Below are 284,300 nucleotides of genomic sequence, written 5' to 3' on the forward strand. Positions count from 1 at the left end.
TGTATAGATCCAGGCATTGTGCCACTTCACAGCCCAACTTCTGATCCCAGACCTCCTCCTCTAAAGAAACTTATTTGAGAAAATGAGCACTGATTTTGTTAAGAATTTTATGTAGAATCATGCGTAAATTACCAGTATTCAAAAGTTGGAATGTGGCGTGGAATCAGAATCTCAGAACTTCATTAGCGAAGTACTGAGAATGTGTCGTAACCTCCTATATCAGTGCATCTCAAACTGTGCTGAAGGGCCTGTTTGTGTTTCCAAGCCATCCCAGATGGGTGCTTTTAGAAAATACAGAGGGAAAAAAAAAAAAAAAAAAGAAGTGCTAGAAAAAGAAAAGCAAAAGGCATACAAAACACAAGCCCCGATTTTTTATTATTAGATTCAAGACTTATAAAAATACTCTGCCAAAATGAGGCAGAATAGGGTTTGGAGGCAGGGTACTTAAGGCCAATTCTTGTTGACTTCCTAGAGCTCAATCAAGGAAAAACAGCAAGGGCTGGGAGTAGGGAATCTGAGACCAATTGGTGCTGGCTTCCCAAAGCTGGATCAAAAGGAAAACACCTGGTTCTGGGGGCCGGAAAACTAGGGCCAATTAACACCAACTTCCTAAAGCTAAAGAAGGAAAAACCCCATCTCCCCACCTCCCAGTAGCAAAGGATCAAAGGCTACTCTCCCTACAACCTTCTGGTCCCAGACCAAACTGAGGGTTGGGCTGCTGTTTTTCAAGGTCCAATAACAAGATGCAGATGAACTGGGGAAGAGGAGAGTTCTTATTTCTGTAACCGGTTACAGGGAGAAGGCCTGGAAATTATCGCCAGACCAAGTCAAAATTAGTTTTTCAGAGCTTATATACTTTCTAAGCGAGCTGTCTACCTGTAAGTGTGCATTTATCTAAAGACATAAGTGATTAACTTCTTTTAATCTGTAACTAAGGTCTGAGTCCTGAAAACCTTCCTCTGGAGCCTCAGCAAATTTACTTAACCTAAATGGGTCCAGGTGCTGGGGTGATTACCCTTGTATTTTCTCCTGCTAAGTCATGGAGGTTTGAGGAGTTCCCTTAGACCCCCCAATGAACTTGTTTGTGGAGGCCTGGGGAGTTTCTTCAGACCCACAATAAAACTCGTTTAATCCTAAATGGGGTCCTGTTAAGAATTCCTTCATTATTTTGTCATGCTTTAAGAGGCCCAGGAAAGGCCTAGGCAAAATTCTTGATGGGCTTTTGTTACATCCCAGTCTTTGTATAAGGGCACTGGCTTTTAATATTTCACCACTTAGTACTGAAACAGTTGTTAGTGAGACCTGGCCTGCCACACTTCCACCATGTCTCAGATGGAAAGGGAAAGTGCCTTGGATTGGCTGTGGGCCAAGCACTAAGCATGGGCCATGCCATCATCTGCATAGGGCACACATTCACCTCAGCCTTTACTTAGCCATAAACCAAATCCTTCATCCAGGTAAGGGGTAGCCCATGGGGACCTCAAAAGAACTACTTAAAACCCAGAAAACTTTGTAACTTGGCCCTTGAGCCACTTGCTCAGGCCCACTCCCACCCTGTGGAGTGCTGTCTCAGTTTAATAAATCGCTGCTTTTGCCTTCACAGGTTCGTTCCTTTGTTACTTTGTGCATTTTGTCCAACTTTTCGTTCCAAATGCCAAAAACCTGGATGACTCACACTCAAGACCCTGCTTCCAGTGACAAAACTGCTATCAAGGTTTCTAATGCTTACTCTAGGTTTCCATATTTGTAGTAGACTGGTAATGGGACCATCACTAGCCCCAGCTCACACGGAATAAAACTGTGTATCATACATCAAACTCTACTGAGCATACTTTAATCTATTTAATGGCCTCTTTCAGTGTTTTAATTATTTATGAACAGCAATGATCCCTAAAACACTGTGATAATTTATATTGGCTTTTGATCCTAGAGGTTTTGATCAATGATACCAACTTACTTAGTAATCATTTATCCTATATCAAGAAAATTAGATTGAAAGAACAAATCTGGTTATGAGAACATTAGATTCCTAAATAAAACTTTTTTTTTCTTTTTTAGACAGAGTCTCGCTCCGTCAGCAGGCTGGAGTGTAGTGGTGCGATCTTGGCTCACTGTAACCTCTGCCTCCCGGGTTCAAGTGATTCTCCTGCCTCAGCCTCCCAAGTAACTGGGACTACAGGCACACGCCACCACACTCGGCTAATTTTTGTTTTTTTTTTTTTTTTTTTTTTCAGTAGAGACAGGGTTTCACCATGTTGGCCAGGCTGGTCTTGAACTCCTGACCTCAAGTGATCTGCTTGCCTCAGCCTCCCAAAGTATTGGGATTACAGGCGTGAGCCACCGTGCCCAGCCAATAAAACTTCTTTATCATAGGGGTGGAAATCAGCTCCTATGTTTATCCCACTTTCAACTGTTCTAAAGAGACCACAATTTAACAATATTTTCTGAAAGTCATGGAGTAAAATTAAGCCTAATTGTGAGAGTCTAGACCCAAAGGCTCATTTTAAAATGTCCTAGAGCTCAGAAGTGATGAGGAATAAGAAGAAGGAGACCAGGTTGTGTGGCTGTCTCATACAAAACTCATTTCTATAAAGAAGGGGGAGGGCCTGGGCTGTGGAGGCTCAGCATTACCGCAGTCTCTGGATGCCCGCCAGCCTAAGACAGATTGAATTAAGTGAAGTCCAGACAACTTCAGAGCAAGACCATCTGTCTCTCCTTTCCTCAAGATTTTCATTCAAGCCAAGTGATGAAACTACTCTCTTCACTTTTTTCCACTAAAGTTGCTGTTTTCAAGGTGTTGTGACTTTTGAAAGATGGGCTGAACTGCTGGAGGTGCTCAGAGAGACTAGAATAGAGTTCTATTCACAATAGATGCCATTTAATTCTATATTTTACAAATATTTTATCACTCATAGGACACAGCTTGATAACCATCATAATATGTTTTTATTGATGAGTGAATGGATAGGTATGTTTTTTTTTATCATCATAAGTTTATGTTTTGCATGGGCTCATTCTGTTCTCCTGGAAATCAGAAGAACAATATGGTACACAATGATCCCATCCATCCCTGCCAAACCTTGGCCCTGTGATTTATCTACCATGCCCAGTGCTGAGAAACGTGATCAGAAAACTCAAATATTCTGAGAAACATTCTCAGAAAACTAAAAGTATAAACTTATTCTCAGAGACCAGGTAAGAAATTGGTTGTTTGGGGTCGTTTCATTCTAATCTCTAATATAATGACTGAGTCTAAATTCTGGTTTTCATAGTTTTTTTTTTTTTTTTCTGGGGGGGTGGTTTGTGCATGTGCGGACAGTCTGAAACAGACTATATTGGGATTTAAAAAGGATTTCTGTGTATCAAACAAGACAACTCTGTAACCATAACAATAAGGGATTGCCAGTTAATTCTGGACTGGATTCCCCAGAACTGGACTAATTAATATGAGGACATAAAATCCCAGTGTTTCGTATGTTTAGATATGTCAGAGACCAAGGTGCTTTCCTCCCAATAAACAGTCAACTCATATGTTAGAGGCCTATTTAAATAATCCTTTGTTGGACAGCCCCACAAACAGGTGTCCACACTACATACACCCCAGCTCTGACCCATGCCCCATCACTTCCCCAGGAATGATGTAAGACTGTCAAGAGCAAAGGTTACAAAGCCCAGAACTGGCACTGTTTATACAGAAAGGGAGATCCATCAGTAGCATGACTCTTTAATCATTGTTATTTACAATTTATCATCTGACAGACTTACAGAGAATAAATAAAGAAAAGAAAATATACAATTGGTATCACATTTCTTTTTCTAATACAGAGAAATTTTACGTATTCTATTTGGAACGTCTATGATAGTTTTAAGCAGAAATTAAATCCATTTTATCTTTACCCCTTGACAAGACACATCACCTTCCAAAGCCTGCAGAAGGGGGCCCAGATGTTTCCTCATCACAGGAAGAGTGCACCACATGGCTGCAGAAACTCAGTCCTCAGAAAAAGTTACCAGGCAACAGGGTAGAAGAATAGGATATCATGAATAATAAAGGATATATAATGGATAGGCTAGATTACAGACTCTTGGTGTGTTTGCAGGAAGCCTCTTTTCAAGAAAACAGTTTTTCACTGAAAGTGATTACCTTACCCCATTGTGCTTCCTTTGAGTCTCTGCAAATTCTTCCTTGATATGTTCATTGTAATTGTCGATGAGCACAGCTAGCTTGGGACTCAGATTATTTTCCTGCAAGGCACCTGACATTGTTGCATGTTGTTGACAAGGTGTCTGCAGGAGAAACTAGATAGCTTGTTTCAAATAGACTGGGTATAAGGCCAGAGTCTGATCTCTCCCTTTGAATTGGTGTCCTGTGGAGAACTACCTTTCATTGCTGTCTAAATGCCTCAAAAAATTAAGCAGCTCTATAGATCAATTTCTCCATCAAAAAGTATACAGAGAATGCACTTCACCAGGTACGAGTCTGAATATTTTTTTCTCTTTCCTCATTTTGAAAATAAACTCTCCATGTTACAGCAAAAAAATTCTCCCTATATTCACTCTAGTTAACTGGATGACAAGTTTTTGTTTCCATCTTAAATTCATTCAAAAAAACAACATTCAGCAAATATTTATCAAGTGCTCACAATGACCTAGGAACTTAATAAGACACACATTGTTATAAAATTGTGACCCCTTAAATAGGGGACTTAAAAATGTCAATCGTAAAACTCAAAACTGTAATCCACAAAACTGGAGTTTCAACTTCTCCACAGGTTGCTGCTGTGTTTGCAATTAATTTGGTTTAATGTGGTTGTTATTCCATTTAATGACAGCTATTTAGGCAAATAAAACCTCTCTACCACTCTGAAAATAGTATTTTATCAAACATTAGGAGTCTATACCATTGCATTCTCTTCTCTCCACAAGCTATTCCCAGTGCCATTAACTAAGTGCCAACTAACTCTTGACTGAAATACTGGTTTACTCTAAACTCCTCATTTTGTCCCCAGTACTAATCCTACTCACTGTAGAAGCTTCAGGAAATATCTAGAATATCCTGCTATACCTGGTTTTCTAGGCAACAAGCTATGAGCAGTTCTTACTGTCTTTTGTGTTGCCTAATATTTCTAAGTTTGTCTTGGATTGTTTCAGATGCCAAACAGCCTAACTAATCAGAAAATTTAGAAGCAACGTAGGCAGGGTATTGCTCATGATAAAGGAACACATTAATGTGTTATAGTCTCTCTAATACTGTAGAATTTTATCCAGATAGTGTCTTTCCTGTTGTATCCAAGCAAGGCCAGATTACAAATCAGCAAGAATTAAAAGTATCCAGCAACTAAATGAATATGTGTGGAAAAACTGGTGAAATTGAAAAAAGGTCTGTGGTTTAGTTAATAGCATTATGCCAATGTTAATTTTCTGGTTCTGAAAATGGACTAAGTGAAATGTTATAAATGGGGAAAACTGGATCTAGGGTAAGGCCACTTTACTATTTTTGTAACATCTTGTGAGCTTTAAGTTCTTTCAAAATAACAAGTTTTTTTAAAGGAGACACCAACTCAACAATTCTTCACTGCTCTTTGGCACAAGTAATGCAGCTAATTGTAGCAGAAAACTCAAAATGCCAGAAATTAAATCACCATTAACCACTCCAGTCTCTTTCCCTCTAAGTTCAGTTCTTGACAACTTATTACCAAGTGAAAAAAACATTAATCTGTTTTTATTAAAATGTTACATTTCTATTAAGAAGATTTTCCCAGCAAAAATAAGGATCTGCATCTTCCTGGAGATGCAGAAACATTAGGGACCTACCTACCATATGCACTGCCAGAGGACAGAAGTCTTACTGAAAGGGAAAGATTAGGATAGCAAATTCCAGGTCTATAAATTCAACTTACAATCAAAGACTTAGTAGCCATATATTGCAATTTTCTTTTCTTTCTTTCTTTTCTTTCTTTTCTTTCTTTCTTTCTTTCTTTCTTTCTTTCTTTCTTTCTTTCTGTAGTTTTGGGCAAAACATTCACTGTTCTGTTTTAGTATACTTCCTTGGAACATCTTCATCTCTTTCTGTCTTGCAGACACTCCTCTTCTTCTATTCTCCTTTACTCAAAACATATGGTTTAGACCCACATCATGGCTTTGTTGTGGGAAGCCTGGATGGGACTAGAAAAACACATGTTTCCAACATGGTGCATATCTGTTTGTGCAGATATCAGATAAGATTTAATCTTGCCTAACTTATGTGTATTGTTTTGATGTTTGCCTGTGGTTATTCTGGGCACAGCAATGGTGGGCATTATTGAAAATGAACTTTTTTGACAGAGGAAAGATAATAGAACATGAAGATTTATGAACTACCATAAGCTCCCCATCTCTGGGTCTTCATTTCCAAAGCAGCACTTGGGAAACCAAGCCCCGTTCAGGCAAATAGTTGATTACTTCTCACCAGCACTTGAAATGGTCCAGAATACACCAGATGCTCAAACTACCTTCCTCACACACTTCTGAAATGAAAAGGTCATTCCCTGATGATTGCTATATCTTTTCCAAAAGGAACTTCCCCTTTTTTAAAATTCTGAAAAATTCCTTTCCATTTCATACATTGAACCTGACTTCATTTCTTAATAAATATTTTTATCATCTCTATCATCCAGAATTTCTTCTTTCTCCATTCATATTTATCTCTTACTTCAAGATACTTACTTTCCTATTCCCTTTCAAAACTCCTTCTTGTTTCAAAATGGATTCCCAATGGCTCCAGCTACTCCTGTTTCTACTTGCTCAACTTGATCTTTCCCTGTGTCTTTCCTGTGCACTCTCCGTTGCCCCTTTTTTGTGGCCTCCTTTCTAGCCCTCACCTTCCCCCCATTCAGTCATATGCACATTCGCGTATCCTTTTTTTTTTTCACCCCACTTGCATACAATCCTCTTCTTTATACAATCTTAATATACTTGCAAGTGATCTTTCCACAACATTAAAATCACATTTTGCTCCTCAGGCACCGCTTTGCACTTTAGATCTTATCTGGTCACATATGTGTCTGGAAAGCACATCAAGTTTTAGATAGACCTAACTATCAGCACATGAGCCAGCAAGAACATAAATTTAGATCTGGCAATCCCAAAACACAATCTGCACACAAAATAATTCACATATATCATGAAGAAGATAACTTACTGCAAACGTAATAAGGCCCCACAGTCTCTGATCATTTTTTTCAATCTCCTTCTCCAAATAAGTCCTAGCTTTGTTCCTCTAATTCAGATTTGAACTACTTACTATGTAGTTCAAATATGAACTACTTAGTATGAATTCTACACACTAGGCCCTCACCATGTATTCTGTTGGGTTGCTTGGATGTGTGCTACTAAACTCTAAAGGCATGACTAAGCTAGAAACTAAACCTGTGTCTGTAATACAAAGGTCTCAGTGCCAGAAGTTGAAGCCTTCCTCATCCCAGAAAAGGATACAGATATGTATTACATGATAATACATATTGAGCAGCCATCTGAAACAGATTACTTCTATGACTCAAGGCTGGGAAAACTCAGACACTGTAAGTTCATTTTAAATATGATTTTAAAAAAATATGGAAACATAGAATAACCCAGTGAACTGGGGCAGAATCATAAAAAAGAATAAGTGAAGAGATTTTAGGCAAAGGAAGATAAAATAATATTATTTTCTCTTGCTCCATAAGAAGTCATGGCATGGTCTGGATGTAGCCCTACCAGAGGCATGTGGATAAAGAAGAATAGGCTGCAGGTCCTGAGTTCAAGTCCCTTTAATTCTAATGAAGCTTAGAATACTTATTTTGAAAGTGGAGTGTGGCAGGTCCCAAGGTATCTAGCCCTGCACATATCAAATATGCTAATGTATTTGGAAACACCTGGTAAACCTAAGGCACAATACAAATGGCATGTGTTACTATACTACCATTACAGTGATTTCTTCCATGATCTCTTTTGCTGGTTACAATTTTCAGAGCAAGAAATGACCAGATTACTAAATCCATCAGTTATAGATTCAATTATCCAGTTAGTACTGGACGTATCAGAACCAGCAGGGACCTCAAAACTATTTAATCTAATTTCCTCATCCTATAAATAAGAAAACAAAATGCAGAAAGACCAAGTGATTTAGCCAAGATGACACACTTAGTGTGAAGCAGAAAGAGGGTTAAAGCTCCCAAATCAATGTTCTCTTGACTCTCAAACCAATGATTTCTCCAAAGTTAGTCCTGGGATAGACTAAAGCCCAAAGGCATAGGACAACTACGGGGAAAGGACATTTGCTAGGATCAGAATATGACCTAAAAAATGGATCCTGTGGACTTGGGATTTATGCTTATGCTGTGGCCTGGAGCAATGCTGAAGGCTGAATGGGGAAATACACATGTTCCTGAGAAACTGTTGTAGAAGGTAAACTGGTGAGGGCAACAGAGGCAGACCCAAGGGGTCAAGGCCAGTCCTTCTCAGCTTGGGAAGCTGATTTGTAATGTCTTCATGTTTCTCCTCAATGGAAATTAAGAGTTCCTTTTTCTAGCTTCCCACTAAATCTGAAGATTTGTGGAGTGTGAAAGCTCAGAATCTGCTCTGAGCAGATTCCTTCTTGACAGTGGCTCTGTTTCCATGAATTCTGAAGCCACAGCTTTGAGATTTCTTTTCTGCGGGTCACACCATCTCAGAGGCAAGAGCGTGTATACTCAGCAGTAGCAATAGATGCTCATCCTGTGCCTCTCTAGAATCAAGGACTCTCGGAGTTAGAAAGACATTAAACATTGTCTTACACCACCATCTACTTTGTGTTTCAAAACCTCCATTTTCTTTGACAAGAGACTCCCCACCTCTGGTAGCAGCCCATTTATCCTTGTATGTTCTGAGTGCTTTGTTTTCCCCAATAAGGAATGGAAATCAGTCTCCCTGTAACTTCTCCACATTAGTCCTAGGACAACTTTTTTTGGGGACACTCAGAACAGACCTATTCCCTCTTGGACAAGGCCAGTAGGTATTTATGCCTGAGAAATTCAGCCCCAAGCCCAAAGATCCTACAGAGGCTTCATCCTTGAAAACGCTAGAAGATTTGGACAAGATGAACTCAAGAGTCTACTATCAAGATATCAAAACATCAGCCTTTACTGATTAAAAACTCAGATTCTCACTAAAACACACACATGAAAATATCTGAACAAGACAAAGAAAACAACCCTCTTACAAAATCACAAATAAATGGTGGATACCATGTCTGTTATGTGTCCTCCATTGACCTCCTTTCCTATGTCCATTATCTATTCATGAATCCTTCCATCCATGAGGTACTTTTTTTCTGTAAATGACAATCCCCCTTCATACACTCTTGCAGCAAACATTCTTTCCTATCTATATCCCCAGTTGTTTCATATATGAACTTCAACCCTGACCCCTGTCTATGAATGAGCAGAACACCCATTTCAAGAAATTGGGGGGTTTCAAGAATATATCATTCAGTCTGACAGGAGAGAGAAATGCAAACAGTGAGACATGTCCAGAGGCCAAATTAGAAAACCACCTGTGATTAGTTGCTGAATTCTGAGTCCTCAGATTCTCCACATCTATCAAGTGTTTTCCCTAAATTTAATCTCATGTTTCCCAAGACATTAGTATTCTTCAAGTTTTTCTTTCCGAAGATTCTTTTAGAGTGACATGGAAAAGTATTGTAGAATCTGCACATTTATAAGCACAAGCATAGTTAACCTTTATAAATTATCTGAATTTTCTAGCCTTTGTTATCCAACATTTTGGTATATCAAGTAAGATTTTATTTTACTAGATTGTATCTGCCCTAGGCTTTTTTTTTAAGTTCTTTAATGTAAAAAAAAAAAATGTATATATGAGTCAGGAGTAGGGAGTGGGGGTGACCAGGAACAGACAGCAAAGCAAACAAGCCTCTGTCTCTCAGGTTCATTAAATGACCAGATGGAGTGGCATAGGCATGGGTGAGTGGTAGGTCTTGTAGAGAGGACCTGAGCCGTAGGAATGTGGCCAGGCACTGACAGCATCACTCGTCGCCTTGTTGAAGGAGCAGAAGGTGGATTTCTTGGAATGAGGGACGGTTCTTCGTATCTCTTCTCCAGCAGCTAAGCATCAGCTTATACACAGAGTCAGGACAAATGGCTGGTTGAGGGAGGTAAGTCTTTGGGAAAAAAATAAAGGAAAACAAAAGTGAAAGAGACAGAGAATATTACAAAGACGGGGGAAAGGGAAGTATATTTGCATCATGGTTTGATTTGCCCCCTGCCCACTTTCTTGAACTTGATAACTGAAATGGGTGTGGTATCCATTTTTCCTATTCATGAAAGTTTTGAATCATATCAGCCCTTTTCTAAGCTATTCCCTTTGTCTTCTGGAGTTCTCTGGAGCAGAAATTTTTGATGGGCCATTATGTGGTCCCTACTTTCATGCAAAAGATGAAACAACCAAAAAGAGACCAAATCTTCCATTTATGACCAACCCATATTGAAGTCCATCTTGGCTGAGCCAATCATGACAGAGGCAGAAAACAACATTTTTCTTTGGCCCACTCACTTATCTCACGTACTTGGGAGTAAATTTGCCCTTTACTGTGGTAAGAAGGCAAATTGCCTCATAACCAAGATAGCTAATTTAGACTCCCTGCTGCCAAAATATTTACAGAGTATAAAGAGACAATTAAAATCTGAGACCCCTCTCTTATTTTTAATATGCATAATGTATTATCTCTTGTCAATCCCTTATCTATCTTTGACTTACTTGGATCTATTCAAGCCACAGAAGATCCACTTTTTATTGTCTGCAAGATCCTTCCCCAGCTATTATCCTTTTCCTGGTAAAGATGCCATAATCCAAGGGTATGCTGTTGCCAGGCCCCTTTGGGGAGGTGCAGTGCTGTAGTGACTGGCAAGCTTTAAATTCCATACGTCACAGGAATTTTTAATCTATGTCACCCAAAAAAAAGTTTGGAGTATCTTGGCTAGGAATTGAGACTCCTGGGGAGCTTGGGAAACTATCTTTCCCTGAGTCTTGAGATGTCACAATACTCTTGGATTGTCCAAGAGATGCCTTCCAAGAGCAACAAGTTCAGGATATATCTGCCCATTTTCGGACATCCAAGTCTAGAAGCATTGCTAGATAGTCAAAACCAACCCCAATTCTTATACTAAGCTATATTTTAATGAATGCTAATACATCCCCTTTACACTTATATTTATTGACCCAGAAGAAAACCACATGATCTAGATCAAGAAATAGATAAACCATGAGAGACAGGACTGTATTTCCTGCTACCTTTGAGTTGGGGAGAAACCTGACATGACCCTTTATGCCCTCCAAGAGTCAATGAGTTGACACATAGATAAAGCAGAGTGTATGGATGCCTGGGGAGGATACTGGTCTTTCACATCATTTGGATAGTTAGTGACAAAGACTATCATCCACATAGTCTGTCTTCCATCTCAGCCCACTCCTGCTAAGTCAGGACTTTCCATTCTCCATCCTTCAAGGTACACAGGTCCACATCCATTCATCCCCAACAGTTCTTACCTGCCTCCCTTGGTCTCGGAAGAATTCTCCAGTATTCTCAATAACCTGTTCATCTGACAGCTGGGAATAGGGCTGTTCCTGGCAAAAGGTGAAAGTCTCCCACAAAGTAACCCCAAAGGCCCACACATCACTTGCCGTAGTGAACTTGCCCTATTCAAGTAAAGAAAAGAATGGGAAATCAGAATAACCTGTGCACAACAATACCTGGTTAAATTTCATAATCTGGAGCTATACCCCTTCCCCTACCACAGACAAGGAATTCTGAAAATGCCAAGATGTGCATGGAGTATTTAGAAACAGCCCATTCTCTCATTCTCATGATCTCACCTTGGTTTTGTTTCTTTGTGATCCAAGAGCTGAAAAAAATGCAGCCATAAGCTATCTGACTCTGCAACTGAGTGTTAGGTCAACCTTTCAACTCTAGGGTAGCCTTGGGAAAATGCTCCTGAGAAAGGCAAAATCTGAATGGGAAGTCAATCGTTTTTATGTTAGAGATAGAGGACTCTAGTTTAAGTGCCTGCAGTGAATCCAGGACTCTCATTTACCAGTTCAGTTATCATCACAGTGTTGAAAGATAGACTTTAACAAGTGACAGCAATGAGATTCAGGTGTAAATAGCATGCATTGACTACTCACATTTTCTACTCAATACAGACAACAACATTGTGAAGTTGATGATATTATTTATTTTTTAATTTTTTTTTCTTTGAGAAATGGGGTCTTATTATGTTGCCTAGCCTGGAGTGCAATGGCCAGTCACATGTTTGATCTCACTACTGATGAATACGGGAGTTTTGACCTCCTCTGTTTCTGATCTGGGTTGGCTCATCCCTCTTTAGGCAACCTGGCGGTCCACTGCTCCTAGGGGTGACCATATTAATGCCAAACTCGGTGAGGACACCCAATAGGTATAGCGCAGCGCAGCCCAGATTTTCATCCTCCTGTCTCAGCCTCCTGAGTAGCTGGGACTACAGGTACACACCACCATGCCAGTTATCCTTATTTTTTAGATCAGAAAAATGAAACAGGAGCGGTTTCCCAGATTCTCCTGGTTAATAAGGCCATTAGTAGTGGAAAAACCGGATTTGAACCAAGGTCCTCTGAATGTCAGTCTAATATATTGTTTTCAACACCACATAATACCTTTAGGGAGAGTAATGCCTAACTATCCCATTAGAAATGGGTAAAATATAGCAATTCACATACATAGGTGAAAAAGATCTTTATAAGGATTTATGTAAACTGGTGTACATCACAGTATCATTCATAATAGCAGGAAATTGGAAAGTACTTAAATATCAAATTATAGAGGCATTATTAAGTTATAGGATATACCTACACAATGGAATATTATGCAGATAATAAAATGTTAAGTTAAAAATAGAGATAGAGAATTGTATGGCATAGTGTCATCCCAATTATGTAATATAAATTACATGTACGTACATATGTATATAAATGCATGCATAGAAAAAAATTGCATGCATAGAAACAACATATGTATAGAAAAAAGTCCTCAAAGAAAATATACCAAAGCATTGATAGTGGCTATCTTGGTGAGTGGAAGGGAATAACTATACATTTTTTATTTCAAAATTAATTTATAAATCCTATAAGAATATCAGCAGGAAATAAGCAGATTAATCACAAATGAACAAAACCAAATTGGTCTCAGACTTTTTTGTACAATGTTACACAAGAAAAAAGGTAAAATAACATGTACATGGCATTGTAGGAAGTAAAAGTCTAATGAGTCTATAAATCAGCTGAGTGGTTGTAAAATCAACAATAAAAAGTCTCAGGTATGCATGGACAGAAAATATACCTCTAAGAGAGATATTACTCACTTATGGTATGGAATATCAAGAATCGAATAAAAATTAAACAGCAAAGAATGATGAACTTAAAAAGAACATCTTGAAAAGTACTGAAATACAATTATAGGAATTAGTCTATATAATTATGAGAACCATGCTTATGAAACTAATGGAGAAGAAAATATTTTGTATAGGTAACATTTCTTTAAATGATAAGGTTTTTAATACTTTAAGTTAAGAACAATCACTAGGTAGAAATAATAAAGAGAAACAAAGATAATAAATCTCTTATACTTTTTAACTTGTCTCCCTAAATTAAGTGTGTTAATTTTTTAGCAGAAATAGGCAAGCATTAAATAATAAGAGTTAGTACACAAAGAAAATAATTTCAAATCCGAGAAAATATTAGTCTATTGAGTTTGCCTTCTGCTGTCTCAGGTTTGTCTCCACGTGTCGTGCGTGCCAGCCCACAAGCCAGTTGTTAGACAGGGCTTTAAAATGCTGAGAACTCACCAGCAAGATACTTTCCCAAGACATCCAGCGGATAGGGAGCACTGCCCGGCCCTGGATCCGGTAATAGTCACCACTGTACAGGTTCCTGCTCATTCCAAAGTCAGCTATCTTGATTGTGTAGTTCTTACCCACTAAGCAATTTCGTGTGGCCAGATCTCGGTGAACGAAATTAAGAGAGGAAAGGTACTTCATGCCAGAGGCAATTTGGGTAGCCATAAACTTCAGATTGGTGTAACTGAGGAAATAGACAAGAAGACAGAAGGTAGCCTATGGAAACAGGAAGATGTGAAAGGTACACATTCTAAAATTTGTATCAACAAACTAGGGTTGAAAGCTCAACATTCTTTTTCTACTCTTGATGAATCCCTTGCATTCCCCCAAAGGGCAGCTGCTCCATTATTCCCTGCACACTAACTTCCCTCACCATCCCAGAACAGTGATACACTTTAAGGCTCACTGCTCCCTACTTTCAGATCCCAGGTTGCTCTCATCACCACAGGGAGAAGACGGAAGACCTGGCTTGTTTACCTGACGGTGGGTACATTGCTGGAGGAAGAATTAGGGGGCTCATGGCGAGAAAGAAACTGATTGAGATCTCCATTCTCCATGTATTCAGTGATCATGCAGAGAGGGTCATCAGTGATACACACAGCTAATAGATGGATGATGTTTGGGTCCTTGAGCCGAGACATGATCTTTATCTCCTTAAGAAAATCATTCCTTGGGAGGATACAGACATAGATACAATCAGAAGTTGCCAGAGTCAGAATCAAGAGGGAGAAGAATGCACACCAAGGTCTATTCCTAGACATTATACCAAATCTTGTTTCACTTTGGATAACTTTTGAGAGGACAGAGAAATTGACACCTGGATCTGTCTCATTCTATTCCTCCTGAAATATCATGAACCCTTATTCAATTGTAATGTTTTTGAGAACGAGATCCATGATCTATTCACATTTCTATCCCTCACATCTAACAAAATCCCTGCCACACAGAAAGTGATTAATATTTGCTGGATCAAAAATAGGCTGCTAAAAACCACTCTACAAAGTAAAATGTTTCACTGAAAATCGTATCTTAAGTGCACGAGGATATTTACCTTTTTTTTTTTTTTTTTTTTTTAAGCCATGGAGTCACTATATTACTAAAGTGAAGAAATTTTGTATGATGTGAACAACCATACTTTGGCTTACCTGATTACTCTTTATTTTCTCATACTGACTTTTCTTAATGCGGTATGAACCGTCAGTCAGTTGCAACATGTATTTAGTAGCCTGTCCAAAACAGAGCTCTTTAAAGGCTGTGGTAGTCATGTCAAAAGAAGTATTCATTTGACCAAGACTAATAATTGTTTGAGTACATGGCGGCAGACATCCTTGGGTCATAAAGTAGCAAGATTTTGTTAGTGAGGCCTCTAGCCCACATTCCCAAAACTATTGGAGCAGATGAGTTATAAGCCCTCCAACAGTTTTCTAGGAATCCTAGACTGGAAGTCATACTATGTCAATATAAACCACTGGAATCAATGCAGTCCTGATGCAACACCTCCCCTCTTTCATTCCCCCTTCCGTCTCAAACCAGGGGTTTTCATGGCTTGGGAGGGTTCACAGGCCATCCATCACTGCTAAGGACACAGGTGGAGGAATGGCAAACTTCACCAATCGAAACAATGGAGAAAGGCTTTGTCATATCCTATGTCCTGTGGTTTTGTTTTGTTTTGTTTCCCCTCATGCCACTTTCTCCAGTCGTGTGCTAAGATTAATATAAGAAATACTTAATCTCTCTATGAGACCCAGAGAATGTCACTTTTTATTCTTAACAGTATCTTAAAGTTTGAAATTATCAGTTAAATTTCTAAAGCCTCCAGTTTCATTTCCTCACCTTTCTCTCTTCTTTATCTTACATCCTGTCCATTGCAAGACTTTTAGTGAAGTCTATCACTATTCTTGGAATTTATGATAATTTGGAAAATAAGAATAATAAACTTTTTTTTCACTTATGAATATCAGTGAGACAAATCAAGACAACATGAATAGGAAAAATGTATAGGTTATCCAGGTATGGAGATTTCTCTGGGACACATACAACCAGCTTTCAACCAGCTTGTCTCTCTGGGTGAGGATAAACTCACCATTATTGTAATGGAAAGGCTGTCAGACAATGGAGTGTGGCTGGAAACTGCAATTTATGTAGAAAAAGATCCAAGAGATTATTAGCCAGTTTGGAAAACTGCTAGAGAACCGTGGATCCTTTTGCTTTGAGGTTCATAGATAATTTTCCAAATAGAGGTAGCTTCTCATTTTGAGGGTTGCTGGAGATAGAAGAAAAGGAGCATAAAAGAGAAAAAAGGGATGAGAAAATAAATAGAAATGTGAAAAAAGGAGACTGGAAGAGGCTTAGCAAGAAAGTCATGTGTGATTGTGAAGACTTTGTCAAGAGGAGGTAATGACATGCAGGAGTATGTCTGCATGTAAAGACCAAAGAAGTACACATCTAGACAGTTGTATATGTTGGGAAGTACAGTGCTTGTGCACAGGGGGTTAGGAAGTAAATATGTGGCAAGTACAATGGAAAATGTGCCTTTGTGTTTGAAAGAGGTGGAGAAAGAGATGAGGACTGCTGACCCCATCAAAGTAAGAAAAAGGATAACAGTGGAAATGGGAGGCAGCTCACTGACCTCCCCATCTCAAAAGAAAAAATTGCTCAGAAGTATCCAGGAGTATTCCTGGTCCTAAAGATGAAATACATAAAGGAAAATTCAAAATGTAGACCACAGACCTGGCATTCTTGTTGGCATCTGCTCGGAGCATTTTCACAGCCACCAGGACAGGCTGGTTGGCACTGACATCTAGGGCAAAATCTTTGTCTTTGAATTTTTCCATTCCCTCCACTTCACAGAGATGAACCTAGACAAAAGTCATCTAGTCTCAGCATCATCATTTCTCCTGAAGATGTCTCAGTACTCTTGCTGGGCATTTCCTGGAGATAAACTAACTCTTACAACTCAGGCAAAATGATCAAAAGACCAATAAGAAGATATGTGCAACATATCTATGATTCAAATAACTGATAAGATTAAAAACAATGGTAAAGTACCCAGCTAATATGCTACTTTCCTGCCTTAGAAATACACATTGATTGGAACATTAAGTGAATGAATGAATCAGTAACAATATTATATTACAGCATAGCCCAATATAAAATGTCTTTTATTACAAATGCTTGAACTTTGATTCATGAGTCACTGGATCATGTAAAAAAAAGGCAGTTTCCTTAGCATAGGGTTTAGCATTATAAGCAACTCCTGTGTGTTAGCAACAGTATAACAGATACGGGTTTTCAACCCAGGGGACATAATGAGTACATGTCACACCATGAACAGATAACATGGGCCCCTCCACTTCTTGCAACACCAGACCTATCCAAGGAGAGAACATGAGATCCACACTGAAAACCAGTAACACATCTTAGGAAACCAAGTGTTTTATTTGGAGTTTAGATGGCAGTGGTGAAGAGTTCCTATTACAATTCAAAACATTGCTTTGAGCTCCCAGAAGGTTCATGTGACTGATGCAAGAGTGAAAAGTTTAATAATGCATGCATCACTCTGAGGGCAAATGAAAAGAGTACTCCTCCTTATCTTCGTTGGTGATTCACTCCCTAGTGGCTGATTCTGGGACCAAAGGCAGGGGCGAGGTTGTTTTTGACCATTTTACATATAACTCTCATTAAAGGGGAAAAAAACAAAGTGGCTATTGAGAAGCAGAATGTTCCTGGACAGTTCATAAAAGATGATCACATCTTGTGGATCCCACCCTGCATAATCTATTGTAAACATTTTTGAAAATATTGAATGTGTTTCAAGATATCTGAAGTCTAGTGACTTGCCTGCCTTAAAAACTCCTGTATAGAAATCAGAAGTCCCAGGAACTCCACAGCTATTTGACAAAGATGAGGTTGATCCAATACTAGAATCCAGAGGACAACGCAAGGAGAGACAAGTGGAAGAGACACTCTGTTGTGAATCCACCTCTGGAAGGGACTGTTTGTTCTACTGACCATTTTTATCCAACCACCTCCTTCGAGCTCTAAGGGACTGGAGGCCCCACTCAAAGAATCAACTCACCTCCCCAAACTGTCCTTCTCCCAGCTTCTCTTTGAAAGTTAAGAGTTTCCTGGGGAACTCCTCCACAGCCACATCTTTTCCTGAGAGCAGGTCCATGGTGACGGCAGGCACTGAGTATGTGTTGCCTCCTGTCACTCCCTGGAGGTTCACTATGTCAGCCTCTGCATAGTGGGGCACCCCCTCAGGGCCACTGGGCTGGACTGGCTTCACAACACCGCTGCAGCCTGGGAAAACAAGGGCAACGAGCCTCATTCCATGGAGTGTCTTTGGAGATCTCTTCAGGAAGGAACTCTGAGAGGAGGGCTAAAACATGCCCCTGTGAAAGCCTAACCTGCTTCATGACATTCTTACTTGGAAAATGATTTTGCTTCCTCTAAAGATTTTCTTGTGGCCTTCAGAATGTAGAACACAATTTTATTTCTCATTCTTTTCCTCATAATACATGACCATTTACAAATTCTGTGGCTAAACTTGTGGAATTGTGTGGTGAAGCTATAGGAAGGCTCATGGTATATCAGGGTGGGAATATTAAAGGTTGAAGGTTTAATAATGTATTTCCTTAATTTTAAGACACTGTTATTGACTTAAAAACTGATTTTAGGTATAAAAAACTTTCAGATTAAAGACATATGATCTAGTTTAAGACATATTCTAACTTAAAAAAAAAACATTAAAATACGAGGTGGGGAATGTTTTAAACTTAGGAAATAGGTAAATTACTTCCATTCACCCTAAGAAATAAATCAGTTTATATCCTTAGTTCTTGCTGCCTCTGTGAAATTACTTGAATTTAGCATGCTCTTTCATGTCTTCTGTCCATTGAATAATAAAATAGATGCAAGTTTTCTTTTATCCTTTGAAAAGACCCCTTCAGGCTCCTTCCTGTAAAATCTTATGCTCTTGAATTTAGTCCTGTCTGCTTCTACATTCAGCTCAGGCCTAGCTCCTCTCTCCTCAACACTACAAGGTATTTTCTACTGGCTTGAGTCCCTCAGGTAGATGACCTTATAGAAAAGTTGCTCTGAGCTAAAGAGGTGACTCCAGCTTCCCTTCTGATATGACTCTGCATCATTTTTTAAAAGACATTGAAATTTGAATGAACTGACACTACTTACTATTTTACCTGTTTTATTTCAATGCTTTTATTGAGAAAAGGGGAGAAATGTTTTACTCTCATAATAAAATCTCATATTACTCTAATAAATGTTTACCAAAGAGAAATTACCAAAAAATAGATAACTCAAGTAGTTATTTATTTTAGTTATTTAAATGGCTATACCACTGGGAATTTTGGAATGTCTTTAGCTTCATTTATTTATTTATTTCTCCAGGTGAAAATCTAGTCCTTCCTTTACCCACTCATGAAATTTGGTGTTGGATGAGTACTCTATCTGGGCTTTTTCACTTTCCCGACATGTGAAATCAGGTTAGACTGGTTGGACTGTTTAGGTTCTTGTGGTGTTAACACCTAATTCACATGTTTTTTTTTTTTTTTCTTTATTTTCTGGTATGTGGGTCCCTCCACACATCTTATATTCAGTAGCAAGGGAGAGGTGCTCAAATTGGGCCAGGAGCAGCTGCAGACCAAATCTAGAAAGAGAATGTGGACTTCTCAGGAGGTTAGTAGAGACTAAAAATAGATACAGTTAACTGGGAGCAGGTGCGTCATTCCTACCTGAGGCTTGTCGAAGTTTCTCCCTCGATTCCCTGCCCACAACATCATCCTCACCTGACTCCTCCTCCCCTGGAGCAAATTCTGGGAGTTTTCGTATCAGCCTGGATGGCTCCTGGTAGTCAGGGCGAAGGGGAAAGATGCGATCGTAAGTCGAGTTGGACTCTTGTTCACTAGGTGATGAGGAGCGGTTATTATTGAACATGCTAGAATCACTTGGCAGGGAAAGGCTGACTGTCATTTCATCATCCAGCATCCTCCGAGAAGCCTGGAAGAGAATAACAAGGAGAAAGACACGCTGGCACAAAAAAGATGGTCAATTCCTCCCCTTCTTAAACTCAGCTCTTCCACGCAAATGAAATAACTCTTTACTACTGTTTAACCCCAGTGACACTGGACGTGCTAGGGATGCAGTCTGGGTCCACAAATGCCTGTGTTGTAGAAACTTAGAATAATCCTTCATTTCTTCAAGGTATAATTTGATCTTCTAATTTCTATGATGTGCTTTCTGAAACACTTAAAAAAAAAAAAAAAGGATTATCTCCTTGATGCTATAAGAACCTATCGGTAGCCAAATATCTCAATCTTATAGAGTTTTCTATGTTTTATTAAATGATGGGTTTTGCTGGCTTACCCTTTAACTGCTTGGTTTTGGAATAGACATAAATTTTTTATTAACTTAATAAATGCACTATAACATGATGAATCAATAGTTCTAATTGATCATTCTGACACCCTAAATTAGGATAATACCCACCACTGACCCATATTTTCACTAACCAAAAATAAAATGGCTACAATATGGGACAGGAAAGCTCTAGGTGTCCAGAGATAACAATGTGACTTACACCTAATAAGGGAGGGAGAACAACAAAGCAACCACTTCTGTGGTATCTTATCTAATATAACCTGCCTGCTCCATCAAAAGGAAAATGCCAACATTTGCATGTATGTGACTATTTGAGTTTAAGCATGTAAAATGCTCCACTCCAACAAACACAGCTTGGGTGCTCAATGGCGAAACTTAGATGTGCACTTTTCCACTAGACTGAAAGGTCTTTTGTTGCAGTAATATCCCCAGTACAAGCATGAAGCTCAGAACGAAGTAGGTACTCAATATATGTGGGTTGAATCTCTCAAAGAGGGAATGTTGAGGACACCATCAAAAGTATCCTACAAACAATGCTACAGTCCACAGCTATGTTAAGTAATGTTCTTAGAATATATGTGTGTACTCAATGATTTTCCACATAAAATTTTGTTCCCAGGAAGAAATCCTGGGTGTCATTCCAGAGCACCTTGAGTCATCTTACTCAGGGTGTACAGGGGTAGAATTTCTCAGAGGACCAAGTTAAATATTCAAGGGAAAAATGTTTGCTCTACCTTTTACCTGGAGATTCCAACATTTCTCTCTTAGCCCATGAAGATATTCCAACAGGCCTCAGAATAAAGACTCAGAGAAGTGTGGTAAATTGTGGCTCACATAAAGAGAAAAAGAGCTCATAGAGTAGAGAACACAGACCCTCCTCCCTTGGCTAAAATGTGGTCCTAACAGACTATTTAAGAAGGTTACATATCCTCTTCAAGCAGTTCAGTGAATCTTCAGTTCACCACCACCCTCACTCTGGAATACCTCATTAAACACTAGTGTGTTCCAGCATTCTAAAGGAGGAAAAGTTTTGATATTTGCCTCATTCATGCCTTGAGACACCTCATGACAGTGAGTGAGTCTCTGTGGATTCTGTCTTTCAGTCTTCTGTGGCTATTTGTGAATTGAAAGCTTTAAGTGTTTTCAGACTGGTAGACATACTTGTGGGAAGCAAGGAGACCTCTTACATGAAATATTCCTGCCTGAAAACCTTAAAACAAACATCAACCATCTCAGGAACCTGAGGGTGGCACAGGTCAGAAGGAATTGCAGGCTACTCATCAGGATTGCTCCTCCTTACCCCTGATTTGAGCCATTTTTCTCCCATCCTACATCTAGAACGCTCTGGAGACTCAAGCCCATTCTCATGGTGCCCTTTCCTCTCGTCTGGAATAGAGATCCCACACAGGCATTGTTCTCCTCTGAGACCCCATCCCCAAACACCGAAATCAATCAGGATTTCTCCTTCTTCCTGTTCCCTGCCCTCAGGAGGCAGTTCAAAGCCCCACAGCTCAGAGTTTCTGTGGCCTCTCCTAGTACATGTCTAATGAGAGGAACTCATTGACCAAGAAAGGTGACCATGGCCAAACGTAGAAATACTTAATCATCAGCAGGCCCCAAAAGAATAGACACTAAGCAGCATTGAGTTGCTATTTGGTCCAAGAAAGCAAGACAAGTCATAGATACTCCATCTTTGATGAAATGAATGTAGAAAGAAATAAATGCATTTCAATATTAACAATTGGAAAAAGCATGGAAGACTGGACACCAGTTGTATGACCTTAAGCACATCACATTTTCTCATCAGAAAAATAGTTAAATATAACAATACCTATGAGTTATTACTCAATGAGGTATATATAAAATTATGCATGAGGAAAAAGTCTGCTTCTTGTAAAGTGTTAGACAATGTAAAAAGTTATTCAGATCAGTTGGCATAGACAGAGTCTGAAAAGGGACTCAGAGGGATACATAATCATAACCTTCAAGTGAACAAAAGTAGAAATAGAGTAGTGAGAAACTTGACTTGAACATTCATGAAGCTGGATGTTTTTCTACACACACACACACACACACACACACACACACACACACACACCAAACAGACAAGCAAAGTGAAAAAGATGAGAAGGAACTTCAACAGCATTATCAGAAATTTCAGCTTGGCATTAGGAGAGAGTAATTCTTAAATTTGAATGTGCATCAGAAGCACTTGTTAATTTTTTTTTTAAGTATGGATGCCTGGCCTCCACCCAAAGTCCAGTGAATCAGAATCTTCAAGGAAAATGCCTGAGTTGAGATTCAATATATTAAGAAGAGTTTTCTGCATTTTCGAGGAAGGTCAGGGAGGTTCCAACATCTCCACTCTAAAAATGAGAAAATAGACTTAGCTAATTCTTTTCTGGCTTCATTCCTATGTTTCTTGGTAGCCTCAATTAACTCCAACCATTAATAAATGTTTGCAATGTGCCTTTTACTCCTGGGGCAACAGTGGCTTAAGAAAGAAAGGAGCAGTTTCTTGTATCATGGCCGTTCTGCACCTCCTCACCTTCTCCAGCATTTTCTGCCAGAACTGCCTCCAGAGGATGATGACAATGATGGCCAGGAGGATAAAGATGATGGCCACCAAGCAGCCAATCAGGATCCGAGTGTTGCTGTCATCAATTTTAAGCATTGGATCTGTGACCAGGGAGAGAAGGCAGAGAATACAATTATCTCACAGGTCAAGTAAAAGTATGAGGGACTGGACTGGAAACATGGAGGTAGACCCTGTTCCTTGAAGATAATTATGGAAGATGCCACCTTAATACTTCTGTTTATTCTTGTTCTTGCTACAGGTTTTTTTTTTTTTCCTTGCTACTGTTTTATTACTTTTTTTTTTTTTCCTGAGACAGAGTCTTGTTCTGTCCCTCAGGATAGAGTGCAATGGCATGATGTCGGCTCACTGCAACCTCTCCCTCCCAGGTTCAAGCAATTCTCCTACCTCAGCCTCCTGAGTAGCTGGGATTACAGGCATGCGCCACCATGCCCGGCTAATTTTTGTATCTTTAGTAGAGATGGGGTTCTCCATGTTGGCCAGGCTAGTCTCAAACTCCTGACCTTGTGATCTGCCTACCTCTGCCTCCCAAAGTGCTGGGATTACAGGTGTGAGTCACCATGCCCATCCTGTTTTATTACTTTGTTCACAAATCCTACTTCCCTCTTCCATAAGACAGTAGTCTCCCTCTCCCCGTGTGTCAGACAGAATAATGGTGAGTTTTTCTATTCTTCCCAAAATTTTGTCTCTGTATTATTATGGCCTGAGTCTATGGTCCCTTAATCACACTTCATGAAAAATAGTTGAAGAATCAGTTTCATTCTCTGCATTCTTTGAGACATGCCAAGGGAGCTGAAAGTCCTCTTTGGACACATGCAATCACACATGTTTCCCACATAGCTGGCTAGTGTCACCAATGACTGCCTAAAGCAAGGCATACATGGCATATTTATCTCCAATTAGAGAGATCAACATTTTGTTTCTTAGATTTTCACCCCTTCTTAGAAATACCCACTATGGGTCTGACCTAGGAATGTCCCTTTCCCTGTTTCTGACCCCAAATTTCCAAACTTTCATGGAGAAATTGGGACAACTCCAGACTCTGCCTCAGCTGAAGAAGCACGTGAATCAGTAGTGAAGAGAGTATATTTGGATCCATAACTTGGAGGTAGACAGTCCTACCTTTCCAGGGCTACTCTTCATCCAAAGCCAACTGGTGTAAAGCCTCCCACACAGCCAGGGCTTTGCAACTCTCTACCCTTCTTCATCCTCCAGGAAGTCCCTTCAACTTAATTTGTATAATTAGGAATCACACATACCATAGGTTGTGGGTGTCATAGGAGAGGTGGGCAGGGCTCCAGAGTTGTTGTACATTGCAGCATCTGTTATAAAACAAGGGTGAGTCAGAGCCAGGGAGAAGACAGATAGCTGTGTTTTCTCTGAAGTCATATTGTGACCTAGCACATTATGAAATCAATTTAGTGAGTTACCATCAGTCTTTTAAAAAGATAAAATCATAAATATATCAAATAAAAGTATCACCATTTATCTAAATAGTAAGAGCAAGTTTTCCTTTGTAAAATTTTTGTTTCACATATTACATACTAGATGCTATGGTACAAAAAAGTTTAAGAAACAGCGATTCAACAGGCGGTGACCATGCATTATTATAAAGCATAAGAAGCAGGACCCAAATTCAGTGAAAATATAGACATAATATGGCAGGTAAATGGGCAAGAGATAGACATAGTGTTAAGATGCTTTTTCCTTCAAGGAAATTAGATTGTTTATAAAAGAGTCTCCACTATGCCTCATCAGTCTAGGCCTTCAATTTATGAATTAAGGCTTCATCTTTATAGATATTTACTGACATTGGAGGGTCCTCTACTGTGATTTTGCAGCTTCTGAGACTAAACCACAAAAGTGTATTTGCCAGATTGATGTTGGCAGCTTTGCCTGAATTTTTCCCTCTGATTTGTCTAATCAAGGGGGTCAAGAATTAGAATACGTATTTCCTTTCTAAGAGATATTTCTTCCAACTATCCTAATTTTTCTTCTTCTTAACATTATTATATAAATAAGGAGGTATCTGGCCTCTGCATGTGCTTTATGAGTTCAGTTATCAGGCTCCAGTGAAAACTAATATTATTATGCATTGGATTTAAAGCTCAAGAGACCCCAGGAGTCAAAAACCATGCTTCATAGCTATAATTAGCTGTAATAAGTGTACTGATTACTATGCCAGGAGAATCCCTGAGGATGGGTAGTAATCTATTTGTCCCCCAGTTAACACTTACAGTATAAGTGGCATTGACTTTGAGTGTCTTGATTTCTACTCTCAGTATTCAGATAAAACAATCAATCAACTTAAAACAATCAATCAACTTACTGTTAGATTGAATCATTAGCACAGAAGGCATTTAAACATCAAACCTGTTTTCCTAAAAATATGCTCTATTGTCTTATCAGTACATCTTAATAAGCAAACCATCTTGAATTTTTTTCCCCCCTTAAAAATCAAATCTGAAAGGATGGGTTCTTCTAGTTTATCTTTTTGTTTTTTGTTTTTTTGTTTTTGTTTTTGTTTTTGTTTTAACAGGGTCTCACTCTGTCACCCAGGCTGGAGTGCAGTGGTGCGATCTCGACCCACTGCAAGCTCTGCCTCTGGGACTCAGGTGATCCTCTCACCTCAGCCTCCCAAGTAGCTGGGACTACAGGCATGTGCCACCACACCCAGCTAATTTTTGTGTTTTTTAAAGAGATAGGGTTTCGCCATGTTACCCAGGCTAGTCTTAAACTCTTGATAACAAGCAATCCTCCTGCCTTGGCCTCCCAAAGTGTGGTTTATCTTTAAATTAGTCTCTTCCTCTCTCTTGTGTTATTTTACACCTGGACTTTTCTTCCAGGCCCAGTACAAATCTTATTTCTTTGATGCTGTCTATGACAAACACACTCTAGTGCCTCTCTCCTTCTGACCATTTATTGTTCATATTGCTTTGGGCATTTCTTTCTTTTTTTTTTCTTTTTTTTTAGCATTGTGTGTCTTTTGTCTCCCCATCTAAAATTTAATAGTGTGAACAATATTCTAAACACCTTTTAACTTTTCAAGATTTGGCATAGTTTCTGGTATCAGTAAGTTAAATCACTATTTGCTGCTGTTACTGTCCAATCAAAAGTAGTGTTTACAGTTTAAAACGAATCCCTAAAAGTTGAAACAAATGGAATACAATGAACCTAACTGTATATCACATTGGTGACACAACTACATACAGAAAAAAATTATCCCACTGTTACCCTAACTGTATACCACATTGGTGATATAACTATATACAGAAAAGAATTATACCACTGTTACCCAACTGACCTTAGAACACAGTGCTTTGACTGTACATTCTTAGTAGGATATATTCTCAGGACAAAGAAAAGAGAATTGTTACGAAATCTTAATGCTCAATAGTTATGTTGCTAGTAATAATATTGGTATTGCTTTTTGAATAACAGGATGAAGAAAATGCTGTTAACATTGTTAGGAAACATGATATTTAGCATAAATAATAGAGATGAAAGTATAAAATCAAGTTTAAATAAAAACCTTATCTTTAATTTCAATTGGAAATAACAATGTAAACTCATAATCTTTTTCTTTTTAAATATACATATTGAATTGCTTTCTTCCACCAAAAAATTCAAGAAACAATGACAACCTATTAGCAATGAACATCCCTACTGCCCAGTTTGTGTTCTCTAAATACCATTTTCTACTAAAAGGAATCAAGATTTCTTGAAGAAATGGTTGATTCCATGTTGGGCACAGTGCATGTTCAAAATGAGCTTGAAATACCTTGTTCTTTCAGAAAACAAGAAAGATATCAAAGGCTTCTAGGGTCAGATCCAAAGAGCAAAGAGCCCGCTTAAAAATGCAAACTCTAGGCTGGGTGCAGTGGCTCACACCTGTAATCCCAGCACTTTGGGAGGCTTAGGCGGGCGGATCGTCTGAGGTCAGGAGTTTGAGACCAGCCTGGACAGCATGGTGAAACCCTGTCTTTACTAAAAATACAAAAAAAAAAAAAAAAAAAAAAAAGAAAGAAAGAAAGAAAGAAAAAAAAAGCCAGGCATGGTGGTAGGTGCCTGTAATCCCAGCTATTCGGGAAGCCGAGGCGGGAGAATCGCTTGAACCTGGGAGGCGGAGGTTGCAATGAGCCAAGATCGTGCCATTGTACTCCATCCTGGACAACAGAGCAAGATTTTGTCTCAGAAAAAAAAAAAAAAGAGCAAACTCTAGTCAAAGACAGCACAACTTGAGTATTAAAAAGAATAATGACTGGGCACGGTGGCTCACACCTGTAATCCCAGCACTTTGGGAGGCCAAGGCAGGCATATCACTTGAGTTCAGGAGTTCAAGGCCAGCCTGGCCAAAATGGCGAAACCCTATCTCTACTAAAAATAGGAAAACTAGCCAGGCACAGTGGCAGGCACCTGTAAGCCCAGCTCCTTGGGAGGTTGAGGCAGAAGAATCACTCAAACCCAGGAGGCAGGGGTTGCAGTGAGCCGAGATCACACCACCTGCATTCCAGCCTGGGTGACAGGGAGGGACACTGTCTAAAAAAAAAACAAAAACAAAAACAAAAAAACAAAAAAAAAACCCTGCAATCGATTAAACATTAAATTGATAAAAAGCAATTAGTTTATAATTATACCAAAAAATAAGAGTAAAAAACAAACTTCATTAGACATTATTGAGGGTTGCTAGGGTATCAAGTCATTACTCTGAAAATTAATAATTAAAGGGGAAAATAAGTCACATATCCTGGTCTTTCAATGTGATTTCTGAGTAAACTGGTGCATGAAGAATAATTATTCTATTTGGAAGAAATTCAGCTAAGAAATGCAGAAAAAAAGTAAAGAATTAGAAAATCATCATTTAGCAACCCCTAGTGAAATAAGTAATTCAGACAGTGGTTATTAATGGAGGATAAAACTTAAGGAAAAAGTTCATGAGGAACCAGAAATCAATCTTAGTATCATAAAAAGTGAGAGGATCTAGCATTATATCCCCATGATGAAGTTCAGCATAAAATATACAACACTATCCATAAAGAATTCTTGACAACCATCAGTGGCAGACTGGATTAAGAAAATGTGGCACATATACACCATGAAATACTATGCAGCCATAAAAAAAGGATGAGTTTGTGTCCTTTGTAGGGACATGGATGCAGCTGGAAACCATCATTCTTAGCAAACTATCACAAGAACAGAAAACCAAACACCGCATGTTCTCACTCATAGGTGGGAACTGAACACTGAGATCACTTGGACTTGGGAAGGGGAACATCACACACCGGGGCCTATCATGGGGAGGGGGTAGAGGGGAGGGATTGCATTGGGAGTTATACCTGATGTAAATGACAAGTTGATGGGTGCAGCACACCAACATGGCACAAGTATACATATGTAACAAACCTGCACGTTATGCACATGTACCCTACAACTTAAAGTATAATAATAAAAAAATAAAAAAATAAAAAAAAACAACTTTCTGATAATAAAGAGATAGGATGGCAAAGTAAAAAAAAAAAAAAAAAAAGAATTCTTGACAAAAATAGATATTGAACTTGAATCAAATTGACCTGTAGATGTAAGCACCCAGTCATTAGGAATGACAGAGAACAGAAGCTCAAGTAAGATGACACCACAGAAAGCCATCAGCCAAGCCAGAATCCTTAAAAAAAAAAAAAAAAGGAAGGAATTGTTTTAGATTAAAAGAGATACAGAGCAAATAGAATAAAGAAGCACACCAAGAGATCCTTATTTTGATCCTTATTTGGTAACGCCAACTGAATTAAGACATTGTTGGACAGTTAGTCATACTTGAATATGGACAGGATATTGGGTTGTATTTAGAAATTATTTAATAATAAGGGTTGTTAGATGTTATCATGGCATTATAGCTATGAAAATGACACTATTTTCTTAGATGCAGTCAAAGTATTTGCTAATGAAATCAAATAGTATCTCACATTTGCTTTAAAATGCTACAGCCAAAAGGAAGGAATAGGTGAAACAAATATGGCAGAAAATCAATGATTAGTAAAGCTGAGTGACGGGTGGTTTATTGTTCTCTTTACTTTTGTGTATATTTAGAGATTTTCATTTAAATATCTCAGTAGTGCTTAGGTGTGCTTTTTCTTAGCACACTTATTAACTGCCTTAAATTATATAAAATTTTTAACACACTATACTCTCATTTAAAAAAATTCTTTCTAAGAAGAGTTACATGAATATTTTGTTCATTTCCATTCTCATCCTGTCCCCTCCACAATTAAAACTAGTCACACAAAGGATTCACTGCATCCAGCAATGAGAAGCTGCCTGTACCATCCCACTCCTCTCAGAGACCTGCTAATGAGAACTTCTGGCCATGTGCATTCCTCCTTCATCACCTTGCTCCCACTTCCCAAAGAGGACCTGAGCTCCCTACCTGATTGGAAGGTGATCTCACTGAACATCATCCAGGTATCAGCAAAATGGTATTGACACTTGATGGCACTGGCCATTCGGTGGTGAAGAGGCACTGTGACAAACCGAGCACTGGGGTTGACGTCATCCAGGACAAGGGGGAAGGAAATGGCATTAGGTTCCCACTCACTGGCTTCAGAGCGGAAGTAGCACTGTACCTCCTTAAAGATCTTCACACCTTTAGCAAACATGTTGTTGCAGTGGACCTGGTAGAGAAAGAGGCAAGTGAGTGACAGGTTGGCCCTGCTAAGGTGCATGGAGACAGTGCCAGCCAACTCCATAAGTCAAGACCTGCTGTTTCTGCGAGCACCACCCTTGGTAAATAGTTGGTGTTCTGCAGTCTTCTGGATTTTTCCTTCTAGGAACCTCACAGCAGCAGTGATAGTTGGTCAGGCATTATAAAACCTGGGCTGCAACCCTGGTCACCTGTATGCACTGTCTGTCCTTGGCCACCTCACTTCATGTTGCTGGACTGCAGTTTTCTCATCTGTTAAATGATGACTACACCAGCATCTTCTCAGGCCCTTCCTTGCCTTGAATTCTCTCGAGTCTATAATCCTCTCAACCACAGTTGCCATCTACCCTGATTCGAGCTATTCTGAACTGAGGTAAGAGGATGACTGCCATCCTACTTCTTCCTAGGTATGTTTCAGAGCCAGTCTACTTTTCAACAGGGCTAGGTGAGAAACCTGAAATAATATACAATCCAAAACAATTTCATCTTTTTTTTTTTTTAAGAAATCTCATTTCTAAATGAGAATACACATATTCACACATATGTGTGTGTGTATATATAGATGTGTGTGTGTGTATACATATATATATATATAGCAACTGTACTGGTAAAAAGATAATCTTTGACCCTAAAAATTTGGTTTTTTTTCATCTGATATTAAAAGAAATTAAAACATTTTTGCGGGTCTTAAAAATCTGTGGGCCCTGGACACTGTGTTATTGTGTTTTATGGATGTGTCACCTTTAGTGTTAGAACAAAAAAAAAAAGAGAGAGAGAGAGAGAGCTCACTGACCTATTCTAACTCCCTTACACACAAATGGAGAACCACACCCTTAGAGGTGAAGTGACTGGTGAAATGCATTTAGCTAGTTAGTAACAGAATATGTCATTGAACCGTCATCAGCCTAGACTTCTTTCTAGCATGCCTTTTCTCTACCACACTATGATTTGTGCCTCCTTAAAGAAATTCCACCACATCCAACTGCACTGACCTTCATGGTAGTGAAATTCCTGATGCGGTCAAATTCAAACATGATCTCAATGTAGCCATTGGTGGCACTCTCGTTCCGCCAGCCCACATAGTCATAGCCGGGCCACACGTGGTATTCATGGGTCTGGGTGAAATCGTCCAGGCCAGACACACCATCAGTCAATTGGCCTAGCCCTTCTGTCATGCTGCTCAGGCCAGGAGAAGAGGAGGAAAAGGAGAGAGAAATCTGAGTTAATCACATATTCATGGAAGAGCTTTTACCCAGCATCTTTACTCCAGATTTTGTATGGGCTTATTATCTTGAAATTGAAGGACTGCAAATAATCACATTTGTATTACAGTATTGACTCATTTGTCTTGCATCAATGGAGAATTAAGAATTTCATATTAGTAATTTTTATAAAATATTTGATGCTTACCCCTTTAGTAGTAAAACCTTTAAACAATATCTTATTTAATATGAAAAGCTTTCTATAATTTATTGTACCTTGCCTATTCTTATATAATGAATATGTCTTCACATAATGACTCAATATTATCAAATGCAGTTGACGAATTAATTCACTAAGTAAATGATGAAATGCATAAATGCACAGAATAAATACTAGCATACATAGTAGCACTTGCCCCATTATCAAATAAATGTTTCCAGAGCTTGGTGCTGACTCTCCTTTAACTACATGCTGTCATTGTTCAGTGAATCAATTTCAGAGAATCCAGTCACACTCTCTTCTATTCCACATATCCAACAACCCAATTTGATATTAAATGAAAGGGAGAAAATATAAGCTCCAAATTTAAACAATAATTTCTATTTAATTTTAATTAAATTTATAGGATACTAGACCCAGGAAGTAAGATGCATGGATGTCATGAGAATCCCAGGTATTGGATTTAGTTTTGTGTTCTAGCTTAGCAGTCTTCTTTGACTTCTGAGTAAGAGGCTCTGTTTTAAAGGCTGAGTTTGCCAGAAGCCTGACTGCTGGATGGAATGTAACTGCATATATACTTATTTGACTACTTGGAGAACACAAAGAGGCTCCTTTCTTCTTTTTATGGAGGCATAGAGCAAGAACCCATCATGTGGAACTTGTCTTTCCTCAAGCTGTGCATCTCAAGCTCTGGCAGATATGACACAAATCTCCCAAATGATGAGATTGGGATACTCACCCTCAAGCAATAATGGGTGTGACCCTTGAGGTTTATAGCCAGACCAATAATTTGTAAAATTTGTGAATCGCAAAAAATAAAAAATACTAAGGGTGATTATGCCAGCCTTTTAAAATATATTTAATCATTGAAAATGTGTGGTAAATTATAAAATTTGACTGGCCTTATCCACTGTGACCAGAGCCTGGATCTCCCTTCCAAGGTTTTGCCATCTTTTTCTTCTCTCTACAGATCAGAAAGCTAGGAGAACATAAGTTTACTTGCAATAAATATATTCCCCATTATCCCCAGAAAAATAAATCCCATGGAAGTCTTATGAAAAGCAACAGAAATTAAAAGGAATACCTGTTCAGTTCCCCTTTAGTCAAAATTAAATCAAGTGAAGAAGGGATAGGAAAATAAGTTTTCAATGTTTATATACTTTAGAGTTATTAAAATCACCAGTAAGCATATATTACTCTTGAAATTGTTTTAAATTTAAAAAGTAACTTTTGCTAATATGACTATTTCCTGAGACTCTGATGTCATCTCTCTTCACTCAGCCACCTCCACCAGATATTTTATTACCTCAATTATTAAATGAAGCCAATGATGTCTACATTTTTGTAATTTTTTAAATCTTTCCCTTGGAGTTCAGAGCCATAATTCTGGCTACCTTCCTTATTTCTCTACTGAATGTCTTGTCAATCTCATAGACTTAAACCCCAAACTAAATCCATCATCATACCCTACCGAACTAAATCTTTCTCCTTGGTTTCCCTTTTCCATAAATTACACTTCTCTTTCATAGTAGTGGAAAGTGCTTGGTGCATGGTAAGCACTCAAAATATATTTGTTGAATAAATACATGTCATCTCCATTGTTTCAGTCACTTAGACTGTCAAGCTTCATGTGACCCTTTTTCTCACCCTGCTGTCTTGCCCCATACATCCAATCAGATTGCAAATGTCCCCTAAATGAATATATTATCCTCATTCCCCACAGTCACGGTTATGGCCTTGGTCATTAATTCTTTTTACTTGGCAGAACTCAGAGTTTTAAAACGTTCCTCATCACCTCCTCATTCCATTCCAATCTAACCTTTGCATGCTGCTTGATTAATCTGTCTAAACCACAGCTCCAATCATGTCCTTCCTCAGCTTTAAAAATCTTCAATGACTCATTACATTAATGATAATGTTTATGAAGAACAAGAACAGCAACTTCTCCTCTTCCTCCTCCTCCACTTCTTGCTCCTTTTGGCTTTGACTTCAGGTTCCTTCAAGACATGGCATAATCTGCTTTGTTTTGCTTCTCCTGTACTACTTTGCCACATAAATATGGCCCATCATTAAATAAACTGTTGATTTTCCCAGACAGTCCCCTAAACTTTATAACCATAATTCTTTTTTCCTCATGCTATTCCCTCTGCCTAAAATTCCATTTCAAGAATCTGTTTCTGTGAAAGTAGTACCCATTCTTTGGGACCCAATTCAGATTTCATCGATTCTACCATATCTTTGCAGTCCTTCAGTCAGAAAAATGATAATCAGATAACAACTTATATGTGTACAGCAATTTATCTTATGAAATGCTTTTCACACACATTTTAATCCCTTAAGCCTTGTAGCAAAGAGAAGTAACTTTTATTATATAAAATCCAGATGTTTTCATCCCCATTTTTGTGCTTTCCTACTATAGTTTACTTTTTCCTTTGAACCCCAGAGCAATCATAGGCTATCTCTTGCTCATATACTCGAATCATAATAACTTATATTCTGTTTTAGCCCCTACTCCAAATTGTGAGCTCTTTAAAGGTAGGGTCAATGACTTCATTACCTTTGAATACCTAACATGCCTGGCCAAATTCCTTGTATATAGTAACAGTTGACTAACAAAGGCTTATTAAATTAAACTGAATTCGGTTGATCTCTGATTTCCTCTATGCCTTGAATACATGCCTGTTGGGGTGTGACTGAGCAAAATTATGCCAAGACAGTTTAAGCAAAAAGGAAAGAACAGTGACTAAGAAGATGGAAAGGAAGTGACTAGGAGTAGAAGAGTGGATGAATCAGGCCTTCACCCAGGGGATGGCAGCTAGAGAGCAATAGTTCATTCTCCACACCTAAGCCAATGGAAGGCTATAATTCCACACTCCCTTCCTGAGATTCACTAGTATCTCCTTCTCTCAAGCCCTGTCAACCTCCATCATCTGATCTGGTCTTCACTATGAACTGACTTCTCTCCCAGGCTCACTTTGCAGATACAGACCAAGCTTAGAGAGAAAAGTGTTAGTGTGGGCTAGAAGAATGGTAAGGCTTGAAGGCTTGAAGTGGAATGGGATAGGTGGGAGCATCCCGTACCCAGCCCTAAGTTCCTACTGTATCTGGTCACACTTCTTTGCCATGGCACTCCATCCATGCACTTCAGGCTTATCCATTGTTCCATTCTGTTCTTCTGAGCTCCAGCTTCTACTATAGCCAGGCCAGTCTTGCCTTCAGCCCTGCTTCCTTTCTTCTGCTACCTTCTACCTACCTTTCTCTGCTATAATTCTCATCTTACCCTAGAACTTTCCTTGTCTATTGTAAGCCTTACTAGTCCGCTTTTTACAATTTTCAAAGCATTTATATGTATAAGGTCTATTCTTTCTGACTTCTTGACTTACCCAGAGTATTATACTTAGTACTTCAATTCTCTGGCCCTTTGTTTCCATAAGTAGGCCAATATTTGTGTCAGACTACACGTCCTGTTTTGAGGGTCAAAAATATGGCTATTACACCTAGAGCCATCACAAACTCTAGCCCTTGCTTTGTATAATTGATTGTTTTCTGGGTAATTAACTTGTCTTCCCAAACTGGGCTTTTAGTTCCCTAGAAATAAAGGTCATATATATTCCTTAATCTAAATTATCTCCAAATGCCTTGTACAGGAACTAAATAAATACTGATTGGTTGATTGATTATTGATCCCAAGACATGATAAAATATTATTCTTTCCTAGTGGCTAATTTCCCATTTTAATAATCAAAGTTTCCCAAGATTTACCTGTATCCAACAGCTCCATCATAGACAGAATCATTCAGATAAATGATGGAACCTCCAGGGAGTACAAACTGCTGCCCAGCTGGAGCATTGTAAGACACCAAGCCATCTGCAAAGGAAACACAGCCAAGTGAATGCCTACTGCTCAGGCCCATTACCCCAGGGAACTGTGTGAGTTTCAAGGGTATAAGCTTGCACAGAGTGTCCAGGAGGACTCCATCTGGGCACCCAGGGAGGACTTTGGAGGAGCGCCCCTCAGTGGCAGTCAACATAATGACTCTGAATGCATGACTCAGTGTGGGGCACCAAGCCCTGGGTTAATGAGCAATGCTTCTGTCTCTACTCTTCCCAAGAAGGAATCACCATTCCAGGAGTTACTGATCCCATCCCTTTCTGATTTGATTTTCCCAGAAGTTGAAGTTTTTAATAAAGTCTATAGGCTTCCTGGGCTAGTGACCTACCTAGCCAGACACAGCCGTAAAGCTCCACCCTCATGCACACATTCATGGAGTGGTCGGTGACTGGAATGAACCGGACAAATCTGGCCACAATGGGCGGCTCCAAGTCCTTTAGGAAAATGTCATAGGGGTTACTATTTCCATCCAGCACCTGAGGAGAGAGAAGAGAATGAATGAAGAGGTGATACTAAATCATGCTCACTTTTCTTCACCCTGCCACATTTTCAATGGGCTCTCTCTTCTTAATTCGAGGAGCAGAATGCATCTACTCCACTTTCCCTACAGCCTTGATATTCCTTCCCTGCCTCCTTCACCCTGGGTCACACATTTACAAGGGCATGCCTAATCCCTGGACAGACATACCCACACAGACAACCTGTACCCTTCTTCTCCTAGCCTAAGTCTAAATACAGTCTTGGACATCCCAAAGTCTGGATGTCTCTTCTTCCTACCTGTTTCCCATGACGGTTCCGCCAAGAGATCCAGCGAGTGCCATCCCGACTGTAATTGATCTTGTACATGGGGGCAAACTCGATGCCGTGACCCCCTGCATGGCGCCCCTGGGTCCCCACAAGAGTGATAAAATGGAGGGTATGCAAGTCAATCTGCAGGAACTCCTTCAGGTCATCAGGTTCCACTGGAATCTCAGGGCACCAGGCTCCATCTCCTTCTTCTGAGTCCAGCCTTGAGAGATGAGTGTTGGAGAGAGAGGGAGCAACCAAGAAACCACAGAGCTGTTTACTGGTTCACAGGCAAGCAGCTGCCCTGTACTGAGGGGAGAGAGCAGGCTGCCCAGTCCTTATAAACATTTTGGGTTCTTGCCACAGTTTTCACTGCCACCACAATACCTATTTGTGGTCAGATCCATTTCCCTGGAGTACCATGAGACCCTGAGAGACAGTCCCCACCAGTGAGCTGAGGCCTTCAGATCACACATAGCCTTCATTCCCCATCCTGATTTAGAGGTCTAAAGAGAAATAAAACTCTTCCTACCCTCTGTTCCCCCATGAGTCATTTCATATCTCCCTTCCCTCTTTCAAACTCAGCCTAACAAAGCTAGCCACCCTTTGCTTGGACATCAAATTATGGCAATAAGGAGGAGGGATAGTAGAGTCTCCAGTGTGGGTTATGCAATGCTGCAGGATGGGCACTGCAGACCAGCAAGGAGCCATAGACACACATGGGGAGGATGAGGGGGAAGAGCATGTCAAGGAAGTAGTAAATAATCTGGTTTCATTTCATTACCTCCAGGCTGAGCTACCATGGAGCAAAATTGTGAAATTATTATAAAGTTTACTTTGAGAACCTCCTACCACTTTCCCTTTCCCCTGGAATGCTCCCTTTTCCCACAGATATTACCCATTCATTTGTTGCTCCCTTCCAGTTCCACCAACCATCACTCTAGTCTTTCATACACTAAGAAATTATGGGGAAGTTTCATCAGGATTGCTTTTCTTATGGGTAATTCCATTTTAATAAAATCAATACTTCACACCAAAAGAATTAGATGCCAGGAAGAGTATTGGGTCCAACCAGTAGAGCAGTAGGGAGTTTATTGATGTACAAGACCCCTGAAATCAATCACCCCAGGAAACTGCCACACTCTGTCTGTTGGCAAGGGTGACCCTTCTATGTGAGACATCCTTGAGAGAGGGGGAGAACTTGTTGGAGGCCTCAGTGTCTTGATGCTTTGCAGTAAGTGATGCTTTGCAGTGAGTGATGTTTCATAGACCCACTGAGAAGAGGAGTAGATGCTAACTCCCAGTGTCCTACATAATCTGCACCTTCCCATAGCTGCCACTGTTGCCTGCTTCCTGCAGCAGCTCAAAATGAGAAAGTCAGGGAAAGCAAATCCACTTCCTATCAATTAACCCATTCACTGTGGATAATGTGGCCCTGGGGCCTCTGTGGTTGAGATGGGGCTGCCAGACCAGTACATGTGGCTAAGCCCTGAATTCTCTCCCTGAAAACATACAGAGCAGGACAGGCCCACTTGCTGTCTGTCCTTCATTCTCAACAGTTCCTGCCAATAACGTCACCTTTCCCAGCCCCAAGGTCAGGAATCTGTCCCCAGGAAATCTGTCCAACCCCAGAACATGGGCTTTCTTGATGTAACCATCCTTACCTTCCATATTTGGCAGCTGTGGACTCTGACCACTGACTGGAAGCTGTGATGTCCTCATCTGGAATCTGGCCTCCTGACATGCCCAGAGGATAGCGGCATATAGCTAGACCAAGAGAAACCAAAGAGAAGAGAGAGGACATGCTTTTATTTTTATTTCCAGAACTCCCTAGGAAGAACATCACTGAATATTGAACAAGGAATAAGATAATTTACATCTTCCTCAATTCCTCTATGGCCCCAATTTGACCACCCTGACTCTATCAGATTTGTCTTTCTGGCCCTGACTCCAAATAAAATTTGGGCCTCCAAGATTTGACCCCCAGCCAAATCTGTGTTTTGGTTCAAACTCTAACAATCAATGTAATATAATGTAATGTGCCAATTTATGTTTTGTACTTGGTAATAACCCCAGTGGCCCATCCCATTCTCCTGTTAGCAGATGTTCACTTCTAATCAATTTCCTAACAGTAGTGAGGAACACTCATAATCACCAGGCACCCTTATGATACAAAGAATTATTTTTTTTCAGTAGTTAATTTCATGAAAACTATAAAGCAAACTACACACTTGCCTACGAAGGGATCGAACATACATTTTTGGCCCTGGTTAGAACCATGTTCTGAATCCTGGCTATAAACAATAAGCTCTGGATACAGACTTCCACTTTCAACCAAAGACAGGGTAACAGAGACCATATTTGCTCTCCAGTGTGAAACAACCAAAAAGGACAAAATATATGAAAAATTATGTTTTAAGATAATGGGCATCTGACAACAAAGCACAACAATCTGAGAGTCAGGAAACAAAAATTTGAGCCCTGTAGTGGCATCAGTTTACTGGCATGAGAGTGTGTCCAGGATACATCACAATGAGTGGGAACTCAGGCAGAGCCTGGAGAATCTCCTGAGTTGAGGAGACAAAAATAGGAGTCCAGAGAAGTAAAGGAAGCTAGAGTTCTCAGGACACTGGGCTGCCAGATAAAATTTAGTTAAATTTGAATTTCAGATAAGCAACAACAATTTTTTTTTCTTTTCTCTTTTTCTTTTTTATTATACTTTAAGTTCTAGGGTACATGTGCACAATGTGCAGGTTTGTTACATATGTATACATGTGCCATGTTGGTGTGCTGCACCCATTAACTCGTCATTTACAATAGGTATTTCTCTTAATGCCATCCTTCCCCCTTCCTCCCACCCCATGACAGGCCCCAGTGTGTGGTGTTCTCCGCCCTGTGTCCAAGTGTTCTCACTGTTCACTTCTCAACCATGAGTGAGAACATGCAGTGCTTGGCCTTCTGTCTTGCAATCGTTTGCTCAGAATTATGGTTTCCAGCTTCATCCATGTCCCTACATAGGACATGAACTCATCCTTTTTTATGGCTGCATAGTATTCCATGGTGTATATGTGCCACATTTTCTTAATCCAGTCTATCATTGATGGACATTTGGGTTGATTACAAGTCTTTGCTATTGTGAATAGTGCCACAATAAACATACGTGTGCATGTGTCTTTATAGTAGTATGATTTATAATCCTTTGGGTATATACCCAGTAATGGGATCACAGGGCCACATGGTATTTCTAGTTCTAGATCCTTGAGGAATCGCCACAATGTCTTCCACAATGGTTGAACTAGTTTACACTTCCACCAACAGTGTAAAAGCGTTCCTATTTCTCCATATCCTCTCCGGCACCTATTGTTTCCTGACTTTTTACTGATGACCAGTGGTGATGAGCATTTTTTCATGTGTCTGTTGGCTGCATAAATCTCTTCTTTTAAGAAGTGTCTGTTCATATCCTTTGCCCACTTTTCGATGGGGTTGATTTTTTTTCTTATAAATTTGTTTAACTATTTGTAGATTCTGGATATTAGTCCTTTGTCAGATGGGTAGATTGCAAAAATTTTCTCCCGTTCTGTAGGTTGCCTGTTCACTCTGATGGTAGTTTCTTTTGCTGTGCAAAAGCTCTTTAGTTTAATTAGATCTCATTTGTCAATTTTGGCTTTTGTTGCCATTGCTTTTGGTGTTTTAGTCATGAAGTCCTTGCCCATGCCTATGTCCTGAATGCTATTGCTTACATTTTCTTCCAGGGTTTTTATGGTTTCAGGTCTAACATTTAAGTCTTTAATCCATCTTGAATTAATTTTTGTATAAGGTGTAAGGAGGGGATCCAGTTTCAGCTTTCCACATATGGCTAGCCAGTTTTCCCAGCACCATTTATTAGATAGGGAATTCTTTCCCCATTTCTTGTTTCTCTCAGGTTTGTCAAAGATCAGATGGTTGTAAATGTGTGGTATTATTTCTGAGGGCTCTGTTCTGTTCCATTGGTCTGTATCTCTGTTTTGGTACCAGTACCATGCTGTTTTGGTTACTGTAGCCTTGTAGCATAGTTTGAAGTCAGGTAGCGTGATGCCTCCAGCTTTGTTCTTTTGGCTTAGGATTGTCTTGGCAATGCAGGCTCTTTTTTGGTTCCATATGAACTTTAAAGCAGATTTTTCCAATTCTGTGAAGAAAGTCATTGGTAGCTTGATGGGGATGGCATTCAATCTTTAAATTGCCTTGGGCAGTATGGCCATTTTCACGATATTGATTCTTCCTATCCATGAGCATAGAATGTTATTCCATTTGTTTGTGTCCTCTTTTATTTCATTGAGCAGTGGTTTGTAGTTCTCCTTGAAGAGGTCCTTCACATCCCTTGTAAGTTAGATTCTTAGGTATTTTATTCTCTTTGAAGCAATTGTGAATGGGAGTTCACTCATGATTTGGCTCTCTGTTTGTCTGTTAGTGGTGTATAGGAATGCTTGTGATTTTTGCACATTGATTTTGTATCTTGAGACTTTGCTGAAGTTGTTTATCACTTAAGGAGATTTTGGGCTTAGACGATGGGGTTTTCTAAATACAAAATCACATCATTTGCAAACGGGGACAATTTGACTTCCTCTTTTCCTACTTGAATACCCTTTATCTCTTTCTCCCGCCCTGGCCAGAATTTCCAACACTACGTTAAATAGGAGTGGTGAGAGAGGGCATTCCTCTCTTGTGCCAGTTTTCAAAGGGAATGCTTCCAGTTTTTGCCCATTCAGCATGATATTGGCTGCAGGTTTGTCATAAATATTTGTCATAAATATTTTGAGATATGTCCCATCAATACCTAGTTTATTGAGAGTTTTTATCATATAAAGGGCTGTTGAATTTTGTTGAAGGCCTTTTCTGCATCTATTGAGATAATCATGTCGTTTTTGTCTTTGGTTCTGTTTATACGATGGATGATGTTTATTGATTTGTGTATGTTGAACCAGCCTTGCATCCCAGGGATGAAGCCAACTTGATCATGGTGGATAAGCTTTTTGATGTGCCACTGGATTTGGTTTGCCAGTATTTTATTGAGGATTTTTGCATCAATGTTCATCAGGGATATTGGTCTCAAATTCCCTTTTTTTGTAGTGTCTCTGCCAGGCTTTGGTATCAGAATGATGCTAGCTGCATAAAATGAGTTGGGGAGGATTCCCTCTTTTTCTGTTCATTGGAATAGTTTCAGAAGGAATGGTACCAGCTCCTCTTTGTACCTCTGGTAGAATTTGGCCGTGAATCCATCTGGTCCTGGACTTTTTTTGGTTGGTAGGCTATTAATTATTGCCTCAATTTCAGAGCCTGTTATTGGGCTATTCAGGGATTCAACTTCTTCCTGGTTTAGTCTTGGGAGGGTGTATGTGTCCAGGAATTTATCCATTTCTTCTAGATTTTCTCGTTTATTTGTGTAGAGGTGTTTATAGTATTCTCTGATGATAGTTTGTATTTCTGTGGGATTGGTGGTATCCCCTTTATCATTTTTTATTGTGTCTATTTGATTCTTCTCTCTTTTCCTTTTTATTAGTCTTGCTAGTGGTGTATCAATTTTGTTGATCTTTTCAAAATCCAGCTCCTGGATTCATTGATTTTTTTGAAGTGTTTTTTTGTGTCTCTATTTCCTTCAGTTCTGCTGTGATCTTAGTTATTTCTTGCCTTCTGCTAGCTTTTGAATGTGTTTGCTCTTGCTTCTGTGGTTCTTTTAATTGTGATGTTACGGTGTTAATTTTAGATCTTTCCTGCTTTCTCTTGTGGGCATTTAGTGCTATAAATTTCCCTCTACACACTGCTTTAAATGTGTCCCAGAGATTCTGGTATGTTGTATCTTTGTTCTCATTGGTTTCAAAGAACATCTTTATTTCTGCCTTCATTTCATTATTTACCCAATAGTCATTCAGGAGCAGGTTGTTCTGTTTCCATGTAGTTGTGTGGTTTTGAGTGAATTTCTTAATCCTGAGTTCTAATGTGATTGCACTGTGGTCTGAGAGACAGTTTGTTATAGTTTCTGTTCTTTTACATTTGCTGAAGAGTGTTTTACTTCCAACTATGTGGTCAATTTCATAATAAGTGCGATGTGGTGCTGAGAAGAATGTATATTCTGTTGATTTTGGGTGAAGAGTTCTGTAGATATCCATTAGGTCCCCTTGGTGCAGTGCTGAGTTCAAGTCCTGGACATCCTTGTTAACTTTCTGTCTCATTGATCTGTCTAATGTTGACAGTGGGGTGTTAAAGTCTCCCATTATTATTGTGTGGGAGTCTAAGTCTCTTTGTAGTTCTCTAAGGACTGACTTTATGAATCTGGGTGCTCCTGTATTGGGTTCATATATATTTAGGATAGTTAGCTCTTCTTGTTGAATTGATCCCTTTACCATTATGTAATGGCCTTCTTTGTCTCTTTTGATCTTTGTTAGTTTAAAGTCTGTTTTATCAGAGACTAGGATTGCAACCCCTGCTTTTTGTTGTTGTTGCTTTCCATTTGCTTTGTAGATCTTCCTCCATCCCTTTATTTTGAGCCTTTGTGTATCTCTGCACGTGAGATGGGTCTCCTGAATACAGCACACTGATGGGTCTTGACTCTTTATCTAATTTGCCAGTCTGCGTCTTTAAATTGGGGCATTTAGCCCATTTACATTTAAGGTTAATATTGTTATGTGTGAATTTGATCCTGTCATTATGATGTTGGCTGGTTATTTTTGCTCATCAGTTGATGCAGTTTCTTCCTAGCATCGATAGTCTTTACAATTTCGCATGTTTTTGCAGTGGCTGGTACTGGTTTTTCCTTTCCATGTTTAGTGCTTCCTTCAGGAGCTCTTGTAAGGCAGGCCTGGTGGTTACAAAATCTCTCAGCATTTGCTTGTCTGTAAAGGATTTTATTTCTCCTTCACTTATGAAGCTTAGTTTGGCTGGATATGAAATTCTGAATTGAAAATTCTTTTCTTTAAGAATGTTGAATATTGGCCCCACTCTCTTCTGGCTTGTAGAGTTTCTGCTGAGAGATCTGCTGTTAGTCTGATGGGCTTCCCTTTGTGGGTAACCTGACCTTTCTCTTTGGCTGCCCTTAACACTTTTTCCTTTATTTCAACCTTGGTGAATCTGACAATTATGTGTCTTGGAGTTGCTCTTATCAAGGAGTATCTTTGTGGCATTCTCTGTATTTCCTGAATTTGAATGTTGGCCTGCCTTGCTAGGTTGGGGAAGTTCTCCTGGAAAATATCCTGAAGAGTGTTTTCCAACTTGGTGCTATTCTCCCCATCACTTTCAGTTACACCAATCAGACGCAGATTTGGTCTTTTCACATAGTCCCATATTTCTTGGAGGCTTTGTTTGTTTCTTTTTACTCTTTTTTTCTCTAAACTTCTCTTCTCACTTCATTTCATTCACTTGATCTTCCACTTGATCGAATTGGCTACTGAAGCTTGTGCATGTGTCACGTTGTTCTTGTGCCATGGTGTTCAGCTCCATCAGGTCATTTAAGGTCTTCTCTGTGCTGTTTATTCTAGTTAGCCATTCGTCTAATCTTTTTTCAAGGTTTTTAGTTTCTTTGTGATGGGTTCGAACATCCTCCTTTAGCTGGGAGAAGTTTGTTATTACCAATCTTTTGAAGTCTACTTCTGCCAACTCATCAAAATCATTCTCCGTCCAGCTTTGTTCCATTGCTGGTGAGGAGCTGCACTCCTTTGGAGGAGAAGAGGCACTCTGACTTTTAGAATTTTCAGCTTTTCTGCTCCAGTTTCTCCCCATCTTTGTGGTTTTATATACCTTTGGTCTTTGCTGATGGTAACCTACAGATGGGGCTTTGGTGTGGATGTCCTTTTTATTGATGTTGATGTTATTCCTTTCTGTTTGTTAGTTTTCCTTCTACCAGTCAGGACCCTCAGCTTCACGTCTGTTGGAGTTTGCTGGAGGTCCACTCTAGACCCTGTTTGCCTAGGTATCACCAGTGGAGGCTACAGAACATGTTGCTCCCTGATCCTTCCTCTGGAAGCTTCGTCTCAGAGGGGCACCCTGCTGTATAAGGTGTCAGTTGGCCCCTACTGGGAGGTGTCTCCCAGTTAGGCTACTCAAGGGTCAGGGACCCACTTGAGAAGGCAGTCTGTACGTTCTCAGATCTCAAACTCCATGCTGGGAGAACCACTACTCTCTTCAAAGCTGTCAGACAGGGACGTTTAAGTCTGTAGAAGTTTCTGCTGCATTTTGTTCAGCTATGCCCTGCTCCCAGAGGTGGAGTCTACAGAGGCAGGGAGGCTTCATTGAGCTGTGGTGAGCTCCACCCAGTTCCAGCTTCCTGCCATTTTGTTTACTTACTCAAGCCTCAGCAATGGCGGACGCCCTTCCCCCAGCCTCGCTGCTGCCTCGCAGTTCAATCTCGACTGCTGTGCTAGCAGTGAGCAAGGCTCCTTGGGCGTAGGACCCTCTGAGCCAGGCATGGGATATAATCTCCTGGTGTGCCATTTGCTAAGACCGTTGGAAAAGTGCAGTATTAGGGTGGGAGTGTCCCGATTTTCTGGGAGCCATCTGTCATGGCTTCCCTTGGCTAGGAAAGAGAATTCCCTGATCCTTTGCATTTCTTGGGTGAGGTGATGCCCTGCCCTGCTTCGACTCACACTCTGTGGGCTGCATCCACTTTCCAACAAGTCCTAGTGAGATGAACCTGGTACCTCAGTTTGAAATGCAGAAATCACTTGTCTTCTGCATCACTCACGCTGGGAGCTGTAGACTGGAGCTGTTCCTATTCGGCCATCTAACAGAAAGTTTTAGGGTGTAAGTATGTCCCATCCTATAAAAAATTATCAGGCATGTGAAAAAGCAGAAAAATAGAACCCAAGGTAAGAAGAAAAAGAACAACTGAAACAGATTCACAACTGATTGCATTTCAAAATCCCAATGACATTTGTTACAGAAATTATTTTAAAATAATTTTAAATCCTAAAATGTATATGGAACCACAAAAAGTTTCAAAATAGCCAAAGCGATCTTGAAAAAGAAGAAATCAATCAGATTTCTTCACACGTCCTAATTTCAAAATATTACACGTCCTAATTTCACATGTCCTAATTTCAAAATATTTTAGAAAGTTACTTAAAACAGTATGGTACCTGAAAAAACAGACATATAGACCAATAGAACAGAATAGAGAGCCTGGAAGTCACCCACACAGGTCAACTGAGCTTCAACAAGAGTGTCAAAAATATACAATGAGCAAAAATATTATCTCATCAATAAATGGTGTTGGGAAAACTGGATATCCACATGCAAGATAATAAAATTAAACTACTATCATACATTGTACCCAGAAATCAACTTAAAATGGATTAAAGATTTAAACATGATATCTAAAAGTATAAAACTTCTGGAGGAAGATATAAGAAAAAAAGCTTGATGACATTGGTCTAAGCAATGATTTCTTGGATATGATACCAAACACATAAGCAACAAAAGCAAAAACAGGAGGAACTACAATTGAACAACAACAACAAATACTTCTGCACAGCAAAGGAAACAATTTACCAAGTGAAAAGACCTTTGGAATGAGAGAAAATATTTGCAAATTATTTATTTGAAGGTTAATATCCAAGATATATGGAGAACTCATACAACTTGATAGGAAACAAAAAATACGATTTTAAAATGGTCAAAGAAGTTGAATAGACATTTCTTCAAAGAATATATACAAATGTCCAAGTTATATGAAAAGATATTCAACATCACTAATCATTAGGGAAATGCAAATTAAAACTGTGATGAGATATCACCTTATACATGTCAGGATGACTATCATCAACAAAATCAAAAGATAACAAATGTTGGCAAGGATGTAGACAAATTGGAACCCTTATAAACTGTTAGCGGGAATGTAAAATGATGCAGTCACTATAGAAAACAGCATGAAGGCTCCTCAAAAAATTAAAAATAGAACTACCATATGCTCCAGCAGTCCCAGTTCTGGTATACACCCAAGAGGATCTAAATCAGCATCTTGAAGAGATATCTGCCTTTCCATGTTCATTGCAGCACTATTCACAAAAGCCAAGACATGGAAACAACACAAATGACTATCAGCAGATAAGCAGATACAGAAAACTTGGGATACACATACAATGGAATCTTATTCAGCTGTTAAAAAGAAAGAAATTGTGTGGGGGGCTAGGGGAGGGATAGCATTAGGAGAAATACCTAATGTATATGATGGTTTGATGGGTGCAGCAAACCACCATGGCATGTGTATACCTATGTAACAAACCTGCACATTCTGCACATGTACTCCAGAACTTAAAGTATAACAATAATAAAAATAATAATTAAAAGAAGGAAAAAGAAGAAAGAAAGAAATCCTAACATTTGTGACTACATGGTTGAACCCAGTAGACATAATTCTAAGTGAAATAAACCAACCATAGAAGGACAAATATTGCATGGTTCCACATATGTAAGGTATCAAAAATAGCCTAAATCATAGAAACAGAGTAGAATGATGGTTTCCAGGAGTTGGGAGGAAGGGGAAATGGGGAATTCCTATTCAAGGGATATAAATTTCAGTTATACAAGATTAATATGTTCTAGAGATCTACTGCACAACATTGTGCCTATACTTAACAATACTGTATGTTACACTTAAAAACTTGTTAAGAGAGCAGGTCTCATTAAATGTTTTTACAATCATCATCATTATGATTATCATCATAAAGAACTGACTGCATTTTAACCGTAGGCACTTCACTTGTCCCACCCTAGATCATGCCTTGCTATTCAGCAATAAAATGAACTATTAATGCATGCTACAACAACATGGATAAATTTCAAAACAACTATGCTTAGTAAAAAAAGTCAGACCAAAAAAGTACATACTGTTTGCTTCCATTTATATGTAACTTTAGAAAACAAAAACAAGTTAATCTATAGTGACAGAAAGAGATCAGTGGTTTCCGGGGGGAAGGAGGAGTGGCCAGAGGAATCATAAAGGGACACAAGCAACTTTTGGCAGTGATGGATGTGGTCATTATCTTGACTATGGTGATGATTTCACGGGTTTACATGTAAGTCAAAAACTGCACAACCTGTGCATTTTTAATGTGTGCATCTATTGTATGTCGAGTGTACTTCAATAAAACTGTTTTTGAAATAATCTCTGGAGCAAGATAATTTTGAATATTTTTATTTGTGTACTTTCACTTCCATTTTCAATGCCTGTAGCCAGGCCTTTATGTTCATTTGCCCTAGGGGACATTTATGTTTACAGGGAAGAAAAAAGAAACTGCATGAAGACAAAGAACTTCCTAGAAAGCCTGCCCTCAGTAAGGGACTGCAGGGTGGAGCAGAGGTAGCAGGGAGAAAGGCGAGACTTCCCTCAGCTTGGAGGGGTCAGAGATAGGCAAATTATAGTACTAACATGTACCAAGCCCCATTCCCTGGAAGTGCCCTGGAGAAGTAGCAAAAATCAAGGGAAAAAGGTTTCACATGAGCATAATGTCCAGGCTTGGCACAGAAACAGCAGAACTGCTTTCCCTAAGGAACATCATGGGCTTGGAGAATGAGGATATCCACTGCAACCATGATGAACTGAAGGCAAGAGGGCCCTTCTCTCTGTGTCATACCAAAAAGAGCTCCTGGAGTCTTATCTCACCCTAAGAAAGGGAAAGATGGCTTTAGGCCAAGGATTAGCTGATACTTCCAGAAACTGCAATTAACCAAAATTATATGCAGGAAGTTTTGGCAAGAAACATGGCCATATACCCACAGGAACACTTCTATGTTCACCATCTGATATACTTTGGCTGTGTCCCCACCAAGTCTCAACTTGAATTGTATCTCCCAGAATTCCCACATGCTGTGGGAGGACGTAGGGGGAGGTAATTGAATCATGCGGGCTCGCCCGTCTTTCCTGTGTTATTCTTGTGATAGTGAATAAGTCTCACAAGATCTGATGGGTTTATCAGGGGTTTCTGCTTTTGCTTCTTCTGCATTTTCTCTTGCTGCTGCCATGTAAGAAGTGCCTTTTGCCTCCTGCCATGATTCTGAGGCCTCCCCAGCTATGTGGAACTGTAAATCCAATCAAACCTCTTTTTCTTCCCAGTCTTGGGTATGTCTTTATCAGCAGCATGAAAACGGATTAATACGCCATGTGGTATAGTTTGGATATTTGCCCCACCCAAATCTCACACTGAAAAGTAATCCCCAATGCTGGAGATGGGGCCTGGTGGGCGAGGCGGGGGTGTTTGGATCATGGGAGAGGATCTCTTATGAATGGCTTGGGCCATCCCCTTGGTGGTAAGCGAGCTGTCACTCTAAGTTCACAAGGGATCTGGTCATTTAAGAGTGTGAAGTCCCTTCCCCACCACCCCACTCTCTCCTCTCTCTCTCTTGCTCCTGCTTTCACCATGTGATATGCCTGCCCCCACTTCACCATCTGTGATGATTATAAGCTCCCTGAGGCCTCCTCAGAAGCCAAGCAGATGCCAATGCCATGCTTGTGTAGCCTGCAGAACTATGAACCAATTAAGCCTATTTTCTTATAAATTGACCAGTCTTGGGTATGTATTTATAGCAATGCAAGAATAGCCTAATACACCATCCACTATGATTTCCAAGTCAGTTTTGAATCAAGAGATGAACATAGGAGTGTAATATTATTTTGTCTATTCTTATCGAAAGCATAATTTCTCCAGTAGAGGTAATATGTGCCACAGATAATCATTATGCTTGAATCTTAAGGGCAAATCTGAACTGTTTGGGGATGAAGCAACAAATTCTCAAATTCCACTTTCTGAGAAGTGAAATTGAAGGGAAGAGTAAGGATGAGGAAATACTAACGCAGGATGCTAATGGGGCCAACATTTCCAATGGATGAGATCAATGTACTTTTTGAAAATCACACACAGAAAATGGCCCTCTCAGGGGCCTGCTCTAACCCCTCCTCAACACTGATCTTACATGTTGTTGAGTGTGCTAAGTGTTTTAGTCCTTGGCACCAGAGACTTAATGAACAAAGAGAGGCTTCTGGAGGCCTTTAACCTGGGCTACATGCCCAGGTCGGTTTATCAGAACACTCACATTGGCATTTAGGACCCAAGCCCAGCTACTAATAATGTAGAACATCACTTACCCTTTGTCACTGTCACCTGTGTGTATATCTCCCTCAGGCACCTCCTGGGGAGAAGATCTAGCTGTCCAAGGCAGGCATTCCTGGATCTTTTAGCTTTAGTCCATATCACAGTGTCCCTGATTGCCATCTTGACCCTGATAATAGAATTCTTAACAAGTTGCAAGGTGCTGTCCCACGGCTTACCTTTGCTTCACCCTTGCAATAACCCTATGTAGTAGGCAGAGTACACACTATTACTCTCAAAATATATACAGGTTGAGTATCTCAAATCCAAAATTTGATACTTTTTGAACACCAGCACGATATTCAAAGGAAATGCTCATTAGAGAATTTTGGATTTTGGATTTGTGGATTTGGGATGCTTACCTGAAGTGTGTGTATATATATATATATATACATACACACACACACACACACACACACACACACACACACACACACTCCAAAGTCCCAAAATTCTAAAATCCAAAACACTTCTGGTCCCAAGCAGTTTAGATATGAGGAAACCAGCAGAAGGCCCACAGCTATTAAGTAGCAGGGATTGACTTAGATTACATTCTGTATCTCTATCCAAAATTTGTACCAATACACCAGACCTTGGCTTTAACCAAAAGAGTGGCCTGATGCAAGTTTTGTCTCCCAAGAGTCCAGGCTGCCACACAGGTATGTAACTTAGTCAGAGAGCTGTTCTCTAGCATCTTCTCTCTCTTCTGAAACCAACGCTGTGTTCAGAGTCCAGTCCTATCTCCAACCCCACTTGCTTATTGCTTTCCAAACCCATGGTTTATTTTAGTTCCTATAGGTATTAAATAATTCGTTAAGCAATTCATTGGCCCTGAGGGAATACAGTGGTAAACAAAACAAAGCGCCTTTTGTCATTGAGTTTACATTCTCATGTGGGGAAACAGACAATAAAGCAAATAAATATATAATGTGAGAGAAGATGGCAAGTGCTGTGAAGAAATACAATGTATGCAAAAGGAATAGGCATTCTTTTATATAAAGAAATGAAGGAAGGCTTCTCAGATAAGGTGACTTGGAACAGAGACAGGAGTGAAGGGAGACAGGAACCAGGTGCCTCTTGCAGGGATGATGGTTTATGCAAAGGAAACAGCAAGTGCAAAGGTAAACTTGAGGAAAGAGCATGCTTGTTGTGGAGGTGGTTTGAGTTACAGCAAGGAGGCAGTTTACCCAAAGTGAAAAAACTAGTTAAAGTCCTTATGCTAGCATTCTCCTTTTGCAATGTAATGAACTTGTACTCAACTAAAGCAAGCATTTTGTGGGGAGGATAGGGCCAATTACAATGAATGTCTCCTTTCTCTGATTTCTCACATTTTAAATTATCTTTCTTATACTATTAGATACATATTGCTTTGTAAGGTACCATGTGTGACAGTTCTATCTCCCCTGCAGGTGGCAAAATTTTGAGGGGAATAAAGCACTGTATCTTATTCATTTTTATTTCTCAGTGCATTCTGGGGAGAAAATAGGTATTCAAAATATTTATTGAAAAAAAGAGGTAAATTTCAGAGATAGATGTAAATAAGGAGTAAAGATAACATTGAGTAAAATACAGACTGCCTCTGAAGCTCATCCTCCAGTCTTTTTTTTTTTTTTTTTTTTTCCAGACTCATTCTTTCAATGACTTAAGCCAAAAATCTTGAGGCCATTCTTGACTCCTTCAATACCCTGTATCCAGTCCATCCACTGACAGAAGATTCTACTGGCTACCCTAAAAATATTCCCATATCCCACCTACTTCTTCTCACATATTTTACTACCATAATAAGCTAATTCACTGTCTTCCATTGCCAGGAATAGTACAATAATTTCCTAACTGGCCTCCCTTAGTCCACCTTTTCCCATGTATCTTTTAGAATGTAAGTCAGATCAATAAACTCTTCTGCTCACACTATTCACAATAACAAAGATATTAAATCAGCCTAGGTGCCCATCAATAGTGGATTGGATAAAGAAAATGTGGGCTGGGCACGATGGCTCACAACTGTAATCCCAGCACTTTGGGCAGCCCAGGTGGGCAGATCACTTGAGTTCAGGAGTTTGAGACCAGCTTGGCCAACATGGTGAAACCCTGTCTCCATTAAAAATACAAAAATTAGCCAGGCATGGTGGTGTCCCCTGTAATCCCAGCTACTAGGGAGGCTGAAGCAGGAAAACTGCTTGAATCTGGGAGGCAGAGGTTGCAGTGAGCCTAGATCGCGCCACTGCACTCCAGCCTGGGCGACAGAGAGAGACTCCATCTCAAACAAACAAAACAGAACAAAAAAAGAAAAGCAAAGAGGAAAAGAAAAGAAAAGAAGAGAAAAGAAAATGTGGTACATATACAGCATGGAATACTATGTAGTCATAAAAAAATGTAAGTCAGATCATGAAACTCTTCTGCTGACACTATTCACTATAGTGAAGACATGGAATCAGACACCCCCTGGCTGTCTTGGACCTTGTCCTTACCATGAGCCACACTGGCCTCCTTGTTGTTCCTCAAACACACTAAGTATACTTTTCCTTCAGGAATTTTAATGTGCTGTTAAGTATCTAATTCAGTAAAGTAAAATAGAGTTGAGAAAAGAAAAGTGAAATACCACACTGCCCATTCTTTCGTATATTAACATCTCTGAAATCTGGATGCACTTCACAAGCAAATAGTGTCATAGTTTAACTGGCAGTAGCTTTTTTTTTTCTTTCTTAGAGGCACATAAAGTAATGATGCATCTTAGAGTCGTGAGTTGCTTAAATTCAGTAAAATGCAGTAATGATGATATCCATTTAGAAGCATGTATCAAGTGTCAGGCAATATGATAAGCATTTTCCACCCAATATTTCACGTTTCCCATTAACAGGTAAGTTTTAACTGCAAAGGCCATTCATCGAGTAAATACTAACTCATCTTAGAACTTGGCTCTAAAGCCTGTAATTCCACTGAGCACACAACCCTTGAAAATCAAGACTTCACATCCACTTCCGGTTCTACCACTTATACCATGTGCGATCTGAGCAAGCTCCTGGCTCTCTTTGGGTCTGTTTCTTCATTTGGAAAGCAAGGGAGTTCTATTAGGCTTTCTGTAAGGCAGTGGTTCCCAAAGCCAGTCCATGGACCAATAGCATTAGAAAAGCCTACAGAGGTTTTAGAATGTATGTTTGTGAGCCTCCTCTTAGAGATTTTGCTTTGGTATATCTGAAGCTGAGCCCAGTAGCCTGCATATGTTTACAGTCCCCCAGTGACTGTGCTGCATAGCCAGGCTCTGGCCCAGGTCCCTTCAGCCTGGACGTGTAATGGTTCTCTGGGACTATGCTGGTCACCAGAGAAAGTCACACTGACAGTCCCACTGGGCTTTCATCCCTGGCTATCATGCATCTCTAGACACTAGGCCATGAATGCAATGAGAGCCTCTGCTTCTTGGAACATCTAAAGTAAACCAAAAATAGGGAATGAGGGTTGCGTGAGGTGAATCATGATATTGTTGCAAATAACTTCTCTTCTAACATACTGCTCAGTCTGAGAATAGCAACTAAGGAGTTTTATCAGAGCTGCTGCTGCTGCAGCTGCCTTTATGACACACTTCAGTTAAATTATATTTCTTAGGCATTGAAACCCTTTATATTTTGTGTCCTAACTGAACCCATTCAGGAATTTCCCTATTTAACAGATGAGAAAAATGGAGCAAAAGAGAGGTGAAGTGTGTGGGATGGGAGGGTGGGGGTAGATCCACATAGGATATTCTGCTATGTGGTTTCAAAGGAGTGCCAGTTTCCTTCCTGAAGGCTCTTTGATCTAGGTACTGTGATTGCATTTCAGTTACCATTTAGAGCTGTGATCCTCCAAATATGCTTCCAGGACCAGCAGCATCAGCATCACCTGGGAACTCATTAGCAATGCTAATTATTAGTCTCCATTTGATCTATTGAATCAGAAACTCTGGTGGGGTTGCTGGGAGTGGGCAGCGAACAGTGTTTTAACCACTCCTCTAGGTGACCCTAATGCAAACTCAAGCTTGAGAACTAGAGGAAGTAGGGGAGGACATGAGGCTTCATTTCATGTAAATAACTTGCTACATGTGTCAGCGCTCCCCTCCTCCTCAACTCCTCTAGCCCTTCCAGCTTACAGAGGGTTTAGGTCAACAGTATGGTGGACAGCAGCATGGCAATGACATTGATGAAAAATGGAAAGGCTCTCCCTGAGTCAGCCTCTGCCTGGAGACCAACATAGAATTCTTGGAGAGGAAGAGTTCAGGAATGATAGGTAACATGTTACTCTCAACAGGAGGAAGTCAAAGAATGAGAAGCAAGCTTGGCCTTTGAGAATCATCCAGTCCATCAGCAAGTTCTACAAATCCTATCTCCTGCAGTCGAGTCCAGCTGTTTCTCTCCTCTATTCTTCCCGTGCAGTGCACAACCTCCACGACCTCCCATCTGAGCCACTATAATGCCTTCTAGCTCTTCTTCGTCATTCCTCTATCATCCCTTCTCAACACAACAGCCCAAATTAGCTTCCTAAAACTTTATTCTGTCATGAACTTTCTAACAGGTTTCCACTCTTGTTAAGAAAATGTGACCCATAAGGTCCACATGATCGGGTCTCAGCCTACACTCTGGCCTCATCTCTGGCTACTCCCTGTTCTTTGCTCTCTACCAAGCATGCTGACCTTATTTCAGTTCCTGAATGCACAAAGCATCTTCCAGCCTCAAGGTCTCTGTGCATGATGTTCCCTTTACCTGGGATGTGCATCCTCCCTCCTTCACTCACTAGCTCCTGCTCATCCTCCAGCTGTCAGCCAGTCACTCCCCCAAGGAATTCCTCCAAGCCCCCAGCTAAGTTAGGAATTTCTATTATATGCTCTTATAACACACTGGTTTTCATAACACTTTTTACACTTGTCATGTAAATAATTGCTTAAGTTTTGTCTGCCCACTCAACAGTATGTGTTATGAGGTCAAGGATCATGTCTATCTTCCTCTGTTGTATCTCCAGTTTCTAGTAGGATGTCTGGCATTAATCAAGTGCTCAATAAACGTCTGTTGAAAAGTGATAAAGGAAGTGTTTTCTGTTGTTCATCATTATAAGTCTTAAAAACAAAGTCCCAGGAGTTTGGTCAAGGGTAGCCTTGGCTAATAGTGTTTTAGCAGACAGCAGATACAGGAAACTTCCTTGTAAGTCTGAGTCATGATATATTTTTTTGCAATCTATCTTTACCTGCATGTATTTAGTTAACAAATGTATTTCTTTTATGAATATGTATGTATTTATTTAATAAATAAGTTTTTGCTGTGTATCAGATGTTCTTCTGAAGATACAGTAGTAAGCAAGACAGATAAAATAATTTATCTCATGAATCTTACATTCTGGCAGGGGAGACAGAAAAAAGACAATAGATTTTTCATAATCAAATACACACAATTTGATTATGTATTTGACAGTAGCTATTACTGGCTCTTCCTATTCAGGTAGTGTGACGAAGCTATGCAAAATACTAAAACATGATATGGGATAGAAGTGCTGATGGTGTGTAGGGGGGCTCTTTTAAGTAACAAACTTCAATGAAGATTTTCTGTTTCTCTTGTGCTTGTTTACCTCCTTGCTGAAATTGTGAGCAATTTTGAGAATAGCAATCATGTCAGATTCTTCCTTTTCTCCCTCAGTACCTGCCAACACACAGCATCCATGAGATGTTCAACACACATCTGGCAAATAAATAAGTAGATGAAAAAGCAGAGAGGGCTACAAGCATTGCACACAATCTCCAGACAACGAAAGTTAGGATGGAGGTCTAGAAATTGGGACAAAGTAATATAAGGATGAGGATAGACAATTCAGAGATAAGAACTTAGTAAATCAGCAATAGCCACATTAAGAAAATAGGCAACGTTTCTCAGTGATTCAGTATGTCCAAGGGCCTTAGAGAAAGGGCACAGGAAAATGGACAAGATGATCTTGGATGACCTTTCTAATCCTACTGAATCTTTGGAACCAGGAGAAGCCCAGGGCAACCAACGTGGCACTTCTCAGCTGTACCAGTGTGGTTTTCCCATTGAATGTGCCTATTTTGGGTAAACTCTTTCTGTGGAAGGGATTTCAGCCAATAGTCAAGACTCAGAACTGGCAAGTTGGCCCAAGCCCTAAATGTCAGGTCTCCTTGCTTTCCCCCAACTCCACTTCCTCGTTCATCAAATCCCACCAGTTTGTCTTTGTTCTATTATGAACTGTAAAGAAGCATGGAAAAGTGGGGAATGGCAAGGGAAACAAGAGACCCTGCAGCAAAGAAGTGTCTCCTGGTTTTTCCTGCTGAGTTGTCTTAGTGGTTTTCTGATGCTTCCGCTACCCAACAATCTCCTGGACAGAGAAGCCAATTCACTCTTCCAGCTTCCCAGAGTGGAAAACTACCAGCACAGGCCGTGGCAGGCCCAGCAGGGAGCTCCAACCCTCCAAGCTCTAGTAGGGCCTGGCAGGCAGGCTGAGGAGAAGCAGCTGCCACCAGTCCCCAGCTTTGCAAGAATTATTTTTCATACTATCCTGCCAAGGCTGACAGTCTGAAAGGGCTGCTTGTTCCATGATGTTTACCATCTCACCACTAGCTCCAGACCACGGGCTCCCCGTCAATGAGTGTCCTATATGCAGCTTCCAGGAAAACACACACATGGCCCACATGAGGCCTGAGGTGCAGAGACCTGACACCTTGGCCTCTCTGGGCCCAGACAAGACTGACTGGGGGGCATTATTGGGGTCAGGGGTCCCAAGCCAGTCTACAATCTAAAGGGATATCTGCAATCATAAAACTTTGGAGTCCAGAAGCAAATTTAAGAATCCAATCCCTCCAATGTCTCCATGTTAAATATCAGAACCTCTGAGGCCCAGAAAGGTGAACTGACTTACTCAAGTTCACACAGAGAGCTAGGGTAACCAGGACTGAAATTCAGGTCTCCTGATCCCTGGTTCTTCCTTCTCCAACCCTAGGCTACCGTGGTATAGTTCTTCCAGTTTCTGAAAGGACAAGGTAGTCCAATTAAAGAAGCTGTCACAGAGGCCCTGCTTCCCACAAGTTTCACAGAGCAGGCTATTTCAGACTGGTCCTTTGTGCAGATAAATATTGACACAATGGGATTCCACAGTGGGGCCAAGAAAGATTATTTGGGTTTCTTTCTTCAGCCTACAGGGCTATTCTTTGGATACAATGGTCACCCGGACCTCTTGTGCACGTTGAAATTCCCCTTAGGAATGGACCTTTAGGATTGCAGTTTTCCTGGAAGCCCAAAATACTTTCCAGAAACAATTCTCGCAGAGCCCCAGAAGGGCAGTCCCCAAGCTGTAGTGGGTTTCAGGGTACTAAGATAGGGATCAGATAATGAATTATTCTTCCTGGTTAACAAAGTCAGTGAAGCTTTCATAGTAAATAGTACGTCCTTTCCCCAACAAGAAAGTAAGTTTAAGAGAAAACTGGGTAGCTATGAAGATCAGGAGTGAAGAAGAAAACTGAGGCCATGGTGTGGAATTATGGAAAGTGTATATTTAAGACTTGGCTCGGCCACTTCTGAATTATGGGATCCCACTACCAGTTAGTTACCAAACCTCTATGAACTTCGGTTTCTTCATCTTTAATAATCCTGCCAAGCCAAGGTTGTTGTAGAGATTTAACATAATGTATACAAAGAAGTTAGCATACTTCACAGAATGTAATGGGGCTCAATAAATGATATCTAGGAGGAGAAGAGAGAATCATTTGTTTTAAATATTACATTCAATCTTTCTTAAATAATTCAAAGGTTTTATGACCTTAGAAAGGTTACTTAAGCTTTCAGCCTCTCAATTTCATGGTAGTAATGGCACTTGTTTATAGGCATGCCATAAGGAATATATGAGTTAATTCTGTCAAGCACCTAGAGCACTAACGTTCAATAAAGTTAGATATTATTTGTTTTTTAATTATTTTTACTTTGACTCATTCAGTAAATTTTGGAGTCAGCTTTCAAAGTTGCATAAGATAAAAGGAAAGAAAGAAAAGAAAGAAAGAAAGAAAGAAAGAAAGAAAGAAAGAAAGAAAGAAAGAAAGAAAGAGAGAGAGAGAGAGAGAGAGAGAAAGAAAGAAAGAAAGAAAGAAAGAAAGAAAGAAAGAAAGAAAGAAAGAAAGAAAGAAAGAAAGAAAGAAAGAAAGAAAGAAAGAAAGAAATTTGGATAAAGGAAAAAGAAAATAGGAACAAGATAAGCTAGAGCTAAAGTTAATACAGAAGGTGTACTGCATTTGGTTCTATACCACTGGCTGATGATAAGTTTCAACTTTGGCTCTGAGCTTCCTAGAAATCAAGTCAAAAAGTAAAACACAATTAGTTAACATGAATCGCAGTGGCAACAAAGTATAAATCCACTTTTTATTAATGTCTCTGTTTCTAGGTGGGATGGAGTAGTGTACAGTAAGTAATCAGTGCTCCCTCTAAAAGTAACTGGAAGAGCTAAATAAAATTCATAAATCATCTACTTGAAGGAATCTGATTGTTTCTAAGGCAATGAGAATGCAGAGACCAAGACTTCAGAGAAGGGAGAATCTCAGAGAGGTGAGGGAACTTCTATAGCCACTTTCAGCCATTTGCCCATTTGGAGCAGGGGCAGGAGGCTGACTCCAGGTTTGGCACTAGCAGAGGGTCGCAACGGGACAAAATCAGCAGAGTTTTTGAGGGAGACCTGGTATCCCTCAAGCATGCAGCATATCTCACTCAGCACATGTGCCAAATGCTGGGGCTACGTGGAGGAGGAATGTAAGGAGAAGCCCTCTGACGAGGTGAGCTGAGTTTTTGAGAGTTGGACAAGACACAGATTAGAGTTCAGGACCTGGTGGGGAGAGAGAACATGGAGATTTTAAGCAGCACTGGAAGACCAAGAATCCAGGCTTATATCCTACCAGCTACCCAGAATGAAGACACTCTGCTCTGCTTTCGAGGTGGATTTGCCCCATGCCCAAGCCCAGGGCTCCTCCCATGCCAATACATTTCTCAAGTTAGCAATGCCTATATATAGACAGTACACATCATTGCATACTTCCTATCTTTAATATAGGTTACAGGAGCCGAAAGATTGAATCTGACTTCCTCCCTTGAAATGCCAATCATAGGATATTTACATATATTTGAGTCAAATTCAACCACACTTTCCTTTAAGTATAACAATCAAAATGCTCCACTTGTGGCCTTTAGGAACAAACATGAAGGCCTCCCCCTCCCCCGCAGCCCCGGGCTGCTCTACCTCTTCAAGGAGATGGGTTCTCCCACCCAGTTCTCTAATACTAGAAGGTTGGATCCCTGGTGCTGCACTTTAGTAGCTTCAGCTAAAGCGGCCTCGGTTCATTATCTTCCCTCTAATTTACTCACTCCATACTCAGCATCTCATCATTTAAAAGGATGATATTCCTAAGGGTTCCTTCTCAGCTTCACAACATCTTTCTGAGATCAAGTCTCACATGGCATCATTTAGATCTTTTTTGTTTTGTTCTTTGGGAAACAAACAAACAAACAAACAAAAGGCCAGGCGCGGTGGCTTACACCTGAAATCCCAGCACTTTGGGAGGCCAAGGTGGGCAGATCACCTGAGGTCAGGAGTTCAACACCAGCCTGACCAACATGGAGAAACTTCATCTCTACTAAAAATACAAAATTAGCCAGGTGTGGTGGTGCATGCCTGTAATCCCAGCTACCTGAGAGGCTGAGGCAGGAGAATCTCTTGAACCTGGGAGGCGGAGGTTGCAGTGAGCCGCGATCACGCCATTGCACTCCAGCCTGGGCAATAAGAGTGAAACTCCGTCTCAAATAATAAATAAATAAATACAAAGAAGCCTGGGAGTTTCCTTAACTTCCTTTTTCCCCCTCCCCCTTCTTATTCATCAAACATTTGTTGATTGCCTATATAAGCCAAGCACTGTCATAGGTGCTAGTCATGAAGACACAAAAGATTATCATTACACCAAAGACAAAGACCAAAATCATAAAAATCTCTGAAGCAGGAAAAAAAAAAAAAGTTGCATAAATTTTTTTAACAACTCATCACCTCCCACTTAAGCTCATAAAAAAACCTCACTGATTTTAGTGTCTTAACTTCTACTTTACTGTGTATGTGTCCAAACCACTGAAAAATTCTGTGAGGGCTATCTTGCCACATCCATGCTCTTCAGAGACCCACAGGCCAAGACTAAGAGCTAAGTCAACAATCACACTATTCTCCCCAGAAAAAAAAAAAAATTAAAAATTAAAAAAAAAGAGAGAGAGAGAGAGAGAGAGAGAGAGAGAGAGAGAGAGTAATGGATATGCTTGACCTGAGCACAGGGCCCTACATCCCTTTAGAGTTAGGGTGGCCAGAGTTCAGGACCGTTAGAAGCTCCATTCCCCAAAAGCAACTTTAAGTCTGTCTTGGGGACCACAAAGGACCTTAATGGTCACGAATGGAGTTTTTTTCTCTTTCTTCCTCCGGCATCATCTGCTTGATAGAAACTATTGTTTCATAGTGTTTATTTTCATTTTCTTCTCTTCCAAAAGTAATAAGTCACAGTCTTTGATATTTGCATGTAACTTTTCAAAGCCCATTTATTTCCATTTTCTCATTCAATCCCCTGCAGTAACCCTATGAAGTTCAGAGAGCAAAGTTTATGGAATCCCATGTTATAAATGAGCAAAGTGAGGTGCAGAGATTTACCTAAAGTCACAAAGCTAGATAGTGACAGAGCTGGAACTAGAATCTGGATCTCTTGATCCTCATTGTCATTGTCTAGTAACCGTATCACATGGTCATCACACACTGCTACCAGCACACACACACTGTTTATAGTATGATCCCTAGGGTCCAGAACCACCAAGCTGGGGAAGAATCTGGACAGAGAGCCCAGGGAGGATTATTGCTTGTTTAATTTTTAGAACGCGCTGGTCCCAGGATTTGTTGAAATGTGATAGCAAAAGGAACGTGCACCCTCGGAAAGACAGCAAGGCATAGCATTATGTTAACACCAGGTGAAGCAAGGCCTTTGATCATAAGGCATTTGTCATATACTGAGTATCCCAAGACTATATGGTTCCTACTTTTGGTCCCATCCTACCCCCACCTTCCCTCATGACCCCTCAATAATCACTATCCTGACTCTTGTTTTTCTATTTGTGCCTCTGCGGCTTTTCTTTGGCTCAAAAGCTTTCCCTTCCTCTTTTCACCTAGCCTAGAAAATTCTTTCAGCTCCAGCTAACTCTCATACCTTCAGTATCTCAACTAGCACGACACCAGAGATTTGACCCGATTGGGTAAAATGTGAACATATTTACATATATATTTATGGAATATGTATGTACATATATAAAAATATATATCTAAATATAGATATTTATATAGACATATATGTTCACATGTAACATGTAACACGTGACCATATAGATAGATATATCTATATATACATACATATATACATAAATATACACACATATATATTAAATATTTATTATAATGTTTATATTGCTTTTTATCCTGTATATATAGTTTCATATCTTTTTCCTATTTTTTATCTGTATCAATGTTTCTTACATACTTGTATCACTATACTGTATATTCTGATCTTATAGACTTGAAGCTCCTAGAGTTCTTGTCAGCTTTCAGAAAAAAACATTAATAAGCAAATATGTGAAGCACCAGTGATGCACGGCCCTAATGGCCCCAGTGCCTGATTTCCATAGTAAGCAGGGTCCCTGTCTCCTTGTCTGCTCCTGCCAACACTGTTGTTCTTCTGTAGACTCTTAGTCTTTCCACATGAGACCTCTGAGCAAACCTGAGCTCTGCAGGTGGTTGTGAAAACTGAGAGGTCCAGAGAAGGGACTTTGTGTGAAGCTCTTCCTGCAGTCCCATGATCATGTTCCTGGCCCCAAAGTTTAGACTCAAGGAGACTAGGTCTCCATGGGCCTCTATCCCTACTGACCACAGAAAAAAAGTGGAGCCTTATTTTTTCTTGCATTACTTTTAGCTCCTGTGACTGCCTTTTACAAGTTAGGAATCCAGGCCTCAGAATGTAAAACAACAGGGTAAAGGCAAAGTTTTAGGGTATGAACCGGGAATTCACCTGGCTACTTTGGATGGAAAGCTGATGATGCAGTAGATGCATTTGGAACCCTTTTATCCCAAGATACAAAGCCCAGGAATTAGGAGAAGTCTGCCCTCAGAGAAAATGAAATATTTTTACAGTTAAGTTAAAATATAGAGAACAGTATAGAATAATGGAAAGACTAATGAAGTCTGCCATTATCACAGCACAATATACAAAATTAAGGAAGAGGACAGAAGTTCTAGCATTTATTAATCACATTCTGTGTGTTTGATGCTATGCTAGGTACTTTACATATATTCTCTTACTCTTTGTAACAGCCCTTAAGGCAGCGATCAGTGATAGGTGTCAAGACTGCGGTTAGAGAAGCCAAAACTCTGACCGTGCTCTCCCAGCAAGTAGGCAAAGACTGATTAGGTCCAGTAATAGTGTTTTCAAACATGTTTCTTCCCATCACTTCATGTCTCTAAACCTCAGTTTCCTCATTCGTACAAGATTAGATTAAATCAGTCATTCTTAGCCTTTTCTGGAACTGGTCACAGAGTCTTTTGAGCATCTGATAATAGAAAATTTTTTCCTTCTGCAAATGTACTTTTGTTTTCGTACATTAAGTTTGGAATGCAATTTCAGGGGATTCACAGGTCTCTGTAACCCATTCATGGCTGGTCCATGAATCTGGGGTTCCTCTGCCTTGACATTCCTTGAGTCTCACACTCCACAGGCAGTAGAGCACAGAGGTCAAGAGCATGCTTGTGGCCGAGTGTGGTGGCTCATACCTGTAATCCCAGCACTTTAGGAGGGTGAGGTCAGGAGTTCAAGACCAGTCTGGCCAACATGGCAAAACCTCTTCTCTACAAAAAACACTCAAACTAGTTGGGTGTGGTGGTGCATGCCTGTAGTCCCAGCTACTTGGGGAGCTGAGGCAGGAGGATCGCTTGAGCCCAGGAGGTCGAGGCTGCAGTGAGTCATGTTCATGCCACTGCACTCCAGCCTGGGTGACAGAGCAAGATGCCCTCTCCAAAAACAAACAAACAAAAAACTATTAACTGATACATTGTTGGAAATTTGAAAAAAGGGGATAAAGAAAAAAGAAGAAGTAGAAGAAAAGAGCATGCTTGCTGGAGCTGGGTCGAATCCCAGTTCTGCCACTTAGCTTTCTCTATAACCTGGTGTGAGTTACCTAATGTTTCTTGGCCTCACTTTCTCCTCTGTAAAACTGGAATAATACTACTACTATTATGTAATAATACTAATACTAATAAGGTTATTGTGAGGATTAAATTTGTTGACACCACTTAAAATGGTACCCAGAATATATTAAATGTTCATTGAATATTCTTTGAATTTTGAATTCTCTTTTTCCCTATTCAGCACAACCAAGGGGGCTCAAGGGGCAGATGAGTTTCTGTTTTACCCACAGAAAGACTCTTTTACTGGCAGGAAGGATGCCAAAGGCAACTCTCAGGCGTCAGCCTAGACTTAACAAACACACAAGCAAGAAAGAGCCAATCTGGGCAGCTTCTAGCATTGCTCACTTAAGATAAATTCAACCAAAGAGGTCTTTTGCCAGCCTTTTATGTCTTTGTCTCAGGGCCCTGTTCAGGCCATCTAACACACAGTCTCCCCTACCACCCACCCCCCCCACACACATACACACAGATCACAACACTAGTACCTCAGGCCTAGTTTCACAAACCTGAAACTAGCATCACCTTCTCATTAACAGACAAGGCCACATAAACCTTCTCAGCACATCTCTGGGAACATGAATGATGAGAACCCAGGGAAACAAAAGTGAGTTTCCAATTTGGAAATATGTGTAGGTGAATTAACACATAGCAGCCTTGGTGGAAGACAAGGGAGAGGTGATAAAGGGACAATCTGGTGCAGAAGGGAACTAAAGCATCCCTGGTGCTTCAGTTTCTGGGTAGGGGTAAGTTGGCCCTGCAGGGCTTCTAGCTCCAGCCTTCCTCATTTAGCATAATGAGACTAGGTGTGGGCACTGTATATCCTATTCATCTGACTCCATTCTTTGGCCTCAGGCTGTCCCTCAAACCTCAATTACATCTCACCCCCATAAAGGTACATTGGAAGTTGGTTGCAGAAAGGAAGCCATGAGGCTGCGCAGATACACATGATTTTTAGATAAAGGTCACTTCAGCACATCGCTCCCTGAGGGCCCAGGTGGAAATCACCTGGGGTTGGGAGACAGGTAGCACTGCGTCCTTGTCTTAGCTTTACTATTAGCTAAATGTAGAGCATGGGCAAATCACTCACCTGTTTTGACTCTATTTCCTCATCTGTAAAATGAGGAAGAGTGACTTAGATATTTCTAAGGTCCATTCCAAAATGAATAGTCTAGAAATTCTAGTTGTCTGACCCTAAGAACTCAATGACATGTGGGATTGATGCTGGAAAGAACAAAAACCATAGTGGTGCACCTAAAATAAATTTGGGGCCAGCAGGAGAAAAGCTCTTCCTCTCCTAATCCCAAACCCTGAATGGCTTTGCCACTCTTTTTCAAAGTGGAAGCATTCTGAATACCAAAAGGGGACTCCCACCCCAGGACTCTGAACTGGTAGTAAGTTGCCTGCTTCCTATGAGGGGAAAGTGTGAGATGAAAATGGGAAGTCCCAGCACTGCCGTGCCCCAGCTTTGTACCATGGATCCTAAAGGCCTGGTTTGCCTGTTGAGAAGAAGAGATGTTTCTCCCTTTCCTAACCACAAACAATTGTCACAGGCCAAGTCAGGGGAGTGAGAATAAGCACCCCTGTACTTTTTATACACAACAGTCCTCTAGTTGGCTGAGTGGGTCCCAGGGCTTCAGACCGCTGGGCTAGAATTTCAGGATCATCAGGATACTTCTGTTCATCCTCCTATCTGGAAAAACATAAGGTGCCAGTTCCCCACCAACCATTGCAACAGTGGTTTTATGACCCCTAGGGGAGCCTGACACTGGTGTACACTCAGACAACCACTGCAGCCCAGTATTTTAGTACATGATTGTGGAGTCTAAAGAGGTCCCGTTCCCATGGAGATACCCTTAGTTCTCCTATCAAGTTTGGCAGTCCCAGCCCAAGTTGGAAATAAGGGAAAACTTGACTCAAGGATCCCACAGAGGAATGGATCCCCTACATAGCACTGCTGGCTCTCTCACTCATTACCCTCCACTAGGAGCCCCACATGTTCCTCTCCCTCCTCTCAGACATTGCATATGCTGTATCTTCAGCCCGAAATGCTACTTCTTGGTCTCACCTCTAGAGCAAAAGATGCACTGGAGCAGGGTGGCTTGTAGCACTATGATGCTCCTGCAGGTTAGGCTAGGGCAGGGTTTCTGCACTCACCTGCCACTAAGCAGAGTTTTAGGGTTTAAAATTTTTAAGTATTTATCAGTCACTTCCTGTGTGCTTTATCCCAAAGGCAAGATTCTCCTGAAATTCAGACTTCACATCCCTGAGCCTGGGAAGTGGTAGGGAGTTGGAAACAAGTAGTCTTTCTTGCAAAAACAGCCATGCAACTTCAGGGGCTATACCTCCAAGCCCAAAGCCCAGCAAATCTTCCAGTATGTGCTATAAAGTTCTCACACCATAAAAATCACAGCAATTTTGTAGCAGGAAGGGTACCATAGATTATCTAATCCAACTTAATCTTACTACAGGCGAAAAGATTAAGGAAGTACAAAGAGACACATAACAACGTCCTCACTGTCACGCAATTAATTTATGACCAAGTCAGGATTATAATTAGGGTTGTTACTCAAAAGTAAGCTAAATACTTTTTTCTAAGTTAACTTCAAATCATTCATCAGAACTAATAACATTGCAACCATCTGTTGATTTGTAGAAATGATTTTCAGAAATTATTGGGATGATTATTTGTTTGATTTGGATGTCACTAGCTAAATGGTATTTCTGATCCATGATTTGGATATAAGAAACTGCCTCAAATTCTTCCAGTAACTTCCCCCACTGGATGAATGATGATTAGGTTCCAGTTCCTGGTGCACCGTTGCAGCTGGAAGATAGGTGAGAACACTGCCCACAATTCAGGACTATGTATATACAATTTCATGTCAGCATTTCCCACAAAGTCTTGCATAGCCTACGCTGCAGGCCCCATTGACAATGCTGCCTTTAACACTGCCATTACTGGAAATGCCACTAACACCACGTGCCTCACTGCCTACTTTGCCAAAACTCAGATGCTTTAGAACAGTGAGCCAAGAGCTCTGCTGCCTTCGTGCCTCGGCCAACTATCTCTGTCATACCACCAATACTCTGCAGCCTCCCTGGATGACACCAGTGAGACATTTATGATTTAAAATAGTAGAGAATTTTAAAAATATAAACAAGATTATTTATCCTCTCTTGGTATCTGCTGAGATCCCAAGATGGGTATTTCATATCATATCATATTCAATGTTTCTGCTATCAACTAAATCATGCTAATACTGAAGGCTTATTGACCAATAGTCACTGTAAAATCTTCAACAATGAGCTTCAACTAATTATTATTTTATTTTTATTTTATTGAGTTTAATGCTTAGCACAGTAACTATTAACCAACCAATATTTTATATGTAATAACCAACTAAAATGTTTCGATAATTTAATAATTGGTTGCATAATGGATTTGCTTATAACCCAGTCTCCTGGCTTAAGTTCTATTTGTTATATCATGTGGCCTCCCTATGGGAAAAACCTAACTGGCCAAGAATTTACTCAGTCTTTCAGTGCCTTCAGTTACCTTTCAATACTTTCGGTTATAGTCAGTCTTTCAGTTGACACCAGTAAGGACTCCTGAAGAGTCATCCTTAAATCAACATGCATTTGTTATATGTTGACTTTGTGCTCAGCAGTGTGCAAGCTATAAAATTCCATGAGCCTCAGGATTCATGATAGACTCTTCATCACTGATAATGAATGAAAATTTCTCATCTGCCTCAAACACTCGTCTCTGGTTTGACTTGGTAAAATAGAAAGAAATGGCAGAGGGAAGGATTAGTCCTTCAACATGTCCTGTTTTCCTATAAAGGTCTTTGCAAATCGAGATGTCTGTTTCTTTTTCCCTGTCAGAAAGAGCCAACAGAAATACCTGACACCAGAAATAGAAAAAAAAAAAAAAAAAGTAAGATGACTATTTGCTGTCTTCAAACAGTCCATTTCCTGTTCCAGGGCCACAGTGTGGACTCTAACACAGAAGATTAACTCTCCTGGTTAGTCATTTAAATGTCCTCATGGTATGCCAGTCTCCGTGAGTATGCTTACCACCAAAACATCCCACCACTCCATGCACTCACAGCACTCTTCCTTGGAACTCAGAGCATGAAGAATGTAGTAGGAGGCAACCAAACATCAACAATTGATAGAGAGGAATACAGAGCAGAAAAAGGAAAAAATGGTACCCAAGTTAGGATCTGAGATGCAACAGCTGAGCTTATTATGAGAAAGTAACAAGGCACTGGGCTTCTTCAACCAATAATTCTTTGATTTTAAGGAGTTTTGATCGTATTTCCTATTGAAGGTATAAAGAAAAACCCATGTACATGGAACTTTTGTGGAAGGAGGAGAGCAAACATTTCACAAATGAACCCTTATGCTATGAAGAGGACAAAATTAAAGCACCCTCTAGAATCAAAATATAGCATGCAACAACTGGAACTCACATATACTGCTATGGGATGGTAAAATGGTAAAGCACTTCAAAACAATTTTTGGTATTATGCAGAATAGTACATCATATGCTACACATATGAAAGTTCCACTTCTAAGTGTATACTCAAAGGAACTGAGTACTTATCTCTACCAAAAGTTTTATACAAGAATAATTATAGGAGCTTTGTTCATAATCGGCCCAAACTAGAAATTATCCAAATTCCCATCTACAGTAGATTGGCTACATAAAATAGTCAAAGTAATATACAACAATGAAAATGAATAGTTGACAACTGCATGCAACAGTAGGATGAATCTCATAAACAAAACGTTGAGTGAACGAAGCCAGACACAAAGAGCATTTATGCATCATCTAATTCTGTGTATATAAGTACAAAAATGGGCAAAACTCATCTATGTTGCTGGAAAGCAGGATAATGGCTACCTTTGGGGGGTGGTGAGAAAAGTTACTGGAATGAAGCATGAAGAGAGCTTCTGAAATGCTGGTATAGTTCTGTTTCTTAATTCAGGTACTGTTTAGATGTGTTCAGTTTATAAAATTCATAAAATTCAACACTTAAGCTGTGTATACTTTTCCATGTTCATATTTGTGGCAAAATGAAAAAAAAAATGACTCCAATTCTTCTCCAATACCTGCATCCCAGATCTTTACCATCTAATTTTTTGTGCTCTCCCACTCTGACTCTGGGCTCGGCCACATGAATTGCTTTGGCCAATGAGACGTAAACACGATTTCAGCAGTGACTTGAAAAATGTTTGAATATTCTGGCTTCTGGTCTTGTTCCTGTGCAATTTCCAGGAAAACATACCCAGGCTAGTCTGCAGGAGGATGAAACAGAGCACAGCAAAGTTGCCCCATTCATCTGTGCCGCAGCCATCCTAGATGAGCCAATAGCCAGCTGACTCTCAGTTATGCTTGAGTGAATCAACACAGAATAGAGAACAGTCCAAACTAGTCCAGCCAGGAGCCAAATAAATGTTCATTTAAAGACATTGAGCTTTGGATAGGTTGTTAAGCAGCATTATTGTGTAACAAATAATACAATTATTTACTTCCATTTAAACTTTAAAAGTGCATGTAATACAACATAATCCCACAAAATTAGGCTCAAAAGATTCTCCTAACCTATTTATTTTGAGCATGGCCACACCCTAGAGGAAAGAGAATCTGCCTGAGATCCCACAGGACCAGGATCCCAAAAGCATAACAGGACATCCAAGCAAAATCAAAGCCTAAGACAGCCAGAAACAACTCGTAAACCAACCTGAAGAAGTTCTCTAAGACATCTAAAAATTCTGTCCTGTTTTTCTCAGAAGATGCAGAAGCAAATGGTTGCTTCTGCCACCTCGCATTTTTTAAATGCCCTCTTACTGCACCCTACTCTATATAAGAAAATCTTTTACAATATTCAACAGGTTGTATTAAAATACATATATATATGTGTGTATATATATACGTGTGTGTGTGTGTGTATATATATATAAAATATTAGTTTTTGTTCCTATTTCACCATGGAGAAAGAACTTTGTAGACCCTCTTGGCAGCTTTTAGACCCACCATTGAACATTGGTGGGTTTTAACATTCTGCCGGTCTTCCAGCATATAACTGAGTAATAGCCATGTTACCTGGATTAACCTGAGCTTTTGCAGAACTCAAGATAGGCAGCAGCAGGAACAGCACCAAGAGCATTCTGGGAATCAGGATCATCTCAGAAGATGGTGTTGGAACTGGAGTCTGCCGCCAACCAATAATGCAAGAAAACAGAAAGGGAAGCAGAGGAAATGAGTGAGGCAGATACTGCCAACATGAATGAATACACTTCTCACAGTTAATTTTGTGTTCCTGCAGTGTTTATTTTTATATATGGGACTTCAAATCATAGACTTTGGGAGTTGAATGGCACATCCAATAATCACCTAATACAAGAATTTTCAAACTCTATCAGATTGCACACTCTTGAAATTTAAATTAGCAAAACTACAGTCAGACAACAAAGTTTTCCTAAGATAAATACTTACCCAAATGGTGAATAATGGCAAAGTAAAACTTATATTTATCATGTAAACTGATGTTTTCAAAATCTTAATACTGATTCCAATATTCAACCAAGAGAAATATTCAATACTTTTAATGTTTGCCTTTCAAAACATATACGTTCAATATTTATCCCGATTCATTATCTCTGGAGTGATACCTGGGATTCTGTATTTTCAGGTTTCCCCAGAATGATTCATATGATAATAGATTAGATTTGGAGACATCAGTATGAACTCATGTTTAGCTTAATAAGGATACAAATAGTTACATATGGAAATATTTGTAGACATGTGTATATGTCTGGGTTAGTATACACACATATGTTCCATCCGCTGAGAGGGCCTAGAGGCAATGACATCCCAGTAGCAATGAGAAAACCTAGTGCTCAGACCTTGATTTCTAATAACCATTCTTCAATAAAAGGAGACAGGATTCCTCAGGAAAATGGCTGATTCTGGGAATGGAGCAGAATATACACTAGATAGACTTGGAGTATTTTTAGTGCCAGAAATTGAGAAAACGTACATGCAAAAAGATTATGGGGGATGTCAAAGGGACACAGTAGCCCACTTAATGAGTTCCCCCTCCAAAAAAAGTAGTATTGAATTATAAACCAAAGAATAAAATAAATATCCATGAGTCCATGCTGCTATAAATTAATGATTGAATAAACAAATGGGGAGAATAGGCATATTTCCAATGCAAAAGAATTCCAAATAATTTATGTAGATAATCTGCTCTTAAGGAAATGAAGCATTACTATCTCCCTTCCCCAGCTCCTTAAGAGTTAGTTGCATGTAGTTACTTTGTCCCAAGAAGTACAGCGTAAAAATGGAGAAAGAAAAAGTGTCACTTTTCAGTGGAGAAATCTGACAAACACTTCCTCAAGACAGGGTGATCAAGGTTAACACCAACACTGATAAGTCATATTGATGGTATGTGTACTTGATATTATGTGATGAAAATGACACTTTACCTCTGTGGTCTTCCACCCAAAAACCTATTACCTCAGTCTACTTATAAAAAAATCACCAGACAAATCTCAATTGAGGGAAATGCTATAAAGTTTCTGTTGAGTAATGCTCAAAACTGTCAAGGTAACTAAAAACAAGGAAGTCTGAGAAACTGTCACAGGTAAGGGAGCCTAAGGAGACATGATGACTAAGTGCAATGTTATATCCAGACAGAGGACATTAGGGGACACTGAGGAAATCAGAATAAAGAATGGACTTTAGCTAATAATAATGTATCCCTATCAGTTCATTCATTTTGACAAATGTACTATGTTAATATAAGATGATAATAATAGGGGAAACTGCATGTGGGATATACAAGGATTTCCTGTACCAGCTTCACAATGATTATGTAATGTAATCACAATGATTATGTAAATATAAAACTGCTCTAGAAGGCCAGGCACATTGGCTCACGCCTGTAATCCCAGAACTTTGGAAGGCCGAGGCAGGCAGATCACCTGAGGTCAGGAGTTCGACACCAGCCTGGCCATCATGGTGAAACCCCGTCTCTGTTAAAAATACAAAAATTAGCCAGGCATGGTGGTGAGTGCCTGTAATCCCAGTTACTTGGGAGGTTAAGGCATGAGAACCACTTGAACCCAGGAGGTGGAGGTTGCAGTGAGCCGAGATTGTGCCACTGCACTCCAGCCTGGGTGACAGAGCAAGACAAAAACAAACAAACAAACAAACAAACAAACAAAACTGTTCTAGAATACAAAGTTGATTTTGATTTTTAAAAAAAATCCCTCTGAGTAACACTAATAATCAAGCAAGCATTGGATGCACTGTTAGAAATAGTATGTGACACAATATTATAAAGAAAGAAAAAATTCTCTTAAGCTGGAGTGATTAGGGAAGGCTTCATGGAGAAAAAAAAAATCTGATCAGGTTCTTGAAGGATGGATAAGACTTTAATAGGCAATAACAGGGGTGGAGTAAATAAGAGGATGACATGAGTAAGGCACTTTCTTTTTCAGGAAACAGAAGTTTTCTAAGACAATTTCTAAGCAGTATAATACTGACACACCCAGAGGGGCTAAAAAAAATAAAAAAGAAAGCAATATAGTCAGATGGTTTTGACTGAAGAGGATGGATCCAAACAAATAAAACACAGAATATTTAAATGACCCCATAGTGAGGGGCTGAGGGGTGTGTGATCCACAACTACAAAGGGTGATGAGCTCCATAGTTTCACAGCATTGATTTGGATAAGATAAAATACATGTCTCAGTGTTCCTAGCTACTTCCAGCAGCAAGAACACTATTTCCATAAATAAGTCCCTAAAGAAACATGTCCAGAGAAAGAAACACACAGGTGAATCCTGGAGACATTGGTCTTGGCTATAGCTGAGCACTAACTCATGACCATAATCCAGGATGTCCTTCCAGAGCGACCCGAGCTCTTTGTAAGCAGCCATTCAGTAAGCACTGAGGCCCAGGACTGCCCTGGCTCCCCGCCCTCTCCTAGCAGCCTTTTGCAGAAGAGTCCTAGAATTCTCTCTCTCCTGTGGCACCTCTCTCATGGGTTACTGGCCGTAACTTCCTCCCCTCCCCAAAAATTCCTTCTGCAAAGAATATCTCCCATACCTCATTTCCTTTCTTGCCTTCACCAAAACACATACTTAATTTAACTCTATTGGATCCTTCACAACATTGTTATAAAATTATCCATTTAATCATTAACTTCAAAATGGCTCATTCTTGTATTGCCAAAGTATTACTTTATATTATGTACAAAGTATGTGCTCAAAAATGGTTTTTAACTGAACTAAGTCAAACTTACTAAGTGTTCAAAAAATGTTAACTAATTTACTTTTTGAAACTGTTGCTGGGCTTCACACTACGAATCTCCAAAAGCAGTAATTATTTTTCTGTTTTGTTTACAATTAGATGACTGTCAGCTAACAATCAGAGCACTGTAAAGCACCTAGAAGTATTATACCTATACCATGTGTATCTACTGCGAATCAGAGATGTCTCTTCCAATATTCACAGTAACTCAATGAGTTTTGTTTTCAACAACAGGGGAGCTAAGGAGAAAGAGGTTAAAGCTGATCAGGTTACATACCTGATAGGTGACCAAACTCATATGTGAACCTAAGGCTGGTGTTACTTCAAAATCCACATGAGTTTTTGTTGTTGTTGTTGCTCCTTCTTTTGTTTTTGCTCACCATCGCACTATATCATCCTTCGATCTGGGCTCCACCTACTTCACCAGAGCTGCCCTTCTCCTCATCCTTTCCACCTCAGTCACACTGGGGCTTCTTTTCTTTTTTCTTCCATTTTCTTTTGCCTAAGGACCTCTGCCAAGAACCTTCTCTCCTCTCTTTGCCTAGTTCAGATCTCCACTAAATGGTCACTTTCTCAGTGAAATATTCTCTGATCCCCTTGATTGTTACATACTCTAAAAACATGTTTCTATATAGAAATGATCATAGTTTCTCACTATATATTCATTGCTGTGATTGTTTAATTTGTATTACCCCCAACACACACAAGCTCCATGTTCATTTTATTCACTATTGTAGTCTCAACACTACCAGAGTGCCTGGTAAGTATTTGCAGAATGAATTAATGATTGTCTCGAGCCATATATTCAGTGACTACATCTGGTCATTTTAAATTTCATGCCCTAAAAGGAAGTATCTCCAAAGCTTATTGTGAGCAGAAAAACCCTTTTCTGCACCTTTGAAGGAGTCTTTCCAAGGGTTCAATATTTAAACAATATGACATGTGAACAGAACTCAAAAGAAGCATGTCAAGGACTTCTGAAAAAGCCCTTCTCTACCCACTTCTTTAGTTAGTAGTAGAAATCCCTTTGGCAATTTATTTAAGCCTTAAGAAATAAAACGCAAAATGCAAACACCACTGGTCAAGCCACTGGCCTTCATTCATTCATTCAGCAACTATTTTGTAAACAGCTATTAGGTGCTATTACAGGTGATAAGCACATCAGTAAAAAGGCAAAGAAGGTTCCTGCCAACATGGAACTTATAGTACATAAGCAAACAAGTAAATGAAGAAGAATTTTAAAGAAACATATCTACATGGAAGAAAATAAAATACAGTAATGTAATACAAAGGGAATGAGACCTATTCTAGGTAAGGTGGCCAGCAAAGGCCTCCCTGAGTATGTAATTGGTATATAAATAGATAAGCAGAACATTGAAGAGAATGAACAACCCAGAAAAGACTCATGAACAAATGGAAATGTACCACCTGAGAAAGGGAGCATTTAAACTTGGTGAAGAAGTTTCAGATGCTTTAGTAGTCGACATAGGCATGGGCAAGGACTTCATGTCCAAAAGCAACGGCAACAAAAGCCAAAATTGACAAATGGGATCTAATTAAACTAAAGTGCTTCTGCACAGCAAAAGAAACTACTATCAGAGTGAACAGGCAACCTACAGAATGGGAGAAAATTTTTGCAATCTACTCATCTGACAAAGTGTTAATATCCAGAACCTACAAAGAACTCAATCAAATTTACAAGAAAAAAACAAACAACCCCATCAAAAAGTGGGCAAAGGATATGAACAGACACTTCTCAAAAGAAGACATTCATACAACCAACAGACACATGAAAAAATGCTCATCATCACTGGCCATCAGAGAAATGCAAATCAAAACCACAATGAGATACCATCTCACACCAGTTAGAATGGCAATCATTAAAAAGTCAGGAAACAACAGGTGCTGGAGAGGATGTGGAGAAATAGGAACAATTTTACACTGTTGGTGGGACTGTAAACTAGTCCAACCATTGTAGAAAACAGTGTGGCGATTCCTCAAGGATCTAGAACTAGAAGTACCATATGACCCAGCCATCCCATTACTGGGGATATACCCAAAGGATTATAAGTCATGCTGCTATAAAGATACATGCACACGTATGTTTATTGCAGCACTATTCACAATAGCAAAGACTTGGAATCAACCCAAATGTCCATCAGTGACAGACTGGATTAAGAAAATGTGGCACATATACACCATGGAACACTATGCAGCCATAAAAAAGGATGAGTTTGTGTCCTTTGTAGGGACATGGATGCAGCTGGAAACCATCATTCTCAGCAAACTATCGCAAGAACAGAAAACCAAATACCGCGTGTTCTCACTCATAGGTGGGAACTGAACAATGAGATTACTTGGACACAGGAAGGGGAGCATCACACACCAGGTCCTATTATGGGGAGGGGGGAGTGGGGAGGGATAGCATTAGGAAATATACCTAATGTAAATGACGAGTTAATGGGTGCAGCACACCAACATGGCACATGTATACATATGTAACAAACCTGCACGTTATGCATATGTACCCTAGAACTTAAAATATTAAAAAAAAAAAGCAAATGAAGGTGTATCTACACCTCAAAAAAATGAAGAGCCCAAAATGTAAAGATGCAACCATAAGAATATTTCAAGGAAAATCTAGAACAATTTGCTATGACCTAAAGATAAGGAAGGCCTGCACAAATAAGACATGGAAAGCAAAATCCAGAAATGAAAAGAATAATAAATGTTTCCATCAAAATTCAAAACTTCTTTAAGATCAAAAGACATCATAAACATAACATGTAAACAACTGGCAAAGATAAATATTTGAAATTGTATAATGAAATAACTTCTAGTATAAATAATCTCTATAAATCATTTTTAAAAAGCCACTAGAAAAATGGGCCAAGTAAATAAAAAGCATTTAACAGGGGAGACAATATAATGCTGTAAACATCTAAAAGTATTCAACCTTGCTAGTAGTCACAAAGACAAACATTAAAGCAGTAGTTGAATGCTAATTTTTATCTATCAGATTGGCAAAATTTTAAAGCGTGATAATATAAAACTTGGCAATAAGATAGGCAAATGCATACTCTCATACTCTGCTGCTGGATATATAAATTAGAAGATAATTTCAATAAAAATACATATACCATGATGTATATATCCCATTTATTATTCACCCTAAAGAAAGACTTGTGTGTGTACACAAAGAGGCATGCACAAAAAAAGTGCTTTGCAATATATTTTTAATAACAAAAACTTAGAAAAATGTCTACCAGTAGGATAATGTTATTAACTGTAGTATATTCCTACTGTGAAATGCTATGCAATCGTAACAATGAATATATTAGAGCTACTCGCAGTTACAAGGTTTGAAGCTGATGACATGTTTTTAGGTGAACAAGGTTGCAAAGTTTATGTAAAGCACACTATATATTTCTATGAATAGATACACACTCATGTACATTTATAAATATATAAGATCTGGAAGATTAAACACCATGCTGACAGTAGTGGTTCCCTCAGAGATGGAGTTAGGAGATGGACTGCTGCATTTGTCAGAGGAGATTGTGAATGGTGATCAAAGGGAGACTTTAGCCTTATTTGTAATGTTTTGATTTTCAACAAGGAAAATGTGTTCCTTGTTAATGTCATTTATATTAGTTTTTCTGATGAAACCAAACAAAACATTTTTCCTGGAAACAGACTGTCAGAATCTCAAGGATGCTTTCTGTGCATTCCCAGAGTTGGAGGTGTGGGGGGAACATGTCATATACTTCAAGAATCACTTGTTGTATTGGGAGATATTATTGGTTAGCACACCTTGCATGTGAAGAGAGTGGAAAAAGAAAACAGTTGAGAATCACTGCCTGTTTCTATTTTAGAATTCCTGAACTTCATCAGTTACTTATAGATGCATTATATCATTGAGCGTCACCACAATCCTGTGGAGAGAAATTATCATCTCCTTTTGACAAAGTAGAAAAGTACAGCCCTCAGTCCCTTCACCCTCAATTGAGGCTGTTTTACCTGGTCTGACTGCTGCTTCCCATTCATTGTGCTGAATTAGAGTTTGCTTCTTTACCTGTCTTTCTCTCAAGCCAGACCATGATTCATTGAAGGTCAAGGATCTTGCATATCTCTACATTGAAATGAGATTAATTTTGACTTACTTGGGTCACTAAGTTAGAAGACCACAGAGTTAGAACTGGATCCCAGTTTCCCTGACTCCAAGGTCAGTGTTTCTAGGCCCACAGCCCAACATTTACCAAAGAACATCAAGGAACACGTGACTCAGAGAGAATATGTCCTTTGTAGTAAAGAACCCACTTCCCTCTTCACAGTCAAAATCCTCTTCCTTAGCCAAGCTGGATGGACATTCCAAACTGATTTCAAAGGAAGTCATGGTTCAGGACCTCCCAGATCTGACAAAAGACCGCCAACTCTCCATCTCAGGACTGCCTCCACTGGGATCTGGACAGGCCATGTGTCAAAGCCACCGGTAAACCAGGAAGTAAAATGGAAGATCAGGCAGACGGGAGTGTGGCAGCCACAACTAGAAATTAGCAGCACTCCAGTAAAGAAAAAAGCAAGAGTCTGAGAGGTTAAATGTCTCACAAATTATCTCTGCACTTGGATGAGCTTCCAAAAGCCTTTTTCTGAGACACATTCGGGCCAAATCATGGTGAAAGGGTAAGTTTTCTGCACATTCTGCCTGAAACACTGCCAGTCCATTGCCAGTCCATGTACGGTTCTTATAAGCAGGGTTTGCTCCTACCTATAAGAACCTCAATGAATATGTGGCTCATGGATGAGCCAGGAATATGTGGGCATCCTAGGTCAGCTCTTGGCTGTACACACATGACACTATATTTTTTTTCCAACTGTCTTAGCAATCAGATCATTTCCCAAAACAAGCTTCACACTAGTGCTCAGATAGGATGGTATGGGGACACAGCTAGGAACCTTGGGAGACGAGTACTGAAATGATTTTTGACCTGCGAAGTGAGAAAGAGTCAGCAGGAAATTAAAGTCTCCCTCCTGCCTGGTTTATACTCCTGGTGATCTCAGAGCAAGCCCCAGCACTCTGTACTGGTGGAAACAGCAGCCCTTCAGTGGTTCAAAACACAAGCCCTACTGCAATGCAACGTCTGTTTCTTGCTTTAGATCTAAATATACATGATAGATTATATATGTATATACATACATATGTGCATATGTGTGTGTGTGTGTATATATGCGTTTGTGTATATACATGTATGTGTGTACATATGTATATTTATATATATATATATTTAAATGATATAGATATGAAGAGAAACACCTTTGAAATGTAGCTATAATAGTGAACTACATTTCTCTGGGAAAATAATCACCATAATTTCCACCCCAGTGATAATACAGAAAGTAAGAAGAGCAGGCAACTCCTGGATCTTTTGCTCTAACAAAATGGAAAGTTTGAGTACCTCCGTTCTTCCCAAGCCCCTCAGGAGTGACCATAACTCACATATGGTAGAGCTCTTTTTTCTCCAAGTCTGATCATTAGCAAAAAACAACTTTTTCTCTGAAGCAGAACTAGGGGTATATCTCACTTTAAGAAATGCCTAAAGTTACCAAACTCATACATCATGAAATGTTTATCTACACTACAGAATAGTTCTTCGCAAAAGGATTCAATGCCGGTAACTTTGAAAAACAAATCCCACACAGTACATTTAAAATAACGTTCAGTATACAAAAATGTTCCATTTACTTAACAAACTCATAAATCACTAGATGAGTAGCCATTACAAAGTAATTCTTCCCTTGACAAAAGAATCCAGTGCTAGGTTCCTTTGAATAGCAAATTTCAGTACACTCAAACTTGATGCAACATCCCAAGATCCAGTTTATACCCAACTTTTCAGGAATACAGCTTGTGTACAAAGCAAGACATGTCTGATTTGGTAGATGGCCATTCTGTCCATGGAGTCCATTTTTCCAGATCCAAAAGCTAGGGACAATCTGAGGTGGCCTCGACTTTGCTGAAGAACGAAAATTCAGATTTCCCACAGGGATCTTGACACTGAGCCTGTGATCTGGACTGGAGAGGAGGTGGTGGCCCTCCTGGAAAATCATCTGTGACCTATAGCTCAGGCCAGGCCCCTCCACCTAAGCTCAAATATGTCTCCCCTTGCAGGAAAGGCAGGACCCTGGAAAGGCTGGAGTACGAAAGGGAAAAGAGATAAAGGGACTGAGGTCAAGTTGTGGCAGGCAAACACAATGTGTGTGTGTGTGTGTGTGTGTGTATGCATGACTGTGTGTGGCACTTGCATTTGTGTGTGTTGAAGATTAAGGTTTGGTGGGGAGAAAAACACCCCCATGATTTGGGGCTACATATTTTAATTAAGGGGCCATTCAGGGCATTTAAATCTTGTTTTTCCTCTCTGCTGAGTCATTTTCATTTCAGATTAAACAAATATGAAGAGCAGTTTTGGAGTATTTCATATTAAGCAAACAAATATGCAGAAATGAGCTTGGATTTGGCAAGAGATGGGCCCCCAAACACACACACAGAAACTAACAGCAGAGCTGTCCCAAATATCCTCATCTCATGTTCTGTTTCGATTCCTGAGGATTTGTTGAAGTTTTCCCGACTCTCAACTTTCCTCTGGGAGTCCCAACCTCATGCTTCTCAAAATGCAGCCCCTCGGTGCAGAGCCAAAGGCCCAGAATGACCCCATCCGTAAGTATCTGGGCACATAGGATGTGCCCCAGGTGACCTGAGGTGACCCACACTGGATGAAACAGCAAGCTCCACTTCTGCCTTTGTTCTGCCTTTGCTCCCTTCCACCTCAGTCTTTTCTTCTGTAAAATGAGATGCTAGAGTTTGTAGAAAAGGTGAGGGGGGAAAGTGCTAGATGGCTATCTTATTCTCTCACTCCCTTTCTAGGAAGAGAAGAGGATGTTAAGTCACATCACTATTATAGAAAACATCCCTCTTCCAGGGGCAGAATGGAGTCACAGAACATTGACTGCATTACACCATTCACCTAGTTTCCTGTCTGTACTATACACACTGGAAAGAAACGTCAAATCTAATGTCTTCATTTGATTACCGAGAAGAAGAAGGAGAGAAAATACAAACTGAAGGCAGAGCATTTTCCAAATACAAAACAATGTATTAGAAATGTTATAATCCAATATCCCGTGGCCTGCTAAGACCTTGGACAAGTTATTCCACCTTGGTAAGCCCTAGCAATCTCTGGCTTTTCATTTGGATCTTTTACTCTCACCTCTGACTTGCTGGAAACTTTTCTGTACGTAAGTATCTTTTCCAATCAGCTCCTCTCATTTTCTTTCCAACCCTACCTTCTGTCCCAGGCTCCACAGCCCTCGGAAGCACGTGCTGGTGAGCAGAGGGCCATCTTTCCACATTACTGGGCACAAGAGGGTCAGCCTGAGGGACTGTGGTCAGAGGGTTTTGGAAGCAACCAGGAAAACATGCCAGCCCTCAAAAATCACAGAACCATAAGGTAAAAACTTGAAGGGACCTGAAAGCTCATCTTTCCCAATTTTCTCCAATTGGAGGTGAGAAAAATAAGGCAGCCAAAAAAGCAGAGTGACCTGCCCCGAGGGAGCAGCTGCTCACAGCCACAGCCAGGCCCCTGGTCTTCCAGCCTAGCACTTGTTCTCTTATCATGCTATCCCTATTGGCCCAACTTCCTATTTTTCCTTCCTAAAACTCTGAGCCACCCATACCTTCTTTAGGCTCTGTCTGTCTCTGATAACTGGTTTCTTTAAACCAGATTGAAGTTACTTCCTTCCACCCTCTGAACCCCTGCACTGAATGTTCTGCCGCCTACCTCCTTTCCTGCTCCTTATGAGTCACCTTGTCTGAGACCAGGCTTGCTGGGTTTGAGTCCTGTCTCCCCCTCTCACTGGCGGCATGCACCTGGGCACACACTTGAACTTTGGCACCTCTGTCTCCTTACCTGTAAAAATGGGAGTAATAATGGCACCTGCCCATAGAAATGTTGTAAGGATGAAATGAGTTAACACATAAGAAGTGCCTAGAACCTAGTGCCTGTCTCATAAATGTTACCATTTATTTGTATTTATCTTTTGTTTTTACTGTGCCTGGCATCATGTTCTCAACAAATTTGCAAGTTAGGGGCAAAAAGCATGCCACCCCTAGCCACACCCTTATTTTTGTATCCCTTAACACCTACATAGTAAGTACTCAGAGAATATCTGTAGGTTGGTTGGCGGGTATTTACATGATAGTAAAATAGGCAAGGACAATAATACAAACTTCTTGCCTTTGACCAGGACATTTTGCTTGGTCCATCCTGTGAGTGATGCATGCTGCCCCTGGAGAAAGTGCCTCGGGCTTCAGCAGTCATGAAACACCCAAGTGGTTTCCTATGAACCAGCAGAGCAGAAATCAGCCTGGGCTAAGGAGAACTGAGTGGCTGCCACTTCTGTGGGGGCAGTGATGTGATTACGCTGCTTGATCAACACTGCGAGTGAGAGTGCTCACACCCCAAGAACCTTCCAGTTCAGCCACTCAAAGCCACAAGGCCCAGGAGCTTGTTTGATTGTGCCATTTCCACCAGGACCATCCTACTCTTGCGGTTATGGCTGTGCTGTCTCTTGAGAACACGTGGCTCTGAAGGGCGGCTTGCCTTTAGCGCAGGTCCAATCAACATGGCCTGAAGCATCACTGAGACATCAATCAATTCTATCTCATCTAGCTACAGGAAACCCTCCTGAACCTAGAAGAGGTCCTGTGTGATGCCAATAGACCCTCCTTCCTGATCCCTGCAGGAGACCCTCCTTGGAGAGAAACTTGGGCTCAACTTCCCAGACACCAGGCAGGGTCTGCCCTTTTGGCAGAGCAGTCTTAGTGTCTTTCCCTTAACATACTCAAGACTCAGGAGATCAAGGCCTACCCTGGCGTTTTTACCACAAAGAGACAGGAGACCTCTTACCTTCCCTGAAACCATCAGAGACAGAAAGGATTTCTCCTCCCAGGCCTTTGCAACCATATCCTGTAGCGATAACTTCAGAAATGTTATGGGTCAGGAACTTCTAAAACAGCCAGGTACTAATAAGTCTCTGGGTTTAGGGACACTTTTCTATCAGTGTAGAAAGGATGAGATAGTTAAAAGTAGAAAATGGTATAACTATTAAAATTAAATGGGATAATGCATATAAAGAACATATAGTACAATTCCTGGGATATAGTAAGTGCTTATAAATATCAATTTTTGAATAGTGGGGTGAATAGAATGGTGTATAGGAAGAAAAAGATCAGCAGTCGAGGTGGCAATCGTATGCTGAGCATCTATTGTGATCCCAGGACAGGTTGAATCACCTGGGGATAACACAGCAACAACAAAAAGTCAGTCTTTTTTCTTGCCAGGAGGAGATTTACATGACTAGTGCCTGTGAGCATTTGGAAAAACCAGTGAGACAATGAGCAGGCAACTTCACGCCAGGCCATGGCTGCAGGGTTCATGCAATAGATTAGAAGACATATAAGTGGACCTGGATGAATAACAGACTTTAGGAAAGACCATGAAGAAAAAATACAAAACAAGCAATCATGAAAAATTGCAGTCTCAATATCCAGGCTAATGAAAGAGGCAAAGGCTCAGGAAGACCTTCAGTTGTGAAAGGGAGAAAGAGAGAGTTGAATTCAGAACAGACCAGCTTGTTCTCCGACCTCACCAACCCCTGACAACTGTAGACCTCACAGGGACTTACAAGACCTTCCAAGGCTCAGTTGCCTTAGGAAAAACAAGCAGGATGAAGATACAGAGCAGTGGCTCTAAACTTAATCTACCCTTTTTTTTCTGATGTTAGGCATGGTAGAACAAAGCAGATTGGCCCAGGGACATACAGACACTAAGAGTGAAGGCTCTCTAGCCCTATACCTAGGAAGAATGTGGCCCAGGAGTTCCTGACTGAATCCCAGAGCCTGAAAGCCTCATTCAGCAGTTGGGTTAGCACCAAGTATCTGGGATTCCTTTCCTGGTCCCTACCCCTTCCTCCAAACAAGTCACTCCCTCAGCACCTGCAGTTTCTGCAATCCTTGCCAAGATAATGAAGTCATTGATCAAGAGAATTTCAGCTTCTAACCCTTTCCATTTCATGCTTCCTTCACCTTGCTGGCTGGACATTCTCTTCTATGTTACTTTAACCTGCAGCCTCTGAACCAAGCAGTGCAGAAAAATGTGTTTGTTTTAGGCCATTAAACATCTACAGATTCCATATCCATTCAGGAAGTTTCCCCTTGAGTCACCAGCATCTGGTACCTACTCTTGATAAGTAAAGAGCCTCCCTCTCCATTCCACCAGGCCCACTCCTCTCCAGTTCCTGGCCCAGCTCAAAAATACCACATTGCCAGGGCCGAATGTGACACCAAAGTCTTGCCCCATGCTGGCCTCAGAGGTTTCTCAATCTCATTCTCAGAATGCCCTTGATTGGGTCTAACGTCCCAGCAACTCCACCTCTCCTGTAGAAGACTCACAATTACCAGCCCCTTTGCACAAGAGCTTATGGCTTGTGAGTTGCCCCTTTTTACCAGGTAAATGTATGCTTTCCTTCAAACTCTTGATCCTATCTGACTTGCCTACCCACCTGTGGGCTCAGATGATGCCTTGAGGATATAAATAGATATGAATGTAGAATTTTTCAGTGGTCATATCTTTATGCATGTCTGTCTCCCTGGCTAGGCTTGAGGAAAGGATCTTGTCATGGTCTTCTTTACATTCTCATGCAGAGCACAGAGCTGGGTGATAATTAGTGAATGTGCTGGGTAGATGAGTGGCTGGCCTGAGGGCTCTGCAGTGTCCAGGAATGGCTGCTGACCCACTCACTGCCAGGAGTTGAAAAGCTGTCATACACAGATGTCATACACATTATGCTCTTATCTTCACCATGGCACTTCTTCTAGGCCATAATAATCTGTCTCCTCTCTTGCGTGATCCACTGCACCTATTCCCCAAAACTTAGCAGATAACCATTTAGTGACTTAAATTGCTCCTTAAGTGTGTTAGTGTGTAAGTGTGAAAATTTTGTCTCCTCCTCAAGACTGTAAGTCCCTGAAGGGCAAGAATATTTTGCATGTCTCAGGGCTTATGAGAGTACTGATAAACATTTATGGAGCACTTATTACATATCAGGCAGTGTGCTAAGATTTATATGAATTTTCCTCATTTGGTTCAGGGCCTCAGAAGGATCTTGAACAAGTGAGGAGAACAGAAGCAGAAACTTAGCCAGATGACAGCAAGCTGGTCTCCGGGCCTGAGTTCTAGTCCCAGATCTGCCACTCATCACCCCAGGGCCTGAACAGTCGCCCCATACCCAGAATGGGCTCAACTCCCTCTTCATTCAAACAAGGGGCTGGGATGTGTGAAAATGCGGGAGTTCCAAGGCCCCTGTCAGTCCTGGCACTGTAAATTCTACCAGCCATGGTTTTAAACACTCCGGCGGGTGCACCACAACAGAATAGAGCTGCCCCCTCATCCAGAAAGAATGCTGCTACCCCTTCAGCCCAGGCACATACTGTATTACAGTAATGAGAGCTTTGGCTGCTTTAAATATCACAAAACAAAAACAACAGGCAGCCCGAGTTCATCATCCCCATCCAGACCACAGAGGAGCACACCACCAGGCTGAGGCCAGAGTGAGATCGTGAGAGAAGCCCACACAGTCGCTTTCAGGGATCCATCGGCTCATAGTTGGAACGAAAATCACCAATGGCAGGGGCTGTTAAGAGGCAGGCAGAGGGACAGCCCGCAAGGTCACACTGGGACAAAGAGGCCCTGACTGTAGTGAGATTGGATATCTGGAATCCTGGATCCACCAGAGATGAGTTGGTGCCAAGCCTGAGGCTACAGGAACCACAGTCTCTCACCTCTGGGAGAGCCAGGAGAGTCCAGCCAAAGGTCTCCACAGAAATGAGGCTACAGTGTCCCTCTGGGTCCTGGGAGGCATCTGCAAAGCAGAACAGCAAACATTAATCAGAAGGGCCGGAGTGGGTGAGCATGCGGAAAGCACGGGAGCCAGGTCCTTTTTCTCTCAATGATTCCCCCAAAAGCAAAAGGGCAAATCTTTAGGTGATTCTGACAGGTCCTCCATGGAAAACCCCTTGAAGCAAGAGCCATGCTATTGAGAGTCCTTAGTAAATCCCAATTACATAAAATGGCCCAGGACTATTCAGAAGCCTTATCAGATAGTGCTACAGACTGGATGTGTGTTCCCCCAAAATTCCTATATTGAAATTCTAACCCCTAGTGTGATAGTATTAGGAAGTAGGGCCTTTGAGAAGTGATTAGGTTATGAGGGTGGCACTGTCTTTCAGAGTGCTATTAAAAGAGATCCTATAGAGATCCCTCATCCCTTCCACCATGTGAGGACACAGCGAGAACATGCCATCCATAAACCAGGCAGTGGGCCCCAACCAGACCCTGAATCTGCCAGCACCTTGATCTTGGATGTCCTGGCCTCCAGGACAATGAGAAATAAATTTCTGTTGTTTATGAGGTACCTGGACTATCTTTTTTTATTATAGTATCCAAATGGGGTAAAGCAGATAGTTATTTGATGTTAGTATGTGTCAAATCAGGGTGAAAAGCATGTACACGAATCAGCTTCCCATATGGATGATGAATAAGGCTCATGAACACTCTCCTCCTGCAGAAGTGGCTTTGCTGCCCCTTTACAACTCTCAGGCTATTAGACTCCATTGCTCCAAGGCATTTCCTGGTGATTGGGAGTGGAACAGGCATTTATCTCAGGAAGGTAGAAGCAGGGAGATGCTCTATCTATATCCCATCTGCCCCATAATAAATGGTACCTCTGCCAGAATAGAAAATTGATAAAAGATTTGCCAATATTTTTTGTTTGATAGTGAAAACATGTGGGCAACTCTTTCCTAAGCTGTAGGTTCTTTGCAGGATAAGGCTTCTCAATAACTGTGTGAGCCAGGGCTTTAAAAGGGAGGTTGAAGGTCTAAAGTCAAATGAAGGATGCCACCACCTCTGCCAAGATTCTGCTCAGCATTAACTGCAGGAATGTGCAGATCTGTCTCCTCTCTTGTGTGCAATAGGAGCCAATGGCATATGATGTCACCAATCCCATGGGGATCCCGGCATGCACACAAAGTATCAAACTCATTTTGGAAAGACAGATACACTCTGGAAAGGCTGGGGTTTGGTGGATGGGGAGAAGCTATGGTAAAAAAAAAAATCCATTAGATATGAAAACCAAAAACTGGAATAACTACATAAGGGGAGCTTATGTGACTTCAGCACCTCCTTCTTGAGATCAGTTTTGTGAGGTTCCTAGCACACTACCTGGCCTGCCCTTGAGGGTGAAGATAGTATCTCTCTTTATCACCACTGAATCTCTAACACCTAACACAGTGCCTTCTACAAACAGGTGATCAAGAAATATTCGTGAATTCACATATAGTAGGTGCTCAATAAATTTTGTTCTCTTTTTTACATTCTTAATCTCTTCTACCTCAAGAGCTTAAGCCAATTGGAGGTTCGTGTCCTATTTGCCACACAGGGCTGGTACTAAATGGACAACATGTCTCTGGAAAACACCCTCTTCTCATCTTCCATCTCTCCTCTCTTCCTCCCTCACACTCACCCCTCTTCCGATGAGAACAATAGCATAATAGCAGGCTCTTTATTACCTTCCCTTCTCTGAATACCTCGTTGATGTTGATAACATTCTCTTGAACTGGAAACTAATCTTTTCCCATATGATTCAGTCTTGTCTCTATTTTTATCTCATTTTCACAATGCCAAATATAATATGTTTATCTCATTATAAACTCACTGATATCAGGAACTAGACTATACATTCTGTATAGGCTTTGTGGCACATAGCACAATGATTTATATACTTCTGAACAAACTGCATTACTCTTCATCCCAAACTATGACCTTTCCTAGTTATACTTTATACTTTATTGCTCAATCTAGTCTTTTTCCATTACTTATGCTCCCAACTTCCAAAAGGAAAAGATGGTTTGAAATATTCATTAACCAGCATTTATTGAGAACTTATTACATATCAGAAAATATGCTAGGTGATAAAGAAGAAAAAATGTACACACACACACACACACACACACACACACACACACACAGAGTATAAAAGATCAGAAATGCCACAGTTTAAGTCACTTTCTCTATTGAAGCCAAGGGAGTTAGCTAACTGAGTGGCTTATCGGAAACAGCATCTGACCAGCTGCTGAACTAATGGTGTAGTCTTGGATGAGCCAAATATTCTCCCTGAGCCTCTGTTTCTTAATCCTTCATAATGTGGGGAAGACATATCCTCTCTCACATTAAGTTCCTTCTGGATAATGAGAAGTACCAAAGCTTATGTAATTAGATCCTATGGTAGAGAATAAATATACTGTAGCTATTGGCATAAGAATGAGAACCATGAGGTTGAAATAGGGTAACATTTAAACTGCATGTAACACCAACTACATTTAAGTTCACATCAACTGACTACATAATCAGAGACTCTAGCAGTAACAGACATTCAATGAATGACCTATACTCAGAGTCTCACACATGAATCTAGTTGGGTAGGGAATATCTATTCAAAATCAAGAGCCAACAATAGGAGATGATACATTGTTCATGTTCTTGGTTTTTCTGAACTCACTGCTTGCATGGGACTTAAGTATAAGCTGCTTGCATAGTCAGTATAAGCTGGAGGAGAAGGTAAAGGATGTAAAGAGGGTCTCTTTTTTCCAACTGATGGGAGAATTCAAAAATTTTCTAAGGAGAATGAAAGAAATAATCCAAGAGGGAAGACAGAGTGACAAAAATTACAACGAACAAAGTTGAAGAATATGATTCAGAACTTTATGCACAATAATGCCAAGTGATGAGGAAGCTGGGAAGAAAAATAAGACAAAGAGGAGAAAAAGGAGAATCCCAAACTGTACAACTAAAACTAATAAAAAGAACTAGACTCTTTTCAGAGAAGGTAAATTGGGCTTTGTGACAAGAAAGCTGTATCTCCAGGATGCAAAGGTTCAAGGAGCTTAATACAGCTGCAGTGGGAAGAGAAAAGTGATGATGAGTGACTCCCTGCCAAGAAAACAAGGGGATTTACTGAAAGACCTTGGAATGCTTCGTGCAGAAAAAAGAAAGCTACACTGGGACTCGATGATGGTCTTCAAATATGTGATGCCCTATTCTGAAATCGAAGGTTTCAGATCATACAACAGAACTCCAGTCATGACTGAGGAAGTTACAGGGAGGCAGATTTTTATCCAAAATAAGAGGGAACACCCTAAAAATTAGAGCCATCCAAAAATGGGCTGTGCTTCTTTGTGAGGTTGTGAGGTCTCCACTACTGGAAATATTCAAGTAGAGGCTGACTAATCATCTTATTTGTGAGGCTGTAAGGAAGATCCTTCTTCACATAGGATGTTGGTTTAGACAAATTTTTAGATCCCTTTCAGTTTTAATAATCTATGTGTCTGTTCACCAGAGTATGAAAGCAGGGTAACTTGACATCAGCCTGACACAGAAAGCAAATGGATACTCATGAGCTGAAAGAGCTACCTTATTCATACTGATACAGAGTCAAAGCCTTACGTGGCAATAGTTTATGGCCAAGAGCCATATGACTTGTAAGCATATGAACACTCCCACAAGACCATACCACCTACACATGTAAATACCAGAGCTGATCATTGTTACCTTCCATTTACTGCAAATGCCATCTGGCCCAGATTCTGTGGCAAAACTTGTGTATCAGGCTATCCTCTACTACAACTGAATTGTTTAAACCAACTTTGAGCTTCAGAAGTAAGGTCTGGAGGACAAAATTAATCACTTTTCCAAGGGAATCAGGTCAACCTATTTAATACCACTTAATAGTTGTAAAGAATGATTCTATCTACTATGGTCAGCTATAAAAAGTGTTTTAACCTACAAACATACATTAGTAAATTACCTCCGGGTTTTTTTTTTTTTCAGTTCTTCTTCCCATGCCCAGATCTCCCCAAGTCCTAAATTATTTATCAGGGTCTTGAATGCCATTGAAATATATACCAACACTGCTCAATGTTTCTCCTGAGCACCTGCTGAACGTGGTAAAGTTTCATTTCACCACAACACATGTAGAAGACAGAATGCAAAAAGGAAAACACTGGTTTAATCACACAGCATATGGTTTCCTTTTCTGTCTCAACTAGTAGCTATAAATGGTTTTAAGACATGAACTATGCCATTCTCATAGTGCCCTGTAAGTGATTAATGACTCTGAGTAACAGCTCATAGGGGCATCTTCTCAATAATACCTCCTCCAAAGTCTTGCTGTGACCCCATATCCCAATAGTAGAGTAAGAGATTCTCATTGCTTCCAAAATTTTGGTTACAATGTATGCTTTAACATGTGCAGCAAAAGGATGACCCAGCCCCAGCATGCTCATGTTTCTATGCAAACACCTCCTCTTGTGTAGAGGTCTGCAAGTACATCAGATTTCCAAGCCTGAAATCATGTGCTAAAAATGCTGAAGGCTCAGCACTCTTCATACTATGCTGGAGTTTCAAAGTCTTGGCTGCCTGAGAATAAAGTATTCCCCCGAGTGTGAATCTTCAATATGGCATGCAAATGAGTTGCATGATGTCCTTGACCTAGCTCCCTGAAAAGGGATGTGGCATACAAAACTGAGTGTCTGGGTCATAGTCATGGGGTCCACAACAGCCCAATAGACATTGCACTCACAAGGTCCTGAGCCTGGCTAGGATCCAGGGCTGATAAGGAGCACATATACCCCAAATAGCATAAGATGGTGTTGCCAGTAGAAGCCATCAGGTGAGGGGTGGGAAAGTCATATGGTTAGAATCCTGCAATATTGAAAAGAAGAAACAGTGAAAGATAGGGTCAGGGCAAAGTCATAGTCACGGCAAATGTGCTAGACATCCACCTCTGTGTGGTCCATTGCAGTTTAAAGAAGCTCTCTCATGAGTAACCACCTGTTTGAAAATAGAATTGCAGATGCTTTGTTTGAAAACAGAGTTGCAGATGCTTATGATTATAGTTAGGGCATGTGTGGGAAATCCCTTTCCTAACAAATTGAGCTACATATCAACTTAGGACAAGGTGACAATAGAAGCTAATTAGCAGGAAAAGATCTTTCTGAGTGTTATCTAAACTATTTATTTGTGAATCCAAAAATCTCAGTGTTTATGTCTAAGAATTTTACTGTAGAACTTTGCATCTTATTGTTATATCTGTGTGTTTTAAAACTAAAACTGGGTTTTCACTCATAAAATTGATGGCATATTCAGAAATAATGACTGAGTCTTATAGAAAGGAGATAAAAGTGAGCTTAAGAGAAGTTGAATTCATTGATTACATTTTGCTTTTATTTTTTCATGCTTTGAATGGAACAAACCAAGAAGCAGAGCATGGCATTACTGTATCCAACCACCTGCTGGACAGTGTGTAGGAACCATATTGCACAACCATGTTTAGCCTCAAGCTGTCTTCCAGCAACACTCTATACTCTTCAAAACCAATGTTCATGACACTCAGCAATCTCAAGTGGGAACAACGTCCAGAGACCATTTTTCACAGAAATTTGGATTCACAGTGCAAGACAAGGTAAGTGCTATTCCTTAAACAGGTGATATTTGGAAGTAGAAGTGTCCAGAGACAATGCAGAATTAGAAAAAGGAGATATAAATCGATGCAAGTAGAGTGAACATAGATTCTTTAGAGGATATTATTAAGCCATTGTGGCCTAGCAAGGAAAGTGTTTAGATTTATAACGCTAACAAGGTAAGTTTCAATTCATCTCTGCACATGGTTTTTCAGAAGGCATGGAGAAATTCAAATGTCTCTTATCTGTTCTCAAAATCTCCTCGCCCTTTCCCCATATTCACAGGCATCAGGGAGCACTGGTATAAGTTAGAAGCCTATGCCAGCCTTCTTCTGAATTCCCTGTCATGGGAGCTCCCCATTGCAGACAATCTTGGTTAAATAGGCATAAGTCCCAGAGAATATCCTTATAGTACAGACAATCCCAAAAGGATTACAGATTATAAAGCTCCTCACTATATGAGTCAAACAGTGTAATTTCGGGCTAGGGAAGGCATGTTGATCTTCATTCCTTTTCTTCAAAAACCCCCAGGACAGGGCTTTAGGAATAAAGCACATTAGTATGAGGCTATGAACTATAGGAGAAGGCCCCCAAAGCTAGCAATGGGAATGACTGGGGAGAATCCTCCGAACAGCCCCTCAGACTGCTGCATAGTTCTAGAGGAGAATGGTAAATTACAAAGTGCCTACAAGCCTCCCACTGGCCAGCTTCTGCTGGTAGGAACATTCCTAATGCAGCCTTCTCCCAGTCCCAAGGATGCTTGGGGCGCCCACCTATACACAGCAGGAGTTAGGGGAGAGGCAGGCAGAGGATAGCGCAACCCTAATCATAGTGCTAGGTTTCAACCCAGCTTGAGAAGGAAACTATTCCCCCCATTCCCCTGAAAAATATTCACCATGGCACATCCAGAAGTAAAAATAAAGGAGAAGGGAGAGTGTAGAAAATATATTGTCTGTAACGGGCAGGCCTGGAAGTGGCAGCGAGATAAGACGCCTGAAATGAACACAGATCCTGCCTCCCTGGTGCTTTGGATGCCTGGACTGAGCACAGACCATGCCTCCCTCATGCTTTGAACAGCCCCAAATGTGCGTACAGCAAGGGGCTAACCAACTCTGTAAGGAGGGTGTCTACCTGAACAGCTTCTGAATTCAGAACTGAATCCCTTGACTGTTCTGCTTGGACACAGTATCCCACAGAGCATTGCCATTTGTCTGATCTTACTCCCTTCTCAACTATCCCACCTTCTCTGTTTTCCCTTCAGTCAGCTTTCTATGTTCAATTTCATTCAGCAAAGTGTTCTAAGACAGTTCTACTGCAGATAGACAAGCAGATAAACTGCAGATATTAGTGACCAACAGATTAGCAGATTCTCTTCTCGGTCTCATTGAGGATTTATTTAATTGGCAGTTGCTGTCTTCAGTGTTAATAGCTATAGATTTTTAGGGTTAGAAATGGAGAACTCTAGCCCATCTACTTCTACTATCACTCCACTAACAACACTAACAAGCAGTATAGCTCAGCGGTTGAGCCACAGGCTCTAGAATGAGGGTGCCTGGCTTTAAATCTAAGCGCTGACCTTTACCAAATGTGTGAGTTTAAGCAAGTTCCTTAACACTCAAGCTTCAGTTTTCTCATAGAAAAACAGGATCCTTTCCAAGAGGACCATCGTGAGGAGTAATCATGAGGAGTCAATGAGTTAATACCTAGAAACAGTGCTTGGCATCAAGTCTTAGCTTTTATTGTTACAACTGGAGCTGTTTAAACAACTGGAGCTGATCTCATTTCATAGTAAATGTATTTTGACTCTCCCTAGTACACAACTAGGCCTCATACATATTAAATAATCATGACATTACAACACTTTGGCAGCAAAAACAAATACACCCAAAGCAAACAAAAAGCCCATCTCCTTTGCTGTAATAAGAAACAGTCCAGGTTAGCATGCAAAATTGTCAGGTTCAATCTCATATTGGAACGTGTTTCTCTAAGGAGGTCTAACCCCACATTTGCTGGGATACTTCAGTTTTCAGCAAATGACTATGTGAGACTTTGCAGTTTCAAGTTTTCTTTGCCATGAGGTTCTTATGACTCAGATTTTATGACCCACCCAAGAGACCACTTGGACTCCAATAGTTGAGGTGCTCTGTACACTCCTGCGGTGACAATCCTTATTTTTTTAAGAGTCTCTTAAAATGGAGTCATATTAAAATCTTAAGATGGAGTTACATCTCTTCTAAGAAACATGCACTCTAACCAATAGTCTTTATCCATTAATTCTATGAAGTTCAATAAAAAGACTAACAGAGAAAAAGTTGTTTAAATGAGTATGTTATTACTTTCCTACTGAGCTCTCCCCAATAAGATCATGATTAGACTCGAGGTACATGTACCCCCACCAACTCCCACCCCTACCCAGAATGAGAATGCGGAATTCAGCAAAAAGAGGCATGGAGGCCCACGGAGAGGGTTCTGGTTGAATCTCTTGTATAATGGAAATCTCAGCAGAGAAGTGGAGATTCTGGGCAGCTAAGTACAGGAACCCAGGCCCAACAATTGGGAAGTACATTCTGGAACCTCAAACAGAGGATTAGCACAGTCAGACAAGTGGGGGCTTTCCAGCCCAGGGGAAGCTTGTGTCTGGGCAGACAGCGGGGGCAGGGAAGAAGGCTGGGAGGCACAAGCTGCCTCTGATTTCAGCAGGAAGAGTTGGGCAAACAGCAAGGGTATGGGGTGGAGAGAAGGGAGGAAAGGGGCCTCTCTTACTAAAGCAGTGGTTTGGGCTCCAACCAGGAGGGTGTAGCTGTCAGTTGCATTTGGAGCTGGGGATTGGTGAGGTGCTGGTCCAGCAATCGCCTCCATCAAATGTGCATCCAATCAGTGTCATTTTTCAAGCCCTCACTCAGCTTAGGCCAAGGAGGCAGCAATGAAAGCCAGAGGCTCAAGCTGAAACAGGCAGGAGCCTGAAGCTCATGAAATATGACACCCAGAGAGGGAAACCGAAGGGAAAGAGTCACAGCCAAACAAACACACCCTCAGCCAGAGCTGGAGCCCAGAGGCCCGAGAGGGGGGCCCTGGCCTTTCAGGGGGAGATGGCCAGCTGTTACTGCTCTCCTCCTTTCCAGGGTCACAATTCCCACAGAAAGGGAAGGCTCTTTTTGCTCAGAGCATGCACACTCGCCACATCCACCATTTAGAGAGGATCTATGAACCCTTGTTTGGTGAAACTTTTAGTGTTATTTGGTTTAAAAGGAAAAGAAACATTTAAAACGTTTCAATGTCTTCTGTCGGTCAGAAGCTATGCTGAACCCATGAAATTTACTATCACTTCTCTCCTACCTTTTAACCAATACTAGAATATAGTGGATGGGTTATGTCATGGATAATCCACAGCAATAGTTAACATTTAGCTCTAGAATGAGTTCGTTGATTTGCTTTTCAATACATAAGCCAGTAGAACCCAGTCATTAGTAGCCTTGCACATTTTGAGTTGGAGGAACTGAGTTCATAGCTCAGCACTACCTCTGACCTGCTATATGACCTACGGCAAATCACTCAACCTCTCTGAGCCTTAATTTTTCTCATCCATTAAATGGGAATGATGGTAACAATCCCATATAACTGTTATTACAATTAAATAAGATTGCCTATTTAAAGCAGTTATTATAGTGCCTGGCATATAGCAAGTACTCAGTAAATGGTGGCTATGAGTGTATCTGAGGCTCAAACATTTATAATTCTCCAAATAATCTGTTAAAAGAATTTTTAAAAGCCCATTTGAGAGATATTGACACAGTGCTCCACATCCCCATTTCAAGTCCCTGCTCAGCTTTCTTCTAATGCTCATGCCCAGCAGGGATCAATAGCATCACTCCTCACACCGATAGTACAAAGCATCACCTTAAAAATTGCAGCTTTCTGCCTGGGCACAATGGCTCACACCTGTAATCCCAGCACTTTGGGAGGCGGAGGCAGGTGGATCACTTGAGCTCAGGAGTTTGAGACCAGCCTGGCCAACATGGTGAAACCCCGTCTCTACTAAAAATACAAAAATTAGCCGGTGTGGTGGCGCATGCCTGTGATCCCAGCTACTTGGGTGATTGAGGCACAAGAATTGCTTGAACCTGGGAGGCAGAGGCTACAATGAGCCAAGATTGCACCACTGCACTCTAGCCTGGGCAACAGAGCTAGACTCCACCTCAACAAAAAAAAAGAAAACAGAGCTGCTTTCTTTTCTGGCTTGTCTCACCAGCTTTCCCACCATGTTAAAAGCTTTTGTGTCTATATGAAGGGACTGTAATAAATTGGAAAGAATGTCCACCTAGCATGTCAAAAACTTGACAAAATTAATAAAGTTGAATTCAAAATGGTTTTTTTAGCAATTAAGTCCAAATTCTAGAATTAAGTCACAATAATGATATCGCTCCATAGCCAAAGCAAGATATTTGGATTTTGACATTTGAATATTTTTCACAGATACATTCAAAATTCTCTGAACAAAAATTTTACATGTGATTGAGTCAAATAAGGTGGTATTAAAATTTGAAAGATAATGTTTATGTGTTTGAAAAATTATGGAACACAAAATCACCAGGAAAAAAAAAAAACTCAAACACAAAGCTAGGCTGCTTTTTTATGAATTGATGAATAATGTTTTGACTGAAAGATATTTCTATCAGTTATTAATAAAAATACTTCTAGATTTTTGACATATCACAGAAATGTAGCTCAACATGCATTCTTTTTTAATATTTATTGAGAAATTTCTAAACATCAGGAACTTTGCTAAGCACTACAAATAAGTAACACAGTTACTTCCCACATGTATCTTAGAGTTTCAGGGGAGGCTTGAAAAAAGAAAACTCAATGACAGAATGATATGACAGGGCAATGATAGGAGAATACAGGGACCTGGCCAAGGTTTAAGGGACAGGAACATCTTCCCAGACTAAACAACATCTAAGCTGAGACCTAAGGGATGTACAAAACATAAAATGAGGAGGTGGGGGAAAGAACTCCACAGGTAGAGGCACCCTCATGAAGAAAAACCCAGAGACTAAAGGGTCTTTCCTCAGAGGGAATGTGGGAAATGTGGAATTGCCTTGGTGTGGCTCAAGCACGGAGTGTGCAGCAAATCAGAAAGATATGAGACCAGTGAGGAAAGCCAAAACCTTGTAGGGCATTTACTCTGAGAGCAAAGCAGAGCCACTGGAGGGCTTTTAGGCAGAGAAGTGGCATATCCAGTGAGTGACTTAAAACCAGAGAGAAAAAAATGGAAACGAGAAGGCAGAGTCAAAAAACTATTGCCCAAATAGGCAACAATGGAGGGGATGGAGACAAACCAGGAGTTCGAGGACATCCTGGCCAACATGGTGAAACTCCATCTCTACTAAAAATACAAAAATTAGCTGGGCGTGGTGGCACGTGCCTGTAATCCCAGCTACTCGGGAGGCTGAGGCAGGAGAAGCGCTTGAGCCTGGGAGGCAGAGGTTGCAAACTATGAGAGATTTAGCTATGAAATCAAATGGATCATGACTTGATTCAAATATGAGGGTGAAGAAGAGAGAGAGAAGCCAAGAATGATGCTGAGTTTCTAGCTTCGGAGGCCAAGGATCCCAATGCAGGGCCTTTGTGCTTACTGCCCTCTCTGCCTGGAATGTTCTTCACATACCTCTCAGGCTCCCTTACTCACTTCATCCAGGCTCTGGCTCCAAGGTTGCCTGGTCAGAGGTCCTCTTCAACCACCCCATATAAAACGATACCTAGTCAGTTCCCAAACCGTCAGCCCAGCTCCATTATTCTTTATCCTCTTATCCCCTAATACCACTTTAGAGTATTTCTTATCCCCTAACTTGTTACATATTTTTCTGTTCAATGACTTTGCTGTCCCCTTGAGAATGTAAGCTCCATGAAAAGGGCAATTGTTTCTATTTTGTTTCACTCTCAGTACCTAAAATAGATCCCAGCACATTGTCATTCTCAATATGTCTTTGTTTGATGAATAAACTCATAAAGATAGAAAACGTCAAAAGAAAAAACACAAAGGCGGTCCAGAAACACTCCCTCATTTTCCAACACTAGTTCTAACACTTTCATTCAGAAGCAGAAAAGTGCACAAATCACACATGTAAAGCTCAATGACAAAGTGAACATACTTGTGTGATCACCACTCAGGGCCAGAAATATAACATCCTCAGCAACTCAGAAGCCTCCAACACAGCCCTCCCAGTCACTAACCTCTTGCTCTTCCCCAAAGGTATCAGGTAAACTGATGTCTAACCTCATAGAGTTTTGTCTGTTTTTGAACTTTATATAAATATAATAACTCCATTTTGTCTTCTTTTGTGTTTGGCCCCTTTCACTCAAAATTAGGTTTATGAGGTTCATCCGTGTAGTTCTATGGAGCAATATGTCATGCTTTTTCATAGTTTAATAAGATTCCACTTTACAAATAGCCTATAATTTATTTTTTACTGTTGATGAACATCTGGGTATTTCCAATTTGGAGCCATAACTAATGATGCTGTATAAACATTCCAGTACATACTTTTAGGTAAACATATAGATATACATTTTCATTGGATTATAGCTAGGATATTAATTCTGGGTTATCGAGTATGCAAATGTTCCATTTTAATAAAAATTGCCAAAATGTTTTTCAAATAGGTTATACCACATTTGATTCTTACCAGCAGTATATGTTATTTCCCACTGTTTCAAAACTTCGACAATGCTTGGTAATACAAGTCTATTTGGTTTCAGCCACTTTGGTGGGTATGTAGTGGCATCACATTTCCCTAGTGACTGAGGTAAAGGTGGAGTGAAGGCAAACTTCTTTTCATGTCATTTGGATATCCATTCTTGTGAAGTTCCTGTTTTGGTCTCCTGCCCCTTCTCCTGTCTTTTTCTTATTGATTTGTGAGAGGTCCTTACATGTCTTGAATGCAAATCCTCGATTGGTCATAAGTGCTCCAAATAGTTCCTCTGACTCCATTGTTTGCCTTTTCCTTTCTTAACAGTGACTGTTGATAAACATAAATTCTTCACTTTAATGGAATCCATGTGATCAATCTTTCCCTTTCTGTTAGTGTTTTCTGTGGCTTGGAGCTGTTGTAGGAAGCATTCATAAAGAAGGATGAGTACAGCAGGGAAACGGAGGTGGAGGGAAGGCACTTTCCAAAGAGGGGTGTGGTGGGATGGTGTCACCCAAGGCAGGGACATGCTCTCAAGATTGAAAACACTGGACTGCACTCACTAGAGCAGAAGGTTTGTGTTAGTAAATGTGGGAGAAAGCTTAGCCAGGTAAGGTGAGGCTAGACTGCACGGGACCTTAAGGCAGGCCAAGGCATTTCCCCATGACCTGAAGGCACAGAAGATGCTCTGAAGGTCCCTGTCTCCACCTACCTATAGGCCTTGTCTGTCTTTTTTGCAGGCTACCATGTGGATATGCCCATCATGGAATTGAACCAGTGTCCCTTGTGATATCTTTCTACCTTCTACATACTTCTATTTCTGTCTTTATCAGACTGTATGGCAATTTATGTATGTTCCAATCTAAACTGACAACTTCAAAAGTAGATATTAGCAGCAGAATGTAAGATCAATTTGTACAGGCTCATAAGAGCTGATTATTAAATTTTCAGGGCTTCTGTAAGCCAATTGACATGATGTTGGTAGCTCGAAATCAAACATGGCAAGAGTATTTACTCGATGGAAATCAGCAAAAGCTACAAATCAGGGCATCGCCTCCCACAGAGCCAGTTGTACTTGCCAGGACATCACTAGACACTGGTCTTATTCAACTCTATATTCCTGTCACCAAGCACAGCGTTTGCCTCACTGTTTGTTGAATTAAATTTCATTTTTTTCACAATACTTATCACTCCTTTTAGGACTCCACATAAATAAATTCTTTGAACAATCATTATGAGAATCCTGCTCTCTGCTCCTTCAGTACACCCAGCCAGTAGGTCGCATTCCTTCGTTATGCACAGCGAGGCCATCCTTGAGAGTTTTCAAGGGCATTTGTGAGGCAATTAGAGAACACTAGGCAATGCACAATTAAGGGCAAGGTAGGGTGTTGGAGTGCCCAATCCTTCCAGAGCCCAGTCTTAAAGAGATCTTTACAACCTGGCTGGTGCTCCTAAGAGGTCTGTGAAGCATCCTTTCTCATGAGAATCTCAGAGTAATAGCAGCCCAGGCACTTCCTAGAGCCAAAAGCTCATCGAACTCACGAGGCCACTAAAGGAGCAGCCTGTGGGCCCGCTGGGTTAGGCACAAGGCATGTCCCTTGTTGTTCCCTCCGAAAACAGGATGGGGAAATGTCAGTTGGTGAGAGAGCTCATGACTCACGACCATACCCTTGGGGGGAAAGAGGTTTTCAGTAAAAGGAATGAGTAAAGTTTTATCTGCCACACAAACCCAAGAGTCAAAACTTGGTGAAAGAATGAATATAAATTAAATAGACACAACTCTGGCATTTCAAAGCAATTAAAAAACATAACTGTAGATCTGTTTTTAGAGCAAGAATACTGTTCCACTGAATCTTAACCAAAAGAATGCCCAGGGTTCAGGGGGCCAGCGCAGGAGAATCTCCTCAGGAACAGGCATGAGGGTTTGTGTGATTCAAACAAAAATTACTCACTATTATAATTGCTTTAATTTATTTTTAGTCATGGTTATTTACTCACTTAGAAATTTCAAATAACTTTAGGGAAGGCAAAACTTTTTATGTTTATAAAAATATGTGTGGGTTTTCTAAAGGATGAGAAACATTCATGTATTTTAATTCTCATCTTTTACACATAAGGAAACTGAAAATCCATCTGTAAACTCTACAAAGGCATTGAGGAAATCTGTCTTATCACCCGTTATGTGTCTAGTACTAACAATGTCTAGCACACAGTAGGTATGCTGGAAAGAGCTGCTGAATGAATCAGTAAATAAACAAACGAGAACCCGAGAGGAGATATGACTTGGCCAGTGTCACACATGTTGACATTTTGGCAGAGCTGGCATGAGTATCCTGTAACCCCCAAACCAGTGAGCTTTCCACCCTAGAGGAGTAGTTAATTAAGAACATGCACTCTGGAGCCAGACTGCCTGGGTTTCTATGCCAGCCCCACCACCTGCTAGCTTTGTGACTATGAGTAGATTATGTAACATTCATGAACCTCATTTCCTTCTTCCATAAAATGGGAACAATCACAGTCCTGCTTCCAGAAAGCAATTACAAGCATAAAGTGAGGAAACACATGTAAAGTATTTAGAAAGTGCCCAGCTGTCAGGATGTGCTCAATACACAAAGGTCACAAATGATAGGACAAGACTAAATGAAGTAGTTCCTAATGGCTCAGCATTCTGCTTTTTTTTTTTTTTCTTATTTTTTTTTGACAGAGTCTTGTTCTGTCACCCAGGCTATAATGCAGTGTCATGATCTCAGCTTACTGCAATCTCTGCCTCCTGGGTTCAAGAGATCCTCCCAACTCAGCCTCCCAAGTAGCTAGGATTACAGGCATGCGCCACCATGCCAGGCTAATTTGTTTTTGTTTTTGTTTTTGTTTGTATTTTTAGTAGAGATGGGGTTTCACTATGTTGGCCAGGCTGGTCTCAAACTCCTGGCCTCAAGTGATCTGCCTGCCTCGGCCTCCCAAAGTGCTGGGATTACAGACGTGAGCCACGGCACCCAACCAGCATTCTGTCTTCCATGTTCTTGGTAAGCCCTTTGAAAAATTAACCTAAGACAAAACCTTGATGCCTTCTTTTTAAATGACAATTTACATTTTTTCCAGCAGCCCATCAATTTAAAGTAAACCCAAAGACTAACAAAAAAAATAAGTGAGACCAACAAGACAGTCTTTGAGGAAAGTTCTACTTTAGTCTCCACTTTATCCCCTAAAAAGCCTGGCAGGGGACAGGTAAGGTAGCTTGGTGGTCATGAGCACGGACTTTAGGCCTTAACTGCCGAGGTTTAAATCTTAATTTCTCTACTGGTTTTCATGTATGACCTTGGGCAAATTATCTTCTCTGTTGGTGTTAATGCTTCTTCAGTTACAAAATGAGCTTAATAACTGCCCTTACCATGTGTAGGGGTGTGGTGAGGACTAGCCAATGCCTGGCACTTTCTTGGAGACACAGGTATTAACCATCACCTCACACAATAGACATTCATGTGACATCACGTGTTTCCAAAATTTCAGCTGCATGACAGAGTGCTGTTGTCTCACCATTGGCTATCCTTGAAGACTATGTTGCACCTGGCACCTGAACCACAGTCCAGATCCACAGTGCAGCATGACACTAGCCTGCAGAGATGCGCAAATCAGATCAAAGCCAGCAATTATCACTGGAACCAAGCTCCATGTCAACCAGCCTGAGCTAAAGAACCTAAGTCACACAACAAAAGTGTGCACAATTTTCCCGCAGAACATCATGAGGGGACCAAGGGCCCTGAGGCTTCATCATCAGTGAAAACAGAGCACCAGGGTACGAGCTCCCTGACAAGGGTCTCAGGAAGGCCGGCCCCACAGCCAGAACCGACCAAGCTGTGACTGGCAGGTGCCAAGGGGCACACTGGGAGCTGAGCACTCTCAGGTACTTCTCTACTTCTTGGTACTTTCCTGGACCTTCTCCAGCCTGTTTCCTGGCAGAAGCATAGCTAAGTTCAACCCAGGCCAGCTTGTGGATTATCACGTCTCCTGAAGTGCATTATGGCAGTCTTCTTTATGGGTGAATTCATAACCCACACACAGTTGAATTTTTTAATAGAGACATGTATAAATGTTCTTCAATTAGTAGAGCTTAAAACCAATGAACGTGTAGATTTTATAGAGTCAGTGTAGTGCTATGGTTAAGAGCTTAGCCTTGAGTGAGGTGCTGCTCGAGTTCAAATCCTGACTGAACCACTTATTTACTTGGGGTGAAACACTTAACATCTCTGTGCCTCAGTTGTCATATTGGTAAAATATAACCATTATATCGACCACATAGTTTCCATGACAGGAAGTAGAGTTAACCTGTGTAAAACATGTGGGAATTACCCAGAAAATAGCAGGCACGCAGCACAGGCTAGCTACGATTAGTATACCACTTATACTGGGTGGTACAGATATCGGTGCAAATGAAGAGAAAGGAGCCATAGAGAAGTCTCACATTGAACCAAATACGAGGTTGTGTCCTTGTATGTGCTGTGCTTGTACTGGAGACATGTCAGTCTCATTTGATTCATTCTTAATGCATGCTCACATATTCCCATTGGTAGAAGTCACTTAGAACATGTCCAGAGCAGTGGCCCTTTCAACTGCCCTCATCCTTTTACTTGCATAACACTGAAGTTGCCGAACCAATCTCATCCAAAGTTTCCAAAACAGTCACCTTTGGACTGAGTCAGCCTGGAAACTTTTACTACACTGGGTTGCAGCTTCAAAAAGCTGTGAAAACACCAGATGCTCACCTACATGGTGTCCTGCTTCTGTGACTGCAGAGGCATTTAAAAGGACACTCAAAAGAATGATCCACCTCGTAACCCCATTAATGCTTGGTGTACGTGCCCTAAATACTCATAATTCATTGCAGGACCAGGTATGCAACTGCACTAGGGCCAGTATTGATGATGTCAGCGTCTTGGAATTCAGCCTCTTCTCTCCATCCCCAACCTGGCTCAGGCAGCATCCCCCTGGTTCTGTGCATCAGACACCTGCTCCATCCCCACTGGAAAGAACACAGGTCAGACTGTCATTACAGTATTACAGTCAGTTATAATTGAAACTGGGATGAGAACACTCAGGGGTACTGGCTTCAACATTAGAGCTCTTTTCCTAAGACAGCTGGGAAAGCAGCCCTTGATGTTATGTTCATCCAACAATGTGTAAAATTAAAAAAGAAAAAAACCCACCTCAAAATAAACGTTTGTTCCTAATCTGCCATGATCACTTCTGGAAATAATAAGCCATCTAGCAACATTGTTATGGGGAGTCCATATAATGAGCATGGAACTCACAGAGGCCAGGGAAAGCAAGCCCAGCAGTGGGGCCATTTTATGGCCATGGTGACCACATTTATTCCTAGGCTTAAGACCAGGCCACTGGGCATACAAGAAAGAGCAAACCACTCATCAGTATTCCAGGAGCAGGTAATGTCTTGCCTCCTCTTCCTTCTACCACATCCAGGCCACCTTTAGGGGAAATCAGAGAGCTACAACTCCACCTTTATAGAAACACAGTGAGGCTGGACATGAAGACAGTGGCAGGCAGCCGAGAGGCCAGAGCAGCCCAAAGCCTGGCAGCATCATTGTCTTCTCCTTGCTCTGGATCTTCCCACTTTCTCCCCAGTCAGGAGCCCTCCTGAGCCCCAACCAAAACCTTCACCTTGTGTGAGTAACATCAACAAAAGAAAATGAAACTTAACGCAGCCAACTCTGCAACACTGAGCAACCCAGAAGACTGAAAGCAATTTAATCCAATAACTTTTTGTCATAAACAAAAATGAGAATGATAGGCCAGGCATGGTGGCTCACACGTGTAATCCCAGTACTTTGGGAGGCTGAGGCAGGCAGATAACCTGAGGTTAGGAGTTCAAGACCAGCCTGGTCAACATGGCAAAACCCCATTTCTACTAAAAATACAAAAAATTCCTGGTAACAAACCTGCACGTTATCCACATGTACCCTAGAATTTAAAGTATAATAAAAAAAAAAATTCCCATTACTGGGTATATACTGAAAGGATTATAAATCATTCTACTATAAAGACACATGCACATGTGTGTTTATTGCAGCACTATTTACAATAGCAAAGATTTGGAACCAACCCAAATGCCCATCAATGAAGGAATCAATAAAGAAAATGTGGCACATATACGCCATGGAATACTATGCAGCCATAAAAAACAGTGAGTTCATATCCTTTGCAGGGACATGGATGAAGCTAGAAGGCATCATTCTCAGCAAACTAACGCAGGAACAGAAAACCAAACACCGCATGTTCTCACTCATAAGTGGGAGTTGAACAATGAGAACACATGGACACGGCGAGGGGGATATCACACACCGGGGCCTGTCAGGGGGTGGGGGGCGAGGGAAGGGAGAACATTAGGACAAATACCTAATGCATGCGGGGCTTAAAACCTAGATGGCGGGTTGGTAGGTGCAGCAAACCACTATGGCACATGTATGCCTATGCAACAAACTGTATCTGCACATGTATCCCAGAACTTTAAGTAAAATTAAAAAAAAAAAATTAGCTGGGCATGGTGCTGAGCACCTGTAATCCCAGCTCCTCCGGAGGATGAAGTAGGAGAATTGCTTGGACTCAAGAGGTGGAGCTTGCAGTGAGTCGAGAATGAGCCACTGCACTCCAGCCTGGGTGACACAGTGAGACTCCATCTCAAACAAACAAACAAAAACAAGAATAATAAATACCTATTCAGAACCTACATAAAGCTCCAGGCACTCTTACAGATCTGTAGGGAAAACAAAGTGAATAGGACACAGTCCCTCTTCTTCTGTTATTCTTTGCCTAGCACTGTCTGGTGCTGAATAGAATGCCTGGTGTGCGTACCTCACCTTACTGGATTATGAATCTCAGCTCTGCCACTTAATAGCCATATGGCCTTTGGGCAAATCACTTAGCTTCTGACTGCTTCAGTTTCTTTATCTGTAAAATGGGGATAACGATAAATCCTTCTTCATAGGATTGCTGCAAAAGTTAAATAGGTCAAAGGGCTTAGAAAAGTGGCTGCTACAGAAAAACTACTTAATAAAGATTTGCATTAGTAAGCTTCCACAGTATGTACGTCAATAAACCAGTTTCCTCCCCTAGGGAGCATCCAGTCTCTTAGGATATTACAGCCAGAAAGGACCTCCGAGATCACCCAGTTTAGCCTCCTCAGTGTACAGATAAGAATGAGGTTCAGGGACACCAGTTGACTTGTCCACAATTATATACCTTGTTAAAAAAGTAGAGCCCTGAGATTAGACCCAGGCCCCCAACCTAGAGCTCCTGTGTGCCTCCCAATCTAAAAAGCTAGTTTGTAAATCACTCTGCTGACTCTGCTCAGAACATGTTTGTATTTAAGTGACTCAAATAAAGAAAGAAATAATGTTAGGAGTATTGTTGCAATAGCACAATGACAAGATATATGGGGATAGTATTTTAAGGCAGTGACCACCCACTGTCCCATTTCATTCATACATTCTATGAAAGAACACAGATACTTCTGCTTCACTCTGTTCTAAATATATTTCATGCATAAAAGCTTAGTGTAAATGATTTCTTCAAATCCTCACAGCAATACTGTGAGATAGATACTGTATATTTTATATATAATTATTCCAATGGTACTGAAGAGCAAACCAAGGCAGCCAATAGTTAAAAAACATGCCCAAAATCACAGTTAATGAAAGGTAAAATTGTGATTTAAACCCACAAAATTTATCTCCAGAATTCACCCTTCTAGCCACTATGCCATACTATCTCACTAGCCTGAGAAGGAAAAGTTCTTGTGTCCCAATTCAAGTTTGAGTGTTATCCACATCTGTAGATTTCAAATTTGCTTGCTTTTTTAAGTGTGGGTTTTTATGGTAGGAATCACATAAGGTAGCAATGGTGCTAAGGGTGCTGCTATTCATGTGTGTGTGTGTGTGTGTGTGTGTGCGCGCGCGCACGCACGTGTGTGTGTATGTGCATGTGTGTGTGTTGGTGTATGTGTATATGTGTCTGTGTTCCGGGTATGTGGTTTTCAAAGCTCCCAGGACCTATACAATATGAATTTACATATAATCCTTTTTGGGTGGTTGGCTGTTGATTGGTTTGAATCATTTTAAGAATTTTCTGCCCATACAAGCAGAAGTATTCTACTGGGAAACAGAGAATCTACCTTTAAACCACTGTTTAATTGCCACAAAATCTCTTGTTCACAGACTTCTCAGAAGTTCACATGGCTAAACTCTGAGCTTTGAGCAGTAGCAAACTCTAAGAACAGTTCTGCAAGAATGAGTTCCATTCTTCGTGTTCCTTAAGAAGTCCAAATAAAGAATTAGTGGTGTTAGTTGGGAAGAAAAAACCAAATTCATAAATTTCATGAAAGTTCTTGGCATTTGACTTCAGGTTTGTGGAGCCAGGGCCTCCTGGTGTTGAGATGTGTTATTCACATCAATCAATGTAATAATTCTTTTGGTCTGTAGAATTCCTTGTGTTTAAAAAAGAAACATATTTTGTCATCCTTGTCAAATAGAGGCTTGGAAGGAAGAAGGAAGGATGTTCCCTTAAACAGAAAAGAAAACTGAGACAGAAAAGTTTAAGTGCTTTAGACCCAGAAAATCAAAGTTTTATAACTAGAAGAACTCACTTGTGCAAGGCCAAGGACCTAAACCTGGGCTTCCTGACCCTGAGTCTACAGTTTTTCTGAAACATAAGGCAACACAGAGGTGTATTTGCCTGGGTCTATTTCTGGATTCTTTATTGCATTCCTTTGATCTATGTCTGTACTTCTGTCAATACCACACAGTCTTGATTACTACAGCTATATAATAAGTCTTCAAATAGGGTAGACTGATTCCTCCCACTTAGTTTGCTTTAAAATTGTTCTAGCTTTTATGGTTCCTCAGTCTTTCATCAAAATTTTAGAATAATCCTCTTTATATCTATTTAAAAAAAAACAACATTGCTAAGATTTGGGTAGGTATTATATTAAATGTATATATTGATTTGGAGAGAATTGGCATCTTTACTATATTGTGTCTTTACTATGTCAAGTACTTCCATGAATATAGTATATTTCTCCATTTATTTAGTTCTTTCTATTTCTTTCATCAGGCTTCGCAGCCTTCAACATACAAGTCCTATGCATGTTTTATTATATTTACACTTACATGATATATATTACAAATATAATATATTTAAATGTACTTACACTTATTATTTTTGAGTGATTAAAATTAGCATTGTATTTCTTATTCTGGTGTCAGCATGTTCATTAGAAATATATAGACGTACAATTGATTTTTGTATCCTGTGAGCTTGTTGAGCCTGTATCCTGTGGTCTCACTGAACCCACTTATTAGTTCTAGGAGAGTTTTTTGTAAATGTGTTGGTATTTTTTTATGTAGGCAATCATGTCATCTTCAAATATAGCTTTATTTCCTCCTTTCCAATCTTTATGCCTTTAATTTCTTTTCTGTAATGGCTAGAATTTCCAGTGCTGTGCTGAATAAGAGTGGCAGGAGCAGATATTCTTGCCTGGATCCCTGTCTTAGGGAGAAAACATTAAGTCTTTCTTCACAAAGTATGATGTTAGTTGTAAACTTCTTGATTGAGGTAATTCTTCTATTCCTAACTTGCTGAGAGGTTTTTTTAAGTCATGAATGAGTTGAATTTTATCAAATAATTTTCTTCATCAATTAATATAATCACATGATTTAAAAATATTGAACCAGTCTTGCATACTTAGAATAAATCTAATTTGATACGATGTGTAATTCTTTTTGTACATGGTTGTATTCAATTTGCTAATATTTTGTAGAGGATTTTCACATGTATTAATATGGCTACTCCTGCTTTCATTCGATTAATGTTTACATAATATAGCTTTTTTCATCCTTTTTCTTTCAACACAGCTATATCATTACATTAGAAGGGGCTTCTTATAGACAGCATATAGTTGGGTCATGTTTTTAAAGCACTCTGCTAAACTTTGTCATTTAATTACATGTGTTAAACATAAGTAGTTACATTGTTTTAATCCTCAAAATGATATCCTCAAAATCCTTAAAATATGAAAATTCCACAAGTGAAGAAACTGAGACATAGAGAAATAAAAGTACTTGCCTAAGTTAGTATATCTAGGAAGCAACAGAATTGGAATTTGAACCCAGTCTGACTCTGGTATTTCTGCTTGCACCCATTATTCTTTGCCAGCCTGGGCTAGCCAGCAAGCAGAGTTGCCTCATCCTCACCCCTAGAGTTACCTTTAGCACAGGCTATACATATTTTAACAGGGCCACCTACTCAGTGAACTCTAAGTCCACTTGGGAGAGAAGTAAAGTTCCAGTTCACTGGTCAGGCCCTTGGCCTGACAGTACTTGCAGCCATGAATGCTGGTCATGACTAGCTGCTGTTGCTACTAGGTTTGGGCAGGCAGTGGGTAATAGTGCTCTCCTTATCATCCTAGAAGGTTTAGGCAGAAGAGGCCAAAATCAATGGCAGGCCAAGTAACTGGGGGAAAGTCCCTGGCCAGTTAAAAAAGGAGATGCATACTTAAGCCTGGGCAAACAGAGCAGCAGTGTCCAGCTCTAGTGAGGCACACCGAGATAAACATGGACCCCCACCCTCAACCCTCACTGTGGGTTTCTCCAGGAAAGAGGTGGGAGGAGCCCAGGACACAGGACAGGCCCTTGGGTCTGGTCCAAAGAAAACACACAGACATGACCAGGGACTTCATGAGGTTATAGCTCAAAGCTATCCTATATTTGGTAGGAGTCACCTAAATGTTCCAAGACAGACCCAAAATTTACCTTCTTCCTTTGAATGAAGCAGATTATACAATGAATCAGAGCAGAAGCATGAAAGTCTCTACACAATTAATGGGTCCCTTCTGCTGTGAACCTTCCTGTGCTGTGAACATACACTCTCTGCTATAAACTGAATGTTTGTGTCCCCTTAAAATTCCTATGCTTAAATCTGACCCCCAAAGTCATGGAATTTGGAGTTGAGGCCTTTGTGGGACGATTAGATCATGAGGACAGAGCCCTTGTGGATGAGACTAGTACCCTTATACAAAGGACCCCAGAGAGTTCTCTTCCCCCTTCTACCATGTGACAACACAGCAAGAAGACAGTTATCTGTGAACCAGCAATCGGGCCTAACCAGACACCAAATCTGCTGGCACTTTGATTTAGGACTTCCCAGTCTCCAGAATTGTGAAAAATAAATTTCTCTTATTTATAAGTCACCCCGCATATGGTAGTTTGTGACAGCAGGTCCAACATACTACAACCCTATCTTACCACCTTCATCATCAGTGAATGGTCTCTTGGGATTCAGGTAGGCTTCAGTGGCCTAATTAATGAAAAGAGAAGGACACAATGCCCTGGTAAATTACCACTGTCACCAGAGAGGAGAGGACCTGTGTAACTACCATAAAGAAAAACATATTGCAAAAGACTCTCAATCAATCTACAATTTTAGATTGTGTAACCCAACCAACCAAACTGCAGTCAAAGGTCATATAGATGAAATCTTCATCCTGCCCCTGAAAACCTTTCTCCCGTGTGTCAAGGCTGAGCACAGTGCATGTTAACAAGCTGATATGCCAGTGATCTATTTTATAAATGCTAGAAAACAGATCCAGGAAGGTTAAGACACTTCCTTAAGGTCATTCAGCAAAAGGGGAAGCAGAGTCCAGGCTTAAAGTCTGGTTTCAATCTGGATCTTTTGACTTCAGACAGCATTCTCTTCATTCTACCATGCTTCCTCACAAAAACAAGCAGACGTCGATGTTCACATCTCTAAAGACACAACACTCCTCCCAGAAAAGAAGCCAGATTGACTTACCCAAAGATAATCAACAAGTCCCTAACTGAAATTAAGTTTTCTTAGAAATAGCTCCATAATTTCAACTTTATAAAAAATTGTGTTTCTATAGAAGAAGACTGGAATGTGTTCAGCTGATAGGATTATGAGTAAAGTCCTTTCCCTCTCCCCCCAAAAAAATAATCTTTAAGGTTGGGTGATATTATTTTCTTTTTCACCTTTTTTGTAAAGGAGTCCATTTTCCTAAATGCCATTCTAAAGACGTCTAAGGTCATTGAACTTAAGTCTTCAACAAGAAAGAAATGAGCTGAACAAAGCAGGAGGTATCATGTTACTCGACTTAACTTCAAAGTATTCTACAGGGCTGCAGTAACCAAAACAGCATGGTACTGGTACAAAAACAGACACATAGACCAATGTAACAGAATAGAGAGCCCAGAAATAATGTTGCATATTTACAACCATCTGATCTTCAACAGAATCAACAAAAACAAGCACTAAGAAAAGGACTCCCCATTCAATAAATGATGTTGAGATAGCTGGCTAGCCATAGGCAGAAGATTGAAACTGGACCCCTATCTTATATACCACATACAAAAATAAACTCAAGATGGATTAAAGACTTAAACGTAAAACGTAAAACCACAGAAACTTTGGAAGATAACCTAGAAAATACCATTCTGGACATAGGACTTGGCAAAGATTTCATGATGAAGACACCAAAAGCAATTGCAACAAAAACAGAAATTTACCAATGAGAACTAATTAAAAACCTTCTGCACGGCAAAAGATACTACTCACAGAGTAAATAAACAACCTACAGAATGGCAGAAAATATTTACAAACTAGGAGGGGAACAACAGACAAAGGCTTAATGTCCAGAATCTATAAGGAACTTGAACAAATTTACAAGCAAAAACCAAACCACCCCATTAAAAAGTGGGCAAAGAACATGAATAGACACTTATCAAAAAAAGACATACATGCGGCCAACAGGCATACAAAAAAAAATACTTGACATCACTAATCATTAGAGAAATGCAAATCAAAACCATAATAAGATACCATCTCATACTCATCAGAATAGCTATTATTAAAAAGTAAAAAAAAAAAACAGATGTTGGCGAGGTTAAAAAAAACACACACATACTCTGCTGGTGGGAGTGCAAATTAGTTCAGCCATTCTGGAAGGCAGTGTGGTGATTCCTCAAAGAGCTAAAAGGAGAATTACCATTTGACCCAGCAATCTTATTATTGGTTGTATACCCAAAGGGCCATAAATTGTTCTACCATAAAGACACATGTTCATTGCAGCACTATCCACAATAGCAAAGACATGGAATCAAACTAAATGGCCATCAATGGTAGACTGAATAAAGAAAACATAGTACATACGTAGAGAAAAGAAAGAAAGATCAGACTGTTACTGTGTCTATGTAGAAAGGCAAGACATAAGAAATTCCATTTTGACCTGTACCTTGAAAAATTGCTTTGCTGAGATGCTGTTAATTTGTAACTTTGCCCCAGCCACTTTGCCCCAACCTTGTGCTCACAGATGTGTTGTATGGAATCAAGGTTTAAGGGATCTAGGGCTCTGCAGGATGTGCCTTGTTAACAACATGTTTACAAGCAGTATGCTTGGTAAAAGTCATCGCCATTCTCTAGTCTCAATAAACCAGGGGCATAATGCACTGTGAAAAGCTGCAGGGACCTCTGCCTTGGAAAGCCAGGTATTGTCCAAGGTTTCTCCCCATGTGATAGTCTGAAATATGGCCTTGTGGGTTGAGAAAGACCTGACAGTCCCCCAACCCGACACCAGTAAAGAGTCTGTGCTGAGGTGGATTAGTAAAAGAGGAAGGCCTCTTGCAGTTGAGATAGAGGAAAGCCACTGTCTCCTGCCTACCCCTGGGAACTGAATGTCTCGGTATAAAACCCGATTGTACATTTGTTCAATTCTGAGATAGGAGAAAAACTGCCCTATGAGGGGAGGCGAGACATGTTGGCAGCAATGCTGCTTTGTTATTCTTTACTCCACTGACATATTTAGGCGGAGAGAAACATAAATCTGGCCTATGTGCACATTCAGGCATAGTACCTCCCCTTGAACTTAATTATGACATAGATGCTTTTGCTCACATGTTTTCTTGCTGACCTTCTCCCTGTTATCACCCTGCTCTCCTACTGCATTCCTCTTGCTGAGATAGTGAAAATAATAATCAATAAAAAACTGAGAGAACTCAGAGACCAGTGCTGGTGCAGGTCCTTGGTATGCTGAGTGCTGGTCTCCTGGACCCACTGTTGTTTCTCTATATTTTTGTCTCTGTGTCTTATTTCTTTTTTCAGTCTCTTGTCCCACCTGACGAGATATACCCGCAGGTGCGGAGGGGCTGGCCACCCTTCATACATACACACCATGGAATACTATGCAGTCATAAAAAAGAATGAGATCACGTCCTTTGCAGCAACATGGATGGAGCTGGAGGCTCCATTCACGCCTTAGTATTGTAGGCACCCTACTGTCAAAAATATAACTGAGTTCTTGACTTAAAAATATAATATTCATCTGTGACTCTGAAAATTTTTAAGTTTCTCTTTCCACATCAAAGGACATGATCTCATTATCCTAAGCAAATTAACACAGGAACAGAAAACCAAATATTGAATGTTCTCACTTCAAGTAGGAGCTAAACAAGGAAAACACACAGATACTAGGAGGGGAACAACAGACTCTAGGGCCTACTTGAGGATGGTGGGTGGGAGGAGGGAGAGAATCAGAAAAAATAACTATTAGATACTATGTTTATTACCAGGTGACAAAATTACCTGTACACCAAATCCCCATTACCTATATGACAAACCTGCACAGATACCACTGAAACTAAAATGAAAGTTGAAAGAAAGAAAGAAAGAAAGAAAGAAAGAAAGAAAGAAAGAAAGAAAGAAAGAAAGAAAGAAAGAAAGAAAGAAAGGAAGGAAGGAAGGAAGGAAGGAAGGAAGGAAGGAAGGAAGGAAGGAAGGAAGGAAGGAAGGAAGGAAGGAAGGAAGGAAGGAAGGAAGGAAGGAAAAGAGCTAGTGAGTGTCACTCTCATAAGAACATGCCTTAGTACTGTAGACACCACAGTGTCAAAAATATAAGTGAGCTCTTGACTTAAAAATATGATGCTCATCTGTGTCTCTGAAATCTTGTATGTTTCTTTTTCCATGTCAAATTATTTCAAGATCTCTTCAGGGCCCTCTCCCTGATGCGCAGGTCTCCAGGACTCTGACTCTACTGAGTGCCAGTCACCAAGTCTGGCCTGGAGTTCAGTGGCTAGGCAGTTTCTCCACCTCGCTGGTCTCTGAACACAACCTACTTTGTTACCTGAGGGATCCTTAGAAATTGTGCCACTTTGTGAGGAGAGATGGTTTTACAGGAAGATATGCGGTTACCTGGGGAGGGCTAGTCTATCTGCCCTCCAGGACAAGCATGGCCAGATTTGTGGGAAGGAATGCATTCCGGGCAACAGACCAGAGGGATTACTCAGTGACTTCCTCCGTGACCTTGGGCCAGTGATTCCTCATTTACAAAAGACGGTTTTGGATTAGACAATCTTGAGGGTTCCTCCCTGCTCTAACTTTCTGCAAGACTAAGTTTCTAATGCTAAATCCCAGAGGATTTATTTGAAAGAGATAGACACATCAGGTAGGACAGACCTTTAGCAACCAAATATTAATAACAGCTCATTTTAACGTGTTTACTCTGCGTCATGCACTGTTTTAACACTCCACATACATTGCCTCAGTTAATCTTCACAGTAACTTTATGAGATAGGAATTATTATTATCACTAACTTACATATCAGTAAACTAAGTTCAGAGAAGTTACTTAACCTGCCCAAGGTCACATTAGTAGGTAACAGAGGTAGGTAACTAGTAGATAACTAGTAGGTAACTACCAATAGGTAACTAGCAGGTAAAAAAGTCAACTCTTTAGCTCAGCCAGTTTGACTCCAGAGCCATGTTCTTTGCTGCTGCTTCACATTGAAAGATCTGTCTGCAGGCTCAGTGTCTCCCATGTGACATTTACTGACTGTTGGTTTCTCCAAATTCACTCTGCCTCTTCCCTACAAGTTGCCCAAATTATTTATGGCTTCCCTTGTACAAAGTTTAAAACTAAAAACTAAAAACAAACAACAACAAGAAAACACCTTTGCTCAAGTCCCAGCACATAGGTATAAATAATATAGAAGCAGAGTAGAATTATATAAAGTAGATGTGAAAGCTGAAAGCTGAGGGAGTTATATTCATATCCAGCAGGTAGGGAAGTGGTTTAGAAAGTAGAATAACTTCCTGGATCCCTGAAATCACTGACTGCACAAAAATTCATAACCACCTCCTCCACATTTTCACTTGTTTCTGCCTGGTTCCCAGGTGAAGGTTGCTTGGGAGGTGCTGTTCAGTTCCAAGATGCTCAATTAAAAGATGGGGATGAGTCACTGAACTTGGGGAATGTAGAAAAGTCAGAAGAAGAAAAGCTAGAAGTCCTCCCTTGCGTCCCCCCACCTATTCATGTAGGAGAGGTTCCTCTGTGCCTCCTCTTTCTCCTGGGGTTATCCATGACAATGAAAACCCCACTGGGAAAAGGCATAAGGAGTCTGAGAAGATCAACTGTGATTTATCCATGAGTAGAGCATTGCAAACTGTAATCAGCTATTAGAATCCATACAATAAAATATTAGTCGAATGCCAGTATGTGCAAGGCAATCTGGAGATATAGGGTACTTGCCCTCTTGACTAAGTCTTCCACAGTAAAACCTCAATAAATTTGAAGTTTTCCACCAAGTGACAGAGCAGCATTTGGAAGTGGTCCCCTGGGGTAGGAAGCATCTTGCCCGGACCCTTAGGGAGGAAAAGAAAAATGCAATAGTTTGAGGAAAGCAAAACCTCTATCCTCAACCCACCATGGGCTTGGATCTTAAGTATGCTATTATCGTTTTTCCTCGTGTGCTCCTGGGATCCAGCTCACAGCATCCAAAGCTGGAATCAACCGAAACTGGCCACATCTCACATAATATTGTTTTTGGTTCACTCTCTGTGATTAGCCAAAACCCCCTGAGCACAGAGGAAACACTGTTTCCTTTTGACTACTTTAAACCCTTTCATTTCTCATAGGAAGGGCACTGACTTTTCCACTATAAAGAAAATAGAAAACTGGGCATGGGGCATCATAGGGAAGGGAAGTCTGCAGGGTGTGCTTGTTTGGAGCCCAGGCTTTGAGTTCCTGTTTCAGCTCTCTACTTTCTAGCTGTGTGACTTGGTACATTACTTATCCTTAGTAAGCCTCGCTCCTGTCGTCTGTGGAAGGGGTGGATAATATTTACCTCCCAGGACTTTTTTAACTCCAGAGACTTTAAAAAACACTGCACATAAAATCACTGGCTCCCCCAAAGTACTTGGCACTGTGCCTTGCACATAGTAGGTTCTTAAGAAATGGTAACTATTATTGCTGTTGCTTCCAAAATGTGCAAGAGGCAATGATGAGATTTTGCTTTGGAGTCTATGTTTGCGCTTAATAAGCTATAAAAGTGTGCCTATTCTCTTAGTTCATTCAACAGACATTAGTTGAGAACTTAGCATGTGCCTGAATGAGCTAGACTCTAGAGACAAATGATACTTAACACATTTTCTCCTCCTTCAGGATTTCACAGCCTAGCAGGGGGGAAAGTATTATATAAACTAATAACAACAGTGGTGTGACAAGTGTTGTAGAGGAAAGTGCTGTGTGGGATAAGAAGGGAGCAATTAATTCACTTGGTTGGAAACAGCTTAGTGTGACTCAGGCTGGAATTACAAGGCCGAGCTGTTCTGCCCATTTCTGCTTGTGACTTGGAGCATGTGACTAGGAGTAAGGCAGAAGTCTTATGAGCCTTTAGACCAAATAGGTAAGTGTTAGACACTATTCTTGACTGTTCACTTGCACTCCTGCACACACACACACATTCCAATGCACTACCACACCCTGCGTTCCCCCCCACACACACATATACTTCAAATCACCTGTATACATGCACATGTACATTCCAACTTAAGCACACACACAGTTTTCAACCCACTTGCCTATAAACACACACACATTTCAGCTTGCACATGCATGCACACACACATTTCAATCAGTTACTAGAATGTGACATTCCACTTCTTGTCTGTTTCTGGCTACACTGCTTGGCCAGGCCCAGGACTTCTCTCTGAACTCCAACAATTTCTGAACACCCTTCCTGTCTACACTTTCAGCTCTCTCAAAATGTTCAGTTACCCTTCCTGTCTGTGCTCACAACTTCAGTCTCATTCCCACCAAATCATCCTCTTTTCTACAGCCACAGGGATTTTTCTAAAACTCAACTCCACAGGGTCTCTTTTCTGCTTAAATAAAACTTCATTGACCACTTCTCTACTTCCCATTACTGATCCTAGCATGATGCACAAGGCCTTCCATGATCTCACCTGTCCCAACAACTCAGCCGTCTTTCTGCCACTTATATTCACTTATCCATTTATTAAACAGATATTAGCTAAGTGCCTACTATGTACAGGTCTTTGACCTGGGTACATTCTCTTTGAAACACAAGCTTTAGCAGGTCTAATGAATTGTGGTTCCTTGAAAGCCCCAAGCCGCCTCCAGGCTACAGACCTTTGCTCACTTGTTCCTTTTGACTGGTAGACTTGCCATCAACAATGACATGATCAGGACCCTACCATTTCCCACCATTGTCCCCTCAGAGAATTGAGCACATGTGCATTTGCAGTCACTTTCACCCTGTGGTTGCTGCTGTGCCAGCACCAGAACCCCTTTCTTCTACTCATTGGCTTATATGTGCATCCCTGTCCCCACTACCCTTTAATCTCTACATTATTCCACATCTCCACCATCCAGCATCATCCCTGGACCATGAGAATCTCTTAGGAAGCACTTTCTGAGTGAAGCAATATTTCTCCTCTTTTTTTTTTTTTTTTTTTTTTTTTTTTTTTTTTTTTTTTTTTGTGAGATGGAGTTTTGCTCTTGTTGGCCAGGCTGGAATGCAACAGCGCGATCTCGGCTCACTGCAACCTCCACCTCCTGAGTCCAGGCGATTCTCCTGCCTCAGCCTCCCGAGTAGCTGAAATTACAGGTGCCCGCCGCCATGCCCGTCTAATTTTTTTTTTTTTTGTACTTTTAGTAGAGCCAGGGTTTCACTATGTTGGCCAGGCTGGTCTCAAATTCCTGACCTCAGGTGATCCACCCGCCTCAGCCTACCAAAGTGCTGAAATTACAGGCGTGAGTCACCACACCCGGTCAATGTTTCTCTTCTTATCCAAATCATGAAATTTAGTTGTGCCGTTTTTATCCCTCCCAGTTAAAGATGTCCTAGAGAGGAAACTGTATACTCGGTTTTCCAACATTGTAGCAAACAATAAATAACCACTGTATAGTGCTCCGCACCAGTTGATCTTTATACTAGTAGGTGGCAGAAGTAAGACTCAGGTGCAAATTTCTGACTAAATGCTGTGTCCAAAAGAACAGGCAAAAATAAAACAGAGATAATTGGTGAAACAGTAAAGCAAAAGGGGTGAGCTGCTCTCACCAAAAGATAAATGTCACACTTCACGAGGTTCACTGATTACCTATGAAAGCAGGTTAATTGTGCTCTGTATTATTAAGTTCTAGGAGGAAGAGTTTCTGTTATTCATTCATTAATTCATTCACTCACTCATTCATTCTTCAGCATATATTACTGAGTACCAAATATATCTGGGTCTGTGTTAAGTGCTAGGTAATCCATCCGTGAATTAAGAGCACGTGAATTAAGAGCACACGAACTGCTATTGGTGAGAGCAGACCACCCCTTTTGCTTTACAGAACACTCTGCATTGGGATGGCAGCCTGAATGGAGGGAGAGGGAAACAGACAGATTGAAGATAGGTTCTGGAGGGTGAAACAAGCCTTGCTGATGGCTCGTATGTCGAAAGAATAATCAAGGATGACTCAGCTTGAATACCTGAATTTTGCCATTTATTGAGTTTGGGAAAAACAGAAAAGCAATACATTTGGAGGAAAGGTAAACCCAGTTTTCGACACAGCAAGCTTAAATTATCTATAAATCATCCAAGTAGAAATAAGCATTCTGATTGTTATCTAATCTGGAGCTCAGAGATGAGGCCTGAGCTAGAGATATAAATGGAGGGACAAAAGAGTATAAACGGCCTTTAAAGGATGAGACTAGAGAGATTACCTAGAGAGACAGTATGTATAAAAAGGGAAGAAAAAGGGGCCAAGACCCTTACTGAGGCTCTTTCTACTCTACCACACTGCCATTTTTTGCTTGGATTTATAAGTGGAGAAAATAGATACATATGTAAAATGTATCAGCTGAAATGGACATAGCATGGTACATGGGGGGAAATGCTGGAACTGGTCTGTTTTTTTGTTTTGTTTTGTTTTAACTAAAGTGCTATAGGTGAAGGAAAAAATGGAGATCTGAATCATTGAAGTTCTTAAAAAACAGATTCTAGCTCGCTCTCTCTCTCTCTCTCTCACACACACACACACACACACAATGACAGATGATAATCAGCTACCCATACACAAATGAAAAATACAAATCCCATGAACCAAAAATGCTTCATCTTCTCATCTTTTAATAGGACACAAGAGAAATAAAAAACCAGAGTTGCCCTAACATTAGTTCATTCCTCTCCCATGACTCATTAAGCATTGATGTCACCTTAAAATTTTACAATTAAGAGAAATTGGTCCTACGTGCATTAATGGAGCTCTTCCCTGCCCTGGACCCTGCAGGGTCTATCTGACATGAAGCAACAGAGTTTATGGGGAATATAAGAGGTGATGTTCCCATACCCTTTCTGAACCGGGGCCCCACCTTTGAGAACACCAACTGGCTCCCAAAAGCTGCCCTTTAAGAGGCTCTTTCTGTGCACAAACTTTTTAATGATGTATTAATTTTTCTTGAAAGGTAGGGTAGGGGAAAGAATTTGGAAGTACATTTGAGCTAATTGTTGTATTTACAAAATTAATGTCTTTATGTCTAATTACAGAACTAAAATGGGCAATTAGAGCCCATAATTAAAGAATGTACATAATGATGAAATTACAGTGTGCAATGATTCAGGAAAAATCTTAATTATACTCTGTGAACCTGAAGTTCCTGGCACTATCTCACATTGCTATTTTCATCCCAGAAATCATTTGTATGAGCTCACAGGTTTTCCATGTCTCTGAGTGGGGATGCTTCATGGGGACAGAGAGGCCCTGAGAACGTGCCCACTGGTAACTTTCACTAAGACCAGTCAGCACAATCCATCCTCATGAGAATGGCTGCCAGAACATTGAAAAAACTAAAACTGTAATGACTAGTGTGATAGAAAGTTGTTCTCTGAGCAGTTTTCAAAAATTAATCTTTTACCACAACATTATGGGTGGAGATTTGCCTAAGTACTACTTATTTAGAAGCACCATCAAGACATTTGGTCAGTTAATTAAGAAACAATAAAGTATATATGAATCTATACGCATATATGTATATACATATATATTTAGTTTAGTATAAATATGCATATGTGGGTACACATATAATACATAGTTTTTAAAAGAATATGAAGAAAGACAAGAACATCACATGTGATGTAGTTTGTGTAGATACAGGCACTAATTTGTGCACTACTTTGCAAAAAACTATTCAGAAATATAACAGACAAAAGGTAGAAAAGCAAAAAGTCAAGGTACAAGAGGGAAAATGTAGAGGACCAGGAGCCAGAGGATCTACCTGAATGGAATGCCAAAATTATGTCAGACTTTTTTTTTATAAGCACTACTTATATGTTGACTCCTTTAATCCCCATCACAACTCTATGAGACAGACACAATTGTTTTATAGATGAAATAATAGAAGCACAGAATGGTTAATAATTTGCCAGTTACCCAGCTGGTAAGTGATGGAACCAGGTTTAGAACACAAGCACCTGGCTGAAGAGCCCAGCAGTGGTTCACTGAAAGCTTTTGAGCAACAGAGTGACACAAGAAGATGTATCAAGAGTATGTGCTCTGGTAGCTCTAAAGAGGATGAACTAAAGTTGAGAGGAAACTGTAAGCATGAAACTATAGCGATTGCCCAAAAAAGTGACCAAGACAGTCTGACCATTGAGAGTGACAAACAAACGGAGGGAGAGATGAAAGACATCGTGGGAATAGACAGGGTAGGACTGAGTGGTAGTTATGATAGGGAAGGTAGGTCAAAGATGACTATGTTTTTGACCTAAATGACAAAACGAATTGTGATAACATTATCAGAGACAGGAAAGGGAAGGAAGAATACAATGGAAGAGTTGAGTTCTTCACAGATGTATCTTTGAGATGTCTGAGGGCTTCCACAAGGAAGTGTCCATCAGGCAGCTAGAGATTCCAGAAAAGAGCTTGATTGATCGGGCTAGAAAGGCTAATTAGAAAGGAGACTAGGAAGAGAGAACGGAAGCCAGGGGCAGCCCGACAAGGCCAAGGGAGAGAACACAGAGGAGAAGGAAAGGGGAGTCACAGAAAGGACATGACTCCAAAGTAAAAAAGGCAGTAGTTATTAGTCACCACCTCCCAGAAGCTTCTCAGCCTTCACCTAGAATAACCCCATCTTCCTCTATCATAGCTCACACATTTGGGACATGGTAACCCTTGGGAAATGCTAATGATATGATCATTGCTATTTATTAACATTGCTCAACAGTCAGCTCCAAAAGGGCATCTGTCTTGTTCACTGCTGAATCCTGGAAGCCTTGTGCTTAGCCTGGCATTAAATATATGTCCTGGGCAATAAAGGAGTGAGTACAGGATTGGAAGAACTGAGCTGATGACAAGTTGGCAGTAGGAACTCATTCCCAGTCCAGTGCCATTTCTACTGTGCCCCCATGACCTTCTCCTCTCCCGACCACTGCCCCCAGCTTCTCAGGGGCAGCCCTCACAACTCAGTAATGAGTACCCACGTGATAGGTTCACATGTTACAGACCATGCGTGCATGTGTGCTGACAGGGTACAAAGAGGCCAAGCCACAGCCACTTTTCCCCTCACAGACCACACCCCTCATTTACTGTGAACCTCCTGGCACATGAAGAAAAGGTTAAATACAGCATTTCAACCACCATAACAAGCATAAAATGTTTATCAGGGCCAAAGGAAAAAGCAGCACCCCACCCTCGGGCCTCCCATCACTTGTACCAGAGTCCAATCACTGAAATTAGTGTTCTGGCTCCTCAGCTAACATAACCACTTACTCCTGGCAAATCAGAGAGAAGCCACTTACCCTTCCAGATCACATAAGCCTCTGGGTATCAACAGACAACAGAAGCACTAGGGGTTTGCCCTTGGTTAAAGCAACTGAAATCAGAGGCATCAGCAAAGCTGAATTCAGTCAATCTTATCCAAAGTATTTGGGTTTATCTTAGCTAAATTATTAATGCCCAAGAGGAAACTAGAGGGCAACAGTTTATTTTATCATTGTTGTCACAGCTCTTCTGATCTTTCAACTTGGCTAGGCTATAGACCCCAGTTACTCAAACACTGATCTAGGTGTTGCTGTGAAGGTGTTCTATAGATTGATTAAAATCCATCATGGGTTGACTTTACATGAGGAAGATTATCCTAACCTGAACAAGCCTGATTCAATCAATTGCAAAGCCTTAAAAAGCAGAGCTGTGGCAGGCACAATGGCTCACATCTGTAATCCCAGTACTTTGGGAGGCCAAGGCGGGCAGATCACGAGATCAGGAGTTCCAGACCAACCTGGCCAACATGGTGAAGCCCCATCACGACTAAAAATACAAAAATTAGCCAGGCATGGTGGCACATGCCTGTAATCCCAGCTACTGGCGAGGCTGAGGAGAGAGAATCACTGGAACCCAAGAGGCAGAGGTTGCAGTGAGCCGAGATCGCGCCACTGCACTCCAGCCTGGGCAACAGAGCCAGACTCTGTCTCAAAAACAAACAAAAAAAACCAAATGTTTACAAAGCAAATCATCTATATAAACAAAATTGCAGGGAGAACTTAAACCTTTTTAACCTTTAGAAAGCAAACTATTTTCAGGAATTTTAAAAAAGCATTATTAGTTGATAATGTATGTAGCAGCAATGATAAAGTTCCCAGTTTCTCTGTTCATCACAGCAGGGCCCGTCACATTGTGCTAGCAACGCTTGCTGGCCATGCTTCTCTGTTAACATTAATGCACCCATGGAGAAAGTAGCCCAGTTACAGAAAGATACAGCTGTCTCTCTTTAAATGGGCTGGTGACCCCTGACCAAAAGCAGGAAAAATAATATGTAGTACATTTCAAGCCCAAATAAACAGAATATCAATTTTAAGGAAGAATTACTGTATTCATAAATTAAATAATTCACATAAAGGGATCAATTCTTCTGTCTAGCACATAAGCACTTCATAAATATTAGCCATTATTATTGAATTATTAATTAATGAGTATACATTTATTGATTAGTAATTAGGATTGGCGATACAATAATTAAAATAACTAATGTTATTATTGCTGATACAATTAAGTATACCTACACATGCATGTCTATAACAAAAGTGTTCACCAAAAAGCTATGTAACATTCAAGTTTTTGGACTTGACTGTGATGTGTTTGGAAAATGGGAGAAAATAGATTTGATTCCCATTTACATCTCAACTTACTTAAAATTCTAATGGTATTCGATCATCTCCATTGTTTCACAGCCCTTGAACAGGCTTCAGAAGCATTATAGACATATTTCATAAATTAAAAATCAGAATACTGCATTTTACAAACAACATTTTTCCCCAGTTGGTGAATTTTTGTGAAAAATATCTAAAGTTGTCATATTCAGTTATAGTAATAATTTAGTAAGCGCCTTATATTGAGAAGAATAAAATAATAACAAAAGGAATATAAAATTTAGTAAAAATATTTCTAGTCACTATTGTTTGCATGTTTGAAATCAGAACTACCCTTAAAAATCCTACACGTATTTGTCACCATGTGACATTAGCAAAGGTTATAATATTTGCACCCCAAAAGAACTAAAGTACATTTCCTTAAATATTTTCTTAGGTATTTAAATCATGTCAGGAGTCTGCCCCTGACTCCGCCGCCAGATTCCTGTGAATGGATAATGTTTCTGCTGCACCTAAGTCAAATCTCTCCCCATCCCCACCTACTTAATAGTGTGGTGTGTTGAATTGTGTCCAAGAAAGACTCTATTTACAAATAAGGAACCAAAGAGTTAAGGTTATATTCATAGGTAACCTTAGGAATGTAACCTTATTTGAAAATAGGGTCTTTGCAGATGTTTTCAAGTTAAAATGAAGTTATCTGTACTGGGATGTCACCCAATCACTAGGATCTAAGGGAAAGGAGAAAAAGATGTGGACACAGAGACAGAGAGACATACACAAGAATGAGTATGCAAACATCAAGGCAGAGATTGGACTGATTGCAAGAGCCATCAAAAATTAGATGTTGAAGAAAGATGCTTCTCTAGAATCTTCAGAGGGAGTATGGCCCTGCTGACACCTTAATCTTGGACTTCCAGCCTCCAGAACTGTGAGACAATCAATTTCTGTTGTTCTAAGCCACCTAGTTTGTGATCACTTGTTACAATAGCCCCAGGAAATCCATAAAAGCAGTCAGATCCATTATTCCTTTTCTTCAGAAGTATTTTTCCCACCAATCACAAGCTAAGGTCTAATGTGTCTAACATTCACAAGCTGAACCAGGGTTTTCACATCAAAGAATTAGCCTGGATCTCCCCTGCCACGGTACCTTTACTTCCAGTGGCTTTCCAATAAAATTGTATTTACAAACAGGCTGCTGGCCCACAGGCTGTCATTTGTCAACTTGATTTTTCAATATTGAATTAAAATTTTATTTATCTTGATAGCTGAGTTTTTGGTATCCCCTTAAAGTTTGTACTCCAGGGGAGTGCTTCACTGCCTCACCCTACCACTAGCCTTATCCCTCTAAGTTCTTCCCCCACTCCCCCAACCTTGCTTTATCCATTAGTTTGCATTTTTCCAGGCTGAATTGTTCTCTTTCCTGCCAGCCTCTCTCCAATGCTCTGAGTAATAATTCTTGGTCTCCAGTGACTCTGACAATTGACTGCATCTGCAAATTTTAATAACAGCTAATATTTCCTGCAGATAATTGAGGAAGGTGTCAATTAAGGCCAATCCTAACCAGATGCCGACAGACCTTCCCTAGACACTTCCCTTGAGGGAGAGGAGTAGTGTCATTGTTGGGGTTGCAGGGGTGTCCTTTGTCATTCTCCTGCCACATTTATGCAATCTAAGCCATCCTAATCATTTGAATATCATATTGAGAACACTGCATAAAAGGTGGTAACTAGTTAAAGGACAGCTCATCTTATGCTGGTCCCTCACTCACCACCAGTGTATTTCTTCCAAATAATATCTTTTAGATGTGTTTGGCCTTGAGTTTCTTGTTTGTGTGTATGTGTTTGTTCTTTTCTACAATGTAATGTGACTGCCTGCTCCCTGACCCACGCTTCTCTGCCTGGTTGTAAAGGTTCCCTGTTGACTTGTGCTTTATTGCAGTGTGACAAAAAGAGCTCTGGACAAGAATTCAAGCCACTGGGAAACACAGGCTCTGCCATAGTCTATCTGTGTGGGTCTCTGGCCAAGCCACTTGTCTCCTTGAGCCCTCCCTTTTCTTCATCTGTAACACAGAATAACAATTTCTGTCCTTTTTTCTTGTGGTGGTTATGAGTAAAGAGAACAATAAGTGTTCAAGTGCCTTATTACTAAAGTAAGTACTGTACAAAAGCTTACAGATATAGATGTACAAGGAAGACCCTTGCATTATTATTTGTAATCACAAAACACTGGAACTGGGGGACTGGCAGCAAAATATGGTATATTCAAACAACAAATGCTTCTGCCATCATTCAAAAACAATTGACTTGGAGATAGATAGACATGAATAGTTCCATTTTGAAAATGACGATATACACACACATATCTCCAAAGTTGCATGAATATATACGTACGTGTATATATTTATGAGTTTACATATATCTTAAATAATTATAAATATATGTGTGTATATATATCCATGAAACTTTGGAAAAATATCAAGAAAGATAAACATCAAACCTAAATGTAAAGAAAAGTAGTTATCTCTGGAAAATTAGAAAAGTTGGCTGGGAAGAGAAATTTTATTTCTTATTTTATATAATTCTTAAGTGGTGAGATTTGAGGTTAGTATAACTTAATGATTTTCAGGTTTTACATTTTTTAAAAATGCAGGAAAAATAAAGTGCTACATAAATGCCAGCTCTTTAGCTGCACCATGTGCCAGATGATTTTACATACATGCTCCTTATGGTACACATTTTTAATCACTAACCCTCCCCCTTTCCCCTACATGCATTTTTTCAACAGCTGGGGAAATTAATCCCACGGTGATAAAGGGGTTTGCTCAAGATTACATAACTAGTAAGTCAGAGCAATGATCCATCATCCACTTTGACTATAACTCTGCATACTCTTTCCGGAGTTCACACTGACCCATTACCATCAAAGTTACGCCTGTCCTTCATTTATTCATTCATTAATTCCACAAATACTTACTGAATGTCTACCCTGTGTTTAGCACCATACTTGGTCCCAGCAAGAGCTGCAAAGATGAACAAGGCAAGCTTTCTGCCCTTAAGCACTTCAAAATCTTTTGTGCTGCTAATAAAAAGCAGAAGCAAAAAGAATGCGAGAGAGAGAATGAGGAGAGAGAGGAGAGTAAACAGTTGGGAACTGTCCATCTGCCCTGGCTCCTCTTGTGAGGCTGAGTCAGAAGATGACCCTGATCACCTCCTTCTAACAGTGCCCTTTGTGCTGAAACATGGCAAAGATGCTCTTGGCATTTTGGTACAGTTTCTCAACCTCCTTCATGGTTTTTGTCCAACATGGACATATGGGTAGTGAAAAGAAAAAAGGGGAGCAATGCATTTGTAGAAATTTGAAGGAAGGAAAGGGCTCTGTCATGTTAGGAGTCATTCAAGAGATGAAGTTTAAACCAATTTACACTGGCTAAAAATGAAAAAAAAAAATCCTCTAACTCAAAATAAAGAAACATAGACTTACTGTGGGCCTGTGTGTGATTTTTCTTAGGCTTTTCAGAAATATCATAAATAATCTATATATCTTTCTCCTCTTATGTATCTGGGGATCACAGATTGGACTTTATTGATTAACAGACCATAAACAAAGGATTTAGAGAAGTGTGCACCTTTATCTCTAAAGCTTACTTAAGTAGGTTTTTTCTCCCCATCGAGTTGACTTCTTATTCAAATGATATTATCTGTTATATCTTTGGCATGTGCCATAGTTTTGATAAAAGGCAGCATGTATGAGTGGCAAAAAAAAAATCATACATGCAAGTCCCTGTTAATCAGAATCACTGAGGACAGCATTATAAAGGAAATGGGACATGAGCTAGGAAGGGTTGAATTTGATAGTGGGGTAGGCAGGGGCCACTTAAGATGCAGTGGGAACCTGAGACAAGGTGCAGGCAGATGAATGAGCACACCTAGGGCCATGAGGGAACAAGGTTCACTCAGCTGTAGTGCTGCAAGGAACATTGGCAACCATCTACTATATAATCCTTTGTTTTACAGGTGTTCCATCTGAGATCAAGAGGGTGAACTAACTGCCTTGTCAAAATCACACAGCACAGCAGTACCAGACTGCGTATGTTAAAAGAGGCTCCCAGTCCACTTTATGATGTTTAATGCATGCTCTGTGAACATTCTGTCCCCATGAACAAGTAGAGTTTCAGAAAGGGGAGATTATGGACACGAACAAGAAATAGGAAGTCTGAAAAGGTTTTTGATTTGTGTAGAAAATATATGTAGGAAACTAAGGGAAGTGAAATTGGGAAGATCAATCAGGATTTAACTCTGAAAGTCCTTGAATATCAAACCAAGGAGTTAAGACCTTGTTTTCTGTATATGTAACAGAGAATTACTCCACATGTTCGAGCAGAGCTAAAATAGCAAACTTACCATTTTATCCCCAGGAACAAGACTAACATATGAAAATAATTTAACTAGGAGCAAGGAAGGATATTCCCAAGAGTAAAAAAATTCTCAGAATCCCAGGGAAATAAGGAAATTACCCAGATTTTTTATGCATCCTCTCAACAAATATTCCTTCACAATATCTTCCCTTTAAAAATGATGTAACTCATTTCTTTTTCTGATGAAAAAGTAATGCATGCTCATTTATGACTTTTCAATTGCATAAGGAAACAAAATGGTCCCATAATCCCCTTATCTAAAAGCAATCATAGTTAACATTTTGGCATATTTTCATTAGAGTTTTTTTCCATGCACTTTTACATCCTTGATTGTATATCTTTATATTACATTGTGACTTTTATCTTGATTTAATATAATATCATAGACACCTTCTTCTGTTACCTAAAACTCTCAAAACTCATTATTTCAAAGGCTTATAACTTACATATTTAACCATACACTCAAGGCTGGTCATTTAGGGTTTTTTATACATAATTCTATAATAAATTTGTGTATAATCTTTGTGTATAGATTTTGTCCTTTTCAGGGTATTCCTTAGAGTACATTCATAAAACTAAAGTTCCTAAGTCAAATATTACGGAAAATTTTTAAGGATATTCACATATCTTGTCTAATTGGTTTCTATTTCTGATTATTTAATAGGTAAAAAAATATACACACAATTCTGGAGTTAGGAAGAATTACTAGAGTTTTTATTGAATGAAAGTAGTTTTTCCTGTTTTAATATCTTTTCTTTAATTAGTAAATATTTAATATTTGGGCAAAAAAGTCTTCATAAAATTAGTTTGTAGCAAAATAAAAGTCTAGATTAAATTGAATGTCTACTAAGCCCTTCTCCGCATTTTACACTGTTGCTTTCTCCTGTCTTCTGATCAGTACTCCAGCACCCTTCCTTTTCTCACTCCTGTCCTCCCCCAGCCTCTCAGACTCTTGATATTTTCAGTTCTGTGATTTATTAGGGGGTTTCCATTTTGCATTTCCGAGTACAGGGCTCAAGTTCACGTGCTGAGGCTTCCACACCCTTCCCCAGAACTTTGAAAAGTGAAGTTTTGCAACAAAAAGATTAATGGTGCTTTCCTGATTTTCATGGCCTGTGTGTTTCTCATTATCTTCCCTTGGATGCAATCACCGGCTTTTGTTCCGAAGCCACATAAGGCTAGACATTGGTCTTCCCAGAGCAGGGAGACTTTTCTAGGACTAATACTAGGGAGAAAGCTGAGTCCCCAGCCTCTTGGGTAGTCGAGTCCCCTCCACTCTAATCTGCTTGGCATGGTGCTGCCACAGCCTCCTTCCCGGCCCACTTGCTCTTATCTTGGCCCTCCTAACAAGCCTCTCCACCCCCAATTTCTTTCCCTTCTAGTCTTTTTCATACATTACAGCAAGATCAAGTTTTCTCACAGCAAAATTCATATCATTTTACAACTCTGCTGAAACATCTGCAGCAGTTCTTTGTTACTTACATGTGAAAGAAATTCCAATATTTTGCAGAGAATCCATAAATATTTATTTATTGAGTTGACACGAGATAGGGGACCCCCTCCAGCAAGCTCTATAAGTTTTTTAATGGGTAGCCAGAGCATTAAGCACTATGGAATCTGTACAATGATCTTCATGTCTAGTTTGTGAGCTAAAACAGACACATGAAAAGTGAAATGACTCAGCGCTGAGTATTTGACTGCCAGATGTCACACTCAATATTTTTCAAACTCAACTCACTCTCTTCTCCCCAATCTATGTTTTCAATCTAACAGTTCCATTATTCAGGTTCTCAAGACAAGACACATACAGGCCAGGGATACTGGGAGATTTGCGGGAGCAGGAGACTTTGGCCTTGCAATGCCCATTGAAATCCAATTATTACATATTCACTTTCTTAGTTGTGCTTAGGGTGAATAAAGGGGCAAATAAATTAATAAAACCTATCCCCACTGTTATGAGTATATAATCTAGTGGCAGAGACATAGAGCTTGCTGGAAAGGGTCCTCTGTCCTGTGTCAACCCCACACACCAAAACTCAGAAGCTGAAGTCTCCAGATCCCCCTTGTTCAGTCATTTAGTTTAGAAAAAGTGGACTAGGACATCTCCACATATTTTCTTGATTCTCTTCTACTTGCTTTCTACTGAATCCCAATCAATCCAGATATTAGAACAACTATTACTATTTGCAAGCACTTCATATTTATAAAATACTAATTCAAACATTATCTGATATAATCTTCACAAAAAACTCACAAGGCACGTTTTTATCACCTTCATTTTACAGATAAGAGACATATGCTTTAGGGAAATTAAGCCACACAACTAGGTTCTTTTCAGTGCAATAAACATATGTCTAATTTCTAATATATGTCAGGCACTAAGGGTAAAAAGTATGTGAAATGAAGCTCTTTTCTATCAATGACTTTACAATCTGGAGAGAGAGACAGACTCCAAACGGATAATTTCCACATAATGTGGTATGAGAACAGACAATGTAGAAGTTGCTACGAAAAGCTGGAAACCATCATTCTCAGCAAACTATCGCAAGAACAGAAAAACAAACACCGCATGTTCTCACTCATACGTGGGAACTGAACAATGAGAACACTTGGACACAGGAAGGGGAACATCACACACCGGGGCCTGTTGTGGGATGGGGAGAGAGGGGAGGGATAGCATTAGGAGATATACCTAATGTAAATGATGAGTTAATGGGTGCAGCACACCAACATGGCACATGTATACATGTGTAACAAACCTGCATGTTGTGCACATGTACCCTAAAACTTAAAGTATAATAAAAATAAAATAAAATAAAATAAATGAAGATTAAAAAAAAAGAAGTTGCTGCAAAAGCAGAGAAGTAAATGTCCAACCTAACCTGCAGAATCAGGGAAGGAAGCTGGGGTGGTTATGTCACCTGGATGGAAACTTGAATGAGGTGTTAGTTAGCTCACAGATCAAGAAACTAGAATGTGAACTCAGATGGGTCTGACTCTCCAGTTCATGTTTTTCCTCACATCCTGTTACACAATAGGTTTTCAATGGATATTCACTGAGTGAATGAATGAATGAATGAATGAATACATTATGCTTCTTCCAACGAAGAGAAAGTCTAAAATATCAGCCCAAATAGTAACTTTGGCTTTAAAACCTTCACGTTCTGACCGGGTGAGCTAATCAGCTCTGCATCTTAGGGAATTTCAGGAGGGCTTGCCAGAAACAGGGTTTAACATAAGGAGATCTAATTCACTCCTACAATCTCTAATTGGTTGAAGTCAAGGTAGACTCTAGAATTAAGGAGAAGACTCTCCACTTATGTCTACCCAGCCTCTTCACAAACCCTTTTAGTGTCCTGGACTATTCAGACAAAGGGAAAAGGAACTACAGTCCAGACAAAGGGAAAAGGAACTAAGTCAGAATAAAGCTTCTGGAGCTACAGCAAAGATGCCCACAGAATCTCACCCTAAACCTCCCTGGCCCCAGATAACTCTGGATGAGGAAAAAGAATCTCAATTCTCCTACACCCACCTCCTCTGAAATTTGGTTCTGGAAAGAAAACCAAGATCTCCAAGATTTGCAGAGCAGAGCAGAGTGCTCACATCCTCTAGTGATTACATGGGTCCCACCTCCCTCCTCCTACAACCTCCGACTTCACTGTATTTGTGGAGCAGATGCCTCCATGCCAGCTTCTCTTCTGTATTTCCTGATCCTTGGCCTAAGTCTCTGCCTTCTGTCTCTGTATGCTTGGCGTACACACACAGCTATTCTTGGAGCTTGTGTGTGCCATCATTTCACAATTCAAAAACCCAAATAAGAGACAGGTGGTGGGATTCTCTAAGAGAATTAGAAGAATGACTCCAAGCCCACACAGCCTGCCCAGTGAATAGCCCAGAGTGAGGCCGAAACCAACGCTACCTTTTTAGGAGTAAAATGTGTATTATAACCAACTTGTACAAGTCTTTTTATTTCCTTGGTCCCAAATATATTTTTACTCAGAATTTCCTTTTGATTCCAATTCTTGGGAAAAGTCAAACTTGTGTTGAACAATTAATGAAATCAATTTGTGGAGGAGGGAGTCAGCTCAATAAAATTACAAAAATTACAACCATTTCTTTGAGGAGAGACATATTAAATGGATTTTGGAAAGTCACAGGTGCTGTGGTACCATTATCCAGACCAATTTTAGGCTCAAGACCCTTTGTGGGTCGCTTGGGAATTACGGTTTATGGTTCAGCTTCTCCATGAATAGCCATGGATTCAGATGGGCTTGGAAAGTTTGCCAATGGGGCAAGAGAGTATAGCTATTTGATTCCTTTAAGGAAATATTTAGGGTCACTCACATAAGCTAGGGTCAGCAAACTGTTTTCTATAAAGTCCCAGATAGTAAATACTTTTGGCTTTGTGGGTCATACGGTCTCTTTTACAACTATGCAACTCAGTCAATACAGCACAAAAGAGGCCATAGACAATATGTAAATACATGAGTGTCACTGTGATCTAATAAAACTTTATTTGCAAAAAGAGGTGGCAGGCTGGGTATCACCAGCAGGCCACAGTTTTTCAACTCCTGTCATAAACCATCTGTTCTGTGCAGGAGTGTCACTCTCAGGAGGGAAGGTGTCCAGTGACATCTCTAGATAGGAAGTTGCTTTGAAGCGAGAAAACTTCAAGGCCTGGTTGTTGTATCATTACCAAAGCAACTGAGTGCCAGAACTTGCATTTAACGTGATCCCTAGGTGATGTGTATACATTACATCTGGAGACCAGCAAGTCTCAAAGGACAGCCAAATTACACAGATTCTGATTTAGTCTGAGGTCTTAGATCCTGCATTTTTTTTTTTTTTTTTTTTTTGAGACGGAGTCTCACTCTGTTGCCCAGGCTGGAGGGCAGTGGCGCGATCTCGGTTCACTGCAACCTCCACCTCCCGGGTTCATGCCATTCTCCTGCCTCAGCCTCCCGAGTAGCTGGGACTACAGGCGCCCGCCACCATGCCCGGCTAATTTTTTTTTATATGTTTAGTAGAGACAGGGTTTCACCGTGTTAGCCAGGATGGTCTCGATCTCCTGACCTCGTGATCCACCTGCCTCGGCCTCCCAAAGTGCTGGGATTACAGGCGTGAGCCACCACGCCCAGCTTAGATCCTGCATTTTTAACAAGCTCTTTGATGATGCCAATGCTCTCACTAGATAATATTTCAGATAGCACAGATCTATTTTAGACCATTCTCTACACGACTTAATACTGGACCAGAACATAAGCACGGGGTGGGGGGTCCCAACTGCCCACCGCCACCTACCTCCTCTACCCTCAAATAAAGTAATGCCTGATAAATACTATGCTAAATGTTACGCAAAAGTGAAAATGTTTGACAGAGACTCAGACCTTACCTAGAAGGGATCATGGTTTTTTGAGTCCGGAAAAAAAGGTAATGTCTCTTATAAGACAATTAGATATCAGTGGGAAATCCTGAAACATGCTATGAAAGTCTAGAAAAGAGACTCCAAACCCCTCTCATCCATCATAAATGGAGAAACCAGGAGTTCTGTGCCCTAAAAAACAGGAAGTTTGAGCAAGTTCAGGCTCAGGAAGCAATTTAGTGAACACTGCCAGCCAAAAATACTTAACAACATTGTTCCTGCAGCCCACAATTTGGGGCTAAAATATGTAGTATAATACAAAAAATTACAAAGAAATGAGAATCAAAACAATGAAAATAAGATTCTACCTAGCAGCCCAAATCTGCTCTGACAGCAATAGAGTTTGTGGCTAACCCTGAAATCTACTCTTATAAGCTATAATGATCAAAGCAAAAACAAGAAATTGAGACCTTAGAAAATGCTTGTTTCAAGTGCTTCATGCATACATTTTTTTTACATTTTCCAAATGGTTTATTGTCATGACACCTTATATCTGATTCAGGACTGCACTCACACTCAGCAAGAGGGACATCAGAAATGAGCATCTCTAACAGTAAAGTCATCCTTCCCCGCTAGAGCACATAAAATGCACGTGCTGAATCCCTAACATGGTGTCCAGACTGTCCAGATGTCTTAGCCCAGCCAACAGTCAGGGCTCTTCACAGTCTGGCAATTGTCTTCCTTTCCAGTGTTACCTTCCACCGCTCCTCAACCCAATCCTCTGCCCCAAGTAGACAGCCATTTCCTCCCTCCCCTCCACTCCACATGCCCAGCACAGTACTTGTTCACCAGATCACAGCTGCCTAGGTCAGCTCCAACGATAATGACCCACATCTTCCCTTCTGCATATCAAATTCCTTCCTAGCCCCCAAGGCTTGGCTCAAGCTCCACACCCTCTATATTCAAAGCACGTGTTCCTTAAACATCCCAGCTACAAGTGTTCTTTCCTTCCCTCAACCATTTGTCATGGTCCTGACTCATGCTCGCCTCCCTTGAGTGTAATTCTCTTTTTTGTTCCTTTCCTTTCCTATTAGCCCATGCCCATGAGAAACCGAGGCTGGAATTCTCTCTTATTTATATTTGTATCCCTTCAGACTACTTCCAGAGTCCCTTACACATTACAGGTACTCAATAAACTTTGTTATCTTTTTGGTAAATAAAAATATTGTCCACAGTTTATGAATCCCATGAACAAATAAGAGCATGTTATTCTCTAGACTGCTCCCCTCCTCCCTAGTTCTTTCTTCATGTTACTGAAGTCTGCTCTCAGCTTATGCTTTTCAGAAGGTTTCTGGAGCCCTGTTTGCCTAGAATTGTCCATGTTCAGCCCTTGGTTCCTCCCCTCCATTCCTCTTCGAAGAACTTTTACTTATTTATTTATTTATTTATTTAATTTATTTATTTGTTATTGAGACAAGGTCTCATTCTATCACCCGGGCTGGAGTGCAGCGATGTGAACAGGGCTTACCATGCCTCGACCTCCCAGGCTCAAAAAATTCTTCCGCCTCAGCCTCCCCAGTAGCTGGAACCACAGGCAGGCACCATCACACCTGGCTTTTGTTTTTGTTTTTGTTTTGTTTTTGTTTTTGTTTTGTACAGACAAGGTCTTGCGACATTGCCGAGGCTGCTCTCCAACCTGGCTCAAGTGAGCCTCCCTCCTCGGCATCCCAAAGTGCTGGGACTACGGACGTGAGCCGTTGAGTGGCCTAAAGAGCTTCTCTCCTCAGTTTCTGCTACGCTCTCTCCCTCTCTGGTGGAGGGACATCCACAGCAGCTATAGATTCTCTGGTTAGTTGAACACTGATCCTGAATTTGTCTTTCTAAAATAATCCTGGCACAGCCATCATCCCAAATTTCAGACGTTGGGGTTTATGCAGCAACATGATCACAGAGTTTTGTTTACTTCAGCTGTAATCCATTCTGTGACAAGCAGACATTTCCAGGTGTGTCCTATCACAGCCAGACCATCATCCTCACTGCCACTCCCACCTGCAATGCCCCAGGCTGCCCTGTCTTCATGCCCTGGAAAGTGTGCACAGCAGAATACATAAAACCAGAACCTCCAACCAGAGACTTGCGAGAAACACACCATTCCTAGGCCACTTGCTGTGGGAAAAAGACAGTTTCTAACTAATGAAGGAAGACTAAGTCATAATTGGAAATGCAGGCTTTTCCCTTTCAAGGAGAAATTAATGTTGGCAGAGTTGCTCTTTTGAGCTGCCCTCCAATGATTTTGGAAGAGCCATTTTAGAAGAGAGAAGGAAAGGAAGACAGTGTGAATGGCAAAGGGAGAGAAGAAAATAGTGAAAGAGAAGGCGATGGAAAGAGAATACAGAAAAGGAGGGAGACAGACGGAGGAGGGGGTGGAAGGGAGAGGGAGAGAATAAGGATCCAAAAGAGAAGGGAGCAGATTGGGGAGTGGGGAGGGCAAGGGAAGAAGGGGAGGAAAAGGGAAAAGCGGAAGGAGAGGGTGGAGGAAGACTGACTGGGGGTACCACCACTGGATCTCATAAGCACGGGGCCATCGGTGCTGCAGTGGTCTTGACTTCTCCCTTTGGGAACTCTAACATCCACTAGGAGACAGGCCCCCCACAGCTTGTTAGAAATACTCAGTGCTACAAAATCTGTGTCAGAGTTCCCTAGCCCCAGACAACTGAACAGAACTCAGGAGTTCAATCTCCAAAGGCTGTTGTTACCCTTCTGCTCTCAGTACCTATTAAAGAGGCAATATCTTTGAAAAGTAGGTGGCCACACCCATCCAGAGTATGCCTTATGTTCCAGATTACCTATTAATAACTTCTCCTGTCCTCACTAGTTCTCCAGATTGGATGCTGAATTATTTGGTCTCCCTATTAATAAGAAACACAAGAAACTAAAACTTAGTAAATCTCTAAACAGATTGAAATATTCAGTCTGATCATTCCCAGAAAGAGAATGAGCCTGAATTGATGACCAGAAGGACTCTTCCTGGAGGAGCCAAGGTATGTGAGATAGTTCTAGGGATAATATGACAGTGGGGTTGGAGGAGGGCACCGAAATCAGGCTTCATAGGACAAGGCTATATATAGCACATGCCTTGAATATTGAAACAATAATTTATGGAAATCACTGTTTAAGATTGGTGGCCAGGCATGGTGGCTCATGCCTGTAATCCGAGCACTTTAGGAGGCCATGGTGGTAGGATTGCTTGAGCTCAGGAATTCAAGACCAGCCTGGACAACATAGTGAGACCCCCATCTCCACAAAAAATACAAAGTGGTGGCGTACACCTGTATTTCCAGCTACTTGGGAGGCTGAGGTGGGAAGATCACTTGAGCCTGGAGGCAGAGGTTGCAGTGAGCCAAGATTGCACAAGATCGCACTGCTACACTCCAGCCTAGGTGACAGACAGAGCAAGACCCTGTTAAAAAAAAAAAAAAAATCCAATGGCAGGGCAAGAAAAGACCACAGTGATAGTTTCTGAAAGGTAAAGCAGAACAAATGATAGATAAATAATGTTTGAAAAATCTCATGTAATAGAGAAACACTATAATAATTTCTGGTTGGTGGTGAAGCATAGCAATGAATTATTCATTCTAAAATATACACTGTGAAGGCTCAAGTTAAGATCTCTTAACTCTCCCATACCAAGAGTCTATCATAAGGAAGGAAAAAAGGGAGGAAAAGAAAGAGGAAGGAAGAAAGTGAGAGAGGAAGAAAAGGCAAATTTCAAGGCAATCTGTGGGAAGAAGAAAATCTAAGATATTAAACTATGAAGTGAATTATTACCACCAGGAAACTAAAGAGCAATGAGGCATTCCCTAGATAATAAACAGAGAGGAGGGGATAATCCAATAAGCATCTTGACAGGGAGAAGAAATCTTCTGGGGAATGTAAGAAAATACTACTTTAGCCCCACCCTTATCCCAATAATCATTCACATTATTTACTCAATCATTCATTCATTCAGCACACATTCCAGAAGCTGTGCAGAACACAGTAAAGCCCAAGTTGAATCTGAGGGCTCTCACTGAGCATCCTCCATGTGTCAGACCCTGTGCTAGATGCTAGAGGCACAGGCATGAAGGAGATATGGAGCTCCAGGCTGGGAAGGTCTCAGATGCAATCTAGAAATTGCTACAGTTCTAGATCCTCGGTGGGATTTGAGCCTGCCAAAGGATGAACCGAGAAGTCCCATTCAGACCAAAATTCACCTGTAGCAGACCACCTTGATATGTGGAAATAGTTTCCTAATAAAAGTTCTGCAATATAGCATGCTTCTCTTTTTGCCTTGAGTCACAGCTAAGCGTGGTACGAATCTGCAATCAGTATCCCTGGGCTAGGTTTTCTTACATTTAATTTCCCCAAAACATAATTACAGGACTCTTGTACTATTATCCTGGTTGTAGTGCTTCTATTAAGTATTGTTTTACTCTAAATCACCTCAAATTATTCCTAGAAGAAAACAACTTATAAAATGATTGTTAAAAATAAAAACAAATTTTAATATTAGAAAACATGAATTGACGCAGGAACCCTAGAGATTTCCAGTGGGTCCTGTAAGGACAGAGAAGTCCCAGAAAGAGGCCAGATACCCTGGCTCACTCAAAACTGAGGAAGACACTCTAGGCCAGGACACTCCAGAACTGCCCTCTAATCTAGGGCTGGTCACGACCAAATCAATGGAAGTGAAAATGAGTTAATTGACAGTCCATATCAGATTTCCTATATAGTCAAATACATTGTCTCCTCATCTGATAGCAGCCCTAGGCACAGAAACCAAGTGTTCAACTTTCCCTGTGACACCAGGCAGGATAAGTGGGGGGATTCAATGTGAGCCACACCACTCCCAATCTCATGTGGTAACAGAGCCTCGGTGACTGGATCTACTTACATCAACAGGGGCAGAGCATTCTCTGTGGAGCAGGATCCTCAAAAACAGCTGGCCTCTACTTCTCTTCAATTATTTCAGCTTCTTTAGAACAATTCAAGCCACAAACCTTGGAACTTTCTATAGCATTGAACCCCAGGCAACTTGTAGATCTCCCCTGATGGAGGCTGGGAAAAAGAGAAAGCAATATTTTATTACAGACTTCGGTTCTATTCACATTTCTTTTGTCCTTGGCACTCCTGTCCAGCACTGTGCAAAAGAAGCTTTCCAAGCACACCAGGCACTGAAGGAATTGGATGTATCCCAGAGGATCTCAGAAGGATGTTGTTTATACCTACTGATATTTGCCCAGTTAGAAATTAAAACTGAGAATTTAAAATTTGTGTATTAACTCATTAAATAATAGTAATTTTGTTGAATAATACTTGTTATAAAAATAACTTTATCTTCAAAATTGTTATAAAAATAACTTCATCTTCAAAATGAGAAGAATTATATCATTTTACATTCTTTAAAATCTCTTAAATATTTGGCTTGACCAGACACAGTTGTATTATCATATCTGCTTCTGGATTCAATTTGTTGCAATGGCACATGTCACTGAGCCTCTGGAAAACTCCACTGTACACTCATGAGAGAATGAGAATAAAAGCAACTTGGTATTATTATTAAAATAATTTTGATCTATGGATCTCCTGAAAGGGTCTCAAGGACTACCAGGAATCCCAGAACACGCTAGGAATCACTGCTCTGGACAATGAAAAGTGAGTCTCATTTCCACCACACCATCCCCACCTTCAGAGGTAACTAGTTATCAGTTACTTGAGTAATTTTCTAGAAATACTTTACACATATATAAAAACTATGGATTTGTAGTGTTTTGGGTTTGTTTGTTTGTTTGTTTGTTTTGCTGTAGTATTCTTTAGACAGGGTCTTGCTTTGTTGCCCAGGCTGGAGTGGAGTGGAGTGATCATAGCTCACGGCAGCCTTGAACTCCTGGGCTCAAGTGATCCTTCTGCCTCAGCCTCCTGAGTAGCTAGGACTACAGGCACACACCACCATGCCCAGCTAATTTTTGTATTTTTTTATAGAGACCAGGTCTTGCTATGTTGCCCAAGCTGGTCTCGAACTCCTGGCTTCAGGCAATCAAGCGATCCTCCCACCTCGGCCTCACAAAGTGCTGGGATTACAAATGTGAGCCACCATACCTTGAGAGGCACAGATTTTTAATTTAAAAAGTTGGATATTAGCATGCTATATATTTCACCTTGGCTTGTCTGTTATACATGTTGGGGACAGTTCCACGTCTGCATACATAGTTACCTCTTTCCTTTCCTCTGATCTGGTGTGTCCCTCTGAATGGATATAACTCCCTATAACTATATACAGTGCCACAGTGTTCAGGCGGGCTGCTGAATGGCTGCTGTAAGTTGCCCATTTCTTTAGTGGAGTACTTATTGGGAATAAAATGGCCACACAAAGCAAGAACAAATGCTACACATCTTAGCACAACTTTCCTCCAGCTTCTAGTTTCCTAACAAGGTATCCAGCTGAAGTCTTGCAAAGTTGACAAAACAACCAAACTTTTACTATACTTCTGCCCTTTACTACTTGGGGCTTACCTCACACTGCTCCAGAAAATTAACATTAACAATCTCTGAGCTAACGTTTATAGGGATGTTTACAACCACCAGTCTCTCCTAGTTCTTGAAACACTCACTATCATCAGCATCACATCAGCGTCAGGGAAGAAAACAGGACCCAAGTGTCCCCAAACAGTTTTTCGTTTGTTTGTTTGTTTGTTTTTTGTTTTTTGAGACAGAGTCTCACTCTATCACCCAGGCTGGAGTGCAGTAGACACGATCCATGATCTCAACCACTGCAACCTCCGCCTCTAGGGTTCAAGTGATTCTCATGCCTCAGCTTCCCAAGTATCTAGGATTACAGGCATGCGCCACCATACTTGGCTAGTTTTTGTATTTTTATAGAGACAGGGTTTGGACATGTTGCTCAGGCTGGTCTCGAACTCCTGACCTCAGGTGATCCACTCGCCTTGGCGTCCCAAAGTGCTGGGATTACAGGCATGAGCCACCGTGCCCAGCCCTCAAACAATATTTCTGAAAGCTAGTTTCCCGCAGTACTAAGGTGGCAAAAGGTAAATCCTGTTGGTTCACAATTTCGCTGACATAGAAGCTAAAGGAAACCCCGCCTCATAAAGCTAATTTGCTTTGATCACATTGAAGATCTCAAATGCTAAAAGTTTCTTTCTTTGTTTGTTTGCTTGTTTGTTTGTTAAGACAGGGCCTTGCTCTGTCACACAGGTTGAAGTGCAGTAGTGTGATCATGGCTCACTGCAACCTCCACCTCCTGGGTTCAAGCGATCCTCCTACCTCAGCCTCCCAAGTAGCCGGGACTGCAGGTGCATGCCACCACACCCAGCTAATTTTTGTATTTTTTGTACAGACAAGGTTTTGCCATGTAGCCCAGGCTGATCGCTAACTCCTGAGTTCAAGCAGTCCTCCCACCTCGTCCTCCCAATGTGCTGGGATTAGAGGCATAAGCCACTATGCCTGGCCACAAATGCTAAAAGTTTTATAGACTATCTGAGTTCATTTCTTCACTCAGATTTACTAGCTGTACAATCTTGGGAGGTTGCTTAGCATCTACTTGTAAAATAGAGATGATACTTATGTGACAAAGTTATGAGGAAGTATAATTATAATTATGTAGAAAATGTTCCTACCACATAGTGGGTACTCAGCACTCAGTAATTGTTAAGTCCCCTTTCCTTATTGTCTATGAACCAAAATGAGCTGTGGGGCTGATCTTATGTCCTGGACTTAGCTGGTTTCTCAGGGAACCCCAGTGGTGTAGTCTTTTAGGAAGTCTGGGAATGTAGGAAACTGAGGTAAGAGAAGACGGTAGAGCATTTTTTTCCCAAACAAAAGGAATTTCCTGGAGTGTCTGTCATCTGTCTGATTCAAGATGAGAAGCACAAGTCTGCTTTCCTGCATCCCTCCCCACCAAGCCAGGAAGATGGGCACCAACAGTCCCTGCATTTCTGTTTCAGCTTTCCAATCTGTCTCTGAAATTACATAGTCCAGTGTGGTTTGCATTTGTAGGTCCATAGAGCATACAGAAAACCCCGCCCAGGCTTGGAGGAGCCCCTCAGCTAAGTATGACAATTTTTGAATCCTTCCAAGAGTAGAACCAGTACCTACAATTACAGGATGTATTATTACCTCCATTTACAAATGAGGAAACCAATATTTAGAGATGCTAACTAAATTCCCCAAGCAGCCCTAACAAGGCCAGAGTCGGAATTCCAAACCAAGTCTGTCTTATGCCAAAGTGCATGTTTTCAACCACATCATCAGATGACGCTCCAACTAGGAAAGATAACACCTTTCCCATGATGTAGTGAAGCCAGCCGGTTTCTTGGAGATAGTGAGATTTCACAGGACAGACAAATATCCTTAACCATAGGCTGATGGTCTTACTTAAGCAAAAGTATAACTAAAATCAAAGTCAAAATTCTTCAGAAAATTATTTCTAAACTTGACACAAAAGTAGAATGGTAAAACACCAAAGAGTAAACCAAGATTCAATTCATTTTTGGATTATTGTAGATTATTTATTTTACTTAAATTTAATTAGTATTTTGTTAGGAGATTAAGATTATTACATTATTTCAATAGATTATTGTTTTAATAGCTTAATAATTTAATAGGAATTTATTCAACCATGTTTTTGAGTTCCTAATATATAATATGCACTATAGTTGATAGAAAGATGAAGGAAACATGTTCCTTGGCCTCAAAAAAGATATAAAGGATACTACAAGATAAAGTAGATATATAGTTTGGGTTGGTAAGGTAGTAAGAAAGAAAAGAACAAGGCACTAAAAGAAGGAGAAATCAAGCCAGTTGAGAGTTCCCTAAAGATTTGTTGGAGTGAGGAGGCATTATTTGAGCTGACTCTTGAAATATCACTAGGATTTTGTCAGGTAGAAAGAATGCAGACAAAAGTCTAAGAAAAGGGAACAATTTGAATAGGCAAGTTATGAGATAAGAAGACTAATAAATAGTTGGCAGGAGGACAGGAACACACAGGTAATTGAAGACAAAGCTGGAAGCTGGAAGATGATTGAGGTGGGAAAACGCAGGGCTCCGAATGCCACCAAGGGGTGAGCACAAGAGAGCCAGGAAGGGCTTTGGAGAGGTGGGATGGCAGGCTCAGAGAAGCTCTGTGAGGCTGAACCTGGCATATGGAGTGCTTTGGAGGAGAGACCTGGGACAGGATGACCAATGAAAGCCTTATGTACAATAATGACATCAGGAAAGGGAAATAAATAATGTGGACATATAATAATATAGAGAGGGGCTGGGCACGATGGCTCATGCCTGTAATCCCAGCACTTCGGGAGGCCAACGCAGGTGGATCATTTGAGGCCAGAAGTTCAAGACCACCCTGGCCAACAAGGTGAAAACACGTCTTTACTAAAAATACAAAAATTAGCTGGGCATGGTGGTGCACGCCCACTGTAATCTCAGCTGCTTCGGAGGCTGGGACATGAGAATCACTTGAACCTGGAAGGCTGAGGTTGCAGTGAGCTGAGATCGAGTCACTGCACTCCAGCCAGGGTAACAGAGCAAGACTGTCTCAAAAAATAATAATAATAATGTGGAGAGAATTGAGAGTTGACCAGTGACTACCACAGGAGGGAAGAAGGAAGGAGTCAAAAAGCCTGGGTGTCTGGGCTGCATGTGACCAGGAGCACATAGTTATTTATTTATTTATGAATTTATTTTTGATATGGAGTCTCACTCTGTTGCCTAGGCTGGAGTGCAGTGATGCAATCTTGGTTCATTGCAACCTTCACCTCCCAGGTTCAAGTGATTCTCCTGCTTCAGCCTCCTGTGTAGCTGAGATTACAGGTGTGCGCCACTCCACCCTGCTAATTTTTGTATTTTTAGTAGAGATGCGGTTTCACCATGTTGACCAGGCTGTTCTCGAATTCCTGACCTCAAGTGATCTGCCTTCCTTGGCCTCCCAAAATGTTGGGATTACAGGCATGAGCCACAGCACCTGGCCAGTTATTTATTTATTTATTTTTAACCTGGAAGAGGAATTGGTTTGTAAGGGGAGACTGTGAGTTTGGTTTGAAACATAAGTAATTTGATTTCCTTAGAATGAAAACAGATAGACACACCTTGACTTTGGCATTCAAGAGAGGAGTTGGTCTTAGAGATCCACATTTGAACTTCAACTACATAAATGCAATAATTAAAGTCTGAGACGGATTAAGTGATCCAGGAGGAAGGAAGAGAAGAAAAGCGAAGACAGAACGTTGGGGCCCACCTGCATGGGGTGGGTGAGAGGAGAACAGCTGTGTTTCCTTTACCTTCTTCCAGGTAAGACTTGGGTCAACTTAAAAATGGTTCCAGACCTAACCCAACCTCCTTATTTTACAGATGAAGGAAACCCAAACCCAGAGGGTTAATTGATTTATCCAAGGCCTCACAGCTTCTTAATAGCAGAACTGAGACTAGACGGATTAAGTGACCATTGGGAATTAGTGTTGCTTAGCAACTGAACTAGTTGCTGTATATCACATGATGTGGCTGGATTCAGAGAAGCCTGAGAACACACTGCAAACTTCATCTATCTTTGTTACATCAGCCCAGCACTGTAACTGGGCCCAACAGTCGAATCAGCTCAGGGGTTCAGACCGTATCTTATTCATCTTCTTGTCACTGTCCCCTCTACCCTCTCTTTTCCTACCACTGCCTCCACCACCAGAGTTATTGCAGAGTAGAGAAAGTGCAGATTATTTTCCTTTTTGAGTATAAAGACAGGCTTTTGAAAGGAGTTGAAGAGTTCATTTACAATGAACATAACCCCTGGGAAAACTGAACCTCAGAGACATTCAATGACTTACCCCAGATCACCAGTTAGTGGTAAAGCCTGGACCCAAATCCCAACTCTTGTTTTTTTGCATGACACTACCAACCTCTAGTGCAAGAGACAAACTTTCTAGTCCCTAATTTCTTTACATATATGCTGTGTTATCCTCTTCTTTCAAGGTGCTTCTTTTTAAAAGAGCTCCATGATCCAAAAAGTTTGTGGAGTGCTCCAAGCTCGCCCTCTCTTGGATAGTCAAAATGTTGATTACCATATTAAAGACTGTGGGACATCCTGCAGTAAAGAAACTTGCTTAATTCTCTAACAATACTTTTTGAACTAATTTGACCATGGAACTGTTACCCTGTAATCTACTTACAAACCCACAGATTTCCAAGAATGGCACTTTGGGAAACAGTGCCTAAGTCTCATTAGCAAGACTTCCTTTGTCGGTCTAAAGCAGAAATGTCACTAGTGAGTGGTCCTCACTGTGGGATGAGGTCGGGGAGTGATGAGAGACAGAAGAAGCAACAAATTGTCCTAGTCTCTTCCAGAGCCATCTGCTCTGCCAGCAACAAAGGGTGAAACAGCTACTGAGCAATTTCAATTTGGAATCCTCACTGTAAGCTTAAGGTACTGTCTCCTACTAAGGGTTCTGGTGAGAAAATGAGTGTTTTTGTTCTCATATGTTCCACATCCCCTGATGTGCTCATTCCACACTGCTTCTGCCACCATTCATGGTCATGCCATCTTGTCCTTCCACATCCCTCTGGCTTTTCTTTCTGCACTCCACCACCCTGGTCTAAACCCTGTCCCTTCACATCTGGACTACCAAAAGCAACCTTCTTTTTTTGTTTATTTGTTTTTAATTTTTTCCTCAGTGCTCCTTGTTCTGAGAAAGCAGCCTTCTAGTAGGTCTCCCTGACTTGATTTGTTCTCCCCTGCAATTCACCGGCTTTCATATAAAGGAAATGTTCAAAATTCCACAACATCCAAAGCTCTACTTAATGTCAGAAAACACATCTATGCAATGCTATTTCTCTATGCTCCCCAAGGCAAATATCGCACCACCCTAGGCTCCTGTCCTTACTGTTAACTGAACCAGCCAGCCATAAGCAATCTGACTGCCAAGCATCTGTTCCACTGCTCTTTGCTTCCTGGCTATCCAATTTATTCCAATTCTTATTCAATTTGCAGCATCCAGCACCAGTCCCCTGGCTATACAAACCCTTCCATGCACTCTTACATTTGCAGATTCTGAACAAGTATCCCCCCATTTACTTGCATTGCTCTTTTACTGCTCCCTGAATTTTCTAACTGAAAATAAACTCAGAAAGGGAAAGGACTATGTCTTATTAAATACAAGCTTTTTAGTAAGTACTCTAAAAAAAAAAAAAAAAAAAAAAAAAAAAAAAAAACCTCTTGCTAAATACAGGAATGATTCTGTCAGAGGCATTTGAACCAGAGTGACTCCATCTTGAATAGGGGCTGGGTAAAACAAGACTGAGACCTGCTGGGCTGCATTCCCAGGAGGTTAAGGCATTCTTAGTCACAGGATGAGACAGGAGGTTGGCACAAGATACATACAGGTCACAAAGACCCTACTGATAAAACAGGATGCAGTAAAGAAGCCTACCAAGTCCCACCAAAACCAAGATGGTGATGAAAGTGACCTCTGGTCATCCTCACTGCTCATTAGATGCAAATTATAATGCATTAAGATGCTAAAAGACACTCCCACCAGTGCTACCACAGTTTACAAATGCCATGTCAACATCTGGAAGTTACCTCATATAGTCTAAAAAGGGGAGGGCTCCTCAGTTCCGAGGGAAATCCCTGCCCCTTTTCCAGAAAAGGGAAATCCATGAATAATCCATGATTATGGATTATTGAATCCATATTGAATCCATTATTGGATTTCATGAATCCATGAATAATCCACCCCTTATTTAGCATATAATCAAGAAATAACTATAAGTATACCCAACTGAGCAGCCCATGCCACTGCTCTGCCTATGGAGTAGCCGTTCTTTTGTTTCTTTCATTCTCTAATAAACTTGCTTTCACTTTATAGACTTGCCCAGAACTCTTTCTCGCATGAGGTCTAAGAACCCTCTCTTGGGGTGTGGATTGGGACCCTTTTCTGGTAACGAATCCATATTGACCTTAGAGCTATGAGTTAAGTAGAAAATGTCAGGTCCACAAAACTTTAAGGGAACAAATCTCTTTCTGGGCCTCAAGTGCTTTTAAACATTTCTAGTTCAACTGACTTTAGTTTTATAAAAGCAAGAGAAAATTTATTCTATCTCATCCTGGATGGTCCGGAGCATTTTCATTTTTTTATATATATGTAGATGGATCTGTACTTTCTACCACCCTCTCATCGGCTCTTTGCCATACTTGGCCTCCAGGAAGGAGAGTCTAGACCGAGTATATTATAAGTGATATTTAAACATGCATCTCTAAATTTTCCAAGGGTCTGGCCAAAAGCATATTCTTCCCAAGAACACATCTTTCTTGACAATTGCCCCTTCATTCATTCTTTTACTTATCTGACAAGCATTTAGTGAGTGAGTCCTTGAGATACAAGGATGGATTTTTTTAAAAGCCATGGTTCTTGAGGCATCCACAGTCTAATGCTGTTTTACACAAAATGTGATCAGACAGACATCTGCAACAGAATCACCTGAGGGGGGCTGTTTTAAAAGATGCAGACCTCCTGGACATTTGCACAGAAAATTTCTTATTTAGTAAGTATGGAGCAGCGTCTGGGACCTGCATTTTTTAAAAAGTACTCCAGGTGATTCTGATGCATAATACAGATTGAGAGTCACTGGCCCAATGGAAAAGACAGGAATGTATGAGGATAATTGTAGAGCAGTTGTGCCTAGTTGCAGTAAAACAGATATTCACAATGTGAAATGGAGACATAAGAAGGGGCTTCAGAGGGGGCGGAGCAAGATGGCTGAATAGGAACAGCTCCAGTCTCCAACTCCCAGCGCCAGCGACGCAGAAGACCGGTGATTTCTGCATTTTCAACTGAGGTACTGGGTTCATCTCACTAGGGAGTGCCGGACAATCGGTGCTGGTCAACTGCTGCAGCCCGACCAGCGAGAGCTGAAGCAGGGCGAGGCATCGCCTCACCTGGGAAGCGCAAGGGGAAAGGGAATCCCTTTTCTTAGCCAGGGGAACTGAGACACACAACACCTGGAAAATCGGGTAACTCCCACCCCAATACTGCGCCTTAAGCAAACAGGCACACCTGGAGATAATATACCACACCTGGCCGGGAGGGTCCCACGCCCACGGAGCCTCCCTCATTGCTAGCACAGCAGTCTGCGATATCGCAGCAAGGCAGCAGCCAGGCTGGGGGAGGGGCGGCCACCATTGCTGAGGCTTAAGTAGGTAAACAAAGCCGCTGGGAAGCTCAAACTGGGTGGAGCTCACAGCAGCTAAAGGAAAGCTGCCTGTCTCTGTAGACTCCACCTCTGGGGACAGGGCACAGATAACAAAAAAAGCAGCAGAAACCGCTGCAGACGCAAACGACTCTGTCTGACAGCTTTGAAGAGAGCAGTGGATCTCCCAACATGGAGGTTGAGATCTGAGAAGGGACAGACTGCCTGCTCAAGTGGGTCCCTGACCCCTGAGTAGCCTAACTGGGAGACATCCCCCACGAGGGGCAGTCTGACACCCCACACCTCACAGGGTGGAGTACACCCCTGAGAGGAAGCTTCCAAAGCAAGAATCAGACAGGTACACTCGCTGTTCAGCAATATTCTATCTTCTGCAGCCTCTGCTGCTGACACCCAGGCAAACAGGGTCTGGAGTGGACCTCAGGCAATCTCCAACAGACCTACAGCTGAGGGTCCTGACTGTTAGAAGGAAAACTATCAAACAGGAAGGACACCTACACCAAAACCCCATCAGTACGTCACCATCATCAAAGACCAGAGGCAGATAAAACCACAAAGATGGGGAAAAAGCAGGGCAGAAAAGCTGGAAATTCAAAAAATAAGAGCGCATCTCCCCCGGCAAAGGAGCGCAGCTCATCGCCAGCAACGAATCAAAGCTGGACGGAGAATGACTTTGACGAGATGAGAGAAGAAGGCTTCGGTCCATCAAACTTCTCAGAGCTACAGGAGGAATTACGTACCCAGCGCAAAGAAACGAAAAATCTTGAAAAAAAAGTGGAATAATTGATGGCTAGAGTAATTAATGCAGAGAAGGTCATAAACGAAATGAAAGAGATGAAAACCATAACATGAGAAATACGTGACAAATGCACAAGCTTCAGTAACCGACTCGATCAACTGGAAGAAAGAGTATCAGCGATTGAGGATCAAATGAACGAAATGAAGCGAGAAGAGAAACCAAAAGAAAAAAGAAGAAAAAGAAATGAACAAAGCCTGCAACAAGTATGGGATTATGTAAAAAGACCAAATCTACGTCTGATTGGGGTGCCTGAAAGTGAGGGGGAAAATGGAACCAAGTTGGAAAACACTCTTCAGGATATCATCCAGGAGAACTTCCCCAACCTAGTAGGGCAGGCCAACATTCAAATCCAGGAAATACAGAGAACGCCACAAAGATACTCCTCGAGAAGAGCAACTCCAAGACACATAATTGCCAGATTCACCAAAGTTGAAATGAAGGAAAAGATCTTAAGGGCAGCCAGAGAGAAAGGTCGGGTTACCCACAAAGGGAAGCCCATCAGACTAACAGCAGATCTCTCGGCAGAAACTCTCCAAGCCAGAAGAGAGTGGGGGCCAATATTCAACGTTCTTAAAGAAAAGAATTTTAAACCCAGAATTTCATATCCAGCCAAACTAAGTTTCATAAGTGAAGGAGAAATAAAATCCTTTACAGATAAGCAAATGCTTAGAGATTTTGTCACCACTAGGCCTGCCTTACAAGAGACCCTGAAGGAAGCACTCAACATGGAAAGGAACAACCGGTACCAGCCATTGCAAAAACATGCCAAAATGTAAAGACCATCGAGGCTAGGAAGAAACTGCATCAACTAACGAGCAAAATAACCAGTTAATATCATAATGGCAGGATCAAGTTCACACATAACAATATTAACCTTAAATGTAAATGGACTAAATGCTCCAATTAAAAGACACAGACTGGCAAACTGGATAAAGAGTCAAGATCCATCAGTCTGCTGTATTCAGGAAACCCATCTCACACACAGAGACATACATAGGCTCAAAATAAAGGGATGGAGGAAGATTTACCAAGCAAATGGAGGACAAAAGAAAGCAGGGGTTGCAATACTAGTCTCTGATAAAATAGACTTTAAACCATCAAAGATCAAAAGAGACAAAGAAGGCCATTACATAATGGTAAAGGGATCAATTCAACAGGAAGAGCTAACTATCCTAAATATATATGCACCCAATACAGGAGCACCCAGATTCATAAAGCAAGTCCTTAGAGACTTACAAAGAGACTTGGACTCCCATACAATAATAATGGGAGACTTCAACACTCCACTGTCAACATTAGACAGATCAACAAGACAGAAAGTTAACAAGGATATCCAGGAATTGAACTCATCTCTGCAGCAAGCAGACCTAATAGACAAATATAGAACTCTCCACCCCAAATCAACAGAATATACATTCTTCTCAGCACCACATCGCACTTATTCCAAAATTGACCACATAATTGGAAGTAAAGCACTCCTCAGCAAATGTACAAGAACAGAAATTATAACAAACTGTCTCTCAGACCACAGTGCAATCAAACTAGAACTCAGGACTAAGAAACTCAATCAAAACCGCTCAACTACATGGAAACTGAACAATCTGCTCCTGAATGACTACTGGGTACATAACGAAATGAAGGCAGAAATAAAGATGTTCTTTGAAACCAATGAGAACAAAGATACAACATACCAGAATCTCTGGGACACATTTAAAGCAGTGTGTAGAGGGAAATTTATAGCACTAAATGCCCACAAGAGAAAGCAGGAAAGATCTAAAATTGACACTCTAACATCACAATTAAAAGAAATAGAGAAGCAAGAGCAAACGCATTCAAAAGCTAGCAGAAGGCAAGAAATAACTAAGATCAGAGCAGAACTGAAGGAGATAGAGACACAAAAAACCCTCCAAAAAATCAATGAATCCAGGAGTTGGTTTTTTGAAAAGATCAACAAAATTGACAGACCGCTAGCAAGACTAATAAAGAAGAAAAGAGAGAAGAATCAAATAGATGCAATAAAAAATGATAAAGGGGATATCACCACCGACCCCACAGAAATACAAACTACCATCAGAGAATACTATAAACACCTCTATGCAAATAAACTAGAAAATCTAGAAGAAATGGATAATTTCCTGGACACTTACACTCTTCCAAGACTAAACCAGGAAGAAGTTGAATCCCTGAATAGACCAATAGCAGGCTCTGAAATTGAGGCAATAATTAATAGCCTACCAACCAAAAAAAGTCCAGGACCAGATGGATTCACAGCTGAATTCTACCAGAGGTACAAGGAGGATCTGGTACCATTCCTTCTGAAACTATTCCAATCAATAGAAAAAGAAGGAATCCTCCCTACTCATTTTATGAGGCCAACATCATCCTGATACCAAAGCCTGGCAGAGACACAACAAAAAAAGAGAATTTTAGACCAATATCCCTGATGAACATCAATGCAAAAATCCTCAATACTGGCAAACCGGATTCAGCAGCACATCAAAAAGCTTATCCACCATGATCAAGTGGGCTTCATCCCTGGGATGCAAGGCTGGTTCAACATTTGCAAATCAATAAACATAATCCAGCATATAAACAGAACCAAAGACAAGAACTACATGATTATCTCCATAGATGCAGAAAAGGCTTTTGACAAAATTCAACAGCCCTTCATGCTAAAAACGCTCAATAAATTCGATTTGATGGAACGTATCTCAAAATAATAAGAGCTATTTATGACAAACCCACAGCCAATATCATACTGAATGGGCAAAAACTGGAAAAATTCCCTTTGAAAACTGGCACAAGACAGGGATGCCCTCTCTCACCACTCCTATTCAACATAGTGTTGGAAATTCTGGCTAGGGCAATCAGGCAAGAGAAAGAAATCAAGGGTATTCAGTTAGGAAAAGAAGAAGTCAAATTGTCCCTGTTTGCAGATGACATGATTGTATATTTAGAAAACCCCATTGTCTCAGCCCAAAATCTCCTTAAGCTGATAAGCAACTTCAGCAAAGTCTCAGGATACAAAATTAATGTGCAAAAATCACAAGCATTCTTATACACCAGTAACAGATAAACAGAGAGCCAAATCAGGAATGAACTTCCATTCACAATTGCTTCAAAGAGAATCAAATACCTAGGAATCCAACTTACAAGGGATGTGAAGGACCTCTTCAAGGAGAACTACAAACCACTGCTCAGTGAAATAAAAGAGGACACAAACAAATGGGAGAACATACCATGCTCATGGATAGGAAGAATCAATATCGTGAAAATGGCCATACTGCCCAAGGTAATTTATAGATTCAATGCCATCCCCATCAAGCTACCAATGAGTTTCTTCACAGAATTGGAAAAAACTGCTTTAAAGTTCATATGGAACCAAAAAAGAGCCCGCATCTCCAAGACAATCCTAAGTCAAAAGAACAAAGCTGGAGGCATCACGCTACCTGACTTCAAACTATACTACAAGGCTACAGTAACCAAAACAGCATGGTACTGGTACCAAAACAGAGATACAGACCAATGGAACAGAACAGAGTCCTCAGAAATAATACCACACATCTACAGCCATCTGATCTTTGACAAACCTGAGAGAAACAAGAAATGGGGAAAGGATTCCCTATTTAATAAATGGTGCTGGGAAAATTGGCTAGCCATAAGTAGAAAGCTGAAACTGGATCCTTTCCTTACTCCTTATACGAAAATTAATTCAAGATGGATTAGAGACTTAAATGTTAGACCTAATACCATAAAAACCCTAGAGGAAAACCTAGGTAGTACCATTCAGGACATAGGCATGGGCAAAGACTTCATGTCTAAAACACCAAAAGCAACGGCAGCAAAAGCCAAAATTGACAAATGGGATCTCATTAAACTAAAAAGCTTCTGCACAGCAAAAGAAACTACCATCAGAGTAAAAAGGCAACCTACAGAATGGGAGAAAATTTTTGCAATCTACTCATCTGACAAAGGGCTAATATCCAGAACCTACAAAGAACTCAAACAAATTTACAAGAAAAAAAAAACAACCCCATCAAAAAGTGGGCAAAGGATATGAACAGACATTTCTCAAAGGAAGACATTCATACAGCCAACAGACACATGAAAAAATGCTCATCATCACTCGCCATCAGAGAAATGCAAATCAAAACCACAATGAGATACCATCTCACACCAGTTAGAATGGCAATCATTAAAAAGTCAGGAAACAACAGGTGCTGGAGAGGATGTGGAGAAATAGGAACACTTTTACACTGTTGGTGGGATTGTAAACTAGTTCAACCATTATGGAAAACAGTATGGCGATTCCTCAAGGATCTAGAACTAGATGTACCATATGACCCAGCCATCCCATTACTGGGTATATACCCAAAGGATTATAAATCATGCTGCTATAAAGACACATGCACACGTATGTTTATTGCGGCACTATTCACAATAGCAAAGACTTGGAATCAACCCAAATGTCCATCAGTGACAGACTGGATTAAGAAAATGTGGCACATATACACCATGGAATACTATGCAGCCATCAAAAAGGATGAGTTTGTGTCCTTTGTAGGGACATGGATGCAGCTGGAAACCATCATTCTTAGCAAACTATCACAAGAACAGAAAACCAAACACCGCATGTTCTCACTCATAGGTGGGAACTGGACAATGAGATCACTTGGACTCGGGAAGGGGGACATCACACACCGGGGCCTATTATGGGGAGGCAGGAGGGGGGAGGGATTGCATTGGGAGTTATACCTGATGTAAATGACGAGTAGTTGGGTGCTAACAAGTTGATGGGTGCAGCACAGCAACATGGCACAAGTATACATATGTAACAAACCTGCACGTTATGCACATGTACCCTAGAACTTAAAGTATAATAATTAAAAAAAAAAAAAAAAAGAAGGGGCTTTAGTGGGTAAGGCTTGGATGTTGCAATGAGAAAGATACAGTTTCAAATTCTGCTGCTGCCACTTACTTGTCATGTGATTGACCTTTTCTTGGTGTCTAATGTCCTCACATGTAAAATAGCCAAAGCTCTCACTTCACACCAATTACCAGGTTTTCATGAGACTACATATGTAAAGTGCTTAACTTAAATTTTGGAGCATAATAAACACTCATTACTCAGAAGTCATCACAACTGTCATTTTTAATTATTAATGGAACTTAAAGGAAAGACCGCAGATGAGAAAAGTTTTCCTGAGAACCGTGGAGCCTAAATTTAATTTTAAAGCAGTATGTCTCAAAGGATAAATATCTTGCAGTCCACAAGAGTTCTAGGATTTTTAAAATTTTGTGTCTTTGATTATAATTTAACATTTTATACAAGAAGTAACCATCATGCAATTTCACTGCCTGACTTTTCATTTGTGTTTACACTTGCACAAATGCCAAATGAAAGCCAGATGAAGTCAAGGATGGAAATAGAGGAAATGTTGGGAAAACTAAGTCGCTGCATGGCATGAGGCAGTTTAATCTACTAAGCCATAGGATTCAACGTCATCTTCACGCTGTGAGCAGATGTGCCATGGGGACTCTGGCTTTTTACATACCAACACATACCAGCTTATAAGCAGAAACTTGAGGCGTAAATACACAAAGAAGAATGATTCTGTCCCTGATTCTGTTAGTAAATGGATTAGATATCCACTGAGTACCAATTTTAATATCAACACAATGCTAACCCCATCTTCAAGTGAGTAGACAATTTAACAAATTCTCAAATGATACGTCATTGAAACTGACATTCGATGATTGTTTACTACAGAGTTTTGGTTGAGATCTTATTTTCCTGAACTTATGAACCCTCAAAGCTATTAACAACAATTTGTTCAATGTACTTACGCTAACAGGCATGTTTTGCATGAGTATTAATACATCTAAATAACACATTTAAACACAGACCAGACCCTGAGGATACATGGTTCTACTGTGTCTATCTTTAAGTTCCATACTAGTGATTAGTTTCAACAAAACCATATTATCTATCACGTTAAAATAATTTACATCTTATTGGGTTTCATAGTTATATTTGATTTATTTTTCTCTCTCAAATCCCGAGGTCTGCTCAGATATAGTTGATTTCATTTATAAATTTGTTTTGGCTCTAGAGTCGCATAAGAACTATAAGCATAAGTAGTGTATACCCAGTTTTAAAATTATACATATTTTAATAAGATCCTAATAATAGATCACCCAAAGAGCTGAAAAAAAATTCCCTATAAAACATGCCCATGTATTATTCAAGTTTGAGTAATACCAAAAGGGACAATCCTCAGGAAAAGTTTGTTCAGAGTTGTCTACTCTTCTATTATCACCTGTCTCTCTTGAAGAAGGCAGTCCCCACCTGTTCACCAGGGATGAGTGACAGAGAATCTGCTTCATCAGCAACTTATGACCAAGCCACCCCTGCAGCATGCCTGTTCAATAAGGCCCTCGGCCATTGCTTCACAAACTTCCCTTCCCGACCCACCCTCCATCGCCAATAGCAAAGTCGTTATTTGCGGTTGGGGAAAGGAGAGGACCAAGAGATCCTCTTCTTTGCAAGTGAAACACCATTTGCTCTACACTTAAAGCTATTTATTTATCTAGCCTTAAGAAGTGTGGTTGGCTGGGCACTCATGCCTGTAATCCCAGCACTTTGGGAGGCCCAGATCACCTGAGGTCAGGAGTTCTAGAGCAGCCTGGCCAATATAGTGAAACCTCATCTCGGCCGGGCGCGGTGGCTCAAGCCTGTAATCCCAGCACTTTGGGAGGCCAAGACGGGCGGATCACGAGGTCAGGAGATCGAGACCATCCTGGCTAACACGGTGAAACCCCGTCTCTACTAAAAAATACAAAAAACTAGCCGGGCGAGGTGGCGGGCGCCTGTAGTCCCGGCTACTCGGGAGGCTGAGGCAGGAGAATGGTCTAAACCCGGGAGGCGGAGCTTGCAGTGAGCTGAGATCCGGCCACTGCACCCCAGCCTGGGCGACAGAGCAAGACTCTGTCTCAAAAAAAAAAAAAAAAAAAGAAACCTCATCTCTACTAAAAATACAAAACTTAGCCAGGTGTGGTGGTGGGTGCCTGTAATCCCAGCTACTTGGGAGGCTGAGGCTGGAGAATCACTTGAATCCAGGAGGCGGAGATTTCAGTGAGCAGAGATCATGCCATTGCACTCCAACCTGGGTAACAAGAGTGAAACTCCGTCTCAAAAAAAAAAAGAGGTGTGGTTAATGGTGCAGGTGGAAATCGAATTCCTTTTGTTTTTTAGTTTTGTTTTATCTCATTTTACTTTTTAAATTCTAATATTTACATACAGATACTGATTGAGTAGGCCTCGTGTGAGGCCTAGACTGTACATTTCTTTTTTATAATTTTAAAAAATATTTTTAAATTGACAAGTAAAAGCTGTATATATTTACAGCACACAACATGATGCTTTGATATATGTCTACATTGTGAAATGGCTAAATCACACTATTTAACATATGCATTACCTCACATACTTATTCTGTTGTAACGAGAACACTTAAAATTTACTCTCTCAGAAATTTTCAAGGATACAGTTTATTGCTATTAACTGTAGTCACCATGATGTACAATAAATGTCTTAAATTTGTTCCTCTCTAATCTTCCCATCCTACCTTGCCCAGCCTCTAGGAACCACCATTTTCCTCTCAGTTTCTATGAGTTCTACTCCCTTATACCCCACATACAGATGATATTATGTGGTATTTGTCTTTCTATGCCGGCTTACTTCACTTAACATAATGTCCTCCAAGTTCATTCATGTTGTCACAAATGACAGGATTTCCTTCTTTTTTAAAGCTGAATAGTACTGCATTGTGTGTATGCACTCACTTTCTTTATCCATTCATCCATTGATAGACACTTAAGTTGATTCCATATCTCAACTATTGTGAATAATGCTGCAATAAATCTGGGAGTGCACGTATCTCTTTGACATACTGATTTCATTTCCTTTGGCCACCCAGTAGTGAGACTGCTTATAAAAGTAAACAATGGCAAGGCACTGTGTCTCACACCTGCAATCCCAATACTTTTGGAGGCCGAGGTGGGAGGATTACCTGAGGTCAGGAGTTTAAGACCAGCCTGGCCAACATAGTGAAACCCCCTCTCTACTAAAAATACAAAAACAGCCAGGCGTGGTGGTACATGCCTGAAATCCCAGCTATTCAGGAGGCCGAGGCAGGAGAATCACTTGAACCTGGGAGGTAGAGGTTGCAGTGAGCCAAGTGTGCCATTGCACTCCAGCCTGGGTGACAGAGCGAGACTCTGTCTCAAAAAAAAAAAAAAAAAAAAAAAAGTAAATGATGTGGATCTAGATATCTCAATCCTTTGTCACCACTTTCATCTAACCCGCATGTGTTCAGAAGAAAGTGTCATACACCATGATCATCAGGCTGTCTGGTGGATATGTTTTCCTAATGCCTATTGCTGAATCATGCATTTGTAACTATAATAACTTCATCATCATACAGATGAATTTGAAAATATTTTTAAATTAGCATCGTAGTACTTCTCTCAATAGCTCTGAGAAACTGTGAGTAAATTTAGGAACAAGTTGTAGATGACAATTATTGCTTATGTTCCTATGGAGGGCTGGATTAAGACCTTACAGAGGCTTCAGATACAGAAATATTATAGTCTCTTCTCCACTCCCACCCCAACATGTACTTCACTATTTTTAAAAATGCTAAAAAGTAGCATTAGGTGCAAGAACATTCAATAACATTTCTATTTTCTATTTTTCTCATGAAGACTACTTCAATACATTTTTGAAAACCAAATATTAGCTTATTTCCAAAAGGAACTGGAGGTGTCCCTACTAGAGTCCTAAACACTTTTGGGTAAAGCCAGTCGCAAGTGTATCCTGGGTTTTCACAGGCATCATATCTCTTAAAAGCCAGGTCTCATTTCTTATGTACAGTCTGCGGGTAACAAATATGGAACCATTCTGAATGTGCCAGACTCTCTTTTTCCAGTTTAACTACCCAAAAACTCCTTCCCAGACTTCTCCTTGCCGTAATCCTACCCAACCCAAATGAGGGTTTTGTTCTAAAAGTATGAAATTCCTTTCAATATTCAAGTACGTTGTAAGTTAGAAAATTAGATATTCTGGCCGGGTGCATTGGCTCACGCCTGTAATCCCAGCACTTTGGGAGGCCCAGGCAGGTGGATCACCTGAGGTCAGGAGTTCGAGACCAGACTAGCCAACACAGCAAAGCCTCATCTCTACTGAAAATACAAAAATTAGCTGGGCGTGGTGGTGGGTGCCTGTAATCCCAGCTACTCGGAAGGCTGAGACAGGAGAATCACCTGAGCCCAGGAGGCGGAGGTTACAGTGAGTCATGACCAAGCCTCTGCACTCCAGCCTGGGTGACAGAGTGAGACAACATCTCCAGAAAGAAAAAGAAAATTAGATCTTCTGCCCTATTTAAATGCTCTTCTTCTTTCCTATATTACTTCTGCAAAAGGCATGAGGCCAGCAGTGAAAGGGAAATGCAGAGTTATTAAAGTTTACCTGTGTAGATAGGTCAATATCAGACATTCTGAGCATCTTTGTTAGAATATATTTTGTAGATGTTGGCAACTCAATCAATTGAAAAATGATGATGAGAAGCACCTGGGAACCTAGAGGTGGCACTTTCTACAGCTCAGGGAAAGGCACAGTGTAGCTCCATTTTTCTGGAGCATGGGGGGCGCTGGTGGATCTATGAAAGGGGCAGAAGAATCTGGTACCTTAAGCCATGAAAGTGAAACAGGCAAGAGAACTTCAGAAAGTTGTGAAGGAGAAGGAGAGACAATAGGAAGACTATCAATCCTCTTTAAACTGTGAAAACAAAGCTTGCTGCCAAAATACAGCAAAAGGATTAGAAAGCAACTTTTCAGATGCCCTTGAAGGAATTGTATAGGTCTAGAATTTACATCCTAGATTGACATCCAAGCTTGATACCCCTTTGGTAATAAATGGCTGAGCAAAAGGCTTAGAAAATTTTTCACCTCCAAACATGGTATTAAGCAGCAGTTAATTTGTTTTTTTACATAACACTGAATGTTCAAATAAGGATTTTTTAAAAGCTTTAACAAATGAAAGGTATTTTAGAAAAGAGAGAACACTCAGTGAGAGAGGGAAAGGTTAAAGGTAAGCACTTCTATTATCAGAGGACTGAACACACCCATGAGGAAAGGAGTATGATCAAGAGAAAGACACCAGCACTGCCTGTAGTCAAACCAGGAGAAACCAAATCTGGGGTAGTATTCTGAAACCCTCCTGGAATAACCACCTTCTATTTGTTGTTAAAATAAAATAAAACAGGCTGGGCATGGTAGCTCACGCCTGTAATCCCAACACTTTGGGAGGCCAAGGCGGGCAGATCACCTGAGGTTGGGAGTTCAAGACCAGCCTAATCAACATGGAGAAACCCCGTATCTACTAAAAAAAACCCAGAAAATTAGCTGGGCATGGTGGCCCATGCCTGTAATCCCAGCTACTTGGGAGGCTGACGCAGGAGAATGGCTTGAACCTGGGAGGCGGAGGTTGCGGTGAGCCAAGATGGCACCATTGCACTCCAGCCTGGGAAACAAGAGCGAAACTCCACCTCAAAAAATATATAAATATATAAATAAATAAAGAAAATAGGCCAGGCATGGTAGCTCATGACTGTAATCCCAACATTTTGGGAAGCCAAGGTGGGTGGATCACCGGAGGTCAGGAGTTCAAGACCAGCCTGGCCAACATGGTGAAACCCTGTCTCTACTAAAAATACAAAAATTAGCTGGGTGTGCTGGTGGGTGCCTGTAATCCCAGCTACTCGGGAGGCTGAGGCAGGAGGATGGAGAATGGCTTGAACCCAGGAGGCAGAGGTTGCAGTGAGCCGAGATCACGCCACTGCACTCTAGCCTGGGTGACAGGGTGAGACTCTGTCTCAGAAATAAATAAATAAATATAAATAAAACAAAAAATAAAATAAAATAGCCCTGTATATAATATAGGCCCAATACAAACCGAGTTTTCACATGAGCTTATCTGTTCCTCCTTATCTGTACTCACAAGACATTAGTATATTTCTACAATGTTCACAAATCATAAGAATCAAGATTTAAGTCTAGTACTTCTGAGAGTAAGTCCAGTACTTAAGCCATTTTTTTTCCATGACCTAGCTCTCTTTAGATGCTGATCTTAACGGCATAACCAATTAATAGAAACTTACTGAGCTCTTTTCCATCCTCAAAGACTATAGTGTATGACATTTCAATTACTGCCCTCTAAAATTTTTTCCAACAACAAATAAGCACTGTGCCAGGCATGTAAAGTAAGTCCTTAATCTAATATACAGTGAGAGTTCAGTAAGTACTCACTTACGGGTTAATGCTATAAGGTGAGTTAGAGCGATCACCTAAGATATAGTCTTTGCTAAACTAAGTGATACTGACCAAAAGAACTAGGGATTCCAAGAAGTAAGATCTGGGATGGATGGAGGATCTGAAACTTAAGCTGGCCTTCAAGAAGAGTGGTATTTGGCTAAAATGAGAGGAGAGAGGAGCATATTCAGAGAGTATGGGGACAGGATGACAACTAGGGTGAAGATCATAGCGACTCAAGTCTTAATCTGTGAAAGTGAATAGGGGGGTGTGGGTGCTGACAGGACAGCTATTAGCATAATTGAACCAGAAAATGTAGAAATTGTATATTGTCCTTTACAGATGAGAAAAATTTAAATGCTGAAAGATTTAAAACATTGTTGCACAAAGTCCCACTCCTCATAGGTGGCAAAGTTAAAATTAGAATCTCACCCTATTAACCCTTGGCCCATTACTCTTTCTACCATACCGAGTTGTAGTTAAAACAACACAATGAGGGTGGGTCCAGTGGCTCATGTTTGTAATCCTAGCATTTTGAGAAGCAAAGGTGGGAGGATCGCTTGAGCCCAGGAGTTAGAGACCAGCCTGAGCAACATAGTGAAATCACATCTCTACAAAAAAACAAAACATTTAGGCAGCTGTGGTAGTGCGCACATATAGTCCCAGCTAGTTGAGGGGCTGAGGTGGAAGGATCACTTGAGCCCAGGAGGTACAGGCTGTAGTGAGCCATGATTGCACCCTGCACTCCAGCCTGGGCAACAGAGTGAGATACTGTCTGTAAAAACAAACAAACAAAACAAATGACTATTCTTTAAGTGATAGTTATTATAATTTGAAGGGTATAACACAAAAATACCTATATATCTGCTATTAACCTATTGAATTAGTCTTTCTCAAGAATTTGAAACATTTCTGCCTCAGGTCGCTTTAATAAATAAAATAATATCATTTAAGTTTAGGGTACTTATCTGAAAAACAAAATTAATCATTTTAAAATACAGATGCTCATGATTATAACTATATTACAATGACTGCCTTCAAATAAGAAAGAAGTAGCCAAGATGGAATCAAAGTGCTAGAATTTGGAGATTGGGCAGATTTTTTAAATTAAACTCTAATTCTTTTAGAGCAGTTCTAGGTTCCCAGCAAAATTAAGTAGAAAGTACAGATTGTTCCCATATACACCCTTGTCCTCTGCTATAAAACCTCCCCCACTATTGACATCCCTCACAACATTGGCACATTTATTACAATCAATAAGCCTATCAATAAACCTAATCGTGTGTGATATCAACACATCATTTTCGGCCAGGCGCAGTGGCTCACACCTGTAATCCCAGCACTTTGGGAGGCCTAGAGGGGCAGATCACGAGATCAGGAGTTCGAAATCAGCCTGACCAACATGGTGAAACTCTGTCTCTACTAAAAATACAAAAATTAGCTGGGCGTGATGGCACGCGCCTGTAGTCCCAGCTACTCAGGAGGCTGAGGCAGGAGAATCGCTTGAACCCGGGAGGCAGAGGTTGCAGTGAGCCGAGATCATGCCACTGCACTCCAGCCTGGGTGACAGAGCAAGACTCCATCTCAAATTTAAAAAAAAAAAAAAAAATCATTTTCACCCAAAGTACATTGTTTACATTAGGGTTCACTCTCAGTGTTCTACATTTTATACATTCTATGGGTTTTGAAAAAGGTATAATGACATACATCCCCCACTGTAGTAACCACAGAACAGTTTCACTACACTAAAAATCCTCTCTGTTCCATTTATCCCTCCCTCACTCCTAATCCCTGGCAACCTCGAATAGTTTTTACTGTTTCCATAGTTTTGTCCAGTGAAATTCAAAATTCGAAGTACTATTTCTACTGAATGAGTATCACTTTTGCACTGTCGTAAAGTTGAAAAATCATAAGTTGAACCGTTTTAAATCAGGACCATCTGTATTTTCTCTCAACCGATGGTTTGTATTGTCATTCTCTTGACATTGTCTTTCACAAAGCGGAAGTTTACAGTTTTAATGAAGTCCAGCTAATCAGTGATTTCTTTCACAGATAGTGCCTTTGGTGCTGTATCTAAAAGTCATCAAAATACCCAAGATTACTGAGATTTTTTCCTATGTTATTTTCTATGAGTTTCATTGTTTTGCATTTACATTTTGGTCTATGATCCACTTTGAGTTGCTTTTGTGAAGGATGTAAGGTTTGTACCTAAGATTCATTATTTTTGCATGTGGATGTCCAGTTGTTCCAGCACCATTTGTTGAAAATACTACCTTTTCTCCATCAGATTGCCTCTGCTTCTTTGTCAAAGAACAGTTGGCTACATTATATGGGTCTATTTGGGCTCTCTATTCTGTTTTGTTGATCTATTTGTTTATTTTTTCACCAATACCATGATGTATTGATTACCAGAGCTTTACAGTAAGTCTTGAAGTCAAGTACTATCAGTCCTTTGACTTTGTTCTCATTTAGTATTGCAGTGGCTAATCTGATCTTTTAACCTCTCTATATAAATTTTAGAATCAGTTTGTTGAGGCCAGTCATGGTGGTGCACGTCTGTAATCCCAGCTACTCAAGAGGCTGAGACAGGATAATCACTTGAACCCGGGAGGTGGAGGTTGCAGTGAGCAGAGATTGCGCCACTGCACTCCACTCTGGGCGACAGAGCAAGACTCCATCTCAAAAATAGAAAAAGAAAAAAAAAAAAAGAATCAGTTTGTTGATATCCACAAAATAACTTGCTAGAATTTTGGTTGGGATTAGGACTTATTTTTAATTTCCATTGATACTATTTTAGCATTATTATGTCCATTTTAAACTCTCAGTTATGTACACATTCTAAAATTACAACTACATCTGTCTGAGGAACAGATTGCTATTCTTGAGTGAATTTAGCTCTCACTACTCTCTTATTGAGGTCGATTTGTTCCCCTGCATCTCAAGAGGGTTCATCCTGAAGGACAAGTGCCAGTAGCCTTTGAAAACTTCACCAATCCTCTAACTTTTACATGCCTCTGAGAAGTTACAGTACTGCAAGGCATTTTGGTATGGCTCCCATGAGGACTTCCGAAGTGCGATTTTCTTTTACAAAGCCCAAGTAGACACTCATTTTACTTCCAGCAAGAAACGGAAGTGGCATATATTGGTGTGACTGTACTTTAAAATTGCCAAAAACACACATAGACGCACTTGCACCCACTTCTCCAACCTTACCATGGGGATATGGGAGTTTGTTCTTTAATGCTTGGATTTAGACATAGAACAATAGCCATAATTATGATAATAATGAAGACTATGGCAACAAAGACAATGGTGATAAGAAGTACAGTCCCAGGCCAAGCGCAGTGGCTCCTGCCTGTAATCCCAACACTTTGGGAGGCCGAGGCAGGTGGATCACCTGAGGTCAGGAGTTCAAGACCAGCCTGGCCAACATGGTGAAACCCCGTCTCAACTAAAATTACAAACATTTGCTAGGCATGGTGGCGGGTGCCTGTAATCCCAGCTACTCAGGAGGCTGAGGCAGGAGAATCACTTGAACCCAGGAGGCAGAGGTTGCGGTGAGCCAAGATCGCACCATTGCACTCCAGCCTGGGTGACAGAGCGAGACTCCATCTCAAAAAAAAAAAAAAAAAAAAGTACAGTCCCAAAAATAAGGAAAACGAGGATGGTTTTGTTTGAAAAGGAGATGGAGGTGTCTCCTTTATCAGAGATTTAATCATATGTTATGTGTTTCTGAAATTTTCTCTAGTCACTGCTGTATGTGTCTGTTGTTTCCTAAGTTCTTAAGGACAAGAATTATGTCTTTTACTTCTGGATCCTTCATTTCATTTGTTTATATATTCAGTAGATGTTTTATTAAATGTCTACTATGTCCAGATATTGTGTTAAGCCCTAGCACTGAATAAGGCATGCACTAAGTGCACAGAAAAATTTTTTTCTAATAAATGAGAAACCTCAAACTACAGCTACATAACATTATAAACAGCTTGAGAGGCAGCAATATGACTTATTATTTTCACAATAACAAATAGGGCATAAATAATAAATTTATTTATTATTTTGTTATGTTTAATAAATACATATTGAGTAATTAATAGCAAATAAAACATAATACTAATACAAGGTGATAGTAGTAGGGAAATTGTGCAAAGGGTAGAAGGAATTCATGAGAACTCTGCATTTTGTTCTCAGTTTTTCTATAAAGCTAAAGTTGCTCTATAACTTTTAAAAATTATAAAAAATATAAAATTTAGGATCCTATTTATTATGGCATAACACCTGGCTCCACTGACAATCACCATCTAATAACTATTTCTGTATTGTTTTTGAATTATAGTTCAGCAAACTTTAAAAGCTAAATTTTATTAATCCAGGTTGGATACCAATTTTCTAAATCAAGTTTTGTACAGTCAAATTCATAATATACTCCCTAGAACCTAAAGCAATGAATGCTTATAAATGCTCATAACTTCGTGGGGTTTGTTCATCACAAAATATATAACAGTGTCCAACAGAGAATAGGCATGCAATAACTATTTACTGAGGAGTAAATAAATCAATACAGCAAAAACAAAATTATGACAGAGTTTACCAGGATGCTATGACATTTTTAATAGATAAAAAATATACCTGTGATTTTTTTTTAAATCACTACTATTTAAGAGAAAAATAAAATCAGTGAAAACTATCTTAGACATGAGAGTTCACTGAGATTTGTACTGTTTCATGTTTTTGGATTCATAAGAGCATTCAAATTTTAAAAGGAAAAAATGCAAAAATGCTAGATTGTTTGCCCTCATTTTTAATCCATCTCCCATCTCAATTTATTTTGGCTACCTAAGCCATTAAGGCCCTAAGGATTATCTTGCATTACAGCAAACTTTGCGGGTTTAGCTACCTATGAAATATGTCCCAAAGGGCATCCACACCTATTATCCTCACAGGTACAGTGCTTTCCAGTTTCCTATACATTACCTTATCTAAACTCAAATGAAGAGGATAAAATTCATGAGGAAATTGAAGACCAGTGAAGTTAAAAAAACTCCTCTGAGATTGAAACCCTAGAAAATGATGGGGGTGGGACCATAGCCGCACTACCTGTTCTTTTCACTACATGACGCAACTGAAGTTCTATTTATCACTTGCCCTCTCCCTCTCACTCATACTACAGAGCACCAGCCAGCACTAACCTCGGAGCTATAGATCCAAAGGGCCCCTCACAGATTTTTTGGGGGTTCCTTTAGGCACAAAATACAAGTCACAGATGAGTTAATGAGTGGATCCATTACAGACAATATCCAGTTTCCAAGAGAAGCCCAGCTAAACTCAGGAGCTCTGTAGTAAGTCCGAACCCATGTTTAGAACTCCTCTACCTTTGCATTGCCCTTCCAGGCCTTAGCAACTCTTGGGCTGGCTCAAAACTGACCTTGTTCAGCATTTCAAAGCCAAAGTAAGATTCCAGCTAGTAATAAGTATATAATTTGCCAAATGCTGGGGTTTATAGCATTAGGAAACATCAAATATTTCTATGCAAAACAATTAGAAAAGAAGAGAATTATTTTTAGCCAAATCATATGTGAATAATGCAGGATTAATAATAACATATTTAAATGTATACAAATATAATTAAAAGAGAGAAAAAGTTTACAGACGCCATCACTTTAGCCACTAGGTGATTGATGTTCCAATAAACTTCCTTGACAGGTATCTGGACATCTCAGCTCCTTTACTAAACTATGTTATTAGCACAGTGTTAATAAATCTTTGACAAATAGAATTAAATCAAATGGAATAAAATTGAATTGCCAAAGACAACACAGTTAGAGATTTATCTGCAGAGGTACTTAACTCTGTTTCACATCAGAATCACCTGGGGAGCAGTTCACAGTACTGATTCCCAATCTCCAACCTCAGATATTCTGATTTGATTGGTCTGAAAATCTTTTAAAGTCTACCTGGGGTTTCTAATTTCCTGGTGAGCAGTCCTCACTATGGATGGTTGCTGCATTCAGAGAAGCTCTGGGATGCCTGGGGATGCTGGACACATTTCTGGACTGAGTAGTCATTGTTGGGACAGAGTTGATCAATTCATATGTTACACAGCTTCAAACGGGCAAGAGGTATAAAGAGTCCAGTGTGTCTGTGTTGCGGACAGGTCACCATTTATGTGAGCTGGCACAAGAATGTTAGCATGTCTGTGGAGGTCCAGTTTTAAACGTGTGTTTGCTTTCTGGATGCCTGCGAGATGTGTGTTTGGATTGTGTGTTTGAGGTGAGGGTGATGTGAAGTGCCTGAAAGCAGATCTTTTAAAGGAGCTTAGGACGGATATCTGAGCGATCATGCGAATTGAAAATAGTGTGACACGAATGTATGGAGGGTGGCCATTCTAATTTTTTCGTGTGTCTATTAAAAATGAAAATACATGGAAAGGTTTGAAGTAAATTCACTGTGTGTGATCGAGAATTCATATGACTTCAAGACTGGGGAGCGATTATACAGGAAGGGAAGAAAAGAGGGAGTTCACAGAGTGGCTAGGGGAGAATAAGCAGGTGATAAGGTTCTGTGCTTGGACATGGAGAGTGTTGAGGAATCTAAGTGAAAGGCATTCCGGAAACACCTTCCCCACTTCCCTTACATTTAAAGTTTCTAAAGCAAATGGATCTTACCCTGAAACGGAGGCTGGGGCCTCCCCACTGCAGGCTGGCTCTCCACCCCCACCCCAGGAGCAGTGGCCTCCCTTCTGACTGCAGGCACAGAATAGCGAATGCCAGAGAAAAGATGAAGGGAGATGTGCCTGCCAGTGACAAGAAGGTCCTGGGTCAAGGATCTGCCCTCAGCTAGAAACAAAGCTCCTCAAATGTGAGTCTTGTCTGAGGAGCAATCAGGGGACTGGTCCTGAGTAAACCCTTCCTTTTCAGAGACAGGGGGTGCTTCACCAAGCACAGTGTCCTTCAGCCTGCGCTGCTTTGGGTGAGGAATCACAGCAAACCAGGCCAGCAGAAGAGAAGTTAAGACAGAGCCCTCAGGAGTATTCCCCTGGGAGGGAGGAGGGCCTGCTTCCATTCAAAGGAGATGGGCACTAAGGCTGAGGCCACCCATTTCAGAGTTTCACACACATCCAAATCCATCTGCCCTCCCGCCAGCGTCAGCACCGACTGCCAGACCCAGCACCACAGGGTCTGCCTCACAAGACGTTCTGGTGTTTACTGATCCTAATCACAAGAGCTGATACCGGTAAGCCCTTGATAGCCTTCAGCATGCATGCACATCCAATACCTCTTACAGCAATAACACTGAAAGGTACTGCCATTGTTCCCATATAATAAATACAGAAGTCAAGGTGCGGAAAGGCAAAGCAACTTTGCTAAGTAGTAACAGGTACAGCCAGAACTTATCCTGAATCTTCTGACTCTAAGTCCCAGACTCTTTGCATAACGAAGGTAAGTATATACCAAAGACCCAGAAATCAACTCACATCTGATATCCCGACAAATGTTCAGCCAAGTGCAGGAGTGGCCTCCGAGAGAGAATCCATACTGCTCCCGTAGCTTGACACCTTCACCTCCTGATCACCCGGAGAAATATGGAATTTGACCTCAAAAGTAACCAAATGCAAGGGAGATGAGGAGAGTATCATTGAATAGTGATTCCAAGCACAGATTTTAGAGTTGGATATACATGAGTTTCAAATGTATTAGCTACATTTCCTTGAGCAACTCATTTCACTTCTCTAAGCATTAATGTCCTTACATGTAAGATAGAAATAATGCCTTACATAGCTGTGAGAACTCAATCAAATTATGTACGAAAAGCTCTGAGCATGAATTATGTATTATTTTGAGTCTGGTGCATAGAAAATACTAAGAAGTTAGCTTCTTTTTATTTTACACACACACACACAAATATAACCATAGACATCATTAGCTGATGAGCCGCCATTGGCATCCTCTCTATTACTGATAATTAATGTCCTCGTGGTGACTTGCTCATCATACTGCCTCTATTGTCTCAGGCAGAATAAGCCTTAAAAAGTAAATGAAAGCAGAGGTATGGGGTGGAAAGAACACTGGACTAGCAGTGGAGAGAATCTCAATTTCATTTTCAGCTCCGCTACAGATGTACTGTGGGACTCCAACAGGTCGGTCCCCTTCCTATCATTTTTTACATCTGTGGAGTGAGGGGGTCAGATGAGAGGCCTAAGGCCCTTTTCAGGACTCTTAACTCTGGGTTGTAGGAAGCCAACAATCGGCAAAATGGTGCTGAACCCCCTACTGGCTTGAACAGTGCGAACTCTTGCCTCAAATGGCTGGTCTGAGAGTTTCAACCACTGGGAACAGTTCTCTTTCCCTTTGGATCGGACTCTTGAACCTAGGCCAGGACTCAGAGGTCCCAAATGAAAACAGCCCCAAGTCATTCCATAACAAAGGGAAAGACACCAAGAGCCAGCAAGGAGATGAGTCTGGGAAGCTGTATTTCATCGTCACAACTGAAAAATCCTCCATGCACCCAACCTCCCCCTAGCCACCCCAAATCTCAGGGGGAAGCCACCCCTCATCCAAAGTTACCCTTCTCACAAGTAAATCAGCAACTCCTCTGAAAAACAAAAAGTGCTTGGTCTACATTATCTCCAAAACTCAGGACCTTCTAACACCACTACTAAATGTCTAAAAACTTAGCTCTCTTGCTCTGCCTTCTTCATCCTGAAACTAACTCTGCAATCGGCCTGTCTTGCCTGCCAACAATTTCAGCTCTGCTAATGCTGTTTATTGTATCCTGCAGCTGTTATGGATTCATTTATTTTGCTTCGGCCTTCTTTGGTTATTAGTGATCTTTATTCTTCCCTTCATAGCATAAATCCAGACCCCCAAAAACATGGGATCTGATTTCTCAAGTCTGTGGTGCCTCACTCCGTTCCCTTCCTTGTCTGACTGAAAAACGCCCTTCTGTTTCCTTTTTAAAACTTTTCCTGAAACACCAAAAGAAGTATATGCGGAGCTTTCATTTTCAAACAAGAAAAAATAATAAAGAAAAAAGACCCACATAACTTACTTTCATCCAGGGGTGCACAGTTTTGGAAAGAAGAAAACAGAGCTATAATCCACTGCGTTTCCCCAACCCAGAAAGAAGAATTTGTTGTGAAACGCTTCTTTTTCCACTTTGCTGGTGAAGGAGCCTGGTGGTAGGCATACATCCACAGGCTGATGCAAGATGCCTTTGAGAGAAACCTCACATTCTGAGGATTCCTGGGAAAGCGCCAGGGATCCCAGCATCCAATATATTGCACATTTGGTTTCAATTAGGAAGGGGGCTGGGGAGGGAAGAAGGAAAGTCACCAATCAGAGCTGTTTTCTGTTTAGAGACTATTTCTTTTGACCCAAGGGACTATGGGCAAAGCTATAATTTACAGCAAAACCCATTCATAGAAGAAAAAACACGTATAACCATAGGACAGACTTAAAGACACAGCTCCCTTCTGCCTTATTCCCACCCATATCCATCTCCTCTTCCTTCCCCTCCATTTAAGACTTGATCCCCATCCTGTGATCCTCCCCGCCACCTACCCCACACCTCATTTTTCTTACTTAAGCTGAAGCTATAAGCACAACTTAAAGTTTGGGGTTTCTTCGAGTTGAAGCTTCTGGGACAGTTGGGACACACACGCGGAGCTGACCTTTAGTATTTTGACCATGAAAGCCTAGAGCTGAGTTCTCCCCTGAAAGATTTGATTTAATCGCTTCCCACCACTGCTTCCCCCACCAAAAAAAAAAAAAAAAAAAAAAAAAAAAAAAAAAAACTGGAAAGTGCCAGAATCCAGGATTCCTATTTTTTTCCACTCAATTCCCAGTTGGCTGCTGCCTCTGAGGGTCTGTTGCTGTCCTCGATTCATGCTGCTAAATGAAAACACAAGCATTTATAAGGACTTTCTAAATTATTTTGTGAACTTTTTTTCCCCCCCTTTATCTTCTGCCCGCTTCCACAGCCATGGTCAGAGATCATGTGAAAGGGGCGGGTAGGCAACAGGGGAGGAGCCTTCACTCCACTCTCCAAACGATAACTAATAACCCTCTCCATCCATCCAGGCTCCAGCCTTAACCCTTCAGAGCCTGGATCATTCCTGACCAAGCCCACGCTGGGCTGTTCTGGAGGTCCTGATTCTCTGTGAGTATGGAGAACGCAGGGCAAGCAGGGACCCAGGAGCAGGAGATCCAAAGAGGGAGGTAGATGGCAAAAGGCAGGTTAAGAAGAGCGAGCTTACCTTTGAGAGCCACCCCTCTCGTAAAGAGACCTCCTTTCTCTGGGCTCTGGAGCTATCACCAGCTCTTCTCTGTTTGTAGTTAATCTGGGATTGCACGGTCTCAAGATGAGCAAGAAAAGAAGTGAGCAAACAGGAAAGGGAGGATGGAAAGAGATCATGGAGGAACATTCCCACAGTAAGTTAGGGGCAGGAGATATTTCACAAGGGGAATGGAAAGGCACACACACACACAAACAATGAGGGTGGCCATGAAACTGAGAGCCAGTGTTGAGTCAGTGTTAAGTTCCTAAAAGTCTCATAAGCTCAGCACCAGTCTGAGGGTCAGAAAGCAGCAGCTGTTAATATCTGTGCCTCACAGCTGTTACAGAAAAGGACACAGAGAACATCGGATTGGTTCAGAGGGCAGCCATGGAAATGATTAAAGGTAACGAGCAAGACCTTAGAGAAAAAAATAGAACTAGGGTGATTTTATGAAGAGAAAAGACACTGCAGATATCAACTTATTAAGAAGACTCTTCAAATAACTTACAGCATCTGAAGTCAGGTCTGAGGGTGACTCAGGCCAGGACATGCAGCTCAACTCAATAAATATGTGTTGGTCTCTTATCAGGCACCTTACTGGGTGCTTGCCAGAGACAACTAGAAATCCTCCTCAAATGTCTACGCCTATAGTAGTTCACCTCTTTGGCATTACTATAAAGAATGTACCAAAAATACAATCTGTGATTTCACAGATTTGGTGAACTATAGGTCAAATGTGGAAAACAGTAACAACTTCATAAAACCAGACAGAGCCTGATAAAGGACAGGGCCTGTAGATATAGGTATGTGTTTTCCTTTTTCATTTTAAGGTGGTTCTACTCCATAGGTGAGATTGTTTTTTTCTGTGTAGGTATAATTAGAACTCAAGTTATAGTCTTAATTGAGCCAGGACTGAGCCAGTGATGTAGACTGCAAAACCCAGATACACCAGGGTTTGTCTGAAGCAGACTAGGCAGTCAAGAGTCTACTTGTATATAGACCAGGACACTTCTGGGGAAGAAGTCACTGAACATAGGACCAAGGCATAAAAGTCCCAAGGACAACTGAGCTATGTCAATAGTAAGGAGTAGCTCAAAGGAAAATGTCATGTCTATCAATCACTCAAAACACCATCTCTATCACTCAGGCTACTCTCAGTCAAACCTGGGGTCTAATCTCGAACTCTAGGAAGAAGGTTCTACAAAGAAAAGAGCAAGGAGAAGCTGAAAGTGATATTTTACTAAAATATTTGAGGGATATTTAAAGCATGAGGAGGATTCATTAGACTGAAGCCTCAGTTTTTGGAGACAACTCTGGTTGAGTGACAACCAGTGTTCAGCCTTGACACCAGCCATTGCTGTGGGAAGCCAGAGCTTTAAAGTAAGAAAACGGCAAATGCTAACTTCAAAGCTGAAGGGACTAACCCATGGAACACACAAAGAAATTTCCCGGGAACTCCCAGAACTATTTGGTAGGGCTTTGAGTAAGACTGGAATTCCTAATATTGTGGGAACAGATGTGGAGAAATACCATTTTATTACTCTTCTGTGAACAGATTTTACCCCCTGGTTGGTCTGGCTTGGGAAATGTGAGTCATTGTATTCAGAATTATTTATGTTCCATAGGAAGTAATGTATTCTCATTATGAGGATTGTTTTACACTGAAAACAAATGACTGAAAAACAATATAGAATTCCATTACTGGGATTTTACTAAAAATAGGACAGATCTATCAGGAATGGTCAAGATGCAGTGTTCATTAGAAGTAAGATGTGCAAGATGACTTTTCAAGACCTTTTCTAGTCTACAAACCAAGGTTTAAGTAAATACAAAAGTTGAGCATTGAAATAACTATAATATTTCTGTCTCTAAATAGCTATGAGCTGGATGCTTTTGTGATGTCTCAGGACATAAAATGAAGGATGAAAGTAAAATGAATTAACCTAACTTAGTTTGAGAAACACACACATACCTTAAAAGGATACATGGATATTCGCAGAAACCAAACCCACATGGTACATTTAACTTCACAAGGAATTTAAGCCACAAATTAACCACCACCAGTAACTTAGTCAACAGGTTTTTCTTCTTTCCTGTCCTGTCTTCTCTTCTCCTTTCCTCCTCTCTTCTTTCCTCTCCTCTTTTCTTCTCCTCTCCTCGTTCTCTTATTTCTTCTCTCTCTCATTCATTCCTTGTCTCTCTCTCTCTCCTCTGCTTACCGCTGCTCATTCTGCTTTAGCCCATTCTTTTTCAGCAAACCAGCCTTTTCTGCTTCTTTTCACATAATATTATAGGCGGTTATAATAGGCACCTGTAACAGTGCCTTAGCTCTCAAATTTCTCTCTCCTTACTTGAAGCGATCATGAGAGAATGACAGATATTATCGGAGTCCAGTTCTCAAATACTGGGATGGAGAATTTTACTGGTCAAATATGTTTCTTATGTGCATCCTCTACCTCTAAACTGTAGAGGGCAATGGATCATATAATACCGAATATAGCTCCAAGGGCTCATATGCATACATGAGTCAATGCTCAGAAAAGGGATGTCATACATTAGAAGACACCCCAAAATTGTCTGTTACATCAATAGTTAGCCAAGCATGACAATCCCTGGATTTTAAAGAAATTATGCCTTACTAACATAAAACCAGAGAATATTGTGTACGTCGGAGTTATATTCTGCACACATTTAACTTAAGCACCAATTTTAGAACGTAATTCTTTTTCTTTTTCTTTTTTTTTTGAGACAGAGTTTCGCTCTTGTCTCCCAGGCTGGAGTGCAAGGGCATGTACTTGCCTCACAGCAATCTCTGCCTCCCAGGTTCAAGCGATTCTCCTACTTCAGCCTCCCAAGTAGCCGGGATTACAGGCGCACACCACCATGCCCAGCAAATTTTTATATTTTTAGTAGAGACGGGGTTTCACCATGTTGGCCAGGCTGGTCTCAAATCGCTAACTTCAAGTGATCCACCCGCCTCGGCTTCCCACAGTGCTAGGATTACAGGCATGAGCCACCGCGCCTGGCCTCCAATATTAGAACCTAACTCTTAAGACTCCCTGTTACTAGTTGATCTATCCATAATAGACAAATCCATTGACATATATTAAGGCAGAAAGGATTAATAGTCTTTAAAAATCAGTATGGAGGAATTCTTGTAGACAATAGAAACACCTTGGTTTTCTAAAAAGCAAAATAGTCTGAATGTTCAGACAGCTGCATATAGACTTGCTTTTAGTTTCTTCCTGAATTTACCACATGATTCTCGAATCTTAGTGTCCTTAAGAATTATCCTATGAAGTCATCCACAGAAGTATGTATACTATCTTATGAGTGATTTAAAGATCTCTCAAAGATAATTTTAACTCTATGAGATTGTTCACTTTATCATCTGGGTCCTAACCCTGCACACTACTAGGTGGTGTTCTCCTGTCAGAGACTTTCATGGAAAACGATCCAATTACAAACCCCTAGGGGGCAGAGTCACCTTGAACAAGTCATTCACTTTTCTAACTGTAAAATGGGGGACAATATGAACTGACAATTCACAGGGTTGTGAAGATCAAATAAGATCCAGAAAGAATAATTTATTGAGTACAAATGGTAGGAGGGGAGATTTAGGATATATAAAGCAGAACTTTTGACATATAAAACTTCTGACACCATATACCAGGCACTGTGATAAGAACTCTATATTTATTATTTCATTTAACACTCACAAGAATTTTATAGGATGGGTACTACTATTTTCCCAATGGCCACATGAGAAAACCAATGCACAGAGAAGTTAACTTGCCCAAGATCATACCTGCCAGACTAGAATACGTGTGTGTATGTGTGACAACAAAATGTGTGTCTATGTGACAATGCTGTGTGTTTGCGTAGCGAATAGGAAAAATTTCAGAGCAGTTGGGAAATAGTTAATTCTTAGGTTTTCAGGGCTTGAAGTCTTGTTATCCATATGGAAAATCATCTATGTCCTTTTCTTTCCCATCCTTTGCTCTCCTGAAGCCCATCAATGACTATGTTCCTACCCCCTTAGCATGTCCACCAGAGAAAGAGATGAGAAATCAAAAAAGGAAAATTCATATCAGTCCATCTAGTGACTCTCCCATGGATGAACTGAAAAGTTAAGTAAAGAGAAAGTTAAGGTTAATGGCCAAAATAAGATTCTTATTTGTCTGCTTCTAACAATGCCACATACAATATTTCACAGTTCAAGGAGTGCTTTCACAGACATGACTTCATCTGATCCTCAGACAGTCCCAATATGTACTCAGTGCAGATATTAATATCCTCACTTCACAGAAAGGAAAATGAAGCTCAGGGACTTGGTAACTTAGTTGAGGTTTTTTGCTGTTAAGTAACAGAATCTGAGTTTGAATCCAGTTCTTGTGATTCTCAGTGCTCCTCCTGCCCATTTGGCATCAATAACAAACCTCGGAGCCGCTAGACTATTAATTTACACTCAATTCTGGAGCATGAGGTTATCTGGTCTCCCTGCCTGCTTTGCTGTTCTTTCATTTTCTTTTTCATTGTAGAGAAAGAATAGCAATTCCTTGCCTCAACAGAAATTCTAAGATGAGAGGTGAAGAAACAGACAGAAATCTCAGACTTGTAATTCAGTTTTAGCTTCCTTGAAGAGAGTGGGGCTACAAAAAGTTTTTTAAATGACTTATTTTATATAATGGTCAAGGATATAAACCCTTCTCCAGGCTATAGTCTGGCACCCTAAACCATCCCTGTTAGATAAGATAGCAACCTTCTTTTAAGCATCTCCAGAAAACAGGATCTCTTAACAGTTCTCAGTGTTTATCAACGCTCAGTGTCAACATTTCTGCTTTATGTATCCTGAATCTCCCCGCTGCCATTTGTACCCTATCCTTGTCTGTATTGTGTGGAAACAACCCTCAGCTGGTTGAACCATCGCCCAGTTCCTCATGCACCCCTGTGTCCGAGCAGAGTGAACTTGGAGCAGTAGTGTTATTTTTCCATGCTCAGGCCCAGTTTTCAGGAATCATCTTATACATAATAATAACCCTCCTTATGAAACTTAAAGACTCTCAGCTGCCTCGCTTCCAGGCTGGAGTTTTTCCAGCATCTATGAGAGAATCAACATAGTCCCCACTGACTGTACTGATCCAAGAAGTTTGGAAGATAAAGGACGTTTAGTTATTGAGCTTTATTTTTAGTGATTCATTCTACTTTTCCCAACGATCTCTGGAGGACACTGGAAGTCTGGGAGGTTAATATCTGTGAGTACTTATTGGGAAAGAGCATCTAAGTAATTATTAAAAATTATTTTACCCACTAAAACATCTGTCTTTAGGGACTCTGTTTGCATAATGTCCTATCGTCTCACTCTTAATGCATAACTCTATCCCAGTGTTCTGAGTTACACCATAAACACTACCTCTCTGTTTCTAACACACAACATATTTCAAAGCAGAAAGGAATTTATAGCACCAATGTTATTTTTCCATGTACAATTCCAGTTTGGAATGTCCAACAGCACTCAAATTGCCTTTCAGGATAAAGACCAGATTCTGATTCTGTGTAATCCTTGTTTGTTTCTGGGAAGGCTCAGATGTTTATCTTATGGACGGAGACTGTGTTCTTCAAGGCCCTTCATGTCCCACAGAAGAACCCAGGTGCATAAAATGTTTTCATATTAAACATTTGAGAGATTTGAGGTGAACAAAATAAATAGAAGAAATAAATAGGCAAAGCACCCCAAAACCAATCAGGGGTCAGGGGAGTGGTTTGAGGGGGATGGAATCTAGAGAAGATCACCCTATGGGATGTCAGTAATCTCTGAGAACACAGATCAAGCCCTGCAATCTCTCATTCTTTGCTTAGCCCATGGGGAGACCCAGTTTCTTCAACAGAATGAAGATTAGAGGTAGAATAATTATTTTTTTTTCATGAGAAATCTGGAATACACTTGAGAGACCTGGCAGAGGTGAATGGAGAGATGAGTCCTGAGTCTGCATCTCTCCCACTTCCTGCAACTGAGACCCCTGGATCCTCATCTGCAGACTCAGTCTCATCCCTCCCCACCTCCTTAGAATCAATCTGAGCCTGAGGTAGGGGAATCTGTTCAGTAGCAGTTAGTCCATCTGGGATTAAAGACCTACATCTCATCTGGGCCCCAATTCCAAGTTGCATTGGCATTACTGAGGTCCAGGAGAGTAGGCATTTGTAGGTCTTCTCAGTCTACAGTGACCTTGGTACTGCTCCCTCTCCTATAGATCTGGCCAGCAGGGAAAAAAAGAATGAAGTCAATGTGCAGAAAAATGCAAAGGCTAGTGAGACTCCTGGCAGTTTTCTAGTTCTCAGTCGCAAGCTCTTCCCAAGGTCAAGATGCTCCTCCTGCTCTTGGATTCCATAGGACACTAGTGTCCATAAACTGTGTTCCCATTTGCTGCTTAAACTGCATCAAACAGGTTTCTGTGACTTGAAGTCATACCCTTTTCAGGTCTCTCTGTACAGGTGCCTTTTCTAGTAAATTAGCTAACACTGCTACCAGAATAGAAGATGGGTATTGTTATTCCAATTATGACAGACAAGGAAACCAATCAGAGACTCATGTTGGCATTCCCAGTAACTCTTTGATGTAGGAGTAGAGCTCAGACCATGGAACCCACAGGGAGGTATTATTCAGAAATCCAGGCAAATAAGTACTTGGTCAACGGGTAGGCGAAGAGTCAAGATCCAGTCAGGAAAGTAGACACCATATTAGGTCTTTCAACAGCATGGATTTAATAAGGAATTGATTGATCACACAGGTGTTGGAGAGCTGACTGAGCAGAAATTGAATAACTGCAGAAAGCAGTTACCATCCCAAGGCTGAGGGAGGAAAAGGTGAGGGTTGGGGCTATCAGAACTTAGGAACTAGAAGAAGTGGGCACCATGAAACTAGGGCTCTGACCTTTGAGGTGGTTCATAACGTTGAACAGTGCTGGTACCATTAAGGAGGCAAGTTGAGGCTGGTTCTGGGAATGTGGAAAGGAGCTGGAAGTCATAATAAACTGCCACAGTGATATGAAATGCCACTGCTGGGGCAAAGTGCCATTTCTGGAGCGATGACATTGATATCAAGAAATAGAAGGCCGGGTGTGGTGCCTCATGTAATCCCATGCACTTTGTAATCCCAGCACTTTGGGAGGCCAAGGCGGGCAGATCATGAGGTCAGGAGGTCAAGACCATCCTGGCTAACACGGTGAAACCCCGTCTCTACCAAAAATACAAAAAATTAGCCGGGCGTGGTGGCAGGCACCTGTAATCCCAGCTGCTTGGGAGGCTGAGGCAGGAGGACGGTGTGAACCCAGGAGGCAGAGCTTGCAGCGAGCTGAGATTGCGCCACTGCACTCCAGCCTGGGCGACAGAATGAGACTCCGTCTCAAAAAAAAAAAAAAAGAAAAGAAAAGAAAGAAAGAAAGAAAGAAATAGAAAATTACTCTCTTCTCTCCTCCTTCTGACTTTCAGTCTCCATCTTCTGCCTCCTCTTGACAGAACCTAAGAGGAAGCCTACTGGTAAAGGAATCTCTGACTGCAGTTTGCAGAGCCTCAGATCTGACAACACAGAGCAGAGCATAGAATGTTTAGAGCCGCCGGGCGCGGTGGCTCAAGCCTGTAATCCCAGGACTTTGGGAGGCCAAGACAGGCGGATCACGAGGTCAGGAGATCGAGACCATCCTGGCTAACACGGTGAAACCCCGTCTCTACACAAAAAAAACCTAGCCGGGTGAGGTGGCGGTCGCCTGTAGTCCCAGCTACTTGGGAGGCTGAGGCAGGAGAATGGCGTAAGCCCAGGAGGCAGAGCTTGCAGTGAGCTGAGATCCGGCCACTGCACTCCAGCCTGGGCTACAGAGCGAGACTCCGTCTCAAAAAAAAAAAAAAGAAAGAAAGAAAAAAAAAAGGAATGTTTAGAGCCGACAATAGGCAAATTCCCACCACTCTTGCTTTCCACTCATTAAATACATTCTCTCCACCCATTACTGATCTCTGGCCCAGATTGCCACCTATATGTGTCCTCTCTCCTTAGATTCCAGGTTTTGCGATGCCAACTAAATCTTCTTTCAGTTGCCATACCTGGTACAGTATACCAGGCACCACTTCCTCTCTACAGGGTATTCCCTAACTATGGCCCTATTCAGGCAGCTCCAACCTGCACCTACTAATCAGATTATGCCAATACACCTCCTCAGATCAGACAACCAACCCCAGGGCCTTTGCATTTGCTACCCCCTCTGCATGGGCTACTCTTCCCCATGTAGCCACCCACATTGTTCCCTTCCTTCCTAAAGGACCTTACCACTGAAATCTGGCATCCCTTTCTAATATTTTATGTCCATTACCACTTTCTATCCCCCTTTCTCATCTTTTGTTTCATTTTAGAGTTTATTAACATACTGCAGGCCAGGCATGGTGGCTCACGCCTATAACCCCAACACTTTTGGAAGGCTGAAGTGGGAGGATACCTTGAGGCCAGGAGTTTGAGACCAGCCTAGGCAACACAGACTTTGTTTCTACTAAAAAGAAAAAAAAAAAAAAAGAAAAGAAAAAAAAAAAAAGGGCCATGTGGTGGAACATGCTTATAGTCCTAGCTATTCAGGAGGCAAAGGCAGGAGGATCACTTTAGCCCAGAAGTTTGAGGCTGCAATGAGCTATGATCACACCGCTGCACTCCAGCCTAGGCAACAGAGCAAGATCCTATCTCAAAGAAAAAAAAAAAAAAAAAAAAAAAACTATATCGTTTATTTATTTATACCCCCTAGAATGTAAGAACTGTTATATTGTTTACTAGCATATCTCCAAGTGTCTATAACCATTCGTAGCACATACTAGGGATTTATAAAATATTTGTTAAATGTGGAATGAATGAATGAATACCTGAGATAAAACCTACCTGAGAAAGCTGGAAATGTCTGCGTCCTAAACAAAGAAGACAGAAGGAGACTAGAGAGAATATCCCTTGCCTGTCCTGGAAGTCACCTTTAGGAGTCAGTTGGGGAGGTAAGAACACAAAAGCTCCTTGAGCTTTCAGGGCCATTGTGGAAGGAAGAATAAAAAGAACCAAGTGGGAAAATGCAGTGGACCATGGGTGCCCAGCTCTTTCAGCAGTTCTTACTCCAATAAGCTCCAATAAGTTGAAGGAACTATAGCTAATGCAGCAGCAGATACCTAAATCTCATAGTAGAGAAAGATAAATTGCTAAAGGATGAAGTAGAGGCATGCAGGTAGCATGATGGAAACAGTGGGACATCAGGATGTGGAGGGGATGGGAACTTTGGGTCTTGACAGGCAACACTGTATCCATCCTTTAAAAAAATCTCATCCCAGACTAAGGCTAGCAATGAGCTTTGATCCTTGTCCTTCAAACAAGTTATTCCTCCATGGGTGGAGAGAATATGATTTTTACATTGAGGAATGGAGAGTTTCAGACATCATTCACCCTGATCTACCTCTGCCACTGAAGGGTGAGGCATGATGGCTAGAGGAGGAACATGGTACTCGTGTGGCCTAAAATTCCAGCAGTGATCAGGGAGGGCCAACCTTATGCCAGTAACTGAGACTCCCAGGGATGGAAGAACCCAAACTAAGGGTCAGCTTGGTCCTAATACTTTCCTGATGGGGCTCAGGGTATCCTCTATCTCTGGATCCTACTTTTCTTTCCCTTCTCTGCCTCCCAAAACTCCACCCAGCTCTTCTACCTGCCAATGCCTCCTGACCAGGGAGGAAAAAAAGCTGGTGGCTGTGTTACACTGGGAAGTTTCCTTACTTCACCATCAGCAAGAAGAACTCACGAATCAGAGACGTGAACAGTGTGACCGTAGGATAAGAAGTCAGAATTACAGGCCTGGAGCAGTGACTCACGCCATAATCCCAGCATTTGGGAGGCCAAGGTGGGTGATCACCTGAGATTGGGAGTTCGAGACCAGCCTGGCCAACATGGTGAAACCCTGTCTCTACTAAAAATACAAAAATTAGCTGGGTCTGGGAGCGGGCACCTGTAATTCCAGCTACTCGGGAGGCTGAGGCAGGAGAATCGCTTGAACCCGGGAGGCAGAGGTTGCAGTGAGTCAAGATTGTGCCACTGCACTCCAGCCTGGGCGACAGAGCGAGACTCCATCTCAAAAAAAAAAAAAAAAAAAAAAAGTCACAATTACAGAACTTTAATCCATGTTCTGCCACTTACTGACCACGAGAATCTTGGCAAGATTTCTCCAAGATTCTCACAACCAGCAAAATAAGTTTTCTTTCTAGGATCCCATACAACATAACTAGAAAGGAAGCCCTTCCATCCATGGCCTAAATTTTCTGTATTTCAGTTTTCTCATCTGTAAAATAGGGATATTAATAGTATTTAATCTGTGGAAATGTTGAAAGGTATAAATGAGTTCATATACTTGGAGAGTTTAGAATAGTGCTAAAGATAGTAAATCTTCAATTAATATTGGCCTTATTACCATTATAATTAGAATTATTTTTCTTAAATGTATGCTTAGCTAACCTAACTAACTAACCTAACCTTAGTGGTCTCCTGCTTACTCCAGGCTCCCATCTACAATTTCCTTCAACCCTACCCAGATCTACTTTCATCAGAGTATCTGAATACCCTCTCAATCGTCATCTGCTCTCACCCAGAAACTACTAACAGTTACTCTCCTAAATGATTACAGCAGGCCTCAAGTGCCTCTGCCAGAAATTTCCCCAGAGAAAGAAAAGAAAGATCTTCTGTGCAGTTGCAGAGGATAATAATTCCCCAGAACCCATCAGTCTCTCCAGCAAAGCCCCTGAAGAGTCACATTTGCAGTACATTGTCAGTTGCAGGACCCCTAATTGGCATGGCCCTTTCACCCCTTCTTCCTCATCTTCATGTTGAATATTTAAATAAATATATCTTCCACCTGCCTCAAAACTTCCTGAAAGTTGGAATTATGTCTTCACTTTGTATCCCCAGAATCTACAGCCCATAGCAGTAGTTCAACCCATGCTAGAATAACTATAATACATGGTTAAATAAATAAATAAATAAAACTTTTTTTAAAAATGGATGTCATCGGTGAGATCTAGATCAAGTGTTACAGGATTTTAGAGGAAGATGAGAGGACTTCCTGTTGGATGGATCACAAAGTGAGATCCATCCATCCATACAGAAAATCACATTTTGCCAGGTCTTGAAGAACAAATACAACTTGGAATTCCTGGTAAAGAGAACCAAGTCAGCAAAGATGTCAAGGCCAGAAAGTGCAGACCATGTTGTACAAACAAAACAAATGGTGACAAGCTCCCAAACACTGGTACCTGTGTGCAGCTGAAGCAAAGAAGAGAGGAAGGCATTTAGTGTTGATAAGTAGAGCAAAAAGGAGAATCAAATATCTACTTGTAGTCAGAGACTATAACAAAAGGATGCGGAAGAGAGAGATGCTGAACTAGGTGCTACCATCCTTGATAATGAAAAGGAGGAGCCAGTTTGTAAGGTGTTGAGAAATTAGCATGTGCAGGAATGGAGAAACAGTGAGTGAGAAATAATAGTTTATACAATTTTACAGTGAAAGGCAAAGAATAAAAAGATAGTAGCTTGAAGCTACATTAAGATGGAACATAGGATTCTTACACAGAAGTATAAGGTATAGTGCAATGATTAAGAACACGATTCTGGTTCTTGGCTACTTGAGTTTTAATCATAGTTCAGCTACTTGCTATCAGGGTGATCTTGAGCAAGTTATTTAACCTCTCTGTGCCTCTTTTTCCTGATACATATCCTGGGTGATTATTGTGAGGATTACATGAGTTTATAAATGTAAAGCTGTTACCATAGTATCTGCCTCATATTAACCACTCAATAGCTAGAATATAGAAGACAGAATATGTATACATACACATATGTGTGTATACATATATATTAAACATAAATATACATGTGGAAATATATAGAAAGATGATGACTATCAGGAAATCAGGAAAAGTCAAAAGCACTAGATAAATTAAGGCTTCTATTGGATAACCAGAAATATTTCTGCTTTGAGCCACAGAAAAATATAAATTAAGAGCCTGAAGAAGTCTTGAAGCTCATTGAGCCCAACACCTTCCCCCTTCCAACACATACACACTCTCTGCTCCATTCTACAGAGAAAGAAACAGCCTCAAAAATAAATGACTGGCCTCAAGTTACTCTAGTTAATAACTAGGTTGGATGAAAACTCAGGTACCTTGTTTCTCAATCCAGTGTAGAGCAACCATCTCATAGAAAATGCTGTAAAGAGAACCCAACAAGTTGCTCAAAATCTGAAGTGATTTATCAAAGGGTTAATAGAATAAAAGAGAGACCCGTCCAAGGTAAGGGATGAAGACTGCCCAGGAGCAACTGCATTGAACTGGGCTCCTATCTCAAAATCCCAAATCTCCAGCATTTTTATTTCTACTTTGGAATTAGTTTAAAAGACAGTGTCTCTTGAAAGAACCCACAAAGTATTCAATTCTGAAACACAATATTATATAATCATGAGCATATCCAAAATGTACATTTGGCAATAATGAAGAATTCTGAGCTTCCCAAAAAAAAAGGGGGAGGGGAGTAGAAAAGGGTACCATTTCTTCTGTGGAATGATAAAAACAAAAGTCAAATCTTGGTTAAACTTCTAATTTTCCACTTTCATATATTATCAAATGATATAATTTTGGTGCATCCAATTTTATACTAAAAATCCTCCATTGTGTATGGAAAGCTAAATGAGAATGTATTATTCTCAGATATATTAAACAAAATTTGGTTACCCAATAGGTCAGATTATGTTTCTGATTAAACAATTTGCCGGTTAAATATAGGACTTAAACCAGTAACAGATTACCAGTGGTTTGCTATTGTTTGGTTCTTCACAAAGGAGCAATTATTTGAGAAACCAGGGATGGAGGAATGAAAGGAAGCTGGTTTTTGGAATAAAATAAAAGGACTTAATTTGCAGTTTTCATGAAAAAAAGAGGAATCAGATGAAAATAAAATTGGTATTCTGGGTTTGGGGACCTAAACAGATCCAATATAAAAAAAGAAAGAAATGGATTATGGAAATGTGAAACTATCATCACAATTTTAGTTGCATATTTGAAAAACATAAGGAAAAGTGTCGAAAATAGAACTTTTATTTGATCTCCCAACTGAAAATTGATATTTTTATTATGCTTTCAGTCAAGGGCTAATCTGTAAATACTATGTAGAGTTTTTCTTCATAAGTTAAACAGCTTTTTTCTGTAGATAATATTCTGAAAAGCATGAGGAATAAGAAAATACAGAATATGTTAGGAGATTTTTAAAAGACAGCAAAGACTGGGGCCTCTGGGCCTCATCTCTTGTATTCCTACAAGGGTATAGTAAAGTGCTGGGTCCAACTTCATCACTTATTAAATCCTTTTTGGTTCATTCACCTAAATCAAGTAGGATAAACAAAGGTTAAAAGAATCACAGTTCTCAGATAACCATTGGTTATAATTAATCTGAACAATAAAATTTTGATGCTTGGTTTTGTCCACCAATAAAAATAAAACCCTATAATGATAATTCCTGTTTGTGATCAAAAAAATTGTCAAGAGAGAAAAATATTTGTATATTCTAAATGGCATCCTTTGATAAAAGGGCATATGGGTGTATGACCATCCACTAACTTTTGTTTTTTTCAGAATACATCATGAGATGTGTTCTTTTTTAAGCTAACACCCCATGTTTGCAAACCTTGAACCATAATTATAAAATAATTTGCCTGTGTAAGATGTGTTGTAGCCAGTATCTCACAGGAAGAAAAGAAACATGAAAATTCAGTTTTTAAAAATTAGTCATTTCAGGATATCATATTTACATGCATTTTTACCTCCCTCCACCTGAGATTGCATTTAAATGTCACCAAAAGGAGAAGCACCTCCAGGATGCTGGAGTAAACACCTCTGAAAACCTATTCCTCCACAAAACAAAAAGAACACTGAAGAAATTATCAAAATAAACTTATTTAGAATTCTGAATGTTAACTAAAGGCTTGCAACAATCTGAGGAGAATTTATTAAAGAAAAACAGCTGAAACTAGGTAAAAACAATGAGCTTTATTAAGTTTTAACTTGCTCTATTTTCATCCCCTTCTACCCAGCTCTACAGCAGCCTCAAAAACAAGATAGCTTGGAAAACAAAACAAAACAAAAAAACAAAAAAACCAGCCACTTATCAGCCATGAGAGGCAGAAGAAGGTTTGGAGCTCCCCTAAAATACTATCCCCAGAAAATTATTACTATTCTACCTGTCTCCCCTCAAGACTTGTCTCTATTTAACCTGATTCAGATCTCACTTAGTAAAAAGCCTTATCCCCAAGATGTTTGTCAAAAACAATCAGTGGCAATGGTTTAAAACTGCAGTGGCCTAGAGCAGCAATACCAGTTGGGGCAAGCAAGAAGTTGGCCAAAAAACTGAAAAGAAAAAGCTGGATATTTATACATCCATAGAGGACTTTGAAAAGTTCCAACATATTCTTGATAATCTAGAAGGCCATAAACACATACAAGTCCATGAGTCTGTCCAGAAAAGACCTGAAAAGGACCTATGTTCTCACCTCTGTCTGACCTTTAGGTTCTGTGGAAGCAGAAAGTGAAGACTAAAAAACAGTTGTAAATTTCTGGCCAATGCATTGAAGGTGCACCCCAAAACACACAGAGAACCCCTCAGCAAAGAGTGGAGAATTTTTGGTTCAAAATATTTAAGAAAATCTGTCCAATCATTGGCTGACCACTAAGTTACCATAGCTGAAATTTCAGTGGCTGCACATGCAAAGAGTTCAGACTGCAAAATTAATCAAGAAAAGTCACTAAATATACAAACAGCAACAACAAGCTCTGAGGAGAGGGAAAACCTGATTTTCAGGATTGCCACAATGTATCATTCAAATTGTCCAGTTTAAAAAAAAGAAAAGAAACATGCTTACAAGAAGGAAAGTATGGCTCCCACAAGAGAAACAAACAGGTAACAAAAATTGTCCTTGAGAAACCCCAGATATCAAACTTAGAAGTCAAAGACCTAAAATAAGCTATTATAAATGGTGGCCTATGGGATACCATCAAGCATACCAGCATATGTATAATGGGAGTCCTGAAAGAAGAGAGAAAATAGAGCAGGAAGAATACATAAGAAAATAATGCCTAAGAAAATTTGATATTTAATTAAAAATATTATTCTTCACAGCAAAGAAGCTCAATGAACTCCAAGTAGAATAAATTTAAAAGATCTAAACCTAGACTCATTATAGTCAAATTATTAAATGATAATTTTATATGATAATCTTGAAAGCATCATGAAAAAAATGATTTCAGCTGCTCAGAAGGCTGAGGCAGGAGAATTGCTTGAACCAGGGAGGTGGAGATTGTGGAGAGCCAAGATTGCCCCATTCCACTCCAGCTTGGGCAACAAGAGTGAAACTCCTTAAGAAGGAAAAAAAAAAAAAAAAAAGCATGCATGATAAAAGAGACCCTTAATAAAATTAAATACTGACTTCTCATCAGATACCACGGAGGTCAGAAGGCAATGGTATAACATATTCAAGGTGCTGAAAGAAAAAGAACGTCAATCGAGAATTCCATGTCAGCAAAACTATCCTTCATAATGAAGAAGAAGTTAAGATATTACTAGAGTTCTTAAAACTGAAATAATTAATTGCTAATCCCAGCTACTCAGTAGGCTGAGGCAGGAGAATCGCTTGAATCCGGGAGGCGGAGGTTGCAGTGAGCCAAGATCATACCACTGCACTCCAGCCTCGGTGACAGAGTGAGACCCCATCTCAAAAAAAAAAAAAAAAAAGGTACTGGGTTGGTAAGGACAGCAAATGGTTGAGATGAAACAAGACTGACAATAAATTGACCATGATAGAGGTTGGGTGAGTGATACATAATATATGTAGGTTTATTACACTATTTTGTCTTCTTTTGTATGTGCTCTAAATTTTCCATAATAAAAAGATTTACATTAATTAGTTCATATCAGAAGAAGGGGGGCTATCAGAGTACATACTCTCTGTTAGGAATATCATTGTGAAATTTTATGTGTCCCAAGATACAGAAAAGATTCTTAAGCCTTCCAGAGAAGGAAAAAATAGTTTACCTACAAATAGGAATCAGACTAGCATCAGGCTTTTCATGAACAATAATGGATGTTTGAAGCCAATGAAGCGAGACCATTAAACTCCTAAAGAAAAATTCTCCTAAACTTAAAAGTATCTACCCTGTCAAAATATCTATCAAATATGAGAATAAAGTTTCTAAGAACTTGGGAAATTTGGTTCTCATTCTCCTTTTGTGGGACATTGCTTGAGGATGATTGAAGCAAATGAAGAATAAACAAAAAAGAGGCAAATGTGATTTCAAGAAGAAAAAATGTATTAAAGTCCAAGCAATAAGTAGAACTGGCAGGGAAATGACAGAAAAGATATGTTTCTCCTGCCAACAAGAAAGACATATAAACAAAAGTAACTGTAAAGTACAAAAAATGTTCATCTTCAGAACTAAACGAAAATACATGTTTAAATAAGATACTTTTTATCTATCAAACTATTACACAAGTGTTATAATATCTGGTGAGGTTAAGATTTGGTGAAATAAAAAATTGTGTATTGTTGGTGGGGTAGGAAGAATAATGGCCCCCAGAGTTATCCATGCCCTAATCCCAGAACCTGAGAATATGTTACCTTGCATGGCAACAGGGACTCTGCTGATAGGATTAAGCATAAGGACCCTGAGAGAGGAAGATTATTGTTGGTTATCTGAGTGGTCCTGTCTAATCCCATGAGCCCTTAAAAATATAGAACCTTTCCGGCTGGGTCAGAGAGATACAACAACCAAACGCAACAGAATGAGTCTGAAAATGGCAGCATGAGAAGGATTCCACTGTCAGTCTGGTTCTGAGATGTAGGCGCCATCTGTAAGGACCAGAGAGAGGCGTGGGGGAGCTAAGGACAGCCCCAGCTAACAGCCAACAAGGAAACAGGAGCCTCAGTCCCACAACCCCATAGAACTCCATGCTGCCATCTGAATGAGAAAAAAAAAAAAATGGATTCTTCCCTAGAGCCTTTGCGAAGAAACTCAGCCCTGACAACAACCTGATTTTAGCCTGATGGGACCTGTAACAGACTTCTGATCTGCAGAAATATAAGATAATAAGTTTGTGTCGTTTAAACCACTAAGTTTGTCGTAATTTGTTATGGCAGCAATAAAAAAGCTAAGACACAAGTATAAATTAGCAAAATTCCCTAGCAACGCAAAAAAAAAAAAAAAAAGTAATCAGAGCTTTAAGAATATTTATATCCTTTGACGAAATAATTCTATGCTGGGAATCCATACTCAGGAAACATAAATATGGAAAGCCTCTTATTAAAAAATAATTGTCATAGCATTATTTATATTATCAAAAAGCTGGAAGAAAAAAAATTCATGTTCAACACTAAGTAAAAGGTTAACAAATCCACCCTAAGAAATATGATTTGGCAAATAAAAAGTAGACTTATAAATATTAATTACACAATATGAGGAAATGTTTTTGCTATAGTGTTAATTATTTAAACACTTTTTTTTTTTTTTTTTTTTTGAGACGGAGTTTCACTCTTGTTGCCCAGGCTAGAGTGCAATGGCGCGATCTCGGCTCACCGCAACCTCCGCCTCCCGGGTTCAGGCGATTCTCCTGCCTCAGCCTCCCGAGTAGCTGGGATTACACGCATGAGCCACCACCCCAGCTAATTTTGTATTTTTAATAAAGACGGGATTTCTCCATGTTGGTCAGGCTGGTCTTGAACTGCTGACCTCAGGTGATCTGCCCGCCTCGGCCTCCCAAAGTGCTGGGATTACAGGCGTGAGCCACCGCGCCCGGCTATTTAAACACTCTTTAAGGTACATAGAAAAGAAATACCTAAGAGAAAAATACACAGAAACATTAATAGCAGCTGTATTCGAAAAGAGGTCACTTTAAATTTGCTATTTCTCTGCATTTCCAAGTTTCTATTAATGAACCTGGGTGCCCTTCATCTGCTGGTAGGACACAGAGGATCGGGGTATGGATGATGTTAGCATCTCTCAGATGGTCAAGCAGGTGGGCTTTTACTCAACCCTGTGTAACTTGGATCTGGGTTAAACATTCTCCTAAGGCTGAGGCGCTAATACCTGAGCATTTGAAAATACTGCCCTCTACTGCACAGAAATAGCCCTGCGGGAAAATCTACAAAAAACAGTAACCACGCCCAGCTGGGACAAGGCCCCCAGGAAGGCAGCTGACTCACAGGAACTAGCCTATAATACACTTAAAAAATAAGTGAAAAATCAAGCCAAAAAAACCCGGCTTAAGCAAATACATTCTGCTCCAGGGCTTCAGATATTAGCTCATCATTACCCTCAAATTATGCCACCCCTGATAGCAGGGCAGATTAGGGTAGGACAGGCAGTGGGGCTGAGGGCTGCTGCTGCATTCCATTCCAGAGGACTCCAGACAGTTCCAGAAACAAGACCGTGGAGTGTCATTTTTGGAAGGCCAACCAAATTTGGATACAAGGATAGAAGAGTGAGACAAAAATAGCTTTTGACTAATAAATGTTAACCAAAGAGTACTGTGGGCCTTTAATTTGATCACTATTTGGATACTCTTGTCTCTGATTGAGAATAGGCCAATAAGCAAAGCAGTTAGTCTTACAACTCTGTTCTGCAGGAGTAGAGCTCTCAACTTCCACCTGCAACCCAACACAGGAACTGTAAATTTTGGTATTTTGCTTCTCACCCCCTGGAAGCAAGTTATCAAGAGCACCATTCCATTTGCCCAACAGCTCAGTAAATGAGATTGGATAGAATTTAGTGTCCTCAGGCCCTTTGCTGAGGCTATCTGAGCAGTGCCAAATTCAGCCTGCCAAATCACTGCCCTTCAATATGTTCTGATAATACACTAAAGGGAAGGGAAAGAGTGTGAGAAAAACTTTTCCACTGAAACAATTACACTCACCTAATTATAGCTCAACTCTGCTCTCAAATGTTGATTCATTATTCCCAGAACTGCTCTTTGCCATCCCTTGCAAACACAACCCCCCATATACAAACACACACATACAAAGATACACTTTCCTATAAATAAAAAGGAAACATACCCTAAGTCCAAGAACAATAATTGGCTTTGGGCCGGTGTTGCATAAGCTTATTGTATAAGATTCTTCTTAATTCTCACTAGCTTGAGCATGACCCTGGTGACAGCCATCTGGCCACGATCACCATCTGGCACTCTCTCTTTGTGCTTTTGACACTTCCTCCTCGGATACCACAGGCTGAACCATCTCATACCAATAGGCCTTTTTCTCAAACTGCTAATTGTGAAATTCACTAAAAATATTTGCTCTCTCTTCATTCTTAGCTTTTTTCCACTGCTCCTCAATTCTGACAGCTTAAAAATTAGAAACCCAACTATTTTATTCGTTTACCCTTTCAAAAGTCATGGTTAGTATGTACAGCATTTTTCAGAATGTTGTTGGGATTAGAAGGTGTGGTGGGAAGCAGCATAGCATAGTATTAACTGCAACAACGGTAGTATTTCGCCATTACTTTCAATGGCAAAAACCACAATTACTTTTGCACCAACCTAATAATTCAAAGCAGGGATCTCAGAGCCAGACAGACCTGGATTTTAATCCTCACTCACTATCTACTAGTTATGAAGTCTTGAATAAGTTATTTAAACTCCCTCTTAAATGAATGAATTATTTTAAAATATATTTTCAAACTTCAAAATGCATAGGAGATTAAGATACTTTTTTCTTTTTAATTGAGGTATAACACTAAAGAGTAAATCAAATTTTAAGTGTTCAGCCTAATTTTTAGAAATGTATCTGTAGCCACAACTGATAAAAATATAGATAAATCCAGCACTCAGGAGGCTCCCTTGTGGTCCTCCCTCAATAGATACATACCCCTTCCATAGAACTTGACTATTCTGACCTTTTCCATCACAGATTAGTTTTGCTGATTCTTAATCATCATATATATGGAATAATGAAGTGGATACTCTTTTGTGCCTGGCTTCTTTCTCCCAATATTATTGCTAGACAATATGCAAAAACAATTTTTTTTTTTTCCAAAGAGTCTCACTCTCACCCAGGCTGGAGTGCAGTGCCGCAATCTATGCTCACTGCAACCTCCACTTCGCAGGTTCAAGCAATTCTCCTGCCTCAGCCTCTCGAGTAGCTGGAATTACAGGCATGTACCACTATGCCTAGCTAATTTTGTTGTATTTTTAGTAGAGATGGGGTTTCGCCATGTTGGCCAGACTGGTCTCGAACTCCTGACCTCAGGTGATCCACCAGCCTCAGCCTCCCAAAGTGCTGGGATTACAGGCATGAGCCACCACGCCCAGCTGAAGGAACTGCCAAACTTCTTTTCAACGTGGCTATGCCATTTTATCTTGGCACCAACAATCTGTGAGAGTTCTGTATCCTGGTCAACGCCTTGCATGATGAGTCCTTTTAATTCTACACATTTTAATAGATGTGTCAGGGTACCTCATTATCATGGTTTGCATTTCCATTTCCCTAATGATGTTTAGCATCTTTTTGTATGCTCATTTGCTATTAGCTTACCTTCTTTATTGAAGTACCTATTCAAATCTTCTATTTTTTTTTTAAATTTATTTATTTGAGACAGAGTCTCAGTCTGTAGCTCAGGCTGGAGTGCAGTGGCATGATCTTGGTTCTCGGCAACCTCCCCCTCCCAGGTTCAGGCAATTATCCTGCCTCAGCCTCCCGAGTAGCTGGGACTACAGGTGCATGCACCACGTCAGGCTAATTTTTGTACTTTTTTAGTAGAGACGGGGTTTAACCATGTTAAGCAGGATGGTCTTGATCTCCTGACTTCATGATCCGCCCTCCTCGGCCTCCCAAAGTGCTGGGATTACAGGCGTGAGCCACCATGCCCAGCCTATTCTAGAAGTTTTATATAGTTTTACGTTTTACATTTAGGTCTATGATTTATTTCAAATTAATTTTTATATTTGGTGCAAGGTATGTATAAAAGTTTACTTTCTTCAAGGTGGATATCTAATTGTTTCAGCACCATTTGTTGAAAATCCTGTTTTTCTCCATTGAAATGCCTCTGCACCTTAGTTGAAAATGAATTGACAATTTCCTTCCTTCCTTCCTTCCTTCCCTCCCTCCCTCCCTCCCTCCCTCCCTCCCTCCTTCCTTCCTTCCTTCCCTCCCTCCCTCCCTCCTTCCTTCTGAGATGGGGTCTCATTATGTTGACCAAGCAGATCTCAAAGTCCTGGCTTCAAGTGATCCTCCCACCTCTGCCTCCCAAAATGTTGGGATTACAGGCATGAGTCACCACGCCCAGCCTCAAATTGACAATATATGTATTGTCTATTTCTAGATTAGTTTATTTCTAGATTATCTATTCTGTGTCATTGATATATTTGTCTACCTTGTCATCTATAGATCATTTTGAGGAGAACTGACATCTTAACACAAATCTTCTGATCTGCCTCTGTAACTTTACTCAACGAAGTTTTGTACTTTTCAATGTACAGGTCCTTCACATATTAGCCAGATTTACCCATAAGCATTTCATGTTTTAACATTACTATAAATGATGTTGATTTTCTAAATTTTAATGTCTAATTCTTTGTTGCTAGAATATAGAAATACAAATGATTTTTGTATGTTGATCTTGTGTCCTACAACCTTGTTAAACTTATTAGCTGATAACTTTTATGCAGATCCCACAGGATTTTCTAGGAAGATAATCATGTCATCTTCAAATAGACAGGTTTATTTCTTCCTTTGCAATGTGGATACCTATATGTTTTTCTTGCCTTATTGCACTGGGTAGAACTTCTACACAACATTGAATAGAGGTAGTAAAAAAGAACATATTGCCTTGTTCCTGACTTTTTGGGGGAAATATACAGTCCTTCACCATTAAGTGTGATAGTAAAATGTAGCTTTTGCAAACATGACCTTTGTTTATCACATCTATTCCTTCTATTCCTAGTGTCATGAGACTAAAATTTTATGAGGAAAGGATGTTGGATTTTGTGAAATGTATTTTCTAAATCTATAATTTGTCTTTTTGTCTGTTAATATATTGAATTCTGCTTATTAATTTTCAAATATTAAGACAACCATGCATTCCTGGGCTACACCCCTTTGTTATATTATCTATTTAATATATTGTTGAATTCTATTTGCTAAAATTGTGTTAAGAATTTTACACCTAAGTTTGTGGAAGCCAGCCTTTAAGATGGGTCCCCATAATCTCTGCTTTCTAGTATTTATACCCTTGAGTAATCACTTATTGTACAATAGTTGACCAATATGGTATTATAGACATGATGCTATGCCACTTCTGAGGTTCGTTATAAAAGACACTGGCTTCTATCTTGCTGCTATCTCTCTTGCTTGGGTCATCTGTGCTGAGGAAAGCCAGCTTCCATGTCATGAGGCCCTATGGAGAGGTCCATATGGCACAGAACTGAGGCCTTTTACCAAAGGCCACATGAGTGAGCTTGGCATCACGGTCTTCAGCCCCAGTGTAGTCCAGATGACTGCCGCCTTAGCTGATGGCTTGACTCCAACCTCATGAGAGAACCAGAGACAGAACTATCCAGCTAAGCACTCCTGGATTACTAATCTTCAGAAACTAAAAAATAAGTATGTGGTATTATACAGCAATAAAATAAAATAGAGACCATTAAGGTACCTGAATGGGAGAGAACGTACTACTCATTGAGAAAACAGAATGGCAAAGATACACAGATAAAAGAGAAACTAGGAGAACAGTTAAATACAAGTTTATAGCTCCTAGCATCACGTGATAGAAAGCCAGGCCCCTTAGTGATACTGCCCATCTTGTCAAGGATAGGACATGTGGAAGAAAAGAAGCCATTTAAGTTTCTTTGATTAAAATGAAGAGAATGCAGCCAACTATTATATTTCACAATAAAGTCTGACTTGACCTAAATACAGCTAATTCTACTAAGGCCATATTAAATAGTTTGATCAAGGGCCACTATTTCCTCTTTAAATTAGGATTTCTTTGTTCCATAGTGACCCTCGGTGATTTTAATATTTTATTAATCTATTTTCAGAAGACTGATTTAAAAATGTCTTTATAAGAACATAGAGATACTCTTTATCTTGTTGGGCTGAACAAGAACTAAATTTATGTGCCTCTAATGAGATTAACATGAAGTATGCACACTATCTATGAAGCTTTTTGGGTTTTTGTTTTGTTTTGTTTTGATTAGACAGAGTCTTGCTCTGTTGCCCAGGCTGGAGTGCAGTGGTGTGATTTCGGCTCACTGCAACCTCTGCCTACTGGGTTCAAGTGATTCTCCTGCTTCAGCCTCCCAAGTAGCTGGGACTACAGGCCTACGCTACCATGCCTGGCTAACTGTTGTATTTTTAGTAGAGACAGGATTTTACCATGTTGGCCAGGCTGGTCTCAAACTTCTGACCTCAAGTGATCTGCCCCCCTTGGCCTCCCAAAGTGCTGGAATTACTGTGAGCCACCGTGCCAAGCCTATGAAATATTTTTAACTTTACAAAATTGATTACAGTGGCTCTCACCTGTAATCCCAGCACTTTGGGAGGCCAAGGCGGGCAGATCACAAGGTTAGGAGATCGAGACCACCCTGGCTCACACAGTGAAACCCGGCCTCTACTAAAAAATTAGCTGGGCAGAGTGGTGGGCACCTGTAGTCCCAGCTACTGGGGAGGCTGAGGCAGGAGAATGGCGTGAACCTGGGAGGCGGAGCTTGCAGTGAGCCGAGATCACGCCACTGCACCCTAGCCTGGGCGACAGTGAGATGCTGTCTCAAAAAAAAAAAAAATTGACCTTGAATTTAATCAAGGTTCAGCTGTAACTATAATTTTCAGGAAATATGGAGGCTAGAGGAGTATGTTACAGGACGTCATGGAAACAAAACCCAAAATCTGCAAATCTATGTTGAAAAAGTAACCAGTTTTTTCTAACAAACATCAAACAAAAAAAAAGAAGAGGATGGAGGACCTGCATATATTTTTAAATATTTAAGGGAACATTTAAGAGACATATTAGTCAAAGGCAATAAATAGACTATAGAACCTGATTCAAATAACTCAACATAAAAAATATATATTTATGAGACACTGGGGACTGGGCACAGAGGCTTACACTTGTAATCCTAGCACCTTGGGAGGCCAAGGAGGGTGGATAGTTTGAACTCAGGAGTTCAAGACCAGCCTGGGCTACATGGTGAAGCTCTCTCTCTACAAAAAATACATAAATTTAGCTGGCATGGTGGTGCGCATCTGTAGTCCCAGCAACTTGAGGGGCTGAAGCAGAATCACTTGAGCCCAGGAGGTTGAGGCTGCAGTGAGCCAAGATCTTGCCACTGCACTCCAGCCTGGGTGACAAAGTGAGACCCTGTCTCAGAAAAAAAAAAAAAAAAAAAAAGATATTTGTGAGACACTTGGGGAAGTTCAAACACTGGCTGGATATTACATGATATTAAGGTGTGATTGTTAATTATTAAGGTTTTAAAAATATTATGGGGTAGGCATGGTGGCTCACGCCTGTAATCCCAACACTTTGAGAGGCTGAGGTGGGAGGATCACTTGGCCCAGGAGTTTGGGACCAGCCTGGGCAACATGGCAAGACCTCGTCTCTACAAAATAAAAAAATTACCTGGACCAATGGCACATGCCTGTAGTCCCAGCTACTTGGGAAACAAAGGTTGGGGGATCACTTGAGCCCAGGAGGTTGGAATTGCAGTGAGCCAGGTTCACGCCACTGTACTCCAGCCTGGGTGACAGAGTGAGACTTGTCTAAATATAAATATATATATATATATTCATACACACACACACACACATACTCTGGTTATTTTATCACTCCGATATACACTGATGCACTGAAGTATTACAACCAAGATGTTGAACTGATTTTAAAGTAATTCAGTGGGTAGGTGGGGTATAGGGGGAAAGTGAGAAATAAATGAACCAAGACTAACCACAATTAATTGTTAGAAACTAAGGAATAGAGGCTTATTACTCTGTTCTATTGTGTATGTTTGAATTTTTTTTAAGTAGACAAAAAGTGTGGGCCTCTGGATTTAGACTCTGGGTTCAATTCTCAGCTTTGCTTCTTATGAGGTATATAATCTTAAACAATTAACCTCAATGCCTCAGTTTCCCTGTGGACTGGACAATAAGAGTTCCCACTTCATAGGAAAGTAACAAGGATTAAATGAGACAAGTGCTTAGTGCAATGCCTGACGCATGGTTAAGACAAGTGCTTAGTGCAATGCTTGACACACTATGGTGTTGGCCATAGTTATCATCCTCACTGAATATTTACTTTATATATACAGTTAATCTCTCCTCTATCACATTTCAGACCTTTTAGAAGTCTATAAAATGAGCCAGATGTGGTCGCTCCCGCCTGTATTCCCAGCACTTTGGGAGGTCAAGGTGGAAGGATTTCTTGAGCCCTGGAGTTCTAGACCAGCCTGGGCAACATAGTGAGACCATTTTTACAAAAAATTAAAATAAAAAATTAGCCGGGGAGGCCAAGGCAGGCAGATCACCTGAGGTAGGGAGTTCAAGACCAGCCTGACCAACATGGAGAAACCCTGTCTCTACTAAAAACACAAAATTAGCCAGGTGTGGTGGCGCATGTCTGTAACTCCAGCTATTCAGGAGGCTGAGGCAGGAGAATCGCTTGAACCCGGGAGGCAGAAGTTTCAGTGAGCTGAGATCACGCCACTGCACTCCAGCCTGGGCAACAAGAGCAAAACTCCATCTCAAAAAAAAAAAAAAAAAAAATTAGCTGGACATGGTGCTGCATGCCTATAGTCCTTGGCTACTTGGAAAACTGAAGTAGGAGGATCCCCTGAACCCACAATTTTGAGACTACAGTGAGTTATGACTGAACTACTGCACTCCAGCCTGGGCAACAGGGTGAGATCCTGTCTCTAGTTAAAAAAAAAAAAAAGTGAGGAATTTATTTTTAAAGAAATAATAAAATAAAATGTATATTTTCAGGCAGTTCCAAGATGGCTGAATAGGAACAGCTCCAGGCTACAGCTCCCAGCGCGAGCAACACAGAAGACGGGTGATTTCTGCATTTCCAACTGAGGTACTGGGTTCATCTCACTGGGGTATGTCGGACAGTGGGTGCAGGACAGTGGGTGCAGCCCACCAAGCGAGAGCTGAAGCAGGGCAAGGCATCCCCTCACCCAGGAAGCACAAGGGGTAAGGAAATTCCCTTTCCTAGCCAAGGGAAATCGTGACACACAGCACCTGGAAAATCGGGTCACTGCCACCCTAATACTGTGCATTATCAAGGGTCTTAGCAAATGGCACACCAGGAGATTATATCCTGTGCCTGGCTCGGAGGGTCCCACGCCCAGGGGGCCTCCCTCATTGCTAGCACAGCAGTCCAAGATCTAACTGCAAGGCAGCAGTGAGGCTGGGGGAGGGGCACCCGCCATTGCTGAGGCTTGAGTAGGGAAACAAAGCAGGCAGGAAGCTCAAACTGGGTGGAGCCCACCGTACCTCAAAGAGGCCTGCCTGCCTCTGTAGACTCCACCTCTGGGGACAGGGCATAGCCAAACAAAAGGCAGCAGAAACCTCTGCAGATTGAAATGTCCCTGTCTGATAGCTTTGAAGAGAGTAGTGGTTCTCCTAGCATGGAAGTTGAGATCTGAGAATGGACAGACTGCCTCCTCAAGTGGGTCCCTGACCCCCGAGTAGCCTAACCAGGAGGCACCCCACAGTAGGGGCAGACTGACACTTCGCATGGCCGGGTACCCCTCTAAGACAAAGCTTCCAGAGGAACGATCAGGCAGCAACATTCGCTGTTCAGCAATATTCACTCTTCTGCAGCCTCCGCTGCTTATACCCAGGCAAACAGGGTCTGGAGGGTACCTCAAGCAAACTCCAACAGACCTGCAGCTGAGGGTCCTGGCTGTTAGAAGGAAAACTAACAAACAGAAAGGACATCCACACCAAAACCCCATCTGTACGTCACCATCATCAAAGAACAAAGGTAGATAAAACCACAAAGATGGGGAAAAAACAGAGCAGAAAAGCTGAAAATTCTAAAAATCAGAGTGCCTCTCCCCCCTCCAAAGGAACACAGCTCCTCGACAGCAATGGAACAAAGCATGATGGAGAATGACTTTGACAAGTTGACAGAAGAAGGCTTCAGATGATCAAACTTCTCCCAGCTAAAGGAGGAAGTTTGAACCCATCTCAAAGAAGCTAAAAACCTTGAAAAAAGATTAGACAAATGGCTAACTAGAATAACCAATGTAGAGAAGTCCTTAAATGACCTGATAGAGCTGAAAACCATAGCAGGAGAACTGTATGATAAATGCACAAGCTTCAGTAACCGATTTGATCAACTGGAAGAAAGGGAATCAGTGATTGAAAATCAAATGAATGAAATGAAGCAAGAAGAGAAGTGTAGAGAAAAAAGAGTAAAAAGAAATGAACAAAGCCTCCAAGAAATATGGGACTATGTGAAAAGACCAAATCTGCGTCTGACTGGTGTACCTGAAAGTGACGGGGAGAATAGAACCAAGTTGGAAAACACTCTTCAGGCTATTTATCCAGGAGAAATTCCCCAACCTAGCAAGGCAGGCCAACATTTAAATTCAGGACATACAGAGAATGCCACAAAGATACTCCTCAAGAAGAGCAACTCCAAGACATAATTGTCAGATTCGCCAAAGTTGAAATGAAGAAAAAAATGTTAAGGGCAGCCAGAGAGAAAGGTCTGGTTACCCCCAAAGGAAAGCTCATCAGACTAACAGCAGATCTCTCACAGAAACTCTACAAGCCAGAAGAGAGTGGGGGCCAATATTCAACAGTCTTAAAGAAAAGAATTTTCAACCCAGAATTTCATATCCAGCCAAACTAAGTTTCATAAGTGAAGGAGAAATAAAATCTTTTACAGACAAGCAAATGCTGAGAGATTTTGTCACCACCAGGCCTGCCCTACAAGAGCTCCTGAAGGAAGAACTAAACACAGAAAGGAACAACCAGTACCAGCCACTGCAAAAACATGCCAAAATGTAAAGACCATCGATGGTAGGAAGAAACTGCATCAACCAACAAAAAAAATAACCAGCTAACATCATAATGACAGGATCAAATTCACACATAACAATATTAACCTTAAATGTAAATGGGCTAAATGCTCCAATTAAAACACACAGACTGGCAAATTGGATAAAGAGTCAAGACCCATCAGTGTGCTGTATGCAGGAGATCCATCTCATGAGCAGAGACACACATAGGCTCAAAATAAAGAGATGGAGGAAGATCTACCAAGCAAATGGAAAACAAAACCAAAAAACAGGCAGGGGTTGCAATCCTAGTCTTTGATAAAACAGACTTTAAACCAACAAAGATCAAAAGAGACAAAGAAGGCCATTACATAATGGTAAAGGGATCAATTCAACAAGAAGAGCTAACTATCCTAAATATATATGAACCCAATATAGGAGCACCCAGATTCATAAAGCAAGTCCTTAGAGGCTTACAATGAGACTTAGACTCCCACACAATAACAATGGGAGACTTCAACACCTCACTGTCAACATTAGATAGATCAATGAGACAGAAAATTAACAAGGATATCCAGGAATTGAACTCAGCTCTGCACCAAGTGGACCTAATGGACATATACAGAACTCTCCACCCCAATTCAACAGAATACACATTCTTCTCAGCACCACATCACACTTACTCCAAAATTGACCACACAGTTGGAAGTAAAGCACTTCTCAGCAAATGTACAAGAACAGAAATTATAACAAACTGTCTCTCAGACCACAATGCAATCAAACCAGAACTCAGGATTAAGAAACTCACTCAAAACTGCTCAGCTACATGGAAACTGAATAACCTGCTCCTGAATGACTACTGGGTACATAATGAAATGAAGGCAGAAATAAACATGTTCTTTGAAACCACTGAGAATAAAGATACAACATACCAGAATCTCTAGGACACATTTAAAGCAGTGTGTAGAGGGAAATTTATAGCACTAAATGCCCACAAGAGAAAGCAGGAAAGATCTAAAATCGACACCCTAACATCACAATTAAAAGAACTGGAGAAGCAAGAGCAAACACATTCAAAAGGTAGCAGAAGACAAGAAATTACTAAGATCAGAGCAGAACTGAAGGAGATAGAGACACAAAAAAAACTTCAAAACATCAATGAATCCAGGAGCTGGTTTTTTGAAAAGATCAACAAAATTGATAGACCACTAGCAAGACTAATAAAGAAGAAAAGAGAGAAGAATCAAATAGATACAGTAAAAAATGATAAAGGGGATATCACCACTGACCCCACAGAAATACAAACTATCATCAGAGAATACTAAAAACACCTCTACGCAAATAAACTAGAAAACCTAGAAGAAATGGATAAATTCCTGGACACATACACCCTCCCAAGACTAAACCAGGAAGAAGTTGAATCCCTGAATAGCCCAATAACAGGCTCTGAAATTGAGGCAATAATTAATAGCCTACCAACCAAAAAAAGTCCAGGACCAGATAGATTCACAGCTGAATTCTACCAGAGGTACAAGGAGGAGCTGGTACCATTCCTTCTAAAACTATTCCAATCAATAGAAAAAGAAGGAATCCTCCCTACTCATTTTATGAGGCCAACATCATCCTGATACCAAAGCCTGGCAGAGACACAACAAAAAAAGAGAATTTTACACCAGTATCCCTGATGAACATTGAGGCAAAAATCCTCAACAAAATACTGGCAAACCAAATCCAGCAGCACATCAAAAACCTTATCCACCATGATCAAGTTGGCTTCATCCCTGGGATGCAAGGCTGGTTCAACATATGCAAATCAATAAACATAATCCAGCATATAAACAGAACCAAAGACAAAAACCACATGATTATCTCAATAGATGCAGAAAAGGCCTTTGACAAAATTCAACAGCCAGTCATGCTAAAAACTCTCAATAAATTCGGTATTGATGGAACATATCTCAAAATAATAAGAGCTATTTATGACAAACCCACAGCCAATATCATACTGAATGGGCAAAAACTGGAAGCATTCCCTTTGAAAACTGGCACAAGACAGGGATGCCCTCTCTCACCACTCCTATTCAACATAGTGTTGGAAGTTCTGGCTAGGGCAATCAGGCTGGAGAAAGAAATAAAGGGTATTCAATCAGGAAAAGAGGAAGTCAAACTGTCCCTGTTTGCAGATGACATGATTGTATACTTAGAAAACCCCATTGTCTCAGCCCAAAATCTCCTTAAGCTAATAAGCAACTTCAGCAGTCTCAGGATACAAAATCAATGTGCAAAAATCACAAGCATTCTTATACACCAGTAACAGATAAACAGAGAGCCAAATCATGAGTGAACTCCCATTCACAATTGCTTCAAAGAGAATAAAATACCTAGGAATCCAACTTACAAGGGATGTGAAGGACCTCTTCAAGGAGAACTACAAACCACTGCTCAATGAAATAAAAGAGGACACAAACAAATGGAAAAACATTCCATGCTCATGGATAGGAAGAATCAGTATCATGAAAATGGCCATACTGCCCAAGGTAATTTATAGATTCAATGCCATCCCCATTAAGCTACCAATGACTTTCTTCACAAAATTGGAAAAAACTGCTTTAAAGTTCATATGGAACCAAAAAAGAGCTCGCATCTCCAAGACAATCCTAAGTCAAAAGAACAAAGCTGGAGGCATCACGCTACCTGACTTCAAACTATACTACAAGGCTACAGTAACCAAAACAGCATGGTACTGGTGCCAAAACAGAGATATAGACCAATGGAACAGAACAGAGCCCTCAGAAATAATACCACACATCTACAACCATCTGATCTTTGACAAACCTGACAAAAACAAGAAATGGGGAAAGGATTCCCTATTTAATAAATGGTGCTGGGAAAACTGGCTAGCCATATGTAGAAAGCTGAAACTGGATCCCTTCCTTACACCTTATATGAAAATTAATTCAAGATGGATTAGAGACTTAAATGTTAGACCTAAAACCTTAAAAACCCTAGAAGAAAACCTAGGCAATACCACTCAGGACATAGGCATGGGCAAGGACTTCATGTCTAAAACACCAAAAGCAATGGCAACAAAAGCCAAAATTGACAAATGGGATCTAATTAAACTAAAGAGCTTCTGCGCAGCAAAAGAAACTACCATCAGGGTGAACAGGCAACCTACAGAATGGGGGAAAATTTTTGCAATCTACTCATCTGACAAAGGGCTAATATCCAGAACCTACAAAGAACTCAAACAAATTTACAAGAAAAAAACAAACAACCCCATCAAAAAGTGGGCAAAGGATATGAACAGACACTTCTCAAAAGAAGACATTTATGCAGCCAACAGACACATGAAAAAATGCTCATCATCACTCGCCATCAGAGAAATGCAAATCAAAACCACAATGAGATACCATCTTACACCAGTTAGAATGGCAATCATTAAAAAGTCAGGAAACAACAGGTGCTGGAGAGGATGTAGAGAAATAGGAACACTTTTACACTGTTGGTGGGACTGTAAACCAGTTCAACCATTGTGGAAGACACTGCGGCGATTCCTCGAGGATCTAGAACTAGAAATACTATTTGACCCAGCCATCCCATTACTGGGTATATACCCAAAGGAGTACAAATCATGCTGCTATAAAAACACATGTACACATATGTTTACTGTGGCACTATTCACAATAGCAAAGACTTGGAACTAACCCAAATGTCCATCAATGACAGACTGGATTAAGAAAATGTGGCACATATACACCATGGAATACTACGCCGCCATAAAAAAGGATGAGTTCGTGTCCTTTGTAGGGACATGGATGCAGCTGGAAACCATCATTCTCAGCAAACTATTGCAAGAACAGAAAACCAAACACCGCATGTTCTCACTCATAGGTGGGAATTGAACAATGAGAACACTTGGACCCAGGAAGGGTAACATCACACACCAGCGCCTGTCGTGGGGTGGGGGGAGGGCAGAGGGATAGCATTAGGAGATATACCTAATGTAAATGATGAGTTAATGGGTGCAGCACACCAACATGGCACATGTATACATATGTAACAAACCTACACGTTGTGCACATGTACCCTAAAACTTAAAAGTATAATAAAAAATAAATAAATTTAAAAAAAAGAAAAAAAATAAAATGCATATTTTAAACTTTAAAAGGAAATATATTGTCTCATTTCAATTTTATCCATACTACCTATGTTATATATTTTACTCTATAAAATACATACAGTATGAGTTGCACACATCGTTTTGTAAGAAGGAAAAAAAAAAAAGCTTTGCCTACCAGAATAAAATCTGAGATCTGTGAGAAGGATCATTTCTGGGAAGTGGAATCACTGAGAGAGAAACTGAAGAACTGATATGGAAATGATGAGTCATGAAGCTATCAGGATAGACTTTTTGTTCTTATGGTATCCTAACTTTGTTGAGAATTTGTTCATATAAACATATTTTGTGTCAGCACCGACTCACTACACTTTTTGGCAAGCCTTTTAGACCTTTCAACTTTAAAGACATAATACTGAATGTATACATTCCATCAGCGGACTCATATTAAACCTCTTGCAGAAAGGCTTTATCTCAAACTGCATTACCTTAAATTTCTATATATTTCCTTCATATATTCCTCTGAATCATAAGGCATTATCATATTTGACAAATGAAGACACTCTATGAAATGCCCAATGCCAAAGACAATAGCATAATGAAGACTACGCTTTCTTATACTGCAACGATGGACATTCCGCTATCTGAAAGTACATTTACATCCCCCACCTCAACTGCACCACAGCCATTTGACCTCAGAGTTCCTTTACAGCTGTACCAAAGTGGCTAATGTGAACAACTTTGGTTAATTTTTCCTTTGAGCCTTTATAAAAGATAAAGCTTTTTATCATAAAATTAAGAATGCATTGTCCAAAAATTCATAGAGAGAAAAAAACCTACCTTAACACTTTTTTTTTTTTTTTTGAGACAGAGCCTCACTCTGTGGCTCAGACAGGAGTGCAGTGTGCAATCTCAGCTCACTGTACCCTCTGCCTCCTGGGTTCAAATGATTCTCCTGCCTCAGCCTCCTGAGGAGCTGGGATTACAAGTGTGTGCCACCACACCCAGCTAATATTTGTATTTTTAGTAGACATGGGATTTCTCTATGTTACCTAGGCTGGTCTTGAACTCCTGACCTCAGGTGACCCACCCGCCTCGTTCTCCCAAAGTGCTGGGATTACAGGTGTGAGCCATCGTGCCCAGCCTTAACACATTATACTTTCTACATCTCATTCAGCCTGAAAAAAGTGCCAGTAATATTTTTAAACCAAACTGTTCACTAACTTTCCCCTTTCTCTTCCCTACCACCCCACCCTCGTTTCAGAAAATGTTGAGTCAGAGAGGGATAAAATTTAGAAAGACCCCTATTTAGGCTGGTTCTTTCTAGCAGTCTGAGATATTTGCAAAGTGGAATTATCCCCAGAATGCCTATTCCCTGGCCCCATCTATTCATCTTTTGCTTGTACTGTTCTCAAGTGAAATGTTCTTCACTCTTCTCTTCCCCTCGTCTAAGCTTTCAAAGCCAGAACACATCCGGTCTCTTCCCTCTCATCCCTGGTTGCTGATTTCTAAGCTAAGTCTATGCCTCCAAGTCAGTAATTTTCACTCCTAGCTGCCTTTTGGAATCATCTAATGCTTTTTACAAATTAGATGCTCTGGCCTTCTACCAGACTGAGAATCATAATCTCTAGGACTGAAGTCAAAACCTTGCAAGATTTTTCAAAAATCTCTCCAAGTAATTCAGAGGATCCTAAGGGTTGGAAACCATTGTTCTAGTAATTACAATTCTCCTAGTCATGTCTTGCTAGTTTTATCTTTTTTTTTTTTTTTTTTTTGAGACCGAGTCACCCAGACTGAAGTGCAGTGGCATGATCTCTGCTCACTGCAACCTCCGCCTCCCGGGATCGAGCGATTCTTCTGCCTCAGCCTCCTGAGTAGCTGGGATTACAGGCACACGACACCACACCCAGCTAATTTTTGTTTTTAGGGGAGACAGGGTTTCACCATGTTGGTCAGGTTGGTCTCAAACTCCTGACATCGTGATCTGCCCACCTCAGCCTCCCAAAGTGCTGAGATTACAAGCCTGAGTCACCGCACCCAGCCCATCTTTCATTCTTTTACCGCCCCCTCAGGTGTTTGAAAGAATAAAGCTCACATAAGATTTATCTATTTGGTTTCTTGCTTAATTTATTATTGCTGTGGAAACACTGGCCTCTCTCAGTCTCTCTGCCTAATTTGTTTCCTTTTTAGTATCATCCCTGAACATTTTTTAATAATTTCAACTTTTATTCTTGATTCAGGCAGTACCTATGCAGGTTTGTTACATGGATATACTGTGTGATGCTGAGGCTTGGGGTACAACTGATTCTGTCACCCAGGTAGTAAGCATAGTTTTTCAACTATTGGTGGAAAACTATTGGTTTTTCAACCCTTTCCCCACTCTTTCCCTCCCCTCTCAAGCAGTCCCCAGTGTCTGTTGTTGCTATCTTTATGTTCATGAGTATCCAATGTTTAGCTCCCACTTATAAGTGAAAACATGTGGCATTTGGTCCAGCAATCCCATTACTGTGTATATATCTAAAAAATATATAAATTGTTCACCCAAAAAGACACATGTACTTGTATGTTCATCACAGCACTATTCACAATTGCAAAACATGGAATCAAGCTAGGTGTCCATCAAAGATGGACTGGATAAAGAAAATGTGGTACATATACACCATGGAATACTATACAGCCATAAAAAAAAAGAATGAAATCATGTCCTTTGCAGTAACATGGATGCAGCTGGAGGCCATTACCTTAAACAAATCAACAGAGGAACATCTCTGAACTTTCGGTCAGCCTCCCCAAATCCTCTTACAGTGATCATTCTCAAGTCTTAATGTACACCAAAATCACCCAGATGGCTTGTTAAAACACACATTTCTAGGCTGCACCCCCAAATGCATAATGTAGTAATTCTGAGAATCTGTATTTCTAACAAGTTTCCAGGTGATGCTGATGTACCTGGTCAGGCGACCACACTTAGAAATATCAGTTATAGATTTCCTAATGAACCCCATATTTTGGGCATCAATCACCTGGCAACTTGATGCAGTTAAGGAACCCCTTTCCTCCCCAAAATAATTATAAATCTTCCTTCATGATCCACTTCTAAATCACAACAAACATTTGCACTTAGAGGTAATTAAATCTGGCCAGGCACCGTGGCTCATGCCTGTAATCTCAGCACTTTGGGAAGCCAAGGTGGGTGGATCACCTGAGGTCAGGAGTTCAAAACCAGCCTGGCCAACACGATGAAATCCCGTCTCTACTAAAAAATTAGCTGGGCATGGTGGCAGGTGCCTGTAATCCAGCTACTAGGGAGGCTGAGACAGTAGAACCATTTGAACCCGAGAAGCAGAGGTTTCAGGGAGCCAAGATCATGCCATCGTATTCCAGCCTGGGCAACAAGAATGAAACACCATCTCAAAAAAAAAAAAAAAAGAAAAAAGGTAATTAAACCCAATAAACCCTGATTAAAATGTTTGAGTGCCTACTATGAGAAAAACATGGTCTGATTACTAAAAACCACACTGATTTTTCGTAATACATGTTAGAATTATTGAGGTACATTTTCTTGTTAGTATATATAAACATATAACCCCAATTTGGGAAGGGAATAGCTCTACTCTCAAAATGATGGATGTGATAGTTAATTTTATGTGTCAGCTTGACTGGGTTAAGGGATGCCCAGACAGCTGGTAAAACATTATTCCTAGGTGTGTCTTTGAGGGTGTTTCTAGAAGATATTAACATTTGAGTCAGGAGACTGAGTAAGGAAGACTGTCCTCATCAGTGTGGGTGGGCAGCATCCAATACATTGAGGGCCTGAATAAAACAAAAGGGCAGAGGAAGAGTGAACTGGCTCTGCTTGAGCTGGGACATCCATCTTCTCCTGCCCTTGGACATCTGCACTCCTGGTTCTCCAGCCTTCAGACTCAGACTAAGACTTACGCCATTGGCTCCCCTGGTTCTCAGGCCTTCGGGTTTGGACTGGAACCACACCACCAGCTTGCAGAGGGCAGATCATGGGTCTTAGCCTCCATAATCACAAGCCAGTTCCTCGTAATTAAATCTTTCGTATAACTATATATTTCAGCTGGTGCAAAAGTAATTGCAGTTTTTCCCATTACTTTTAATATCCTATCAGTTCTGTTTTTCTAGAGAACCCTAATACAATGAGATCCTTCGATGAGGACATGCTAAACTCCAATTTATGATTGCCTTTGTTAATTCTTACTGAGCTTAATTCCTTACATTTTAGTAATAAATTATATTTTCATTTTATGTGGGTTAATTTTGTCTCTTTAACCAGAATGTAAGTTTTTTAAGGACAAGTCTCTGCGTTATACTTTTTATACCCCATCTAATACTGCTGACCACATGACAAGCAAGCACTCAGTCCTTATTGGCTAACTCATTCATTCATCACTTCCCAGTATGTATTTCCTAAACCAGGGTTCAAAATAGGACCATGAATTGCAAAAACGTCCACGTTGGCCAACAGAAAAACAGATTTCCAAACTAACTGAATGCTTTGTGTTTTAGTCACTCTTCTAAAGTATGCATGCTTTTTCCTTCCCTCTTTTTACCCGGATAACTGAAATCTGACTGTACTATGATGAATAAAGAGGAAAAGTTAGCAACAGTAAGCTGGAATTAGAAATACAATCAAAATTACCAATAAATGCCAAAACTTCCAGGAATAGAAGAGGTAGAAGTTGAAAACTGTAATTTTTCTTTGTCTTCCAATAGATGTCACTAATAATTCCTTTGTGGACATCAAAACTGGATTAAATTTGAGAGGTAAGAGGGAAATTGAACAAAAATCAAATATTCAAGTAACATACCCATTGGGCTTATATGTTCACTTGTGACTATCAAAAAAGTTATTAAATCACAGCCAGCCAATCAAGCCAGACTCAAAATGACTATTAGCTCTCACATAAATTCTATACTGTTACTGCCAAATTATTCTAGCTTTTATTTTCATAAACATTTTACCCAATTCTATATTTTCTGAATTGTGACAATTATTTAACAAGAACTTATAAAGATACATAATGCTATCACCTCATCATTCCATGGTTCAGAGGCTCTCAGAGTTTGTTCTTAACTACCCAATGTTCCCCAGCCATCGCTCCTCTCCAACAAAACCACTACACAATCCCAGGCTTCCATTCTTCCCTTTTCATGGTGTCACTAGTATGTTCTTATAACAAGGGGAGAAGAAATAGCAGGCAGAAATAGCAGTGGAAATAGCAAGGTTCAAGAAAAAAAGAAATGGATCACACCATTAGTACCAGTTTTTGGCATTCAGGAGCTAAAAACTCTGCAATTCCATTCTTACAATCCATTTGGAGCTCATTTCAAAAAGAAGTCAAACTTCACTAATCTTTCTGAAAACTAGAACAGATAACAATAGCAAAATTGAGCTGTTATTGAAATAAAATAGAAAATATGCTAAATGAACAATTTAGGCCTTAGTTAAAAAAAAAAAATTAGATAAGATTGATGGATATCAACATCACATGCTCTTCAAAAAAAAAAAAAAAAGTGATCCTTAAACAAAAGACCCACCCCATGAATGGCATCCTATCTTGTGACAACTTGTTAGTGGAAAATAAAATTTATTCATCTCTTTTCTAGATATAATTTTCATAAACATTTATCCAGATGTTCATTTTTATACTTTTTGTCAATACTTAAATATTATTTAAGATGCATTTAAAAAGCTCAGTCTTTTCAAACAAACAGCATTTTAGACACACAGAACCCTTACTAATGACCAATGATCTATGGCCCATATGTAAAGAACCACCTTTGTCTTTTTTTTTTTAATCCTCCAAAACAATTACAGTAACAAAAAACTGGAATAGCCTGCCACAGAAAATTCAGAAACTATATTCTTTTGAATTCCTAAGTGCCACCAAATATTTGAGCAAAACAGAGTAAATGAATAATTTGAAACAAGGTTTCTCAACCTTGACACCATTGACACTTTAGGCCAGACAATTCTTTGTCGTAGGAGACTGTCCTGTGTATTGTAGGATGTTTAGTGACATCCCTACTCCCTATTAGATGTCAGTGGTACCATTTCACTTTCCTACTTGTCACAACCAAAAATATCTCCAGATATTGCCAAATGGCCCTTTGGGAGGGGGACAAAATAATCTTTGGGTGAGAGCTACTACTATAAAGTGATAAGAAGAGAAAGCCCAAAGTTAGACATCACTGAAAGAAGTTCTATGACTCTGCAGCCTCATTGAATCATCGATTTGTTTTTATGCATTCTCTTAAAGTTTCTCCCAAGTTTCATATTTTCTCAATGAAATAATTTCTTCAAGTACAAATGACACTCCAGGGACAAGAAGACACATTTATTTTACCGCCCAATTATTTTCTTAAAAAAGCTTGATGTTTGATAAAATAAAACAAACTTTTAGTACCATATAAATCTTTCAACATGTACAATGACATATTATTACTATGTACAACTTCAAAAACAAATGCTTCCAGCTCCAAGTAAACTGATGTTGAACATCCTGCCTGTATTTCAGCTGTACAAAATTTCCTGGATGGCCAATAGTCTCCTTGGCTTGGAAAAAAACTATATAAATAAGACCTTCAATGAGTTGGGAATCATAAAAATGCTATCTGCAGTTGAGTCATCTGGATCTTGGGAAGTGTGCAATAGCTGTAAGAGTTCAACGAGCAAAATAAAACCCTGTGGATATTTAAACTTCGGTTGTCCAAGAGGTCTTGTAGGTTCACAGTTGGTCTATCAAAAATAAAAGCTATTCCTATTGTGGCAAACAAAACTTGGTATCTGGTTCAAATACCATTTTTCACCAGCTCATGAACTCCATTCTCATCGATGATTAGAGGTGCATGAAATTCTTTATCTGCCACATAACTTTCTAATCCCTAAAAAGAGGATTGAAATGAAACACAATTAGAAAATCTGCACTTGTCATGCAATGCTGGACTTGCTATAATGATGATTTAAAGCACAAATGCCAAAAAAGGTTGAGATGCAGAACATAAAAGTCAAAATATATTTAATATACGTTTTAGAGTAGACTTAATGACTGACTTGTAAAAGCACAAAACAAAAATATAAAAAGAAAATTACTCTGATTATCATTTCTACAGTTAATAAGATGATAATCATTTTTCCTACAATCACCTCTCACAAAATTAACTTTTTTTTTTTTGAGACGGAGGAGTCTCACCCCTCTGCTCACTGCAACTTCCACCTCCCAGGTTCTAGGAATTCTCGTGCCTCAGCCTCCTGAGTAGGTGGGACTACGGGCGCCTGCCACCATACCCGTCTAATTTTTTGTATTTTTCAGTAGAGACAGGGTTTCATCATGTTGGCCAGGCTGGTCTCAAACTCCTGACCTCAAATGATCTACCTGCCTTGGCCTCCCAAAGTGCTGGGATTACAGGCATGAGCCACCACAAGCGGCCAATAGAGTTAACTTTCTAAGCAAGAAAGTTGTCTCTAATGCTACAACAAAGCAATACAAAGATCTCCTGGAAAAATATTACATAATTAAAAGAGTAGAGACCTCTAAATCCCCAAGTACTGTCACCCAAAAGTGACAGTACTAAGTACATGAACAAGCTAGACTCCTTGAAAGAGAAGTTACATTGCTTTTTAAAAAGCCAGATGATTTATCTAAAAAACAAGGGTGACTATATATTTTTCAAAAGCCTACTGCATTTCAATGAGTGGGTGAAATGGACTAGCTATTGTAGATGTCTGTTAATGGCAACTAACTCACTTATGGGATAGATGTAAAGCCATAACAGGAATTCTCAAAGAGAAGAATTCAGAACAAATGCAGTTTCTCAACTTATTCCCAGGAAGAGCTCCTCAGGGCAGGACCATCAGAAAATGCTGCATCTTCTCTAAGGGCATCCCTACTTAAACATAAAACAATGCCAGAATTCTACTTTTTAAAAAAGTTTTATTGCTTTTTTTTGTTATTTTTTTTAAATTTATAAAGACAAGGTCTCACTATATTGCCCAGGCTGGTCTCAAACTCCTGAGTCAAGCAACCCACTTGCCTCGGCCTCCCAAAGTACTGGGATTACAGGAGTGAGCCACTGTGCCCAACTTTATTTCATTTTTAATTGACAATAATTGTATATATTTTTGAGATACAATGTGATGATGCGATGCATGTATACACTGTAGAATAATCAAATAAGGCCAATTAACATACCTATCACCTCAAATACTTATCCTTTCTTTGTGGTGAGAACATTTAAAATCCACCTTTTCGTTATTTTGAAATATACAAAGCTTTGCCAAAGAATAGAGGAAAAAGTAAAGCAGACTTACTTCTCCAGCATAGGAGATAAGAGGAGAGATTTCACACTGGATTGGTACATCATTGGCATCCTTCAAGCTAAGAAAAAAAACAAATGTGTGTTAAAGATTTTGCTTCCCATGTTACTTGCCGGAGCAAAAGTACAAACCATCAACTCTCCTCTGAGAAGCTTACAGGTAACAATTCTTCCAGTTAAACGAATGGAACAGATGCTACCCTGATGATCACTAAATTCCCTGAGGATTAAGTTAATATGAAATTCTCAGGTCAGAAGGACACTATTTGGGGCAAGTGCCAATAATTATGGGTAGCTCTTTACAGCACTTCACTAGTTTTTATAGTTTTTATACACTGTCCCCTTACCTACATTTCATTTTTTACCATTTCCAAGTTTCAATTTGATAAAAAGGCAACTACTTACTAGGTATATACTATATGCCAAGCCCAGTGCCCCAGTGCTAGGTGCTCTGGAGCCCTTTATATTGCATTTTAATTCTCACCACTACCTTGGTACTATTAAGGTTGACAAACATTCTAAAGCTGTACTATCCAATACAGAAGCCAATAGCCACACAGGGCTACTTAAACTTAGGTAAAATTTTTAAAATTAATTTAAAATTTAAAATTCAGTTTCTCAGTCATAACAATCACACTTCAAGGGTTCAGAAGCCATGAATGCCCAATGACTACAAAATTGGACAACAAAGATATGCAACATTTCCTTCACTGCAGAAAGTTCTATCGGACAATTAAATTATTTCCCAGTACATGTTTTTCTGTACATCCCAAATATTCTAGATTAACTGAGCTGATTTATTCAGTATGTTTCAAAGTACTTCTCTGTTACCAAAAGTCCCTTTCTAAAGAGTTAAGGCAGAAGGCACTCAAGCAAAAGCAAGGTCAAAGTCCCTATTTGCTTCATCTAGGTCACAACCTAACATTTATAGCAATGAATTTCTACGTTATCTAACACAAAAGTCAATAAATAGTCAATGCATTTGCAGTCATCAGACTTCTTTGTTACTTGCCGCTTCAAGAATCTTACCAATAAGACACAGGGCACAAAAATGTTAGTCTCTTGTCAAACCATAGCTCTTTCTTTTCTTTCCCTAAGTACATAGTCTCAGACTTTGCTGGAGTGAATAAAAACCAGAAGGCTTCTGAGTTCAGCTACAGGTCAACCTTTCTCTAGCATTCAAAGCACTCTCTATCCTACTTCAACTTACTTATCCTGAGACTCTCCACTCAAATCAGACCAGTCACACTCTTTGGATTATTCCAAGTCATTCTCAATTATGGTCCCATAAAAACCACACCCATCCTCCAAGATTTGGCTCAAGCCCCAATCTTCTCTTGACCACTGCATTTCATAGTAATTGTCTCCATCCATTTAGTCATATAAAAAATAAATGTGGCTGGGCGCAGTGGCTCACGCCTGTAATTCTAACACTTTGGGAGGCCAAGGCGGGTAGATCACCTGAGGTCAGGAGTGCAAGACCAGCCTGGCCAACATGGTGAAACTCCGTCTCTAGTAAAAATACAAAAAATTAGCTGGGTGTGGAGGCGAGCATCTGTAATCCCAGCTACTCAGGAGGCTGAGGCAGGAGAATCGCTTGAGCCTGGGAGGCGAAGGTTGCAATGAGCTGAGATCGCTCCACTGCACTCCAGCCTGGGCGACTGAGGAAGACACCATCTCAAAAATAGTAATAACAATAATAAATAAAAAATAAATGTATTAGACACCTGCTAAGTCACTGCCTCCTAGAGTTATTATTGCTATAGCACACATTTGGCACATAATCACATACTGTCTGAAAATTTACTTAACTTTTATGTATGTGCATCTTGAACGTCCCAGTAGGCTGTAAGAAGTGACTTATTTCTCTTGTATAAGATACTTCAGCACCTAGAATACTAATAGCACCTATAAACCTATGAGCAGGCCTACCAATGCTTGTTGTCTGAACAAATAACACTATGAAAATAGACAGATGACAAACTAATGAAGGGAAAAGAGGAGGTATAGTAGGGCACACACCTCTCTACATACGGCCAGATTCTACCACAAGAGCTCAAGAGGTCTAGTCCAGACCTTCTGGGGCAACTCAAAGTCATACAAAACCAAATGAATTTTGAGTAGGCATGCCAAGGAAAAAATGAGGGCCCACCCATTAATAAGATGTATATAGCCCAGTCCCACCTAAACCCCGAAGGATTCAGTGTAGCAGGAACAGAAGGTGGTTGTGAACCCAAGAAACACATATACAGCTGGCCTTAATATATAACTTCCATTCTACTACCACAAAGATACCCCAAGAAACTAAGGAGTCAACTTTAGCAAACAAAACTGGATGCCCTGAAGGAGGGAAAACAGAAGCTACCATCACCAAATGTAAAATCTCAGGATATAGGCAAATTAGCCCAATATACCAACTGCCCCACAATTCTTTAGCCATGCATCCTTTTGGTAGCTAACACTATTCAGTAAGCATTAAGGTGAGAAATAAAAATAATACTGAGTCAAAACTCAGCATGGCTGTTTCCCTTCTTTCAGAATACTCCTAGCTGCTTCTTCCCTCTTTTACATAATACACTTTCTTTTCGTCTCTCACTATTACATGATTTTCTTCAGCTGTGTGAGTTCATCCTTTGGTGCCAAGGATTATGCAGGAACTCTTTCAGTGCATGGTATCATTTAAAGCCAAACTTTTATTTCACTTTAATTATTCTACAAACGGCTAAAATGAAGAAAACTGAGCGATGGGGGGTTTTAAATAAAAGAGTAAGAATAATGTTTAAAGCTTTTTGTATCTTAACTAAGATAGCTAGATGCTGTAGCTGTCTTCAGTTATATAATTAAGAATCTATTACACTCTTAGGTTAAAAGCTACGGTTCAATGACAAAAAAATTTAGTCAAAGTTTTATTTTTTAAATATAAAAGCAGTTTGCTTCCATATATTAAAAATGATGGATGAGACAGAAAGTGACAAAGGGATCTGCATACAGTTCTCAAGGCATGAGGGACAAGAGCCATCTGTGGCAGCAGTCCCCAACACCTGGGCCATGGACCGGTACTACTCTGTGGCCTGTTAGGACCTGGGCCACACAGCAGAAGATGAGCAGTGGGCAAGTGAGTAAAGCTTCATCTGTATTTACACACGCTCCCCACCACTCACATTACTGCCTGAGCTCCATCTCCTGTCAGATCAGTGGCAGCAAGAGATTCTCATAAGAATGTGAACACTATTGTGAACTGCCCATGTAAGGGATCTAAGGCTGTATGCTCCTCATGAGAATCTAATGCTTGATGATGTCTCCCATCATCCCCAAATGGAACCATTTATTTGCAGGAAAACAAGCTCAGGGCTCCCACTGATTCTACATTACAGTGAGTTGTATAATTACTTCATTACAATGTAATAATAATAGAAATAAAGTATACCATAAATATAACGTGCTTGAATCATCCTGAAACCACCCTCACCACCCCAAGTCCGTGGAAAATTTGTCTTCCACAAAGCCAGTCCCTGGTGCCAAAATAGGTTGGGGACCACTGATCTACAGCACCTGTAAGAAACTGATCAGATCTTTAAGCCCACTTCCTTGTTTACAGAGTCACATCCCAGAAACATTGACATTCACAGGAATTTGGGCAAAGGAATGGCACAAACAGGAAAAAGCACTTGGGTGACATTGATGTCAGTGCTACTCTATTTCTGAGACAACTTCCATCTCCAGATATTTTGCCCTACATATATTTCCCAAATTACCTTAAAAACTTTTTTTTTCTTTTTTTTTTTTTTTTTGAGATGGAGTCTTGCTCTGTCACCAAGGCTGGAGTACAGTGGTGCAATCTCAGCTCACTGCAACCTCTGCCTCCTAGGTTTAAGTGATTCTCCCGCCTGAGCCTCCTGAGTAGCTAGTTAACAAGTGTACACCACCACACCAGCTAATTTTTGTATTTTTAGTAGAGATGAGGTTTCGCCATGTTTGCCAGGCTGGTCTCCAACTCCTGACCTCAGAAAATCCACCCGCCTTGGCCTCCCAAAGTGCTGGGATTAAAGGCGTAAGCGACTGCACCCAACCTTAAAAACTTTAACTTTCAACGTGTGACAATAACACCAAGCTGTCTCTTAAACGATAAAGATAACTGCTTTTCCAAACTCTGTCAGTACCCAGATGGGAGAGGATATGTGTTACTTCTAACTAAAAATGATCTGCCATTAAGATTAAAAGATTCTTTAGAAGCAAGATAGTAACTGACTAAAATTAATGCAGTGACCAAAAAGGGGAGTTATTAGTGTGAGAATAAATCAACAGAACAGTTTTCACCATATCAAGGGCCATCAAACACGACAGGAACAATTAGCCTTTATACTGACAGCATACACCCAATTCCACAAGACACATCTTCAGAATGGTATTTTTAATCCCGTACAAGCTTATGTTAAAGGTGCAAAATGTGTTCTCCCTGACCTGTAACCTGCTCTGGATCTTATCTATCATCTAAAATTTGTCAGTTCCAGTTCTAACACCTGTGGTCAGATTCTTTAGTAAAGCATGCTCCCCATTTCCAGCATGCAACAAGATTCTGAGTTAGTGTTATCCAGAGAGATACCTGCCACCAAGTAAGCAGTGCACCCACACCAAAGCTTCAACCATCCTCCCTCCAGACCCCCAAAAGGCAGAGCACTAAACTACGATGCCAGTTAGTATGGAGGGAAGCACAGCCCCATCACCATGCACTGTAGGCAGGCTGGTATATTTACTTGTGATTGACATCAGCTGTGATGGTCTCTGACTTCCCATTTGTAGCACTGCTATATGGGAATAAATAAGCATTAATGGGGAATGGAAGCAAATCAAACAATAACAATGAAATGGAGTTGCAAAATATACTTGATTGAATGGTATGTATTTATGGTAAATCATAAATTTGTCCCAAGAGACCAAAAGGGGGTAAAAAAAAAATGAAAATAAAACTCAATGGCCAAAGATGAAACATGAGGACAACGTGACACGCCAAGAGCAAGCTTGTTGACCAATACAGAGCCCAAAAGTGGCCTTGGACTGGGAGATGAAAGCTACCACTGCTGCTTCTTATAAAACCAGTTACGTACTAGTAAATTCCAATGTGTTCTCTAACATTTTATTATTTTTTCTTGAGATGGAGTCTCACCCTGTCACCCAGGCTGGAGTGCAACGGTACAGTCTCAGCTCACTGCAACTTCTCCCTCCTGGGTTCAAGCAATTCTCCTGCCTCAGCCGCCCAAGTAGCTGGGATACAGGCGTGTGCTACCATGCCCAGTTAATTTTGTAGATTTAGTAGAGTCAGGGTTTCACCACGTTGGCCAGGCTGGTCGTGAACTTCTGACCTCAGGAAATCACCAGCCTCAGTCTCCCAAAATACTGGGATTACAGGCATGAACCACCACACCTAGCCCAATATTTTAACATTTTTTTTTAATTTATTTATTATTATTATACTTTAAGTTGTAGGGTACATGTGCATAACGTGCAGGTTTGTTACATATGTATACTTGTGCCATGTTGCTGTGCTGCACCCATCAACTCGTCATTTACATCAGGTATAACTCCCAATGCAATCCCTTCCCCCTCCCCCCTCCACATGATAGGCCCCGGTGTGTGATGTTCCCCTTCCTGAGTCCGAGTGATCTCATTGTTCAGTTCCCACCTATGAGTGAGAACATGCGGTGTTTGGTTTTCTGTTCTTGTGATAGTTTGCTAAGAATGATGGATTCCAGCTGCATCCAAGTCCCTACAAAGGACTCAAACTCATCCTTTTTTATGGCTGCATAGTATTCCATGGTGTATATGTGCCACATTTTCTTAATCCAATCTGTCACTGATGGACATTTGGGTTGATTCCAAGTCTTTGCTATTGTGAATAGTGCTGCAATAAACATACGTGTGCATGTGTCTTTACAGCAGCATAATTTATAATCCTTTGGGTATATACCCAGTAATGGGATGGCTGGGTCATATGGTACATCTAGTTCTAGATCCTTGAGGAATCGCCATACTGTTTTCCATAATGGTTGAACTAGTTTACAATCCCACCAACAGTGTAAAAGTGTTCCTATTTCTCCACATCCTCTCCAGCACCTGTTGTTTCCTGACTTTTTAATGATTGCCATTCTAACTGGTGTGAGATGGTATCTCATTGTGGTTTTGATTTGCATTTCTCTGATGGCCAGTGATGATGAGCATTTTTTCATGTGTCTGTTGGCTGTATGAATGTCTTCGTTTGAGAAATGTCTGTTCATATCCTTTGCCCACTTTTTGATGGGGTTGTTTGTTTTTTTCTTGTAAATTTGTTTGAGTTCTTTGTAGGTTCTGGATATTAGCCCTTTGTCAGATGAGTAGATTGCAAAAATTTTCTCCCATTCTGTAGGTTGCCTGTTCACTCTGATGGTAGTTTCTTTTGCTGTGCAGAAGCTCTTTAGTTTAATGAGATCCCATTTGTCAATTTTGGCTTTTGCTGCCGTTGCTTTTGGTGTTTTAGACATGAAGTCTTTGCCCATGCCTATGTCCTGAATGGTACTACCTAGGTTTTCCTCTAGGGTTTTTATGGTATTAGGTCTAACATTTAAGTCTCTAATCCATCTTGAATTAATTTTCGTATAAGGAGTAAGGAAAGGATCCAGTTTCAGCTTTCTACTTATGGCTAGCCAATTTTCCCAGCACCATTTATTAAATAGGGAATCCTTTCCCCATTTCTTGTTTCTCTCAGGTTTGTCAAAGATCAGATGGCTGTAGATGTGTGGTATTATTTCTGAGGACTCTGTTCTGTTCCATTGGTCTATATCTCTGTTTTGGTACCAGTACCATGCTGTTTTGGTTACTGTAGCCTTGTAGTATAGTTTGAAGTCAGGTAGCGTGATGCCTCCAGCTTTGTTCTTTTGACTTAGGATTGTCTTGGAGATGCGGGCTCTTTTTTGGTTCCATATGAACTTTAAAGCAGTTTTTTCCAATTCTGTGAAGAAACTCATTGGTAGCTTGATGGGGATGGCATTGAATCTATAAATAACCTTGGGCAGTATGGCCATTTTCACGATATTGATTCTTCCTATCCATGAGCATGGTATGTTCTTCCATTTGTTTGTGTCCTCTTTTATTTCACTGAGCAGTGGTTTGTAGTTCTCCTTGAAGAGGTCCTTCACATCCCTTGTAAGTTGGATTCCTAGGTATTTGATTCTCTTTGAAGCAATTGTGAATGGAAGTTCATTCCTGATTTGGCTCTCTGTTTGTCTGTTACTGGTGTATAAGAATGCTTGTGATTTTTGCACATTAATTTTGTATCCTGAGACTTTGCTGAAGTTGCTTATCAGCTTAAGGAGATTTTGGGCTGAGACAATGGGGTTTTCTAAATATACAATCATGTCATCTGCAAACAGGGACAATTTGACTTCTTCTTTTCCTAACTGAATACCCTTGATTTCTTTCTCTTGCCTGATTGCCCTAGCCAGAACTTCCAACACTATGTTGAATAGGAGTGGTGAGAGAGGGCATCCCTGTCTTGTGCCAGTTTTCAAAGGGAATTTTTCCAGTTTTTGCCCATTCAGTATGATATTGGCTGTGGGTTTGTCATAAATAGCTCTTATTATTTTGAGGTACGTTCCATCAATACCGAATTTATTGAGCGTTTTTAGCATGAAGGGCTGTTGAATTTTGTCAAAAGCCTTTTCTGCATCTATTGAGATAATCATATGGTTCTTGTCTTTGGTTCTGTTTATATGCTGGATTATGTTTATTGATTTGCAAATATTGAACCAGCCTTGCATCCTAGGGATGAAGCCCACTTGATCATGGTGGATAAGCTTTTTGATGTGTTGCTGAATCCGGTTTGCCAGTATTTTATTGAGGATTTTTGCATCCATGTTCATCAGGGATATTGGTCTAAAATTCTCTTTTTTTGTTGTGTCTCTGCCAGGCTTTGGTATCAGGATGATGTTGGCCTCATAAAATGAGTTAGGGAGGATTCCCTCTTTTTCTATTGATTGGAATAGTTTCAGAAGGAATGCTACCAACTCCTCCTTGTACCTCTGGTAGAATTCAGCTGTGAATCCATCTGGTCCTGGACTTTTTTTGGTTGGTAGGCTATTAATTGTTGCCTCAATTTCAGAGCCTGCTATTGGTCTATTCAGGGATTCAACTTCTTCCTGGTTTAGTCTTGGAAGAGTGTAAGTGTCCAGGAAATTATCCATTTCTTCTAGATTTTCCAGTTTATTTGCGTAGAGGTGTTTATAGTATTCTCTGATGGTAGTTTGTATTTCTGTGGGGTCGGTGGTGATATCCCCTTTATCATTTTTAATTGCATCTATTTGATTCTTCTCTCTTTTCTTCTTTATTAGTCTGTATAGTGGGCTGTCAATTTTGTTGATCTTTTCAAAAAACCAACTCCTGGATTCATTGATTTTTTGGAGGGTTTTTTGTGTCTCTATCTCCTTCAGTTCTGCTCTGATCTTAGTTATTTCTTGCCTTCTGCTAGCTTTCGAATGTGTTTGCTCTTGCTTCTCTAGTTCTTTTAATTGCGATGTTAGAGTGTCAATTTTAGATCTTTCCTGCTTTCTCTTGTGGGCATTTAGTGCTATAAATTTCCCTCTACACACTGCTTTAAATGTGTCCCAGAGATTCTGGTATGTTGTATCTTTGTTCTCATTGGTTTCAAAGAACATCTTTATTTCTGCCTTCATTTCGTTATGTACCCTGTAGTCATTCAGGAGCAGGTTGTTCAGTTTCCATGTAGTTGAGCGGTTTTGATTGAGTTTCTTAGTCCTGAGTTCTAGTTTGATTGCACTGTGGTCTGAGAGACAGTTTGTTATAATTTCTGTTCTTGTACATTTGCTGAGAAGTGCTTTACTTCCAATTACGTGGTCCATTTTGGAGTAAGTATGATGTGGTGCTGAGAAGAACGTATATTCTGTTGATTTGGGGTGGAGAGTTCTATAGATGTCTATTAGGTCTGCTTGCTGCAGAGATGAGTTCAATTCCTGGATATCCTTGTTAACTTTCTGTCTCGTTGATCTGTCTAATGTTGACAGTGGAGTGTTGAAGTCTCCCATTATTATTGTATGGGAGTCTAAGTCTCTTTGTAAGTCTCTAAGGACTTGCTTGATGAATCTGCATGCTCCTGTATTGGGTGCATATATATTTAGGATAGTTAGCTCTTCCTGTTGAATTGATCCCTTTACCATTATGTAATGGCCTTCTTTGTCTCTTTTGATCTTTGATGGTTTAAAGTCTGTTTTATCAGAGACTAGTATTGCAACCCCTGCTTTTTTTTTGTTCTCCATTTGCTTGGTAAATCTTCCTCCATCCCTTTATTTTGAGCCTATGTATGTCTCTGCGTGTGAGATGGGTCTCCTGAATACAGCAGACTGATGGGTCTTGACTCTTTATCCAGTTTGCCAGTCTGTGTCTTTTAACTGGAGCATTTAGTCCATTTACATTTAAGGTTAATATTGTTATGTATGAACTTGATCCTGCCATTATGATATTAACTGGTTATTTTGCTCGTTAGTTGATGCAGTTTCTTCCTAGCCTCAATGGTCTTTACATTTTGGCATGTTTTTGCAATGGCTGGTACCGGTTGTTCCTTTCCATGTTTAGTGCTTCCTTCAGGGTCTCTTGTAAGGCAGGCCTGGTGGTGACAAAATCTCTAAGCATTTGCTTATCTGTAAAGGATTTTATTTCTCCTTCACTTATGAAACTTAGTTTGGCTGGATATGAAATTCTGGGTTGAAAATTCTTTTCTTTAAGAACGTTGAATATTGGCCCCCACTCTCTTCTGGCTTGGAGAGTTTCTGCCGAGAGATCTGCTGTTAGTCTGATGGGCTTCCCTTTGTGGGTAACCCGACCTTTGTCTCTGGCTGCCCTTAAGATTTTTTCCTTCATTTCAACTTTGGTGAATCTGGCAATTATGTGTCTTGGAGTTGCTCTTCTCGAGGAGTATCTTTGTGGCGTTCTCTGTATTTCCTGGATTTGAATGTTGGCCTGCCCTACTAGGTTGGGGAAGTTCTCCTGGATGATATCCTGAAGAGTGTTTTCCAACTTGGTTCCATTTTCCCCCTCACTTTCAGGCACCCCAATCAGACGTAGATTTGGTCTTTTTACATAATCCCATACTTCTTGCAGGCTTTGTTCATTTCTTTTTCTTCTTTTTTCTTTTGGTTTCTCTTCTTGCTTCATTTCATTCATTTGATCCTCAATCGCTGATACTCTTTCTTCCAGTTGATCGAGTCGGTTACTGAAGCTTGTGCATTTGTCACATATTTCTCGTGTCATGGTTTTCATCTCTTTCATTTCATTTAGGACCTTCTCTGCATTAATTACTCTAGCCATCAATTCTTCCACTTTTTTTTCAAGATTTTTAGTTTCTTTGCGCTGGGTACGTAATTCCTCCTTTAGCTCTGAGAAATTTGATGGACTAAAGCCTTCTTCTCTCATCTCGTCAAAGTCATTCTCCGTCCAGCTTTGATCCGTTGCTGGCGATGAGCTGCGCTCCTTTGCTGGGGGAGATGCGCTCTTATTTTTTGAATTTCCAGCTTTTCTGCCCTGCTTTTTCCCCATCTTTGTGGTTTTATCTGCCTCTGGTCTTTGATGATGGTGATGTACTGATGGGGTTTTGGTGTAGGTGTCCTTCCTGTTTGATAGTTTTCCTTCTAACAGTCAGGACCCTCAGCTGTAGGTCTGTTGGAGATTGCTTGAGGTCCATTCCAGACCCTGTTTGCCTGGGTATCAGCAGCAGAGGCTGCAGAAGATAGAATATTTCTGAACAGCGAGTGTACCTGTCTGATTCTTGCTTTGGAAGCTTCCTCTCAGGGGTGTACTCCTCCCTGTGAGGTGTGGGGTGTCAGACTGCCCCTAGTGGGGGATGTCTCCCAGTTAGGCTACTCAGGGGTCAGGGACCCACTTGAGCAGGGAGTCTGTCCCTTCTCAGATCTCAACCTCCGTGTTGGGAGATCCACTGCTCTCTTCAAAGCTGTCAGACAGAGTCGTTTGCGTCTGCAGAGGTGTCTGCTGTGTTTGTTTAGTTTACTGTGCCCTGTCCCCAGAGGTGGAGTCTACAGAGACAGGCAGGTTTCCTTGAGCTGCTGTGAGCTCCACCTAGTTCGAGCTTCCCAGCGGCTTTGTTTACCTACTTAAGCCTCAGCAATGGCGGGCGCCCCTCCCCCAGCCTCACTGCTGCCTTGCCGGTAGATCACAGACTGCTGTGCTAGCAATGAGGGAGGCTCCGTGGGTGTGGGACCCTCCCGGCCAGGTGTGGGATATGATCTCCTGGTGTGCCTGTTTGCTTAAAGCGCAGTATTGGGGTGGGAGTTACCCAATTTTCCAGGTGTTGTGTGTCTCAGTTCCCCTGGCTAGGAAAAGGGACTCCCTTCCCCCTTGCGCTTCCCAGGTGAGGCGATGCCTCGCCCTGCTTCAGCTCTCGCTGGTCGGGCTGCAGCAGCTGACCAGCACCGATCGTCCGGCACTCCCCAGTGAGATGAACCCAGTACCTCAGTTGAAAATGCAGAAATCACCGGTCTTCTGTGTCGCTCGCGCTGGGAGTTGGAGACTGGAGCTGTTACTATTCGGCCATCTTGCTCCGTCCCCCCGGGGTTTTTTGTTTGTTTCTATTTTAACATTTATTGAGGCATTCTTGCAGCCAGCCATCTTATCCGTTAGGAATATAAATTAAATGGCAGAATGCTTTTTACATAAGTACGGATATACCAGATGATTCAGAAGAGGAAATTCTAGGTGCCAGTGAAGGTTTCATCATAAAATACAAGATTTAGGCTGAGCACAATAGCTCACACCTGTAATCCCAGCACTTTGGGTGGCCGAGGCGGGTGTATTGTTTAAGCCCAGGAGGTGAAGTGAGCCGAGATCGCGCCACTGCACTCCAGCCTGGCTGACAGAGCAAGACCTTGTCTTAAAAACGAAAAGGACTGGCCATACATGGCAGCTCACGCCTGTAATCCCAGCACTTTGGGAGGTCAAAGCAGGCGGATCACCTGAGGTCAGGAGTTCAGGACAAGCCTGACAAACATGGTGGAATCCTGTCTCTACTAAAAATACAAAATTAGCCAGGCATTACGGCAGGCGAGGGTAACCCCAGCTACTTGGGAGGCTGAGGCAGGAGACTCACGTGAACCCAGGAAGCAGAGGTTGCAGTGGGCAGAGATTGTGCCATTGCACTCCAGCCTGGGTGACAAGAGCGAAACTCTGGCTCCAAAAAACAAACAAACAAACAAACAAAAACAGATTTAGCTGGAAAGTATTTTACCTTGGATTTAAATTGCTACAATACCTTCTTTTTTTTAACTGCTCAAAACCAAGGCCATTTCTAAAGTATCAGTGAATGTAACTGATATTTACTTCTGTTCTACACATCTTCCTCAGTGACCTGAAAGTGCGACAGTGAAAACTGCCATGGGACTACAATTTGTAGGTAGCCTGGGGTTTGGTGGGGCTATGAGTGGGTCTCACAGACAGTATTATTAATGGTAGTGAGGTCAGTTGGGCCCAGTGGCTCACGCCTGTCCCAGCAATTTGGGAGGCCAAGGCAGGCGGATCACAAGGTCAGGAGATCAACAGCACTCTGGCCAACAAGGTGAAAGCCCATCTTTAATAAAAATACAAAAATTAGCTGGGTGTGGTGGTGTGCACCTGTAGTCCCTGCTACTTGGGAGGCTGAGGTAAGAGAATCGCTTGAACCTGGGAGGTGGAGGTTGCAGTGAGCTGAGATTGCGCCACTGCACTCCAGCCTGGTGACAAAGCGATACTCTGTCTCAAAAAAAAAAAAAAAAAAAAAATAGTAGTGAGGCCACAGATATAAGGGCAGCAACAACCAATCCTCTGTGGCTGAAGGACTTGCCCTGTGGTACAGAGTGTTACCGATGGGCTTTAACCATATGGCACACCAAAACAAAAAAAATCTTCTGATCGTTATTTAGTAGAAGTCTTTTTGCTGTCACGGTGGCATTGTTTCCAAAAAATAAAAATTAAAGAAAGATTTGAAAGACTCCTCTTCACAAGAAAGTAAAACAATCATTCTCTTTGTAATAGGCAAAGCTAGTGTTATTTCACAACAGGAACTATTCACACATTAACACTTTGTTTTCTAAAAAAGATCTAGGAATACAGAGAGAGAGAGAGAAAGTAGTCCAAGAGGAGGAAAAGTCCAAGAAAGCATTCATACAAAAGAGAAAAGATACGGACTTACCGGGGAATTGCTGGAAGGCGAGAGCCATTTTCATCTATGAAGTGGCCCCCTGCATTAAGGACCCAGCAATGATGAAGGGACATCAAAGCATGCCTTGCAGTAGTAGGGTTGTCCTTCCCATTCTGACTGTCAGCATTCTTTAGTGGGGAAAACTCATCTTCCCGTAATACTTCATACACCACAAACTTCCTAGAGCAAAACCATATAAAGACCTCTTTATTATGAAACTGCATACACAGCTTCTAACCCCTTAACATAGCTAAGCCTTTGGTCTTCAACAATAGGCTTTCCTATTCCAATTTGAATGATGAATAAAATATTGCTCATCCTTGGACTAAAGAAAGTTGAAATTTTCTTTCTCAATGCGAAATGAGAAATCATTTCCCCCCTCAACTATAGAACAGTTCATCTTAAGTCAGAAAGATTAGGAATCCTAACGTACAAAGATCACATTAGTGCCTGTTCTGGGGGAAAAAAAAACCAGGCAAAAAAGATGATTTAGAAATGGAAAGATTAATTTCATTTTATTTATTTATGGTTTTTTTTTTTGAGACAGAGTCTCACTCTGTCACCCAGGCTGGACTGCAGTGGTGCAATCTCAGCTCACTGCAACCTCCACCTCCTGGGTTCAAGAGATTCTCTCACCTCAGCCTTCTGAGTAACTGGGACTTCAGGCATGCACCACCACGCCCGGCTAATTTTTGTACTGTTAGTAGAGACGGCATTTCACCATGTTGGCCAGGCTGGTCTCCAACTCCTTGGCCTCAAGTCATCCACCCGCCTCAGCCTCCCAAACTGCTGGAATTCCAGGCATGAGCCACCACGCATTAATTTTATACAGCTTATTTGTCTTCCTCATTTTTGCACTCATCAAATTCTGAGACAAGCATCTCAGCATCAAATGTGATCTTTATAGAAAACTATATAATCTAAAAACATGTTTACTAAAACATTTATTCACGGGGCAGTAAAAAGATATCCTAAATACAAAACGGGTCAATTCTTTATCTTAACCTTTTCAGTTTCTCATCCAAAATAAACGACTTTAACAACTTTACAGGAGACCAAGGCGGGGCACAGTGGCTCAAGCCTGTAATCCCAGCACTTTGCGCAGCCGAGATGGGACAATCACTTGAGGCCGTGAGTTTGAGACCTGCCTGCTCAACATAGGAAGAACCCATCTCATTTAATAAATATATATATATGAGAAAAAAAAACTTTATAGGAGCCAGAAACTAGATGATTAAAAAAAAAATGTTGTACTCATAGGCAACTCAGATCACACTCCTGGTTTTATTCTAGAGAACCATAATGAATCTAGACTGCATACTCACAATCAAAATGCCATGTGAGATATGTGCTATCAAATGTTTCCTGAAAACAATTTCATGCCTAAGAGAGTGAAAAGCAGCATTTTAAGACATTTATTTAACCTTACTGGTACTATTCAAAGCATACTTTGCAAACTGGAAGATGTCAAAGACAAATTTTTCCATCTTTATTCCATTGGGTTTGTCTGGCTTAACTAAATGTCCTTGGGTATCCACATAAGGTATCTTCTTCTGAGCCACATGGTGCTGCAACTGAGGTTCATAAACACTAAGAAGTAGGAGGAGAAAAGATATAATCACGTTTCAGATTTCAAATGCCAGAAAATCTTATAACACTCAGGAGCAAATGTGTCAACAACCAATACTAAGATTTTCAAAGTGAAGAGCATTTAAGTTTCAGTTCATATTTAAATAGTAAATGAATAGCTTTCCCCAAATCATCTATTTTTTAAAAAATCAAATAACGGTCTCCACTAAAACTGTGTACATGTGCATTAAAACTGTATTCATTACAAATGCCTTAAAACTGTATATGTGTACATTAAAAAATGCATTAAGTTACTATGGATGAAACAAAAACCCAGCTACAAATGGCATAGAATGGGAAATATTCTGGAACTGGATAAAGTAAGGTGTATTAACTTTTTAAAAAGTAGACAGTCATCTTGAATGTCTAAAAGCTAAGTGAAATTGATAGTGAGAATGTCCTTCATTTAAAACTATGGTAGGATAAAATAGCTCTTATTTTATCCTTTATAGCACTACCCACTGATTTTCATGCAGGTGTCAAGTTCTTTCTTTATTCTTTAGCACACTAGTTCCTAAATGCCAGCTTGGGAATCAGCTGAATTAGAACTCTGAGGACAGCTTCCTAAAAATACAGATGCCCCGAACCCACCTCCTGAAATTCTAATTCAGTTGGTGTAGGGTGAATATCTGTATTTTTAAAAAGCTCACAGTTGTGGTAAAGAAAGTTTCATTTCTTATTCTTTGCTTCAACAGAACCTAGCACATAGTTGGGGGTGGGAAGGTGAGAAGGGTGAAATGCTTTGGCCTCCCATTAATGTGCTGGGGAATGGGCTCCGATGATTCCCACCTTACAATACATCTTACTAAAAACAATCACAACATGAGATACATGTCCATTTGATAAGTGATCCTCGGGAAAGATGAATTCTGTGGGATATGGATTTGGGGTATCTGCGTCCCTCTCAAGTGTCTTAGTTTCTGATTAACAATAAATATAATTTTAAAAGGCTCCATTTTGCCCATACTTGACAACATCTCTCAGAAATGGTACAGTGAAGAAATGGTTGGCAATGTTCCCCGCATTGAACAGCAGTCGTCCATCTGAGCTTCGTTTTTGAGCTGTTGCCAGGGAAATCTCACTATATTCTACCACCTGGTAAACTCCATCCACTCGGCAAACCACTCCAACTGGTTCTGTAGGGTTCGTTTTTTCCACCACCTGTCCACCAAAGAAAGACAACAGTAGAGAAAGAAATGGAATTAAATGTTTCTTTGGAGATTTGCCATTGTCAAAGATGACATTTACAACTTTGCTTACACGAAAAGGTATAAAGCCAAGAAGAATCTTTAACTTTAGACAATCAACTATCCATCTTTATATACCCTGACAGGCACTTTCCAACCGGAAATGAGGTACATTATTTCCTTCCTACTTATCACCTAACTAAACCATGGGCTAGAAATTCCATCATATATATATATATATATATCTAGCACAGAGTAAATCACATTGGACTGGGAATAACTAAATCAGGAGTCAACATTCCCCATGTATCTTGTACTTTTTGTTTAATTTATCCTTAACCACACTCAATTACTTTGATAATAAACAAAATGAAATTTCTCTGAGATTCACAAGACAAAAGACCTAAGTTAGGCATTTTGTCTCTCATTTTCTATTGCCCAATATTTCATCTGAAAATAGCATTTCTTTAATTTTCATTAGTGAATATGGCATTTTTCTTGTTTTTCAGGGACCTGAGTAGCAGGTAAAGGGGTTTAGAGCAGGCAGGTCACTAGCCTCCCACTCCAACTTTAATCAGAAAACCCAACCATATTTATCTGTTTTGTATACTCAATTTTGTTTGAAATAAGTGATTCTACATTTCAAAAAATTAATTTTGAAAACCAGTGATGTGACAATTTATCAAAGGCTCTGGGCTGATGGGGAGCTGAGAAAAGAGGGCATACTAAAATCAGAGGGAAATGTAAGAATATGTAATTTTTAAAAACCTCACAGGTGATTTTAGTGTGCCACCACACTAATCCCACACATCACTGACTTAAGTGTTTACAAGAAAATTATAAAAGAACTATATACAATGAGCAATATAAAATCAAGGTTCAGATGAGATATTCAACCAAAGAATCAAACAATAAAAAATATTTGTCAACCTAGGCAACAAGGTGAAACCCTGGTCTCTATTTAAAAAATAAAAAAATTAGCCAGGCATGGTGGCATGCTGGAGTCTCAGCTACTAGGGAGGCTGTGGCAAGAGGATCACCTGAGTCTGGGGAGGTTGAGGCTACAGTGAAACGTGATTGCACCACTGCACTCCACTCCAGCCTGCGCAACAGAGTAAGACCCTGTCTCAAAAATACATATTTATTTTAAGGTATTGTTTTATTTGTCCTGTCCAATTATCAATTCAGCATGCTTCAAAATATGTTTAAAACAATTTGACAAGTCTATCCTAAGTGGACATGAAATTATATTAATAAAGTTAAAACTTTTCTTCAACAACTGATTTCTTTTTTTTTTTTTTTTTTTTTTTTTTTTGAGACGGAGTCTCGCTCTGTCGCCCAGGCTGGAGTGCAGTGGCCGGATCTCAGCTCACTGCAAGCTCCGCCTCCCGGGTTCACGCCATTCTCCGGCCTCAGCCTCCCGAGTAGCTGGGACTACAGGCGCCCGCCACCTCGCCTGGCTAGTTTTTTGTATTTCTTAATAGAGACGGGGTTTCACCGTGTTAGCCAGGATGGTTTCGATCTCCTGACCTCGTGATCCACCCGTCTCGGCCTCCCAAAGTGCTGGGATTACAGGCTTGAGCCACCGCGCCCGGCCAACAACTGATTTCTTAAAATAAATACAGTCAGTAGCAGTCTCGTCCAGAAAACTAAAGGCACTATTGAGAACTTCGTTTACACAGCAATTAGAGATATAGGCACTGAGTCTAGCTGGGTGAGGCAGAGCTGCTGGATAAGTAAGCCTGCTGTGTGGTTCACTGTTTGCCACCCTGTAAGGAACACAGTTCTTAATGAAAAGAAACTTTCTACCAAGGAATTAGATTAAACTGAAGGGGAACATTATTCAGCAAATCATTTAAATCAATCAGGGGCCTATTTATAATTCTTATCTACCAACCCATCACCACCTCTTACTTCATGTACTTTACCTACAGTCGGTACCTTACTAGGCAGGGAATTTGGGATAGATTCCCCTTATTCTCATTTTTTTTTTTTTTTTAACACACACAGGTTTATTTTCCAATCACCGCTATATACGCCTACTCCCAACCAGCCATAAAAATAAAAATGTGCATATTCACATTTTACATTTCCCAAAGGTTTACTTCTATGGCAACTATGAACCTCCAAATATTATAAAAGTCTACATTATAGAAGAAAGCATTTGTAAACTGCATGAAGTGGGAATCAATTTATATTATACAGAAAAGATATAAAGCTTAGACCGGGTGGTGGTAGCTCACGCCTGTAATCTCAGCACTTTGGGAGGCTGAGGTGGGTAGATCACCTGAGGTCAGGAGTTCAAGACCAGCCTGGCCAACATTGTGAAACCCCATCTCTACTGAAAATTTAAAACAAAATTAGCCAGGCATAGTGGCAGGCACTGTAATCCCAGCAATTTGGGAGGCTGAGGCAGAAGAATCACTTGAACCTGGGAGGCGGAGATTGCAGTGAGCCAAGATTGTGCCATTATACTCCAGCTTGGACGAAATGAGAAAGACTCCATCTCAAAAAAAAAACCACACAAAGAAAAGATATACAGTATAAACTTAAAAGGTTTACTCATTATTTCATAAGTTTAATCCAGAAAAACTGGGTCCAGGGACGGGCGCAGTGGCTCACACCTATAATCCCAGCACTCCAGGAGGCCAAGGCAGGTGGATCACTTGAGATCAGGAGTTAAAAGACCAGCCTGGCCAACATGGTAAATTAGCCAGGTGTGGTGGCACATGCCTGTAATCCCAGCTACTTGGGAGACTGAGCAGGAAGATCACTTGAACCCGGTAGGCAGAGGTTGCAGTGAGCTGAAAGAAAAGCTGAATACAAAATAACACTTTAACCTCAGAGTTACTATAATTGCTTTACAAAATGATCTTCAATAAATAATGGTTCCTGCCTTTTTAACTTTGCACTTCTGCAAATTACCTCACTCTTTCAGTCTTTTCTCATGTTCCTCACTCCATAAAAAATACTTAATGCACCAAGACAGGGGCCTATTAAAGTACTGCAGGCCAGGCACAATGACTCACACCTGTAATCCCAGCAATTTGGAAGGCTCAGGCAGGCATATTGCTTGAGCCCAGGATTTCAAGACCAACCTGGGCAACATAGCAAAACCCCATCTCTACAAAAAAGACAAAAATTAGCCAGGCATGGTGCCGGGTGCCTGTAGTCCCAGCTACTCAGGAGGCTGAGGTGAGAGGATCACCTGAACCCAGGAGGTCGAGGCTGCACTGAAGCCATGATAATGCCACTGCACACCAGCTTGGGTGGCAGAGTGAGACCCTGTCTCAAAATAAATAAATACAATAAAAATAAAGTACTGCAAATAATTCTACTACCACAGTATGAATCATCCCCTAACTTACATGTTTTAAAACACATATTTTAATGCTTTGATTTTCTTATTTTAAAAGGGCAGGGGAGCAATTACATAAAAGGCTTCTAACATTTCTAAAAGATTTTAATATATGTCAGTCTAGTTATATTTTGGTTCCATCTGAATATTTACTTATTCATTCACTACGTGACTACTACATTACATGCCAGACACAGGACTAAACAGTGAGTGTCTTTGCAAGACTCAGTCTGGATTTACCCTACAGAGTCCACAGGTAATGGAGAGGAGTGACAACACTTGCATCTTTGCGTGATTAGTGTACTCACAAAAGTCAGCACACCAGTTTAAAGATTTTTGAGCTGTCAGCAAAAACTTAACTAATCTAAAGAGTATGGTTCTATAATATAATATAAGACTAGAAAGTTGGGAAACACGAACTCTAATCCTGGCTCTGCTAATGTGATAAAGAACCTTGAGCCTGGGTCTTATAAAGTACTAGAACTCTGGCTGGGTGTGTTGGCTCACGCCTGTAATCCCAGCAAAAGGCCAAAGTGGGCAGATCACCTGAGGTCAGAAGTTCAAGGCCAGCCTGGGCAACATACAGAAACCCTGTCTCTACTAAAAATACAAAAAGACCCAAAAAAATTAACCAGGCATGGTGGTGCATGCCCGTGGTACCAGCTACTCCAGAGGCTGAGGCAGGAGAATTGCTTGAGCCTGGAGACAGAAGTTGCAGTGAGCCAAGATCACATCACTGCACTCCAGCCTAGGCAACACAGCCAGACCCTATCAAATAAATAAATAAACAAAGTACTAGAACTCAGGATTCTCATTTCTGAGATCAAAGGGGTTGACCAGATGATCTCTGGGGTCCCTTCCAGGTTGAACACTCTCTGACTGCATAAAGTTTAAATTGGTTCTGAAGCTCGTAACAGTAAAATTTTAAGTTTCTATTTTAGAAAAAAAGAGTGACACCAGCCGGGCACAGTGGTTCACGCCTGTAATCCCAGCACTTTGGGAGGCCAAGGCGGGTGGATCATGAGGTCAGGCATTCGAGACCAGCCTGGCCAACATAGTGAAACCCTGTCTCTACTGAAAATACAAAAAAATTAGTTGGGTCTGGTGGTGAGTGCCTATAATCCCAGCTACTCAGGAGGCTGAGGCAGGAGAATTGCTTGAACCTGGGAGGCAGAGGTTGCAGTGAGCTGAGATCATGCCACTGCACTCCAGCCCAGGCGACAGTGCAAGACTCCGTCTCAAAAAAAAAAAAAAAGAGTGACACCAAGTGGAAGGCGTGTGCCTATAATCCCAGCTACTGGGGAGGGGGAGGCAGGAGAATCACTTGAACCCAGGAGGTAGAGGTTGCAGTGAGCCGAGATCCTGCCACTGCACTCCAGCCTGGATGACACAGTGAGTCTGTGGCTCGAAAAAAAAAAAAAAATACAGTTCAGATACTCACAGGGTATACAGAAGTCTTAAATAAATGAACTAAACCAACTCTTATTTTCAGAGTCCAGAGGAGGCTTATTAGGTCCATCAGCTTAATCTTTCAAAACTTGTATCAGTAAATTTAAGATTTCAGCTTCAGATGTGACTTTGCATAAAATTTCTAGATTAACTTTGAGAGAAATCACTTCTTTGGCAGATCTTCTTTTTAAATACAGATATTTCAAAATAATTTGAAATCTAATTTGTTTTTGTCAGAAGTCTATATAGTTACTGCTTTTGGTAGAAAGGTCTTCCCTTTGCATCACAATTGTAAAATTATTCTAATTTTCTTCTAATACCTTTATGGCTTCATTTTAAAATACTTAACTGTAATTCACCTAAAATTGATATTTGTATGAACTTTGACAGAGAGATCTTACTTTATTGTTAGCCAGTTATTTCATTAATTTCCTCCACTGATTTGAAATGCCATATTTTATAAAATGTGTTCTTCTTATACATACACAGATGTGTTTCTGACTGACCTACATTATTTTCATTAATCTGTCATTCTATTCTGGTTCTAGTACCACACTCTTTTAATTTACAATTCCTTTTAATGCTTGATATATTGTCTTTGGCCCCCTTTCCACGCTTATCTTCATCCTTTTTCAACATTTTCCTGGCCACCTTTACATGTTTATTCTAAACTTTGCAATCATTCTGTCAAGTGTCCCCAAAATAGTCTCACTGTGATTTTGACTGGGATTGTATTATACTGTTTTTGATGAGAATGGATACCTTTACAGACTTCTAGTAATGTTTATATCAATATTTTTAAGTCTTCCAAAGTGTTTTTAAAGGTTTGCATGTTTGCTGTCTATTTCTAGCTATAATACATATTTTTTTGCTACCATAAAGACATATCATCCATACAACTAAAAACATGTTGAAAAGTACAATGCCAAGAACCGAATCATTACATATCATTACAAACCTCCCTCCAACTTATTATCAGTCTGTGTGTGGTCATTCAAGCAAGTATTCGTCTCTTTAATTGTCCTTATGCCCAACTCACCTATTTCCAAATTATTTGAAAGATCATCATCAGATACCTTGTCACCTGACTTAGGAAGTCTAAATCTGTTATTTCTACCACATTTTCCTTTCCTACTCCAATAACTTTGTCACAGGAAAAAAGTTGGGTTAATCTGATTGAACACAATTTGGTATTAATGAATCCAACCCAGGTCTAGTGATGACCACTTTCCCAAGTACTTACAAATCCTCCTCACATACTTTAAACTCTTACCTGTGATTGATAAGTATACAACATTACTTCTAGAATCAAGTCTTGCCAATTTAAGGAAAAAAGTAGGTGTGGGACCGTTTAGTTACCTTAGAGAGATAAATGGTTTTAAAATATTCAAATCACCCTAATAAACTTGGTTTGAATTCTGGAATGCATATATGACAGAGAAAGACCATCAAAAGCCTCACCATAGTTGAGAAAGGCATTACCTTTGCTCCACAGTCTGCTCCTTTCTGAATGCAAAATCCAATGAACCGTGGGTCTGCCACTTTTACTAATATGTTGTCAACACAATAGACATGAATGCTCCAAATGCCCCTTTGCTCCATATCCTCCACAATATTCTGGGCTGCAAGTGCCCGATAAAGACCACCATTCCCATCTGGAAAACAAAATAGCTCATTAGTAGCACATCAAAATCCATTATAAAGGCAACACAAAGATTGTTTCCAAACTAGGGTCAAGATCCCTAAAAACCAAAATTCACTTTACAAAGGCAAGAAAAGTGAATATCCATAAGGAAGGAATCAGGTGTCAAAAAAATTAAACTATAGGATTTTGAAGGTTACTTAGCATTAAGTATCCAGAGAATAACACTATCAATGTAAGATCAGGCAACCCCAAAAACCGTATCTTTCTTTTTAACTCAGCCCCTTTTAGAAATATATTGTATGATATAAAATCCTTTATCAGGCAATGATTATTTCTTTTTTTTTTTTTTTTTTTTTTTGAGACGGAGTCTCGCTCTGTCACCCAGGCTGGAGTGCAGTGGCTGGATCTCAGCTCACTGCAAGCTCCGCTTCCCGGGTTTACGCCATTCTCCTGCCTCAGCCTCCCGAGTAGCTGGGACTACAGGCGCCCGCCACCTCGCCCGGCTAGTTTTTTGTATTTTTAGTAGAGACGGGGTTTCACCATGTTAGCCAGGATGGTCTCGATCTCCTGACCTTGTGATCCGCCCGTCTCGGCCTCCCAAAGTGCTGGGATTACAGGCTTGAGCCACCGCGCCCGGCCATGATTATTTCATATCAAGCTTTATTAACATTTGTATGATATAAGTTAGCTCTGTATTTATAACTCTGACGCTAACAATTTCACCCATGTCAAAAATAAAAATATGTAAGTATTTTATATCAAATCATGTGTTAAAAAAATAGACTGATAAGAAGGCCTAAGGTGATTTAAACTAGATATAAATAAAGCCTCTTCTTTCTCCATCTATTTATAATGCTGCTTTAATGTACTTTGTCCAATAACAACCATAGCCATAGCTTAAGTGATGAAAAATTAGACAATTTCACAAAATACAGCTAAGAATAGTAACTCTTCCATTAACCAAAAGAATTAAGATGAAATAAAAGCCTACATCTAGAGAGCACCACTGTTAATACCATTAATTTCTTTTCAGCCTTTCCTCCAAGTACAGATTCACATAAATATAAATCTGTCAGTAGGTCTATTTTTATAGATTGACGTTGTACTCAAGGTCACTGAATGTGGCTACACAGGCAATACACTGTCCCATTCTAGTGGGTCCCATTAACAAACCACGATGTGTATGCACTATCTGGAACTGTGCAAAGCAGTGGCCCTAATCATAGACTGTATGCAGTTTTTCATTTTGCATTCTCTTACTTAACCTACTGAAATAATGTTTTTCATTTAATGCCACCAATTATTTTAATGCTATTTAAGAATTAATGCTATTTATAAACTTAATTTAGCCTCTCATTTATTAAATAGCATATGGTTTCAAGTTTTTACTATAATAAATAATGTAGCCATGAACACTGCAGTATATAGAAAATATTTGCTATATGGCTAGGCACGGTGGCTCACACCTGTAATCCCAGCACTTTGGGAGGCCAAGGCAGGTAGATTACTTGAGGTCAGGATACCAGCCTAGCCAACATGGCGAAACTCCAACTCTACAAAAAAGTACAAAAAATTAGCCGGGCATGGTGGCACGTGCCTGTAATCCCAGCTACTCAGGAGGCTGAGGCAGGAGAATGACTTGAACCCAGTAGGCAGAGACTGCAGTGAGCCGAGATTGCGCCACTGCACTCCAGCCTGGGCAACAGAGTGAGACTCTGTCTCAAAAATTTAAAAAATAAAAAATAAAATAAAATACTTGTTATAGAGAATGAATACCCTGAATGTTCCTCAAATTGCTCCATTACAGAGCAGACATCAACAACAAGTATAAAAAAAGTATCCATTCCACCAACGGGCATTTTCATCTTTTTAAATTATTTCCAAGCTGCAAAAAACACACACATATTAATGTTTAAATACCCAAATCACCATGTTAAAAAGCAAATCAACATTTGATGATTTAGGTTGTTACCCTTTCTAGTCACCATTAAATAAGGATGATTACAAACCTGGAGCCATAGAAACTTTGTTCTTCTCTTCCAAAATAATTTTCCCATCAAAACTCATGGCGGGGAGCATTCCTTGCTGAAAAAAGATTACATTCTCTTTTTTTAAACCAAAGTACTTGTGCTTGGTGAAGAACTCCTTTGTAGATTCCATTGTTCTGCCACTGGTCATTATATACCTTACAAGAGAAAATTAGATCTTCTAAGCAATCGTGCTAGGTGGACTAGGGCAAAATAAAGTTTTGTCTATTTCCTAAGCTAAAGATACCTTTGAAAGTACTTGCTTGGCCGGGCGCGGTGGCTCAAGCCTGTAATCCCAGCACTTTGGGAGGCCGAGACGGGCAGATCACGAGGTCAGGAGCTCGAGACCAGCCTGGCTAACACGGTGAAACCGCGTCTCTACTAAAAAAATACAAAAAACTAGCCGGGCAAGGTGGCGGGCGCCTGTAGTCCCAGCTACTCGGGAGGCTGAGGCAGGAGAATGTTGTAAACCCGGGAGCCGGAGCTTGCAGTGAGCTGAGATCCGGCCACTGCACTCCAGCCTGGGCGACAGAGTGAGACTCTGTCTCAAAAAAAAAAAAGAAAGTACTTGCTTATTATTTTGACTTCCTTCATATTTTTCTTGGGTAAGACACATTCATTAGCTGTTTCCCAAGGGAAATTTCTTTCAGTAATTTCATCAACTCTTAGGTATGAAATAAATCTACTTAACAATATTAAACATACTAAACATAACTCCTTCCAGAGAACCTATAAAATGGCTTACGGAAACATTTTGGAACTCTGTGAAAGTGTATTTTAAATTTGAAAAGCCTATTCTGAATAAATAGGAAGAAAAGGGTAACTGTAATACAGTTTAATGATCTCTTGGGGTTCCTTTTATTGAAATTTGAAATGCAATCTGGGCTCTGCTAACCCTCCATTTAAAAATCATAAAAGTATAATTATACTTTCTGTTGTCACAAAAAGTCAACCCATGCTAGTGCGGATAAGAAGAAGAAAATAATATCTAAAACTATAATTAGTGACTGCGGTAGCTTTTGCCCTTACTAGAATGTAAACTACAAATAAGAAGGGATTTTTGCCTATTTTGGTTACTGATTTATCCTCAACACCTAGAAACAGACACTCAATTAATATTTGTTAAAAGAATAAACAAAATGGTATAATTTCATACCACAGGAGATACCTGTCTGTTTAACAAATTATCCTGGATATTTTGAACTTTAGGTACAAAAGGTTTGGATATATTTAGAAGACGACAAAAGAAGTGGCTAAACTTCTCTGCATAAGAACAGAAATTCTGAGTTGTGAGGAGATGGAAGAAAGAGAAGAAAATTCGACATGATAGTAGGAGGCCAGGGCTGTAAGTAGAATGCTGGCCACTTAGAACACAGATGTTCCTCCAAATTCCCCACAGGAATCAAGATGAACCAAACAGTTCACAGCAGGCCAGTACTTGTGGTAAGAAGAGCTAGAAAAGCTAGGAAAATTACAAAAAGCAGATTTTTAAAGGCATCAGAGAGCTTCAGAGGCAAAATAGATTAGAACTGTAAGTCCAGAGACAGAATCTTTCAAAAGGAACTGAGGCCTTGTCCTGAGGGCATCTGCTGATTTGGGGTACAGGCTAGTGGTGAATATGGCTTAGACCAAAGGCTGCTGGGGGACAGAAACTAGTGGAGCTTTTGTTGATCACATGGGATTGAAATAACAAGATAGGGACTTGGGGGGCTTCAAACACACTGCTGATTTTCCCCTCAAAACACGGTAACTTCCAAAACTGCTCGGGGAAAGAGATTAAAGAGCTGAACCAAAAACTTGTAAAAAGCAGAGCAGGATCTTCTGTAATCTCTTGGTACTTAGGAAACTAACACTGGCTGGACACAGTGGCTCACACCTGTAATCCCAGCATTTTGGGAGGTCAAAGCAGGCAGATCGCTTGAGCTCAGGAATTTGAGACCAGCCTAGGTAACAAGTGAAACCCTGTCTCTACAAAAAATACAAAAAAAAAACAGCCGGGCACAGTGGCTCATGCCTATAATCTCAGCACTTTGGGAGGCTGAGGCGGGCAGATCATGAGGTCAGGAGTTCAAGACCAGCCTGACCAACGAGGTGAAACTCCATCTCTGCTAAAAATACAGAAATTAGCCAGGTGTGGTGGCAGGCGCCTGTAATGCCAGCTACTCGGGAGGCTGAGGCAGGAGAACCGCTTGAACCCGGGAGGCAGAGGACGCAGTCAGCCAAACCTGGTGTGTATGTGGAAGAGGCACGGGTGGATGTGGGAGAGCTAAATAACTTGGTACTTGAAAATAAGAGTTTCTAGATGCAGAGAGCTCACTGAGTACTTTAAGGTACTCAGTTAGGAATGTAAAAGTTGGTCGTGAGTACGTATTGCTTATTAAGTCAATAGTGGTCATCTACCAAGCAATAATATATATTACTTTTAACACATATAGTAAATTACACCTCCCAAGAAAATCTTCAGTAACAAGAAATATGTCTGCAAGTGAATAAAGTGTATATATGCATTTTGAATATTATAAAACAATATATGTTCAGACACACTCCAATAATGGGATGTATCTTACCATGGAATAATGCATTTGTTGCCATAATATTTTTCAGCAACCTGTTGTAGCTTCAGGATACGCTCTGCTTGAATCTGAAAAAGTGTCTTACAGGATGGCAAACCAACATCATACATCCCCTTAGGATATGCAACGCCGAGTCTTGTCCCCTGCCCACCAGCTAGAAGAAGAACTGCTACTTTATTCTGAGAAATCTGGAAAAGTCCTAGAAAAGAAAACACTTGTATCACAAAACCTCTACAATTCAACACTTTAGTATTAAATATACATAGGTAGCAGCAAAGACTCATCAAAAGGGAAGTAAGGCTATACAGCTGCCTTGTCCTGAGGTCATTTGCTGATTTAGGGTACAGGTGGAGAATCTGGCTTGGACCAAAGCAAAATCTGCTTGCTGTTTTATTGATCACATGGGACTGAAATAACAAGATAGGGGCTTATCGACATAAGGCACAGAGAACACAGAATCTACATAGAATCGTGGATGACTACCTTGCTAATAAAAACTTTTCTATTATTAAAACAATTAAATTTACATAACCCAACAGAACACCAAACGATGAACGATGTATTTTAATGAACTAAATATTTTTGCTGATAATGTCAGGAGGTAAGAAGCAAGAGATATTATAAAGGTTTCGCAAAAATTTGATGACTGATTGATGTGGCAAGTCAAGAAAAGATAAAATAAAGAAAATACCAAAGTTTCAGGATGAATGATGACACTATCAAATTACCTCCAGCCTATAATAAATAATCAATGAGCATGCAAATATAACAGGTAAGCTATATAAAGAAAATAAATCTTCAGTTAGGAAAGCAGTAAAGTATAATGGGTGAGAACTCAGGCTCTGAAGTTAGGATTTCTAGTTTGAAACCCAACTCAACAGAATGAGCCTGGGGTATCACCTGCAATGGGCATCAGAAGTCTTTGTAGGGTGATGGAAATACGCTTATGTTGATTGGGATGGTAGTTACATGGGTATATATTTGTTAAAACATAAAATTGGCTGGGCACAGTGGCTCACCCCAGCACTTTGGGAGGCCGCGGCAGGTGGATCACCTGAGGTCAGGAGTTTGAGAGAAGCCTGGCCAACATGGTGAAACCTGTCTCTAATAAAAATACAAAAATTAGCCGGGCATGGTGGTACACACGTGTAGGCTGAAACAGGAGAACTGCTTGAACCCAGAAGGCGGAGGTTGCACTGAGCCGAGATCACGCCACTCCTCTCCAGCCTGGGTGACAGAGTGAGACTCAAAAAAAACACAAAAACATAAAACTACGGGACAGGCAGATCATGTGAAGCCAGGAGTTCAAGACCAGACCAGGCTGGCCAACATGGCGAAGCCCCATCTCTACTAAAAATACAAAAATTAGCCAGGCATGGTGGTGCATGCCTATAATCCCAGCTACTCAGGAGGCTGAGGCATGAGAATTGCTTGAACCTAGGAGACGGAGGTTGCAGTGAACCAAGACTGCACCACTGCACTCCAGCCTGGGTGACCGTAAGACTCTGTCTCAAAAACAAAACAAAACCAAAAGGTAAAACTAGTGCATTTTATTACATGTAAATATATATTAATTTATTAAAATGCCTTTTGTAGGCCGGGTACAGTGGCTCACGCCTGTAATCCCAGCACTTTGGGAAGCCAAGGCGGGAGGATTACCTGAGGTCAGGAGTTCAAGACCAGTCTAACCAACATGGCGAAACCCCATCTCTACTAAAAATACAAAAATTAGCTAGGCACAGGGGCAGGCACCTGTAATCCCACCTACTCAGGAGGCTGAAGCAGGAAAATCACTTGAATCCGGGAGGCCGAAGTTGCAGTGAGCCGAGATCGTGCCACTGCACTCCAGCCTGGGCAACAAAGTGGGACTCTGTCTCAAAAATAAATAAATAAATAAAATGTCTTTTTAAAAAATGGGCCATCTATACCAGCTCAGAAGAATATAAGACTCAGACTATCTTCACTACTGATTTATTTCTTTAGTCTGGAAGCCTGTCAATTTTTGCCAGTAGAATATTCAGCAATAAGTAGTCATCAAGCATAATGTTTGAATAAAAATGTTATTCTTCAAACCAAAATAAATTCAAGATGATTTGAGATCCAAATGCAAACAAATGTAACCATAAAAACTACAAAGGAGCTCTCAGTCTGAATTAAAAAAAAAAAAAAAATCTTGCCATAATCCATTCCTAAGACTGATCTCATCATTCAAAAGTGGACAGTCTCAGTACCACAAGGCACAGTAGTTGGTGAGAAGAGGCTATGTGGAAACTGGGTTTCTGGCAAGCTAGAAAAACTATAAAATTAAAGCCATGGTAAACAGTTTTGTTCTTGTTTTCTGAGTTTCATACTTTCATTAGAATTCTTAGAAATTTTGTGAACAAACCTGGCCACTGCCCACAGTTGTATGCGAAGTCAGAGGACGCAGTCAGTGATGGCAACTATCAATTATTATTTTAAAATCCTTAGGTAATGTGGGTTTATTTCATTTACCAACTTTGTGCTTTGTTTTTGACATACTGGGTTTTCTTAAAGCTAATACATTAGTAGGTCAACAACATAAAGAAAACTAAACCCGGCCGGGTGCAGTTGCTCACACCTGTAATCTCAACACTTTGGAAGGCCAAAGTGGGTGAATCAGCTGAGGTCAGAAGCTCAAGACCAACCTGGCCAACATGGTGAAACCCCATCTCTACTAAAAATACAAAAATTAGCTGGGTGTGGTGGTGCACGCCTGTAATCCCAGCTGCTCGGGAGGCTGAGGCAGATGAATTGCTGGAACCCGGGAGGCGGAGGCTGCAGTGAGCCGAGATCGTGCCACTGCACTCCAGCTTGGGCAACACAGTGAGACTCCATCAAAAAAAAATAAAGAAAAATAAACCCATTATAAATTTAGAGCCAGGTCTGATTCTATTTTTCCTGCATTAGTAAGTATAGTCCAAGAACATTATTCAGCAATCATTCCAGCTATTTTTTCTTCTTTTTTTGGAGACAAAGTCTCACACTGTCACCCAGGCTGGAGTGCAGTGGCACAACCTTGGCTTACTGCAACCTCCGCCTCCTGGGTTCAAGTGATCCACCCACCTCAGCCTCCCATGTAGCTGAGACTACAGGTGCACACCAACACACTTAGCTAATTTTTGTATTTTTAGTAGAGACAGAGGTCTCACCATGTTGCCCACGCTGGTCTCGAACTCCTGGGCTCAAGCGATCTGCCCACCTCAGCGTCCCAAAGTGCTGGGACTATAGGCATGAGCCACCCTGCCCAGCCTATTCCAGCTATTTTTTCAATTTAAAAACCCAAAAGCACATTATATATTTTCATAAATTTCACCTTCGATATGAAGCTGACCTTAGCTACCTGAGAGTTCAATCTTCTTTCTTCCTTCCCTAAAACCAGAATTGTCCTCGTTAACTCCATAGTATTTAATTGTACCTCATCAGAGTTTGAAAACAAGAACATAAAATCAGGTGTACCAAAATAGAACCCAAAATAGTAACTATAATCTAAGAGGCAGGCTCTGTGTAATTTTCACCACTTTAGAGATAATAAACTCAGAAAAGTTAAGAGTCTCGCCCAGGGTCACATAGCTAGTAATTGTGAATCAGGATTAGGACCTGACTCCAGGGCCTCTTCAGCACCATACCACCCTGCCACCAGAGGTTATGCTGCCTTTTTTCTTAGCCTGTCTTACCCACCATCCTAAATGAAAAAACTGGCCGGGCGCGGTGGCTCACGCTTGTAATCCCAGCACTTTGGGAGGCCGAGGCAGGTGGATCACCTGAGGTCGGGAGTTCAAGACCAGCCTGACCAACATGGAGAAACCCCGTCTCTACCAAAAATACAAAATTAGCCGGGGTGGTGGCACATGCCTGTAATCCCAGCTACTCAGGAGGCTGAGGCAGGAGAATCACTTGAACCCGGGAGGCGGAGGCTGCGGTGAGCCGAGATCGCGCCATTGCACTCCAGCCTGGGTAAAAAGAGCGAAACTCTGTCTCAAAAAAAAAAGAAAAAGCTGTTGAGCAAGAAGAGTCAACATTCTCCAAAACTTCCCAAACACTGAAATTCTTAACAGTCATTCTGAGTTTGTATTTGTCTTAAGCAAGACCCATAACCATTATATAACAAAAACTGAGATGAAGAAATGTAATGGGAACGGGGAACATTTTTAGACATTTGAAAACTGTTTTGTATTTGGTTATTCCCTGAATTATATCAAATAAACTATGGTTTCTAGAAAATAAATTTAATTCTGCTGTCACCTACAAAACATTGTTTTAAAGAACAAGTCCACAATTTCTTACGTAACCCATGGGTCAGATTTGTTTCAGAACACAGAACTCTTCAAAATGTATAAAAAGACTATAGTACATGTATAATATGCTATAATTATATATGTCCCCAGCAGATCTGAAACAGCACCCTATAATCACATTAAGTGGGATAAATAAAGTTGACAAACAGCCTCATGTCTATTCAGGTCAGGTCTTGTATCATTTTAGAAATGCAGATAAAGATCTGCTGTCTGGACACTTGCATATAATCAAAGGTGTTAGAATAAAAAATATTTCTGAACATCTTCAAAAGAAGTGCCTGATACCTATATTCTGGCCACAGACATCTTTGTTCTTTTTATACAGTACATTTCCTTCATATGGCACATGTGTTTCAAGTTGTTTTACTCTTAACATGGTGCTAGCCTTCTTCCTGACTTCTTACTTTCACTCTCAGTCCGAGGTAAGTTATTTCCCTTAGCTAACTGATCTGAAAAAGGTAAAAGCTACACTCCCAGAGCCAGTTCCAGGTCTCAGCTCCTGCTGACCTGATGGCATTCAACATCAATTCTGTGCTTTCTATAGGTCTAACCAGGTTCAAAATAGCCCTGTATAAACTTTTCTCTTCCTTAGATGGGTTCCCTAAATTACTGCTTCATTCCTACTCTCCAATTGTTTCACGTTTAAAATTTTGCTAACCAGCAGCTCACAGTGGCTTCATTCTTTATTCAGATAAATGGCATGTGTTTGTTTCCTAAACTCCTGTTCACTCTTCAGTGCTTCTTTCCATCTCTGAACCTGATAACCAGTCCGGTCACCAATTAACAGTGGCACTGAGATGATGCCAACCAGATGTATATTACCAGGTAGATATACATTTGCATCTCATCTCTATTTAACCACAACTATTACAATGAATTATAACACAATCCACATATATTTGCAATAAAAAGGTTTTTCATTAACTTCTTCCTGTTTACACACCTCACTTATAAGCAAACAGCAGAAAACAAGAGAAAAGGCAGCAGTCCCTGGAGAACCAAGGCCAGCTATAATTCACAAATGAAATGCAGCTACAGCTATTGTTCACAGTATCAAATTGGTGTACACTGGCTGAAGTACTCAGTACTCATCTACTTCAGCTCTGTTACTACAATAAAGTTGCAATGTTTATCAAAAGTATGCAACACATAAATTAGTATCTGTCTTCTGATGACAGATAAAATGCTGTTTTGAATTAAGTGGGCCAATAAAATTCAATAAGTTTTTTGGTTATATGGCAATTATACATTATTTCAAACTGCGTTTGTCATAACATAAATTTCATATAGGCAGCACAGCACCTACCTGAAAAATAACTAATTATAACTGTATTTAAACCCAAGTGACAATTAGGAAATTATAAATTTCTATCCTAAAGCTACCTCTGCAGAAATACTGAAAAACACTGAAAAGTTCAACACTGTATCATCCTTTCTATCTCTCCATGATAAGACATAAGGGTTAATAATTTTTCCTACACAAGGGAACTCAACACAGGCAAAACTGAAATTGAAATTGAAAAAAGTGGCCAGGTGCAGTGGCTCACGCCTGTAATCCCAGCACTTGGAAGATAGCTCACACCTGTAATCCTAGCACTTGGGAGGCCAAGGCAGGCAGATCACTTGAGGTCAGGAGTTCAAGACCAGTCTGGCCAACATGGTGAAACCCCATCTCTACTAAAAATACAAAAATTGGCTGGGTGTGGTGGCAGGCGCCTATAATTCCAGCTACTGGGGAGGCTGAGACAGGAGAATTGCTTGAACCCAGGAGGCAGAGGTTGCAGTGAGCCAAGATCGTGCCACTGCACTCCAGCCTGGGCAACACAGTAAGACTCTGTCTCAAAAAAAAGAAAAAGGAAGAAAGGAAGAAAGAGAGAGAGAGAGAAAGAAAGAAAGAAAGAGGAAAGAAGGAAGGAAGGAAGGAAGGAAGGAAGGAAGGAAGGAAGGAAGGAAGGAAGGAAGGAAGGAAGGACGGACGGACAGACGGACGGAAGGAAGGGCAAGCAAGCCAGCCTGACACATGTCCAGGGCTGGAGCATATCTCTCTCCTTGGAGAGTCATGCATTGTGGGCCCAAGAGAATCTAAGCACTTTTTCTGATAACATTCACAAGAAACAGAAAAGTTTACAGTGGCCTGTCAGAAGTCAAATGCTTCCTGGATAACTTCCTACTTAGACTAGTTCCTTCTGTAGACTTTAACAAAGAAGATAGCACAGGTCCTTTTGGAGTAAAGCACTGTCAGAACTTTCATTTAAAGTATCAGAACTCCAGGACAAGTAGAGTTGGGTAAACAGGCTATTCAACTGCTAGAAATAAAGGAAAGCTATCCAAGAAAGTTAGAGAGAATAATTTAAGTCTTTAATTTTTAATCACGTTATAGCTGAAACTACAATATTTCCCCAAAATAGTAAGCACAAAAAGCAAAACAATCAGGAAAATCTCTATCTGAACCAGTTTTAGGTAGCAGAGATTACATTAGATGAATTTCGTTAGGTATAATAATGGCATGTGATCAGTAAGAAAAGGCCCATATATTTAGACACGGATATCAAACTATATGAGGATAAAAATAACATGATGTTTGGGATTTGCCTTAAAATACTGCAGCAAAGGAAAAAAAAAAAAAGAGGGAGAGAGAAAGCAAAAGGAGCAAAACTTTCATAATTTTTAATTAAGGTGGCTTACGTGGGGGTTCACTGTACTGAATTTGCCGCTAAATATTTGTTTCAAAATATCCTTGACATTTTTCATGATAAATTCTTGTGCAGGCTGCAAAACTATACACGCACCACAATCCCAATATATGCGTGTGTGTGTGCGTGAAAGAAAATACCGTAAAATATTACTAGTGAGTATCTCTCGATGGTGGAATCACAGAGATTTGTATTTTTTCCTTTGTAATTTTTAGTATTTACCCATTTCTCTAAAATAAATATGTTTTTTCTTTTTTTTTTTTTTTGAGATGGAGTCTCACTCTGTCGCCCAGGCTGGAGTGCAGTGGCGCAATGCAAGCTCCGACTCCTGGGTTCACACCATTCTCCTGCCTCAGCCTCCCGAGTAGCTGGGACTACAAGCACCTGCTACCACACCCAGTTACTTTTTTGTATTTTTAGTAGAGATGGGGTTTCACCATGTTAGCCAGGATGGTCTCGGTCTCCTGACCTCATGATCCTCCTGCCTCGGCCTCCCAAAGTGCTGGGATTACAGGCGTCAGCCACAGTGCCCAGCCGTATTACTTTTAAAATAAAACAAATCTATTAAAAACATCAGTATCCTAGATTTCAGAAAATGTAGAGGGAGATAATGTTAAGAATGCATTTCTTCTAAACAATCCACTTACTTTTCTACCATAGTGCTATATAGTAGAGAAGCACCATTATGATTAACAGGAAAACGTCTTATAGGCAAAAAAGACTAAGACTGAATACTAATTAGATATTATAATATAAAATTGGTAGATTTGTGTTCAAATAAGCATGCATTTGTTTTAATAAATGGGTATTTTTATCAAGCAAACAGGTTTTCCCAGTGTATCTTTACTAAAATAACATTCTCAAAGCTGGTAATTACTTCTCTTTCAAGATCTCAGCTTTGTAAAATAAAGATTTTCTAGTTGCTCCTCTACATTCCTTTTTCTACAACTGGCCAGAAAACTTCAAGAAATAAAGCAAGATCTCTCTTTAACAAGGAATACAGTGGTCACTTATATTCATCCTTCAGAAATAAATAATTTTCCACTCTAGTTGTAAAAATGTCCATTATCATCTGAATAACCACCAGATACTTTGCAACTACTGGACAATGCTTTCATTCCCCCAATCTGAGGAGGTGGAGGTGTGGGGAAGTAAAAACTGTCCCTGATACAATTAGCAGGATCTTCCTACTACCTGAAATACAATGCCATGATCTTCGCAATGGCTTCTCTTCCCTTTGATAACTTACTGCAGAAACTTCATTTTGTTATGAATTTGCAGATACATAGTAGTTTCTGGCTAAGTGAAAAGGATAATAATGTCAACATAAAGTCTCCTTCTCCACCCTTACTGTTTAAGCTACAGATAAATACCTTTCCCTTGACACTAAGCCAAAAGGAAGTTTACACCGTGTTATACTATATTTGATTCTAATAGTTCCAGATTTTAGTTTACATGAAAAGTCATAAAAGTAGACTAGCTCCACATAGTCCAACAAAAAGGCTATAAAGAAGACTCAAATTATAGGATATCTTAATTGTGGCTTATGTTCCCCATTACACAAGGTCAAAGCTTTGACTTTCCATAAGAGTTACTACTAATACTTCATCCCCTTAAAATCCCAAGGAAAAATATAGGCAACTGGGATACTAGAGGGTAAAGAAAGGCCTGTGTGGTTTTTGGTTGGGAATAGTAGCCTTTTTGAAACCCAGGGAAGGAGGGAAGGATTAGTGAATCCAAAGTAACAGGAGTCATGGTATCACTTAAAACTCTTCATTCACAAGGACACATCTAGGCATCATTCTCTCACATCTTAGTGGCAGAGCCCTATCCTAGGTAAAAAGCTAAGTTAGCTACCACCAAGCATTTTACATCTGAAAAGCACCTTCTTGAAGAAGATTCAATTATTTTCAAACTGTTTTTAAACCTCTAAACTCTTTTAAATAAAACCTCACGTAAAGATCAAATACACAGAACAGAAAAAAGTAGAACTACTCATAGTGGAGAATAAAGGGGTTGGAGACCTACCAGTTTAGTATCTGCTCCCTCCCTCCCTCCCTATAAGAGGCAGCTTCTCCAACAGTGAAAACCCTTGGGTTCTTTGGAACACCCTTTGAAAATCAGTAAATTTGTGAGCCTTGAGAAAGACAGAGAGAGGTATACAGCAGGTTGATGATGCCAGTAATCTTTCTTTTACAGGGGGTGAGGGGATGCCAAAGAGTGGAAAACAAAATAAAAATAGCCATGTTATAAATACAGACTATAAGACTGTATCTATAGCATTACTACACATCTATGAAATCCAATATATATACAATCCACCCGGCACACTGGCTCATACCTGTAACCCCAGTACTTGGGAGAAGCAAAGGTGGGCGGATCACTTGAGGTCAGGAGTTGGAGACCAGTATGGCCAACATGGTGAAACCCCATCTCTACTAAAAATACCAAAAACTTAGCCAGGCATGGTGGTTCACGCCTATAATCCCAGCTACTCAGGAAGCTGAGGCAGGAGTATTGCTTAAGCCTAAGAGGCAGAGGTTGCAGCGAGTGAGGAACACACCACTGCGCTCCAGCCTGGGCAACAAAGCGAGGCTGTCTCAAAAAAAAAAGCACAAAGAAACAAAAAAATAAGTATACAATCAAGTACTGGGTGGTAATGTGAGCAAATAAAAATATAGCTTTGATGAGATTATGGACAATCTGTTATTTCAACAATATTTTTGCAATAAAATAATGTATTTTAAAAAGTTAAGGAAAGTATTTGCCCAAGCTCTCATTCACAGTTGAGAAAATGAGGCCCAGATGTGACAAGGATCATGTACAAACACTCAGGGAATCACCTACAATATTTAGTCAACATTTTACTTACGAAGGAGTAATAGATTATAAAAAGCACAGCTTTCAACTCCACCAAAAGCTACAGTTGAGCTATTTTGTCATTCTCAAAAGCACAAATTAGTATTAGGTTAAGTGGACAGATATTTTTACATGCTTTAGAATGAAAAGCATTGGGGCAATTCAACAAACACTTATTGATCAACTTATAACTATAAAACTCTTTTCTAAATGCTACGTAACATGCAGAGACAACTAGTACACGGGCTGCTCTTCAAGAATTTACAATGTACTAAGGAAGACAAACACCTCTTATGATAAGCTAGAATGAAATAAAAGCATGAACAACTCATTGTAACTTGGGACACAGAAGAAAAGGTCATAGATCAAATATTATGTGTGGTGAACCTTAATGAATGAGTGTAAGTTCCCCAAGTGGCAGAACTACTGCACTGTACAACTCCAAGAAATGACCTTACAAGGTGACCTAGCTAGGTAGAGAAAGGGCAAAGGGCACATCAAGCTAAGGATAAACATGAGCAAAGGCAGGGAAAGGTGAATTATTTCAGGGAAAGGCGAATTATTTGGTTCAGCTAAAATGCTGATTGGAAATATGGGTTAGGGTCAGGTTAAGGCATTAAAGATTAAACCAGCTGGGCTAGGCGCAGTGGCTCACACCTGTAACCCCAACACTTTGGGAGGCCGAGGTGGGCGAATCACTTGAGGTCAGGAGTTCAAGACCAGCCTGGCCAACATGGTGAAACCCTGCCTATACTAAAAATACAAAAATTAGCCAGGCATGGTAGTACATGCCTATAATCCCAGCTACTCGGGAGGCTGAGGCAGGAGAATCACTTGAGCCCAGGAGGTAGAGGTTGCAGTAAGCTGAGATTGCCCCACTACACTCCACCCTGGGCAGCAGAGTGAGACTCTGTCTTAAAAAAAAAAAAAATTAAGCCAGCTTAAACTTAAGTATTTAACTTGTGCCTCGGGAAAAGAAATCTAGCAGAAGTATGGAAACTAAGGAGGGAAAGAGACTGAAGGCAAATTAAGACTTGAATGAGAGAAGCCTTGAATGGAGCATCAAAAATAAAAAGACAATTTTTGTCACTTTCTGCTAGATCACCTGGCTTAATGTAGTATGAATCAAAATATTAGTGACATGATCCAGCTACCTGAACATTTTTAGTATATCTCAAATAAACTTCAGAAGAAATATGTACATGCCCAGTACCTTCACTTTCCCAGGCCTGGAGCTGATCTTGATCCCTTGTAGCACTGCCCAACACCTCTCGAGGCACAGGCTCCATTCGTGCATCCACATTCTTTTGGTGAGAAGACTGGTTAAATCCTTCAATGGCCTTTTGGAAAAACAAGTTCAGCTCCTCAAAATTCATGGCCTGGAGCTCTGCGTAAAGTTCTACCTGTTGGGCTTCTTCAAGCTCATTCCAGAAATGTAGTAGGTGCTCTTGCCCAGCTTTGGACAACGTGAGTTTGAGGTCATTAATGTTCATAATGGTCTAATAGCCAAGCTTTGTAGAAATAGGGGTGTAATGTACGTACCTATAAACCGAAAAGAGAAAAATAATTAATGGCACGTCAAAATTCAACCTCCAAAATTGAGGGGGTTTTCCCCCTCTAAAATAAGAATATTTTTAAAACTTGATGTTAAAAAAATTAACTTCTGCTTTTCCATCACTCAATATTTGTAAGAGATCAAACCTGTAAGACAAAAATATGCACCAGGCACTTCTAAGTACTTTACCTTCATGGTCTTGTTTAATTTTCAACAACTCTATGGCATAGGCACTATTATTACCACTCTTTTACAGTTGAGAAGACAGGCAGAGAGGCTAAGTAACCTAACTAATGAGTGGAGCTGGGATAGGAACCCAGGCAGCCTGATGACATGGCTCACACTCTTTACCACATTTAGTTGTCTCTGTATTAGTCCTCCGACTACTAAGCTACCACTGAAAGAACACTTGACTGTTTAATATTAAAATGTTTTCCGACGCCGGGCGCGGTGGCTCAAGCCTGTAATCCCAGCACTTTGGGAGGCCGAGACGGGCGGATCACGAGGTCGGGAGATCGAGACCATCCTGGCTAACACGGTGAAACCCCGTCTCTACTAAAAAATACAAAAAACTAGCCGGGCGAGGTGGCGGGCGCCTGTAGTCCCGGCTACTCGGGAGGCTGAGGCAGGAGAATGGCGTAAACCCGGGAGGCGGAGCTTGCAGTGAGCCGAGATCGCGCCACTGCACTCCAGCCTGGGTGACAGAGCCAGACTCCGTCTCAAAAAAAATAAATAAATAAATAAAATAAAATAAAATGTTTTCCTTGTATCTCTAATGATAGAAATACTATTAAGTGTTGTTGTAGTCAGTATACCGAAATATTCAGAAAGACAGAACTACCTATAACAAGGAAAAATACATTTCATTTCATTAGCAACTTCTGCAAAGAAGCAATAACACATCTATTGTCTCTACTCACTAAAAACTTGGGTCCTCCTTAAAGAGACAAGCAATATACATATAACAATCAGTGAATAAGACAAATGTTTTCTAAAGAGCTATATTCTGTGATAATATAGTAAAATGTTAAACTTCATAGTGCTAAAAAATAAGAAAATGAGGAAATATTTAATCTACTTGCCCAATATAGACAAATGCAACAGGAGATAGGTGTTTTCTAGAAAGTTCACAAGGCCGGGCGCGGTGGCTCAAGCCTGTAATCCCAGCACTTTGGGAGGCCGAGACGGGCGGATCACAAGGTCAGGAGATCGAGACCATCCTGGCTAACCTGGTGAAACCCCGTCTCTACTAAAAAAAAAATACAAAACACTAGCCGGGCGAGGTGGCAGGCGCCTGTAGTCCCAGCTACTCGGGAGGCTGAGGCAGGAGAATGGCGTGAACCCGGGAGGCGGAGCTTGCAGTGAGCTGAGATCCAGCCACTGCACTCCAGCCTGGGCGACAGAGCGAGACTCCGTCTCAAAAAAAAAAAAAAAAAAAGAAAGTTCACAAACAGGCAGGATCTAGCCATATGTTAAGGGTTGGGCAGACTACATAGATAAGATTAGAGGCCAGGCATGGTAGTTCATACTTGTAATCCCAGCACAGGCCTCTGCTCAGGAGTTTAAGACCTACCTGGGCAACATGGCAAAACCCCACCTCCACAAAAAACACAAAAATCAGCCAGGTGTGGTGACATATGCCTGTAGTCCCAGCTACTCTACTGAGGAGACTGAGGTGGGAGGAACACCTGAATTCGGAAGGTCGAGGCTGTAATGAAGCGTAATCACATCACTGCACTCCAGCCTCGGCGACAGGAAATTCTATCTCAAAAAAATAAAAGATTAGGAAACAAGCAGAGCCTGGTGGCCATAAGGAGCAAGCATGTGTGGGATGGAAAGCAGTAAGAAGGTTAAGGTATGACAAATGACATAAAATGGCCTAGGGTAGGGCTAGATCATGAAGAGTCTGAAAACTAACCAAAAGAATTTAGACTTTAGAGAAGAAGTAACAGAAAGTGAACAGCAGATTCTCAAACAGGGCAGCGTTACCATGCTTTAAAGGATGAGAGAAAGGAGCAATGGCATACAATAGATTGTAAGGAGGGACAACTAGAAGCAGGAAAAGAAGTTAAAAGACAACTGCAGGTATGAAATACCAAAGGTCTGAACCAGATTAGTGGCAGAGAAAATAAGAGTGAAAGGAATAAATCTGAGGGTCACTGTAAAGAATCATCACTGCATTATAATTGCTTCGATGTGAGGGACAGAGGGAAAAAGTAGGTACTAAAGATACTTATCTTCTCCTATGAGAACAGTGAAAAGTAATACACATGGTAGTTCAGAGCACAATTCTAGGCTCAGCTGAGCCACTTAATTTCCCCATGCCTCGGTGACCTTGTCTGTAAAATGAGATTAATAATAGTATCTACCTCACCAGGATCATTAAACATCAAACACCATTTACAAGCTCAGGTCTAGAGAACCTACATCTGTGTGTTCCCTGAGGTGGTAATAACAACACTTAGCTTTCAATGTTCGTTATGGTATTAAAAGGCATTCCTATTGATTTATATAGGTTTCAAGAGTCATGATGCTATTATTTTGTAATTTTAAAAAATCACATTAAGAAAGACACTTGAGAGGCCGGGCGCGGTGGCTCACGCCTGGAATCCCAGCACTTTGGGAGGCTGAGGCGGGCGGATCACAAGGTCAGGAGATCGAGACCACGGTGAAACCCCGTCTCTACTAAAAATACAAAAAATTAGCCGGGCGCGGTTGTGGGCGCCTGTAGTCCCAGCTACTCGGGAGGCTGAGGCAGGAGAATGGCGTGAACCCGGGAGGCGGAGCTTGCAGTGAGCCGAGATAGCGCCACTGCACTCCAGCCTGGGCGACAGAGCGAGACTCCGTCTCAAAAAAAAAAAAAAAAAAAAGAAAGACACTTGAGAGGAACAGATTTATATTAAATTATTTTCCAAGGAATGTAGTTTTTCCCAAGACCTCATTTATGCTACTGCTTTGCCTCTGATTTAAGAGAGTACATTGTAATAGGAAGATCAGCAAGGAACCAGATAACCAAAGAATAGGAAGTCCCTGTTCTTGGTCCTTCTCCATCATTTGATTCTATGCAATCATTTTACCTCCCTGTGCATATACTTCCTCATGAATATAAGACAACCAACCTTTCTCACATGCCTTCAAGAGAGTCAAGAGTAAAGAGTGCTCTGTCTGCTAAAAGGCATACACAAACATATTATTATAACATTTTAAGATATAAACCAAACTTTTCTAAAAGGTCATCATTAGATACTCCTCCACCTTCAGACACTTGGAAAAATGAATCCATGCAAATAAGATACCTCATAGGGCCGGGCGCGGTGGCTCACGCCTGTAATCCCAGCACTCTGGGAGGCCGAGGCAGGCAGATCACGAGGTCAAGCGATGGAGACCATCTGGCCAACATGGTGAAACCCCATCTCTACTAAAAATACAAAAATTAGCTGGGCATGGTGGTGCGCGCCTGTAGTCCCAGCTACTCAGGAGGCTGAGGCAGGAGAATCGCTTGGACGGGGGAGGTAGAGGTTGCAGTAAGCAGACATCACGCCACTGCACTCCAGCCTGGTGACATAGTGAGACTCTCCATCTCAAAAAAAGAAAAAAAAGAAAAAAAAAAAAAGGTACCTCATAGGTTAAACTTTGATATCTGGACCTAAACCTGGTCACATGTACTCATTTACATGTTGTATAATGTTTATAATGTAACAACCATACTTGAGTTTTGGACAAGCACAATTCACCTATTATATTTATCTGAGGCAGACATAAGCATCTTCATGCCACAAAAATAGTACCATATTTCCCATTAACGATGTTTAGAGGCATGTGTGTGTAATGGTAAGCAGCAATGAACAGAAGAGTTAAAAGACAAGAATTTTTATTTTGACAACCGAAAACTGAAAAAGTTGAAAAGCTGCTCTAGAAATTATAACAAAACTTGGTACATGCCCACAGCCTAATCCATCTGCATCAAAATATATGACAAATTTGGTAATAATCTACCATTATCAAATATATTTTTATTAGAATTTAAATACCAGTATTAAAGAAATCCAGTATCTCTCCCTCCTTTTCTGGCCTCCCCCACCCGGCCCCTATCTCTGCTGGTATATGTATGCCCTCGAAATGATTAAGTAAACCTTTTACAGCTTTTAAAACACAGTATCAGCGTTGAGACATAACCACCAACTGAATCCTATAAATGCTTGGCAGCACAGCCTAAGAAGTCTTTCTTAGCTCCAGCTAAGTGAGCCAACTGACTAACAGTGAAGGAACAGACAACTGCCTTGAGTTTCCGACGAACTCTTGGGTCCACACCCAGTGAATTTCACCTAAAAGTCCTTAAACTTTTGCAATACCAAATGACACACACATATGATTATAATCCTATTACCTGATTCCAGATTTCATAAACCACGTAGAAGTAAGTGTAGCACAGCGTCAGGCCAAAGTTCAAGCAGCCATATGTTCAGCATATGTGTACTTAGCCCTATTCCAATACCATCCTTCTGCTTGGCCAAGCACGGGGAAACCCAGAAATTTCAATTCTCTCTCACTACCAGTATCATGGCAAACCAAACCAAAAAAAAAGAAAGAAAAAAGTGGCAAGCAAACAGGTTTTGTCCCACTGTCCTGTCCTCCAAATGTATCCCGTCTTTGTCAGAGCTCTCAATTATTTTCCTCATATATTCAAGATACACGAACTCGCTTCCACCTGACAGTTCCAACGATCTCCTGTCCCACTGGAGGCCCCCCCACTTGGTATAACTGTCCACAAGGCCCTAGCCTGAGAGCCTCGAGGTCTCTACTGCCCACCCGGGAAAGGCCCCACTCGCAACCCCACACGCCTACACAACCCCCTCGGACTCCAGACACTGGCCCAGACCTCCTCTCACAACGCCCCCAGTCCATCTGGGGCGAGATCATTCCATCCCTGGCCCCGCCATCCACCCGGCTGCCCAGCCCACACACCCTCTCGCCGGGTGGCGGACGACGGGGTGCGACTGAGGGGCGCACGGGCTGGGGGGTGTGTGTGCTCGGTTGCCCGCGCTGTGCACGTTCGTGCGACGCGTGTCCACGTCTGAGCGCATGGCTGTGTGTGCGGCGGTGCCAGGTCCTCCGCCCGCCCGGGTCCAGGGCCCCGCCGTCCCCTCGCTGGGCTGGGAGCTCCTCACCTTCCTCGGCGCGACCACAGCTACGCCTGTCTCCAGCTCCTTCCGCGCAGCCACTCATCGGCGTCCCGCGCCCGCTCCGAATATATACCCTCATCCGGGGGGCCGCGGCGGCGGGGCGGGCCGGGAGCGGGGGCCAAGGGGAACGCCAGCCCCGGCCACCCCGCCCCTCTCGCCACGACTAGTGGCTGCCGGCGCCGGGAGGAGTGGAAGCCGACCGCCCAGACACGTCAGCGTCCGGAGCGCAGATGACGACGCGGACGCAGCCGGGGGCGCCGGGGCGGGGCTAGGGACGGGGGCCGGGCGTGAAAGGAGTAACCCGCCAGGGCGGGGCGGGGCCTAGTGCGTCACTCATTCTCTGGCCCAATGGGGATAGTCCTGGAGCGCAGTCGGCTGGCGGCCCAGTCCCTCCAGCGCACTGGCTGAGGCTGGAGGATATTAGTTGGGTCCGCTAGGAGGGGCCACGCCCGGGCCGGCAGAGAGCGCCTACTGGGTCCCAGGACTCCTGATGTCCCTAGGTTGTACTGAGAGGTGCGAGCCCGAGGCTCTTGGCCCAGCGGCACGAGGCACAAGCGGGCCACAGAGATGGGCAGGGAGCTGTGTCCCCAGGGTGGCGGATTTCCGAGCCACCCACGCGGATGGTTGGGAAAGAGCGGCGGATTTTCCTGCGGAGAAACTTTCAGGGCGGGCCTGGCGCGCTCTCTGACCTTTGGCTATTTTGTGTGCAGTTCGCAAGATGCCTGACCGGGCTCCAAACTCGCTCTCTGGTTGTGTTTTGGCTCCCAAGAAGGTGAAGCCAGGCCTTTTTTCTTTAGCACAAGCAGACAGGAAAGGAGAGAGGAAATGCAAACAAAGGTATTAGGTAACCTAAGGCAGTATAAGCCGGGGGTCATCTTTGTGAGTCTGCAGACAACGTAGCTAGGCTTCAGTACTCTGCAGAAAGATGGCGGAGGGCCTAGATGACCTCCCAGGCCATTCCAGGACCAGTGTTTACAGTCCTGTTACATAACCTAGTGTACACACAGGTTATTATATGTTCAGCACTGTGCCCTTGGAAGCTATGTTTACATTTAAAGTTGTGTGGCATTTTGCAGTTTTTGCAAGAAGTGGGATATGTTGAAATACGAAAACACCTAAATTTAACATACCACCTATCATAAAGAGATTCAGGCGCCTTTCTTCTACTTTCTTGAGTGCAAAGGCCTTTTTGTTCCCTTTACCAGTTGCATAATCACCCACTGCCTCAAGTAACAACAGAAAAACTTAAACTTGGTAAGTAATGGTTGTAGATTTACATTCAGGAGATTGAATACTCTCCATCTCTCATGATCCTAGAACTTCATTTGTTTCTTTGAAAGAAGAATACTGTAGTGATTGGTTTACAGTGTAGTGATTGGTTTCTTAACCACGGGATCCGAAGACAATTTCAGCTTCTTTATTGCTTGTGATCTTTGGCAAGCTACTTGTGCGATCAGTTTTCTCATCTATAAAAAACAGACAATAAAGATGAAAATGCCATTTGGTGGTTGTATTAAACCAATCGATATAAATGAAGTATGTAAAACAGTAAACACTAAATAACTTTTAGTTATTATTTATTATTGAGTACTTATAAAAATTCAAACTAGGAGACCCAGATTCAAAATCAGTCTATACTTACTAACTGTGTGACTTTGGGTAAGTCATTTAACCACTCCAAACTCCAATGTCCTTTTATGAAATGAAGCTAATACCTATTTCACATGGGTGTAGTAAAAAGTGAGAAAGAACCTAAGATAATGGCTGGAATATTACAGGCATTCTATAAGTCTTAGATGAATGACTGAGTAAAGAGCAAAATTATTAGTTAGAAATCCTTTAAAGAAAAAAGGTAGAACTGAGGTCTGGCTCAAATGTTTTTAATGAACTACTATAAAATCAAATTTGTACTTTTGCCCTTTTTTTGCTGAAGTTTCATTTGTTTGTTTGTTATTCCGGTTAGTAGGCATAAGAGGGGCCATAATCTCATCTTGCCAGCTAAATGTCCAGAAATTTCTCACACTAGAGTTATATCTGTCCTTCAAAATACTGTTTGTATACATGGTCTTTTAAGAGCCGATTGAAGAAAACAAGGCAGCGATGCTCACTCTACCTATTGATTTTTTGACATTACACCAAAGGTATCAGCTAATGAAGTTAGACAACAGAAATCATAAGAGGCTTATGAATTCGAAAAATATATATAAAATTTAAAAAATACATTTTGAGAATTCTAAAAAGTAGTAAAACTACTTCGACTTGCAAATGACAAGAGAGAATACCTGCAAAACCCTAAAGAGTCAACGATAAGACTAACCATAAAATTTTGATTAGTGTATTAGTCCGTTTTCACACTGCTATCAAGAGATACCCAAGACTGGGTAATTTATAAAGAAAAGAGGTTTAATTGACTCACAGTTCTGCATGGCTGCAGAGGCCTCAGGCAACTTACTATCAGGATGGAAGGCACCTCTTTACAGGGCAGCAGGAGAGAGAATGAGCACTGAGTGAAGGGGGAAGCCCCTTATAAAACCATCATATCAGCCAGGCACGGTGGCTCACGCCTGTAATCCCAGCACTTTGGGAGGCTGAGGTGGGTGAATCATGAGGTCAGGAGTTTGAGATCAGCCTGGCCAACATAGCGAAACCCTGTCTCTATTAAAAATACAAAAATTAGCCGGGTGTGGTGGTACGTGCCTGTAGTCCCAGCTACTTAGGAGGCTGAGGCAGGAGAGTCGCTTGAACCTGGGAGGCGGAGGTTGCAGTAAGCCTAGATTTCACCACTGCACTCCAGCCTGGGTGACAGAGCGAGACTCCGTCTCCAAAAAAAGAAAAAAAAAAAAACAGATATAATGAGAATTCACTATCACAAGAACACTACAACGGAAACCATCCCGTGATTCAATTATCTCCACCTGGTCTGACCCTTGACACATAGAGATTATTACAATTGGAGGTGAGATTTGGGTGGGGACACAGAGACAAACCATATCAGTAAGGTACCAAGTTATAAAATGAACATGTAGAAATCAGTAAATCAGTAGCTCTCATATACACACATTATAACATCTAGAAGACACGATGGTGGAGAAAATCCCATTTATAACAGCAAAAAAAAAAAAAATAAGTATAAATTTAGTGCAAAATGTGCAAAACCTGTATAAGGAGAGTTGTAAAAGATGCCTGAAAGCCACATAAGATACTTGATCAAATGAAAAAATTCTGGAGCTATTTCATGTATGTTGCAGATATGAACAAATGACTAAATAAATTGATTTTGGTCATTGTGCTATGGTTATGTAAAAGAATGTTTATGTTCCTAGGAAAGACATACCAAAATATTTAGGAGTAAAAGAATATGATGTCTGCAATTCTTAAATGACTCAGAAAGATCAGGAGCGATGGCTCATGCCTGTAATCCCAACACTTTGGGAGGCCAAGGCGAGAGGATCACTTGAGTGTAGGAATTTGAGACTAGCCTGGGCAACATGGCAAAACCCCATCTCTCCAAAAAAAAAAAAAAAAAAAATTTGCTGGGCATGATGGTATGTGCCTGTGGACCCAGCTACTCCCAAGGCTGAAGCAGGAGTATCGCTTTGGTCCAGGAGGTTGAGGCCGCAGTGAGCTGTGATCATGCCACTGCACTTCAGCCTGGGTGTCAGAGTGAGACCCTATCTCAAAAAAATAAATAAATAAAAGGCTCAGAAAGAAATATATGTGCATACACACATGGGGGTAGGCAAGGAAGAAATTTGGGAGGCGAAGTAAATAATAAAGTAAATGGAGGAAAATACAATAGTTAATTTAAAGGGTATTTAGAACTTTATACTGTTCTGCAAGTAAGATTGAAATTATATAAAATTTTAAAATACAGCCAACAGTGGAGTTGTTCATTACCAGTCCAACACAAAAGGAAATCTTTAACCTATAGAGCACACAGCTCTGAAGGGAAAGGATCCAGGAAAGGTGTGACAGTGCATAGAATAACATATCTGTCCCATGTCGCAAGCCTTCTGGCATCTGGTCAGAATGCCACATCACCTGAGAAGCTGTAAATGCCACCAGCAAGTCCTGTTTATGGTGGCAACCGTGCCTCCTTAGTACAGGAATAATGGTAGGGAAATGTTTTTCTGTGATTCTCAGCCTTCTAGTTGGATACAGTGGAGGCTTAGATGAAGAGCACAGAAACCTGTACAGAGAGGGCATTGCCTGGAATCCCTCCATGTTTATATATGGATGTCTCTGAAGTTGAACTATTCTCTTAAGCACAAACTGACATATGTTCAGCATGCAAAAAAGAACAAACTGATGTTTGCTCAAAGTATGTTTATTTGGCTGCTCTGTGCTAGACTTCGTGATAGACACCCTAGGATAGCAAAAGATTCTGTGTCCTCAAGGGCTTTATAGTGCAATAATAGAGATAGGAGAGATGTTTCTTTTTCAATGCAGAGAGTCATAAGCGTCACAATGAATGCACAAATAAAGGATTTCAGAGCTCAGAGGAGGGAAAGAATGAAGGAATGAAGAGGTTTCCGAAAAGGACACCCAGAAGGTTTGGGAAAGAGGCAGGAGGCAAAGGACAGCCTTACTTCTCACAGGAGGCTGCCGTTTGATACGCAGCCTTGGGGTTGGAGGCTTTCATGTGTTTTCCTACTTGTAACACCATCACCTTTTCTAACTCTTGCTGCCTCCTTAATAAAAAAGACTAAGGTATTTGTACTCAAGTAAAGAACGTAGAAAGTAAGACATCTGGCCGGGCGCGGTGGCTCACGCCTGTAATCCCAGCACTTTGGGAGGCTGAGGCGGGCAGATCACATGAGGTCGGAAGTTTGAGACCAGCCTGACCAACATGGAGAAACCCTGTCTCTACTACAAATACAAAATTAGCCAGGTGTAGTGGTGCATGCCTGTAATCCCAGCTACTTGGGAGGCTGAGGCAGAAGAATCACTTGAACCCGGGAGGCGGAGGTTGCAGTGAGCTGAGATGGTGCCATTGCACTCCAGCCTGGGCAACAAGAGCGAAACTCCATCTCAAAAAAAAAAAAAAAAAAAAAGTGATATATTTACTTAAGGGTTGCTATTAAATAAGCTGTAAAATTTGAAACACCAAAAATGGAATATTTACCAAAAGGGATGTATTTTCAGCAGTGTTATGATCTCAGCTTGGTGTTCCAAAAGATAATATTTCATCTAGATAGATAGAGAGATAGAGAGATCCATAGATAGAGCCGGGCACGGTGACTCACATCTGTAATCCAAGCATATGGGAGGCCAAGGCAGGTGGATTGCCTGAGCCCAGGAGGTCAAGACCAGCCTGGGCAACATGGAGAAACCCTGTCTCTACCAAAAATACAAAAAATTAACTGGTGTGCTGGTGTGCACCTGTGGTCCCAGCTACTTGCGAGGCTGAGGCAGGAGAATTACTTGAGCCTGGGAGGCAGAGGTTGCAGTGAGCCCAGACTACACCACTGCACTCCAGCCTGGACGACAGAGTGAGATCCACATCTCAAAAAAAAAAAAAAAAAAAAAAAAAGGAACAGGTATATAGAAGCTGTGAGACCTGGAAAAAAATCACCTAAATTCCCTGAACTTCAGTTTCCTCATCTACAAAATTGAAATATGGAGTTGGAAAGAGAATTAAAAGAGAAAAAGCCTAGTACACAGTAACTATTCAATAAATATTAGGTGAATACAAGGTCAGGAGTTCAAGACCAGCCTGACCAACATTGTGAAACCCTGTCTCTACTGAAAATACAAAAATTAGCCGGGCATGGTGGTGCGTGCCTGTAATCCCAGCTACTCAGGAGGCTGAGGCAGGAGAATCACTTGAACTCGGGAGGTGCAGGTTGCAGTGAGCTGAGATGGCGCCATTGTACTCCAGACCAGGTGACAGCAAGACTCCATCTCAAAAAATAAATAAATAAATAAATAAATGTTAGGTGAATAAATGAAAGATAGAAGGAAAGAAAGAAAAAAGTGAAATGAAATAGTCCTGTATTAAAAATATAGAATCAGCCTGGGCTAGGTGGCTCATACCTGTAATCCAGCACTTTGGGAGGCTGAGGTGGGTGGATCACCTAAGGTCAGGAGTTTGAGACCAGCCCGACCAACATGGCAAAACCTCGTCTCTACTAAATACAAAAAATTAGCCAGGAGTGGTGGTGAGCACCTGTAATCCCAGCTACTTAGGAGGCTGAGGCAGGAGAGTCACTTGAACCCAGGAGGTGGAGTTCGCAGTGAGCCAAGATTGTACCATTGCACTCCAGCCTGGGCAATTAGAGTGAAACTCTGTCTCAAAAAAAAAAAAAAAAAAAAAAAAAAAAAAGCAGAATCATACCGCGATAAAGGGAGAGATGTTTTAAGTGGGCCATTACTACAAACAAAAAAATTCAAGACATACAAGAATAGGTTTTATGTTTTGTCTTTTAGGGACAATAGAATTATGGTGATTTTTATATTCTTTTGGATGATTTTGAGGGGTTATTTTCTAAATATGCTCCAGAGAAAGTTGTTTTATAATTAGGAGAATTTTTTTTTTTAAATTTCAGAAGAGCAGGTATGCTAACAACTTAAAAAGCTGCTTCCTTGATTGTTCTTCCCTGAAGTCATGACAGATATGTGCCAGTCTGACCACACTCTCTTGCTTAGTACAAGTAATGATCCACCACCCAGGGTTTTTTGTTTTTGTTTTGTTTTTGAGACAGGGTCTCGATCTGTTGCCCAGGCTGGAGTGCAGTGGCACGATCTCAGCTCACTGCATCCTCCACCTCCCGGGTTCAAGTGATTCTCATGCCTCAGCCTCCCAAGTAACTGGGATTACAGGCATGTGCCACCATGTGTGACTAATTTTTATGTTTTTAGAGAGACGGTTTCACCACATTGTCCAGGCTGGCCTTGAACTCCTGGCCTCAAGTGATCCGCTCACCTCTGCCTTCCAAAGTGCTGCGATTTGCCTGGCCCCACCAAGATTTTTTGAACAGTAGGCTGGTATTAGCAAGTATACACTAGAGGAGTCTTCCCTCCATTGTCCTGAATGCAATGGCCTCAGCTAGTCCACTGAACTTCTGCAAATGTCCAGATTATTTCCCAGCTGTATAGACAACACACCAGGAGAAAGTCTGGCTCAACTCAAGGCCCTGTTCAATGCAAGGCCTGAGCATTCATGAGATCACTGTTTCTGCGAGCCTCAAACAAATGGGTGGGGTGGGATTAGCGTTTTGACTTTCCTGTTGACAGTTTCCTAGGACATGAGTACTTCATTCTCCCAAGAGATCATCCTGATGTAGCTTACCACTTCTTCCACACTATAAATTTTCTGTACTTCAGAGTGTGTTTTGAAATTCTGTGGAATGATGAGTACACTCTATTAAATGACAAATTTTTTTTTTTTTTTTTTTTTTTTGCCCAGTGTTTTCCACACCCTTCTAAAGTATATGCTGTCCTTCAGAGGGTTAAGTTGTCAGAAAAATATTTGTGCATCTACAGTGTGTGGGATGCTGGGGATGATATACAAAGATGAGTAAACGTACAACCTCTCAAAACTGATTATAACGTAAGAATCACATAAATAACAAAATGGAATGAACAGGAGAGAAAGCAGGCAAGAAAGTGTGGGTGTGCCAGGTGCAGTGGCTCACACCTGTAATCCCAGCACTTTGGGAGGTCAAGATGGGCCAATAGCTGGAGCTCAGGAGTTTGAGACCTGCCTGGGCAACATGGCAAAACCCTGCCTCTACAAAAAATACAAAAATTAGCCAGGTATGATAGCATGTGCTTGTGGTCCCAGCTACTCCAGAGGCTGAGGTGGGAAGATCACTTGAGTCCGGGAGTTTGAGGCTACAGTGAGCCGTGATCACTGCATTCCAACCTGGGCAACAGAGCCAGACTCTGTCTCAAAAAAAAGAAAAGAAAAATTAAGAGTATCATTGCGTGCTAATTAGAGCAGGTACACAACCTCAGGATTCCAGACTGAGGTATGGTTTTTATAGTGTGGAGGAGTGGACTTGAAATTTTATTCCTGTGCTGTTAACTGGAAATTACCTGGTTCACCTCCCTTAATTCATAGATAAGGAGACAAAATTTCTCTTAAGAGATTAACTGGGCCGGGCGCGGTGGCTCAAGCCTGTAATCCCAGCACTTTGGGAGGCCGAGACGGGTGGATCACAAGGTCAGGAGATCGAGACCATCCTGGCTAACACGGCGAAACCCCGTCTCTACTAAAAACACACAAAAAAAAATTAGCCGGGCGAGGTGGCGGCGCCTGTGGTCCCAGCTACTCGGGAGGCTGAGGCAGGAGAATGGCGGGAACCCGGGAGGCGGAGCTTGCAGTGAGCTGAGATCTGGCCACTGCACTCCAGCCTGGGCGACAGAGCCAGACTCCGTCTAAAAAAAAAAAAAAAAAAAAAAAAAAGAGATTAACTGAAGGAAAGAACGAGTAGTTAAAAAAAACCAGCAGGATCAGAAGTCAATCTATTGCCACATAACAGAGTTCCTCTGAAGGTAATGAATGTAAAAATAACCCAGTCATTAAAAACCTCAACCACCATAATCAATTATTCCAATATATTTTCTTCTTTTAAAGCTAAATGGCTTGTAACCACTATGAGTCCTAGGTCAAACACTTAATGCATATTCTTGAGAGTATACTTGGCTGAATCTTTCCTTTTTTTTTTTGAGATGGAGTTTTACTGTCACCCAGGCTGGAGTGCAGTGGCACAGTCTCAGCTCACCACAAATTCCACCTCCCAGATTCAAGGAATTTTCCTGTGTTAACCTCTCAGGTAGCTGGAATACAGGTGCCCGTCATGACGCCCAGCTAATTTTTTGTATTTTTAGTAGAGATGGGGTTTCACCATGTTGCCCAGGCAGGTCTCGAACGCCTGGCCTCCAGCAATCCACCAACCTTGGCCTCCCAAAGTGTTGAGATTATAGGCGTGAGCCACCACACCTGGCTTTCACTGGATCTTTCTAAGGCAGGCAGCCACACAGTGTTACTCTCTCCAAGGAAAATTCCTCAAAAACCTAGCCTAGAATGGCATCAGACCTACATTGAAACCAGAAGGGCAGCATACTTTATTCTAAACTTGCCTTTCCACCTATTTTGTCATTGTTCAGCCATCCATCTCTGCTGGGCTGTTGACCTTCCATAAGATGATTTCTCAGATGTGGATGATTTCTCAGAATATGATTTTCATAATATAGTTTTTCAGCTCTACTCTAAGTGAACATGTCTGAATTTATTGTACATTTTATCTCTTATCCTTCTCACACATACAATATACCACAAGTTATTTTTGTTCGAGATACCTCCTGGTTGCCTATTCCTTCTTTGTGAATAGACAACAAATTAACTTTGTTTTTATTTTCCAGGTAATATCTTAGGCACAGTAAAAAATTCCTCAACATTTTTTGCTCCAGACCCCATGTCTCCCCTTGGCCTGTGTTACTGAATATTAGTGGAAGAAAAAAACCAATGTTGCAATAAAAGTCTCTGGCAGTGGCAACTGGCTTGACATCAAAATTGAATTACAGAAACAAAAAAAAGAAAAAAATTGAATTACAAAAGCGTGTTTGTTTCAAAACTTACTTGGGTTCTCAGAGCTGCTGGGTAATTATTTCCTGTTTCCCCCCAAAGCATTTATTTATTCATTTAATTTGTCTTTAACTGCTTAGCATAATAAGTAAGAATATGAACTCTGAAGCCAGACTACAAGAGTTGGAGTCTTGGCTCTGCAGTTACTATGCCCTTCAACAAGTTAACTGATGTCTCCATTACTTGATTCCCAAATGCATATATAAATAAAACCTATCAGACCTGGCGTGGTGGCTCACACCCATAATCTCAGCACTTCGGTAGGCTGAGGCAGGAGAATTCCTTGAGCCCAGGAATCCCAGAACTAGCCTGGGCAACTTAGTGAGACCCCCGTCTCTACAACAACAACAACAAAAAATAAAACAAGGTAGAAAAAGAAATAAGTCCTACTTAATAAGAAGACCTGCCGACTAGAGTTACTGTGAGGATTAATATTTACAAAGTGTTTAGAGCAGTTTCTGACACAGAATAAGAGATCTGTAAGTTTTTGTTTAAAAAATTATATTTGCTGGCCGGATACAGTGGCTCAGGTCTATAATCCCAGCACTTTGGGAGGTGGAGGCGGGCAGATCACTTAAGGTCAGGAGTTCAAAACCAGGCTGGCCAACATGGTGAAACCCTGTCTCTACTGAAAATACAAAAATTAGCCAGACGTGATGGCAGGTGCCTGTAGTCCCAGCTATTTGGGAGGCTGAGGCAAGAGAATTGCGTGAACCCGGGAGGCAGAGGCTGCAGTGAGCCAAGATAGTGCCATTGCCCTCCAGCCTAGGCGACAGAGCAAGACTCCATCTCACTATATACATGTGTGTGTGCATATATATATATATATATATATATATATATATATATATATAAAACTTCATGATGGAAAGAAAGGAGAGAAAGAAGGGAAGGAGGGAGGGAGGGATAGAGAGAAGGAAGGAAGGAAGGAAGGAAGGAAGGAAGGAAGGAAGGAAGGAAGGAAGGAAGGAAATAAATCACCGTTTGGGCCTGGCACATAAAACAAATCCTATATATGTGTGTATACACACACACACACACGCATATATATATATATATTTGCTAAGTTTGGCTTTGTGAGTGTCAGGTATTGAGAACAGAATGGTGTGCATTTGGAGAGGGTTTGTGTAACCCCGCTCCTTGAGTGCAGGCAGGACCTGTGACTTGCTTCTAACAGAATATGGAAAAGGAGATATTCACTCCCCTGAATACAGTATGCTGTTTGACAAGGGTGAATGGATGTCAATTCCAAGATCATGTTACATTATGTAAAACTCCTTCTTGCCAACAAACTATTTTCACAATTCGGCTGGCCTTGAGGAAACCAACTGCCATGTTGTGAATGGCCTGTGAAGAGGACCACATGGCAGAGAACTTACAGCTTCTAGGAGCTGAGAGTGGCCTCCAGCAACAAAACACAAACAATAACAAAACAACAACCACAAAACTCTGAAATTTGCAATCCTGCAATGCAAGGAAACAGAGGGAGCTTGGAACTGGAGTCTTCTCCAGTCAAGCCTCTAGGTGAGAATGCAGTGAAGCTGACATCTTAACTACAGTCTGGTGGGACCTTGAAACAAAAAACCCAGGTAAGCCCTGGGCCAACACCACCTTGATCGCAGCCTTGTGAGAGACCCTGAACCAGAATACTCAGGTAGATGAACATATTGGAGAAAAACGTGCAATCATGCTGACTGGTCTGACTTTAAATTCATGAACACCACAGAAATATGATATGTTATATTTCTGTAGTCTACTCTAGAGAAATATCATTTTACCATGCTCCTAGATGACTATTTCACATCTTTTTTTTTTTTCTCAGGCCTCTATAATCTTCTCCCCCATGCTCACTCTCAACAGATAACCTTGCTTCTTTCATTGAGAAAACAAAAGCAATCAGAAGAGAACTTTTACGAGTTCCCACCACCACACCCTCCCATGTACTTGTATCTGCACCCATATTCTTATCTTATCTCTATGTGCTTAGGATAAGCTGTCCATGGTTCAACCCCTCTACCTGTGAGCTAGATCCCATCCTTTCTTGCTCACTCAAGGACATCACTCTGGGGCTTGAATTCTTTAATACTTTAAGATTTAATTGAGACTGGGTTTCGCCATGTTGCCCAGGCTGGTCTCAAGCTATCTGCCTGCCTCATCCTCTCAAAGTGCTGGGATTACAAGTGTAAACCACCATGCATAGCCTTGAATACTTACTTACACAATTAACATGTCTTTAACTGAATTCCCAAATGATTCCTATATACCTCCAAAACTACCTGCTTCCCTCCCTCAGTCTTCCCTATCCCTATGGTTTCTCAGGCCAAAAACCTTAGGGTCATCCTTCACTTCTTTTTCTCATACCAGATCCAATCTACAGTAAATCCCATAGGCTCTATCTTCAAAGTACATCTAGAATCTGACCAATTCTCACTATCACTTTCTCCCATCATCATTTCTTTTTTTTTTTTTTTTTTTTTTTTTGAGATGGAGTCTCACGCTGTTGCCCAGGCTGGAGTGCAGTGGCGCAATCTCGGCTCACTGCAAGCTCCGCCTCCCGGGTTCCCGCCATTCTCCTGCCTCAGCCTCCTGAGTAGCTGGGACTACAGGCGCCCGCCACCGCGCCCGGCTAATTTTTTGTATTTTTAGTAGAGACGGGGTTTCACTGTGGTCTCGATCTCCTGACCTTGTGATCCGCCCGCCTCGGCCTCCCAAAGTGCTGGGATTACAGGCTTGAGCCACCACGCCCGGCCTCCCATCATCATTTCTTACCTGGTTTACATAATGGCCTCCAAACCAGTCTTGCTTCTACCCTTGCCCTTGTTTTTATCTTTTCTTTTCTCTCTTTCTTACTTTTTTCTTTCTTTTTTTTTTTTTTAATTTTTTATTTTTAATTGAGATGGGGTCTCACTGTTGCCCAGGCTGGTCTCAAACTCCCAGGCTCAAGTGATCTTCCAGCTTCAGCCTCCCAAAGTGCTGGGATTACAGGCGTCAACGACCAAACCCAGACCCCTTGCCCTTCTTAAAGCCATTCTCAATACAACAGCCAGAATGATGATCTGTGGATTTATAGTACCCCTGTGCTCAAAACACTCTGATGGCTTCCTATCTCAACCAGAATAAAACGCAAAATCATCAAATGACTCACAAGATCATCTATGCTGTCCCACTCCACCTGGCCCACCCCTTCTCTAACTTCTCCCTAAAGTTCTCCATAGCCTGCCCTGGTTCACCAGACTCCAGACACACTGGAGCTTATAATTTTTCCTGAGGGCAGTGAGGAGTCCTTGAAGGGTTTTTCTTTTTCTTGTTTTTTGTTTTTTTTGAGACAGAGTCTCGCTCTGTTGCCCAGGCTGGAGTCCAGTGGTGCAATCTTGACTCACTGCAACCTCAGCCTCCCAAAGTGCTGGGATTACAGGTGTGAGCCACTGTGCCAGATCCCCTGAAGGATTTTTAAAAGCCACCATTTTGTCTTCTCTGCCTATAAAGTGGGACAAAATACAGACAGTTAATATCACAGGCCTGCACCTCCTACAGTACCTGCCCCTTATGTGATCAAACTGTTCTGATTGGTCTTGCTGACCCAGCAGGGGCACAAAGCGTCCCTTAGTAGCCAAGCTGGTGTTACTTGAGACTCCTTTTTTATCTTTCTTTTTGTGATGAAAGAAAGATTAAAAGCAAAAAAAAAAAAAAAAAAAATCAGTTAAAGACCTGAAACTTTTAGTATTTTTAAAAGAATAAAATAGATTATTATTTTTTAATTTTACAGATATTATACATATTAAAACTTGAAACACACAAAGGAGAGAAAGAAGGGAAGGAGGGAGGAAGGAAGGGAGGGAGGGAAGGAGAGAGGGAGAAGGAATAAGGAAGGAAGGAAGGAAATCACCTTTTGAGCCTGGCACATAAAACAATTCCTATTCAAACTAGTATTTTTCCTTATAGAGTAAAAAGTCTAAATACTTTTAAAAGACTTATTTACTATCCTTGGCAGTGTTCCTCCCCAGGGAGAGAGAGGAACAGTGTCTTCTCTGAAATCCTGACTTCACGTAGCACACCACACCCTGCCCCAGTTGAGCTCATTTCTCACAAGTTTTTGAAAATACGCCCTGGGGTTTGCTCATGAGTCCAGACCTTTCTGGCATCTCACTGAAGTAACTTCTGACTGGATTTGTCTTGACCATAAGGCTGTTTTAAAGAGACAATCTAGATTCTTCTTTTGATAGAATATATTTCATTGCACTGTATTCTCAACAGTTAAAATGAATGCATAAAATATAAACAGGACACCCAAGAATAAAATAAATCCTTTTTATTGAAATGAACATACAGACTTTTTTCTTTTCCTCGCCAGATTATCTCATTAAATTACATCATGATGGAAATCTACAATTATTATTATTTTTTGATATTTGGTGTTTGTTTGTTTGTTTGTTTTTGAGACAGAATCTCTCTCTGTCACCAGGCTGGAGTGCAGTGGCGTGATCTCGGCTCACTGCAACCTCTGCCTCCCAGGTTCAAGCAATTCTCCTGCCTCAGCCTCCCGAGTAGCTGGGACTGCAGGTGTGTGCCACCACACCCAGTTAATATTTGTAATTTTAGTAGAGACAGGGTTTCACCATGTTGGCCAGGATGGTCTTGATCTCTTGACCTCGTGATCCGCCTGCCTCGGCCTCCCAAAGTGCTGGAATTACAGGTGTGAGCCACAGTGCCCAGCATTTGTTTATATTTTTAAAGATTAATTTGTCCTTCATTTATTTGTCATTGAACCTTGTTCCATTAATACTAGGTTTTATAAGGTTCTACTGTAACTACTAAAGAAACATTGTGATGGTTTGTTTGGAGGTAGCCATTTTGTTTAAATAACTGTCTAAAGTTGTTATTTATTATTAGCCATAAAAAACATGACTTTAGGCCACAATTTAGTACACAATAGAAAATTGCTAAAAAGTAATTTAGGAATATGAAAATATACAGTAAATGGAACTTTCCAAATGGCAGCTGTGAATTTTTTTTTTCTTGTTCTATATCGCCCATGTCAGAGTGCAGTGACTCAATCACAGCTCACTGCAGCCTCAAACTCCTGGGCTCAAGTAATCCTCCCGCCTCACCCTCCCAAGTAGCTGAGACTCCAGGTGCATGCCACCACGCCTGGCTAATTTTTATTTTTTTAAATTTTTGTAGAGAAAGGTCTTGCTTTGTTGCCCAGGCTGGAGTGACTCTTTGATATAGCACCTGATTATAGTTGATTTGGATAATTATTAGAATAAGGAAAGCCTATATTTAAATTAACAATGTAAAATATTTTCAATTATGTGCTTAAAATTTTTTACCACAAAAGTTAAGGTCATTTTATAATAATTATTTTTGTTGTTTTTTTTTTGGTTTTTTGGTTTTTTGGTTTTTTTTTCTTTTTTAGACAGAGTCTTGCTCTGTCACCCAGGCTGGAGTGCAGTGTGCAGTGGCATGATCTCAGCTCACTGCAACCTCCGCCTCCTGGGTTCAAGTGATTCTATTGCCTCAGCCATCTAAGTAGCTGGGACTACAGGTTTGTGCCAACACACCCGGCTAATTTTTGTCCTTTTAGTAAAGACGGGGTTTCATCATGTTGGCTAGGTTGGTCTCAAGCTCCTGATCCACCCGCCTCAGCCTCCCAAAGTACTGGGATTACAGGCATGAGCCAGCATACCCGGCCCTGATATTATTTTCATCTTATAGTTCAATAAACAAGCTGAGAAATGTTAAGCAGCTTTTTCAAGGTCTCAACCAGTGGCAGATTTTGAATATGAACACATCTGTCTTACTACAAATTTCATACTTTTAATCACTGAATTCATATATCCAACAATTTATTTTCCAAAATAGTAAATACTGTGTCCAGCACCCATTTAGATAAATACTGCAGAGTAACATCTCAAAAAGACAATAATGGGCCAGGCACGATGGCTCACACCTGTAATCCCAGCACTTTGGGAGGCTGAGGTAGGCGGAGCACGAGGTCAAGAGACGGAGACTATCCTGGCCAGTATGGTGAAACCCCGTCTCTACTAAAAATACAAAAAATTAGCTGGGCATGATGGCACATGCCTGTAGTCCCAGCTACTCGGGAGGCTGAGGCAGGAGAATTGCTTGAACCTGGGAGGTGGAGGTGTATTTTGTATTTTTAGTAGAGACAGGGTTTCTCCATGTTGGCCAGGAGGGTCTCGATCTCCTGACCTCATAATCTGCCCACCTTGGCCTCCCAAAGTGCTGAGATTACAGGCGCGACCCACTGCACCAGGTCCCTGGAAGAAACTTCCTAAGTCATCATATCCTACCTCCCAAGCAATGCACGAATCATTTCTTCAACATCTCTGACAGATAGAGCTAATGAAATCATGAATTAGGTATTGTCAGATAGAAATGTTATAAAATCTCTTTGTTCTGTGGATGGATGTATTCATTTCACATGGATGCTGTAATACTACAAACGTAGTGGCTTCAAGCCACACAAATTTGTTATGTCACAGTTTCTCTGGATCAGGAAGCTGGGTAAGTTCAATTGGGTCCTTTATTTAGAGTACAAAAGGCTAAAATCAGTCAGACGCAGTGGCTGACACCTATAATCCCAGCACTTTGGGAGGCCGAGGCAGGTGGTCAGGAGTTTGAGACCAGCTTGGCCAACATGTTGAAACCCTGTCTCCACTAAAAATACAAAATTAGCTGGGTGTGGTGACAGGCACCTGTAATTCCAGCTACTTGGGAGGCTGAGGCAAGAGAATAGCTTGAACCTGGCAGGTGGAGGCTGCAGTGAGCCGAGATTGCACCACTGCTCTTCAGCCTGGAAAACAGAGCAAGACTTTGTCTCAAAAAAAAAAAAAAAGAAAAAGAAAAAAGAAAAAAAAAAACGCTTACATCGAGGCTGCACTCCTTAATGAAGTGCATTCCTTAATGGAGGCTCTAGGGAAGAAAACACACCCAGACTTGTTCAAGTTGTTGGCCATATTCAGTTTCTTGAGGTCCCTGTTTCCTTGCTGCTGTCAGGCCAGGTCCAGGCTTTGCTCTCAGAGGGTGCCCACTTTTATTTTCATGCTTTCTATGTGGCCTCTTCCAACAATGGCAGGTAGAGTTCTTCTCATGCTTTGAATCTCTGACTTTACCTTCTGCCACCTCTCTCTGACCCCAGCTGGAGAAAGTTCTCTGGTTTTTATTTTTTTCATTTTTATTTTTTGAGATGGAGTCATGCTCTGTCGCCAAGGCTGGAGTGCGGTGGCGTGATCTCGGCTCACCACAGCCTCCACCTCCCAGGTTCAAGCAACTCCTCTGCCTCAGCTTCCTGAGCAGCTGGGACCACAGGCGCATGCCAACACGCCTGGCTAATTTTTGTACTTTTAGTAGAGACGAGGTTTCACCATATTGGCCAGTCTGGTCTTGAACTCCCAACCTCATGATCCGCCACCCTTGGCCTCCCAAAGTGCTGGGATTACAGGCGTGAGCCACCGTGCCCAGCCATAAAAGTTCTCAGCTTTGCTGGGTGCAGTGGCTCACACCTGTGATCCCAGAACTTTGGGAGGCCAAGGTGAGCGGATCACATGAGGTCGAGAGTTTGAGACCAGCCTGACTCAACATGAAGAAACCCCGTCGCTACTAAAAATACAAAAAAAAAAAAAAAAAAAAATTAGCCAGGCATGGGGGCGCATTCCTGTAATCCCAGCTACTTGGGAGGCTGAGGTAGAATTGCTTGAACCCAGGAGGCAGAGGTTGCAGTAAGCCAAGATTGCGCCATTGCACTCCACCCTGTGCAACAAGAGTGAGATTCCATCTCAAAAAAAAAAAAAAAGAAAAGACAAGAAAAAGAAAAAGCGATTTGCTTTAAAGCCTTCTGTAATTGAATGTTCCCCACATCCTCATCCCTAGGGATAATCCAGGATCACCTCCCTATCTTAAAGTTCATAACCTTAGTTGGATCTGCAAAGTCCCTTTTGCCATGTAATGCAACATGTTCCTTGGTTCCAGGGATTTGGGTATGGACAACTGAGGGGTGGGGGTGGAATATCTGCCTCCCTTGTGATTCTGCCCATTTTTCTGAATACTACCACTTGAACCACCCGTTCCTTTCTCTAAAACCACCTTTGCAAAAATCATAATGGCGAGAAATTATGACAGTAAAAGAGATCTGATCTAACCAACTCCACCTTGCCTTAACCTCCAAACTGCCCTTGGTCATTCCTGGGCATGGGTCACACTAATTGGGCAGAATTTTAGTTTATAGTTTAAATTATAATAGCCCTTCCCTAAACTAAACCACTTTTGTAAAGCAATGAAAGGCTGGGTGCGGTGGCTCATGCCTGTAATCCCAGCACTTTGGGAGGCTGAGGTGGGAGGATCACTAGGTCAGGAGTCCGAGACCAGCCTGGCCAACATGGTGAAACCCCATCTCTACTAAAAAATACAAAAATTAGCTGGGTGTAGTGGTGCTTGCCTGTAATCCCAGCTACTCGGGAGACTGAGGCAGGAGAATTGCTTGAACCTGGGAGATGGAGGCTGCAGTGAGCCGAGATTGCACCACTGCACTCCAGCCTGGGTGACAGAGGGAGACTCCGTTTCAAAAAAAAAACAATCAAAATCCACCAGATTACGAGGATGAGAGGGGCCTGAATTCTGCTAAGATGTAAGCACAGTTAAATGATCACCAGCCATTATTCTGGAGGTCACAAGATTTGCAACTTCCCCAATTACTCCTGTAAATAATTTCACTACTGTAGAACCAAAGATTGGCCTTTTGAGATGTCTTTTCAGACTTTTGCATTTCTGACAACCAGATGGCCCCATCTAGACCAGGGGCTCCTCTATGGCCCCCACCCAGAAGCAGACACAGGAAAAGACTGTTTCCTACACTCCTATGATTGCATCCCCAACCAATCAGCATTCCCTCTTCTGAAGTCCCATGCCCACTAAATTATGCTTGAGAAGCCCTAGCCTCTGAATTTTTTAGTTTTCAGGGAGGTTGATTTAAGTAATAATAAAACTCCAGTCTTCCATTTAGCTGGCTCTACGTGTATTGAACTCTTTCTATTGCAATTCCCCTGTCTGGATAAATTGGCTCTATCTAAGCAGTGGGCAAGATGAGCCCATTGGGTGGTTACATATGCACTTGACAAATAATTATTGGGCTCTTACAGTGTATCAGGCAACATATTTGATACAGGGGATATAATAGTGACCAAGCCAGAAACAGTTCATGATCAAATGAAGCTAGAGGAGAGGCCACATTGAAATGTAATTACACTAATAAATGCTAAGGCACAATTATAATCAAAGTACATATTTGTATTTTGAGATTGCTATGATGCTATGGTAGTACAAATTATGAAGTTGACATCACAACAAATTATGAAGTTGAACCACAGGGTGTGGTTCAAGAAAGACTTCCTTAAAGAAGTGAAATCCCTGCACATATTTGAAAAAGAGCCATTACATCTCTGAAGTATTTTTTCCAAATATTCCTTATCTTTACATGATGTCAAAACAAATAAATGCAGTGTAAGGGATATTAGCGTGTGTGTGTGTGTGTGTGTGTATGTGTGTGTGTTTTAGGAGGTGTCAAAGTGGCCTACCATTTACTTCTCCTTGCCTCTATCCAGCAGAAAATGTGTTAGGGGAATTTAGGCAGACAGAATTTACCAATTAAATAAATATTTTGTTTTGTTTTATTTTATTTTATTTTATTTTTTGAGAAACAGGATCTTACTCTGTTACCCAGGCTGGAGTGCAGTAGCACAATCACATCTCACTTCAGCCTCAACCTTCCAGGCTCAAGCAATCTTCTTGCCTCACCCTCCTGAGTAGCTGAGACTACAGGTGCATGACACCACATCTTTTTTTTTTTTTTTTTTTAGTGTCTTTTGTAGAGATGGGGTCTCACTATGTTGCCCAGGCTGGTCTTGAACTCCTGGGCTCAAGCGATGCTCCCAACTCGGCTTCCCAAAGAGCTAGGATTACAAATATGAGCCACTGTGCCCCACCTAATTTTTTTTTAATATAAATACAAATTGAGATTGCTTTGCTCTTAAAAATTGTTCTTGACAGTAGGAGAGACTTCCATAAGGAGAAAATTTGGAATACAAAAAAAAATAATGCTAATTTGAAATGGTGTTTCCCTTTCTTTATGAGAAATAAAAAGTAATGTATGGCCAGGGTATAATATAAGACAGGTCTAGGAAAGAGCAAATCCTTCAATGACCGGGATGTGTTGTTTAAAAGGAACAGCCAAACCATCAGCAATTTCTAATGTTTTGTTTCTTAACTTTGAGATATAATGTACCAAAAGGAAAAAAAAATTGCCCTTCTTGGTTAGTTTGAGTTGTACTTATTTTCTGTGAAGTCAGTAGGAAATTACTGCTGCTCTCGATGAGTAAACTGAATTGCAAAGGGAGTACCTACCCCACCGCACTCTCCCATAACTTTCTCTCCAGAAAGTGGTGCTTTCTCTTCCTCCAGGAGCCGACAGGAACTGAGTGGAAGAGAGCCAGCATCTGAGCAAAGCCAGAGGCATTTCCCTTGAATGGTTACGAAGAGACTAAGAAAAAAAAATCCTTCCCCATTAGTTGGGATTACAAAATGGAACAGTGGCCACAGGGTCACTCAATGGACAGATTTTCAAGGCAGAGGCTGCAAGAGAACAGAGAACTGAAGGAAGAAGGGAGTGTGTGGATGAGATTAACTGATCAGTCTGGACTCTGAAAATCCATTTGGTAGTTGCTTTTGACTCAATCCTCCGGGAAGTACCAGTCTAAGGTGCATGTCGATACTGTACCAGGATTCCAAACTATCTCATATACAAGGATGAAGAAGAGAAGCCATAAGAAGCCTTCCTGTGAACCTTTGTAATAACAGGATGTTTTGCATCTACTGCACTGGACCTGACTATGAGGCAGCAGATCTTGCCTAAAGAGCAGTGGACCAAATATGATAGGATAAATTCTACCTTGAACCATATCTGAAAGTGGTTACTCGGGAGAGAAAAGAGATAAAACAGTGGGCAAAGAAGTAATCATGTAGTTGAAATCTATGGATGCAGCTGTCCTCAAAGTCTTTTTATGAAGATGGCTAAGCCCAAAACACAATATAATAATTATTTAGGGTGGGGGCAGTGGCTCACACCTGTAATCTCAGCATTTTGGGAGGCTGAGGTGGGCAGATCACCTGAGGTCAAGAGTGCAAGATCAGCCTGGCCAACATGGCGAAACCCTGTCTCTACTTAAAAGAATACAAAAATTAGTCGGGCGTGGTGGTAGGCGCTTGTAATCCCAGCTACTCGGGAGACTGAGGTAGGAGAATCGCTTGAACCTGGGAGGTGGAGGTTGCAGTGAGCCGAGATTGTGCCACCGCACTCCAGCCTGGGTGACAGAGTGAGACTCCGTCTCAAAAAAAAAAAAGAAAAAGAAAATTATTTAGTCTGCATGTTTTCCTTTAAATAAATACCTATAGTAAAAACAACAACAACAACAACAAAAAACTCTCAAATGAATCCAGTATGTACCCCAACTTTACCAAGTTGGTTGATGTTTGTTCTTATTTTTGGCCTCCTGAGATCACTGTATTTTATTATCCAGATAAAATAATTCCAATTTCATGTCTTTGGATTCCCCACAAGCAGAAAATCAGGTAATCACTTGATTCTCTCTGTACCCAAGGAACAAAATTTTTAATATACCGAGCAGTTTAGCCCCTTCTTATTTCCACACACTAGTCTGTGAGTACTGTCTTTACATCACCCAAAGACCTGTTGAATTGCTCCCCCAAACAAAAGATGAATTGTCTCTGGAGCTATAAAATGCAGCTTGTAAAACTGTAATATTTTTGCAATCTGCGACTACCACCCAGAAACCATTTTACAAAGGTTTTCTGGTTTCTTTTTTTTTTTTGAGACAGTTTCGCTCTTGTTGCCCAGGCTGGAGTGCAATGGTGCAATCTCGGCTCACTGCAACCTCTGCCTCCCCGGTTCAAGCGATTCTCCTGCCTCAGCCTCCCCAGTAGCTGGGATTACCAGCATACACCACCATGCCCAGCTAATTTTGTAACTCTCGACCTCAGGTGATCCGCCCACCTCGGCCTCCCAAAGTGCTAGGATTACAGGTGTGAGCCACTGCCACTAGTGTTTTCTGGTTTCTTATTCAGAGCTTATAGTTAGGATCTTAATGATCTCATGTAGAATATTTCTCTTTAAAATTTGGTACAGTTTATTATGAACAATGTCTTTGTATGAGAAAAATATAATAATCATATGTAATACACATTCTGTAGGCAAGAAAGAAAAATATGTTACCCTGTAGGCTCAGGCTGGCCTTTTTTTTTTTTTTTTTTTTTGAGATAGAATCTGGCTCTGTCACCCAGGCTGGAGTTCAGTGGCAAAATCTAGGTTCACTGTAACCTCCACCTCCCGGGTTCAAGCGGTTCTCCTGCCTCAGTCTCTCAGGTAGCTGGGATTACAGGCACCTGCCACAACGCCAGGCTAATTTTTGTTTTTTTGGGTTTTTTTTTTTGAGATGGAGTCTCCCTCTGTCACCCAGGCTGGAGTGCAGTGGCGCGATCTCGGCTCACTGCAAGCTCCGCCTGCTGGGTTCACGCCATTCTCCTGCCTCAGCCTCCTGAGTAGCTGGGACTACAGGCGCCTGCCACCACGCCCGGCTAAATTTTTATTTTTATTTATTTTTTATTTTTCGTAGAGATGGGGTTTCACCGTGTTAGCCAGGATGGTCTGGATCTCCTGACCTTGTGATCCACCTGCCTCAGCATCCCAAAGTGCTGGGATTACAGACATGAGTCACTGTGCCCGGCCAAATTTTTGTATTTTTAGTAGAGACAGGGTTTGGTCATTTTGCCCCGGCTGGTCTTGAACTCCTGACCTCAAGGGATCCACCTGCCTTGGCCTCCCAAAGTGCTGGGATTACAGGCATGAGTCACCACCCCTGGTTCAGGCTGGGCTTTTAATTCTGCTGCTCACCCAGTGTGGTCAGGCAAACCTGCCCTCTCCTGTATGTGAGCTTTGAGCATTTGTTGGGCTGTTCTAACAGAGATCATAGTTGCCATACTTACCTTCATTGAGAACTGTATTTTTCCATAAGGAGGGTGTTGCTTCAACTTAGTAAGGAACTTCAGAAGGGCTCAATAGGAAGTGATGCAAGAATAAGAAAAGGCCTCTCAATTCAGGCAACTGAAAGTTTGAGACACAGAGTCATTCAATTCATATGTTCTGAGATCAGTCATTATTAGCCTGTATGTGTGGTTTCTGTTTTCCTGTACAACCTAGAAAATTAATCTTTGGTCATGCTCCTGGAACTCAAAGAAATATCATGAGCAATGAGTTAAGTATGTATTCTATCTAAGAAATGCAGTCTACCTATTACATGGGGCATATGTATGTGGGGCACATATGCACAATTATTCAGCTTTGTTGAAGCCAGTAGTGAAAAGCATAACTAAAGAGAGATTTAAGGCTTGAAATTCTGGTGACACAGGGGATAGGCTGCTTGAATTCAGTCACAAAACCTTATTTCAGACATATTAAACAAACAGATTAAGAAAAAATTGGCCCATATAGGCCCATGTCTATGTTAACAGTAAAACATTCCTTATGAATTAATCATCAGTCAACTTACTGAGCTTTGCATCCAAGTAATAATCCCCTTTTACCTATTCATACAGCTATAAGCTACAAGCAAAATTAAGGGCTTGTTATCTGTGGAAGGAAAAGATATTGTTAAAATCTCAGACAAAAATCCACCCCCCCATCTTCATTTAAACATGACAGTGAAGCTGTATTAAGGAGGTGAAAAAATATACATAATAATATTTATATGAAATAAAAATATTGATGGTGGCAGTGTTATTTTTCCTCCACAATATCAAAGGGTAGAGAATATGGTCTATATTTAATTATTCCTTGACACGCTTAATAACCTAATTTTTTTTTTTTTTTTTTTTGAGATAAAGTCTCACTCTGTCACCCAGGCTGGAGTACAGGGGCATGATCTCGGCTTCCTGCAACCTCTGCCTCCTGGGTTCAAACAATTCTCCTACTCCAGCCTCCCGAGTAGCTGGAATTACAAGTGTGCACCACCAAGCCCAGCTGATCTTTTGTATTTTTAGTAGAGATGGGGTCTCACCATATTGCCCAGACTGTTCTCAAACTCCTGACCTCAAGTGATCCACCCGCCTCGGCTTCCCAAAGTGCAGGGATTATAGATGTAAGCCACCATGCCAGGCCACCTAATGAAAAAAATAATTACAGTAATAATAGAAAAAAAGCAAAAAGCATTAAAACTATGTTTCTGCATCCACTGTAGATGACATGTTTTTCCACAGTTGCAAGTAAAAATGAGTTTTCCAAATGTAAAATTGTTAGAAACAAAAAGTATGAGCATGCTGAAAAAGAAAATCCTGCTATGAGGGAGGTTCCTTACATCAAAAATGGTCAGGATGAGTTAGGCACTATCCCCAAATGATGAGAAAAATGGAGATAACATTGAAGGGAAAATGTTTTGAAAAGCTCAACTTGCAGCCCAACATAAGAAGAGAAATTTGGATGACAATGAGAACAAAAGGGAGGGAAAGACACCTCACAGTTGTTTCATGTGAATAAGCTCGTTTAGTCTTCACAGCAATTTTATAATGTAAATATAATTATTATCTCTATGTTACAAAAGAGGAAACCAAGTCTTGTAAAGTTTAAGCAGCTTACTAAGGTCATATCGTTAATGTGTGAGGAAGTCTCTCCAACTTTGAGAGTGCAAGGGAGAGTCATACAAGTCCCTTGAACACTCAAACTTACCTTTCTATTTTCATTTCCAAGCTACCTCCTTTACCTGGTCCTGAAATCTCTAATTCTCTCTCTCCCTCTCTCTCTCTCGCTCTCTTTCTCTCTCTGTCACACACACACACACACACACACATTTGGCATCTCCTCACCTCTTTTACCCTAATTAAACTTGGCCTTTGTCAGCAGGCAAGTGGTTCTGATGTTCTGTCAATGAAGATAATGGAGAAATACGGCATTAAAATGGAACCTTCTGTTCCTTAACCCCAGACTCTCTATGTCCACTTGTGATACAAACCAATGTAGTAACATAACCAGCCCTTGCCATATCTTCCCTATTGCTTAAGGGTTAGCCAGTTAGCTGATTTCCCTTGCCTGTTTCTTTGGGAACAAAGAAAACGATTTCGTCACGTACATGAACAGACACATGAACAAGTAGGTGGAAGCCATTTTGAATGGTAGAATTTCAGTTTGCCAAAACCATAAAAGTGACTCTCACAACACCACTTTCAGGCAGCCTAGGTCAGAGGCTATAGCTCCATATGTTATTTATCACCAGAGCCAACCTCCAAATTCTCTTTCTTGGCTATAACACAAAGTCAGATGCTTAGGCCTTTGATGAATGTGCAGCAATAATAAGAAGGGAGTGCTGGCCAGGTGCAGTGGCTCTCGCCTGTAATCCCAACACTTTGGGAGGTCAAGGTGGGAGGATCACTTGAGACTAGGAGTTTGAGACCAGCCTGGGCAACACGGCAAGACCCTGTCTCTACATAAAATACAAAAAAAAAAAAAAAAAAAAAATTAGCCAGGCGTGGTCATGCATGTCTGTAGTTCCAGCTACTAGGGAGGCTAAGGTGGGAAATCACTTGAGCCCAGGAGGTCAAGGCTGTATGAGTCATCAGCATGACACTGCACTCCAGCCTGGGCAACAGAGCAAGATGGTTTAAATAAATAAATAAATAAATAAATAAATAAATAAATAGTGCAGTGGCCCACACCTATAATCCCAGCACTTTGGGAGGCTGAGGCAGGCAGATCACCTGAGGTTGGGAGTTCAAGACCAGCCTGATCAAACATGGAGAAACCCTGTCTGTACTAAAAATACAAAAATTAGCCAGGTGTGGTGGTGCATGCCTGTAATCCCAGCTACTCGGGAGGCTAAGGCAGGAGAATCGCTTGAACCTGGGAGGCAGAGGTTGCAGTGAGCTGAGATCACGCCATTGCACTCTAGCCTGGGCAACAAGAGCAAAACTTGCCTCAAAAATTAAATAAATAAATAAATAAATAAATAGTGCTTTACCACAAGCTGGGAGCCATCCTGATTCTAAGTGTTAAGGGTGAACACTTAGTTCCCACTCCTGAGGTTCCTTACTCACTTATGTTCAGAAGAAAGACTGGTAAATTTGGGAATAGGAACCGGGCATGCACAACACATTAGTTAGAGATCTCCCAAGACACAGAATCAATAAGACGTATGTAGATACATAGATATATGTGAGAGGATTTATTAGGAGAATTGGTTCAGGTGATTACGAAGGTTGAGAAGATCCACAACAGGCTGCCTGCATAGTGGCTCAGACCAAGTCCAAAGACCTCAGAACCAGGAAAGATGATAGTGTAATTTCCAGTTAGAAATAGAAGACCTGAGAACCCTGCGGCATGGGGTGGGGGTTGCTGATGCAAGTCCCAGAGTCCAAATGCCAAAAATCATAGAGTTCTGATGTCCAAGGGCAAGAGAAGAATGGTGTCCCAGCTCCGGAAGACAGAGGGTGAATTTTGCCTTTCCTCTGTGGGCCCTCAGCCAGCACACGTTGAGGGTGAATCTTTTTTACTCAGTCCACTGATTCAAATGCCCATCTCTTTTGGAAACACCCTCTCAGATATACCCAGAAATAATGCATTACCAGTTATGTGTGTATCCCTTAATCCAGTCAAGTTGACACCCAGAATTAACCATCACATATAGCTCTCTGCTTTTTTTTTTTTTTTTCCCCGAGATGGAGACTTGCTCTATCGCCCAGGCTGGAGTGCGGTGGTACAATCTTGGTTCACTGCAGCCCCCGCCTCCTGGGTTCAAGCGATTCTCCTGCCTCAGCCTCCCAATTAGCTGGGACTACAGGTGTGTGCCACCATGCCTGGCTAATTTTGATATTTTTAGTAGAGATGAAGTTTCACCATGTTGGCCAGGCTGGTTTTAAACTCCTGACCTCAAGTTATCTGCCTGCCCTAGCCTTCCCAAGTGCTAGGATTACAGGTGTGAGCCACCGCACCCGGTCTGAACCAAGTCTTGAATCTAATGAGATGAAGTAGTTAAGCAGTGGAGAGCAAATGGCCACCATTTGCTGATAGAACAGCTGGAGAATGTAGCTTAGGTGCATGGGTACAATAAGTTTCCTAACATTACAGTACAGAATTAGACTTAACACCTAGTCACAGCCTCCCCCTAAAAGTACAAATACTTAATACTAGCTTACTAAAAGCCTGAGAGCACATGTTTTATGCAGAAGCAAAGAAGAAAGGCTGGGCTCAGTGGCTCAAGCTTGTAATCCCAGCACTTTGGGAGGCCGAGGCAGGCCAATTACTTGAGGTCAGGAGTTCGAAATCAGCCTGGCCAACACGGTGAAACCCTGTCTCTACTAAAAATACAAGAGTTAGCCAGGCATAGTAGTGGGCATCTGTAATCCTGCCTCAGGAGGCTGAGGAAGGAGAATCGCTTAACTCAGGAGGTGGAGGCTGCAGTGAGCAGAGATCACACCACTGCACTCCAGCCTGGGTGACACAGCAAGACTGTCTCAAAAAATAAATAAATAAATAAATAAATAAATAAATGGTTCAGAGACAAGGAGTATAATTTTTTTAGCTCTCATATTCCCTGGCAGAAATAATGTAGCCTTCTTATCATAACACATGTCCTTTTAGCTGTAAGGTGAATAAGATGAGGTCACTGCTTTTACATATCTCACATGCAAAGGGAAAAAACAGAGAAATGTTATTTAGTGTTAAGAATTTATAAATATTCACAAAATTCATTGGAAACATCAAGGAAGGAATAGTTGATTCAGCCCAGGGACCACAGGTTTACACAGATGTGGATACATGGGCTGATTATTAAAGGATGAGTAGATACTTGCCAAGCAATGATACACAGAAATGGAGGAAGTACTGCTATTGAAAACAGATATTGGAACACTGGGTCCAAAATCCAGGCAAGTGTTGGGGAGGAGTGGGCAGAGCATATGGAGTTACTGAAGAATTTCAAGAAGTGAAGGAATCTGATCAAAATTTTTAGTTCTCTTGGCAGCGTGGAGCCTGAAGGCAGGAAGATCACTGTAATAGTTTAAGCAAGAGATTATGATGGTCCAAAATATGCTGATGGGCCGTGCATGGTGGCTCACGCCTGTAATCCCAGCACTTTGGGAAGCTGAGATGGGAGGATTGCTTGAGGCCAAGAGTTCGAGACCAGCCTGGTCAAAATCTGAGAGTCCATCTCTATTTCATATATATATATATATATCTGACGATGCATATTAAGTTCAGGAAATAAATATAAGAGATATTTAAGATTTAGGATAGGAAAGGCTTACTGACTGCATGTTGACAGTGAGGGAGGAGGAGAACTAAATGGCTTTCGTGTTTCTGACTTAGGTCACTGAGTAGATGGGTTATTACCTGAAAAAAGAATATAGTCAAGGTCGGTTTTGAGATATCTCTTTGGTTAATGAACAATTCTCCCTTCTGTAAGAACAGCCCCCTCTCAAAAGGAAAAGTGCACAACAGTTTTTGTACAACGTGGATCAATATTTTTCATAGTTTATTGGTCTAGCATGGACACTTAAATACACTGTGCCAATTAAAGATTCTCTTCTGGGAATTTGTGATTGGGCCTAAAGAAAGTCACTTTTCAGGCTGGGCACAGTGGCTCATGCCTGCAATCCCAGCACTTTGGGAGGCTGAGGTGGGCAGATCACAAGGTCAGGAGTTTAAGACTAGCCTGGCCAACATGGTGAAACCCCGTCTCTACTAAAAATACCAAAATTAGCTGGGCATTGTGGCAGATGCCTGTAATCCCAGCTACTCAGGAGGCTGAGGCAGAAGAATCGTTTGAACCTGGGAGGCGGAGATTGCAGTGAATCAAGATCGAGCCATTGCACTCCAGCATGGGCAACAAGAACGAAACTCCGTCTAAAAAAAAAAAAAACAAAGCTACTTTTCTTTTCTTTTTTTTTTTGAGACAGAGTCTCGCTTTGTCGCCCAGGCTGGAGTGCAGTGGCCAGATCTCAGCTCACTGCAAGCTCCGCCTCCCGGGTTTACGCCATTCTCCTGCCTCAGCCTCCCGAGTAGCTGGGACTACAGGCGCCCACCACCTCGCCCGGCTAGTTTTTTGTATTTTTTTAGTAGAGACGGGGTTTCACCATATTAGCCAGGATGGTCTCGATCTCCTGACCTCGTGATCCGCCCGTCTCGGCCTCCCAAAGTGCTGGGATTACAGGCTTGAGCCACCGCGCCCGGCCACAAAGCTACTTTTCAAATGTGGCTAGAATTTTAACTGCCTGTGCAGTGGACAGTCATATCCCACTGGTAGATGGGGAAGCAGAGAGAAGACAACAGCAGCAACAGGAAGAGGAAGGGGGCAGAGGAGGAAGAGAGGGAGAGACAGCCTAATAAAGCACAAAGCAGGTATTCCCCAAAAGAAAAGCAGAGACTAAGAGGCAAAGCAAGAAAAGAATAGGGAGAGTACTGGCAGCTTCCCAGTTTCTGGATCCTGTCCCTGCGTGAGATCTAACTGCATAGCTACTCTTATATTCCATAAACTCAACTGTGTCCTAATTATAAGGTTTTGTTTGTTTGTTTGTCTATTAGTTTCATTTAGTATTAGTTTCTGTTACTGGCAATACAGGACAAAAAAATGGGGTTTGGGATATGGAGATTTGAGGCATTCACATGACTACTAAGTGAAAACATCTAGTAGGCCCTTAGATATATATATGGGTGGCTGGGCGCGGTGGCACACACCTGTAATCCCAGCACTTTGGGAGGCTGAGGTGGGCGGATTACCTGAGGTCAGGAGTTCAAGACCAGCCTGGACAATATGGTGAAACCCTGTCTCTACTACAAATACAAAAATTAGCCAGGTATGGTGGCACATGCCTGTAATCCCAGCTACTTGGGAGGCTGAGACAGGAGAATTGCTTGAACCTGGGAGATGGAGGTTGCAGTGAGCTGAGATCGTGCCACTGCACTTCAGCCTGGGTGAGTCCACAAAAGTGGGGATTGGCTGGCATGAAATATTTGTCTGTGTTTGGCATATATAAGTGGCATTTGAAAGAGAAAGGCTGTGTGGTCATCTAGATAGAGTATAAGGAGATAAGAAATACAAGCTATCTAGACACTAAAAATGATTTTAGAGGAAAGTTAAAGCACTTGCTATTTTCTTTTTTTTTTTCCAGACAGAGTCTTCCTCTGTCACCCAGGCTGGAGTGCAGTGGTGCAATCTTGGCTCACTGCAACCTCTGCTTCCTAAGTTTAAGCAATTCTCTGCCTCGGCCTCGAGAGTAGCTGGGATTACAGGCGAGTGCCACCACACCCAGCTAATTTTTTGTATTTTTTCTAGTAGAGACAGGGTTTCACCATCTTGGCCAGGCAGGTCTTGAACTCCTGACCTCGTGATCCACCCGCCTCAGCCTCCCAAAGTGCTGGGATTACAGGCATGAGCCACTGCGCCTGGCCAGGACTTGCTATTTTCAAGGAAACAGAAATAATCCTTTGGGTATCGTAGTTAAAACAGAATTTTCCCTAACTCTCAGACTTAGTGATTAAGACACATACATCATAATTAATACTATTAAGTAATGAGTAATGACAGACATTAGTAAAAAGAAAACCTCCATGTGCCAATCTGACATAGTATAATATTTATTCATGCTCAGTGTCTTCCATTTCCTCTTAGGAAAAACCAACTACCAGTGGAAAATGTTGATGACTCTATTATCATCTACTTCATAGAATGCGGAAATTTAGGATGTAATACAACCAACTCCTCGTTATAGAAATCAGAAATGAGCCTGGGCAACATAGTGAGACCCTGTCTCTACAAAAAAATTCAAAAATTAGCTGTCCATGGTGGCACATGCCTGTGGTCCCAGCTACTCAGGAGGCTGCCGTGAGCTGTGATGGTGCCACTGAACCCCAGAGAGAGACCTTGTCTCAAAAACAAAACACACGGGCGCGGTGGCTCACGCCTGTAATCCCAGCACTTTGGGAGGCCGAGGCGGGCGGATCACAAGGTCAGGAGATCGAGACCACGGTGAAACCCCGTCTCTACTAAAAATACAAAAAATTAGCCGGGCGCGGTTGTGGGCGCCTGTAGTCCCAGCTACTCGGGAGGCTGAGGCAGGAGAATGGCGTGAACCCGGGAGGCGGAGCTTGCAGTGAGCCGAGATCGCGCCACTGCACTCCAGCCTGGGCGACAGAGCGAGACTCCGTCTCAAACAAAACAAAACAAAACAAAACAAAACAAAACAAAACAAAAAACAAAAACAAAAACAAAAACAAAAAACAAAAAACAAAAAAAGAAAAAAAAAGAGAGAGAAAAGAAAGAAGGAAAGAAATGATTTCTTAGTTTAGCTGCAAATGAGGACCAGAATGCCTCACTAAGTCAAAAACTTTACCATAGCTCCCAAATCAGCAGTGGCCCTAAGATTTTTGTCTGGGATGATTTCCAAACATATGTTAAGCATTATTTGTCATGAAATTTTGTGTAATAAAAAGTTTATTTTTTAATTAAATGGTCTCTAGGACATGTGTCAATTACTATGGTTCTTTGGACCATACTTGCTCCACCCTTTCCCTCTTAAAGTTACACACTTCTTGGCTGGGCACAGTGGCTCATGCCTGTAATCCCAGCACTTTGGAAGGCTGAGGTGGGTGGATTGCTTGAGGTCAGGAGTTCCAGACTGGCCTGGCCAACATGGTGAAACCCTGTCTCTACTAAAAATACAAAATTAGACTGGGTGTGGTGGCTCACACCTGTAATCCCAGCACTTTGGGAGGCCAAGGCAGGAAGATCACTTGAGGTCAGGAGTTTGAGACCAGACTGGCCAACATGGTGAGACCCCTATCTCTACTAAAAATACAAAATAAAAAATTAGCCAGGCGTGGTGGTGACCTGTAATCCCAGCTACTTGGGAGGCTGAGGTGGGAGAAGTGCTTGAACCTGGGAGGTGGAGGTTGCAGTGAGCCAAGATAGCGCCACTGCACTGCAGCCTAGGTGACAGTGAGACTCCATCTCAAAAAAAAAAAAAAAGTATTATTCGCTATTTTGTCAGGGCATATGCAGGTTCTTAGTAATTATAGCTCTGTTTTCCCTTGCAAGCATAACCAAGAGATACAAAGGATAAAACAAAAAGTCCACTCAATGTTGCTTCCCTGAAATAAGAAAATACATTTTAAATGAGTGTTAACAATTGTTAAATTATAAAAGGGATGAGGCCAGATGCAGTGGCTCACACCTATAATCCCAGCACTTTGGGAGGCCGAGGTAGGCAGATCACTTGAGATCAGGAGTTCAAGACCAGCCTGTCCAATATGGTGAAACCCTGTCTCTACTAAAAATACAAAAATTAGTTGGGCATGGTGCGGGCGCCTGTCGTCCAGCTACTTGGGAGGCTGAGGCAGGAGAATCACTTGAACTTGGGAGGTGGAGGTTGCAGTGAGCTGAGATCACACCACTGCACTCCAGCCTGGGCAATAGAGTGAGACTCTGTCTCAAAATAATAATAATAATAATAATAATAATAATAATAATAATAATAAAAGGGATGGGTTTAAGTGTATAGTCTAAGCTAGTTTTTCACCAACTAGCTGTTCTGTGTTCTGAGGAACACCAACATTGCACAAATTCTCAACAGATACTTTCAATACAAAGAGTCTTAATTGGGTCCCGGCAGGGAAATACAGCTATAAAAGACATTATATGAGGTAACTGGGAAAAACTGAATATGGACTGTGCTATGGTTTGAGTGTGTCCCCCAGAATTCATGTGTTGGAAACTGGTGCCCAGGGTGGCAGTGTTGGGAGACAGGGTCTTTAAGAAGTGATTAGGTCATAAAGAGGGACAGATGCTGCTCTCATGGGACTGAGTGAATTCTCGAGGGAATGAGTCCTTGTTCTCTGGAGACTAGAATAGTTACGAGTGGGTTGTTATAAAAACGAGGCCACCCCTGGTCTTGCCATTTCTACTTCTCTGTCGCATTATGATGTAGCATGGATCCTTCACCAGAATCCGATCTCATAATCTTGGACTTCCCAGCCTCCAGAATCATGAGATAAATAAATCTCTCTTCTTTATAAACTACCCAATCTTCGGTATTCAGTTATAGAAACAGAAAACAGACTAAGACAGACTATATTAGGAATTTCTGTATCAGTGTTAAATTCTAAGGTTGTGATAAAGGTATTATAGTTATAGATGACAATTTTATTCTTAGGAGAGTCATGCTGATGTAATTAGAGGTCAAATGTTATGATACATGCAACTGTTAAATGGTCCAGAAAAAAGGTTATGTTTATTATTTATATACATAAAGGGGGAGAGGGCCAGAGATTAAAAATATGTGACAAAATATTGACAGTAGATGAAGGGTATGTTGGCATCAACTTACTATCCTTCCAACTCTTCTGTGGGTTTACATAGACCAAGCAGACTCCCAACTTCTCTAAGAAAATTGGGGGAAAAGTATGCAGTACGTCCAAAACATATTTAACCATAGAATATTTCTGGTCTACCCAGCCCCTCTAGGCCTCTCTTAGTATTATACGCCATGCTAATGTTCCAAGGATATAGTTTGGGAAGTGCTGTACTAAACACTAATAAGCACTTCTTCTCTAACTTCAACTTGTTCCATGACTGCTTAACTAAGCTTTGGCTTTCGTTCT

At 40.8% G+C, this 284,300-nt stretch overlaps 2 protein-coding genes and 1 pseudogene across 13 annotated transcripts; 1 reads left to right on the plus strand and 2 right to left on the minus strand.

Moving 5' to 3' along the window:
• Positions 1-2,927: 2,927 nt before the first annotated feature.
• On the minus strand, positions 2,928-167,124 carry LOC105498234 (discoidin domain receptor tyrosine kinase 2). Of its 7 annotated transcripts, XM_071081963.1 has the most exons (21): positions 166,022-166,344; positions 165,489-165,747; positions 163,915-164,034; positions 134,958-135,121; positions 112,348-112,460; positions 68,208-68,316; positions 37,394-37,496; positions 35,721-35,952; positions 35,272-35,419; positions 34,814-34,919; positions 30,622-30,805; positions 29,357-29,600; positions 24,195-24,257; positions 22,888-23,018; positions 19,748-19,958; positions 18,019-18,242; positions 16,671-16,798; positions 14,418-14,609; positions 13,890-14,124; positions 11,560-11,709; positions 2,928-10,174 (listed from the first exon to the last, which is right to left on the minus strand). In XM_071081963.1, exons 6-21 carry the CDS (start codon positions 68,287-68,289, stop codon positions 10,040-10,042), a joined length of 2,568 nt encoding a protein of 855 aa, XP_070938064.1. In that variant the 5' UTR covers positions 68,290-68,316; positions 112,348-112,460; positions 134,958-135,121; positions 163,915-164,034; positions 165,489-165,747; positions 166,022-166,344; the 3' UTR covers positions 2,928-10,039. The 7 variants fall into 7 exon arrangements, with proteins under 7 accessions (XP_070938064.1, XP_011768542.1, XP_070938062.1 ...); XM_011770240.3 differs by lacking the exon at positions 112,348-112,460; XM_071081961.1 differs by lacking the exons at positions 112,348-112,460; positions 163,915-164,034.
• LOC139355940 (uncharacterized) lies at positions 109,202-109,857 on the plus strand (annotated as a pseudogene).
• Positions 167,125-205,279: 38,155 nt separating the features above from the next.
• On the minus strand, positions 205,280-251,212 carry LOC105498233 (UDP-N-acetylglucosamine pyrophosphorylase 1). 6 transcript variants are annotated; one of them, XM_011770233.2, is made up of 11 exons: positions 250,966-251,212; positions 245,456-245,784; positions 234,369-234,573; positions 231,784-231,959; positions 229,612-229,784; positions 223,103-223,296; positions 221,956-222,096; positions 220,498-220,686; positions 212,033-212,083; positions 207,274-207,340; positions 205,280-205,847 (listed from the first exon to the last, which is right to left on the minus strand). In XM_011770233.2, exons 2-11 carry the CDS (start codon positions 245,733-245,735, stop codon positions 205,755-205,757), a joined length of 1,569 nt encoding a protein of 522 aa, XP_011768535.1. In that variant the 5' UTR covers positions 245,736-245,784; positions 250,966-251,212; the 3' UTR covers positions 205,280-205,754. The 6 variants fall into 6 exon arrangements, with proteins under 6 accessions (XP_011768535.1, XP_011768537.1, XP_011768536.1 ...); XM_011770235.2 differs by having other exon boundaries at positions 212,033-212,080; positions 250,966-251,123; XM_011770234.3 differs by lacking the exon at positions 250,966-251,212 and adding an exon at positions 250,185-250,728.
• Positions 251,213-284,300: the final 33,088 nt, after the last annotated feature.

This window comes from Macaca nemestrina, chromosome 1, assembly GCF_043159975.1.
Source record: "Macaca nemestrina isolate mMacNem1 chromosome 1, mMacNem.hap1, whole genome shotgun sequence".
NCBI classification, from domain to species: Eukaryota; Metazoa; Chordata; class Mammalia; order Primates; family Cercopithecidae; genus Macaca; species Macaca nemestrina.

Excerpts from the sequence above, each read along its gene's own strand:
- LOC105498234 (XM_011770239.3), bottom strand. The coding sequence starts at position 91,917 with ATGGAGGCGATTGCTGGACCAGCACCTCACCAATCCCCAGCTCCAAAT. Across the intron at positions 35,953-37,393 it reads ACAGCTGCCAAATATGGAAG|GCTGGACTCAGAAGAAGGAG; the intron begins GTAAGGATGGTT and ends TCATCTCTCAAG. Across the intron at positions 23,019-24,194 it reads TATGACACCCACAACCTATG|ATCCAATGCTTAAAATTGAT; the intron begins GTATGTGTGATT and ends CCCTGGTCACAG.
- LOC105498233 (XM_011770233.2), bottom strand. The coding sequence starts at position 245,735 with ATGAACATTAATGACCTCAAACTCACGTTGTCCAAAGCTGGGCAAGAG. Across the intron at positions 234,574-245,455 it reads CCAGGCCTGGGAAAGTGAAG|GACTTTTCCAGATTTCTCAG; the intron begins GTACTGGGCATG and ends TTTCTTTTCTAG. Across the intron at positions 212,084-220,497 it reads CGCCTTCCAGCAATTCCCCG|CAGTGCTACAAATGGGAAGT; the intron begins GTAAGTCCGTAT and ends ATTCCCATATAG.